The sequence below is a fragment of the Lacerta agilis genome, chromosome 16, assembly GCF_009819535.1.
Source record: "Lacerta agilis isolate rLacAgi1 chromosome 16, rLacAgi1.pri, whole genome shotgun sequence".
Taxonomy (NCBI): domain Eukaryota; kingdom Metazoa; phylum Chordata; class Lepidosauria; order Squamata; family Lacertidae; genus Lacerta; species Lacerta agilis.
The window spans coordinates 22056496-22344853 of NC_046327.1; the positions used below are offsets into that span (position 1 = coordinate 22056496).

At 44.8% G+C, this 288358-nt stretch overlaps 1 protein-coding gene across 1 annotated transcript; it reads right to left on the minus strand.

The window, feature by feature from the left end:
• Window positions 1-1161: 1161 nt before the first annotated feature.
• On the minus strand, window positions 1162-132758 carry SHB (SH2 domain containing adaptor protein B). The gene is given in 8 exon segments (XM_033172933.1): window positions 1162-2117; window positions 31142-31261; window positions 32748-32922; window positions 45379-45594; window positions 80968-81085; window positions 131673-132204; window positions 132206-132267; window positions 132270-132758. Coding segments are annotated over 8 exon segments (1518 nt in total). The 5' UTR covers window positions 132381-132758; the 3' UTR covers window positions 1162-1933.
• Window positions 132759-288358: the final 155600 nt, after the last annotated feature.

Here is a 288358-nt window from a genome sequence, read left to right on the forward strand (position 1 = left end):
CAACTTGGATCTCCAGTGGAGAAATACACAGTGCTAACGGAAGGGTTAATGCAGTGGACCAGCCTCAAGGTTTGTTGCAAAGCCCATATTATTGGAGCAAAGGACGACACAGGGAAACATGGGGCTTGAAGCTGAAGATGGCAGCCCAGCCCAGCGTTGAGTTTCAGTTCAATTACCCCATGACCCAACCCCAATGTGTGCTGCACATTCACCCCCTCTGATCTGCTTCATTGGCTGCTATTGCTGTGGAAACACACACCCTTGGGATCTCAGGGTAAGCAACACTGATGTCAGAAAGGTAGGGGGAAAGGATCTGACCAGGGGCTGCTGGTTTGTGAAGAAGAGAAGAAGAAGAGTTTGGATTCGATGTCCTGCTTTATCACTACCCTAGGGAGTCTCAAAGCAGCTAACATTCTCCTTTCCCTTCCAAACACTCTGTGAGGTGAGTGGGGCTGAGAGACTTCAAAGAAGTGTGACTAGCCCAAGGTCACCCAGCAGCTGCATGTGGAGGAGTGGAGACACGAACCCGATTCCCCAGATTACGAGTCTACCGCTCTTAACCACTACACCACACTGGCTCTCTGGTTTGTGCTGTGGCCCTGGCCTTTTCTTGTTAAGTTCTGCTCTTAAGTTACAGCTTACCAGTCTTTCTGTTCAACAGGCACAGAGAATATGCTGGATGGGGATGGGGAAGGGACCTAGGCTTTAAAGATGAGGTAGAAAGCCAACCGCACTTGCACTGTGAAGGAGAAGAGCTATTCCAATTGGTTACGAGGGCAGAAGAGCAGTAAGAACAAGCCACATTTTGCGTGTGTGCATAACAGGACAGCCCCAGTTGTACGATCGCGAGTCGGAAAACAGCCCCGATTTATATTACGCTTCATGATGTGCTTGCACATCTCAGCTGGAGAAGCAGAAACATGTTCTTCATGCGCTTTCCCCTACACCATCTCTGAGATGGAAGAGAATCAAGCTTGTTAGATATCTAGATGGAAGGCTACTATTGACTTAGGTGCCAACATCAGCTCAAGGAAGCTTGCTCTGCAGAAGCCCTTTTGGGTCCGAAATCTGGTCGTGTAAACATCAACTCCCTCCGTAATGACCCCACCCTCCCCGGAAACCACTGAACCACCACAGCTCACATTGTACGTACACAACAGAAAACAGAACTCACTGCCTTTAATCTAGAAATCAGCACAGAAAACCCTTAGAGCTTTATTATTGTACCAAAAAAAGGGGAAGGGGGATAAAAATATATATATATTAAACCACTATTTTAGTACATACCCTATTCATAAATAACTGAACATTTTTGTTTGTTTGTTTTCGTTTTGCTGTCGCAAAAAAATACTCATCGAGATTTTCAGATCACATCATTGTTGTAACAAAGCAAAACAAAAGTGAGGCTCTCACATGTTGAATTAAACTGTGCAGAAAAAACGACGACACAAATTTGGGGTTGGGTGCATAATAAACAGTTCTCGGGCCTTGAGGGTTGAGGAAGGCCAACGGGCCGTTTCTTGCTCAGCCTTCCTGCCACAAGAATTTGCGTCCATTTTCCAGGTTCCGCGTCGTTACGTGGAATATTCTGTGCGCACGGGCGAGAAGCTGTCTGGCTTGCTGATCTCAGGAAAGTTTGAAGGCCATTCTTTGGATTTGGCAACTTTTCCATTGACGTGGGGGAGGGGGCGGTATTCCTGTATTTCTTCAAGCGGCTGAATGCATTTTCTTTCTCATATAAATAGAAACCATTATTTCCACACAGGACATGCAAAGTAGTGCAATGATTACTATACAACAGCCTGCTACTGGGAAGGCAGGACTGGGCATCGGTCCCAAGAAGCAACGCTGTAGACAGTGCAGGAGCACTTTTTGCTGCTGCATCCCTCATCTCCAATCCACAGGAAGGAGGAGCACGGGCCAGAGCGCAAAATTATAAAGTCCGGACAGCAACAGGGTAAAGGAGCGACAAATGTTCGGCTCCTTTTATTGGGAGTTTTTTTGCAGTGTAATAGTGGATCACTTCCGGAACACTGTCAAACGGAGGGCTGTTCTGGCCCAAAATGTATTTCTCTTTGGTTTTCGCCAGCTTCATATGCATAAACCCTTGGTTGCTCCTGCGGAAAGAAAGAAAACAAGGAAACGATTCAGCATGTGAAATCTCTCTCCTTCGGAGCCAGTTTTAGAGACCTCTTAACAAAATCCGCGCGCCTGCTTGACTGGAACAAAACCTTTCCGTGGTTTACAAGAAACAGCAAAATTATCAATGAAATCGGTTAAAAACAAGTAAATGGCAAAGTTTAAAGAACAGTTAAAATGATTTGTAAACTGCAAATAGATTAAAAAAAAAACATCAACGTGTCTGGATAGCCTTGCCTAAACAGAAATGTTTGAAGCAGGTGCTGAAAAGGGCACAGCAAAGTTGTCAAATTTAAGTGCAGAAAATGCAGTTTCATAGAAAAGTGGCTCTGACAATATGAGCCTTGCACCAGATTAATTAACCAACCAACCAATTCTGATGCAAAGGCAAGGTGGGTGGACTGTTTTAAACCTCCACAGGGATCTGCAGTGAGAGTAATGGGAATGAGTTTCAGGCTGACTGAAATGAGTCCCCCTCTAGCTGTAGCTGCTAAGATGTTATGGAACGTTTATGGACATTCCAACTGAGAAGAAGTCTACTGTCAGCACAGAAGGGCTGGAGATAACAGTAGATGAAGCTGTGTGCCATTTGTAGCCATTGATGTGAGAGAAAAAGGAGCAAGGATGGTTGCAGTACTGGTCAACTGTTAGCGTTGTGTGCGTGCAAGTGACATATACATGGTGGAAGTGGCATTATATACCCAATCACACAAACTAATGAAGAAGCAAAGATCACCAGTGTCTTCCAAAGCAACTACTCTATCCTGAACTTAAAAATGGAAAGCATAATGCTGGTGGTCAACAAAAGAGGTTTAAAAGACTCTCTCAAGGCAAAAAAAAAAAAGTAGTACAGTGGTGCCCCGCTAGACGAAAATAATTCGTCCTGCGAAAATTTTCGTCTAGCGGGTTTTTTGTCTAGCGAAGCGGCAATGCAAGCCGCGTTTTCGCTAGACGAAAAAAAAAAGATGAAAAATTTTCGTCTTGTGAGGCAGCCCCATAGACTTTTTCGTCTTGCGGGGCTGCCTTCCGCTAGATGAATGCCTTCGTCTAGCAAGTTTTTCGTCTAGCGGGGCACCACTGTATAAACACTGACGACTGGGAAACACTGGCGCTCCAATTGGAGAACAGCCTTTACCAAAGGTGTCATGGGCTTTGAAGACACTCGAACTCAGGACGCAAGGGAGAAACATGCTAAGAGGAAGGTGTGCTTGGCAAATCCGTACCGTGATCAACTCCTGCCCAGAAACGCAAGTCCCCACTGTGGAAGGACGTGTGGATCCAGAATTGGCCTCCGCAGTCACTTATGGACTCATTGTTAAAACAGTGTTTATGGAAGACAATCTTACTTGACGACGAGTGATCGCCAAAGAAGAAGAAGAAGATACCTAATCACACAAACTAATGCGGGTCTACAAATGTATACACCTACGGTTAAAATGTCAGTGATCCAAATCAAGTAGTGACATTATAAACCAGTCCTGCTAGCCACTGGCCCCATGGCTTCTTCATTCAGCTAGTGGCAATTCTTTGTAAAGTCTGAAAAGGCCATTGTATATCAAATGCTCGATCCCTCTGCAGGAAAACAAATCATGCTTGAAGTATTATGCCTAAAGAGGGCTTTCAACAGCCTCCAGTCCATTCAAACCACAAAAATCCGAAATATAAAAAATCTGATGAGAACCCTGGCTGCGTGATTGAAAAAGATCTTCCCATTTTGTGTCAAGGGGGCAAAGATATAGCAATGGGGCCTGCATTCCATTCTGCACCTGACGAGTACGCGGAGATGCAATTTTAAGTTGAGAATAGTTCCTTTATCCCCTCTGAAATTGCCAAAGAATTTTTTTTTTTTTAAAGTGAATGTTTCCTGTGAAAAAGCTGAAGGAAATTTCAGGCTCACATTATTCAGATATTCAGGCAATTTTGCGATGAAATGACCCTTCTCTGTAGAGCAGAAATCACTGCAGGCATTGTAATTATAGCTCTGGCAAGCTTAAAAAATCTTGATTTAAATTTCAATTCTTTACAAGAATGAATCTCTTTTGAAACATAATTGCTCTCTAAACGATTTCCTTTAAGCCAAGGGTGACATCTCTAAATACATTATTATGAGCAGATATATTGTTCTGTGCTTTCAGTTCATTATGCTTTCCCCCCCTCTGCTAGTAAATGGTTTAAGAGTCTGCCACTAAATTAATGGGATTGCAGAAATAGGTGCATATTAATTCAAGGCTAGAGTGGAGGGCAGTCTGTTTAGATGCCTTTTCAGGCTTAAAGCAAGAACGGAATTTACTGGTGGGATTTCTTGTCAAGTCTGCAGTTTTACTGATTGCATAGGGGTCTCTAAAAAAAGATGTGCGAGTTTGGTTTGTGATTCAAGGGCCTATCAAAGACATGCTGCAAATTGCTAGCCAACCAGTAAAAATGCATGAGGGTTAGTAACTGAAGTGGATTTATTTGCAGGGCTGATTTTTGAGTGGGAACAACTCAAAATCCTCACATAAGCCTCTATAAAAGCAAGTTCAATGTCTTGCAAGGGCTCAAAGCTGCACTGGGGGGGGGGGAGTTGTGATTTTTGCTTCTTATTGTAAGGATGAAAATGACACTGAAGGCCCTGGAGGAGGATGGAAGGAGAAAGCTTGCTCAACACTCAATGCGCAGGATAGGATTACTAAGGGCAGAACATTACAGGGACATGGGGCTGCCACAGAAAATGACACTCCCAGACTGAGCTGTCCCACACCCTTCTTCAGGTGTCTTTCGTTGCCATCACAGTTTGCACCTTCTTGCCATATTATAGTGAGGGTGGAGAAATGCAGGAATCCAGCAGAGTGCAACAGGCACTGAAATGACTCTCTCTCGTTCCCCCTCAGGCCCTCCACTTCCACCTCCATCTCTGCACAAAGAGACAAAAACTACTATACAGTACCCTGGTTCTCAAACGCCTTGGTGCTCAAACAACTTGGAAACCAAACACTGCAAACCTAGAAGTGTCTTCCGGTTTGCAAACATTTTTCAGAAGCTGAACGTGCTCCGTTTTGAGTGTAACGCTTCCGATTTGAGTTCCACACTTCTGTTTTTAGTGTTGTGCTGAGTTCTGTCTGTTTTTGCTATTTATTTTGCGTTTTTGTGGTTCTTTTTTGTTTTGTTTTTGTGACTGTGTGGAACCCAGCTCAGCTCCTGGTGGATTGATTGTGTGACTGCAGTACATTGTTGCTTTCATTTTATGGATCAATGCTCTCGTTAGATAGTAAAATTCATGTTAAATTGCTGTTTTAGGGGTTGTTGTTTTTTAAAAAAGTCTGGAATGGATTAATCCATCTTGCATTACTTTCTATGGGAAAGCACGCCTTGGTTTGGGAATGCTTTGGTTTTGGAACGGACTTCCGGAACGGATTAAGTTTGAGAGCCAGGGTACCACTGTATGCATCCCCCATCCATTCCCTTTGATTTTGCCGCTTGACATTTTTTCACTACGCAAGGAGGGAAAAGCGTGAGATTGGAAGCTTTCCAAAATCAGCAGCCTGACTCTCTGCACTGCAGACTCTGACCCAGCACCCTTATCGCAGAAGCGAAACACACTTTGCCGTGCTTCTTCACATGTTGTATTTTTATTTTATTTCAAATAACGACAGAAATTCAGTTCTAGTACTTGTCCCCGGCAGATCGCCACCATGCCCCCAACCTGCAGGCGGCTTGGCACTCCCAATTGCTGTGTCCCTCTTTGCTTTGCAGAAAGAGCCTATCAGCTGGGAGGCATGGGCCACAGAGGGATCTTTAACTATGAAGCTTCCATCTCCAGAGACAATTGCTCCTCTCCCCTGCTACTCTGGCAACAACTCCACTTTGCTTTTGTGGTTCCAGTACCCAGCCGGTCCATCCGCTGCAGTCAGCCAGGCTAAGTTTACAATCTTAAGGAGCAACATGAAAAGGCACAAACACTTTTGTTCGGCTACATCACGCTAAACCACTTGAACTTTACAACAGCTGGATCCTTCCACAAAAGCAGTGGGTGTGCGCAGCCTGCGTTTTAAAGAGATATGCCGAAAGGCAAAAAGCATAGTTAATGAATGACCCAGCAAAGATTAACAGGAAATATCTGGGAGGGTAACTGAATGTTCTGCTAATCTGGAAGACAGCTTTGTGGCCAGCAAGGTGCCACTAATGACCAGCACAGGTCGGTGTGGGCTAGTAGGCTAGCAAAGACTTTCGTAGCCTTGCTTGCCTGGCTGAACTAAAGCACGGCCGTTCTCCGGACTTGAAGAATGAAGTCAGGGTGAGCTGTGTACTTCCCAAATGAACCAGAGCAGTAGCTTAATGATTAACTGTCTGAAAGCGCCTATTTGATGCAAGAGGCATAATGGAGATGCATGTGGGAGAATGCTGGCAGAAGGGAAGTCAAACCTGGCATCCTTGGTGGAGGAAACAAGCTATGTGATGAGATAAGGGCAGAATTGCAAAAGGTCTTGGGGGAAGAAAGAGAATGACTAAATAAACTTGTGAAATCTCCCCTTGTTTTGGTAATTAAGAGAGAGGCTGACTAACAACTGGCAAAGGATGCATGCGGTCTCATAAATTCCATTGCCATGCACTCGGTGACTCTGGAAATTCCTTTCAAAATGATGGCGGGATAGGAACTCTGTGAGCTTCTGAAATGGCTCTGAATTCTCAGCCCTGGCCTTCGCATACATAGCAGGTTAGACTGCAAAACTGTTCCTGCAAATGAAGCTGATGGACTTTAAGGAACTTGCTGAACTGACCGCGAGACTCCGAGACCAGAGGGAGGAGAAGGTGCAACAAGATTGGAAGAAATTTAAGGACTATTTAAAAAATCGTGAAAAATTAGATATTTGAAGCAGAACCAGTTTGTTTAATTGGCTTTAGCTAGTTGATGTTAGATAAAACAGTATATAAGAAGGGATGTTATAAACGGCTTAGGAATGTTTAGAAATGTTTAAGGTTATGTTGTTTAAGTAATAAATTATATATGATTAGCCAGTATGTTAAAGTACATTAATGGTGAATGTTTAGAAAATAGTTACAAAGTTACCAACGTATATTAGTATTGAATGCAGTCAAGAGAGCGGGGGAAGTCCCCCCAAAGAAGATTTGAAAGTAGAAGTAAATAAGGATTTATTTTATGTTCCTGTTAGGTATGTATCTTTCTTTTGTTATTTCTAATGTTGTTTTAATGTGTTTGATGTGTTTTTTGTTTTTTATTAATTGTTCTTTGGTTTTTTGTTTGCTTATTTGTTGTTTACTGTAGAAAATAATAAAATTTTATTAAAAAAAAAAAAGACTGCAAAACTGTTCCTGGACAGTTCGCCTTACAAATGAGGGAACTGTGTGCTTGAATGCCCTCTGCACCAAATTCCTTGCACATAGAAAACCAGTGTGTCTATCCTAGTCTTCTTCCTGAGGTGCTACTTTTCAATGCGTAGGGAATGTGCATTGGAATATTCAGGCTTGCAATTTCCCACCTACACTCTAAAGTAGTCCAGAAACAGTTTTATTACATTATGAGCAGCTGTGTAGACTGAACCATAGTCATGCAATCATGAGAGACGGTAGCTTTCAGTGGTCAGCGTATCAAGCTTGATAAGGTTGTGTCCCCTAACAAATGTTACATTTGCTCGATAAGAAATTTATGTCCTTGACAGTTAATCTCCTGTCCTTGACAGTCAGTCTCCAAGAGGCATTTGACACAGCCAAGGGATCATGTGATGAAATCCACCATGTGACTTAGGCTAAAGCTACCCATGTGAGGGCAGAGGAGCCAGAATACAGATAACTATGTTTGGAATTGGCAGGACGAGGACATAGGTGAGCAGAGAGGCCTGAAGTGGGGCACAACTAGTAGATGTTGATACCTAATTTAAAAGCCGCATGCACTGGAGAGAGTTTTCCCTCAGTCTGTCTTGTTAAGCCCGGAAGACCAGAAAAATAAAGCTTTCTGTAGCCTAGTTAAAGGGTTTCTCAGCACCAGGTATCTGTAAAATTGGTCGGCGAATCCAATGGCAGTCAAGAGATCTTCGTGGTGATTGCTTGCCACCAGGCCTAAGAACAGAAGGGACAGCCTTCAACCTGCCTTACAAACTGCTCAGAACTACTCATAAAAAATAGGCTATGATTCCTTCAAGAAGATAGCCAAGATCTGCATTTTTCTAACATTAGCACAACCAGATGCAATAGGCACCCTGTTAAGCTGTTCCAGCCTTCTCTGCAGCTACTGAATTTTGTGCTTGCACCTGACCCTTCCAACCTTAAGAATGACAACAAAGCTTCAGCTGTTTCCAGGCTATTTCCCTACAACTTGTCACAAAATGAAAATAAAGAAATGTAACACCAACAACATTATGTTTCAAGAGTTGATTTATGCATTATGCAGAATGAAATGGTAGAATTTTCTACATGTACCACCACTTTAATATGCAGGTGGTGGTCATATCACATTTTTTTTTTGTATGTGCATAGCCTAGGAGGTGCAAGATTATAATTATCTTTTTAATGGAGCAATTGTAATCAGGATCCCAAAATGGAAGCAGTACAGTCTAGAATTCTGCCACCTCCATTTATGTATTCTTGCAATGAAGCTCATGGATTTCTGAAGTGTGCACCTGAAAATGTAAAGTGTGAATGTGAAAAAACATGCTTGGAAACACGTGTTACCAGAGAGGTTCGCTCAACAGAGAGCTGTGATTGGCCACAGCTCACCCTGTGGTCAACACAAGGGTAGGAAGTGATCCAAAGACATCCTGTGTCTGGGAGCCAAGTCACATGATGCTTGGAAGTGTCAGCTATCATATGAGAATCCCCTCACTCGGAAAGTTTGCCTTTTTGGGGGAAAGGGATTGTGCTGACGTGAAAAGACGGCTCTGTCCATGAGTGCTGATTTGCAATTAGATGTCTCGCACAGCCAAACTATCGGACGGTCGTAGCAAATGGTCAAGGCGCCGTGAGAGTTAGATGTATAATATATTAGGAGCTGTTGCCAGAGTCTTTCACTGGAAAGGAGGCTGAGAAGTGGCATCTGTCAGGCTTCTCTTGCCTTTGATGTTGCTCGTGAGAAACGACCAGCTCCAACGGTGAGCTATAAAGCTGTTTATTTTTCATTAAGAGTTACAGAGTCTTGAAATCATGACTGCTAATCACTTTCAGTTTCCTGGACTGCTATCCTCCCGCACGCGCCAACAGAGCCAACTTCTCGGCCCTCTGATATGACGTTGTCGCCTCCTCCCCCTCTGCTCACTAACTTGTCTGCTACAGACAATGTTTGAAACCTCTCCCTCTTCCGGAGACGTTTCCTGATGGGGGCTGGTAGAGGGAGATGAATCTGTTGAGATTATAGGCAACTGCTCTCGATATCCCAACAGCCCCCCTTTACTGGATGAATCGCTATCTTTTCTCTCATCTGCAGCTTGCCCCTTTCTCTCCCCCCGCTCCTCCTCAGCAATCCCTCTTTCCCTGACAGCATCCCCAAGTGCTGCCTTTTATAAGCCAAAAGCTCCTAAGAGCTTTGGGGTTAGCCCTTAACTGCCACCAACTTTCCCATTTGCAATCCCCAGGCGCACGCAATCGGGTAACAGCAATGTCAAACCGGCGTGTCAACGAGGCCCTGCAGGCTGGAGTAATGGGGAACAAAACTCCAGGCAAGGCTTTGGATAAGAGCACAGTGTGCATGTGTGTCATTCCTGGTTCCTTTGATACCCCGTGCAGAAGGGGCAAGCCACAATTAGAGGGCCTCCTGAGCAAAGGAACCTGCCCAGTTAATACTGCCAAGCTGCACAATGAGGAGCAACACTGTTCCTACCTTTGGAAGAAAAAAAAAATACAACCCTGTTCCACCAAAACAAGAAGAAAATTGATCATCAAGAGGATTATCAAACATTCTCTCTTTGACAGACACCCCCTCCCCTTAATGGGAACCACCCCCTTCCTAATAATCAAGGCATTTAATAATACATCACACATCCTTGCAGCTGCTGGGGCATATTGCCTACAGCAGTGTGTTGCTTCCCTAAGACCTCTTACTTTCAGTTGTAATTGCTTAATGCATTTTTCATGAAGAGCACAGGGTAATAGTTATGTTAAATTGCCTCCTTTTTCATGATAAAATGACTTTAAAACACTTGCATGTAACATTTATGCAATTGCAGGCAGTGCAAGTGCCCAGTGATTATGACCCTATTACTTGGAATCCCCCTGCATTGTGTCAGGTTCACTTCATCTTGAAGAAGAAAGGGAGGATTGTCACTCCCAATCAGAACGAAACTGATTTTTCCTCTACCGAGCTGTATTTCTGAAGCAGCCCCTGCTCAACTTCATCATGTCCAGAGGCTGCTTTTGACCACCTCAATTTGGCACCCACTGAAATCACAGGCTCTTTGCTTGGAATCGTCAATGGCAGTGGATTCATAAGATCACAGCTAATCCTGCTGGGTTCAAATGGAAGCAAAAGGCACCGGAAGCGCCCCCCAAACAGCAGCGTGTCTTGTGGAATCGAACACATTTATTTCCTCGATTACAGTCTGCTTCAGAAACTGAACAGGAATGTTCATGCATGTTTCTCAGACCATCGCCCTGTTGCTTTTGTAGAAATCAACGTCCTTCCCCGGACAGACACGGGAGTTACTGGCAGCTTTTGTGACTGCAAAGGGAAGATGCTTCATGGGATGCTAGACTAGGAAATGCTGCCCAAACTAGCAACCCTCTAGAACAGGGATGTCCAACCTGTAGATTGTGATCTACTGGTAGATCACTGGGGTGCTCCAGGTAGATCGCGGGACGATAGGAAGTGATCACTGAGAAACAGCTTTGGCCTCCCCGCCCCCAAAAGCTAAACAACATTTGGCAAATCTCCCCCCATTTAGTTGCCACCTTTGGTAGATCACTACCATTTATATATATATATATACTGGGAGTAGATCACAGTCTCTTGGGAGTTGAAACAAAATAAAAAAATAAAATCCTTCCAACAGCACCTTAGAGACCAACTAAGTTTGTTCTTGGTATGATTTAGTCAGTTCTGCAGGTGTCATTTACCTTCCTATACTCTGTATCACCAGCAACAAGTTTTTTTGGGGGGGACACGAGGGGCCAAGGCTCCCCCCAAATTTTCAATGAAAGGGCCAGGCCCCCTAAAGTTCTGTGGTGGCCATGCACACATGGCACAGAGCATCCGTGTGACACATGTGTGCGCAAGTGATGTGAGCAAGCCTTGGGCTGTTGACACCGTGTGCGCATGCCACACGGATATGCGGACGTCATGCGTGCACACTGCAGGGCCTGCACACACAGTGTGGTGATGTCGCGTGGCCCTGGGGCCCCCTCAATCATGGGAGCAAGGCAGAGCGGCAGATCTGTATTATTGGCTGCCTCAGGTGGGGCAGGAAAACCACTTGGGCATGTCTAGTATGAGAGGGGTGAGAACTGTGTATGGGTTTTGTTGTTGCAGCGGCCCTGTGACCCCTGGTGTCTCCAAAAAAAATTACATATCACTTGGGAAGACAGGCAAACTAATGCCAGTGTACTGGAAGAAGCAAAGATCACCAGTGTTGAAGCAATGATTCTTAAACATCAACTTTGTTGGACTGGTCATGTTGTTTGGATGCCTGATTATTGTCTTTCAAAGCAACTACTCTATTCCGAACTTTGGAAAGCGTAATGCTGGTGGTCAACAAAAGAGGTTTAAAGAGTCTCTCAAGGCAAATCTAAAAAAAATGTAGTATAAACACCAACAACTGGGAAACACTGGCCTGCTGCGAACGCTCCAATTGGAGAACAACCTTTACCAAAGGTGTCATGGGCTTTGAAGATGCTCAAGCTCAGGACGAAAGGGAGAAACGTGCTAAGAGGAAGGCACGCTTGGCAAACCCTCATCATGATCAACTCCCACCCAGAAACCGATGTCCCCAACTGTGGAAGAACGCGTGGATCCAGAATTGGCCTGCACAGTCACTTACGGACTCACTGTTAAGACTGTGTTCATGGAAGAGAATCTTACTCGACTATGAGTGGTCACCAAAGAAGAAGAGGAGGAGAAAAAGAGAAAGAGGAGGAGGAGGAGGAGGAGGAGGAGGAGGAGGAGGAGGAGGAGTGATCGCCAAAGAAGAAGCCCCACCTTAAGTGTGAGGGCTTGGAAGACCCTGGTTCAAATTCCACCTCCACTATAAACTCCCAAAGGAGACCTCTCAGTGGCTCACTATTTGCTATGGAGGACAATTATATTATTCTACCTTACAGCACTGTTTTAAAGTTTACGGAGATGTGATGCGCCCTGAAAGCCTGAAATGTGCTACTTAAGAGACTATTAGTAGTTGGTAGTAAGTACTGCTGTGGGGGATACCCTTCTTTCTGTAAATAAAAGATGCCCAAATTGTCTGGGTAGAGTGTCAGTTCCAATCTGTAAAAACAGCCTGTCTTCTCCAGCAATCCTTACACAGGCCTTGGAACACCTCACACTGCCAAGTCTAAAATGTAGGACCAAAATGCCATGATGGTGAGAACTGATTTCCGTGGCCTGCTTGGTCTTGCTGTTATTCCACGATGACGCCCACTGCCGCATTTGGAACACGGTCAAATGATGGATTTCTGTCTTGAGAAAAGAATGATGGAAATCAGGAGGCTATCCTAACTCATTCTCACCCTGTCTTTCTTTCTCTGTTGAAAAAAAGACTGACATCTCTATTTGCCCAATCCATTTACTTCCTGGAATTTACAGCTCTCTTCTTGTTTGGTAACGTGCTTCTCTCAGCTGGAGAATGCAGCTGCTTTCCCCAACAAAACAGCCTACAGTTAAGTAAATGGCAACAATTTCTCTTTCTTTCTTTCTTTTAAAAAAGAGAGATCGAGTAAACCTGAGTTTGTTCTCAAAACAGGGTGGAAGAACAAGAAGGATTAAGCTTTCAACAGTCAGTTTTGACAGCTAAGTCATAACTGAAATTTATTTGCCAGATTCTGTAGAACTTATCAGAAAGACAAAAGGTAGTGGCAGCAACACACATGCGCAGGTGTGTACATATCCAAATGGCCTGCATTCTAGATGCTGCATTAACAGTCTGCAAAAGATGGTGCCCAATCAAGGTTTGCTTGCAAACTGAATCCACATGCTTCCCTTTCAGTTGACTCCCAAGTTCATTTAAAACTGTTGCTTGTGTTCCACTGACTTGAGCAAGCGAAGTGAACAAGTCCTGGGCTAGGAAGACCAACAAACAGCCTGTTTCAATATGTAACATAAAGGTTCCTTCCTTCAAATTGAATGCCTGCTTATATGAGCAAAGTCCCCCTTGTGTCGTTAGCTTTACTTAAGTAGGAAAGCAAAAGGGAAATGTCCACAGAGACCCTTCGTTGCAACATAGGAGTGGATGGGCATGGGCCTACATGAAATATGAAAACTGGGAACATTGCCAAGGGGAAAGTCCCAGCCTTGTACCTGATCATTTATACCAGGCGTCGGCAAGGTTTATCTCGCCTGGGCCGGTTCACTCCTGTGGAGATCGCAATTTCTGGTGTCTGCGTTGACGTGATTTCCAGCGCCACGGAAGCAAGTCCCCGTTCCACCGGTTTAGCGCAGCACGCGGGGACTCGCAAAGTGGGCAGCTCATGGGCCGTTTAAGCGACCCCCATGGGCCGCTTGTGGCCCGTGGGCCACAGGTTGCCAACCCCTGGTTTATACCTTACAAACACCTACTTCTGAAGCCATTTTCTGGCTGCATCACTTTCAGAACGTAAGCAGAGGAAAGTCAAGTCAGAAGCAGCCCTCCTGATGAGCTCCAACTGGAAGAGGTAGCAATTCAGCAGATGAAGCTATGCTTGTAAGAAGGCAAATGAGAAATAATCACCTTTTTCTTTTTCGAAAAAAATAATCTATGCAAGTGCTTGATGGTCCGATTCTGCTGCCTGGAGTGCTCAACTCGTTGATCTGGGGTTGGGTTGAGGGGCGCGAGGTTCTTTCCGAGAGCCAAACGTGCACAATATTTCATTCTATATCTGACAGCTACTATCTTTGCCGAGCAATTAACACAGTGCCTCTCCTCTGGCTCCGGTTGACATCATGCTGCTCTGTAGCGTCACCCCCAACAAGTCAGGAAGCTAAAGCACTAGTGTCAGCTGCTTTTAGTAAAAAAGGGTTTTCCTTTTTTTTTTTTAATCAGCTGCTTTGAAAAGAGGGACAAAAGATGGAGAAACCTGGTGGACAGCATCAAATGACAGGGCTGTTGGCAGAAAGCCAGCTTGCAAACAGCAGGGGCCTCCTGTCACTTCTGCTTAAATGCTAGGTGGACTCAGAACACGGTTTTAAACAAAAGCCCTTCTGATGCGGTATTTATTTGGAGAGAGGCGAGGCACATTCATCTTGAAGTTCAAACAACTACACTGCTTACCGGTGTGTCCATGCAGACACTGGCTGCAAAACTTTTAACGCTTTGTGAGGTTACAAAAATCTGTTGACAATGAAAGATTCCCCTCCCCTCCACATGGGAAAATGCTGTATGTGAAAACAAGATCAATGCACATTTTTGCAGGACAGAAATTGGGAACAAGAGCAAGCAAGAATGGAACCTTATATTCATACGTTTTCACGGTAAATCTGTGTTGATTTTGCATGAGAACTTTTTTTAAAAAAAAATTATTTTTATTCATTTTATAAAGTACAAGACAAAACAAAAACAACAAACACAACATAAACAACTCTTATATATACCTCACCATTTTTCTATAACGTTTTTGGGGTTACTTCCCCCGACCTCTCCTTTCTGGGTTTCATTTCCATTCTTCTTTTAGCATATTAACCATTTTGCATGAGAACTTTCAGGTGCCCCCCCCCCATACAAGTAAAAAAAGAGCCATGCCAAAAATTTGCCCCTGGCAAAAAACAAAAGAACCCCCCCCCCAAAAAAAAATATCATTATAGTTCTTATAAGTGAAGGTGCCATGGATGCATTTTGAGAAATTAGACCAGCATTGTGCTCAAGCAGACTGTACCTTTCATCTGCTGAAATGTGCTTTATATGGTCATGGGAATCCCCAGAATTGCGAATACTGTGTGTGCAATTATCTATACGTGCTTTTTCTATTTCTTTAGCAGAGAAAGGTGACAAGCCTAATACTCAACTTGGACCTTTCCACTGTGGATCCCACAGCTTCAATAAGTTTTATTCAGGTTCCTCAAGGAGATAGCTCATGATACAAAAGAGTCATTTTCTATTATGACAGAACTTCCCATGCTTGGCAAGTTGCAGGGCATGCTTCTCAGCCAGCCCAACTAGGCCCAAGAAGTCTAGGTGGCATCAAATACCACCTGAAAAGCATCCCAGGTTCTAGGCATCTGCCCTTTAAAAAAAGGCCAGGTAGCCAGAAAGTCATATAAAATTTGGCTTGATGCCTGGAGGAGCTGCTGCCCATCAGAATTTATGATACTGGGTTAGACGGACAAATAGTTTGACCAGGTATAAGGCAGGATCCTATGTTTGTAAGGGCACCAAAATCTCTTTCTCTCTCTGGGTGCATTCAGAAGTGGGGAATATTACATTCATTTTCCTGGTTGTAATACTAGCATGTTCCTCCTGGTACCTAATTCTACTTTTACACTGCATTGCTTGCTGCATTATGGACCGATGGCTTTTCGACCATATGCTGCCTTTAAACGCTAAATTTCACTCACACCAGTGGGCCTGGTGTGAAGCAACAGCACATGTCCTTCGACATGTTGTCATCCTTCATGCGTGCTTCTGTTCCCCCATGGAACAGAAATGGAAATGACAGGAGAGAACTGCTATGTTGGGACTACCGCCCCAAATTTTGTCATGAGTGGTAGTTGCTCTTTCCCAGCTCCTGCCCACCTAGCAGTTCAAAAGCACGAAATGCAAGTAGATAAATAGGTACCGCTCCAGTGGGAAGGTAACCATGCGCTGCTCTGGTTTCGCCTGAAGTGGCTTAGTCATGCTGCCCACATAACCTGGAAAAACTGTCTGCGGACAAACATCGGCTCCCTCGGCCAGTAAAGCGAGATGAGCACTGCAACCCCCAGAGTCGTCCTTTACCTTTACCTTTTACCTTGATTGGTTCTTGAGTTACCAGAAACAGAGAAGGAGCACCCCCACCCCCAACAACCCAGCCAGTTTGCACAGTTCTCTTCGCTGAAGGATCAATCTCTCTCTCTTTCCAAGACTTTCCCTAACACGATGAATACATCAAAGAAGATAAATTTTGCATGAAGCTGGAGGTCAGAGCAGCTTCTGCAACATGGTTTAAACACAGCTGAGCTGCAGCTTTTTCTAAGCCTGTGGGACAGAAGTTCCTCACTGAAGCAAAGCAATATGCATTTGCTGGAGAACACACTTCTGAGCAATGCCTGGCCCCTTTCAAGTTTCTCATGGATATCTGAATTGTGGTTTGGGGGAGAGGAGAAGCTCCTGCAATGTACAGCAAAGAGCTTGTTAAAAATGCACTGCAGCAGGCCAACCTTTGCTGGACAGAAGAACCTTCACGTTGATCAATACTGCACGAGGCCAAGCAGTTTAGCTGTTGGAATACCTCCTTTTCATCTGGAGAAAAGGATCTTCCTGGACCTTGGCCAGAGCTACTGTCCTTGCATTTCTACAAAGGATTAACGAGTCTATTTTGCAGAATTGCAAAGAACACGCTCCTTTTTGTCTTATTTTAAAATATCCAAACTAAAACAAGTTTTCTTGAATCTCCTGAAAACCTTTTCAGCACTTCCTTCCCAAAATCCTCCTTTTCCTCCAATGCAGCATAGCCCATTTCTACTTTTAGTTAAGTATTTTTATTTATTTATTTGATTTCGGGCGCCAGCTGCCCCCTGCCCCCTGGATATGCACATGCTTGGCAAACAGGACTGCACACAATATTCCGAGTGCAGGAGCACCACAGATTTCTATGAAGGGCAAAGGTTGCCTGTCGGCCCCTTTGTTTTTCAAAGGTCATAGTGGAGCCCTTGAAATTCCTGATTCTTCAAATTCAGTCCTATGCCTCAGCTACCTGCAGTACTTGACCCCATACCTACTAGAAAGTAATAATGTCCTTAACTGATTCATTATCCCTCATGGTCCAGTGTTTTGCCTTTAGGCGCCTTGCAGGATAAACCTCCTTTCAAGCTTTCTTTTGCCCCAGTAATGCAATTCCTTGGCTCTGGGTGTCCAAGTGGTTTGGCGAACTGCAGACAAAATCCGGCTCATGAACTGCCTTAATCTGAGGAAAAGGTGCCGCTAGTTTAATGAATAAAAAAAGCAGGAAAAGGTAACACACTTAAATGAATTCATATGCAAAGAATTCCTGGCTTCAGCAGCACTTAAGGCATCTTGAAAACTGCAATTTACAAAGGTCAGCTTCATCTCTTTGTAATTTGGTCTTCAGATAGCAAAATCTCTCAAGGCTGGTATTCTATCAATTTCTTGACAACCCATTTCCACAGGGTGAAATTTTTTTCTCTAAATTAAATCTCCATCTCTGTGCTCTCTAAATGCAATTGATTTATGTACTGATACATAAGAAAGCCCTGTGTTTTATTATTTAGACCACACTGTGCCTACATTAATTACAGGTTTCGGCAGTCTGGTTGCCTGAAATATAGAGTTCCAATTTTTTTTTGCTTTATCTTCAGACTGATTTGTTTTTCAATTTTTAATCAAACGCAAAACAGAAACCACCAACGGTTTATGAACTGCGGCTATTCCGTATGTTCCTAACGGTTTGATGGCTACATCCTCATTGCACGGGTACATTTATGAGAACTGTTTTTTTCTCTTTAAATCAGGCACCCCCAAACTCAGCCCTCCAGATGTTTTGGGACTACAACTCCCATCATCCCTAGCTAATGGAACCAGTGGTCAGGGATGATGGGAGTTGTAGTCCCAAAACATCTGGAGAGCCGAGTTTGGGGATGCCCACTTTAAATGGTATCAAGGGACAGGTCAACATTCATTATATTCTTCCCCTTCCATGGATAGATCCAATGAAAGGTAATGCACTGAAATGTTAAATTTTGTTTTCCCGAGAAAAAGTCCAAGGCTCAAGGAGGATGGCTTGCTACCTGATAATCCCAGTAGAAATGTGCCAAAGGCTTTTAGGATGGAGAGCCAGTAATCTTCAACATGTGTGATGTGGCATAAAAGAATGCTCTGAGAAATAATTTGGCTAAATGAGAGTTCGAGGTATCCATCCAGAGAGGAGGGTTCCTGTTGCAACTCTTCATGAGCCGCAGCTTTGGAATGATTTTCCTCAATTCAGAAAAGACCATGTAGAGATGGAAGGAGTAGGCTTCTCTGAAAATGAATCATTTAAACTCTTTAAAATTAATGGGTGTCGGCATAAGAGGGCAATGTACCTATAATTTTAATCCACCAGCAGGCCTCAGCTGTATCAGAAGTTTGAGAAACATTTAGGAAAACCCAGCCAGGTGGGCAGTGTAGATATAATAATAATAATAATAATAATAATAATAATAATAATAATAATAATAAATTTGCCATGAGCACTTGGTTTAGATTAACCAAAGGAAGCAAGAAAATGAACTTCAATGCTTTGGGTACTGTTTTCTACCCTTTAAAAAATATTGACTCTGTGAATAGTAAATGACTTATACCAAGATGTACCCATCAATCCATTAAGAACATAGAGAAACTTAATTGTTCGTCGGGATACATATTAGCTAAGTGAGCGAGATGAGCTTCTTAGCAAGTCGTTGTGCTGTAATAACTAATGGACACACAACTTGGTAGACACGAGAGGCCAGCATCTCTGAATAAAGATTCCTCTCACAGGAGGAAAACTACCCACTCTATAAATAACCCTGCCATCTTCAGAGCATATTAATTAAAACATGAAGAGCCATTGTGGGCATTTAATGTCATTTTCATTAAGCGGGTTCCACAATGTAGCATTTATTACTGGTATTCCTATCTGGGTGAAGTAATCTCAACAACAACAAAAACCTATTAGCCCTAGAAGGAATAGCCGCAAAGTGTGACACTTGACTAGACAACACAGAGAGGAAATTCAATAAACTACGCCTTTGGGAACCTGCTCTAATGGACTGCAAGAGATGACAGGCTGGTGCATTGCTACGACAGGAGCACTGATGGGCTGTTATACTGCTACCTTCAGAAGCTAAAGGGTAGAAACAATGTCTGCTGGGTAGCTCAGCTGGTAGAGCATGAGGCTCTTAATCTCAGGGTTGTGGGTTCGAGCCCCACATTGGACAAAAGATTCCTGCATTGCAGGGGGTTGGACTAGAAGATCCTCAGAATCCTCTACAATTCTATGGGGTCAGATCTGCACTGGAGTAGCCTGGGGAGAGTCCCAACAGCTAGACAGGGGAGGACATTTGGCCCCCTGGCCTGAGTTTCCCCACCTTGTTCTAAATCAATGTTCACACCATTGAGATTGATGCACAGCCCTTGGTACCGCAGTGGATTGCCACAACTTTCTCTACAGCTATTTATAACCCCTTTCCACAGAAAAGTGCTCCAGGGAAAAGATCAAAGACCAGTACAAAACACAGAAACTTGCTTTGGTTTTAAAACACCCTGGGCCCTGCTTTCTGGTGTCACGCTGAATGAGAAGTTGTTTGGATAGTGCCAGAGACAGGGGCTTTTTTGCAGTGGCACCCAGACTACGGAATGCTCTCCCTGGGAAAATCCAGGCAGTCTGCTTTCTTTATGCATTTAAACACACGTTGGAAGCACTTTTATTTAGGAGGTTCTTTTAAATCTCAATGTGCTGGCAATATCATATATATATATATATATATATATATATATATATATATATATATATATATATATATATATAGGCTTTTCAGGACTGCAGCTCTATGCTAGTTTATTATGTTGCATGTTTATTGGTATAACTCAGGGGTGGATAACTCCTGGCCCAATAAAGGCCATAATAAAGGAGACTATATTATATGTATGCTAAGCTTTGCTTTAAGTGGTGATTTTTTCCCCCTGAGGGTACTCAAGGGTCTGCAGTACCGGCACTTCTTCCTGTTGTTGTTAAAAAGTATGGCACTTACAGTAACAACTTCGTGGTATCGGCACCTATTTTTCTAGAAAAAATAGTACATCACTCTAACAAGCAATAGAACTTCTGCTAAGTTTTCTTTCTTCAAAGGAAGGTGTTTTCCTTTGGGTGTTCATGAAAAATTGGGACTGGGCTTTGGAGGTATCATGTGCTCTTAATGGTCCTTCCAAATGTTCATCATTACCTTGCAACAAGATTATTCCCCTCCCTCGCTAAATTGTAGATTTTAATGCCAGATAATGTCCATATAGTTAAAGCTATGGTTTTCCCATGTATGGAAGTGAGAGCTGGACCATAAAGAAGGCTGATCGCCAAAGAATTGTTGCTTTTGAATTATGGTACTGGAGGAGACTCTTGAGAGTCCCATGGACTGCAAAAAGATCAAACCTATCCATCCTTAAAGAAATCAGCCTTGAGTGCTCACTGGAAGGACAGATCCTGAAGCTGAGGCTCCAATACTTTGGCCACCTCATCAGAAGAGAAGACTCCCTGGAAAAGACCCTGATGTTGGGAAAGATGGAGGGCACAAGGAGAAGGGGACAACAGAGGATGAGATGGTTGGACAGTGTTCTCGAAGTGACTGGCATGAGTTTGGCCAAACTGCGGGAGGCAGTGGAGGATAGGGGCGCCTGGCATGCTCTGGTCCATGGGATCACGAAGGGTCGGACACAACTGACAACAACAACAATGTCCGTAATGAACACCTCATCCACCCTTCTGTACAAGGGTAGCTTGGTTTCTAATAACAAGCAAACAAATCATTTTTAAAACTACACACGGGTTAAAATAAGATAACGTGAAAGAGCTACTCAACCAAAAACAAACGGAACCCAGAATAGCTAGAAGAAGCTTGAATATAAAGGTCACTTTTATATTAGCGCCCTGCATTCACAGGGTGCAAAATTTGCAGGGCATTTTCTACAATGAGCTGATGATTACTAGTTGAGATGGTTTTACATTAACTGTACAAATTCAGAGGGTAGTTCAATGCATGGCTATAAATCATAAAAGCTAAATGTAACCTCCATCTTCAGAGGCACTATACCCCTGAATACCAGTTGCTGGGGACAAATAAAAGGGCAGAAGGAGGAGGAGGAAGGACTCCTGTTTTCAGGCTCTACTGTTGAGCTTCCAGAGGCACCGGGCACACTTGAAGACAGAATAGTCTGCCCAAGCAAGATGAATGGCAGGGCATGGAAGGGTCATCTCCCTAAATAATCCACACACTGGATGTGTCATGCTGATTACCGGTCTCCGGCAAGTGTCAGGATACGCCTGCCATTTCAAAAGCTGGCTGCAGTAAAACTTTCTATATCCCTTGCATTTCCTTGACAAAGGAAGCATGTGAGCAACAGATGAAAAGCGAGGAATGATCTATTGGTTATCATTTTGGAAAATATTCCCTGGCACATCACCTTCCATCTGTGGAATGTGGTCAGGAAGCTCACTCCCTACTCGTCAGCTCTGATTTACTAATTGCCAGAATTCTGCCCCTGGCTCCAAGAGGAGGCTGGAGAAGGGCATTCCCCCAAGGCTAGGCAGAAGAGCAGCACTAAATCACCCGAGTTTCCTGACCAAGGTTTTAAATAGACGCTCCCAGAACAACTGTTCCAACTATTCCCACTGAACAGGCTCTGCCTAAGAGTTAGCACTTTTCTTTCCCTTGTCGATAGCTCAGCTGGTTGGAACGTGGTGCTGATAATGCCAAGGTTGCAGGTTCGATCCCCGTAAGGGACAGCTGCACATTACTGCATTGCAGGGGGTTGGACTAGATGATCCTCAGGGTCCCTTCCAACTCTAGGATTCTATGATTTATCATGGTGACATGTTGGCAGCTGACTTATCCAAGCAAAGCCTCGTCATACAGGCAGCTTGTTGGCACGACCAGGGTAACATCAGACCCAACAAAATCACTTAAGACTGGTGGCCATGCTGTGAAAACAACCAGCAGCAGCACAGCCACAAGTTAAATTGGTGACTCCAACATTACAGTGAGCACCGCAGGGATTCTGTTTTGTTGGTTTAGCACAAACCAACGCTGCTGAAATACTGCTGGAACCAACCCCCGCTGCCACTTCTGTAATTCAGTCTTGCGAAGTCCTCCGTCAACCTCCACCTGTCCTGGCATGAGCACTTGCTCAAATTCACTTTTGGCCTCTTCCTCTTCCTTCCGGAGACCATTTCAGCACCCGGAATCTTTGAACAAATGCTATGCCCCTAGTAGGGTACATACTGGCCTTCCCATGTCAATGTCAGGGCTGGCTCGGCTGCAGTTCAGCACAGGAACTCAGAGATGAGCGGGAAGGTTGGGTTCTTTACTCAGAGGGACAAAACACAACAGAGAAGCCTATGGGCAGGACTAGTCTGATGAAGCAGTTGCTGGAACTGAGGATCTTGAGCCTCCCATTTCCTCCTAAGGCTCCTCCCCAGCTGGCTGCCTACCCAACAGTTGCAAACTCCTTCGAAGACGGGTTCTCTGTGCTTTTTGTTTTACTGCATGTAACATCCTCCTCGTTCTAGGGGACAGATGATGAGGGGAGAAGGAAACAGTAGAACTGGAAGACTGCTGTGCATCTGTCGCAGCCTCAGCCGCCTCCTTCGTTTCGCTCTCACTTAAACCTACTGCTTGCTCAGCCTCTGATCCGTCCACCCACTTCCTCCTCCTCTGAGCTTTCTTCTGTATCCCAAGACCATAATCCTGGCTCAGAGCCTCCCTGCTCTGGTGCTTCTCAGGAGGGTTGCCTGGCTGTAGCCTCCCAACATTCCTCCTTGTCTAGCCAGTCCCTGACAGTCAACAGAGTACCAAGGAGATAGAAACTTCCTTGGGGCAGGAATGGGGAACCTCAGGCCTGGAGGACCCTCCATGCCTCCCCCCACCCTCTCTCTCCCTTAGAACTTTTCTCAGAGCACACCCTTTCCCCTAGCCACACCCCCTCTCCAGACCACACCCCCCCTGCCCCCTCTTTTGAGTGTAGACTGTGTCTTTGAACTCTGATAATTCTTCTGGCTTGTCCGGAGGGAGGATAGAGGTCCCAGTAGGGGGACACGGGTTTAGACCACAGCGCCTCTTGGGCTTACCAATCAGAAGGTCGGCAGTTTGAATCCCTGTGATGGAGTGAGCGCCCGTTGTTCTGTCTCAGCTCCTGCCAACCTAGCAGTTCAAAAGCATGCCAGTGCAAGTAGATAAACAGGTACCGCTGCAGCGGGAAGGTAAATGGTGTTTCTGTGCGTTCTGGTTTCCATCATGGTGTTCCGTTGTGCCAGAAGCGGTTTAGAAGTGGCCATGACCTAGAAAGCTGGACAAACGCTGACTCCCTCAGCCTGAAAGCGAGACGAGCGCCGCAACCCCATAGTCACCTTTGACTGGACTTAACTATGGTAGGATTTGCATTGGTTGCTCAATGCACTGGCTCCTGAAAAGTTGCCAGGGGGTGAATTGGGTTGGCTCTCAAGCTGCTGCAAATGTTTCTCCACTTCTGCCCCAGGGTCTTAGCTTCCCTTCAGAACTAAAAATGGCAAATGCTTCCAGAAGATGACTTTGGCAGAATTCAGCTTAAGCCAGCCTGATGCAGCAAAATAACTGAAGGAAATGCAAGTGACCTGTGCTATGCAAGGAGGTCAAAGTCAGATAGCTCAGCTGTGCTCCCTGACCTTACTTGATGTTAAGTTTATCCTGCGGTTTTATTATCTACCTCATGCACTGCAGACAAAGCTTACCCTTCTTATTTATTACCATGAAGGCTTTTTGTCAGCTTGCAGAGCGTTTTTAATGAAGAAAGCCTTGTTTTCTTGTTCTCTAGGTACCAGAAGCTACAAATCAAGATTTATTGCCATGTGTACATAAACGGAACAGAACGTGTCTACCATTTGGAAGGAGGAGGAGAGAAAAGAAAAAAGAAAAGAAAAGAAAAATATTTTCTCACTACATAAATCAACACAGAAAGCATGGACTGGACTGTTGAACAGCACATCTTGAAATTGCCACAGCTGATTCTTCATGCCTAAAGCCAAATAACAAACTTGTCAGCTGAGGGAGAAAAAAAGGCATTCCAAAGGGAAGCCAGCTACAGACATGACTTGTGTTGAAATGACACAGAACACCTGATTTGAAGCAAGGGAATCTTACTCCAAAAGTTATGTGGTCCTACTAAAATCTGCCACGTTTTTGAGTATCCAAACAAGGCTTTTATTTCATGGTTATCAGTGAGCATTATATATTCAGTGATATTAACATCCTTATGCTATGTTAACTGCTTGGTATCAAGTCATCATTTGACATCTTAACAAATCCCTTAATAATTATTACTTTCTTTTATTGTTTAGCTTAATGTCCACCTGACAATTCTGGTATTGACAATCACCAGGAATGAGTTGTTCCCTGACTAAGGAGGTACCGAAATGGATTGTTGGACTGGCCAAGATAAGAATGTTCTAGAAAGCAGGCCATATTGTTGTTGTTTAGTCATTTAGTCGTGTCCGACTCTTCATGACCCCATGCACCAGAGCACGCCAGGCACTCCTATCTTCACCTGCCTCTCGCAGTTTGGCCAAACTCATGTTAGTAGCTTCGAGAACACTGTCCAACCATCTCATCCTCTGTTGTCCCCTTCTCCTTGCGCCCTCAATCTTTCCCAGCATCAGGGTCTTTTCCAGGGAGTCTTCTCTTCTCATGAGGCCATATTAGATGAGTTTTATTCAATGAACTTTTACACTGTAGTTTATCTGTCTGTTATCTATGTTCACAATTCCAGTTCATGATGCTATACAGTAGCTATGTGCTGTCCTGGCACATAATGGTTGTTGGGGGACAGAGAAAAGAGAGAGAGACCAACAATGCTCTCATTTCTAATTCGCTATAAATCCAGCATTGTGTTGTGACCACGAAAGATGCAACTGCTTATGCCACAATGGTTCCACAACATAAACACTATAAATCCCATGATACAATGAGCATGTGCATATAGGTTCTCTAAATACCGTATTTGTGTATACATCCAGAAATTCTGGAGACATTGCCTTACGTGATTCTGGATCAGCATGGCTTGGATCAGATTTCTCCAGGGAGATTTAGATCAGCAGTTAAGTGCCCTTAACAAAAACGGGGCAGAAGACGGTCGTGTGCTTTTTAAGGAAGTTGTTTTTTCAAAGCTAAGACTTCCTTGCATTTCTGTAGAAGATCTCTCTCATTACCCTTATGGCCAAAGGATGAATCTATCTCATTTGTGAAGTGAGAAGATCTCAAGGGACGACTATTTACTGTCACGCGACATGGCTTCCTGTGAGATCACACCATTCTACAAATTCTTTATTTATTTTTGCCCTTGTTAAAAATACGGCTCAAACTGCCATTCTTGTTCTCTGAATGCCGGGCTCGTGAAATCACAAGGCATGCTTGTCACGTTCTGTTGTAAAGCTAAGCGACTGCTTGACGAGACCAACAATACTCTGGGGCTAATAAAAACAACAACTCCAAACTAAAATCTTATATGGTCCTTCAGAGAGTCAACGGCACACACTCCAGATGTCATTCATGGCTTTAATGAATCAGGAGGCTAGGCTTTTTTCTAGCCTAGTTGCCCTCAAGCGAAAGAGCCAAAAGGAACACTGTGTGGCGTGTGAGAGAGCACGCAGATTTCCCCATTAGCCAAAAGAAACGAGAAGAGATGCAATTCAAATTAATACACTTAATTAGCAAACAACAACAACAACTCAATTGTCAGAATCTATTATCAGAAATTGACAAAAGGCAAGCAAAAGGAAGAAAGATAACTCTGCAGTACGACACGTTTAGCAAATTGCAAACTTCAGTACCGACTCTTGGCTTTTTAAAAGGAGGAATTATTTCTGTGTGCGACAAACACCTTTCATCCAAAGCCATAACCCAGAGGTCAACTCAACCCTCCCCATTTTCTTTACTGCCCCTACAAGCCGACACCACTAGCAGCCTTGTCACCTATAGGACATGTCCCATCATGACATGAAGGGCTACTGAAAGTCATTTCTTAAAGGGGGGGGGCATTGAAAAGATACACCCTTCACTGGGCAAATATGGATACACTGAAAAATCCTGTGGCTCAAATATAAATTTGTGAATTGTTGGTGGAAGCACAGTTGCACCCCTATGAGCAAAAAATGTTTAAACAAACAAAAAAAGCAACTAAGGGCATTTTAAAATGATCAGAGGGCTGCTGGGATAATGCATATTATTTATCAAGTCTGTGTATCAGAATATTTTGCAATTGTGCTGCCAGTAAGATAATAATTGGAGCTTAGCACTGTTTAAGGAAACTACTGTCTGCAACCCGAAAGGATTGTGTTTGGGGGTAGGGTGAATGAATACCTGAAAGAATTATGATTACTAATTTATACCGCACATGGATTTTCTTCAGCATTTCTGAAGAAAGCAGGTTCCTGCCTTGAAGAGCTTACAATAGTTTTGACAGTAGGGAGAGAACGGAGGGATGGCAGAAGCAAGGGCAACAGGAGATGAATGCAATTGCTTGCAATTAAAATGCACTTAGGAGGTCTCATTTCATTTGAGAATGAAGATGAATGAAGATTGAGGGGTTGTATAACTGGAAACACTCTGCAAAGCAGCCTAAGATACAAGCGGCAAGTGTCACGTCTTATCAGCAATTATCGACATAACGTGCCATGTTGAAAGAGAAACGTCTCTGAAAACCACACAGATTATCTGGCCTGGGGAGCTATGTTCACCTGGAACTTCAGGTGTGTGGAAGAAGAATTTATGGAAACACTTGATCTCATCACTATTAGAAGGAATATTCACAATTCCACTGTAATGAATCAGATCTGAGACCCACGGGATTTTAAGAGTTAATGGGCTCCACAGTTTGAGTGGCAGACACCCCTTGGGAGGCGGGACATTCCGGTATTTAAAAGGAGGGAGCAGCCTAGTGGGTGAGTGTGTGTGTGAGGGTTGGAGAGTGGTGACTGAAGAAGGAGGGTGTGGGGCCAGGTTAGGTTTAGGTTAGGTTAGGATTGTTGAAGATGTGTTTATGTTACTAAAAAGAAGAATCTACACTGTTAAGAAACTAAGTTTATGAACCTATACTGAAACCGTTATGCTTTGTAATAAATAAAGATCTCTTGTTTTTGAGCCAAGAAAATATTGTCGTTCTTATGGTCCAGCGAGTTATATAAGCTCTTGGGAAGGGGAACTCAGGGAAAGGGCAAAACTAACCTGAGAGGCGATAGTTTGTGTCTTGGAGTTCCCTCTGGAGGGGCTAGCTGGTGGAAAACCTAGTATTGCCACATAGTTGCTAAGAGGGCTTAGCTAACTGATATAGTGAGGGGATCTAATAAAGAGAAGCCCCGATCTATAGGCAAAGGAGAGGTTAACCCCCGAAGCCCAGAGCCAAGGATATAACCGGCCACGGCCGCTGGACAGGGAAACTCCCATTACTAAGAAATTCCCAGTTTATTAATCGAAGGGAAAGGCAATAACAGACGGACCTCAGAGGGACAGGTGGGGTGCATGGTAATTGACCCAGAACACCTGATTAACAATTTAACTTAGTAACAAGGGGAGAGTCTGAAGTGGAGGTTCGTCGCATTGGCTGGTAAGGAGGCCTTTTTGAAACTGCTTTGAGTCAAAAAACAATACTGCCTTGTTCAATCCCTAACTTACAACAGGAGACATAATTTTTATAGGATGAAGCATTCCTATAAAAGTCCATCATTGCAATAGTCCCCTGAGGGCAACCATAATGTATCCTCTGTTGGGTTTTACTCTCTGCAACGCGGTGTCAGAAGTGGGAAGAAAGAGTTTACCCCTACAGAATAGGTGCCACCAAGGGCAGTTCTAGCTCTTTCTTTTTAAACAAATACACACACACACACACACACACACACACACACACACTGTGTATATGTGAGAGAAAAGCAACAGGGGGAACTCAGAGACATGGTTGGGTAGATGTCAAACCTACTTATGCTGATTTAAGATTCTTGAATGGTGGAAATCAGGTGTACCCCGCTCAACTTAGGAGCGGGTGAGAACTTCAGCAAAAAGCAAGATATTTCCCTGAACCCTATAAAAAGGTAAAAGGTAAAGGACTGCTGGACAATTAAGTCCAGTCAAAGGTGACTATGGGGTTGCGGCGCTCATCTCGTTTCAAGACCAAGGGAGCCAGTGTTTGTCCAGAAACAGCTTTCTGGGTCATGTGGCCAGCATGACTAAACCAATACTGGTGCACGAAGGACTGTGACGAGTGCCAGAGCGCCCAGAAAAGCCGTTTACCTTCCTGCCACAGTGGTACCTATTTATCTACTTGCACTTGCATGCCTTCGAACTGCTAGGTTGGCAGAAGCTGAGACAGAGCGACGGGAGCTCACCCCGTCACAGGGATTCAAACTGCCGACCTTCCGATCTAGCATAGTTCAAACCCAAACCCCTCCGACATGTAGGAGGACCTCCCCAAACCTGCTGTCCAGAAGTCATTGTGTGCCTTTTGGAGCAGCCCACCTTGCACTCTTAAGGCTTCACTGGTCTAAAATACAAAGCTAGCTCCCTCCCCACCCACCTACTAACACACTTCACCCCCCAGTCACCTTTCCTCTCAGCTCTTATTGACATTCCAGTAGCCTGGCAGACTCCCACCCGACATGCCTCGGCGCTATGAAAACCATGCAATAAAACTATCAGAGCGCTTTGTGGTGCGACAGTGGGGAACGTGATGGATTCATTTATGAGCAAAGGTTTCTTCATGTGGTTGATCCTAGAGACATGGACCACCAAAGGAGAGAGCTTGTCACACTTCAGGGCACCTCGGAAACTTGGTGGGAAAGGCGGGGTTCCTTTTGTTCTAAGCTGAACAACTCAGTAATAAAAGCACTCCACTGTTTGCTTTGTTCTAACAGAGAAGCTTTTTTTTTTTTTTTTTTAAAAAGAAAGAGTTCATCACTAGCACCACAAACGCTGCAGCTGTTTAGCTATGTGGTATTTGGGGGGCGGGGGAGAAACTAAATCAGGCCTGTACAACTTGTGACCCACCCAGTCAACAACAGCCCCACCACCCATGTATGATGCCCCACTAGGTCTCAGTACACATCCTGGTTTTGCTGTCTGCCTGGAACTGCTAAAACAGACTTGTGAAGTGCTCAGAAGGCCGGCCGTACATGGCTGGTTGGTTGCATTTGGCTTAGGGAGCTGCAAGCTGTGCACAGGGCCTGGACTAAATGCCGCAATGCTTTTCAGAAACATATCAGTCTAATTCATACAAACAGTTAAAACCCAAGGCAGGGCTATAGCGTTTAAGCAACTAAGTCTATGTGACGTAAAATCCTTCGCGCGCCCCCCAAACCCTCCGCCATCACCTGTAATTGTAAGCATAAACTGCATTTGTTGCACATTTAAAAACAAAACGAAAACACCATCCACTGAGAATCAGCATAGCGTCGATTTCCACGAGCGGCTTCAGGAACGCCAAAGGGAAATATTGGGCCGCTGCCCAGTAAGGAGGAAATTTGATCACAGAGGAAGAAGAAGGGTAAACTCAGAACAAATACGCCACACTTTTGTTTCACTCTTCAGCCAAAGAATGACGGAAGCAGACGGCTCAGTAAGATAAACACTGAAAATCTGGGAATGTACGACCAGGAATAAGTCCTTGCATGTGGGGAATCACAGTAAGGGAGACATCTCAGTAGGGGGAAATCCTGGCGGCGCTTGCAGGCTTCATGCAAGGCAGAGGAACCACTCAGGCCAATGTGCAGAAGTCACAGCTAGCTGGCTGCACTGCATTCCTCTGCAGGAATACCAAAGTCCCTGGGATGCGGTCCAACTCCACATAGCTTGCCCTCTCCCAGCTGCCTGTTGCTTCCCATTTCCACAGTTCCTTGGAAGAGGAGAGGGCAAGCACTGGCAGGTTTGGAAAGGTCAAATCTTCTCAAGGACAAAAGGCTTGGTCCTCAGACCTCCAGTTACTGAACCTCGAATTAAAAAACTACCTGAATGTACTATATATATTGCAATTCATGCTTTTTTGCACTCAACATCTTATGCAGTTATTTTCCCTAAAAAGCAAAGTCTCAAAGAGTTGAGCCACACAATCACACGGTACGGCCTCCCTAGGACTGTATCATTTCAAGACTGCAGGTAGGGAATTTAATGCTGAGTGCGCCTCGATATTAAAACAAAACAAGAACTCCCTGCACACACAGGCCTTCTCTTTGAAAAGCTACTTTTCTAAAACAACCACCACCAACAATATATATTTGTATCATAGCAATTTTCATATTTGTATTACGGCATGTAATATTATAGTTGATCTCAACAGTTGAGTATGTCCTAGTTTTCCTATCCCTTATTGTTTAGCTTAATGACCACCCAAACAAATCTGGCACTGATGATCACCTGAAATGAGTCATACCCAGATTAAGGAAGGAATGAAACTGACTATCAAACTGGCTTAGATCTGAATTTTCTAAAATTCAGAACAGATTAGATTCGTTTCATTTGATGAACTTTCATATGGTACTTTGCCAGTCTATAGGAGGGTTGTTGATGATTTCTACACTTGTTACTATTCTTGTGCAGCCTCATTACAGAATGGTTGGGCCTTGGGGAGAGGAGAGAGAGAGAGAGAGAAACTAGTAAAACAATGGGTTTATTAAATGTTGAGGCGGGTGGGAGGGAGGAACGAAGAGCAGAAACAATTTAATCAGCAGCTAGAAGAGATAAAGTGTATTTTGTTAAAAGGGGCCAGGCAAACACTAAAAAATCTGTGCACGTCCCTGGAGCATTACAACCAAATCTAGTAACTGTCATTCAAAGCAATACAGCCTGACGTTTGGAATTCTAAAATTCCTATGGGGAAAGGAGAGGCCTTTCTAGTGTCAATGCGAAGGAATACTTTCTGTTTGCTCTTACTGCACCCAAGAAACCTCCGCTTAAATTGAGTCACACCCATACAGTTTTTAAAATATATATATATATACCTACTTTAATGAAAGTGAATAGTCATGCTTGCTGGTTTGACTATTCCTCACTAGATAGCTACATTCTTTACACAACCGCAAGAGGTTTTCTGCATCTGTCCGACTGATTGCTCCATGATACCATCTGCAAGAGAAACCAAAAGCCGCACAGCAATCAAGCATTTGGGTAAACATGCCTTGAGTTTACAAAACATCTCACAATATAATTGTTTTAGTGTTTTAAGGGCAATGTAAGCGCGGAGGACACAATTCACAAAAAGTTAAGCACGTGGATTTCAGTGGGAGAAGATCTACAACACGTAGGGCAGGCAACTCTGGGGACATTCGTTTTATAGACCTTCCATTCTGAACAGAATGTTGTTTGTGTGTGCATCTATCTATTACAACCACTTTCCTAATTTCCATCCTTTCCTTTTCCTTTTCCACTGACCTAGCAAGACTGGGTTTTCATCATAATCCCAAATTCTTCCTGATGATCACAAATAGTTCAGGCTACATATGTAAAGTTTGGATTTTGTCTTCTCAATGCCCAATACTTCTTAAACAAATGTAATGTGGCATAAGGATTACATAGTGTGCCCAGAATAAGTCCTATGTTCTTGTTTGTATTCCTGCCCTCCTATTCCTTGATACACTTTTGAAAAGGCAAGAGTTGCATTTTTTTTAAAAAAAAATTAAAGTTGATTGCACTTTGTTTTAGGGCTATTGTTTTCTAGGAAAAGAGGTGCTGGAACTGAGTTCCAGGGAGTTCCAGCTGAAAAAAGCCCTGCTTTGTGCAATAATGTAGATGGTCACTGTTGGATGAAATCGCACAGAAGAGGCAAGAGATGCTTATTTCAAAGCCAGGGTGATAACTACAGATTTCAAAAAGGGGGTGAGAGACACTTTTGATACCCAGTTGTGCTCTCAATATCCCTTAGGACAGCCTGAGCTGCTCCAAAACAATCCTTTTCATGGCAAACACCCAGGGCCAGATTTAGGTTTGATGAGGCCCTAAGCTACTGAAGGTAATGGGCCCTTTATATGTCCAGCTGCCCTTTGTCAACAACAAATTGTCGCTGTTTTTTGTGTTGAGTATATGCTATATGGTAATTTGTGGACCTAATAGGTATTTGCACATAACAAAATATGTATTTTATCAAAGTAATTGTTGAACTGAAATACAATTAAGAAGATGTTTATCTTTATTTTGGAAATGTACATCTAGTTTTTGTTTTTTTTAATTTTTGGGGGGCCCCCAAGAGAGTGTGGCCTAAACTACAGCTTGTTTAGCTTATACGTAAATCTGGCACTGCAAACACCAGATGTCCCAAAAGCTATTTTCTTGTTGTATTTTCTAGGTGACTACCTAAACTAAAGCTTGTTTTAAGCATGCACCGATCTATTTAAAATGTGGTATGTGACCAGCCAGCTTGCAACGCATACACTAACTGTTGCACCTTTTACAGGTCAAGGAGTTGTGACTGCAATGCAATCCAAAGCAGAGATGCGGGTGAGAAAGTTCTGTTGCTGATCTGCAATGCAGGCACCATGGCCTCAGAAACTTCTAGCAAACAGACTTCTGCTGTTCTCCTCCTCCACCTACACAGCAAACTTCCAACTCGACTTACATTTGTTTTTCCAGTGGGATGGTTGGATCCACTCTCTCCCCCAGGATTCCACAGAATTCGGGGCTACCATGCTTGATAGGTTTGAAGCCTCCCCCTGGTGCTCGAAGCTGTCGACGCCGGTCGTTCGAAGACGGGGAAGGTGAAGACTGCCTCATTTCTCCCCCATTGAACTGGGCTGAAAGAAACATTCAGGCAAAGCGATTACCTCCAAATAATAATAATAATAATAATAATAATAATAATAATAATAATAATAATAATTTATTATTTATACCCCGCCCATCTGGCCGGGTCTCCCCAGCCACTCTGGGCGGCCTCCAACAAATACCAAAATACAATACAAAGTCACAAATTAAAAACTTCCCTAAACAGGGTTGCCTTCAGGTATTTTCTAAATGACAGGTAGTTGTTTATCTCTCTGATCCCTGATGGGAGGGCGTTCCACAGGGTGGGCGCCACTACCGAGAAGGCCCTCTGCCTGGTTCCCTGTAGCTTTGCTTCTCGCAGTGAGGGAACCGCCAGAAGGCCCTCGGTGCTGGATCTCAGTGTCCGGGCTGAATGATGGGGGTGGAGATGCTCCTTCAGGTATACAGGACCTGTATACTCCTTCAGGTATACAGGACCAACTCCCTGCTGATAGAAGCGCCCCGCCAAAATCTTCAGAAGCACCCAGTCCCAAAGGAAGTTCTGATCAGCAGATTCGCTTAAGGAACCTCATCAATCAGCAGAATCCCTTTGCAAGGGCTTCCACTTGTGTGGTGTGGCTTTCCTCTCTCCCCCCCCCAAAGGCTCTGATTTGGAGAACCCCCAGAAAAGTGTGCAGTAGGAAGAGGGGGGAAGTTGTTCCTCTTTGCAAGCTGCAATGCTCGTATTGACGAGGCGTTCACCACAGGGCAAGGTGGGCGCTCACGGGCGAGCTTCTCCTCTGCAAACAGTTACCGAGGCTTTCCAGAAAGCTGAAGCCACGGTACAGCCCCGAAACAAGACGTCAACCATTTCCCTTTGCAATCGCACCAATTTCATCAGCAGTTGGAACAGACTATTAGGGTGGATAAGCAGATTTGTAAGGACAATGTGTGTGTGTGTGGGGGGGGGGTACACTGAATGGTCTGGCTGCCAACTGCAGGAGGCAAAGCTAGGATGGTATTCCCTTGGCTTGTTTATTTGTGCCGCAAGCAAGAACAACACCCAGCCTTATTAAACGGAGACTAAGGACATAACTACGTCACAGATTTACATTGGTTTAACAGCCATTCCCTCTCTGCAGGTTTCAGGTTCAATCACCGTAAGGGACCGCTGCATAGTCCTGTATTGCAGGGGGTCAGACTAGTTGATCCTCAGGGTCCCTTCCAACTCTTTAATTCCATTTAAAAAGGGCTCATTCCCCAACACACAACAATGGTGGACCATAGTTAAGAATGACAAGAAATGCCCCAATACATTAACAGGTATTATGCAGTGCTTTCCCCCATAAAAAAAGGTTTAGGGGTACAAGATTCACAAAATGTATAGGGGTATGCGTCCCCCTGCATCCCCCCCCCCAGGAAAAAAAGCACTGGTATTATGGTAAATTATTTTCAGCAAAGGGACATCAATTGCTGGAGACAAGGCCAGGCATCTTTTTGGAGGCGAAAGCCTTTCCTGTATCTGTAGACTTCTTCTCAATTGCTTTATCATGTGTAAAACTATAAAACAGGGAACAGCAGCCTTAAGTATTTATATTATTTCCTGGCAAATAACAGTAGACTTATTTAAAACAAAATCGAAAATTCTTTCTAGTAGCACCTTAGAGACCAACTGAGTTTGTTCCTGGTATGAGCTTTCGTGTGCATGCACACTTCTTCTCCTGTAACAGTAGACTTATTTGACAGAGAGAGAGAGAAAAAAACCCTGTATTTCTTTTAGGAAGCTAGACAGACTCCTATAATACTCATCAAACCATATGCCAGAGTTTCTTTACTGGACCGGCAGCTTAGTTTTTAGGAGATTTTTTGGGTGCAGCAGGAGGGAGAACGAAAAGGGATTCACCTCCTGAGTAAAACCACCCCCCTCTTATTACAGATTTACCCTGCTGTCCACAACAGGAATCTCCCGGCTCCTTCCTCACTCTCCCTGCACCCCGCAAGTAGAATTATGGTAAGCTTTGAGGCATTTCTTTTACTTCCATTCCCCCCTCAACATCTGGATCACCAATGTACCACAAAGCGCTTCAAGGATTAGTACCCTGCTTTGGCTAGTACCACCACAAATAGACCCTGCTTTGCCTCTGGCAAGCCACATATCTTTCCAAGACGTCCCACTTCACCTCTGTGGTCATCTGAATCTGATGCACACCCCCAGTGCAGAGAGAGAGCTTGAGCCCAGCTTGTCACCTTGCAAGCAGAGAGGTTGAAGGATTGAGGCAAACTGTGTTAGCTTGGTGCATATACAGCCTTTAAGGTAAAGGACCTCTGGATGGTTAAGTCTAGTCAAAGGCGACTAAGGGGTTGCAGCACTCATTTCGCTTTCAGGCTGAGGGAGTCAGCGATTGTACACAGACAGCTTTCCGGGTCATGTGCCCAGCATGACTAAACTGCTTCTGGCACAATAGAACACAGTGACAGAAGCCAGAGAGCATGGAAATGCCGTTTACCTTCCCGCTGCAGTGATGCCTGTTTATCTACTTGCACTGGTGTGCTTTCCAACTGCTATGTTGGCAGGAGCTGGGACAGAGCAATGGGAGCTCACTCCGTCACAGGGATTTGAACCACTGACCTTCTGATTGGCAAGCCCAAGAGGCTCAGTGGTTTAGACCACAGCGCCCCATTAACCAGATTTAACCAGCCTTTATCCAGATTTAATATAAATAATGGTAGGCAATCCCATTACAAAGCATAGCTTTACATCCCAGCATGCTGCTTATGGAGCAGTGAGAGGTTTTACTTTCTTGGGTTCCATGATCACTGCAGATGGTGACAGCAGTCACGAAATTATAAGACGCCTGCTTCTTGGGAGAAAAGCAATGACAAACCTAGACAGCATATTAAAAAGCAGAGACATCACCTTGCCGAAAAAGGTCCGTATAGTTAAAGCCATGGTTTTCCCAGTAGTGATGTATGGAAGTGAGAGCTGGACCATAAAGAAGGCTGATCGCCGAAGAATTTATGCTTTTGAATTAAGGACAGATCCTGAAGCTGTGGCTCCAATACTTTGGCCACCTCATGAGAAGAGAAGACTCCCTGGAAAAGACCCTGATTTTGGGAAAGATGGAGGGCACAAGGAGAAGGGGGCGACAGAGGATGAGATGGTTGGACAGTGTTCTCGAAGCTACCAACATGAGTCTGACCAAACTGTGGGAGGCAGTGAAAGACAGGAGTGCCTGGCGTGCTCTGGTCCATGGGGTCACGAAGAGTCGAACACGACTGAACAACTGAACAACAACATGCTGCTTATCCTTTTACCATAGTTATATCATGTCTGCACTGGGTCAGATAAAAGAGACAACATGAAGCAAACCATTAAAAATGGGAGCCATCTTGCAGTATTGGGGCATTCATTCTTGTCTACTTCACCCTGTGTGCATGGAGAAAAAAAGGCATGCATGTGTTTGCTGTAACATTACAGACTTTTTTTTTTTTAAGTGTGGGTTCAGAACTCATGTAGAGTGTCTTATCTGAGGGGGCCTTTAAATGGCACTGTATGAAAGGTATAATTACAGAATTGGTTCATGAATATTAAATGTGCAAAAGCTCATGGAATCATAATCGAGAAGCAAAGGTGCTGGAAAGAATTAACCAATTTAAATGGTTCATAAAATTTAATTATGTTTCACTTATTTATTCTGCTAAATACGAAATATCTTTAATGTTGTTGATCTTTTGTGAGAAACCCGCACATAATCCTTTGAAAGAATATTTGTGTTGAGACAAATCACGCAGCCAAACACCACGGAAGGAACCTAATTCATTTACAACAACCTGCAAGTAATTAAAAGCTGCAAGCAATTAGAAGAAGCCTTATTTAACATGTGAGAAGTCAAACAAGAAACTCTCCTAAGGGTGTGTGTGTAGATGGTAAGGAAATGACACACTGAAATAACAAAATACTGACTTCAACGTTTATCAAGCCCAGCGTAATTTTTACAGGGGAATTTGGTCCATCAAATATGGGATAAGTCCAGAGCACTTTCCACCCAAATCTCAGTTAACTGAGACATACTTTTTAAGATTAAAACTGGAGACACATTCTATTCTTACCTGCTTGTTGCAGAAGCAGGAGGAGACACTCATGTACTTTCACCTGCCTGACTAATCCCTGTCTCTTAGCCTCCCTCCTCCCAGCTTCCTGCTTCCTGATTCTGGACTTCTCTCTGCCACAGACTCTCCCTTTTCACCAAGCCCTGTTACCTCTTCAGCTTCTGACACCTCCCCCTTCAGTCTTCTTCCTCTGACCACTCATCGTCATCCCACCACCACTCCCTGGCCTCTGAGCCTTCATCCCTTGGGGTTACCCACCTGCTTCCTCCCACCATTCCTCTGTGTCCAACCCATCAATGACATCTATGGACGCCCCAAGATCAATCTGAAATATGAGGCTGCGTTATTTTGGTGTGCACTACAATTTAAGTGCACTTCGCCTTCCCCAAGCTGCCTAATGTTATTGTGCGGTTTTGCCCCTAACCTATTGTCAAGGAATGGACTGAAGACGACGACTGGGGAATGAATTCTAGGGCAGACCAGCTTCTCTCCGATGGAGAGCTGGAGGGGGAAAGAGTCGTGTGTGTGTGTCCCCCACCTTGTCCACAGCGTGTTCAGAAGCAGAGAGACACAGAAGCTGAACAGCTTAGGGAGGATTCAGGTAGGTAGCCGTGTTGGTCTGGCACCGTCAAAATAAATAAATAAAAATAGCTCAGTAGCATCTTAGAGACCAACTAAGTATACCCAGAACAAACTTAGTTGGTCTCTCGAGGTGCTACTGAACTATTCTTTTTTATTTATTTTGAGCTTAGGGAGGAGTTACCCAGTTACAAGATAATGACAAGGGAGCCAGAAGGGAGGGGGCAGCTAGTCGAGACATCACTTGAGAGCGTGGGGGACCCCCCTCACCACAGACTTGGAGGTCCAAACGTATCAGAGAGCAAAGGAGGCGGAAGGGGGGAGGAACTTCCCATTGGCACCTTAACTGCTGCGGAAGTTGGATTTAGAGTGGCCAACTGCCCTCCTTGAGGAGAGCTGTATATTTGCGCTTGCAACTAATGAAAGGACGACAAATCTATCAACTGCTTGTTAGTTCTTATCTGTGAAGATACCGAAGGGAGAGGAGGACTCTCCACACCTGACACCTATTAAAGAGGGAGAAGAGGCAGAAGATGCAGCTCTAGAGAAGTGCACAAGGATGCAAGCCTGACTGTGCCCTATCTCCAAGCCCATGGGTTCTGCTACTCCTGTCCAAGAACGCAACATGTCCCCATGGCCTGTGCCACTTCTGGTACCCATGCCATAGGTTGGGTACTCTTGGGTTTATTTATTGAAAGCTATTAGAACTCTGGGAAATATATTCCCCAGCTTTCGCAACCAAGCCCATAGCTGTGAGGCCAAGAGATTTCGTATATTTTGTTATTCACAGTTCAAGAATATTTTTCAGCACACAAATTTGCCCTCCAGCTGGAGGTGTTTTGCTGTTGTAAGAATCATGTGCTAAATATTCAGATTGCTGTTTCGGTGTCAGACAGACTACTGAGCTACTGTTTTAGCTTTTCATACACCGCCTACAAAACGGGGGTGGGTGGGTGGGGGGAGCATGTCTAGATTGCACATAATCACCACACCTGTGTGGGAAGCGGCGGCAGCAGCTCAGGCATTCACTGAATTTGGAAAACAATCAAAACTAATAACTTCAAAGAAGTTCAAACATGTTTACTGTGCAGTTCCTATGCATCAGACCAAGAATTGCAATCAACCCACGGAGTAGCAGCAGACTTTGAAAAAAACTGTTGCCCACTTTGATGAATAATACAACTCATACGAGGATTTTTAAAAACACACAGACGCACACAAGCAGAGGGAGTCTTTCTATAATGAAATCTGTAACAGAGAACACATTCTGAAATACTTCACAATGGGTAGAGGGAGCAGCGCTTTCTTAGATACCCACTGGGCAAAAACCTGCTTTTCCCTGTACTGATAATGAGATGTTTTTGGTAGAGAAACCTTGCATTTTATAATTAACATTTGCACTCCAAGTTATTTCAATATGGTGAGCGGAATCTATGAGAAGGCTTATTGATGAAGCTGGAATGAATGGTTGTCACTTGGACAGGTTAGGGAAAGCTTAGCATGACTGACAGACCAGTCATACGTTCGTTGACTTTGATGGAAGCTCCAAAGAGAACCACGGGGCTTGCTCCCAAGTAACTGTACAAGCCTGAGATGGCTAATTGCCATTTCAAAAGATTATCTTGCTATTTCTTAGGGCCTTGCCTGACGAAAGGCTTGCAGGGAAATGTCTGTCAGAGACTGGTTGGCTTCTACCAAGAGGAAGGAAACACGGTTCAGTCTTGTGTGGAGAGTTTGAAAGTAGGCCTGAGGTTCATCTGCTTCCTCTGCCCCTACGAAGTCTCTGGGTTCCACAACTGGGGTTAAAAGATACCCCACATTCATACAAATGTTGCACCTCGCAGTTGAAGAATTCATTTCTAGGCCTAGTGAGAGGAGCAGGAGAAAAGTACGTAAGCCCATGCAAGGGAGGAAGGAGGCTGAGGAAGATAATGGCCAAAATGAAGTACTGAGTGGCACTCTAGCCGAAAAATGGCTGGTATGGCTAACAGTAGACTGCACAGCAAGGAGAGGACATCCTTGGGCCACAGGACTAAGACTCCTATCATCCCTAACCACTGGGCATGCTGCCTGCGAGTCAGGAGTCCAGCCACATCTAGAAAGCCACCAATTTGTCACTCGCTGCGCCTACGGGTGTTGATGTTCCTGCTCTTTTATTTTATATGCTAAAGCTGTTTGGATACCTTCTTTAAGTTTAAATAAACTTTAAGCCTTGAGGCTGGGGAAACTAACCTCAATTTCTAATCAAAGGATCGTCAACTTGGTGCCCTCCAGATGTTCTACACTACAGCAACCATCATCCTTGGCTGGGACTGATGGGAGTTGGTAGTCCAAAACAGATGGAGGGCTAAGAGAAAAAGATTTGTCTAGATGGGCTGCAAAGAGGTAAGGATTCTGCACTCCTCGTCCACACTCCCCTTCTCAGCCCCCCCCCCAACTTCTGGGTGTCTGTGACAGGTCATGGTTAAACAGTTTAAACACACACCTGAAATTGCTGCTATCGCATCCAGGTTGACCCTTAAGAGACTGATTTTTTGGGGGGAGGGAGTTTCATGATTTAAAGGAAAAATCAGGGGGGGCACCTGTGCAGTTTGCAGTTCTAGGTACCAGAGATTTCTGGGTTAAAGAAAGCAACAACATTTCTAGTCCTCCAGATCATGGTGGCTGATGCTCTCTGGGTACTGTGTGATTCTCAACTCCCATTACCTCTCAGCAAGCATGGCTAACCATTGAGATGATGGGAGTTTTAGTTCAATGTCATCTGAAAAGCCCCACATTGGCTACTCCAATTTTAGAGCTATATTGCCTCTGTGGATAATGATAATAATAATTTAGATATTATAGCTAACATGGTCCTCCTCCCGTAGCTTGCTGTCTTGACATACAGCAATATTTTTAATACCGTATCTCCCTTTACTAGACAGCCAGGCCCAACATCCATTTGGGTGGATAAAAAGTGTCTACTCGTGACAATAACAGGAGCGGCTGAAGTTTTCTGTGTGCACATAATTCCTGGCATCACACAGGGATGCCATAATTCATTCAGCTGCCTGCCTTGTCCTCCCAAATAACTTTCAAAGTTTGCTGGCAAGAGTAAGGCACCTCATCTGTTTGCGCAAAAGTAGTGACAGTCTTCTGTCCAGCAGTCTAATGAGAATAAATAACCCTACTGCTGAGCAAATGCAAACAGTCAAGATCATAAAAGCCTTCTGATTGCCAAAGAACAAGTAGCAACCTTCTCCTGCAGCTGTTGTTTTGCTCATCATACACGATCAAACCAGGTATAGGGAATCCAAACAGAGGCCTATTCAGATATATACTACCAGCTGGGTACAAGCTACTCAAGGTATTTACTTAAGTCATTAAAATATGAAATAGGCTTTAAGAGCAATTAACGAGTGTCAAGTAATAAGCCCAATGCCTGGTGCAGGCTACACGGCAGTAAAGAAAAGTTCCAGCTGGCTTTAGCATGATAAGAGAGGTTTATTCTAAGCCAAGGTATTTTTTAAATCCACCTTCAAGTGAAGAGTATCATGGAGTTACATATGGTGCATTCCCCCCCCCCCTTCATACTGAACACAAAATGTGAAACTTAAACTTTGCCTGCCTCAACGGTGTGGTTGTATTTGCACATCTGGCAACCATAAACCAATAACAAACCTTGGCTTATCATTGTGGTTTGCTTGGAGCAGAACAAACCACAATCTCTGGCTTGGATGCAACCCTAAACAAGGGATTGTGGTTTGCTTCTCCCCAGCATGAACTAGGAGGAGCAATGTGCATGGCTCATCTCTTACTCTGATCTGAAAACATGCTTAGTGGGCCAATTTAGACATCGCAGCAAGGCATAGTTCAGGAAGCTTAACCATGGCATGTGTGGCGCTTGAACTGATAAACCATAATTTGAGATCAGATAGCAAAACAGAATCTGGACTCATGTACCTTGATCCTCAACTGCTGAGTGGCAGTTGTAAACCATGGCTTTCCTCATGCATAGGAAACATGGTTTGGCATGATGTCTTAACTTGAGCAACTATAAACTGTAGCTTTTGCATGAGAACTCTTCCTCCCTATGGCACACTCAAATATGAAGGGCAGAGGATGAAGGCTTCTGTCATCTTACATGGTCAGCAATATGCCAGACTATACCTCAGCATCCAATGTCCGCAGCTCCTCACATACATACCATCAAAGAGAATTTTCTGGCAGAATATTTCTGTTGAGGATTTAGGAGTCACTGGTTTGTTTTTTAAATTGTCTTCACTTGCATTAGACCCTCTATGTTGTGTGTTAGAAGCCAAGCTCATTGTATTAATTTATGTTACAGACTGAGCTTGTCCAGTTGGCAGATTAAGACTCCTACATTTCCCCCTAAACTGATGTGTATTATCTCTGTCTCAATCTTTGCATTGCACTATATTAAACTCTTACGTAACAGTTCCCATCTATTATGCAAACCACACCTCAATCCAGTTTGCTCTCCAATAAGGCAACATTAAAATTGCAGCATCGCTTACAAAAAAGGGCGGTTTAGTTTGACTAAAAACCAGCATCACTTGAACAAAACAAATTCCTCTTCCCTTGTGTAAAACAAGATTGGGGGGCGGGGATTACAGGCCCTTCCTTCATTCCAGGTGCCTGAATGTTTGATGATGGTCCCTTAAAATCTGACAGCAGGTTTGCCTTGAAATTTGGCAGCAGGTTTGTTAGGTAGGGGTATATTTGGTTAATAGCAGCACCCAAGCCTGAAATGTTGTGGTGGGTGCAAAAACCTAATCTGGTTGAATTTAAAGTTCTTCAATTAGTAAAAAGTTGGTTAATATATTTTTTAATAGCAACCCCCCCAAAAAAAACACACACACACACACACACACACACACACACACACACACACCAGAGGGGGCTCTGCAATGCAACAGGGTGAAGTAACCTGTTTCAGTTGGCATGGCAGGGAGAAAAAAAAGTGATGGGAGCAAGAGTTTTTAAGTTGTGGCCCCGATGGTTGTGTGCACACTCATGTGCATACCAGTGTCATCTGGGCTCCACCTCAGGCAGCAAAATATCTGTGGCCAAGGGCAGATCCATGCCATACCTATAAAATGCATCCAACACACATTTGAAGAAGAAGAAGAAGAAGAAGAAGAAGAAGAAGAAGAAGAAGAAGAAGAAGAAGAGGAGTAGTTTGGATTTGATATCCCGCTTTATCACTACCCGAAGGAGTCTCAAAGCGGCTAACATTCTCCTTCCCCTTCCTCCCCCACAACAAACACTCTGTGAGGTGAGTGGGGCTGAGAGACTTCAAAGAAGTGTGACTAGCCCAAGGTCAGCCAGCAGCTGCATGTGGAGGAGCGGGGACGCGAACCCGGTTCACCAAATTACAAGTCTACTGCTCTTAACCACTACACCAGCACATGCCCCCCCCCTTAAAATAATCACAGGAACTGTAGTTTGTTAATGGTACTGGAAATTGTAGATATGTGAGGGGGAAACTACAGTTCACAGGATTCTTGGGTGGGGGAGCTGCGTGCTTCTAAATGTATTTTGACTGTGCTTTAAATATATGGTGTGGCTCTGCCTTGATAATGAACAGACAAAACCCCTGTCAAGTGTTTGGTAAGCGTCCAAGTCTCTTTGGCTTCGTTGGCTGAAACACTGATAAGTGGGGTGCTTAGTCTGAAAAATTGGTTTACACTGCCTACACCCCCCCCAAAAAGGTAGAGATAATTTGTAAAAGAAAACGAACCCAGATCTAAAAATTTAGGGAAGAGAATAGGAATACCCCCCAGGAGCATCATCTCCCACCCCCTGTCTATGGTCCTTGGTGTTAGCTATACCTGGTTGTTATTCTGTACACAATGGATGTAAGAAGTGTGTTAATTAGGTTTTTCAATTACGTAGAAAATTAATGAAGCATAAACATATAGTGGAAAAGTGAGGGAGGCATAAATTTGCTTCCCAGCCATAGCCTCACATAGGAAAAAGGGTACATTATGGGATGTAGAAGAACATTTTCTAACACACAGGTTTCTCCTCATAGACTGCAGCCCAATTTAAGTAAAACATTTAAACTCAACACAGGAACAGACAGATAGGCTAAGGAAATCCCCACCCCCCGCCCCACAGCTCTTTTCTTCTTTTGCAATAGCAGCCACTTGTGCCAGGAATTCAATTAGCGATAAGGAATCATTCCAGCATCCGGTTACACAGTTATGAGTAAGCACAGCATTCATTTTCAGTGAAAGGAAATGGGGTAACATCTCCTGAAGGCTCCAAGCCTGTATTCAGAGTGGCAAGTGCCCTCGAGTAACAGCAGCACCCACAGACCTTGCCTGTATTTCGGTCGGCCTCAAACCAGGGAAGAACAGCTGGTTTGAGAAGATGGTTGTTCCTCGCCTCTGCCCCAGTGATTACTGCAGCTTTGGCTGTCGGGCTTTGCTTGCTGCCAAAGAAAAGGTTTGACATTTCATAGCAGCTCAAGCCCTGTTTGGCCACAGAGGGACATGGACCAGAAGGAGCAAGCCTGTAGCTATAGGCTACAACCTCCTCCTGTTGACATTCCTCGATTATGGCAGCTAAAGTTGGGGTGCCCTGAGCCAGGAGTTGCCAGCATTCCTAGGCCTGTGAGCACATTTGGATTTCTGAACAAAGTGCTGCGGGTGCCGATAAGCAAACAAACCTTAATATGAATCAACCTGGACCCTGCGATCATCACCTGAGGCCTATCTTCGTGTGTCTCCACCACATGACGTCTGGAGGGTAGCAACACAAGAATGGGCCTTTTCTGTGGTTGCTCCCCACTGGTGGAATGCTCTCCCCAAGCAAGTTCACTTGACATCTTCATTACATATCTTTGGGTGCCAAGCTAAAACATTTCTCTTCAACCTGACCTTTGGCTGATTAACGTGCTATGGCCTTTTGAATGTGTTTTGTAGGTGGGTGGGTTATTGGTTTGTTTTTATTTTCGTTTCTGTTTTATTCAGTGATATATTTCTAGAAAAGAGCTGGACCACACCATGAATGCCTCTGTCATTCTCTTAGAATGGCAAAAGCGCCCACCTGAGAGGTGTTGGACCTGAGTTCCAGTGAGTTCTGGCTGGAAAAAAAGCCTTGGTTTTACTACATATTCTTGTGTTTTCATTTTGTATTTTTATGGTGTGAACTACCCTGTGATCTTCGGATTAAGGGCGGTACAGTGGAACCTCGGTTCTCGAACATCTCCGTTTTTGAACATTTCGTTTTTCGAATGCCGTAAACCTGGGAGTAAATGCTTCGGTTTCCGAACTCACTTCAGAAGTCGAACATGCCATGTGGCTTCCGTATTGAGTTTTCGGTTCTTGAATGTTTCGGAACTCAAACGGTCTTCCAGAATGGATTACGTTCGAAAACCGAGGTTCCACTGTACAGTCGCACCTTGGAAGTCAAACGGAATCCGTTCCGGAAGTCCGTTCGACTTCTAAAACGTTTGGAAACCAAGGCACGGCTTCAGATTGGCTGCAGGAAGCTCCTGGAGCCAATCAGAAGCCCCGTTGGAAGTTTGAGTTCTAAAAGAATGTTTGCAAACTGCAACAATCACTTCTGGGTTTGCAGCATTCGGGAGCCAAAACGTCAGATTTCCAGGGCACCTGACAACCAAGGTACGACTGTATACAAATTTAATCAGTTAATAATGATAATAAATAACAGTCAGAAAAGTCCAGTCAGAAACATCCAGCGCTCAAAACCACTGGAAGTTCCTTTGCCATGTTCTAAAATGCTCTTTGGTGTCTCTTTCAAGACATAAAAACAGAGCTGCAAAGATCTGCTCCGAGGGGCCTCACCTGCTAAAGCTGGAATAGAGACCTTGTTCCACTCCCACGGCTGGTCGTACTCGTCTGCAGGCCTGTCGTCGTCCTGTGGCAACTTGCTCTCTCTCAAGCGCTGACTCACGACGCTTTCCGAATCCGACTCCACGCCGTTGCCTTCAGGTTCGTAAGGTGTGTCGTACAGCTGGATGTCTTTCTGCTGGGGCTTCACACTGTCTTGCCTCTGGAATTCTATAGGGAGGTAAAGAAATAATTGGGTTAATTTGCTTGCTTACGGCAGCACGCAAGCAGCATGAGGCCAGGGGGCGAGGGAAGCCCTCCTAAGATGGCGGATGAATGCAAACATCAAAACGGCACAGTACACAAATGGGAAGCTGCTAAAAGGTTTCCATATTTAACTTTTCCTCTCGAGCAGAAAAAGACGAGAAACAGATCAATGATTTCAATAACAGTTTACTAGAACACTTGCAACATCTAGTAGTTTCTTCCTCTCTCTTTCTTTCGCCAGATGGCAAAATAAGTCAACCAAAATAGCAGTGAAGATAAGAAATGATACCCTAATTAAAGCAATAGTTTAGAGAAAGCCTGTTTTATCTGCAGCTCAAGAGGCCCAACACAGCCCCACTCCACAATTTCATGTACAGTTGTATCTTGGTTCATGAACACCTTGCGAGTCAAACATTTTGGCTCCCGGATGCCGCAAACCCGGAAGTGAGTGTTCCGGTTTGTGAACGTTCTTTGGAACCCAAACGTCCGACGCGGCTTCCGTGGCTTCTGATTGGTTGCAGGAGTTTCCTGCGGCCAATTGGAAGCCGTGCCTTGGTTTTCGAACGTTTTGGAAGTCGAATGGACTTCCGGAACGGATTCCATTCGACTTCTGAGGTACCACTGTATTATGGCATCTCAGGGGCTCGACAATCTCTGTGAACAATACCGTCTTATATGAAATGTGGGGCAGAACTTTAATACCCCATTTCTGAAGTCTGCTCATCTTTAGCTGTCATAGAACCCTCCCACCAATTCATGCTTAATCATTATGCGGCTTCATGTTTCTAAAATTCACATATGAAATCAGCTTTAGATGGTCAATATTGGGCCGGCTAAGACAGGATTTGTTGAATGCTGGAAGCTCACGAACTGGAGGATGAATAAATACTTGAAATTCCTAAGGGCCTGAATCAAATTGTAAGCGGCTCGGGCAACTTCAGGCATGAATTGCAGCCTCTTGCCTTAGAAATCCATAATACGGAAGACTCCTCAAACATTTAGCTTAAGTCACAAGCTATTTTTATTGTTTGTCAATGAAATCGGGAAGTGACAGGGCAGGTAGTGGTTCTCTGTCTTTTAAAGAGAAATCGTGAACATTACACCTAAAGCAAAAAGAGAAGAGACTAGCCTGATGCAAATGTAACACTTAACTGTGGCTAGCCTAGTCTCTTGCCTTAACCCTGTTTAAGATCCTCTTACATACAGTAAAACTGCCTGAACTACAACCTGTTCCCAGAGGATGTGTCTAGTGAGGCAACAACAGGACCTGCTTGGCATAAGCTACAAAGGCCTTGAGAAACTGCTGTAAACACATATCCATCAACTGCCCCAGAAAAAGGGACACCTCATTTTTCTTGAGAGAGGACAGTGACCAAAATGGCCATCACAATTTCACGTAATTTGGGGCTGCACTTTTTTTAAAGCATGGCATCCAAAAAATATGTGGGTTTTTGGGGGGGGGGTGCTGCACAAGATCGCTGCCCTGAAAAAGCATTTTCGGGGCTGTGATCTTGTGCGGTGCCCCCAAATGTGCATTTTTTGGCACTGTGTCTGAGAAAGGCGCTTTTTGGTGGGGCTGCAATCTCACGTGGGGTCACATGGCTCACACAGGAGTGCAAACCCAAAAGATGATGTCCTGGATTTGGGTTGTGTCATGTTGGAATGTATGTAACCATGGTTTGGTCAATGTCAACTTAAAAGGTAAAGGTAAAGGGACCCCTGACCGTTAGGTCCAGTCGCGGACGACTCTGGGGTTGAGGCGCTCATCTCGCTTTACTGGCTGAGGGAGCCGGCGTACAGCTTCTGGGTCATGTGGCCAGCATGACTAAGCCACTTCTGGCGAACCAGAGCAGCGTACGGAAACACCGTTTACCTTCCTGCCACAGCAGTATCTATTTATCTACTTGCACTTTGACGTGCTTTCGAACTGCTATGTTGGCAGGAGCTGGGACAGAACAACGGGAGCTCCCCCATGCCGCGGGGATTCGAACAGCCGACCTTCTGATCGGCGAGCCTTAGGCTCTGTGGTTTAGACCACAGCGCCACCCACGTCCCTTAATATCAACTTAATGCTTAATAATAATAACTAATGCAAACTTGCTTCAAGCCATGATCTCACTTTCAGTTTTGCAGCCAACCCTTAACCACGGTTTAGTTATTTACACACACTGCTGAACCCATGATTAAATGGGGGGGGGAAGCACTATGGTGAAGCATTATGTTTCCTATAAGGCCATTGTCTAGGCGTACCAATATTAAAACACCTTTAATTTGTTTTGAGTTTCAATTTTACTCAACCGTAGTCAATGGAAAGGATTTCCCTGAAAGTGAAATCAAAATACACTTCCCCCTTCACAAACTGTGCTGTAAGCACAGCACTAACATGATGGATTCTGACAGCTCTGCCTGGACCAGAATACCTAAGTATCAGCTATACTTAAGAGGCAGAACTGGGGCATTTTCCATCATGAAAGCTGTAATTGCTACTACTGCTTTAAGCTTTAAAATGCAGCTTGGAACGACCAAGGAATCAAACTGTGTGTGTTAACTCTACTTGGGAGCCTAGCTTTGGGGATTATAAGGCCATGAGGAGTGTGTGTGTGTGTGTGTGTGTGTGTGTATGAAAGAGAAAGAGAGAGAATGACTGGGGGTGGGGAGAAGAGCAATCGAAAGACTGTCCTGAACAAAAGGCTTTCAAGCTCTCTTTGAAGATTACATTATAATGCCCTGGTTTTGTGATTATTAATATTATCCTTTGATCTCTTAATGCCAATGAAGAAAATGCTTTTTTGTTGTAAAATCATGCTTATTGATATAAGTTCAGCGACAGTACAGCCCCCGTCTAATTTTCAGTGTCATATAAAATGTTATTAACAGGTAAGAGGGGATAAAATGGAAAAGTATAAACCCCGACCAGCACCTTTTTAATACCTGTATATACCGGTAGGCTGCAATCTGATATCCACTAATATGGGAATAAACACTACTGAACTCAGTGGGGTTTTATTCTGCATAGACATGTAAATATTGAACTGTTAATTTTAGTGCTTGTCCCTTGATGCCCTGCCTTTCACCTTTCCCCACAATTCCCATCCTTTCTTCAAGGACAGCAATCTCAAGCAGGCCACCCGTCTTACTTTACCCTTACAACAACATTAGGAGGAAATTGTGCAGCAAGACACATCTTTCCTAAGGGCATCTGCAAATTGCATGACTGGATTTCAGCCAGGGTTCTGTTGGCTGGGGGATAATCTACAAATAGGCCCTGGATCTACAAATAGGGACTGCATGCTCCTTGAAGCCACAGACTTGAAGCTGATCTGGCTCAGGTGGTGACAGCGACTGGCATGCCATTTTATTGGGTTTGGATGGCATGCCAACTGCACCCTTTCCTGGATAAATTGAGCCTAGGGCATGGTCATTCACGATCTTGTGATTTCCAGATTGTACTATTGCAATGCACTTTACACAGGCCTACTGTTAAATGTAAGGGACGCGGGTGGCTCTGTGGGTTAAACCACTGAGCCTAGGGCTTGCCAATCAGAAGGTCAGCGGTTCGAAACCCTGCGACGGGGTGAGCTCCTGTTGCTCGGTCCCTTCTCCTGCCAACCTAGCAGTCCGAAAGCAAGTCAAAGTGCAAGTAGATAAATAGGTACCGCTCCAGTGAGAAGGTAAATGGCATTTCTGTGCACTGCTCTGGTTCGCCAGAAGCGGCTTAGTCATGCTGGCAACATGACCCAGAAGCTGTATGCCGGCTCCCTTGGCCAGTAAAGCGAGATGAGCGCCGCAACCCCAGAGTCGTCCGCAACTGGAACAAATGGTCAGGGGTCCCTTTACCTTTACCCTTTACTGTTAAACGAAACAGGCACAAATTGTCACTGCTAGATTTTTTATAATGATGGACTGTCTGTGCCCAGTATATGTTTATGTATTCTCACAGATTCCCATGGTATGAAATTCACATTGTTTTAATGTTAAGTAAGATAGCTAGTATTTGTTGGTAGAACCCAAATGTATGACATGCCAAGCTAGATTCTGTCATGTTTCATTTGTGATATGGCAGCAGCTAATGAGATGTGTGCACTAGGGTCTGGACGTATTCCTAAAATGAAATTCTTTGCACGTTTACTAGGAAGAAAGTCCCAGTTAATTTAAGGGATTTATCCCCCATTTAGTATGTACAGAACTGCAGCTCGATAGCAATTGTGATTCTCAGAAACTAGTTGCAACAACGTAAGAGTAAATACTCTTGAGTCTATTGTTGTTTTTATTTAAGAAAATATTGCATATGAAATCTGGAAGGAACTCCAAGGCAGAGGGTAAGCCCCCAGCCCCCAGTGCCTTTAAACTAAACCGAGCCAACCCATCCTAGAAATCAGCGAGGATTCTCAAAAGCTGGGTTTAATTTTCGCTGTTAAAAATACACTCAACATACTCATTTAATAGAGAAACTGAAGAAGCTATCTTTTGTTAGGCACTGGGGGAAGAGGGAGCCAGTTTTAGCTTATCATGATTAATCCCTGTCTTTCCAAGCCCTAAGTATGAAGAATGTGAAACAATATGTACTAGAAGGAGTTTAGGAGATTTGGCACGGGAAACTTCTGGCACACTGTCTGGCCACACCAAAAAATAGAAAAATCCCAGGGGGAAAACACAAGGGGGGAGGGAGGAGACCCAAGCTGGTTCACCCTCAAGAATAGTCAGGACAACCCTATCTGCTTGTTAAAACTCTGAGAATCAAGTTACATGTGACAGATAGAGAGGTTTGAAGGTAGAGCGTGCTGGCCCTTTTAAAGATGGAAATTCCATTTTCTGGGGAGCAAGTAAAAATGGGAAGTGGGAAAGGCACCCACTTTACCTGCTAGCCCCTCTCTTTCCAATCCCTTCTATGGGATCAGCTTCTTCCCCATGGTCTATATTCTGCTCTGTTCTATATTCTGCCCCATGGTCTATATTCTGCTCTGGTCAGACCTCACCTGGAATACTGTGTCCAGTTCTGGGCACCACAGTTCAAGAAAGATACTGACAAGCTGGAGCGTGTCCAGAAGAGGGCTACCAAAATGGTCAAAGGCCTGGAAACAATGCCTTATGAGGAACGGCTTAGGGAGCTGGGTATGTTTAGCCTGGAGAAGAGAAGGCTAAGGGGTGATATGATAGCCATGTTCAAATATATAAAAGGATGTCATATGGAGGATGGAGAAAGGTTGTTTTCTGCTGCTCCATAGAAGTGGACACAGAGCAATGGATTCAAACTACAAGAAAGAAGATTCCACCTAAACATGAGGAAGAACTTCCTGACAGTGAGAGCTGTTCGGCAGTGGAATTTGCTACCAAGGAGTGTGGTGGAGTCTCCTTCTTTGGAGGTCTTAAAGCGGAGGCTTGGCAGCCATCTGTCAGGAATGCTTTGATGGTGTTTCCTGCTTGGCAGGGGGTTGGACTGGATGGCCCTTGTGGTCTCTTCCAACTCTATGATTCTATGATTCTATGGTCAGTAGACTCCCATTACCCATATATGTGTCAGTGTGACATGCAGTTTGGATCACTCAGTCCTCATAGAAAACCATAGTGCTGGGATTCGATTCATTTCACTCTTTCCCTTTAGCCTATGGAAGCAAGAAACCACGGTCCTCACACTTAACATTGAATGCAACCTAGAAAATATGATTCATTTCCATTCAAAACCACGGTGGGTAAGTCAAGAACAAACCATGGCTCAACAAACTGGTCTGCCTGGGGTGAAACAAACCATGATCTCCAGTATGGATGTAATGCTAAGCCAAGTTAGCTGCCCCAGCTTACTAAAGAGAAGGAGTGAAGAAGGAGAGTTCACTGCATTCATGGCGAACCATCTGCCACACAGAGGGTAGTGGGGTGGGGAGGGGGATCTTAAAGATGGGAACAAAGATTTAATGGCTGGAAATACACCCAGTGGCATTTGATGCTGAAACTGAAATGCGTTCTCTGTCGAAGCAACCGATGCAGCAAGGAAAGGTTAATTCAGAAGACAGGAGGTAGCTGGGCTCTTCCACCCTACTTGACCAAGCTAGGCTACAGAGTTAGATGCCACAGTACAAACTACTGAGATTAAGTGTTGGCATTTCAAAATGCTGGATTCAATTCAGCTCTGCTCCACAGGCCTTTAAGTCCCCCTGAGGATTAAGGAACAGAGATGAAAGGTTATGCAGTTGCTCCTGGACCCAGAAGCGACTAAACAGCTGTTCGAATGTGGGTTAGAGGGTTGGTGCCTCCTCACTGTGCCAACTCCCCGAAAAGTCCTCTGTGTACAATACCTGTGCTTTGGAGGAAATGGGAAGGGGCCCTCTGGGAGCAGTAACTCTGGCTGTTTGCCCAGTCTTCTGAGTCACCGGGGATTGGGCTCTCTTGAGAAATAGATCACCTTTGATCACCCTTTGCTTGCTTAAATTTGTCGTAACCAAGCTCGGTAACTGGCGGAGGGCCCAGACGACAGCTGGGAACTGACATGGAGTATACTCAGCCTCTCTCATGGCCCCATCTCTGCCAACTGGCATTGGGAGGGCTGTTCCACAAAACACAGAGGCACCCATGCTCTTTTTTTTGCATCTGCAAAGGTTTCCTGCACCATAAAAGTGATCCACTTCACAAGGGCTGGGGGAGCTTTGAACTGCAGAAATTCTACAGAGACAACCATCAAGAGTCTGTCTCAGCGCTCTCAGATTCCTTCCTATAAACTTAAAAATTTAAGACTGTCATCATGCAGCCCCCAGTGAAGGAGCTGTGGTGCTCTTCACAATCCTAGATTTGTATGAAGTCAGGGCAGGGTTTCTGAGCAATGTGATTAGGTCCTAATGAAAATGACCAGAAAGTAACTTTTATGCGACAGCTATGATCACAATGCCTCACATTTGCTCGTGTTGATCCTGTGTCTGCTACTTTTGCCCCTTCCATTTCTTCCAGAAATCAGTTGCCATTCCTTGATTTGTAGCTGTGGCCTTCCCACTGACAATACATAGGCTGAAAGATTTCTAGGACAGGAACCTGTCTTACTGACTTGCGTTTCTTTGCAAAGTGCCCTATAATGAATATATCCGGGTCCCAAATATTCCTCTCTACCATGGCATGACCAGGAAACAGAACCCAGGTTGCTTTGCATGGAATTTTGAGGTGCTTTCAAATATGCAGGCAAACAGATGCATGCTAACAGCTTATTTATTTGTCTTGGGCTGGGGCACTGTGGAGGGGTTTTTGTTGGAGGGGGTATTGTTGCTGTTGATACTGTAACTTTGTTTTGGATTTATGTGGAAATTGTTCAGTTTGGTTGTATACTTTTTGAAGTTTTGTTTATTATTTATAACTGCTTTTATGTTTGTGGTTAGGTGGGTTTTTTTATACGTGGGTGGCGCTGTGGGTTAAACCACAGAGCCTAGGGCTTGCTGATCAGAAGGTCGGCAGTTCGAATCCTCACGACGGGGTGAGCTCCTGTTGCTCAGTCCCAGGTCCTGCCCACCTAGCAGTTCGAAAACACGTCAAAGTAGATAAATAGGTACCGCTCCGGCGGGAAGGCAAATGGTGTTTCCGTGCGCTGCTCTGGTTCATCAGAAGCGGCTTAGTCATGCTGGCCACATGACCCGGAAGCTGTATGCTGGCTCCCTTGGCCAGTAACGTGAGATGAGCGCCGCAACCCCAGAGTCGGACACAACTGGACCTAATGGTCAGCGGTCCCTTTACCTTTTTTAAAGCCACATTGAGCATAGTTTTAACTTTGGAAAGATGGCATACAAATAAAATGATTGACTGATTGACTCCAAATAGGAGGCAGCTTGATTTTGCAATGGCCAAGATTTGCCACGGTCCAGGAATGGATTTAAGCCCCATTCCCAGCTTTCATTTTGTGGTTCATCTCAAGTGCCCAAATGCCATGGGCCAGTGGCGGACCTCCGTGCCTCTAATTTCAGGAGCGCCCTGTGCAACGCCAAAATCTGCCACCCCCTGGCTGTTGGTCCATCTAGATGGTCCATCTCCCAGCCCTGCCTGGAAGTGTCTGAAGATTCACTCCGATCTGTTCTACAAAGCTCTCTTCCTCTCTGTACATTCTGCCCCGTGATAACAGCAGTCACTTTGCTAGTAAACAGTAAGCGCCCCCTCTCCGCCTCTCCCAAAGATTGGCTCTTCACAGCTGTGTGTGTAAAAAAACCAACCCCTGCAGCCTCTTTGACAGCAATGCAGGCAAGCAGGCAAGCAAGCATCCAGTGCAGAACCGAGTGCGTGGGAAGGTTTGCATGCCTCACTGATATCGGGTAATTAAATACAGACATACATTAACCAGCAGGCTAATCAACTGTGCCATGACAAATCTGGCCTGATTCAACCCTGTGTCAAACTCCAAGGAGTGCTGACCCAAATAGATCGGCAATAAGGAAGACAAATGGATTCGCACATTTTGTCCGCAGATTCAAACCTGGAGCCTTACTGCTTGCTACTTGCTCTCTTATCGTGACTATTCAGTCAACTTTCTGTTTTTTTGTTTTTTTGGTTTTAGAAAATCCATGTTAACCAAGCTTTTGTTTAACCTGATCTGACAGCGCTGATAACATGCTGGAAATTAAAGCTTCTGTGCAGCAGAAGTTTCTGAACAGCTCGCCAATGAAATCAATTTCTAGCTGGAGCACAACTGACTGCTATTTATGCTTGCCAGTTTTTTAAAGGGCTACAATATAGCAATGGGGGGGGGGGGGAGGAACGCAACAGCAGCTCTAGGCGGTGTACTTTTAACATGCATTTGTGAACACTGGCTACTTTATGATGTTCTGTGGCTGTGCAGAGGGGTTCATGTGACTGTATGTTGCTGAGACCCTTTGAGGGATAAGGTGTCTCTCGTGTGTCATTCCTCATAAACGCATTAGCTGCCAACCCCAGAGATCTGGCTATGAATAGGTTATCCCACCTACAGAACTCCCAAATACACCTATAGCTAATTCCTGATGGTAGAAACTGGACTGGCCAGTTTCACAGACAGTGGGCAAATCTGGCCTGTTGCAATGTCAGATCCAAGTGCTGGGGTTTTCATCCACATGTGGAAAAATGGTTGTCTCCGAGGTTTTTTTTTTTTGTACTTGGGAGACAACCATTTTCCCACATGTGGATGAATGGAAGCCTATCACAAATATGGGAGAAGGGGGGGGCTGGCATGGTGGCTAAGCCAGGTGACCCCCCCATGGTTTGGGATACCTTAGTGTCTGGAAGAAGAGCAACTTCTGCCCATTCTCAAAATGTGCTAGACTGCAGCTTATTTACTTTGTCACTGTAGGTCGACCACTCATGTCACCTTGCCCATCCATGAGGCGACTGCCTCAGGTGGCAGGGCCCACAGGGGCAGCAGAGCCAGATGTTTATCCTTCTCCCCCACCCCTTGCTCCACCACAAAATTATTTGGATCACAACCCAATAAAGATATCCCTGTGTCTTTCATGTTGCCCGTTCAATTTACCTTTTCAAAAAGTCTTCCTAACAAACTCCCCCCAGCAACAAGAGACAGAGATCCAACTAACCAATCGATGCTCTGACACTTGCAGATGTTTGTGGAAGGGTTGCATTTTGTACCCAGAGTATTAATTAAACCAATAAGCAGCTAAGGAGGACAGGCAGCAGCAGTGCTTTTCAGGCTGTGTGCTGGTGTGCACTACTTTGCCGTGAGGCATTCATTAATTTTAAGCTCCTAAGAGCCCCAAACACCCACCGACAGAGGCGGCACCCACTTGGTGTCAACGTGTTTTAGTGCTCCGGCCTTGCCTTCTCCCACTCACTTTTCGCTCTACCACATCTCTGCCATGTGGGTGACTGGATCATCCCACCACTCCTGATGTAGAGACTCAGAATGATCTGCCCTCTGAAGAGGTTTTCCGTTGCCTCTCTGCATGAGGCACTGATCTGTGATTGCTGCTTTTCTTTGTTAATTTTTTAAAAATTAATATTTTCTAATTTACATTTCAAAATATTCATTTAAACAACCTTAAATCAATGACTTCCCTTCTTCTCTTTCCATGGTTCAATTTGCATACCATACATCCCTCCATATTTTACATGAACTAAGCCATTCAGTAACCCGTTGTTACATCCATCGAAACTTATTTACACTGTTGAATTTATCTTAATGCTTCCAGCGTTTTTAAACAAACACAATTTTCACCCATATATTCAGTAAAAATATTCCAGTCTTCTTTAAACATACACTCTTCTTGTTCTCTTATTCTATATGTTAAATCTGCAAGCTGCGTGTATTCCATCCATTTAAGTTGCCATTCTTCTTTGGTTGGGACCTCGCTCGTTTTCCATTATTGGGCTAACAAAACACGGGCCGCAGTAGTAGCATACATAAATAAATAGTCTTTTTTGACACCTGGGAATTTTCCTCTGAATTATCTCCAACAAAAAGGACTCTGTTTTTCTTTTTTCTTTTTGAAAGGTACATTTAAACATTTTTGTGATTGCCGCAGGCACAGAACAGTGGCTCACAGACACACAAAGGGAACGGGGGCTTCATTGTGGCCATGCAATTCTTACTCTGTTGTGTTCTAATGTAAGCAGTTTGTGTGTGTGAGAGAGAGACACTAACTATTTATTATTATTATTATTATTATTATTATTATTATTATTATTATTATGATTATTATTATTTTCAGAAAAATGTGCCTAAGCTTAGGAAACTCTGTTCACAGATGAACCAAGCCAGACGGTAATTATAATTTTTTAAAAAAGGAAGAGAGTTATTTCATTAAGAGGGGTTGCAGGTTATTCCAGACTTCAGTGCTGCATCTCAAGGATGTGAAAGAAGCTTTCCTTTAGGGGAAAGCTACAGTCTTCGAAGAGAACTGCTGTTGAAGAATCAGTCACAGCATTACAGAAGCCAGCAACAGCTGGCAAGGTAAGGTTGACAGCCGTCTGACTGCAGCCCACTGGCAACAGATTCCTGTTGTGTTCTTCTTACTTCCCTGCCATGACTTTCCCCGTTTCCCTGAGATTTCCCTTATGCACCAGAGGTTTGCTCTGCAAATGGTTATGTTTAAAGTCCCTGGCCTAAAGCATGGTACGCACACAAAGGTGGATTCAAGCATTTTAACACAGAGATCGGTGTCAACTCTGGTTATGTTTTCTGACAAACGAACAGGAATACAGGGAGCTTACCTTACACCTAAATCAGATCACTGAGCTCAACCTAGAGCTCAGAATTATCTACAGCAGCGCTTCCAAACTTCCCTCCACCCATGGACCGCATGAAAACAGCTGAGGGTCTTGGTGGACTACTTTTTCTGCCTGTTGTGGCAATTCCAATGCACTGTGCTAGATTTTTAATTGCGTTTTTCACAAACACGCTGCCAAATACCTGGCTGAAGCTCGTGGGCTGCTGGTGATCTGTGGACCACAGGCTGTACCACTGAGCAATGGCCTTTCCCCATCGAAATGCTTTTCGGTGTCTATTTGTCCTATCCTGGCATATTATGCAATTTGCCGTAGCCCTACCCTATGCACATATACCACAGACTAGGGCAGGGGTCAGCAAACTTACTGCGCCTCGGGCCGGTGTCTCCAGCGCCAATCGCACGGCGGGCCAGAGGGTGGGGGAGCGCACACGCTATTTCCAGCACACTTCCGGGTTGGAGGAGCACCGGAAATAGCTTGTGCACATGTGCACAGGCCTCCTCCAACCCAGATGTGCACCGGAAATAATGCTTGTGCATGCGCACAGGCTATTTCCGGTGCTCCTCCGACCCGGAAGTTGGCAGCCGCGCCGCCCTGCGTTGGTAAGAGTGTGCAGCGGCAGCGGGACACCGGGGGCTGGATAAATGAGTCCTCAGGCTGTTATCTGGCCCCCGGGCCATAGCTTGGAGACCTCTGATCTGGAGCAACAAGCAAATATTGCATGAAGATTCCTCTTTACATACCGCTCCCCACTCCTTTAAAATTAACTCCTGACTACCAACGGCAAGTACAATTCTGGCTCTCTCTTACGTGAGATTAAGAGACCAAGAGCTGTAGAATCATGTAGTCAACCCCCCCTCCCAAACTCAGTTCCTATCTCTCTCCCACTTTTAAGAAATACTGGGCAGTCCCTATTTTCCAGGGACAGTCCTGGATTTACAGAAGCTGTCCTAGTTTCTGATTTGATCCTGTCCCACTCTTCCTTAGGACACCCCTATTTTCATTGGAAGGTATGGAGTTATGTGATCCCCGAGCCAAAGAGATAAAGACAACCTTTAGAATACATCTGAAGACAGCCCTGTATAGGGAAGGTTTTTTTTAAAAGTTTAATGTTTTATTATATTTTTCTGTATGTTGGAAGCTGTCCAGGGTGACTTGGGCAACCCAGTCAGATGGGCGGTGTATAAATATTATTATTATTGAATAGGATGTCCCTGTTTTCATCGGAGAAATGTTGGAGGGTGTGTAAAAACCATGGTTCAGGCTAACAAGAATTTGAAATGCATTTTCAAACTGGTTTTCCGGATAGGAATCCTAGCTAAGTCTTATCTCAGTTAAATGACCAGCGTGGAAGGATCCTAAAAGCAGAGTTAAAGCAACAAGGGGAAAGTCTCCTCTCAAGAAGAGGAGAAAGCATGTGAGCCACGGATGACTCTGAATCTCTTAGCCTCCATTGAGGAGCCAGTGTTGTGTCTACATTGCCAGTGATGTCTGGTTCCTCTGCAGGAGTGTCAGACCACGCCAATCAATTCACCAAGAGCAAACTTGGTACTGTAGATCACACCAACTAGCACACAGCATACCACAAGAGTATAACAAAGCTCGATTTGTGATCATGTTCTTAGCGGATGCACTCTCAAAGGGCCTTTTGAGGAGGCAGAAAATATTCCTGCTGGATTACTTAGATAAGAGTCACTTCCCTGTACAAAAGGCTGGGGTATTTTGTTCATTTCCTTAGTTGGAGAACTTGGCTCACCTTCTCCTGCAGAACATAAAGGAAAGCTGGTTTGCAGTGGAAATTATGTGACAGTGTTTCCTACAGTCTTCGGGGAGGAAACCATCTCTAAGGATTAAAAAAAAAAAGGCCCCGTGTAACCACTTGGTACTGGCCCAAGCACACAAACAGCGCAGAGGGGTTCAAAGTACAATACATACCACATGTCTCAAGAGCTGGGTTAATATTAAGGAGAGTGCATGGACCAAAAAACAATTTCTGAGCACATAATGTACACACTAGATACAAGCTACTCATTACTTCATTCTGGGAGCTGGCGTGGTTAGACAAGTCCAGCATTCAACAACAATATCTTTAAGCTTCTAGTCCCTTTATTTATTCAATCTCAGGCCCCAATGTCCCTCAGTCTCCTCATGCCTCTTTCCTTCCCTGCTCGCCCCATTTTGTAACAAAGGAATCCCAAGATAGTTGGGCCAATAAAATAACACAAAACACTGTGGGCAGGTAGTTTTTGCTAACTTATCTCTGAGGCTGACATATGCCAGTCTTTTTATTTATGTTCCGAGGCTGTGTGTCACTGCACACTTAGCTCTGTGTGGGGGACAGGCAGGCGGCAATAGTGCAAGACAGCTCTTGCCTTCAAGCTCTGCTTGTGGGCTCCTCAGAAGACACAAAGCAAGATGCTGGACTGGTCTGATCTGGCCAGACTGCTCTCACTTTCTTAATTAAGAAAAAAAGCAACAACGACGCAAATGCCATAGCCTGTCCTTTCATCACAGTTCTGCTTATTATAAGGGGAGAAATGACAGCCGCCATGAAATTGCAGCTGATCAACCTTGCATCTTCCTTCAGATATTAAAATCATTAAAATCCTTCTCCGTTTTCTTTTCTGCACGCCTTGTGCATCACCCTCCTCTCCCTTTCCTAGGCTCTTGCTTTTCTTGGCCCAACTGCTCCCACCTTTTTCTGCTTCTTCTACTAATACTCAATCCCCCCTACCCCCAGAGCAGAGTTTCTTGTCACCCCATCTAGCCTTACCTTGGGTTCCTATTTCTTAGCCTGCTCCCTATCTTGCTCCCTTTCTGCCTCTGGTTTCCCAGTCCCAAAGCTCAGTCTGCCTGTGACACAAGTGTACATAGGAAGTGTAGATAGGGACACGGGTGGCACTGTGGTCTGAACCACTGAGCCTCTTGGGCTTGCTGATCAGAAGGTCGGCAGCTTGAATCCCTGCAACCGAGTGAGTTCCTATTGCTCTGTCCCAGCTCCTGCCAACCTAGCAGTTCAAAAGCATGCCAGTGCTAGTAGATAAAAAGGTACTGCTGCGGCGGGAAGGTAAACAGCATTTCCACACGCTCTGGTTTCCATCACGGTGTTCCATTGCACCAGAAGTGGTTTAGTCATGCTGGCCACATGAGCCAGAAAGCTGTCTGTGGACAAACGCTGGCTCCTTCAGCCTGAAAGCAAGATGAGTGCTGCAACCCCATACAGTGGTACCTCGAGTTACAGACACCTCAGGTTACAAATGCTTCAGGTTACAAACTCCGTTGACCTGGAAGAGTTACCGCAAGTTGAGACCTTTGCCCCAGGATGAGAACGGAAATTGTGTGCCACTGGCACAGTGGCACCAAGAGGTCCCTTTGGCAAAAGCACGCCTCTAGTTAAGAACAGTTTCAGGTTAAGAACAGACCTCCAGAACGAATTAAGTTCGTAACTAGAGGTACCATGGTAGTTGCCTTTGACTGGACTTAACTGTCCAGGGGTCCTTTATCTTTACCTTTACGGTTTTTACATGGGAAGAGCCCGATGGATCAGGCCAGTGGCATCCTGTTTTCACAGGGGCCAACCAGATGCTTCTTGGAAGACAGAGGCTTCATCACAACTTCACACCGCCCTGGCAGTTTGAACATTGCCAGTGAGCGGGGGCAAATTTCTGCCTTGTCTGTACACCTGCACTTCTGCAGGTAGGGGGATCCTGGGATGGAATGATCCTCACCCAACAGAAAGATACCTACGGAGAGAAAACTAGCCAGCCAAGAAGAAGAGTCTGAGCCAGCCTAGAAGAAGAACCGGCTTTTGCATGGAAGATCATTTTGTCAGGTGGGTTATCACCCGCAGTACAATCTAGACACAAAGTGAGGCCTCCTCTATGCAAACTTGGTCTTTAGCAGTCACTTGCTTTCTGCTGTTTGCATGCAGGGCTGGTTATCAGTGTTCGTCTCTTCGCTTCCACACACTCCTGCCCACCAGCCCTGCATTTGGATACACTCATTCCAGAAAGCAATCTTTGCTAACCTGGTCCTCTTCCAGATGTTGTAGGCCACTATTTCCAACTGATGAGAGTTCTGGTCCTAAACATATGGAAGGGCACCGGCTTGGGGAAAAGCTGCCATACAGCATGCCCACCCCCACAGGCACAGCATTCTACATCAATGTACGAACAGATTAGAAACATCTGGAATTATTTATGCAAAAGCTAAGACGGCGGTGATGTTTTTGTTTCGCTCCATCATTCTTAAGGAAAGGTAATTGTTTGGTTTCATATTCCATGCGATAGCGTCAACCACTTTGCTGGGTTTTCTCTTTTCCGTGCTGCACTTCAGTCAGAAACCACATTTGAACAAAAGCAAAACAAAAAACCCCACAGTCAACATTACATATTAGCTCTAAAAGGTCTTGGCTCACCAACCTTTATTCTATTCTATTATTTTTTTCATTTCAAACTGCATTATGATCTTAGAAACAGTTTGCGGTATGGGCTCACTCTCCTTTTATTTCTGTCCCCATTAAAAAAAAAACAAGCATAAAGAAAAACCAGACCCCACCCCAGCTGTGACAATCGCAATATGTCACAGAGCTCAAGCTTCTTATGCAATGCTGCATCCTTCAGCTTTGCAGGTACAATAGCCCTTCTCCTCTTCCAATGGCTTAGCCCCCTCTTCCCTCCCCAGCTGCTAATACCCCCCACCCCTTCCTGCTCTGCTGCTCTCATTCTTATTTTCTATGAAATGGCAGGGAGGTGGAAGGGACTTCCCCAGAGGAAAAACGTGGTGGAGGGAGATGCCCGGCTGCAAAAGTGAATTTAAATCATTTACACCCGGCCTTTTCACAACTGCACGAGGCGGCTCTTCATATCAACTGGAACAATGTGCAAACTCTGTACGATAAAACAAACATTAGACCTGTTAAACATTAAACAGCAGCAGCAAAGGCACAGCCCTCCAAACGGACAGGCCTTTTCAAAGGTATCTAGAGACCCCGAGCGAGAAACTCTGCTGAATCTCTTGGGCGGGTGGTAGTGAAGACTCCACAGAACCAAAGCAAATAGCTGAGGATGCCTTGCTGGCAATCTAACCTCAAGGGGCAAAATTATCTCCGAGCAGAGGTCTCAATATCCTTAATTTAAAAGAGGCTTCCTCAACCTGGTGCCCTCAAGGTGTTTTGGACTACAGCTCCCATCAGCCCAAGCCAGCATCTCTAAGAAATTATGGAAATTACAGTCCAAAACATACAAATGCACCAAGCTGGGGAAGGCCACCTTAGAAAGGTGAGTTGGCTCATGCAGGGAGATGCCCCACTGTTCAAAATTAGCCAGGCACATTTTGCACCTGGCTTTCAACCACTTGTGACCAAGTGAATATGCCTGGGTACCAGGATGGCACCTGACATCTCCACCATCTGGAGGTGCATGCCTGGGGATCACTGGATCTGGACTGTTTTCACACATGAATACCCCATCCTGTGGAATTCTATCATATATTTTATCTGCACAATCAGAGTGAACTTCTGGAAGCAAAATGCTTTCTCTGTGCAACCTGAGAAGGAGCAGTCATCATTAAGAAAGAGGTGGGAAGTGGTCAACATATATATATGCACTTTCCCTAGATCAAGTGACTCAAATCCTCAAATTTCTTAACCGAGCTCAAGGCTGTCATCTGAACTAGCCAGATGTTTAACTGAGAATCAATCACAGTCAGTCCATCGTTGGAAAAACAAGACTTTAGAGCCATCTTGCCCCAAAATGGCAACGAGACACTGCGTGTTGTCAACTGCAACCTTTGTTTAAGGAGCCATTTATCTAACACTGCTCTCTCCCGTGTGCTAATACAGGGAATGAAAGGCAAGAACCAGCACATTAAATTTGATCCAGATTCTCACCAGCAACCAGCCCAGTTGGCACCGAATTAGCTGGGTACCTGATTGCCAGCCAAGGCTCACTAGCAGGCAGACTGAAGCATTCTTTGCCCGCTGCAGTTCCTGGGCTGTCTTCAACAGCAACTCCTCACAGAATGCATTCTCATAGTCAATGGTCTACAAAAGACACAGATAACTGTCTCAAGGTCTTGGCTCTCAAAAGGCACGTAGCTGGTGTATCAGATGCAACTGATCAAAAGCACTCCTGGCCACTTCTGCCACCTGCTAATCCAACCTCAGTTTCAGGAGGATGCCTGAACTGCTGCCTGCCTGCTACACAGATGCCATTGGGCAGGTTGCAAGGTTTGCTCTTTCTGCCAAGGCAGGCCGCACCAGAAGGCTGCAGCGTAATTGAACAACTGCTGTCTGCTTTTCAAAGCAGTGCCAAGGAAGGTGTGGGTTGCAAACAGGGGAAGGGAAAATAGGCAAGCTGTCTGGAGGAGAGGCAAAGAGGCGAATACTGTGTCCTATTCCCGGTCTACTGTGGACTGAAATAATATCTCTGGTTTATGACACCCTTGTAGAAAATGGGAGAGACCACACTGTAGCATTGGGATCCACTGCAGGCTGAAGAGCAGTCTGGTATCAAGGAATAGAAGGCATACTCTAAATATACTGGGGCTCAGAATCAAGATATTCAACAGTGGCACAATCTGAAATACACACTATAGATAGATAGGAATAGGAATAGGAATAGGAATAGGAATAGGAATAATTTATTATTGGCCAAGTACATTTTCCAACATACTTGGAATTTGTTTCGGCTACATTGCAATGTAAACATACAGACACTGTTCCTCTCACAATACAAAGAAGCAAAGAAACCCCACCCATATTTTACCTCCCCTTAAGCTATACAACTATGAATTTAACAATTTAATGGCACAAGGGAAAAAACTATTCTTGTGCCTGGCCGATTTTGTATATGAAGTCCTGTAGCGACGTCCAGATGGAAGTAAATCAAGCAGATGATGACCGGGATGTAAAGGATCTGCTACAATTCTCTCTGCTCTCTTCCTAACTCGGGTAGCATAAATTGTCTCTATTGAAGGCAAGCTAACACCAATTACCCTTTCTGCAATTCTTACAGCTCGTTGGAGCCTTTTCTTGTCTCTCTTGGAGGCTGTACCGTACCAAGCTGTTATAGAATTACAGAGAACAGTTTCAATGATGCCTCTGTAGAATTGGATCAACACTTCCTGGGACAATTTAAATTTCCTTAGTTGACGCAGGAAATACAGCCTCTGGTGGACCTTTTTAATAATACTATTGATGTTGCTTGACCAGTTTAAGTTATAAGAAATTATAGAGCCCAGGAACTTAAAGGACTCTACTACTACAACCATGTTACCAAGAATGGAAAGTGGTGGCAGAACGGAAGAGTGCCTTCTGAAATCAATTACCATTTCTACTGTCTTTTGGGTATTTAGTACCAAATTATTTTCGGTGCACCACGAAACAAGATGGTAGATAGATAGATACAGATGGATACACTATAGATAGATACAGTGCGTATATATGTATGTATGCATGTATGTATGCATGTATGTATGTATATATAGATATATTACATAGATATTACATACAACACTTTAATTCATAAAATGAATACTGGTGCTTAAGCTATCACCCCTCTCACCACAATCCAGAACACTATCAGAACATTTATGGAAAATGTATTGGCGCAATCGGATTTTGAAGTTTGGAACAACTATGGTGCAGTGGTGTCAATGCAACAAAAGAAGTAGGACAAGCCTTATCAGGGTGGGAGAGGGATCATGTTTTAGATGGCAGCACCATCACAAAAAAAACCAGTGGATTATGACCTTTATGCACATTGCTGAAGCTTGCTTGCTTGCTTGCTTTATATAGCTTGCCATAAACACATGGTTCACCTCTGAAGATGAAAAATAATATCCCTCCCATGGAAAGAACAAAAATTCCTTGTACTTTCCCCCCTTCAATCTTGGCTTTGGCTCTGAGTCCATAATTGCTAGTTTGAGCACCCGGCGCACACTTTTGCAAGCAAAGCCCTGCCATGTATTGCGAAAACCACCATGAAACCAGCGTTTCCTCTAACCTGCTGCTTTGCTGCCTGACTCAGCCGTGACACCACCAGACAGGTTTAGCCACATTGTTGAGACTGCAAAGTTGGGGAGCATAACCAACAATGGCCCTTCTCTCTCAGCCAGCTCCCTGCTCCCTGCCACCATCGTCCGCCATGGTTGGCTGGCAGAGGAAATGGCCCACTGGCTGGAGAAACGCTGCCAGGCAGTGGTGGGTGTCGCCAGAGTCAAAAGTGGGCGGAGCCACAAATGCAGATGTTGCAGGTGGCTACTTTCTACACCCAATCACATGCCCCTCCATCATGGTCTCCATCCGAGAGGAGGCAACAGGCATCACCAGTATTCAAGGACACATGAAATCTGTATGCATCATCTAAAAAACAAGAAATGTTTTTTTTTCCATTCAGACTTGTTTTGTGCATATGTATATATTTCATAGAATCATAGAGTTGGAAGAGACCACAAGGGCCATCCAGTCCAACCCCCTGCCAAGCAGGAAACACCATCAAAGCATTCCTGACAGATGGCTGTCAAGCCACCGCTTCAAGACCTCCAAAGAAGGAGACTCCACCACACTCCTTGGCAGCAAATTCCACTGCCGAACAGCTCTCACTGTCAGGAAGTTCTTCCTAATGTTTAGGTGGAATCTTCTTTCTTGTAGTTTGAATCCATTGCCCCGTGTCCGCTTCTCTGGAGCAGCAGAAAACAACCTTTCACCCTCCTCTATATGACATCCTTTTATATATTTGAACATGGCTATCATAGCACCCCTTAACCTTATTTATGCAGATTTGACTAATAACTCATGTGTTATTTTTTTCCCCAACAGGGTTTCAGCCCCAGCCCTTCATGTGGGGCTGGAACGCCTGTCTGAAGATGGCTTCCCAATCTGGCCCCCGAAATAAGGCAAAAATTATCAAGTCAAGCTTTACATGGAAGACCCAGCGACTGCAGTCAAAAGGAAGATAAAACGACACCAATTTTTCCATTATCACAGCACAGGAAGCAGACATATGGTGTCTGGTAGGCCTTATCTATACAACGGTAATGTAGATATATTGCATCTTTGACAGCACAACCTAAAACTATCTTTAGTTTCTTCCCCAGAACTCAGAAACTAAATGAGCTTATGCCAGCAGACAGCTCAAGCTAGTATCTCTAGGAAAGCACACTGTTAAACAGATGGACAGGCAGAGAGAGAGCGAAGGAACAGAAACCATCAAATTACAGATGATGTCAACACGGACACACAGTAAAGAGAGAGAGTAGCAGCTCATTCACTTGAAATTTCACACATGTCTCATTCACTACCTGAAAGCTTCGGTCTCTAGGGACCACAAGACCACTGTCAAATTCAGTGCATCCACCACCAGAAGGCTATCATTGAGATGGCAAATGATTCAGCTAAAAAGATGGCGTTCTAAGCAACATCTTGCAGTCCAACCCAAACAGATGCTTACTCAGATACGAGTCCAACCAAGTCAAAACAAAAACCTCTACATTTCACTTGCTTTGTCTGTACTAAGCCATTGTAACTAATAGCAGCTTCTAAAACAGGCATAGGCAAACTCGGCCCTCCAGATGTTTTGGGACTACAACTCCCATCATCCCTAGCTAATAGAACCAGTGGTCAGAGATGATGGGAGTTGTAGTCTCAAAACATCTGGAGGGCCGAGTTTGCCTATGCCTGTTCTAAAATGTGGGACATGCACAGGGGATCTTCTTGGCTTTTGTAACCAAAGACACTCAACAAATGTAATTTTGACTCAGTTTTTTTTCCCCTCCTTGGCCCTTTCTTCCTCTGACCATTGGCTTAGATGGTCGTTTCTCGGAACACTGCTTATTGTCATTTCGCTTCTGGATCCCAGCTTCTCCTATCTCCTGGCACCTTTTCAGATTCCTCAGTCTGCCCAAGAAACCTACTCTTGTCCCAAACTGACAATTTCCCTACAGAAGCCAAAATAGCTTCTCGACATTGTGACAGCTCTGGATGCCAATGGAATATTCCACAGCACCAGTGTCAGGGGCTTCGTTGCACAATACAGGAATAAAACATAAGATATACCAAGCATTGAAAAGTATTGTCTGGACTATACACGGGAAGATTTTCCTGACAAGATCAAACATTTCCCCGGAAAATGCTGAGAAGGTTTGGCATCGTATACTGACAGTGCAATACAAACATATTTAATCTCCTTGTCCTCTACCTCCAGATTCTGGATAAAATGTAGATTTTTGTGTGACTGAAGCATCAGACAGTCCCTTTTCGTGGCATGTGATGACCACGTTGCTGGGGCTCAGCTTCCATAAATTCCCAAACAATGCAGCCTTGTTGGTTGATAGACATACCCAGAAGGGCACTACCCCACTCTCTCTGCCCTTGTCAGCAGTGAAAAATTACAGCCTCTTGCAGCACCTGTCAACTTTCATGGCATTTACCCCTCAAGAGCTGACAAGGGCAGGCGCATTTCCATGAGGTGGACAGAGTGCAAATGCAACACCCGGCCACCTCCGCCTTCGCCGTGTGATCCAGGCCTTTTGTAGCTCTAATTAAAGGAACCGGGAGTGCGTGGAAACAGCCCTTTATTTATTATAATCACAACGCTACCTCAACAAAAGGTAATAAGAAAAGGAAGGGGAGAAGAAGAAAAACATTGCTTAATCTTTTCCTTTCACAACAGCTAAGGGACGACCGAGTTCAGACCTGTTTTTGCTCATTTATTATTATTATTATTTCCAAATTCCACATTTATAACACGGCGCATTAAAAAAAAAGGCAAGCTCAGAAAGGGGGCAAGAGTTCCAGCCAATTGCACAAAATTCTGGTTCTCCGTCCTGTTGACCCAGGCCTAGTATCATAAGCCTATGCAAGAGCGCAAAAAAAAAAAGAAAGAGATTAAGCATCCACACACAGTGAACAGTGGGGCATCTCCCTGCATGAGTATTTACATCTTCCTGAGTGTTTGGGTGGAATAATGTCTGCAACTATTCATCGGGGTGGATGTGGGTGTCACTGTGCCCACCAGCACCTCCTCGGGACAGTGCAAGAAGTCTCTGTAAACATTCCCTTTAAAATCCATGGTGCGTGGCAGATTCCGTTTCCTGCTCAGTTCCTATTTGCACTGGCACACCCCTTAAAGATGTCCACATGCTGCTTCATGCCAGGACATCACAGGGTTCCCTCTCCCTTGATGTAGAGCTCGTCCATGTAAGGGAGGCGGTGTGCTGGCCTAACCAGTGATCCTCCCCAGGTGGAGGACCAGAACAATGTAAAATGTACACAGTGTGCGCAGAATGTCCACATGCCGGTTGAATATGTGGCTTGTGGAAGGAGAGCGTGGCTGATGTGCATCTGCAGTGGTACCGGTAGTAGGCTGTGCAGCCCTGTATTCCCATCACACAGCTATTGAATGCAAGGGCAGGGAGGCTATCTGAATCTCCATTTCAAGGGCTGTATACCTTGAATGGGAGAAAGAGGCTAATGTGACCAGGAGTGTTGTTTGGAGTCTCAAGGGTAACGTGAGGGACCAGCCCATCCCAAGTCTAGCTGCTTGCTAGGTCCTGGAAAGCTGCTAAGATTCTCCAAGCCAGAGAATCGGGCCTCTCCCTTATTTTGCACCAGCTCTTGTTATGCCATTGCCCTAATTCTGTCTCCAAGTAATAGTGTGACTTGTGATGTAAAGAGATTTATATTATCATCGTCATGTTAAAAGCACACCGCCACCTGTACATTCTTGTTAGGTTTTGAAATGAATTTTTGAGCAAGTTTTTTTTTTAATCCACTTTATACTTCACTGATTTGTAAGAGGCAAGTTGTACATGAATATTTATAGGTTATTTAAAAAATAAAACGACACTACTGATTCAGAAGAAGAATTGCAACCATCCATAACAGCCTTTCTCAACCTTGGGTCCCCAGATGTTGTTGTACTACAACTCCCATCATCCCTGACCACTGGTCCTGTTAGCTAGGGATCATGGGAGTTGTAGGCCAAAAACATCTGGGGACCCAAGGTTGAGAAAGGCTGCTCTATAAGATTACTGTACCTTTATTGCTCTCTCTCTCTCTGTGTTGGCCTTTCTAGATCTGAGCTTCTGAACATACTCCTTCTGTATAGATGTTTGGACTACAAGAAGACATTTTGTTCTACACAAAAAATTCATTTAGCACCAGGAAATCTGTGCCTGCAAGAGAATATCCTCAGGCTGAGCAAAGGAGCAGAGCAGAGGAGAAAATTGTGGATCATTCAGGCCTAATGTTAGAGGAATTGTCGAAGATGAGGGAGAACGTTGATATGCTTCTCCTCAACCACAAGAGTCAGCTCCCGGTTCCACTCCTTCCGTACGGACTATTTCATACCAGCAAGCTAGTTGGGAAGCAATGCTTCTTTCATCCTCTTAAACTGTAAGAGGAAAACTCCAGCTTTGAATGGGATCCAAACACAACTCTGATCAGCTACTAGTTTTACTGGTGGACCAGTATAGGAAGAGGATAGTGGGTGGAAAGCCAGGGGTGCCCTGGCAATGGAGTCGACGGCTACAGTTGCCACTCAATACTCATACATCCCCCTTAACTCTAAGCTGGCAAATGGGGCCAAACAAGACCCACCAGAGGGTTTGAATAAAGGCATTTGAAACTAAGCCAGTGTCTTGGATCTCTTGGTCACATTTGATGCAGAGAGTGGCACTTAGGCTCCTTTGGATCTAAGGGATGTCCAGAGTAAAGCCAGAGACCTCCTGGCTCAGGCTGGGTAGACAAAAGATAGGAGTGGCAGCAGCTTACTACCTGAGAAGGTTGTTTCAACCCATGGATTTTTATTAACGTCTGGATTCTCAAGAAGGAATAATGACCTGGGTTTTGGCTCAGGCTTCCTTGACGTGTCTTTTATTTGTACAGATGATTGTTGTTTACTGTAATTGGCTTTAGTGCTTTTATTTTGTTTGCAAATTGCCTTCCAGTCATTTTTATGAGCAAAGTGACTAATAATAATAATAATAAATGCAACCCACCTCCAGCCACCCAGAGTTGTTGGTTATAAAACTGCCCAGGGAACATAGGCTTCAGTGTTTGATTCCCTCATTCTGCAGCTTGTCATTTTCATGAAATATAGAGTATTGCATGCTCTTGAGGAGCAACATTTTATGTTGCCGCTGAAGAAGTGTCCAGGGAAATATGAAATATTGATGCCTAGCCAATGCTCTCTCTCTCTCTGTGTGTGTGTGTGTGTCCCCACCATCCCTTGCCCTTTACTGGAGATGATGCAAAACTGCCCTGCTAGTAAACCACCTGTGCAGAAGGGGGATTAAGGATTTTGCAAGAACTGAATCACCGCGGCTTGAAACATCCGTTGTTACCATAGTGCATGACATTACATGCCCAAACAAAGATGAGTTACAAAAGGAGCTGGCACTCAGAAGCTTGCCTCAAGTAGACGCAGGATCATGGGAAGGCCAGGTCTTCAGCACTCCCAGGATATCTGGAATCCAGTTCTTGAAAGGAGCTGCTACAGCTGCTACAAACATTGTACGTGGGCAAACCACAAGGATGATGCTGTCAGTTCACTGAGCCGACCCCTTTGCCAGTAACATACGCTGTTAAATTGCTGGTCACATCAAAAAGCGTTTAGATGATTCAGCTGTGAGGCGATCAGGCACACTCCTTCATCTAATCCCCAGAGTTCAAATCATGCGTGGTTCTGGCCTTCCGGTGGAACAACAGGTTCGATAAAGCCACAGGAGTGGTTGGATGTGTTTCCAATTCAGGGCCGCCAAGATGACTTGTGTCAGGGACTGGCCGGATGAGGAAGGTGCTTGATGCCTGCACAAGAGCCATCCAAGGAGGACATAGAAGAAGAAGACTTGGACCCTGGATTGTGGTGGTGGGACACTGGGGAGCAGTCTGGGGAAAGGACAAGCTGGGAGGTGCTAGAAAGAGGTGAGAGGCAGTGCTGTCAAGTATCCCGTTTTCCCCGGGATTCTCCCTTATTTTAAGCAGTTTCCCACTGCTCTCCCTTATTTTTTATTTCCCTTAAATTTCCCGTTTTTAATGGAAGCAGCTCCTCCCCTGCTGGCCAGGGACTGGGTGGGAAGACCTTGCCTACTTGGAAAGAAAAGCCTCAGCCCTCAAAGCAAGTGGGAGCCATTTCCCGTGATAACAGGGGGGTTTATTCCTCTCCCTGCATCAGCCCCTATCCGTTGCCACCGAGCCCCTCAGCCGGCCAATAGGGTTAGCTGGTGGGCGGAGCCTGGCTGCCTTTGAGCAGCTGCTGCTTCCTGTCCTGTTTTGATGGGATCAGACAAGAAGACGATGGGGCTCCATTGCGCGGAGCACATGGCTGCCCTCCTCTTTGCTCCGCCCCGAGCCCGCTTGGAGTTTACATTGCTGCTCTGCCCACTTTTGCTTCTGGCTCCGCCCACCACTGACATGTGACTGTCCCTAGGATAGGTGAGACTGCTGATCCCTTATTTTCAAATCCAAAACTTGACAGCTATGGTGAGAGGGGAGGGTCAGAATATAGAGGCCCTTACAGGACAGGGCTGGAGGTTGAGAGTCTGTCTCACTGTGAGCACAGACTCAGATAGAGAGGAGTCAGAGGTTGCGCCTGATACCCAGCAGCAGGGCACTCCCAGTCTTGCTGGCTCTCCTCCTCTCCTGACACTCCATTCGCGGAGAGTCCTGCCTAGCAACGGGTCAGACAAGCTCAGAGGAGGAGCCCACCCCCTAGCTGCAGTCTCCATCTGCTTGGAAGGGATCCAGAGTGAGAGGCTAGAGAGGAAAGGTGGGGCCAGAGGTCAGTTTCAGCAATGTCTCCAGCTAGATGAGCTGAGCCACAGGAACGCCGCTGTGTTGTTACTTTCTGTGAATAAAAGCTAATTGCATATCGTGTCTCAAGTTCTTTACTGCCCTGTGGATGACCTGTGCTCGTCTGACAGCTCCTTCACACTTGTGCTTGGGCTCCAGCAGGTGAAGGCTTAGTTGTGAAACCTGTAGTTGAGCAGGTGTAGAGAGGTACAGCTCTGTTGACCAAGCAAAGCCAGAGGGCCAGGTTCATAGAATATATACTGGGCCTAGCCAATCAAGAAGCTTCATACTGCTTGTCAATTGCGAGGGTTGATGTTGCATAACCCATATTCCCTGTGCTCGAAGAGGGCACTGAGACCTGAAGAGGTAGATGTCAGGATTCCATCTCACATGAACCCTGGATAATCTTCTTTGGGGGAAGAGGGGTGAGACCCCATGTAGAACCCCATGACCACTGATGATTTGGAGGAACCCACAGCAGTCCAAAGGGAGACTCAAGAGCCCCATCTAGGGCAGCCCTCCTCCAAGTGCATCCTAATCCCAACCTCAATCCCCAATTCTCCCTCTTTGTTTCCTAGGCCTCAAGACCAATGGCAAACCCAGTGGTAAGCCCAGAGTGTCCACCTGGCTACCAGAAAATTCTGTTGCCGGGCGTCTGCTCAGGAGAAAGGTGAGGAGGTACACAAGGAACAGTCATCAAGTATATAGTTTTCTCAGTCTTTTCTGGAAGATTGCTGAGTTAACAGCTCAGTTTTGAGCTCACTACTGTCTAGTGCACTCAATCTAGCACACTCATCCTATCTCCAGAACTCCTTGGCTTCCTGGTCTAGATATCAAACCAGGTGCTGGTCATGGAAAACAACCCTCTAGACAGGCTAAGAGGAAGGAAAAAGTACTTTCCTTTCCCAGAAAGACTTCTTGCTGTGTGCTACAGCTCCAAACCTAAAGAACTGGAAAGCCACCACTGTCAGGCAAGCAGTGTATTTTTTAAAAAAATTATTTATATTTTTCAGATTTATACATTTCACTGATTTTACAATCATTTTGACATTTCAAAACTTGACTTCCTTCCCCCACTTTCTGCGGTTCCTTAAATTTATTTTTAATATCTTCTGCATATCCAAATTAACTTAATTTGTTCATTTACTCATCTACTTTCAATAGATACTCTTATGAAATGGCAGGCTATCTGACCCAGAAGTCCAGGCAGGCAGTGTAAGTAGCTATAAGAAATGGAACAGGGCCAAGCCACAGTTCCAATTCCAATTGAATCCATTTTGAATCACTACCACAAAGGGAAAAGCCCACTCGTACTTGGAGATTTTCAAGCTGCAACAAGACTGGGACCAAGAATGCTCTGAGTTCAGGCAAGCTGTAAGGTTAATGATTCAGGAATGAAGGAGACAGGAGCAAAATGGACTTCCTGCCTCTCCAACCATGACCGCCCCAAGCATTTCAGGAATAGAAACAGGCCGCAGGTCTCCCTTGCTGAAAACTGTTGTGCACTAGGCTCTGATCAGAAGCTAGTTGGACTTGAGCACAACAGTAACTTGAAAGTGAGCTATGTACTAGGAAGCCTATGATTAAAATCTTATCTCAGCCAAGACTCAGAAATGGCCTTAGGGAAGCCACTAATCGTTCTCCCTGTCACCTCCGCTATTATGGAGATAATATTACTGGCCTGCCTTACAGGGCTCCTGCAGGATTACCAAGATAATATAGGTGACATGCTATGTACACTCTAAAATGCAACACAAATGCTAAGAGATACACAAGAGATACAGAAGAAGAGTTTGGATTTGATATCCCGTTTTTCACTACCCGAAGGAGTCTCAAAGCGGCTCACATTCTCCTTTCCCTTCCTCCCCCACAACAAACACTCTGTGAGGTGAGTGGGGCTGAGAGACTTCAGAGAAGTGTGACTAGCCCAAGGTCACCCAGCAGCTGCATGTGGAGGAGTGGAGACACGAACCCGGTTCCCCAGATTACGAGTTTACCACTCTTAACCACTACACCACACTGGCTCTCCTTCCCCTACCGCAGCTCAAATGAGAATCTTAGAACACCCACACAGGGGGGGAATCCAACAGTTCCAGAAGCTTTGCCATCTTAAAACTCTAAAGCAGGGTTTCCAAAACTTGGGTCTCCAGCTGTTGCTGGACTACAACTCCCATCATCCCTAGCTAGCAAGACCAGTAGTCAAGGATGATGGGAACTGTAGCCCAAAAACAGCTGGTGACCCAATTTGGGAAACCTGGGAGGTTTGGGTCGATCGCGGGTTCTTTTTCTATTGTGTGGATTGCCCCATCCTCCATTTGTGCACAACTTGCCCTTCCATAGAAAGGTCAAGAAATTAGACCCTGAACCTGAAAAAGCCTACATACATACCTCCCTAAAAAAGCTCAACAACTTTGTATATCACTGCCAGTTTTTTATTCTGTGATTAGATTGCAGTCTCTTGGGAGCTGGACGTCCCTGCTCAAGAGGAAACAGTGGGCTGACTCCTGTGTGCCATTACACACAACCACTCACGCCATTTTCCATTTCATTTATGGCTTCAACCCAGCTTTGCAAACAGCAGCACTGTGTTTTAAGTCCCGCTGATTATCAACAGGGGAAAGGCCCACGCAAACACATGCCCCTCTACAGTTCTCCACTGTAGAATTTGTTTTAAAATCATCTTGACTCTTTGATCCCCATGAGAAAGCCCAGCAATGAGTTCATCTTCTTGTCTGCATTGGCATGTTGTCAGAGATGCTGATTCCCAAAATTCCAGAGTTAGTTTGCCTTAAAATTATGCCAAGTATTAAGAGATTATTTCAAAGCGAAAAGAAAATTAAAAGCACCGAGGGAATGAACAGGTCCTGGCACAAGACTGTGCTACAAACCAGGAGGAGGAGGAGGAGGGAGGTATAACATATTGTGCTGGAAAAATCATTATGACTTGGCCTACTTACAATATTGAAAATTCCAGACATACACAATCATGAACGTCAGGTTCTGCTCACTAATTCTGAAGAAGTGCAGATATGGATGAGGCAGCGGCTGCACCAAGGCCAGGCAAGCTCAGCCTGGGACACGTGAAAAGAGTAGGAAGTGGTGGGGTGTGTGTAAAGAAGTCAGAGCAATCCAGCAAGGTTTTGACTCATGGTTAGCCACTAGTGCAGTTTTCACCACATCCCAGGTAAAAGCACCAAATGACGTTCTGCTTTCAGGTTTTATGGTAGAAAGGCGAGCCTCTCACTAAAAACTAATTATGAACTTTCCCACAATGTTCCACATTAGCTATCTTCAACCTTTTAAAGATCTAGGGCGCACTTTTAAGCCAAACATGCATTTGGGAACCCACTTCTTAATCTTTTGCCATAGATTTGCATGGTGGTAGTGTTCCTACAGTGACCTACCTTGGATCATGTTGTGAACCATTAGTCGGGTCCCGACCCACACTAGTGGGTTTCCGGCTCACTAGTGCTTTCCAATCTTTTCATGCTGGCGACACACTTTTTAGACATGCATCACTTTGCGACACAATAATTCAGATTTACTAGAAAACCGGAGCTTAAACTAACCCCTTTCCAGCCCCGGGAAGAGCACAGGGAGCATTCGCGCTGCACAATGCAGCCGACACACTAACGTGTCGCGGAGCACAGTTTGGAAAGCTCTGCACTAGTGGCTCACAGCCTGAGGTCACAACAGGGGCACCACCACCACGTAGCTGAAGGCCAGCAGTCTGCATGATCGGTAAAGGAAGAATTCACAGGGAACATCAGACCTGCTCCCAAAGGACAGCCAAGCGATTATTAATTTGTGGCTCTGCTAAGTAAGGAGAGCTCCAGTCTGCCTCCTGAAACTGGTCCATTATTCCCACCTGCAGATCTGCCTTCAACAAGAGACATCAGCAGCATATCTGCTGGTTGGGAAGGGCTCCATTTCAGGAGGCAGGCTGGAGCGCTCCTCTCCAGCAGCTGTACAAGAAAGTCCTTGTCTGCTGCTCCACATGGCATGCTGGGATGCTTGCAAGCAATTGCTGTGCTGCTCTCTGTAGCCCAACAGAAAAGGAGGATGGGAAGAGTCTGGGAGGAGGGAATACTCCAACAAAGGGCTTTGGCTCCATATGGAAACAACCAAGGTTCCCCAGATGTTCCGTTCAAACACTCTCCACACCAATGAGAAATATCATGTCATGTCTACCCCAGGCCAACCATATTTTAAGTGTTTCATTAATAATAGACATGGTAATTTTACATCTGGACTTTTAGTGAGAGCATTATAGGTCTTCCCATTTCGTGGATTCTATATCTCCCTGAAGGGCTGGAGGCAGATCCCACGACACGGCCCAAGCTAACATCCCATTGTTGGCGGGGCTTGAGAAATGCATTAGAAGAGCCTTCAAAGAGCCATATCCATTAAACTTTGCACCCCCGAGGGAAAAACTAAAAGCAAATCTGGAATAAAGTAAAGGGCATAAATTTAGCAAGAATAAGATTGCTGAACACATTTAGAGGCCTAGGGCCCAAGGAGAGTTTTGCGCAGCCTTAACCAAAGATTAGCCGGCCATAATAAGACAAATGAAAAAATCAGTTTTATTGTTCTGCCCTGCTGTTCAACCCATTAAATAATCTTATCAAGGCTATTGCCTAAGTGCTGCTGTGACATAATTAAACAGCAGGCTATCTAGTTCTACAGAAATCAATAGAGACATTAACATTAATTTCTCTCTTTTATACACTGCTTTTGTACTTGCTTAAATATGCACAGTATTGCTTCAAGTGACAAAAAAAATCTTATTCATCCAAATGTTCATTTCTAACATTTCAGTGGATAAAAATCTACAAGGTTTTTTTTAGATAGTACAGTAGTCTCAAAATATTAGTTTGTTGCATACACACGCAACAGTTTTAATTTAATTACAGGGTTTGCATGTAAAGCTGAGTAAGAAAATATGCATCTCTGGTTTTGTTTTGTTTTAAAAAAAACTGCAAGTGGATATTTCTTATTCTTATGTGGCAGATTCATATAGAGAGTCATGACCCCAATTAGTGACACTAAAGTTAACTCAGGAGGAAAGTGTTATGGCTCCGGACCAGACCCTGACCTGGTGGACTTAGCATTGGAGAGTGTGCATGTTTCTACAGCAGCCGTGTGTGTGTGTGAGAGAGAGAGAGAGAGAGAGAGAACAGGTTATTGTGCCACAAGCACAGACATGAACCATAAACTCAGGCCACCTGAGTAGTCAACTACCTATTTGTTCATCCATGTGTTCAATTTATGTCCTGTTTCATCTCAAAGCTCTCAGCAGCATGCTGTGTCTCTGTCTTTCCAACATACGCATATATACACTTAAGCAACTTGAACCACACAGGCAGAAAAAAGTATGCATGGGGTTCTATCAGGAACAGAGAAATGGCAGGCAGGGAAAGAGGCAATCATACCATTACTTCTCCTCACCCAATTCCATCCCCCTGAAGCAGATTTTTTTTTCCTTTAAAAGGGATTGGGGCACTGCTTTTTTTCTAGAAAAAAGAGCTCACCATGAACTCCTCCCTTGTTCTCTTAGAATGGCAACGGTGCCCACCTGAGAGGTGCCAGAGCTGAGCTCCGGTGACCGGCTAAAAAAGAAGCTCTGGGTTGGGGCTCTCTTAAACACATTTGCCTATAATATGTAAAAGGTAAGCTAAAGGTAAAGGACCCCCCGGAAGGTTGAGTCCAGTCAAAGGCGACTATGGAGTTGTGGCGCTCATCTCGCTTTCAGGATGAGGGAGCCGGCGTTTGTCCACAGACAGCTTTCCGGGTCATGTGGCCAGAATGACTAAACTGCTTCTGGCACAATGGGACACTGTGACAGAAGCCAGAGCACAGGGAAACACTGTTTACCTTCCCGCCACAGTGGTACCTATTTATCTACTTATCTACTGGCACTGGTGTGCTTTTGAACTGCTACCGGTAGGTTGGCAGGAGCTGGGACAGAGCAACGGGAGCTCACCCTGTCACGGGGATTCGAACCGCCGACCTTCTGTCACAGCTGTCCATGGTGTTGCAAGTTTATTCTGTGTCCAGGGCGGCTGTCCACCAGCTCCATCTGGTACGCAGGCTGAGACCCTACCTGCCCGTGGACTGTCTCGCCAGAGTGGTGCATGCTCTAGTTATCTCCCACTTGGACTACTGCAATGTGCTCTACGTGGGGCTACCTTTGAAGGTGACCCGGAAACTGCAATTAATCCAGAATGCGGCAGCTAGACTGGTGACTGGGAGTGGCTGCCGGGACCACATAACACCAGTCCCGAGAGATCGGCATTGGCTCCCAGTACGTTTCCAAACACAATTCAAAGTGTTGGTACTGACCTTTAAAGCCTTAAACGGCCTCGGTCCTGTATACCTGAAGGAGCGTCTCCACCCCCATCGTTCTGCCCGGACACTGAGGTCCAGCGCCAAGGGCCTTCTGGAGGTTCCCAGAACCAGACAGAGGGCCTTCTCGGTAGTGGCGCCTGCCCTGTGGAACGCCCTCCCATCAGATGTCAAGGAAATAAGCAGCTATCCTATTTTTAAAAGACACCTGAAGGCAGCCCTGTTTAGGGAAGTTTTTAATATTTAATGCTGTATTGTTTTTAACACTCGATTGGGAGTGGCTGGGGAAACTCAGCCACATGGGCAGGGTATAAATAATAAATTTTTATTATTATTATTCTGATTGGCAAGCCCAAGAGGCTCAGTGGTTTAGACCACAGCGCCACCTGCATTCCCTATAATATGTAGTTAGCGATTGAGGAGAGAGCCCCGACCTCTCTGAGGAGCAACCTCAGTCACTGTCCATGGCCCGGTTCTCTCTCACACCTGTGGCGCCAATGAGCCTGCCAAGAGATTACACATGTTGCAAAAGGAATAAGAGACTCCAGGCCAGAAGGTGGGGCTTGAGGCAGCCTTGTAGACTCCGTTGTCTTGGAGGTTACCTGTACAAACCACCAGAGCTGACTGAGAGCTGTCCACAGTCCTGAAGACCCCTGTGCACTGACGGCTCCATCTCCGGCTCCCTAGCCACACAGGGCCTCTGGCTACTGACCACCATCTCCTGCTGCTTCTGCATGATCTGAGTCAGCTTGAGGGGCTCTCTGCTGCTCTGCCCCACACCAGCTTGTGGCCACTGAAACTGGCCAAGGGACGGCTAGTCTCATTGTTACACGTCATACAGCTGCCACCCAATTCATGTGTTTGTAGTTCGGTTGTGTCACATACTTTAAATTGTAGATTTAGAAAAGAACAGAATGGGGGAAAAGAAAAAAACTGTACTTGCTGGTGAAAAGTTGTTGTTGTTGTTGTTTAGTCACTCCTGTCTTCCACTGCCTCCCGCAGTTTGGTCAGACTCATGTTGGTAGCTTCGAGGACACTGTCCAACCATCTCATCCTCTGTCATCCCCTTCTCCTTGTGCCCTCCATCTTTCCCAACATCAGGGTCTTTTCCAGGGAGTCTTCTCTTCTCATGAGGTGGCCAAAGTACTGGAGCCTCAACTTCAGGATCTGTCCTTCTAGTGAGCACTCAGGGCTGATTTCTTTAAGAATGGATAGGTTTGATCTTCTTGCAGTCCATGGGACTCTCAAGAGTCTCCTCCAGCACCATAATTCAAAAGCTACTAGACTACAAATTCCATCACCCCTAACCACTGGCCATGTTAGCTGGGGCTGATAGGTGTTGTAGTCCCCAAAAAATCCAGAAGGCACCATGTTGAATGACCCTTTTCTTGATAACACAGCAGAGACTTGCCATCAGGGGCAACAGTCCCTTACTGACTACAGAATGTGCTCCAAAGCTCTAAGATGCACTGTAGTCCTCTAAGACAGGAGACCCTAACAGCTGGGTTGTATGTAAGCTTTGTGACATTACAAGTTCTCCATCATGCATATCTACCCTCTGAGGAATATATGAATGTTTAATCTTTGTAATCAAGAGTGGAAACTGCAATCATTAATCGTATTGCTGGATAGCCTTTGAGTTTCCTAGACAGTGTTATGCCTATACGTTGAAGACTTGCAGAACCTTGAAAATAGATTGGCTGCGTAGCCAATTTACTCAAACCTCATAAAATGGCGATACATTTACGTCTGTTGTTTTGTCTGACATGGCTGCTAATGTGCATCATAATTAGCAAGGCAATTCCTGTGCCTTTTCCTATATTCTGTTTACTATGGAACTCCTATTCAGAGAAAGAAATTAGCATTCATGAAGAAACCAAAGTTCAACCCATTAAGAGTTATTATCTGTACTGAATGAGAAATGCTGCATTAAGACAAACAGCAAGAATCTATTCATGCCATCTTTTTTAAAAGCCTCAAAGAGTGTATCCATTAAACACGGTAAAAATAATCAGAATAAATAACAATAACAACAACAAAATAAATACATAAAAAATAAATAAGTTTGTAAGGAAGAAAATCAAGGCACCAATGAGAGACATACACCAAAACGTTTCAGATTAACAATGAATCCACCTGAAACTGTTATTTTCCTTGAACCCGGAGACAGGTTTTTCCTTACATGAAACTCAGCACTCCAATGCTTAACAGGTTTATTTGGAAGTTATGGAAATCTACAGAACTCCTAGAGGCTCTAAATCTCATTAAATAAAGAGGCCCATTTGTGTAATTTGCTGCAAACAGTTTGAAACAAAACCTGCTATAGAAACCTTCTCAGTGTGCACAATACATTAAACAGTAAGTGTTCTCATCTGAAATTAAATTCAAGGATCCAAAGTAAACCACCATCGAAAATCAGTAGGCTGTTTTGTTTGCTTGTTTCAAGCTCATTGCCATGGGATCAATGTGCCACAAACAAACCCTAAAGCAACTTCAGCCAAGCCAAAGAACCTCTCAAGAACCTCAAGGAATCTACTGAGCGCCATATTCCACGTTAGGATATCATTCCTCTAAATCATGGTGGCCGCGTACTTCCTTTAGAGGAAAACACGTGCGCTATGCATGCAATGCCACACACAAAGAATGTACACGTGACTGTTTATTGCCTCTACAAAGATAAAGAAGGAACCCAATGACAATCGCAGCTTCCTGGCAGGATTCAATCCTGGACTGAGCCTTGAAATGGCAAGCAGACAGACTGCAAACGGAGTTTTCAGTCTGTGGACCATCATCCAGTTCTGGAGAAGGAAGGGAAGTAAATGCGGGGAAGCCAAAAGCACAGTTAAAGAAGTCTGCTGGCTTACGTCAGCAAGGCTTGGCATTTCTTTATATAAACAGTACGGCCAGCCTGAGTGCCGCTCTCAGGTAAGACTCAGTGAAATGACCAAGAGTTGAAAAGCAGCAGCACTGGCTGAAACGCCACACCCATAACATGGCATATGCCACTCTATGTACATCCTTACCCGTCATGATCCTCTGGGCTTCATATGGTTCCATGTAGCCAGTGTTTTCTCCTTTGCCTGTCTTGCTGCCCTCGCTTTTGGCATCAAATGGGTCCGAGTAGTCATCGGCTATTAGGACCTAGGAGGGAAAAAGAAAAAAGAAAACTCTTAACCAGAGGAACTTCCCAATCACTGGACACATTGCCAATTTTCACAGCTCTAAAGGCTAACCTCCAGGACACTGGTACCCATTTTCTTCTAACAAACTCAGCAAAAGAAAGGCCTGCTTAAGTAAGGAAAGGTATTTTACACTGTTCTTACTCAGGATCTTCATTCGCATCCACTTATTCACACTATGACCTCGCAAGGCCCCTCGGGTCCTTGAACATCTGACATGTTTTGACCAGCTTACAGCCACGCATGAAATAAGCAAATCGGTGCTAGGTAATATATGTTCACGGCAGAAGCAATAACTCCACACACACACACCCCTTCAGTCCTATGTCGGAGAGACTGAGGCTGAGAGCAAGGGGGAAAGTAAGTGTCCCCTCTGAAATCTGCTGCTGCTGCACAACGGGATACTGGCAAGCCGTTGCAGGGAAAGTTATTGCCCCATTTTATCTGTTCTCATTGCCCACATATCAGCGTGTACACCAAGAGATCAGTCCCTGCTGTATACGCTTTGGGAAGGAGGGATCAGATTGGAGTAGCATTGACTAAGAACAAGCTCCTTAAAATTGCAGCCCCCAAATTTCAGAATGCTTTGCCTATTGCCGACAAAGGTCCGTATAGTTAAAGCTATGATTTTCCCAGTAGTAATGTACGGAAGTGAGAGCTGGACCATAAAGAAGGCTGATCGCCGAAGAATTGATGCTTTTGAATTATGGTGCTGGAGGAGACTCTTGAGAGTCCCATGGACTGCAAGAAGATCAAACCTATCCATTCTTAAAAAAATCAGCCCTGAGTGCTCACTAGAAGGACAGATCCTGAAGTTGAGGCTCCAGTACTTTGGCCACCTCATGAGAAGAGAAGACTCCCTATTAAAGACCCTGATGTTGGGAAAGATGGAGGGCACAAGGAGAAGGGGACAACAGAGGATGAGATGGTTGGACAGTGTTCTCGAAGTTACTAACATGAGTTTGACCAAACTGCAGGAGGCAGTGAAGGATAGGCGTGCCTGGCATGCTCTGGTCCATGGGGTCACGAAGAGTCGGACACGACTGAACGACTGAACAACAACAACAACAGTGCTCGTAAGACTACTGCCGAGAAGGAAAAATGTTTCCATTCCAGCCTGCATTTGGCTGATATTTCTTTTCCTGGCTTTATTTCCTGTCTTATTTTTATCTTTGCTTAATCAAATCAGATCTCACTCATTGAAAAAGTGCTAACTCAAGTTTAGGTTTGCTGCATTTATTGTATTTCCCTGGGTCTGTGTGTGAGTGTGTGAGAGACCGACAGCTTATACCACAAAAGTTTACACCACAATGAGTTCGTTGGTCTCAAGGAGCCACAAAACTCTGCTGTTTCAACAGGTATTTTTTTTTTTCTGTATTTCAGTTCATTGCTATAGCACTTTGTAAACTACCTTACAGGATTCCCTCTTCTCTTTCAAAACATTTGTACTTATTTCAGTAGTACAATCCAATGCAAGTTTATTCAGAAGGAAGTCCTACCTTGGTTCAATGGGATTTACTCTCAGAACAGTGGGATTAGGATTGCGTTTTAAGGCTAACCCCATTTACCTGGGAATAAGCCGCAATCAATTCAATACGACTTACTGCTGAGTAGACACGGTTAGGATAGCATTGCAGAGTCAACTTAGATCATGGGTAGGCAAACTAAGGCCCGGGGGCTGGATCCGGCCCAATTGCCTTCTCAATCCGGCCCGCGGACGGTCTGGGAATCAGCGTGTTTTTACATGAGTAGAATGTGCCCTTTTATTTAAAATGCATCTCTGGGTTATTTGTGGGGCATAGGAATTTGTTCATTTTTTTTCCTCTTCAAAATATAGTCCGGCTCCCCACAAGGTCTGAGGGACAGTGGACCGGCCCCCTGCTGAAAAAGCTTGCTGACTCCTGACTTAGATGGCCGGTTAAATGCCAATACATTTCATACGCTACATGCAACCAATACGACTTAGTTGGAACAGTGCACACCTTGCAGGTCTAGTTAGGGAAGAGAATTACACACAACTCTGTTGCATTTTTCAAATGTTTACTAAGCATAATCCAGCACTTTGCGCTCAAGAATTTGCAGTACTCTGTACCAGGATCACGTGCTATGTGTCTGCTCTCTGACACATCCATTACCGAGACACAAAGACAAACACACAGAGCTGGAAAAATCCCAGACGTAGTTGAAGCAGACACCTAAGAATTTTGATTCTGGAGCTTGATTCTGAAGGTCTGTCAGAGCAGTGGTGTTTTCAAACATGTTTCGGTTTTAGCACGTGAAATCTCCCTACAAAAAGTGGGAAAAGCAAAATACATGGGAATCCTCGCTTACACGGGGGTTCCATTACTGACCACCACGTGTATCAGAGGTACATGCGTAAGTCCCTTCCGATTCGGCCCACCCCTGGCCCACCCCTTTGGCGCAAAAACCAGCGTGTCAGCGTTAGCATGTGTGCTGGTCATGCGCAAGTGGGGAGTTGTCTGTAATGCAACCAATTAAAGCAGGAACTATCTGAGCATGTTGGCTGCATTCATCAGTGAAAGGTAGGAGCACTTTTACCAGCCAATGAATTAGATTGTGCTTTGATCAACATATATTTTGAGGCATTGTCACAGAAAAGCCATTTAATTTTAAATCCATTCATAAATTGATATGCTCCAATTTAGCTAAGCCTAGTTTAGGTAAAACAAAATAGAAAATTCCTTCCAGTAGCACCTTAGAGACCAACTGAGTTTGTTCTTGGTATGAGCTTTCGTGTGCATGCACACTTCTTCAGATACACTGAAACAGAAGTCACCAGATCCTTAAATATAGTGAGGGAGTGGGGAGGGGTATTGCTCAGAAGGGTGGTGGGAATGGGTGATCAGCTGATAGGTGTAGAAAACCTGTTGAGACTCTTAACGGCTGTAATTAGTCTTGCAGGGAAAGGCAAGGGGTGAGATGGCTAAAGATAGCTTTGTCATGTATAATGAGATAAGAATCCAATGTCTTTGTTCAGACCAGGTTTCTCCATGGTTTTAAGTTTGGTGATTAGTTGCAATTCAGCCACTTCTCTTTCCAGTCTATTTCTGAAATTTCTTTGTATTAAGACAGCTACTTTGAGATCTTTTATAGAATGTCCTGGGAGATTGAAGTGTTCTCCTACTGGTTTCTCTGTCTTGAGATTCCTGATATCAGATTTATGTCCATTTATCCTTTGGCTAGGGTTTGGCCTGTTTGTCCAATATAGAGAGCTGAAGGGCACTGTTGGCATTTGATTGCATACACAATGTTGGAAGATGAGCAATTAAATAGTCCTGAGATGGTATGTTTGATTTTGTTGGGGCCAGTAGTTTAGGCAGTAAGTGTTCCATTCAACAGTATATACCAGGGGCAGGCAACCTAAGGCCCGTGGGCCGGATGCGGCCCAATCGCCTTCTCAATCCGGCCCGCAAACAGTCCGGGAATCAGCGTGTTTTTACATTAGTAGAATGTGTCCTTTTATTTAAAATTCATCTCTGGGTTTTTTGTGGGGCATAGGAATTCATTCATTTCCCCCCAAAAATATAGTCCGGCCCACCGTATTATCTGAGGGACAGTGGACCGGCCTGCAGCTGAAAAAGGTTGCTGACCCCTGGTCTATACAGCTGACTATTCTTATGAGCTGTCTTTCAAGACTTTTCAGAAGTTAACCTAGGACAGTGGTTTTCAAACGGTGCTCTAGGCATGGTTCCTTGAAAGATTATCCGGGATTCTCTAGTTAGAATACCAGGAATGTCTAACAAATTCCTTGACGGTGTACCTCATGCAATGTACAGCCCCAGAAGAGCTCTGGGTCCATTCCGGGGGCCTGCTCAAGTCACCCAGAGTGACAGAGGGTGCTAAACAGGCCTAGCCAATGTTCCCCATGAACTGGTACACAATATGTCCGAGAGTCTTCTGTGATGCACAGAGATTCTGTCATAGATGTTCAGAGGTTCCTCAGCAAATATGAAATGGGCTTTCCAGAGAGAGAGAAAGTTTGGAGAACACTGACTTGGGAAACCCAGTTCTGAAAGCAAGCCTCTTTCTCCTAGTAAGATGACAAATCCCAATGCATTGGGGAGCAGAGGGACGGGGGGGGGGGGAATCAAGGCATGGCTACAGCTGTTCTAGATGAGACCTTTGTCTGATCAAGCATGACAGTTTCAAACACCCTTATGTACTTAAAGAGCCCCTGCCAACTCCTCCCTATTGTTACGGGATGACAATCCCAGAGTAATTATTGCTTCATCTTCAGTTTTTTTGGGTGGTTATTTTGGACCACTCAAGTGTAAGCCAACTCTGTCCATCATTTGAGGTGCAATTTACGGTTGCATTCAAGGACTTCATTAAATGTAAATGGCTATAAAATGACATGTGCAAAACGGAGGGAGGGGGAGAGGGGTCTCCCACCCCTCCCCAAATAACTGTAATGAGTGGCTTGTTATTGCAGCTCTAATGGAGAGAGAGAGAGAGGGGGGGAGAATTGCTCCGCATCTTCTGTCTAATGTGGGGCCTGGCTGTAATCAGCAGCCCTGTCAGAGCGGTGTCAGAGGCTGGGGGTGCTTAGCTCAAAGACAACAGTGTGCATCAGGCAGGAGTAATTTCTCCTCGTAACAAGGGCAGGTTTTTATCTCCGAAAGCCCTGCAGCTGAAACACCATCCATTTACTTCCCTGATGATGACTTGTCAGCTGCTGATAGATATGTATCTTGGGCGCCCCGCTGTTCCCCCAGATATGGGGGCTGACGTTGTAATAGTTGCCTCTTTTGGAAAAAATAACCGCACTAAAATGACATGAGATTTGGCAGCAGAGGCGGCCGGGGGGGGGGGAGGGGTCGGGGGCAGTGGTGGGTAGAGAGAGAGAGAGAGACAGAGAGCCTGAGGTGGATAATGTATTTTTATTTGATATTTCGCCTTTCCCATTTGGACCCCCCAAAACACAAGGGAGTAAATTAAACATATAAAAACCTGTCAGACAGAGTAATGTCAAACGCTGATTTTGTTTAAGTGCATCCGTAACGTATTCCAGACTCAACACAGCACAAGGCACAGGGATAGAGATGCATTCTATAGGAAAAGAAACATTTGTAAACCCCCCCCCCCACAAAAACCAAACATTTTCGCTACTAGAAACTCTTGCCAGATGGGTTTTCATTAGGGCTTAAGTCAAGGTTGAAAAGTCTCACCACCTGTAGCAAGTGAAGTGGGCAGAGCTGCAGGCTGGCAATGAACAAAAAACGTATGCTCTGGGAACTTATTTGACCTCTTTGCTAGGGGGCTGGAGAAGTGCCGGAGTTGTGATGCTTGAGGGTAACGCATGCAGGGTCTCCACAAGGCTTGAATGGCCCACTTGAGTCATAGCAGAGGCCACTAGAGAAAGGAAGGTGGTTTGCAATGTGGGCTGTATGTGCTCTACAGGGAGGCTGGTGGTGTTGTGGTTTAAACCACTGAGCCTCTTGGGCTTGCTGATCAGAAGCTGGCGATTCGAATCCCCACGATGCGGTGAGCTCCCGTCGCTCTGTCCCAGCTCCTGCCAACCTAGCAGTTTGAAAGCACACCAGTAGATAAATAGGTACCACTGCAGCGGGAAGGTAGACAGCGTTTCTGCGTGCTCTGGATTCCATCACGGTGTCCCGTTGCGCCAGAAGCGGTTTAGTCATGCTGGACACATGACCTGGAAAGCTGTCTGTGGACAAAGGCCAGCTCCCTCGGCCTGAAAGCGAGATGAACGCCGCAACCCTATAGTTGCCTTTGACTGGACTTAATCATCCAGGAGTCCTTTACCTTTACCTTTTACCTATGTCCACTGCTCTCCATGCACCCTATGGAAAAAGCAAGGCCCCTTCCTGCTTAGAGTGCACTGATACTCATCAGTGATTCCAATGCTATTTATTTCAGCATCTATCTCACCTATCCAAGCATGCTTCAATGCAGACTGTCTCCCTTTAAAATGTTTTTTTTAAATAATATCACTTGAAGGAATTTTTCTTCCATTGTTTCAATTTTTTTTCAAATAGCAAGGCTATTCTCTGTGGATCTTGGCAGAGGGTTTGGTGGTCACAGATGCTAGCCAATCAGCGCTGTATACAGCCAACTTTTCTGCGGCAAAGTGGCAGAAGCAGTACTTTCAAGTTCGTTCTCGGGGAAAAAGAAATTGTTCATCTGAATACAGCACAGCACAGAAGCGCAACTGCCAAAACTGCAGGTTTACATTCCACCTCAAGATAACTCTTGTTATGAATCAATTAAATTAAAAATGGTTGTAAGTCAATTACTGCTTACAGCTCACAATGTTACTGCAAATATAAATGTTATGCAAATGGATGTTGAAGACACCGAGCAACTCTTCTTGGCTTTAATCCTAGAATCCCAGAGCGAGCCCAAGCAGTTACAAATTTTGCTTTAAAACGAAATTAAGCAAAATTAATATCAACTATAAATCACATAATCTGTTGCCGGGGATGGTGATAGTGCAGGGATGGGTGGCCCCTGCTCCTAAAAAAATGTTTCTGCTTGGAAAGGAAGAAAGAAAACATGCACATATACGTGATATACATACAAATACTCCCGTGGCATAGGGGAAGAGGAGATAAAGCTTTCAAACCTGCCTCTGCTACCAGATGATACTATCAAGCAATTAACACAACCTACAAGAGGGCATTTTTGGTTTTCATGGAATATTTGATAATATCTGACTGTGGTCAAGTAATAAGCTGCCAACTGACCGGTCAATTGACAGTATTTGACTGGTCGATTGACCGGTGGAGTCCCAGCCCTAGCACAAAATCAATTAGAGGCCCTGCAATTTGTGGGAATCATAGATCCATGCAACTGGATCTCTTCTTCAGACTCACAAATTAGCAAGGTTTCCAAGACCAGCAAAGCAACAAAGCCAGCAAAGATCTATGCTGCAAATACTGTACACGGTCTATCTCTAACTAGAGGAATGATTAGACGACCGGGGTGATAGGTGGTTCTGAAAAACTATCTGTCATAAATTCCAAAATCAATATCTGAAATAAATCAAGGGCTTTAGCTCTCGTAAACACAGAGCGCTGCAGAAAAAAAATCAGCTAATCCGGTACCTGGACAAACATGGCAACCTGGTTTATTTCAAAAGCAGCCACATCCCTGAATTCTAATTAAGATTAGATATACAACTCGTGGGCTGTCAAAAGAGCCTTCAGCTGCCCATGATGCTATTTCAGTTTAAATTACAATTTGGAATTTTTTAGCTTAGATAAAGCAGCTGGCCTGTGCTGACACATGGTTTCTTTTATCCCTGCTGACAGGGTCTTTTTAAAAAAGTTTAGAGTATTTCAGGGTTTGTTCGGTTAAGTTTCGTGTGTGGCTGAGCTTCAACACTGCATTTTTATTTTAGGCCCCCCCCCCCCGTAACATCCTAGATCTGAAATCAGACCAAAAAGGCTCTTCTAGTCTAGCATTCATCTCCAACAACAGGTGACCAAATGTCCCTGAGAAACATTGATCCCCAGCACCTGGAATTCAGAAATGTAAATGCACCAGAAACTAAAATGCTACTGTCACTAGACTGTTGTCTAGAAATGGCTGGCCAGGCGCTTTTGATCTTCAACGGTTACCTATCTGTATCCAAGGTCAGTTCAAAGTGAACGTTTGTAAAACCCTAAAGGGGTCATGACCAGGGCCCCAACACCAGGGTTCTTGCTCCATTTCCCCCTTCCATCTGAAATGTGGCAGGTGAGCACTGGGAGCAGGGCCTTTTCAGCTGCCGCACCTTCATTGTGGAATGCTATAGTGAACTTCAGAAGCTTTCGCTTCTACAAACCGTAGCTTGCTGTGCCATCTGAACCCGACAAACCTAAATAATCTTAAAAACAGCTTGTTCAAACAAGTCAACTTCAAACCATAGTTTGAATTAAGGTTAACTGCAGTTTAGGGTTCTGACAACATGACAAGCTGTGGTTAATTTTAAATGGTTGTGGAGGCTTCCTGCCTCTACTTTGTCATTATGCCGGGGAGAGAGAAGAGGCATCATGTGTGGCTAAGGTTCTTTGCAGCTCATCATTGTAGTGTTAAACCAGGCATCCCCAAACTTGGCCCTTCAGCTGTTTTGGGACTACAACTCCCATCATCCCTAGCTAACAGGACCAGTGGTCAGGGATGATGGGAACTGTAGTCCCAAAACAGTTGGAGGGCCGAGTTTGGGAATGCCTGTGTTAAACCATAGTTTAGCATTATGTCTGAACTCTGCCTCTGTAGCAGTGCCCAGACTATGAAACACTGTGGCTTATGGGATTCCTTTTGCCATGTCTTTTATGATTTTCTGCTGCCAAGCATCTGATCTGCCTTCTGCTTGATGGTTTTCAGCCTCCCAGGTATATTGTTTTTGCTCTGCTGTGGTTTAGTTTTAAGCAAATTTCAATTATTTATCCATATATCTATACGGCACTGCTTTTGTTATATTGCAAAACATCTTAAGCATTCAGTTGGAACAGGAAGGTGGGATATAATTCCTGTAAGCACTCAAACGGACAGAAAGAAGCACCCTGAATACTCAAAATTTGCCGTTGCGCATTACTTGAGCGGCCAAGTGAGATCTGGACACCACTGGGATAGGGGGGTATGACAGAGGTTTATAAAAGGATGCAAAATGGAGAGGGGGAGTTTCCCCCCCCCCTAAAACATGGGGCCATCCACTGAAATTGAATGAGAGAGCAACCTACTTCCTCACATAGAACATGATTAATGCATGGAATTTGCTGTCACAAGATGTAGTGACAGTAGCTTAGATGACTTTTAAGAAGGACTAGACAAATTCATTGAGGTGGGGGAACCTATCAGTGGCATCCTCCAGTCATGATGGCTCTATGCAATACCTGAGGTTTCAGAGGCAGGATGTTAGGAAACAAGACAAGGTGAAGTCCATTGTGGATAAAAATCAATGATTTTATATATATATGATTTTTTTTATTTATATTGGATTTTTAACATGAAATACATTTGGAGGAAAAATCTTTCTAAAGATAGTTTTCTATTTAAGTTATAGTCCAAAGGGTTAAGTTTTTCATGTCTGCTAAAACTCAGTCTCTGTGTGTGCGTGTGTGTGTGTATACACACACACACACCAAATCAGTTAACAAACATGGATACATATGCTAAAATGTTACTGTTTTAGTTAAATAAATTGTTTTTTTAGAAAAATTACTTTATCTTAACATAGTGCACCTCTGAAAATTTATTATTCCAAAAAACAAAACCTTCATCTGGTTGTAAATATGAAGATGATACCAGCAAGAATGAGTCCTTCTGTTAAAAAAAATGATTTAAATTAAGTCTTACTGACTAGTGATTTAAATCAAATATACCCTGGACTGAAGACTACTACTGCCTTTCATGTTCTACTTGGGGGACTCCCAGAGGCATCTGTTTTTGTAATAGTGGAAAAACGGATGCTGTTCGAGATGAATCTCTTGTTTGCTCGAGTCCAGCAGCTCTTTTCATATGTTCATAGTGTACATAAGTGTCCCATTGGTTATAAACATCCCCATCAATGCAAAAGGCATGTTAATGAATTTGATTGCACACTTGAAATTCACAACACTTTTTTCTTTAAAAAAAATGGGAGAGAGAGAGAGAATCTGTCTCATCAAGGTTTCTTTACACCCCTGTGAAAACTCTACTGTGAAAACACAAGAGGGAAGGGAGGGGGTGGGATGGGGAGACAGAGAGAAAAGAGGAAATCAATACCTAATTGTTTTGTAGTCAATAATGAGGCATTTGGGTTCCTAGAAAAGGAACATTGCATCGCTTATTTCTCTCGGTTAGGAAAAGCAAAAGAGTAGCCCTCTGCAAGAAAATGAGCCGGGAAGCAGGTATACAATTGCTAAGGGGTTTTAGCTGGAAGTTTATTGCCGTTCTATAAAGTTCCCTTGCTCGGGTGTGAAACTGAGCAACTCTGCATTCAATTAGAAACTTTTACAAACATGAAAACCCATCACACGTACGTAAAAACTCAGAGGGTTTCTTGTGGCAGGGGAGAGAGTTCTGTGGTGTCACCGATCTGGCAAAGAGCAACTTTTGTGGAGGTTTTTGTTCGGCACGGGCCTCAAAAAACAAAAATTAAACCGAGCTGCCACAAATTGGGGCACTTCAGACTGCTTTTTAAGCGATTTCCAACTAAGTTTCTTCTTGGTATGAGCTTTCGTGTGCATGCACACTTCTTCAGATACACTTCTTCATACGAAAGTTCATACCAAGAACAAACTTAGTTGGTCTCTAAGGTGCTACTGGAAGGAATTTTCTTATTATTTATTTTGTTTATAGACTATGGCAGACCAACACGGCTTGTTGTTGTTCAGTCATGTCCGACTCTTCGTGACCCCATGGACCAGAGCACGCCAGGCACCCCTATCCTCCACTGCCTCCCGTAGTTGGGCCAAACTCATGTCAGTTGCTTCAAGAACACTGTCCAACCATCTCATCCTCTGTCGTCCCCTTCTCCTTGTGCCCTCCATCTTTCCCAACATCAGGGTCTTTTCCAGGGAGTCTTCTCTTCTCATGAGGTGGCCAAAGTACTGGAGTCTCAACTTCAGGACCTGCCCTTCCAGTGAGCACTCAGGGCTGATTTCTTTAAGGATGGATAAGTTTGATCTTTTTGCAGTCCATGGGACTCTCAAGAGTCTCCTCCAGCACCAACACGGCTACCTACCGGTAATTACTGTAATTTTGTCTGGTTGCTGCTAAATTCATAGTACTGTACTTACTTCAGAATGGGTGCAGCAGGGGGTGAGTACTCTTCACTTCACAGAGGGCAAATTCGCAAGTTAGCTTCTTACTGAGGGAGCACATGCATTCAAGTACCTCTGGTTGCATTAAGGTAAAAGGTCAAGGTAAAGATCCCTGGACAGTTAAGTCCAGTCATAGGTGACTATGGGGTTGCGGCACTCATCTCGCTTTCAGGCCGAGGGAACTGGCGTTTGTCCACAGACAGCTTTCCGGGTCATGCGGCCAGCAGGACTAAACCACTTCTGACCGTGACGAGTGCCAAAGTGCAAGGAAATGCCGTTTACCTTCCTGCCGCAGTGGTATCTACGTGCGTAATTGGTTCCGGGTTACAGTTCGTAACCCGAAAAGTACGCAACCCAAACGAGCACGCGAAAAACCCAGAAGTAGCGGGTTGCGCATGCGCGAATGTGTCTGCGCATGCGCGAACTCTGCAGAACGCTTCTGCGCATACTCCGGGTTGCGCTTCCGGGTTACTGGAGATCGTAATCTGAAAAGTACGTAACCCAGAGTGTATGTAACCCGAGGTACGACTGTACATCGCACAGGTCTACTGTAGACATATCAAACAAGATGATGCAAGAATGCACACACCAGAAATTTGGTTAGAAACTTCTGTCTGAGAAAGAGAAGAAGACCTTTCTGTTATAGAGGGGTGGGTTCTTGTTTACGCATGTTCTTCCACCAGGAAGGTAACGTGAACTAGCCCACTTTCAAAGAGATAATAAACTATATTTAACCCACCGTATGGAACAGGTTGTGCATAGCAGAGATCAGCAGTGGCAAGTTAGGAAATCAGCACCCAGTAACTGTCTTCAGATGAGCACAGCAATATAACTTGATGTAAATGTCAGTTTAAAAAATGAGATAATTTCCGTATCGCTAGATAGCCGGGGTGTGCCAGCTCAGAACATGAACATTTAATGGAAGAATTGATCCCAGCTCAATTTCTCTGTAAGCCACATCACATTCCCACCTGACAACGGAAAGAAAAAACCCCCATTAAGATGCTTGCCAAAGAACATGGAATTCATTGGATAATGCCAGTAAGAAGGAAGCTGTGCTAGACCCAAGTGCAGCGCAGCATTCATTTATCTATATTGCCTTGGGGGGCACCCCAAGTCGTTTAAGATAATGAGAAGCACTATTCATATCTGAAAGCTATGAGAATACATTTAAGAATAACCGGTGATGATTGGGTAATTATCTGGTTACTGCCAAATCCATGCTTCTTCTCCCTTCCAATCATTCACACATGCTAATGTTTCTTGTGTGTACTCATCAATGGGAGACCTGCTTCTGAATCGGCAAAGTGAGTCTATTTGGAAAGCAGTGTCTCTGAGAAGGATGTGCAAATTCTCCCTGCTCTGCTTTGACTGGCGAGGGCCTGTCCACAAATAAGAGCGGTGATCTGACAGTGCAGTGATCAAGTAATAAATACAGGAGTATTTGGAGGAAGGGGATGTGCAGCAACTTGGATTAATATAGAATGTGAAGGTAGCCAAAGCATTGTACTGTCACTTCCCGTTCCTTATATAGCAATATCTAATTTTATCTATGGCTGTATCTAAGTTGGAAAGCCAGCTTCACGGCAGCCTGTAAATAAGCCCACAAAAATGGCAAGCAAAAGTCAGCCTGATATTCCATGCTGGTGACATAGATTGGCCGAGGAGGGACAGGTCTCCCCATCCCTCTTCCACCAGCTTGCTTGGTTTCCACACTGGCCACAGAGGAAAGGGTGACGGATTCATCCCTCCACAGTCACTTGCAGCCAGCAGGCAAGTTGCTGTACACAAGGCTGGTCAATGGTCATCCTGCAGCAAGAATCTAAATGCCACGTGTGCCTTTGCACAGAATTTCAAAGGTGCCAAATCTCACTTTGCAAGAACTCTAGTGCACAAGGCAGGCTAGACATTCCCGTTGCTTGCTACTGCTGCAACAAATTCATTCCTAGACTGAAGGATCTTTGCCAGCTATTTTCCAAGATAAAGCTCAAAGCATTTAAGGTAACCTAATTGGCCTGAAAACATTAAAAAAAATAATCAGCCAGTTACTGTTGTGTTTTGTTTTACAGCAGCTATCGCCTTTCCTGCACATTTCCATAACCACAAAACACCAGGCTGCAACACTTGGCAGCAACCCTCAAATGTCTAGTTCCTGCAGAGATTTTTCTTTTTCCGTTACCTTAATGCAAGCATAAACACAGTGTGCTTTTTCACTTGCAGTTGGTAGAATGGAACCTAATCCTACACGGCTGGAGCTAAACTACATTTTACAATGCTGTCATAATGTAATGTTTTGCACTTTTTTTTTTTTGCAAAATGTATGTGAAGCTAAATTTGTCGTCGTTGGCATCCGTTTGCCTCAAGAGACAGTGGAGCAGGGGTGAAGTCAAACCACTTTGTTGACAGAACTGAAGTGAGCTCCCTGGGGTGCAAGATGGAGATCCTGGGCTGCCCAGACAACAAGACCCTCCTCTTGGCCTCGCTGATGTGGTCCAAAGGAAAGCAGAGCAATACGTTTGGCACCAGCTTGGCTGCAGGAGTTATACAAGGCACCATCCAACCGTCTTAGGGACTCCTCTCTGGATGTGTGTAGGGTTTATTCCTTAGCGTTCTCTCTCACAGATATCCCACAAGGCAGAGGAGGTTTAGGACCAGTGTTTTCCTTCTCCTAGATGGGCTACCTTTCCAGGTTGACAAGCCCTATCTGCCCCTCATTTCCTTCCACAGCAGGAATCAGCAACCTTTTTCAGCCATGGGCTGGTCAACCGCCTCTCAGACCATGTGGAGGGCCGGACTATATTTTTTTGGGGGGGGGGGAAATGAACGAATTCCTATGCCCCACAAATAACCCGAGAGATGCATTTTAAATAAAAGGACACATTCTACTCATGTAAAAACACACTGATTCCAGGACCGTCCGTGGGTCGGATTTAGAAGGCGGTTGGCCCGGATCCAGCCCCCGGGCCTTAGGTTGCCTACCCCTGTTCTACAGCATGTGCAGAAACTGCCTTCTTGACTGTTAGACCCACTATTGGTCTCATCCGGTCAACCTGGCTTCACATGCAGGAGAAGTCACTAACTCACTGAGGGTTTGAGTTTTCCTAACCATTTTCATTAGCCTGATTTTTTAACTGCCGTTGCTTACAAAGGTGGGTAAATGGTATCTATCAGGGCTGAAATGCTCCAAGCTTGCTTTTGGCAAGGGCCTGAGGCACTGCAACAGAGGGAACAAGGACCATCTGTTGCAATCTGGAGCAAGGGTCAGAACCAATAATCCTGAGTTTATGAAAACACTTCGGAGAAGTCCAAACTTTCATTTCTATGAAAAAAAAAAAATCACTGCTGGAGTATCAGAGCTTATCTTCAGTAAATCCAGTATCTGGGCTGACAACTACACAGTGTCATAACTACAAATGGATAAAAACACTTCTCAGTGGTTGTTGTTGTTTAGTCGCTTAGTCATGTCCGACTCTTCGTGACCCCATGGACCAGAGCACGCCAAGCACTCCTGTCTTCCACTGCCTCCCGCAGTTTGGCCAATCCAGTGTTATTACAGTCCTTTAAACATCCACCTTTAAACATCCAGTACTCCAGGCTCCAGTACTTTGGCCACCTCCTGAGAAGAGAAGACTCCCTAGAAAAGACCCTGATGTTGGGAAAGATGGAGGGCACAAGGAGAAGGGGACGACAGAGGATGAGATGATTGGACAGTGTTCTCGAAGCGACTAACATGAGTTTGGCCAAACTGCGAGAGGCAGTGAAGGATATGCGTGCCTGGCGTGCTCTGGTCCATGGGGTCACAAAGAGCCGGACACGACTGAACAACAACAACATCCACCATGGTGTCCCATCTCTCTGCAGCAACACCCTTCCTGCTTGAGTTCTCTGAGCGAGTTCCTGAAAGCAAACATTGCGGAGTAGCTTGGGCTTCAGACAGATGGTGGGACATTGTTGGGAAGATATCCCACAGGTTTTACTGGCTCTGTGATTTGCAGGCCCCCACTAGCCATATGCCCACTTTGGCCTGCTTCTGTTGCAAAACTAGGCACTTAGAATTCTCAAGGCTAGCAACTAGATTAAGTTTACCTTCACATACAGTTGCTCACCTAATCACCAGGATTAGTTAGGGTATAATCCTATCATGATTAATTACCGGATAGCAGGTGGATTAGGACAGTTCATTACACAGAAGGCTTCACATACAATCCACATTTCTGGCCGACAGTGCCAAAAAACACATCTATGCTTTCAATCACCACGCATCGTCTTTTTGCCACTAGATATTTCCCCCCCGATGCCAATCCTTTCTATATGTATGCATTCACTGGTTTTCATTTTTTTCCCCAGGTTGGTATCAAACAAACCCAATTTGTTCTGGCTGACATGGAAAATGCTCCTGAAGGCAAAAGCAGTGCAGGTTTTAGTTCTTAAAAAAAAAAGTGGAAAGGAAAACAGAAGCTGAAACCCCCAATAACTCCCCTATCAAGTTTTGAGTCAATAAAGAATTCACAAACGCAGGTTGGAGATCCAGTAAGAATTACTTGCCACAGCATTTCTGGTAAGAAAGGCACTATAAATTTCACATGAAACGCTTCTTAATGGTGGAAGCTAAGGACTGCATTTGCACTTGAGCAGACAGACAACTTATAAGCAAAGCATTGCACTGCTACCTGCAGCCTCTGCAAAATCTTGGCACATCTGGAATTGGGCAATCACAGCGCACAGGTGCTCTGCCCCTTCCAAGAACATTTCTCTGAATTTCAGAGGAGCAATTTCAGCACCCACCAACCAAAAGCAACAACTCCTTTTTCCTGGTTCTTAAGACTGTCACAAGATGGCTATACAGATTGCTGTGTAGCACAGAGAAGGAGGATAACCACTGGCAGATTTCCAAGGGAGAAAGACAGGAGATAAGAGATTGCATGTGCAGATTTATGTGCAAAGATTCAAACTGAGAAATAAATACTACAAGCAAAAATACCATAGTGGAGAAGACTGCAACCAGGTGGCCCGTATGTATTCTCTCTGTCTGAAACCCAGGTGCAAACTGCTGAGGTGCAACTTCAAGGTCCCTGTGCTCCGTTCTCCCTTTAAAGTGGGAAATGGATCAGGCAGCCCTTCAAAAAGAGGGCAGTAAGGAAGGATGTGGGGATGCGCGGGTGGCGCTGTGGTCTAAAACCACAGAGCCTAGGGCTTGCCGAACGGAAGGTCGGCAGTTCAAATCCCTGCGACGGGGTGAGCTCCCGTTGTTCGGTCCCAGCTCCTGCCCACCTAGCAGTTTGAAAGCATGTCAAGTGCAAGTAGATAAATAGGTACTGCTTTGGCGGGAAGGTAAACGTCGTTTCCATGCGCTGCTCTGGTTCGCCAGAAGCGGCTTAGTCGTGCTGGCCACATGACCCGGAAGCTGTCTGCGGACAAATGCTGGCTCCCTCGGCCTATAGAGCGAGATGAGCGCGCAACCCCAGAGTTGTCTGCGACTGGACCTAACAGTCAGGGGTACCTTTACCTTTACCTTTAAGGAAGGATGTGAGCCTACCCCTACAGGGAAGCCCAGCATTTTGGGCTTGCAGACTAAAAGGGCCCCCAAGAAAAGCTGCTGGAAATGGGAGGCTAAAGTGCAGACAGCACTGCTTTGTTGACTGGTGAGGACAGAAGCCAAACCCTTAGCATTTATACCAGCCTCATCAATCCAGAGGCTTCAAATGGTCTTGTCAGTCATAGGGACTGATGGTGCGTGGCCCTAATGTGCCTGGAGAATGCTCCGAGGCCTGCACAGTTAGTCCAAGGAGCATCACAATGCCAATTCCCATCATCAGGCGGCAAGGCAACCTGAACCATCTCCAGCATCCCTGACCAAAAATAAAAATAAAAACCAATAAGTTGTCAAAGGAAAGGACTATTTTTGGAATTGCCTGCTTCCCAGATCTCCACTCGTTTTAACACGAAACCAGACTAGTGCCTTTGACAGGAATACAAAGGGCTTAGCACAAAATTGCAAAGGGCAAAACAAACCCAGAAGCCCACCAAAACACAACGCTCTCAGATTTCCTGGTTTCTAAGCCCTCATTATTTGGACCATTTGTCACCCACAATACCAAGGCCCTTTGGTTTTCCAGCTGGTTAAAGGCAGCCATTTGCAGGGGCGGGGGGAGAACCTGTCACACTTTCCGCCCTGATGCGAACACAAAACAATGCAAGATACATAGCTCATGTGGAGAAACTGCATTTCAGTCTGCTTGGCAGCTGTGCCAGTTTAATGAATGACGCTGCCCTGTGCTTTAGAGATCTGCTTCGTTTGCCACCTGAGTACGCTGAACTACCTATCTACAGATGTGCGATAAGAAGAGAGGGCCTGGGGGCCTGACAAGCTCAGATCTTCTACAGGGCAATGTGGATTCTTCATCTTCTGCCAAAAAATGCTAAATGATAACCAAGTGGTTTCTGAACGCAGTTGGAATAACCAGTTATACAATGCCCAAGTAAGAGCCAGCTTCGGCTGCCAAGACAGGATAGCCAAAGTTTCCTAACAAAAATACGTTTTTTAAAAAAAAGTAATGTATTATTTCAAATATAATGTTTTATTTTGAAATCTTTTAAGATAATGTTTTAGTTTTCTGTTATGTTGCATTGACTGTACACTCTATATTTGACTTTCTTCAGATTGTTTTATTTATATTTTATTGATTTAATATGCTATAAACCGCTTTGAGATTTTTCTTAAAAATATAAAGCGGTATAGAAATAAAATAAATAAAAATAATAAAAATTAATTTCAATATTCATTATTTTATAGAGCACTTTCCCAAGAATCCAAAGTATATTGTTATGCATATTTTCCTCAAAGCAATCCTTTCAGTCACCCTGTAAGACAGGCAAGCTGAGCATCACTAAGGTAAAGGTAAATGATCCCTGGACGGTTAAGTACAGTCAAAGGTGACTATGGGGTTGCGGCGCTTATCTTGCTTTCAGGCCAAGGAAGCCGGCGTTTGTCCACAGTCAGCTTTCCGGGTCATGTGGCCAGCAGGACTAAACCACTTCTGGCGCAACGGAACACCAGGACAGAAACCAGAGCGCACTGAAACGCCGTTTACCTTCCCACTGGAGTGGTACCTATTTATCTACTTGCACTTGGCATGCTGCTAGGTGGGCAGGAGCTGGGACCGAACAACAGGAGCTCACCCGGTTGCGGGGATTTGAACCGCCAACCTTCTGATCAGCAAGCCCAAGAGGCTCAGTGGTTTAGACCACAGCGTCACCTGCATCCCTCGAGCATCACTATTCCCACGGGTGTATCCCAGAATGAAACTGATATCATGATATGGACTTCAAAGTGGTTTTGGATGATGTATCAATATATCACCCAGCCCTATTCCCTGTCCCAAGTCTCTGAATGGGAGGAAGGGCAGAGACTGTACTTTGACTCTGAGCTTGAAAGTGCTTGGAAATCCCAGCTAGACGACAGAGCCAAAACAATTCTAGGTTTCCTCTGTTCTCAGTTGCTTTGAACTTAGGGACATACAATACGTAGCAGAGGCTGTCCATGTACTCACTATGATGAGTATAATTTTGGCTCCCTGTGAAGAGCCATTTAATTAATTCAATTCTCAAAGACATATTTTTTCCACATGGTGGTGAATCTCCAACCCCCCCTTTTTTTTTTTACTTGACCAACTGTGTTAACTATTATTTAACAAGGAACTGATGGCTGAGGCAGCTTTATGCAAACTGTAAGCTCACTTTATTTTGTAATTCTCTGCAAGACTCACAGATGCTTTGGCAATGGACATCGATAAACATTTCTAAAATAAATCTGTGTGTGCCAGCATAAACTTTAGGAATTACAGGCACAGTAGCCGAGTTACAGCTGTGAAGAAAAACACTTGGCAAATATGAAGATGAATGAAAGACGCACAAGGGTATGATTCTGCTGGAAAGAGCCACACACATGGAGGCAGCACCCCCATCTCATGCCAAAAGCAGTCCGTGAAGGGCGAAAAAATATCAAAAAACCACTGTGGAACTGAGTGGTGATTATTTTGTTTTGAAAGCAGGCTCAAAGATAATGAAAACTGCTCATGTTGCTAAAAAGTACTGTACTCCCCATACTATTGCTAAAGATCCACAATTGTTTTCCCATGTAAATAACTTGTCCATTGGACAGATAAAAACCAGATACCAAACCAATGAAGGTGCTTGGCCACAGACCTTGGGGAACATCAAGAAGAGGACCCCAATCCTCACATGTCTCTTAAATGTCCATTCCAGAAACATGGAAGGTTGCCATACATGAGGGCACAATCAACTTTTTGCTATTTCGAAGAACTATACATTTTATAGACTGAAAATTGCCATTTTAAGCAGCTTTCTTTTGTTTTCACTCACACCGCACCATGTTGAAGACACCTTTAGAAAGCTCAAGATGTAGAAATATTGCAAGCATGCACAGCTATTCTGGGCCAGTGAAATGCCTGTCAAATGGTGGCAAAGAATATAGGGAAATTCCCATAAAGATGACCTGATTTCTCCCCTTGTCTCCCATTTGTGTTTCCTGGGATTTTTCATTCCGCTGTTTCCTTCAGACCTTTTCGGCTATGGACAGTTTCTGTGGCCATGTGAGAGTTAGGGTAAAAGCAATGCCTTTGTGACATCAGCCATCACTACACCAATCTCCAGCCTAATCTCTTTTCGTCCCATGCCTTAGGTGCACTGGTTGTTAGGTATGCAGAGTTTTCTGAGCAGAGGGTGGGTATTGGCCATATTACTGTTGATGTCACAAAGCAATAAGTGTTGGGTAAGGTGTTTGTGACAGAGGAAGCAGAAAAAGTGATGGAGACAGCAACTGTACAACAGACCTCAATGGGCAGGATGTGAGGACGCAACCGTAAGTGTCAGAATTGGCAGAAAGAGGGTGCAATTGGTTGGCTGAGAAAGGTGGCGCTTTGGTGAAGTACAGGACCAGCTCCAGGTATGAAGAGGCTTGAGTTTCGTTGTGGTCCATTGGTGGCCTTTGGAAGGCTCACCTGGTGATGGGGGCGGTAGGCAGCAGCACTCAGAGCAGTGCCCCAAATGATGTCAGGAGCATGGTGGGAAACTAAAATGGCTGCTAAAAATAGGCTGCTCATGTCAGACAAATACAAGTTTTTTTAAAGGAGGGATGGTGGCCAGGGAACAATGGGGTCTGTTGGGATGCTGTCAGGCTTCAAGGAATCAGCTCCCCCCCCCCCGTGGCAGTAGATAAGAAGATCAAAGAAAGGACTGTCTTACCAATTAGAATCTTTAATAATCACTGTGAGAGAACAAAGAACCCATCTCCTAGAAATGGCAGTGTTCCCAATTAAGGGTCACTTTCCCCTCTCCGTCCCTATTAATCTACGTCATTCCTACATCTTGTATTTTGAGCTTGTACCCTCTGTGCTTTCTGTTCTGCCACTTTCTTAGCTCTCTGTGTCTTTGGAAAGGGGGGGGGGGGTGAATGCTGTCCAGAGACTGTGAATCTATTAACCCTCTCTCTTCCAGAGTTTCTTCCCCTAGCTGTCCCCCCTCCAGTATTTCCCAGCTTCTGTCTTCTGAACCATGCCCCTCTGCAAACCACTGTTCCAAATCTATACTGTCCTCCTACTCCTGGGAAGATTCAGGTGCAGAGGGTGGCTCCCACCATTCCTCCTCAGTGCAGCCCTCCTCAGCACAGTCCCTGACCGATGCTTTGACTCCCAATAGCTGCCCAAAGATGCTCAGTACTGATGCCAGCCCAGGTGAAGCAACAGCCATTGCAATTAGGTTTTGATGAAGCCATGGGGCGTTATATGGCAGAAGTAATTCCAAACATATTTTCTGGGAAGTACAGTATGAGACTGTTGCATGAGAGAAAGAACATGGGCTTCCTAAACTCTGAAAATGCTTATCAGCCATCTGGTTCTGGAAGTTATAACTTTCCATGGCTGAAAGTTATGAGGAGAAAGAGAGAACAAGCAAAAGGGAAGAAGCACTATTGAGGTGACTGGTACCCATGAAGAGGCTACTGAGAACATAGAATCAGAATTGCAGAGTTTGAAGGCACCCCAAGGGTCATCTGGTCCAATCCCCTGCAGCACAGGAAATCTCAGCTAAAGCACCCATGACAGGTGACACCAGCTTTACCTGTCCAAACAGTGGCACATGCATCCTGTTTACAGAAGCCTCATATTTACCTCTCCTTCTAAACTCTGCAGCAAGAGGGCTTTCCAAGCGAACCTGACAAAATAGTTCTCCAGACACAACAGGGCACAATCCTTCTGTTTCAGCTGAACCCCCTTCTATCCCCCCCCATGCACTGAAGGTAGAGGCAGCACAGCTAACTCCCTCCCATCCCTTACATATGAAGCCAATAATCCCTTTGAGTTGGGATTAACTTGCCTGCTACACAAAGGCAAATTAATCCCAACTCAAGTTAACTCTAGTTAATTCTGTTCTATAGAACAGAAACAGCAAGTTCTGAACTGATCTTCTAGCCAAATCCCCAACTAAACCTTCCCTTTTATGTTGTAATTTGAAGAAAAAAGGGACCTATTAAAATTCACTCAGTCTGCTGCATGACAGTTTCTGCTTCTTCTTTCTTTTTTAAAAAAAGAGGGAATTGAAAGCAAAGCTCATTTGATCAAAGTTAACAGAATGAAGATATTCCATAGATGGTGAATCACTTACCAAATGCAGATATGTATCCCAAGAGCAGGGACACTAAGATCAGGGCAGGGAACTTTTCAGCCTAGTGATGGGTGGGGTTAGTGGGAACAGTGGGTGGAGCAATTCTACAACACTCTGTGGGCTGCATTTCATCCACACAGAAGTCAGAGGTCTCTATTTGACATCCACCCCTGTATATGAGAAGGAAGGAGACAGAGAGACAGTGATCTTACATAATGTTCCTCAGCCCCAGGAAAACACATTATCTGTCCAGATCCATAATGAAAAGGAAAGTCACGCCAGCAAACTGGTCCCAAGCTGTTAAGAGCTTTATATACTAACATCTTGAACTTGGCCCAGCAGCAAATGGGTAACCCATGCAGATCTCTGATAAGAATAAGAATAAGAATTTATTAATACTCCACACATCTGGCTGGGTTTCCCCAGCCGCTCATGGCAGCTCCCAAAAGAATATTAAAAACACAACAAAACATCAGATATTAAAAACGTCCTTAAACAGGGGCTGCCTTCAGATATCTCCTAAAAGTCGGATAGTTGTTTATTTCCTTGCCATCTGAAGGGAGGAATTTCCACAGGGCGGGTGCCACTACTGAGAAGGCCCTCTGCCTGGTTCCCTGTAACCTCACTTCTTGCAGTTAGGGAACCGCCAGAAGGCCCTTGGAGGAGGACCTCAGTGTCCGGGCTGAGCGATGGGGGTGGAGATGCTCCTTCAGGTATATTGGGCCGAGGCTGTTTAGGGTGCCACTCCTGTCAGAAACTGTGCTGCATTATTCTGTACGAAGTGAAGTTTCTGGGTCAAGCGCAAGGGAAGGCCCCACATGGAGTGCACTGCAGTAATCCAGTCTTGAAGTCACCAACTACTCTTCTGTTAGCAATACCTTCATCTAGCAATACATTTCCGAATGCACCAAATGCATGCAAGTTGCATCACAAAAATAAATTGTGCATCTTGGAGCTGGTGCTGTAGCAATTCCTAAGTGGGCAGCCAAGCTGGCCAGAGAAACTGTGTGCACTGTCACCTTTCAGGAACACTGTGACAGCAAGGAATTCATACTCACAAGACGTATGTTTCCTGGGTGCTGGTGGTGGTTGTGAGTTGAGGAGCAACCACTAAGACTCCAACAACATGCTCCACATCATCTTCATTTGGCTGCCAGTAATCGTGACAAATATACAATTAATACATCATGATTGTAGTCCCTGCAGCCTGGATGTTGGAAACCCAAGTTTTAATCTCTGCTCAGCCGCAAGGCTCGTTTGCATGGCCTTGGGCAAGTCACACACTCTCAGCCTAACCTACCTTCCACGGTTGTGTGAATACTATGTCACTTTGGGAGGAAGAACGAAGTACAAATTAAGGAAGCATGACTGATCAATTTGTTATAAGACAGTGAAGCAAAAGTCATCTCCGTCGTTTCATGAACTCTTCTATCAGACAAAGCCAATGGCATTGAGCCAAAAGGCATCCTGTTTCTGCACAGGCCTGTTTTCATCCCAAGGAAAAGAGACGTCTATGATTAAAGTGATCACAGAGCCTTGGGCCAGCTGCTTAGGAAGACTAGAATCAGAATGGTTTCACTTTCAATCGTGCCTGCAGAAGAAGAGAGCTGTCTAGCAAGAAACTGCAACGTCCTGCACCAGAAAGGGCCAAACATTGATACAAGAAGCAACTCCAAAGGAGTTGGTCAAGAAAGCATGGCAGACTTTTCTATCAATAACCTCAGTGTCAATGTTCTATCAGTATCCTCTGCATATTACTCGCCTTCAGACTGAAACCCTACTAAAATCTTGATATGGGGATGAGCATAAGACATGCATTGATCCATGTTTTGCCTCCCCCTAAAGTTTAGACTGTGAGCTCTCATGGGGTAGGGGCATGTCTTGATTCTAAAGCCCCATGTATAACTGATGACACATTTGTGAATTAATACTATTTGTCATTTTGCCAAGCCGTTGCACAACATAACCACATAATATGGTTGTGGTGGGTTTCTTTTTTTAGCGATGGCGATACTTATCTGGAGCCAGTTTGGTGCACTGGTTAAGAGTGCTGGTCAAGGACCTGGGAGTCCTCCACATGCAGCTGCTGGGTGACCTTGGGCTAGTCACACTTCTTTTGAAGTCTCTCATCCCCACTCACCTCACAGAGTGTTTGTTGTGGGGGGGGGAAGGGAAAAGGAGAATGTTAGCCTCTTTGAGACTCCTTCGGGTAGTGATAAAGTGGATATCAAATCCAATTTCTTCTTCTTCTTCTTCTTCTTCTTCTTCTTCTTCTTCTTCTTCTTCTTCTTCTTCTTCTTCAAGGGTTTAAATCGTCACTCAGGTATGAGGCTTATTGAGTGACATCCAGCGTTTGAAATTAGCCAGGCTCATTTTTCACATGGCTCTTGGCAACTTGTGACCAAGTGAAGGTGCCTGGGCGCCAGGATGGTGCCTGCTGTCTCCTCCATTCAGAGGTGCATGTCTGGGGATCACTGGATCTTGACTGTTTTCACACACTAATAACACTTCCTGTAGGAATAGGTCAATATATATTTGGACTGTCTTCTTTTGGACTTTTCTTCTTTTAAGTTCTCAAGTTCTTAACCTGGCTCATGGCTGTCATCTGAACTAGCCAGGTGTTAAACTGATAATCAATCCCAGTCAGTCCATCGTTTGAAAAGTAAGACTTTGGAGCTGCTTTGCCCAAAAATGGAAACTAGTCATTCAGCTTTGGCGAATGCAACCATGGTTAGCTTGTATATCTGAGTTTCTAACACCGCTTGCGCCAAGTCACCATCTCTGAGCCTATCCTACCTCACAGGAACGTTGTGAGGACAAAATGTGGGAGGAGAACCACTTACACCCCACCTTGAGCTGCTTAGAGCAAAGGTGGAACATAAATGTAATTGTAAATTAAATTAAATAATACTTCAGTAAGCTTTTTGCTCTTTGAAGTGAACATGGATTTCACCCGGAACCAACCCTAGCATCTTGTAAGCCTTATTTTTAAAAGGGCTCGTATATAACTTCAGTAAGTTTTCAAGATGACAGGCAAGGCTATTGAAATTCCTTTTATGGTGCTTTCCAAACCACTCTCAAACTTCCAAGGCAGATTGCAGGAGGCAGCTAACACACTGACAAACTTGGAACTGATCTCTTTTTCCCTCCCTCCCTCTCTCTCCCCACCCAATTTTTTTGTTCCTTCCCTAAGCCGAAAGCCCAGGCAGGCATCAATAATGCCATAGAGCGCTTTGGCTGAGAAACTGTCTCAGCCAGATTTGTTGGTGTTAACTTCTGAGGAGATTGCTAAAGCTTCACACATCTTTGGCCAGAGATATGTAGCTGCCAGGTGCAACAAATCCCTTCAGATGACTTTGAGGCTTCAAGCGCCCTACAAAGGGGGAAGGGGAGGGGAGAGAGAGAGAGAGAGTCTGCATCTCTGAGATCTGATGCGGGAGATTTTTGGCTCAAGTTCCAGACAGCCTGTCAAACATACGCCAAAGTCAAGCTCGTTACTTTAGGAGACACATTAAAAACGGAGGAGCGGGAGAAAGATATATCACAGAAAGTTGACAGTAAACTTTCACTGACCATCTGCTTCAGTTAAGTCTCAACTCTTTCCAGCTTCGTGGGACACACACACACACACACACACACACAGTATTCAGAGCAGCAGGGATGCAAAGCATCCCGTACAATCCAGGTTGCCCCTAGGCCCCTTTTGGAACGATACAATAAATAGAGGAAGTTTCCTTTATCCACTGAAGTTGGGGTGGGGCAAGAAAAAGTGGACCCAAGTGGTACATGGCAGAAAATCTGGGAGAATGTACTTGAAGACAGAAAGAGATATGAAATGGACTGGAAGTGAAACAGCAAGAATCCTACTGCTATTACATATAGAGCTATGGTGCAACCACATTTGAAATACAGTGCATATAGCTGTCAAGTTTCGGATTTGAAAATAAGGGATCAGCAGCCTCACCTATCCCGGGGACAGTCACATGGCAGTGGTGGGTGGAGCCAGAAGCAAAAGTGGGCGGCACTGGTGTGAACGCACACAGTAGGCTTACTGTATTTTGGAAACGCTGCCCATGGGCTACGACGCCTGTAAGTGCGGGAAATGGCTCCCGCTTGCTTTGAGGCTACAAGGAGGCGAGGTCTTCCCAGTCCCTGGCCAGCAGGGGGAGGGAGAGGAGCTGCTTCCTTTGAAAAAACGGGAAATTAAAGGGATATAAAAAATAAGGGATAGCAGCAGGAAACTGCTTGAAATAAGGGAGATTCCCGGGGAAAACGGGATACTTGACAGCACTGATACAGTGGTACCTCGGTTTTTGAATGTAATCCATTCCGGAAGACTGTTCCGAGTTCCGAAACGTTTGAAAACTGAAAACTCAATAGCCGACAGTAGTGAGGCCTCAGGCTCTTGCACTCAGCGGAAGCCGCGTGGTATGTTCGACTTCCGAAGCATTTACAGTACTTCCAGGTTTACAGCATTCAAAAACTGAAATGTTCATCAACGGAGATGTTCGAAAACCGAGGTACCACTGTACATGTCTGGAAACCCTAATCGAAAAGGAGTAGAAAAGGAGAACCCAAAGGATTCAAGGAGCTGGTGCACTCTCTTCATGACCGAAGTCCAAAGCATTTGGGACTTTTTAAGAGTAATGGAAAACAGACAGCTGTGAGGAGAGACACAGGCTTATAAAATTATGAGGAACCATTTCTTCACACAATGCATAATGGACGGATGGATCACACAACTGCAATCCTTCCTAGTCTGAATCCGTACGGATTTTAAATGTTTTATGCTGTTTTGACACATGTGTGGCTTGCTGTCCTGGGCTCCTTCAAGAGGAAGGATGAGATGTAAATAAATTTAATAAGCTAATAAGGTTTGAAATTTGCCATGCGCATTTTGCACCTAACTATCAGCCACTTGCAACCAACCCAGTGAAGATACCTGGGTGCCAGGATGGCACCTAACAACTCCACCATCTGGATCTTGTCTGTTTTCATACACTAACAACACATCCTGTAGAGTTCTATTCCTTATATTTTACCTGCACAATCAGAAGGAATTTCAGGAACCCAAAAGTCATATTGAAAAATACAATTTTCAACCTGTCTGCCCCAAAATGGCAACTAGACATTCTGTTTTGGGCCCTTTGATCTGCTAGCCTTTGAGTCTCTGCAAAATGTTGGATCCTTTCACCCCAGTGTGATGGGAAAACACCCACGGAAAACCCTGCATTGCTGTGAATTCCCAGGAGAGTCTGCCTCTGGCCATGCCAGACTCTCTGCAGCAGACTTCTGGTGTCAGCTACTCCAAGCCCATGATGTAACTCTGCAGACACATTTTTTGCAAGAGAGAGGATGGTGTCACCTTCGTTTTTGAATAAATTACATCCTTATTTCAGCTTTTCCTCTGCCAAATCTTGCAGTGCCGTTCTGCATATCAGACAAACTCTGCGTTAGGAGGCAGAATTATTTTATTTATTTTATTTTCCGTATGTATAAACTGCTTTATAGCCCAGGGCTCTCTCATTATGATGATTCATTAGCAGCTTAACAGGATTGTCTATCTATATTAATGGGCTACATTATGGGAAGCAAAAATGTATTTTCCATAATTTTGAGAGGGGGAGGCAGATTTTTAAATCCTGGTCCTTGTTTTAAAGCATTCTACTGCAACCAATCAAATAGGCTGTGGTGTGTGCTTAGTTGCAGTGGGTGTGGTTGTTGCACCCATGACAATTTCCCTGGTTTGCAAATAGGGCATAAAAATGGTTTGCAAGCCTCTGTCTTGTAACATGTGGATAAAAAGTGCCTAGCGAAACCCACCCTCAATTTCACAGCAGCTCTCTGAAGCAGATATACAAAAGTATATGGGCTGAACATTATTATTATGCTCCTTTATTTAATGGCAAACAGATATGTTTTCAATCATCATAGCAAACAATTAGTATGCACGCTTATTCAGGAAGCATCTAGAATTGTAGAGTTGGAAGGGAACCCAAGGGTCATCTAGTCCAACTTGATAGAAATCAGCTCCCCACCCCTTTTCTTGGTTTAGAAGAAGAAATTGTCAACCAGCATCTTAAATCTTTTCTGCCAACGAATATATTTCTCAATGTTAATTTGGGGGTAATGGTGGCCAGTTGGATATCTCCATGTACATCTATTTTTAAAAGTACTGTCAGTGAGTCTCTTACAGTGGAAGCTAAAATCATTCGCTGTGGTTTGCGTCATTCCAAAGTTTTTCCGAGAAGTTCTCAGTAGGCTCCACAAAACTGATTTAAAAAAGAAAAGAAAAGAAATAGTGGGATGAACAAGTGCCAGAACTGGTTTTGCTAGGAAGATGCATTTGAAGACAGCTCCAGAACACAAATCGTAGATGCTGTAGTCCTACCCACTGAACCACTGCATGAGGACTCAACCCTACAGCCTTCAAGAAAGCAAAACCACATGTAATCCAGTCACAGAACACAAACACCAAGGCACGGCTAAACTGCAAACCAGTCAAATCTGCAAATGAAATTGCAATGCTACTCAGAAAAGGTACAACTAGTGCTTCTGCCTGTACATCTCATGCTATTGTAATTCTCCTTAGAGCGTTAATTTAACTGTTGTTAGATACTCAGTTCCAACATCATCATCATCTTCTTTGGCGATCACTCGTATCTGAGAAAGATTGCCTTCCATAAACACGGTTTTAACAGTGAGTCCCTAAGCTCTTTTGTTGGGGTCAGAACCGGAAGGGAACATTCCCAGATTCTGACACCGCTTGATACAGACATTAACTTTTTAGCTCTGCACTGTACATAGTTTGCACAATAAAAACCTTAAAGGAAACCACAGAGTTCTGGCTGCTTACTCATGAGCAACTAACTGAGAACCTTACAGTGTGTATAACAAAAGAAATAAGGAATTTCAGGACATGCAGCTTTTATCCACCAATTCATGACAACCTACATCAGAATTGGGATGGGCTCAACAGTCAGAGGCCAATCAAGACGAAGCAAAAACCATTAGGAACAAGAACAACCAACTGATAATAAATTGCATAAAGAAGGACCAAACCCTGCGTTATAACACTGCATAAAAATTAGAAACAGTCAAAGAAATGTTTTTCTAAGATACAGCTTTCAATAACCAAGGGCTCAGTTGTGACCACTGCTATAATGCAGAAGAAGAGTATAGAGTCCAAAGTTCATTCAAGCTCACTGCAGACTGGCTGACAGATAACCAAGCAACACAACCGTTCAAGATTGAAATCTTCGCCCTAAGTTGAAATTCCATACGAAGCTTCAGCAATCCATGTTGCATGCTTCTAAAGTTACAAGGCTGAAAATAGTATCAGAAAATGGCTTTGTGTGAATCTGTGGTGCATTTGCAATGCTGTGTACAGTTCTGCTTGCATTGCAGAAAAGATATAATGTGGCCCCTTGGTTGTTGAAGAAGAAGAAGAAGAAGAAGAAGAAGAAGAAGAAGAAGAAGAAGAAGAAGAGTTTGGATTTGATATCCTGCTTTTCACTACCCGAAGGAGTCTCAAAGCGGCTAACATTCTCCTTTCCCTTCCTCCCCCACAACAAACACTCTGTGAGGTGAGTGGGGCTGAGAGACTTCAAAGAAGTGTGACTAGCCCAAGGTCACCCAGCAGCTGCATGTGGAGGAGCGGAGACGCGAACCCGGTTCCCCAGATTACGAGTCTACTGCTCTTAACCACTACACCACACTGGCTCCCAGTGAACGCTTCAGAATCTGAACAATTCAGAACCCAAACACTGACAACCCATAGGGGAATGCTTCCATTTTCGAATGATTTTTGGAAGTTGAACAGCTTCCAAGGCGTGTTTCTCCATTTTTTCAATGGATTTTGCTGACAGCCCTTTGATCCTCAGCTGTTGAACGTTTCGGAAGTCAAACGGTCTTCTGGATTGGATTACGTTCGACAACCGAGGTTCCATTGCACATGAATGATCAAGGATTTAGAGCCAGTGTTAGAAACTCAAGATATATAATCTAGACGCCAAATGGATCCTTTAAGCAGGGTTGTTGTTGTTGTTCAGTCGTTCAGTCGTGTCCGACTCTTCGTGACCCCATGGACCAGAGCACGCCAGGCACGCCTATCCTTCACTGCCTCCCGCAGGGTTACAATTCCCAAAATGGAATGTCAAGTTGCCATTTTGACCCGAAAGTCGTATTTTTCAATGTGACTTTCGGGTTCCTGAAATTCATTCTGATTGTGCAGATAAAATATAGCTGATAATATTCTACAGGGTGTGTTGTTAGTGTGTGAAAACAGGCAAGATCCAATGATCCCCAGGCATCCACCTCTGGATGGTGGAGACAGCAGGCGCTATCCTGGCGCCTGGGCATCTTTACTTGGTAGCAAGTGGCCGATAGCCAAGTACAAAATGCCCCTGGCAAAAGCTCATACCAAGAACAAACTTAGTTGGTCTCTAAGGTGCTACTGGAAGGATTTTTATTTTGTTTTGACTATGGCAGACTAACACGGCTACCTACCTGTAACTGTAAAATTAGTGAAATGTATAAATCTGAAAAATCATAAATAAATTCAAAAAGAGAGAGTAGTAGACTGAAAAAAGAAAGTACAGTGGTACTTCAGTTCTCAAACTTAATCTGTTCTGGAAGCCCATTTGACTCCTGAAACATTCGAAAACCAAGGCACGGCTTCCAATTGGCGCAGGCACCCCGGAAACAATAGCCAATAACTGCAACAGACGTTCAGCTTCCAAAAAATGTTCAAAAACCAGAACACTTAATTCTGGGTTTTCGACATTTGGGAGCCAATTTGTTCATCGACTAAGCTGTTTTGAGAACCAAGGTTCCACTGTACTATTTCTACATAGAATATATAGTTATGGAGCTAGCTGTGACAGTCCTGAGCGGAGATGGCTTTCTCAGAAGGCACTAGCAAAATGACAGAGGATATATGTGTATCAACAGTTAATTAGTGATGTAGACTAGACAGAACCTCCATTTGCGGAGGCAGCATCCTTCTGAATCCCATACAACATGGAAGGGATGTTGCCTGCTTGCAAATTCCACCGTAAGCACCTGATTCTGGATGAGATGAACCCTTCACCAGGCACTCCATAAACTCTCAACTGCCCTCTGTCAGGTCCCTGGTGCTGGCAAAAAAACAAACCACTTCTCAATTTGCAAAGAGCATCACAATGCAATTAAAAAGCCTTTAAGCCTTGAGAAGCACAATGCAAAGCTTCCTTATTCAAATACTATGCGGCATCATAACACAAACCTTCGAGTCTTGAATACAGTGTATTTTTTTTTTTAATCAAAGATTCATCATCCCAAGCGGTTTGTGTTGTTGCTTCTCCTCACCATCAAAGTGCCCAGCTGAAATTCTAATAATTCTGACAGAAGCTCCCTAACACTTGGCCATTTTTGCATGAAAGTGGTATGCTCAGGATGAAGGCACTGAATACCAAGCCATTTAAGAGCCATTATATGTTGCAGTGCCTGGAATGCCGAACTTGGACTTGGGAAATCTGGGTTCAAACCTGCTTCAATTTCACTGGATAGTGCCCCAGTGAACCTTGAAGGGTGGTGGAAAGATAAGCCCGAAGTACCTTGGAGACAGGGCTGGACAATAAATAGGAAATGGACAACATCTTGCTCTTCTCCACAACTTTTGAGGGCACAGAAAACCAACCCTCCTGGTCTCCCAGCGCATAGGACTACATGCATGATTTCCTTTACAGTAAAGAGAATGGGAGCTTGCCGCCATGAAACCACAGGGGAAAAAAGAGTAGATGAATATATCAGATTTCTCACTGAAACCTCAAGCAGCAAATTTGCTTGTTAACTCAAGAGTCTGAGCAGCCACAGGGCTGAAGAATCTGCAGCTGTGTCCCTCCCCACACCAAAAACATTCCAGGCCAAAGAGACTGATTTGGAGGAGATGGTGAAAATATAGGACTCAAGGAAACGCCGAGTGTCGGATTAAGGAGTTTAGCTGCCTGCTTATAGGAAAGGGAGCAGTCACCATTTCTTCAAGGGCCACTGAACCCCCCAGTCAGAATTCTCTTTTCTTATTACTTCACCAGATCTAGAACTCAACTCTGGAATGCCACAGAATAGCTACTTCAGTGCCCATCACTTCTGAAATGTGGCATTTCTCTTAACAGAGTACTTGCATCTATCCTACGTTACTTGGTATTTTAAAATCAAATTCTAAACGCTCTGGCCAAAGTCTGCAAAGCGCTCTAATTCTGCTCGTGTCCTCCAGGTAAACTCTCCAAGCCCAATGACACAGCTGGATGGCAGAGGTGGGAGCTGATTGGTAAATCCCCCCTCCACTTTTCCAGCTGCTGATTGACAGCGCTCAGTGGCTGGAGATGGAAAAACAGAAAGCAAGCCACTGGGGTAAGACTAGACTCTAGAGCAGTCGTGTCCAAAATCCGTTTTGGGGGCCTAATCCAGTCTGCCCGTCGATTAAATCTGGCCCCCGTGGCAGTACAGTGGTACCTCTGGTTAAGAACTCAATTCGTTCTGGAGGTCCGTTCTTAACCTGAAACTGTTCTTAACCTGAGGTACCACTTTAGCTAATGGGGCCTCCTGCTGCCGCTGCGCTGCCGCTGCACAATTTCTGTTCTCACCCTGAAGCAAAGTTCTTAACCCGAGGTACTATTTCTGGGTTAGCGGAGTTTGTAACCTGAAACATCTGTAACCCGAGGTACCACTGTATATGTCCTTAGGTAAAATCGTAAAAAAAAAAAAAGCTCGACAACTTCAATCCTAAAAATAGCTCAACCACATCGGTCGGCCCTCATGCACGTTCACTTCATCAAATCCGGCCCTCTTTGAAAAAAATTTGGGCACCCCTGCTCTAGAGAAACTCTCCAATATAAGTGCAGTGACATAAGATTGTTGGAACTCAACATGGTGCTAGAGCAGCTATTTCGCTGAATCAGCCCACAGTATTTGTGGAACAAAACATAGGATGTGTGTACCCCTTGATAGGTGAAGTCCAGCCCCACTCCTCTTGATACTCATCCCAAGGGCATTCTGCGACAGGCTCTCCCCCCCCCCCCGGTGCCCTCTAGCTGACTGTTGGCCATGTTGGCTGGGTCGGGAGTCCAATAATATCTGAGGGTTGGGGAAAGCTGTTCTGTTTGGCAGCAGCCGAGCTAAAACCAGGAGCATTGTTGTTGAAGCGGTATTTCCCTACTGCATGCAACATGAAGGTCGTGGTCAGAAGAGGAAACTGCAGGCAATTCTCCCTGGGGGTACCTAGGCTGCGAATGCACTATACCTTTAAAACGCACTCAAACCACAGTCTTTCCCTTGAGGAATTCTGGGCATTGTAGTTTACCCCTCAACAGCAACCTTTAACAATCTACAGTGCCCAGAATTCTTTTGAGGGGGGAAGTGCTTTTCAAATGTCCTTTAATGTTATAATGTGTACACAGCCTTAGCCCTTCTAAGGCTAGGAATTGGATGACACAAGACAGCCAATTCTGCGCCACTGCTTGCTATAAACCTCAAATATCCATGGCAAGGCGGTCCAGCATGCAACCCTCAAAGACTTTTTGGGGTGACCCTCAGCAACATTTCATGACCGCCACCGCCCCCCGCAGCCCTCGTGCTGCCTTCCCAAAGCTGGGTGAGGTGGTTCTGGGCTTTGAGAAGGAGGCGTGAAGCTCTGACAGGCGCCTAGAGTCCTCTCGCCTCTTTCCTGAAACCTGTTACAGGTAGGTAGCCGTGTTGGTCTGCCATAGTCAAAACAAAATAAAAAATAAAAAAAAATCCTTCCAGTAGCACCTTAGAGACCAACTAAGTTTATTCTTGGTATGAGCTTTCGTGTGTTTTCCCAGCTTTGGGAAGAAGTTGGGAGAGCTCTAGGACCCTGCCAGAGCCTCACACCTCCTTCCCAAAGTCTGCCAGCTTAGTGAAGGCAGCAGAAGGACTGGGATGTTTGTCAAATTTTGGCTTTGCTCCCACACATGCGATAAGGCAGTGTGCAGCCCACGGATTCCCCATTGAAGTACTCTTGCAGCCCACTTGGGATGAAATGTTGGACCGCCCTGATTTACAGTATCCTCTCCATCCAGGAAACTCATCCCTGAGAAAAGGCGCTAGGGCTACCTGCCCCTGCACTTCCAGCTAGCCTACCGGTACTTGTTAACCACTCTGCTCCAGGTATGTCGGACTGTGGGATGCAGGGCATTGACATCAGTCAGACCTGAGCACTTGACAGAGGTGTGGCATAAAGCAACATCCTCTTGACTGTCGCTGGAGCTAACCAGTGCATGTGACAAAAGATAGCGATACCAATCAGAGTCATTATACTAGATGATTGATCTCTGTTCTAATGAGCAGAACCCCACCAACACAGTTTAGGGCAAATCTGTGCATTCAGCTCAAGAGATAACCATCTCAATTATTTGCAATAGGTAATACATGGCAGAAGATAAGCCCCAGCTTGGTCCTATTGTTGTGTAACGACCTAGAGCCAAGATAAGATGAACGCAGGTGATTCATCACCATAATTATCACAATAGCAGCATTCAGGTTACAAAGTTCTGTGGGCAATTGCCATGTGACTCAATACGATAAGAGAGGGCCCCGATTCATACTTTCTTTCCATCATGTTGACTTAAGTCCTCCGGCTGTTTAGAAATCGGTGGAAGGTTGGAGAAAGGTCCTACCAACCAATATTATAAAGAGCTGGTGGAAGAAACTGGCGTTTTGCTCTCTAAGGGTTCATCCACGTTTACCTTTGCACCACATTTTCTAGGCACATGTCTGGGGTTTCCAGGTCTGTGTCTGAGCAGGTTTTTTCCCATGGTTTACTGCTGAATCAGAGCAAACAACAATCCACAAAAAACCTGATTGTCATTTGCTCCGATTCAGTGGTAAAATGTGGGTTTTCCCAGACAGAAACTCAGATATATAAGCTAGGGGCCAGATAGCTCCCTAAACCAAAGTTGCACTTGCCAAGACGGAATGTCTAGTTGCCATTTTGGGGCAAGATGGCTCTAAAGTCCTATTTTTCAAATGGTGGACTGACTGTGATTGATTCTCAGTTAAACATCTGGCTAGTTCAGATGACAACCTTCAGCTGGGTTAAGAACTTTGAGAACTTAAAAAGTCACTTGATCCAGGGACAGTCCACATATATACTGGCCTGTTCTTTTTCTTAATGGTTACTGCTCTTGCTCAGGCTGCACAGAAAAAGCATTTTGCTTCCAGAAGCCCGCAGATTTGTACTTTGCATGTCTAACCTTGACCCACCAGTAGCCCAACACAGTGGCAGCCAAGAGTCAGCGTTTCCTGCTTTCAAATAGTTTCTGCGCTTTTAGTACTGGGATCATACTCAGGGTCGGTATGTCCCATTTTGCCGCCTGAGGCAAAATGGAAAGGTGTCGTCCCAAAGCAGAGATGATGATGGCAGGTTCCAGAGAGATCTCATGAAGTGCACAGGGAACTTGTCAGAAACCACTGCTGGCAGCTCTTCTCTGGTGCCAGCAAAAATGGTGTGGTGGCCGCGAAGGTGCTGCATCTTGAATTTCCACCACCGGAGGCAGCTGGCTCAGTCTGCCTCTTGGGAAGGCTGGTCCTGATTATACCATACTCCTTAACAGGTTTCTGCTCCAACCTTCAATGGAACAAAACCATCTTCCACTGCTATCCTAGTATAGTGGTACCTCAGTTTTCGAAGATCTCCATTGACAAATGTATCAGAAGTCGAATGCCGTAAGTAAATGCTTCAGTTTTTGAATGTGCCTCGGAAGTCGAACCAGAAACACGGCTTCCGTATTGAGATTTCCGTTGAGGCTTCCATTTTGAATTTTCAGTTTTTGAACATTTCAGAACTTGAACAATCTTCCGGAATGGATTACATTTGAAAACCGAGGTACCACTGTACTCCCTCCACACTGCAAGACAGGAATAATCATAGCAGTAATAATAATAGCTACTTCTTGCAATGTGTTCAGAGACACAGCTTTACTGTTTACGGTTTCCATTTCCTAAGAAAACAGCTTCACAAGTGCTTTGGTTCTGAAACCGCAGAGGAAAGGTGTAATTCACAGTACATAAGCACCCTTGGCTGGAACAAAATGAGGAAGGAAATAGATTTGCAGATATGTTATCACAGAGAGTGATGAAGATGGGTCCAGAGGACAGCAGCACAGAACTCCATGAATACCTGCAGCACACAGACATCTCCACTTCATGCCAAAACAATTAAGTGATTAATCCGCCTGTATGAATCAGCCCTAGGAAAATATGGGGGAGAGGAAGCCTTCAGATGCCAGTGACAACTAATTAGAAACCCCAGAGGCAATATTTTTCAGGAAGGGGTAAATAAATATAACAAATATATTAGAAAGGTCTGGAATCTTACATGGAAGTGGAAGGGACCCTAAGAGTCATCTAGTCCAACCCCCTGCAATGCAGGAATCTCATCTAAAGCATCCATAACAGATGGCCATCCAACCTCTGCTTTAAAAGCTCTAATGAAGGAGAGTCCACCACTTTCCGAGGGAGTCCGTTCTCTCAGCTCTCGGCGTCAGAAAGTGCACCAGAATCTCTTTTAGTCAGAATCTCCTAATTTGAATCCATTGGTTTGGGTCCCACACTCTGGAGCAGCAGAAAACAAGCTTGCTTTCTTGATTAAAACGCAAGGGCTTAAAAGGACAATAAAGGTGGGTTTGGATGTTTCCTTTGCAGGTGAAAGCCACTTATAGGGGATAATAATAATAATAATAATAATAATAAAATTTTATTTATACCCCGCCCTTCCCAGCCAAATACCGGGCTCAGGGCGGCTAACACTAATTAAAATCACAGCAAAAACATAAACACAATCAATTTAAAATAACAGATTAAAATACAAATTTAAAAATTCAATATTAAAACTGCAGTCTCATTTTCAAATAACCCACCAATAAAAGAATGAAGCATAAATATCAAACAGAAACCAACCCAAAGGCCAGGTGGAACAGCTCCGTCTTGCAGGCCCTGCGGAAAGATGCCAAATCCCGCAGGGCCCTGGTCTCTTGTGATAGACTGTTCCACCAAATCGGGGCCAATACTGAGAAGGCCCTGGCCCTGGTTGAGGCCAACCTAGCATCTTTGTTGCTCGGAACCTCCAAAAGATTATTATTTGAGGACCTTAAGGTCCTACACGGGACATACCAGGAGAGGCGGTCCCTTAGGTACGAGGCGCATGATCAATAGGCATGGGATGATCAATAGGCATGGGAGCTTAGCCCTGTGCTAATTCCCTTCTGCAAATGGGATGATCAATAGGCATGGGAGCTTAGCCCTGTGCTAATTCCCTTCTGCAAATGTCCCTCTATCAAGGACCCCAGCCAGGCATACTTCGGATTCCTCCCAGCTGGAGAAAACATGAATGAAAGACGGCTGGGGAATTAGCAGTGGAGAAGGCCCAAGCATCCCACCAATTTTGATCTGCGAAGACCACTGCACCATCACCCCTAACAGCACTGTATTTGGATCCCTGTGTTTCCCCATAACATCTATTGCCACCATGCATATGGCCCAGGCATATGGCCTACTCCTTGAGCCACAAACTACCTAGAGAACATTTGTTTGAGTTCTTCCAACCCAAGTTTAGTTTGGAATGCCTAATGTATACACTGGAGAAGAACAGTTGGGCCTCCGTCGAGGCAAGAGCAGCATAAGGAGGGCAACATCTGCGCCGCTCTACCCATTTGCGCCTTTCGGAAATAATGTTGAGTTCTCGGCCTTTCAAGCAACGGTCCCCTTTCTGATTTATTTATACAGGACCACTTAAAGTTACAGATGATGCCTTAGTAATTGCAGAGATCAGAAAGAAAGCAAATGCCATCCGAGGGAGGTTTTGACATCCATCCCAAATTACCACTTCCTTTTGAGAGGAGGCCAGTGGATGTGGCGTTAAATCAGGCCAGCTGCTAACAATATGGAGCCCAAGCACGAGATGGATCAAGGGAACTATGCACATGCCACAAACCTTAAAGGACAGGATTGGGAGTGGGGGAGGCTGGGGGGGGGGAGAGAGAAACCCCTCTACATTAGTCAAGCTCTTACAGCCAAATGTGAAGACCCTGTCGAACGACAGCTGCCGTGCGCCATTTTAAGAGCATGTCCCACATTACTTGCCAATCCCCCACACATTAGTGAAATTACTTAACAGAGTTCAAGAGTGACTCACTTGCCTGTCCACTGTATAGCCAGGGCCACAGATAGCAGGAACAAAGGAGGACGCCATTTCATTTCCCTGTAATAGGAAGTTTTTAATGTTTGACGTTTTATTATGGTTTTATATGTGTTGGAAGCCGCCCAGAGTGACTGAGGCAACCCAGCCAGATGGGCGAGGTATAAATAATAAAATTATTATTAAAAATTATTATTCTTTTTCAGTGAATCTTTGTTTTTGTTTTTTTTAAAAAAAATATACGCACACTCCAAGAGCCGGCGTTGGATAAGGTTATCAAAGTGAGTGATAAAAAAAACAGCCTTTTAAAATTAAGGGGAGCATCTGTTGTTTTGACTTTGATATTAAATAAAATTGTATTTGGTTTCCAGTCTCTCCTGGCTTTCGTTCTTACTTCCTTGTATGCAAAAACAAAAGCCAGTCATACCTGCCTAAAAAGCTCAAAGACACATTTAATCCACAGCCAAGGCTTTCAAGCAGAATTTAGCACAGCCAGGATCTGAAGAGGTACTTTAAACATGGCCAAGGGCTAGGGGCAGGCCTCATGGGATTCTCGGCTTCCCTCCCCTCCTTTGAACAACAGCACACAGTATCAGAATCTGCCACTGGAAGTCCCTCTCAGTTTAATTTGCTGCATGACATGAAGGGAATCGGTTCGAGAAACCACAGGTGATGCTGAGCTAGTTGCATGGATCTTGGGTTATTGCTCCATGTGCCTTTTTCATAGCGGTAAAGACCAGGAGCACTTTCCCACAGAATCCAGACTTCATTGCGGGTATAATCCACATGCTGCAGACTTCCCACAGTCAAGTAGCACCAGATCACAGCCTTGGTTTCAAAAGAGCACAATAAAATGTGCTTTCAGGGGGAGGGGGAGGGAAGGGAAGGGAAGGGAAGGGGAGGGGAGGGGAGGGGGTGATCTTTTGAAAATCTCATCGTGTTCACTGAGAGTAATTTCTCATCTTTATTCTTCCCAGTCCAAATACAGTGGAACCTACCCGGTTTTCAAGCGTCTCGAAAATCAAACGTTTCGGCTTTTGAATGCCGAAAAACCGGAAGTAACTGCTTCAGTTTTAGAACGCTTTCCGGAAGCCAAACGTGCCACGTGGCTTCCATATTGAGTTTTCGAGACGTAAATGCTTCCAGAAATGCAGGCCTCGGTTTTCGAACGTTTCGGAAGTCGAACGGTCTTCCGGAATGGATTATGTTGGAAAACCGGGGCTCCACTTTATTAGGAGTGTGTGTCAGAAAGCAATCAAAGATGTGTGACTTGATGGATTCCAAACTACTTGCAAATCTGTTTGGCTCAAGTCAACACAGGTTGGTCAAATCATCCCAGGGAGATGTGAATATTCTTTGTTGACATGCATCTTAATATGCAATTCAGATTCAGGGCAGTGCGGGAGACAGAATACCTTTTTATTTGGGGTGGTATTCAACTAAGTTTTATTCACAGCAGACCCTCGGATATTAACGAAACTAACTTAGTCATGCTCATTCATTTCTGAGTCTTCTCTGTGTAAAACTTAGAATCCAGTGTTGCACACCCAGGGTTTTCCGTGGGCAAACAGAGGCCTTGAATCCAAGCAAAAAAGTGTCCTGGACAGCTCATTGTGCTAGATCATTGCCACAAGTCATGCAGTTCCGGGTTCAAACCTCCAGATTGTGCGACACATGAAAAGTGCTCCTTGAGAACCAAGGTTTCCTGTTATGCTAACAATGAGCAAGAGATTTGATTGGCTTCCTCCACTGTCTCTCCATTCTCCTGTACATGCAAGGGAACTTTAAGGCTCTCGTTTCTAATTTAGAACCATCTGCAGTTTTTCATTCATTTAAAAGGGGTGGGGGGCTGAAATCATGTTTGGTCTTGGTTTGAACAAACCAGAGTTTCCCACATTCAAACATGAAGGGGAACAGAAAATGGGAACCTCTGAACTTCCTCTGTTTGCCCATGAAGAAAAGGATTTGCCACAGCCTGTTCTAGCAGGAGGAAACCGTGGTTTTGCATTACTTCTGAACCAGGCCCCAGACAACCGAGAAGATTTCGGTCTCCATTGCAACACAGTTCTGCAAAGTGCAAGGAACTGTTGAATGAGCCAGCCACAATGAGTTCCTAACATATTTTTGTCAAAAAGATAATCTAAGAGATTACAGTTCTGCAACTGTGCTCAAATTCCACTTGGGAGACCTGCGCAGAGATCGTGCAATTGTGAACATCTGGAATGCCTCGCTGGGATGTCTTAGATGTTTGGGCCTGGTTATTCATCCAATACCTGTTTTTCTTGTACAGCTTCATTTCCCAACAAGTTTGGATTCTTTAGCTGTTTAAAAAAGAGACAGGTTATTCAAGGCCACCTTATAAACCTGCCACAAGCACAGTTTCCTTGTCAGTGAAGGATGAGTATGAATTTTTTCACTGCTAAATCAAAGTCACATATTCCTAAAGGAACAGTCTTTCGCCTGTCTCAGCATTTGAAGGATTTGCCTTTCAAATAATGGGGAATAAATCAGTACCTAATAAAAGAACTTTCAGATATTATATATGGCACAGTGATCTATATCCCTGAAGACAGACTCTAATCGAATCATACAAAAAAGCGTCCGGGCAGTATGGAGCAATGGGTAGTGTTGGACATAGAACTGGGAAGACATGTGTTCAGAACTCAGCTCACTGAATGCCCAGGGCCAGTTATTAACTCTGCTTACACACCATACATTTAAAAGAATCCTGGGAACTGCAATTTACTGCTCCCACAGCTACAGTTCCCACCACCCTGAGCAAATCATAGTTCCCAGGATTCTTAGCTAGGGTGTGTGTGCTTTAAATGTATTGTGTGGATGCAGCCTCAAAATATTGTGGTGAAGATAAAATGTGTGTGCGTTTGGGGTGGGGGAGATCCATTTAAAGTTCTAATACATGGCTTCCTCTACGCTCATGGATCTCACAAGATTCATGGGATATAATCAAGCATTAAAGAAATACATGTGGACCTGGAGAAAGGTCTAGGTCCTAGTAAACAATAAACACCCCTTTATTCTAAACTTCATGTACTGTGTGTGCTGCAGTGGTATCCCATGTTCTATCTCTCTGGCTTATGCAGGACTCCTAACCTGTTAGAGAAATGATTGATTAAGGAAATGTATTTAAATATTTTTAGATTGTCTTTCACATGGCATCCCCAGGTGCTATACAACCCCCCCCCCCCCGGAAATAAAACAAATAAGCCAAATTCCACATTTCTTTTTACACCTTTGAACCTAACCTCATTCATTAGAATATACTTTTACAGTCGCACCTCATGTTGCGTCTTTTCAAGTTGCGTCCTCGCGCATGCGCAGAAGCGCCAAATCGCACTGCGCAGACGCGGTACTTCTGGATGTGAATGCTTTAAGTTGCGGACGTGCCTCCGGGATGGATTACGTCCGCAACTCGAGGTTCCACTGTAATACCGGGGACGCGGGTGGCGCTGTGGTCTAAAAGACTGAGCCTCTTGGGCTTGCCGATCGGAAGGTCGGCGGTTCAAATCCTCACGATGAGGTGAGCTCCCGTTGCTCTGTCCCAGCTCCTGCCAACCTAGCACTTCGAAATCATGCCAGTGCAAGTAGATAAATAGGTACCGCTGTGGAGGAAAGGTAAATGGCATTTCCGTGCGCTCTGGTTTCTGTCACGGTGTTCCGTTGTGCCAGAAGTGGTTTAGTCATGCTGGCCACATGAGCCGGAAAGCTGTCTGTGGACAAACGCCGGCTCCTTCAGCCTGAAAGCAAGATGAGCGCCAAAACCCCATAGTCGCCTTTGACTGGACTTAACCGTCCAGGGATCCTTTACCTTACCTTGCCTTTTACTTTCATTACCACTTGCATTTTGGCATTGCCTGCCTGGCTGCCCCACCCCCCCCCCCCCCCGCTTGGCACTAGAAAAGCCAGAGACACCTCACTGCCACAACTGGGGCGGAAGCAGATAAAACTTCGAAGGAACGCTTTGTAGTTCTCCTTTGTAATAGCTAACACTCAGGAAGTCCACTCCTACAAAAGTTAGCAGAAATATCATCAAAAGTCCCTGAACAGGAAAATAAGGAAAGTTCCATTGTTGGATCTGTGTCTTCAGAGTTCAGAGAAACTTTGCTCCATGGTTCAGAGAATAATTCAACTTTTCTGTGTGTTTTTTTTTAATGTCCCTGGTCTCAGACAAAAATAAAATGCTAACAGATGCCTCATTCATACCTTAATAGCACAATAGCAGATTTATTTTCAAGAAATGTTACTCTATAGCCTTTGTACCATCTTGTGTCCTGAGTGAATGTTTATTATCATGGCTAAATAGCCAGCGTGTCTCTTGAGGGGGATTTGAACCTGGGTCTTTTCACTCATAGTCCAACACTCTAACCAGTACACCACACTGCCTCTCATAGGACTTCAGCTTTGTATGACATTCACTCATTTCTTTTCTGAAGCTGTGCTACGTATCCAGATGCTCTAGAATTTCACTAACCTGCCAATGGCACTGCACTTTAAAGTAAAATGTAAGTCTTGGTTTTTTTAAAAAAAAAACACTGCAATATGAATGAATATTTCCAATGTAATCACTCACTTCCTTGAAAGAATTAAGTGTTTCCAGTCAGTGACTCAAAAGGTAGACGACTGACATGGCAATAAATATTTTATCAGAGCTTTAATCTTCCTTCACCCTGACAAGGTGATTTATTTTGGAATTACATGCAGACAGGACGCAATTTATCACCTTAAAAATGTGCCACCACCCAATACTTTCATGTTCTACTCCCCAAGACATGTGGGTTTACACCATTTGCCACGTGTGTGCTATCCACAGGGAACCCCATCAGGCGCCAAGCCCCACTGAAAAGAATGAGATGTGTGTGCAAGAGAATTGTCGTGTGTGTGCCCCATTCATTTTAATGGGGCTTGCACAGGAGGGTCTTCCCCACTGAATCTGTGCCCCAAGTTCGCACTGGGGCAGAATAAATGTATGTACTGTATTTCCTATTAGTCCTGTAACATTATTTCCTTTTCCTTGCAATGGACCTTTCCTTTCTTCTTTTTAAAAAGAGACTGCTGGAGAGACCTTTTCCCAAATTGTGTTCCTTAAAATCAGGGGTGAAGCGCTTGTGGTCTTCTAAATGTTGTTGGGAGACCCAGGCAGCATGATCGGGGTGATCGGGATGGTAGCTCAATAACATATATAGAGGGACACAAGTTTCCCCATCCCTGCCTTAAATCCCAAAAGGAATCTCTTTTTTATGTTTTACAATTTTTTTTAAAAAACGATCACAGCCCATGCTTTTATGAATACCCCTTCCTGATGCTCCCTCACGTAGCCTGGTCTCCTCTTCAGCCCCACTCCCTACCAGTGATGGTTCCAGATTTTTTGGAGTGGGTGGGGGAGTATAAGATGCCTTCCAGCCAGGGTGGATTTGATTTAAATAAAAAAAATCCGATTTAAATCTTAAAAATCTGATTATTATTTTTTATTTAAATCGGCCCTGAGCCTTACTGACTACTGATTTAAATCGTGATTTAAATCAAATCCACCCTGCTTCCAGCCCTCCTCCCTCTGCACTGTGGTTGCCCGTTGAGGCTACAATCACACCGTGTATTTAAAACACTATGCCACCGCTTTAAACATTCGTGGCTTCCTCAGAAGTATCTGGGAACTGGAATTCTCCGAAGGGTTTAGCAATCAATCCTTCTTCCTAGGAAACTCTGTGGATTCCATCTCTGTGAGAAAATAAGGGCCTCCTCACAGCTCTCTGCAGCCTTAAAAACCTGCAGCTCCCAGAATTCCTTGGGGGATGCCTTGAACATTTAAAGTGGCACCATAGCATTTTAAATGTATGGTGTGAATGTGGCCCGAGTGGCTCTCACTGGTGCTTTGGGCTGCCTCTGCCTCCTTTCTGCACCTCCCTGGCAGCAGTTCATTAAAGACGACGCACGCCATGACATCACAGCATTTCCACCAATCCTGCAAGCGCCAGCTGACAAAGTGGTGTGAGGTCAGGGAAATGCTGAGCACTATGACATCAACATGACAAATGAACATCACTGGGGAGATGGAACTCTGCAGCTGATGCACATTCACAGTAATGTATAGTTAAGCTCTTCAGCAGCAATCTTTAAACAGGGATGTGTCTCTTTAATCTGTTGTAAAACCAGGGCTTTTTTTCAGCTGGAACTTGTGGGAACTCAGTTCTGGCACCTCTCAGGTGGGCACCATTCCCATTCTAAGATATCGAGGAAGGTGTTTATAGTGAGTTCCAGCACTTCTTTTCCTAGAAAAATAGCACTGTGTAAAACACTCAGGCTACAATTCACTGAATTCCACAGGATTTAACTCCAGGTATTCTGGGTGGACAAGGTTAGGACTGCACTGTTAGCTAGCTTCTTTGAATAAATTCACAAATGCATATTAATGAGGGTACAGCATAGTGCCTAGGAGATGGCTTCACGTGTCCCTGGTCCAAATCTTGCTTCTGCTATGAGCTAATCAGCAGCAAGCCATTTTTCTCGGCCTCAGCCCTCCAGTAGTAACATAGAGGAAATAATACTGGCCTGCCTTGCAGGATTGTTGGAAGGACAGCAGCAACGTAATTGCTGCATGTGTAGCGTTTTGGACACTAAAGTGCAATATAAGGTAAAAAAGGTAAACAGTAAAGGACCCCCGGACGATTAAGTCCAGTCAAAGGTGACTACAGGGTTGTGGCGCTCACGCAGATTACCTTCCCGCCACAGCGGCACCTACCGGTATTTATCTACTTGGACTGGTGTGCTTTCAAACTGCTTGGTTGGCAGGAGGTGGGACACAGCAATGGGAGCTCACCCCCTCACAGGGATTCGAACCGCCAACCTTCTGATCGGCAAACCTAAGAGGCTCAGTGGTTTAGACCACAGCGACACCTGTGCAATGTAAGTGCTAACTAGTAGTGATGGTAGTAACAGCAGCAATAATAAATTTCTTACCACCCACCACTGTTAGTGAATAAAAAGTCACTGCTATAGTGTGAAGCCACCCAAAAGAGATTAGAACTATGTACACGAGATCAGAAGCTTTTTAAACTACAGGAACCTTCCCACACCCCTTCGCCTGTTGTGAAACCTCTCGGCTTCAGCCAAGCCACAAGAGTCCCCTGCGTATGGCAAGAGGATCCTGGGGCAAGCTCTAGCATGAACACTCTGCTTGTGTGGGGTGGCGGCCCCATACAAACTGAAAGAGCATCCCAGAACACACCCAACACTTCCACATGGCAGCACGTCAGAAGAATGTTAATGGCTACCAGCCTGTTGCTCCAGCAGTTTTCCCAGTTTGCTCCAGTAGTGCTAGCTAGCTAGCTTCTGGGCACACACTTCAGGATCCTGGTTTTCAGTTTTCAAATCAGCCTTCCCCAATGTGAAGTTTCAGACTACAACTCTCAGCAGTCCTAGCCAGCAGCAGCCCTATAAATGATCTGGGCCCAGTGTCTCTCAGCAAAGGCTTGCCCCTCCATTGACTACAACCTTCCACTCAGGACTGGCTTCGAAATTCTTTTAACAGCTCAAACAGCACTGGCATTAACTTCAAGCAGGACCTCTTCCATAGTGGGCTCTGAAATGAAGATAATGTGGCAACCCAGCAAGTGTTATTTCCAGTGTTGGAGTTGGGAGTTCCTCCATTGCAGGAAGATGGTCTGATATTCAAATTCCAGTCTGATTCCCTTCCATTCATTTCAGGCAGGGTAACAAATAATTAGCAGCAGGATGTGTAACTCTTGTGCAAGCTGGCTAGAAAGGAAATGCACATTCAAATATGGATCCCACTGAAAGCAGGAGCTTCCATGTTCAGGACGACACTGGCTTTCCAGCTGCAATTTCTAAAAGAAAGGGTATCCAAAATACTCTACGGAGTTTCCTAGATACCTGATGTGAGAGGACCAAAAGAGCAGAAAGCTCCTCCCCAAAAATAATGGGCCAGATTTGCACATCTGAAACACTGCAGCTGCTGGGGCAGGATGTAAATTGGGAAGCTTTCATAAATAAAATGCATGCTAATATTTTCACCAAGGAACTCTGGAAAGGCTCCTGTAGTAGACCATGACTTCTAGAATGCACAAAACACTGTGGTTATAGATTAGATCTATTTCCCTCAACCAGAAATGGGGAGCCACCAGCACATCAGATGTTTTTGGAGTCCCAATGGCCAAGATTCCCAATGGCCAAGGGTGATGGCAGCTGGAATCCAGTAACATCTGGAAGGCGATAGGTTCCCTGTTCCTGCCCTGGACAAAAATCACCAATTATAAAACTACTTGGCTCTCTTTCCACATCAGCAGTACCTTATTGACAGCTCCAGAAAGGGACTGCATCTTCATCTCCAGGCCAGTTTGGACATTGCTGTCCTAGACCTATAGGTGATTGCAACACTTGGTAAACATGTAGAAATACTTCTGAACAAAGCAGATGCTTTCTGCTTATGCCTCTAGCGTTTGCTTGCTTTGATATTATACCTTCCCGCTGCAAGAGCTCAGCAACATAAATATGTTGCAACCGATAACAGTCCTTTCAACTTTGATCTCTGCCTTACCTCTACAACCGAGTTTCTTCCTCTATTTACGCATATTTCTATCAAACTTATCGCCATCTGCTTCTCCCTGCTTTTTTTATCTGGTCTGCCTCCCAAACCTCCACGATTGCTGGATACAATTAAGCGATCGTGTGCACACAGTCCAAATATTTACATCTACTTGAGCCCTCTGAAAACATGTGTGCACACATGTTTGTTCCACCCCAACCCAAAAAACAAGAGCAATGTAAAATGATTGCTTTGTATCAGGCATGGGCAAACTCAGCCCTCCAGATGTTTTGGGACTACAACTCCCATCATCCCTAGCTAACAGGACAAGTGGTCAGGGATGATGGGAGTTGTAGTCCCAAAACATCTGGAGGGCCGAGTTTGCCTATGCCTGCTTTGTATGCAGAAAGACCCGCATTCAATCTCCTACGGAAGGATCTCAAGGGAAACCTTGCAGGCAACTCTAGAAATGCTGTCAGTCGCAGCATTGAGCCTCAGGTGCCATGTGCAACTAGTTACAGGAGGATTATTGGGCAAGCAATACAGGGCACATTCTCCATTCAGAGGATGGTGGTAAAAGGTCCAGCAAACCCAGAGGTAGAAAGCACAGAGGATGCCTACATAGGAACAAGGAGAGTTTAAGAAAGGAACTGAAAACTGTTGACATTGCAACAAATCTATGGTGTGACAGTTCTGGTCACCTACGCTTCAAAAGGATATTGTAGAGTTGGAAAAGGTTCAGAAAAGGGGATGGAGCGACTCCCCTAAGAGGAAAGGTTGAAGTGTTTGGGACGTTTTCCTTTAGAGGAAAAGGTGAGTAAGAAACGACACGATAAAAGTTTATAATTCTATGTATGGCCTGCAGAAAGTAGGCAGAGAAAAGGTTCTTGTCCTCCTCTCGTAACACTGGTCATCATGAACGTCCAATAAAACTGAACGTTGGAAGATTCAGGGCAAATAAAAGACAGGACTTCTTCATGCAGCAAACAGTTAACCTATGGAACTCACTGCCACAGGAGGCAGTGGTGGCCACCAACTTGGATGGCTTTTTGAAAAGGTTAAACAAATTCATGGAGGTTGTCAATGGCTACTAGCCATGATGGATATTCTCTGCCTCTATGATCAGAGGCTGCAATGCTTCTGAATTAACACTTGCTGGAAATTGCAGGAGGGGAGGGCGTTTAGGTCCTGCCTTCCCACAAGCATCTGTGAGAACAGGATGCTGGACTAGATGAGCCACTGGCCTGATCCAGCAAGCTCATCTTATGTTCTAAAGACCTCAGAGGTGCACTGGAAATGTTCTGTTTAGCCCAATGCATTTTGAGGCTCATGACTCTGAAAGGGAAATTAAATGCAACCCACTTAACACATGCAAAACTCCTAACACTAAAAAGTTACATGCACCATGAGAAATGAACATCAAAAACTAAAGTGCAACATATCTGTCTTTTTTAGATGTGAGTTATTGATGCTAACTGAATTTTTATATTATTTTACTTTTAGAGAGTCCTTGAAGAAAGATCGTAAGAGTGTCGTCGTCTTCTTCATCAACAGGCCTCTCCAGCCCTGTGCATGAACTGGGGTGGGTCATAGGACTCCCCAGAATCCTTTGCAACACAGCAGACATGCAACAGTTCCTCAGCAGATAAGTCCATGTGGAAAGGGTTTCCCTGAAGGCACAACATATGTTTCTCAAAGAAATAAATGTCAAAAAGGAATTAAGAGACCCTTGCCTAAAGCTGCTCCTTGGATCCTGCTCAAGCGGTGATGAAACCGTCTATTACTTCAGATTGTTTCAGAGTTATCTGCATGATTATCAACTTTAGAAGTCATCTGAATCATCAGGCCACAAAACAGGCCACAAAACTCTTTCTCCTGGGATATAAGCATGTTTTGAAAACTTCAGATTTGAACCTCAAAAGTGCAGGGCTGGGACTGTGAACATTCATCTTCAAATATGCCTCTGATTCTAAGGTTTTACTTAAACTGCAGATTACACGGGCCAGTTTGCCATAATACCCAAACCAATTAAATCATTTCTCTCTTACGTTTGCTGGCACAAAAATTATACACAATCATGCGACAGCAGACCTACCCTTAAAATGCCTAGATATTCACACCCTTTTTTTAAAAAAAAAATCCCTTAACAGAGAGCGTCAGTACTGACTCAAGCAGTTAGAAGTACTTTGCATATGACTCAGGTTATTGCCGTACAAACAAGCCCTATTTCCTTAGTGCTTTATCTGAGGGATTAAAATGTCTTTTCTCTTTTACAGATCTGAAAACACAACCACTATCTGTTGCATACCCTTGACACAATTGCAGGGAGTCGAAGCTAGCTTTCAGTTGGCCAGATATAAAAAGCAGCTGAGTCACAGGGCAACTTGTCCTGCTGCACAGGAAAAGGCCAAAGAACCACTGGCCATGCACCATTCTCCCTCACCCTTCATGTCCCCAAGACTGTCTTAAGAGCTGACCAGAGTAACCCTAGCATCTCATTCTCTGTGTGGTCGAAAAGTTCTTGAATTCAGACCTATCCAATCACAGTGTGAAGGAAGACAAAACTGGCAACAACTGTGATTTACCCATCACAAAACGAGAACAGTCGCTCAAAGACCTGCTAAGCCTGAAATGTTTAGGTCTGGTTCCCAAGCTGAGCTGCAGCACCATCCTGAAAAAAAATGCCACTTAGAAGCTCTGCTGTTAACATGGGTCCCCCCCCCCCCCCGGAAAAGAGAGGAAAGACAAATAGTTGAAGTGCTCTCTCTTGCTTAAGGAAAGGATGCAGGCAGTGCCTAAGCCAGAAGAGGGCTGGGTCAATAAACAAGCCACACATGTATGCACACACTACACAATAGAGTTTCTAGATTTGACGGCTGTGTAATAGGTGCTGGAGCTGGAATTGTCTGGGTGGGTGTAACAGACTTAATAACCGGCACTTACTTAAAGAAAGTGCGCTTGTGAGAAAACTGACATCTCTGCTTTGAATGCTCCACCTTCTCTCACTTGGAAAGAAAGCTAAGAACAATAAAGGAAACTAGTCACCAATGCTCAAAAATTGCCAGTGCTAACTGAGCAGCTGTTCCTCACCAATTATGATTGTTTGAATTGTATTTGTTGACTATATATATACATTTAAAAACAGATCCTTAAATACAGAAGTCTCTATTGCAGCACAAAGACAACAACAGTCACCTGCCTAATGCACATTGCTTTACAGAACTGTGCAAATACTGTACAGGAGTTTAGCTGGGCAAACCAACATGGGAGATAGCTAGTGGATAGTATGCTAGACCTGGGCAGGGAAGGCTATGGCTACAAATCCTGACTCAGCCATGAGCTTGCAGGATGGGCCTGGGAAAAAGTCACCACCTCTTTGCCTAACCTACCCAACAGCAATTGTGAGGATCACTTGGGACAAAGACAAACCATGTCAGTTCCTTGAGGAAAGAGGGTTACTAGACTGATAAAATACAGAGACAAGATTATTTCCCAGTCTGTTCTACACAAAGAGCTTCAAGGAAACCTCACCAAGCCAAGCCCCTTCTTTGAGCAAGTTGGGGGTCTTACTATGTTCAAAAGCCACAATAGTTTATTGGTGTTGTAACTGGTCTGTCATAAGCAGAGAGTCTCTGAATACATTCCCTACCACGTTAATCCTCTCTGTTCATCCCTGTCTGGTCAGTAGCACTTTTATGTTCCAGAGTGTGACTAGATAAGAGTGCAACAGTGAGAGGCAGATGCACAACACTGGTTCACACAAGCATGCCAATCATCTGATGAAAGCCACAACAAGGAGGGTGCATTTACACATTCAAATGGGCACCGAACAGAGTTATCACCAGGGAATGGTTCTTTCACATCACCTCAAATGCTCTGCTTTTCAACAGGAGGTCTCCCATTCAGCTGCCATTCAAGAAGAGCAGAGTCACCTATGACTATACATGTGCGAATGAGCCATCACTAAACACACCACCCCCAGATGGAAGCAGGGGTACCAGCTTCAACAAAATATGCGGGGGGGGGGCAGGTGCCCTGCATAATCGATCACACTATTTGAATGGCAATGCCCATCAACTTGGGGGGGGGGTGGCTCAAATATTTTATTGGTGTGGCAGCGAAGGCACCTCGGCCCCTGGGAGTTGTTGGTTCCTATGGACGGAAGCTTCCGGGTCACCTCACTCCCCATTTAAGCCCGTTCCCACATTCACCTGCCAATCAACAAGCGCACCGCGATCGGGGAAGGAATGCACGTGTGAATCAGCGCCAGGTGCGGAGAAATCAAGCGCCACTACCCTCGCGAACCAGGCAGACGGGTTTCCAGCAGGCTGACAAGCTCACTTACTTTCTCCTTCTTGGTGCCGGAGCCGCCACTGCCGCCGCTGCCCCCCTCCGCTTGCTCGGGGCACTTGTTGAGCTTCTTGTGGCCGCTTCCCGACGGGCTCCAGGTGACGGGGGATCCGCCACTGCCGCTGCCGCTGCCCTTGCCGCCCTCGCCGCTTTCGATCTTGATCAACCGGTGCTTGGGCGAGATGTACTTGACGGCGGCGTCGGGCGGCGTGGCCGCTCGACGCTCGCTGTGGCTGCGGAAGAGCTGCGGCGAAGCGGACGCCACGGCCGGGCTGCTGCCGCTGGTGCCGCCGCCCTCTCCGCCGCAGCACGACGCCGACGAGAAGGGTTTGGGGCCGGCGCCGCCGCCGCCGGGCGGCTCCACCAGCAGCTCCTCGGGCGCGCAGTACTCGGCGCGGCAGAGCGCCCTCAGCTTGCGCAGCGACGAGCCGGGCCCGCTGTAGGGGTCCTCGAAGTCGCGCTCCTTTTGCGCGCGGTAGGCGCGCAGCAGGTCGCTGGTGTCGTGGCGCGGGAAGCACGGCGACGTGTGGTGGTGGCTGTGGTGGTGGCTGTTGTTGTGGTGGTGATGGTGGTTGTGGTGCCCTGCGCCGCCCGCGCCCGCCGTGCCGTTGCGCTTGTCCCGGTAGTCCGGCCTCGGCGGCTGCGGGGGGCTCTTGGTCTTGTTGTTGCCCAGGCTGAAGTACTTATTCAGCCATTTGGCCATGGCGACAAGGGGACACCATGGAGACACCTCGGGAACCGGTCGCCGCCGTTGCCGCTCAGGGCTGCGCGCCGCCGCTGCTGCTGCCTCTCTCCGGCTCGGGCTGCGCTCCCTCCATGGGAAGCCGGCGCCACAGCTCCGCCGCCCGCGCCACAAACTTTTCCTCGGCGCGCTCCCCGTGCGCGCCGGGGAAAGCGCCTTGAGTCCTCCTGCCCGAGCTCCGGCTCGCTCTCGGCTCTCCTCCCAGGCGCCCGCTCGCCCAGCCTCCGCGGAACTTTGCCGAGTTGCCACAGCGGGGGCCTGACGCACGCAGGCGCGGCTCCGCCTTTGCCGTCCGGCCGCCCTGCCCTCCGCACCGGGGCTGCCCGCGACTCTCTCTTCGCCTTCGCCGCCGCCGCCGCCGTCGCCTGGCGCTCTCTGTCTCTCTCTCCCTCGCGCGCGCACGGCGCTCGCTTGCTGCAGCTTGGCCTGCGCTCAGCGCGCACCGGCGGCGGGGAGGCGCCAATTGCACCGAGAGCCACCCCCCTTCCTCGTGGCGGCGGCGGCGGCAGCGGCGAAGGGAAGAGGCCGGACCAATGAGCTGTCTGGCTGGGTGCGCTTTTTCGCCAGCCAGTGGATTTGCTTCGTTGCTGTTGGAAGGGATTTCCACCACCTCCCTGCTGAAAGGCTGTTGCCCACCCGCTGCCACTGCAGGTCTCCGGGATCTCTCTCACTCACTCTCTCTCTCCGAGGTGGAATGTAAACCTGCCGTTTTGGCAGTTGTGCTTCTGTGCTATATTCAGACGACTAATTCCTTACCCGGGATCGAACTTCCAAGTGCCACTTTGCAGCAGAAGTTGGCCGTATACAACACTGATTGGCTAGCATCAGTGGTCACCAAAACCTCTGCCCAGATCCACAGAGTAGCCTTGCTATTTATTTATTTTTATTTTTTTAAAAAAACACCAAAACAATGGAAGAAAAATTCCTTCAAGCAATATTCTATTAAAAAAATATTTTAAAGGCAGACAGTCTGCATTGAAGAATGCTTGGTTAGGTGAGATAGATGCTGAAATAAACAGCATTGGAATCACTGATGAGTATCAGTGCACTTTAAGCAGGAAGGGGCCTTGCTTTCTCCATGCATGGAGAGCAGTGCACATACTACTACTTCTTTGGCGATCACTAAGATTGTCTTCCATAAACATGGTTTTTACAGTGAGTCTTTAAGTGACTGTGGCAGCTGTGAACTGGGGCCTTACCAAAAAATTTTTTTAAAAAAAAATTCAAGTTGCGCCCCACTGCTTCAAATTGGGCCCCACTGGCTAGCCCTGAGTCTCATAGTTGCTAGGCCTGAGTTGCCCTGCCCTTGCATGAAGTCTTGGGTTTACAATTTTGGGAGAGGGAAGACTGTGGCACTGGGGAGAGGGTAGGCTTGTGAGGCCCCCTAGATTTAGAGGCCTGAGTTGCCCTGCCCTCACATGATGTCTTGGATTTGCAATTCACCGTTCTCCTGATCATTGCAACTCCACGAGATGAGATCTTGCATGGAGCCCTAGACCGAGGGAGGTTGACAGTTACTTTGTGTTTCTTCCATTTGCGAATTATTGCACCAACTGTTGTCACCTTCTCGCCAAACTTCTTGGCAATAGTCTCGTAGCCCAGTCCAGCCTTGTGTAGGTCTACAATCTTGTCCCTGACATCCTTGGACAGCTCTTTGGTCTTGGTCATAGTGGCTACTTGGGAATCTGCTGGATTGATTGCTTCTGTTGACAGGTGTCTTTTGTACAGGTACTGTAATGAGCTGGGATTACAGCAGGTGCTTCTAATCTCAGCTCATTACATACAGTGAAGATACCAGGTAGCCTGACATTGGCTGGTTGATAGGGGATCAAATACTTATTTCACTCATTATAATGCACATCAATCTCTGACTTTTGTCTTCTGGGTTTCTGGGGGTTTTCCTGTTGTTATTCTGTCTCTCACAGCTACATTAAACCTACCATTAAAATTATGGACTGGTCATTTCTTCGCCAGAGGGCAAATTTAGCAGGGGATCAAATACTTTTCCCCCTCACTGCACTGGGAATGCGAGTATAGAGGCCAACAGATTCAGGGCGGGGGGTTACCAAATTTAAGAATGGTGAAAACTGCACTTGTGCAGAAATGGGGGACAGGATTTAGAACGAAATGCTAGTAGAAAAACAGTTTCTGAACTGGAACAATAATCAGAAAGGAACTGCAACTGACTGACTCTCCAGTCTTCTGCGTTTCCCCTTCCCTTGTGTCGTTTTCTTCATATGAACTCTGTGCCCCACTTTTTAAAATGCCTTTTGGCATTCTTTATTGAGCCTTGGTAGCAATCTCCCAGCTCATTTGCCTTCCTCCACCAACCTCTTCTTTTGCAGCGAGCTCTGGCCTTTGCCTTGAAAAAGCTTCTTGAGTTTAATTCGTTGGTAATTCCGCCTGCGATCGTTTCTAATGGATGCTCATTCTTCTGCCACTCACCCAGTTTAGCTTGCACTCTTTTCAAACCATTACTCTCTCATAAAATACTCAGAGGCTGCTCTAACAATGTTGCTTTCCTTTTAGAGCTCATTTAGCCTCCTTCGATTCCCTCTCTTACTTCCCATCATCTCTGGCGCTTTCTCTGGCCCTGAAAATGAAATTACCAAATATCAGCTCTTGACGGAATTAGGCAAAATGCTGCTGAGAGTGTATTCTTTAATCGTGCACCACAGCAGTGAAAGACTTCATGAAATGCAACTGAGAACCCAAAAGGCATGCATATTTAAAATGGAAGAAAAAGCAACACACAGGCAGAAAAACAGTGCAAGGCCATTCTTCGATGCAAAGGTTATTTTGTGCCCTGGGGGAGTGGGTAATGTGAATTGTGCTAGACTATTTTATTTGGGATGATGCAAAAACAGGCCCACTCTAAAACCTCAGACACATAACAGGTGTCTAACAGGGGAAGGAACTGCTTAGAACTACATCTGCTTTTTGTTGTTGTTGTTCAGTCGTTCAGTCGTGTCCGACTCTTCGTGACCCCATGGACCAGAGCACGCCAGGCACGCCTATCCTTCATATATTTGTGGTTCTGTTTGAAAAGGGCTTTGTGGAATTATACTAAAGCATGAAAATGTCACCCCCTCTGCAAAAACTAAAAAAATAAAATGAAGAGCATGTGCGACAATTATGGCGCAATCCTAACAAATCAAGTCAGGACTGTGATCAATACAGCTCCCAATTGCTGTGTGGAAGGACTCGGGGATGTGTGGCCTTCCAGATGTTGTTGAACAACAACTTCCCCAATCTCATTCCACTGGGTATGCCAGCTATCGCTGATGAAAGTTGAGAGCCAGTGTGGTGTAGTGGTTAAGAGCAGTAGACTCGTAATCTGGGGAACCGGGTTCGCGTCTCCGCTCCTCCACATGCAGCTGCTGGGTGACCTTGGGCTAGTCACACTTCTCTGAAGTCTCTCAGCCCCACTCACCTCACAGAGTATTGTGGGGGAGGAAGGGAAAGGAGAATGTTAGCCGCTTTGAGACTCCTTCGAGTAGTGAAAAGCGGGATATCAAATCCAAACTCTTCTTCTTCTTCTATGGGTCTCCATCTCCGTTGCATTTCTAGGGCTGAGATATGCAATAGATGCTCCATGGGAACTCCATTATAACATTTAGAAATACCCCATGACAAATGCTTATCCAATGGTAGCCCAATGACATGGGAGCTGTTGTTTGTTGGCATCCATCTGTCTTGAGAGACAATGGTGTGTGGGCCTTCAAGAGTGAAGTCAATGCACGGTGTTAGCAGCACCAAAGTGACCTCCCCAGGGCACAAGTCAGAGCAGTGTGTCTGGAGGTCCTGTGCTGCCCAGACAATAAGAAAGACCCTCCTCTCAGTCTAAAGGAAAGCAGAGAAATATGTTTGGCACCAGCTTGGTTTCAGTAGTTGCCAGAAGGAAGCGTACCAGACGTCATCTAACTGTCTTCAGAACTTCACTCCGGATTTGTTTACTCCTTAGCCTTTTCTTCTCCTGAAGATGCATGGCAGTGGAGGTGGGGAAACTCACAACGCAATCATATCACAGTGCAACCAACCAATGCATGTACTCATAGGATTCCAGCCTCATCTTGAAAACACATCTCACTTTACATTATAATTTGTACATTACTATCTGTTTTACTATTAGCACTCGACAAGAAGCTACATATAGGCTTGAAATGCATTTGGATGCTATGTATTTTTGCGAGCCAGTGAGCAGATAGACAGATCAAGAATGTGCAAGTGTGTGTGTGTGTGTGTGTGTGTGTGTGTGTGTGTGTGTTAAGAAAGTAAGAAGAGTCTTCTGGATCTGGTCAATGGCCCATCTAGTCCAGCGTCCTGTTCTCACAGTGACCATCTAATTTCTTTCTCGAATTAAATGTATATACCACTTGATTATAAAACAACAACAACCCTCAAAGCAGTTTATAAAAAGATCAAAGCAGTTGAAATTGCTTTTAGCTTACAAAAGCCATAATAATGTGTGTTAATCTTTAAGGAGCTCCAGGATTCTGGCTCTCCTGAAAGAGACAGCAGCTATCCTTTTGAAAGTTAACAAGGTGAGAACTAAGGCTATCAGGCATCCAAAGAATGAATTCTACTTCCTACCCCCAGCTAGGGTGTTAAACAGGAATACAACACTTAATCCAAACATTTGCTGAAGTGTCAATGTGTAAACATCAAACAATTGCTATAGCACCAAAGGGAAGACAATTCTTCTTCTTTTTTTTTGTAGTGGAGGGAATCCACCCTTAATCCCCATTCAGTTTGAGCTGCATTTCAATTAAGAGTTTAGGGACAGCCAAGAATGAATTGCTCTCTGCTGCTGCAGGACAATAAAGCTTGGCTCCAGCTGAAAACTTTTAGGTGTTACTGTAGGAGGAACAAAAAAAGTTGGCAGGTCACAAAGAGCTCCTTCCAGCCAACATGAAAAGCTTTTCAATCTTATTGGGAGAGACTTAGGCAAATACTTAACTCTCTCCTGACTTCCAGTGGGGCTTAATAAATGCTTCATTTTGGGCTTGATCACACCCAAAGAAACCAAAGAGTTAATTTCTTGTGCAATTTATGGAATAGATAGGAGGATTCTGCATGATCATTGTTTTCCCAGAAGAAAGCATTTGTATATGGCTAGAAATTTAGCAGTCACGAAATTAGAAGACGCCTGCTTCTTGGGAGAAAAGCAATGACAAACCTAGACAGCATCTTAAAAAGCAAAGACATCACCTTGCCGACAAAGGTCCGTATAGTTAAAGCTATGGTTTTCCCAGTAGTAATGTACGGAAGTGAGAGCTGGACCATCAAGAAGGCTGATCGCCGAAGAATTGTGCTTTTGAATTATGGTGCTGGAGGAGACTCTTGAGAGTCCCATGGACCATTCTCAAAGAAATCAGCCCTGAGTGCTCACTAGAAGGACAGGTCCTGAAGTTGAGGCTCCAGTACTTTGGCCACCTCATGAGAAGAGAAGACTCCCTAGAAAAGACCCTGATGTTGGGAAAGATGGAGGGCACAAGGAGAAGGGGACGACAGAGGATGAGATGGTTGGACAGTGTTCTCGAAGCTACTAACATGAGTTTGGCCAAACTGCGGGAGGCAGTGAAGGATAGGCGTGCCTGGCGTGCTCTGGTCCATGGGGTCACGAAGAGTCGGACACGACTGAACGACTGAACAACAACAACAACAATCTCATCTACCTACCTACAAGCTGTAGCTAATGGATAATGGTAAAGGTAAAGGTACCCCTGACCATTAGGTCCAGTTGTGGACGACTCTGAGGTTGCGCGCTCATCTCGCTCTATAGGCCAAGGGAGCTGGCGTTTGTCCGCAGACAGCTTCCGGGTCATGTGGCCAGCATGACTAAGCCGCTTCTTGCGAACCAGAGCAGCACACGGAAATGCCGTTTACCTTCCCGCCGGAGTGGTGCCTATTTATCTACTTGCACTTTGATGTGCTTTCAAACTGCTAGGTGGGCAGGAGCAGGGACCGAGCAACGGGAGCTCACCCCGTCACGGGGATTCGAACTGCCGACTTTCTGATCGGCAAGCCCAACTGAAGGGGATAAATGAACTTTCTTTACATGAGCTGCAAGGCAAACGATTGGGTTTTTAAAAAGTCAATTAGGGCAAATGAAATTCCCATATTGCACAGTAAAATAATGGGCAGGTTGATTCACTCATGCATTGTACATCACTTGGTTGTCCTATATTTCATTACTGTTGACTTAGTAACCAGCAGCTGACTGTGTGAACTTACCCCACTGAAAAGCTTTGTGACTGTGGTGACAGAGCCGGGTCACATGAAAATGCTGTCAGTGGCATTGCTGCAATGGCTCAGCCACACCTGCAACATGTACCTTGACGATGATGACATCAAGTTGCATGCGTGAGCCAGGCTTTTTGATTATAGCTGCAAAGCTGCTGAATCCAAGAGCTGCCATAGGGATGAATGAATCTGTCTCTTTCCAGCCTGTGCCACTTTTGCCTGTGCTCATTCATCAATCCCTTCCATCCTGTTTCCACCTTAATTTATACTTCGAAAACATAATCTGCACCCCCTCCAAAAAAAACCCCCAATATTAAAAATGCACTTCTAAACTGATGTTCTTTCAAAATATGCATTTTCAAATGCATTTTGATATATTTTGGCATGTGGAGTGCAAAAGTCAGGGGATAACCATGTTCTGATCTGCACCTTTGTCCAGGAGATGTGGATCAGGCTAGTTTGTACAGGAATGTGCAAAGACTGGATTCCTCAGGCATGTGCCACTTTGCAAATAAGTGCTTGTGCACAGAAGCATGGCCTGCTCAGTAGAGCTGTGTATTGACTGAAGAATGGATAATGTTTTGAACTGGGCTTCTTCAATCATAAAAAAGTTGTTTTTAACTGCAGTAACTGTTGCGATCTCCTATTATCAGAAGAGTTGCTGTCTCGAACTACCTAAACTGTATAGAAACTTATTTATGTATGCTACAACAGCAGCAAGAATGTTACTTGGCCCAAAACAGAAAGAAGCAGAAATCCCAGCAACGGAAGAATGGATACAAAAACTTATGAAATATGCAGAAATGGTGAAACATACCGGAAGAATAAGAAATCAAGATAACAAACGTTTTATAAAAGAATGGAAATAGTTTATTGAATATTTACAGATAAATTGTAAACAGATAGTAACAACAACAACAACAGTTTTATTATTTATACCCCACTCATCTTACTGGGTTTCCTCAGCCGCTCTGGGTGGTTCCCAACACAGGACTAAAAACAGAATAAAACTTCAAACATTAAAAACTTCCCTAAACAGGGCTGCCTTCAAATGTCTTCTAAAAGTCAGGTAGCTGTTTATTTCCTTGACAGATAAGAACATTGGCAGGATTATTGTAATAACCTGCAGTTTCATAAGCGTATATATTTAAAGAAGATGAATAAATGAGCAAATTAAGTTAATTTGGATATGCGGAAGATATTAAAAATAAATTTAAGGAGCCACAGAAAGAGGGGGAAGGAAGTCAAGTTTTGAAATGTCAAAATGATTGTAAAGTTAGCGAAAATTAAAATAAATAAATAAATAAATAAATAAATAAGCTGTTGTGCCGGTAGCTGAGCAAGTTCACTGCTCTCATGAGGTTTCCAAAGATCATTTCCCCCTCCTGAAATAATGCCTTGCACCAACTCCAAGTCAGAAGCATAGGCTGAACATGACAGCTGTGGGTGTAAATCACACTGTAGGTAGAGCAACCCATCTCATGCCAGCAGATGGCAAGCAACAGGAAAGTTGTGCAATTCAGTAACAACCAGCCCAGTGTTGGTCTGGTCAAACAGGCACTGTCAGAAGACAAAAGAACTCTTCCAAGACTCTTGAGTTTTAATCCTCAAATCTCTCTCTTCTCAGTCTTGCCTTTCAGCTCTCTCTCTCTCTCTCTGTGTGTGTCTGTGGGAGGGGATGGGTGGCATCTCTTGCAAGTGACTACTCTTAGTGTTGTAGCCCCACCCCTCCTCTCCATGAACTGTGCCCATTTAGCATCACTGTTCCCATCTTGGGCCATGCCCTTAAACAGGAAGAAAGAACATGAATATGAAGCAATATATTGTAGAACAAAGCACCTTTGAGATTGTACAAAATGCCTGGGCGTCTAGGTGCTTTCCCCTTTGGAGAAATAAACTAAACACCCCACTGCTACCTAATCCTTTGACTTCCCTGGTGGCGCAACTGGTCAGTGCATCTGGCCGTTAACCAGAAGGTTGGTGGTTCAAGCCCCCCCAGGGATGGCATTGCAGGGGGTTGTTGACCCTTGCTCGGAGTCCCTTCTAACAGCTCCACAATTCTATGCTACATCTGTTGCTGTTTTTAAAGCATGCAGCAAATGATGTTATTCCAGCATCATCCTTTAGGGGAATGTGATAAAGGAAGAGGATCCAACTTCCAAACAGAAGTCCTGAGGCTCTGCCCTCAGCATTTCCAGGTAAGAATGGGAGAGCCTCCCTGTTTGAAATAATAATAATAATAATAATAATAATAATAATAATTTATACCCCACCCATCTGACTGGGCTTCCCCAGCCACTCTGGGCAGCTCCTAGCAGAACACCAAAAACACGATAAAACATCAAACATTTAAAAAATCCCTAAACAGGGCTGCCTTCAGATATCGTCTAAAAGTCAGATAGTTGTTTATTTCCTTGACATCTGATGGGAGGGTGTTCCACAGGGCGGGCACCACTACCAAGAAGGCCCTCTGCCTGGTTCCCTGTAACCTCACTTCTCGCAGTGAGGGAACCACCAGAAGGTCCTCGGAGGAGGACCTCAGTGTCCAGGCTAAACGATTGGGGTGGAGGCACTCCTTCAGGTATACTGGGCCGAGGCCGTTTAGGGCTTTAAAGGTCAGCACCAACATTTTGAATTGTGTTCGGAAACATACAGGGAGCCATGTAGGTCTTTCATGACCAGTGATATATGGTCTTGGCGGCTACTTCCAGTCACCCGATGGAGTATTTTGAGCTAGATGTGCTGATGGCGTGAAAGACTCCGTATAAGGCAGCTCCCCATGTTTCTTATCTTATTCAGAACAAGTCCTATTATTCTAATAGGGCTGAAAGAGACCCCCCCCTGTCTGACAACCTGGCTAGCTGATGCTAGTCAGTGTGAATGATATAAAGCTACATGCAGGGGTGCCAACTTGAATGAAATATGGGGTGGTGGTGGCATAGCATGCATTGCCAGCGCCCGGGGCCACACAGAGAGTGGGTTAGTGGGAGGGAAATGGATGAAGGATGCCTAAGGGCATCTGCGTTACCCAGAGGATCGCAGCCATAGAGAGAGGAGTCATTCCGTTGTCTGGAGAGGTCACTTCCTGGTTCACATGGAGAAGCTTTTTTCAACATAGTCCAGTGACAGCAGTGACCAGCTGCATTTTGCGCCCCTAACAATTTTGCGCCCAGGGCAACCTTCCCTATGGTCCCCCCCCATGCTATGACACAAGGGGTGGGAAGGTAAGTAAGCCAAAAGCTGCCTGCTAATTAAGGAAACCCAATGCATTGCTTTGAACTCTGAAAGCATGGAGTCATGCGTAGAAGGAATCAAACGGGAAGATGCACAAGACAAGGCACAGCACACAAACATCATTTGAATGGCAATGGGCATCAACTGGGGTTGGGGCTTCAAATATTTTATTGGGAAGTCCAAAGGGCTCTCAGTCCCTAGTAAAGGTAAAGGCACCCCTGCCCGTTAGGTCCAGTCGCAGACGACTCTGGGGTTGCGGTGCTCATCTCGCTTTAGTGGCCGAGGGAGCCGGCATACAGCTTCCTGGTCATGTGGCCAGCATGACTAAGCCGCTTCTGGCGAACCAGAGCAGCGCATGGAAATGCCGTTTACCTTCCTACCTATTGATCTACTTGCACTGCGTGCTTTTGAACTGCTAGGTTGGCAGGAGCAGGGACCAAGCAACGGGAGCTCACCCCGTCGCGGGGATTCAAACCACCGACCTTCCGATCAGCAAGCCCTAGGCTCTGTGGTTCAACCCACAGCGCCACCTCAGTCCCTAGTAGTTGGCTCCTAACTAAGTAAGGTCTAACTCGGTATAATGCTGCTCCCTATGTTCCATTAGGCCTCAGTTTGGTATTTGATTATAGTGGCTCATTTTCACAAGTGTATGTTAACCCTTTCTGGGGTTGGTAGCTCCCCGCACGCACTCCCCAATCCTTGCTCAGCTGCTGCCTTCATGTCAAGTGATTATTGATTGCCCTGCTGGCTGCTTAAGTGCTGGCTGAGTTTCTCCATCCACTATTAGCAGCAGAGATGGGAGAAGGCCAAACAACCGGCAGAAAGAGGCTCCGAGGAGTATGTAGACAGTCATATACAACATAAAGAAGCCTACAATTGCAGAGAACATGTACCTAATGATTCCAAACTCTGAGAAATCTGCACTTGGCACCAAACTATGTGAGTGTTGCCTGTTTTATGTGGTTAAAATTTGGCATCAAATGTGTTTTTTTCTGAAAAAAGGCTGCTTTGGGGCATTTGCTACATTTATTTAATTTTCAACAAACATTCTGCCCACCTCTTGTTGTCCTTTTGGGCAGCATGTAAACACAACTCCAGAAAGTTCAGATTTGTCCTGTACTCAGCTCTGTGGCTGCTGATTTTCTTGTACATGGGCTTAAAGGAACAACCATATGAAGGTGGAGTAAATCCTTGGGAGCTTTTCCATATTAATGGCACGCAGGCAGTATGCTATATTGAATGTATTGAATCATAGGGCCATGACCCAGGGAGTGCGCACACACCTTTTCCATTCCCCAGATGCATTTGCAAACTGTTTTGTCACAGGTCTTGTCACCTTTCGGCTCCCTCTTTTGCCTGCCGTGCGATACTTGTGGAAGGAGAGAGATGGGACAACAGCAGGACTTGGCAAGGGATGGATGGGAGAAGTTCTGGTTGCACCGTTTCCCACTGCGTGGGTCTACTTTGTTTATAACCAGAAGCCAGTACAGTGGTACCTTGGTTTACAACCATAATCCATTCCGGAGGTCCGGTTGTAAAACAAAACAGGTTGTAACCCAAGGTGCGCTTTCGCCAATGGGGCCTCCAAAAAAGAAAAAGAAAAAAAAAGGGTTGTAATCCCCAAAAAGGGACACGCATTTCCGGGTTTGACGTGGTTGTAATCCAAAACGGTTGTAATCCAAAAGGTTGCAAACTAAGGTAGCACTGTACAGTGGTACCTCGGTTTTTCAACAGCTTAGTTCACGAACAACTTGGAACCTGAACGCTGCAAAACCGGAAGTACGGTAGGTGTTCCGGTTTTCAAACTTTTTTCCGGAAGCCGAATGTGCTCCGCTTTGAGTCCCCCTGTATTTCCTGTTGGGCTGCAAATTTGCACCCCCCCCCCCCAAATTGTAATTCAAGCCTTCTGTTTCTGATTGCAGTGTTCTAAGGTGATATTTGGTGCTTTTGTTTTTTGCTATTTTGCGTTTTTTGTTTTGAGGCTTTTTCAGTTAATTTGTTTTTGTGACTGTGTGGATCCCAGTTCAGCTACTGATTGATTGATTGATTGATTGTGTGACTGTGGAAATGGATAAAAGCCCCCCATCCAAACAATGACTACCATCAGTGCAGTTAAGAAAAAAATTCAATTTTATTTTTTATCATCTACAATACTGTCTTATTTGTTTTATAGTACAGTACATTGATTATTGCTTTCATTTTATGGATCAATGGTCTCGTTAGATAGTAAAATTCACGTTAAATTGTTGTTTTAGGGTTGTTTTTAAAAGTCTGGAATGGATTAATCCGTTTTGCATTACTTTCTATGGGAAAACGCTCCTTGGTTTTTGAACGCTATGGTTTTGGAACAGACATCTAGAACAGATTAAGTTTGAGAACCAAGGTACCACTGTAATGCTTTTATTCTAGTTTATTACTAGAAGCCATTCGGAGCCAAGTGCCAAACACATACAGTTAGCATTAAAGAACAGGGTGGCTCTGAGCAGATTTGCAGCCCAGCTCCCAGGGCTGAACTACGCTCACAGTCTTGCACAGAAAAACCCACTCCTGGGATCCAGCTACATTAGAAAAAACAGCAACACACAACAGCACTTAAAAAGCGTTACAAACATGCAACACCAGATGGCGCTGTAGAGCACAAAGCTTTTCTGTACGATTTCCCATAGAGATATTTTTCTTTTGATATAACAATTTAATGACTTATTTATAGTGCCCCCCCCTGTAGATCCATCCCTGGTTAGCGTTCGGCATTGCATCAGCCTAATTTAGATGGGAAATGATGCCATTTTGCTATTTCTACTATTACTAAATTCAGAGTTCTCTATCCACAGTCCCTGTTCTAGCTTCTGGAGGGTCAGTAAAAGTATATGCGCACAGTCTTGCTTCTGAAACATCTAAAATGGGTAACAGCCTGCAAACCATGGGAAGAGAATGCATGGGTGGCCTAGGCTTGTTACTTGCTCCCACATTAGCAGCGCATAACACAAGGAGATGTTATCTCTCCCTGGTGCGATAAGCCAGTGACATTTCTCATAAATGTATAATTACAACATGTTGCCTTTCAGTGACTGTTCGGTGATACACCACACCAATTACAGCACAACCCACTTATTATTGAGCAGCCAAAAGCTGCCCAGTAATTAAGGAAACCCGATGCATTACTTTGAACTCTGGAAGTTTGTTTCTGTTACAGCATGGAGTCATGCATGCAAGGAATCAAACAGGAAGATGCACAGGAAGGAAGACTTTAATTTTGCATGCACACAATTTGAATGATGAAATCAGTGACTCGGTATAGCAGAATTTAAAAAAGTGAGCCAGCTCCATCACATTTCCAAATTGGGTTGTTCATGCAGTCAGGGAGTGAAGCTTTCTGCATACAGTCCAGAAAGTACTACAGGGGCTTGAGAGGGGACAATGCATGGTATTCATTGCTGGCCCTACTCAGAGTAGACCTGTTGAAGTTAATCAGCATGAATAGCTTAAGTTGGTTAATTTTAATAGATTTACTTTGAGTTGAATACAACCCAATATCGCACTACAAAAGACCAATGCAAAAATCTTTCTTTCTTTCTTTCTTTCTTTCTTTCTTTCTTTCTTTCTTTCTTTCTTTCTTTCTTTCTTTCTTTCTTTCTGGTGTTACCTTAAGCACCAGCACAAATTGCATTCTTCTTTAGAATACTGCACATATTTGTTGTTCAAGCTCTTCTGCAGGCCCACATTCTGGACTCAGTTACATTAGTCAAAAAGCAGTGTTTTGAATGCTTTATAAACATGCAACACCAGATGGCACTGGAGAGCAAGCAAAATGTCTTCGCCATTTTCCATAGTGGTTCCCCCCTTTTGTTAAAACAATTTAATTTCTGACTTATTTATAGCTTATTTATAGCAGGTTTCTCTTCCTGTGTGTAGATCCATCCCCAGTCACATGGGGTTTTACACAGGAACTAAAATGGACTTAGTTTGGTTTGGGAGTTTCTCAGGCTTTGGTCAAGGACAGCACAGTACCCTACAGCCTATAAAACTTTGAACATTTTTGTAAACCACTTTGAGGGTTGTTGTTGTTGTTGTTGTTTTAAATCAAGCAATGTATAAATTTAAATAAATTAATTAATGGCCTCCTGGGGCTTCTTGCAATGGGTTCCCTCTCTTTGAGAAGTGGTTTGTGTCCAGAACTCAGATGAAACACTGGGAAAATATTCAAGAGGGCTTCTGGAATACCAGACAGCTTTTCTTTTAAATAATCATGATAAAACAACTTTAGCCATGGTAACAAATAGGTTCAGTACAAATTCCCTGTCTCTTAATTCCTACCCCCCCAAAAAATAATCTGAACAACAATTACTATATGAAAGCATCTTGAAGATCCATATCCTGATATTTTTTGTGCTGCAGGGCATCGAAGATGAAATGGATTTGCACTGACCAGATTACATTTCCAGCAGCCATTTACATCCTGGGGAAAAACATTTGGGTCTGTTGTAAAAGAGATTTTTTCAGTGGCAACAGGAATGGATAGTTTTGGCTCAACCCTGCTCTGCACAAACAGTTGACAATATCTCCCCTCCCCCCTGGGAAAATCATAATAAATTCTGCTGAGATACAGAACCAATATATTTTCCCTTTTGCCAAAGTTTCCTTTCCTTAGTTTGTCAACTTGCCTGCTTTTGCTAGATCCAGCCTTCTGGGATTTCCTCAAAATCTCCCCCAGTTTAATGTAACCTAGATAATTTCACGTCATCAGCAAAAATTTGCCAGCTCACCAGTCATTCTGTCTAACAGGTTATTACTGTTACTGAGCATCAGCATTCCTCAATCTGATCCCACAGGCAGCTTAGCTCATTACGAGTCTCTTTCCAATCTCGGGCTCCTCCATTTATTCCTAGCCTTTCCCTCCAATCTCTTAACCAGCCCCTAATCCCTCTGCGGACTTTTAAACTCCCACTCCAGAGTTACTTCATTTTCTTAATGGCTGTGTGTGAGGAACTTTATCAGAAGCCTAAATAAATTATGTCCACAGGTTCTGCTTATTCCACGAGACGTAACACTTTCAGGGGAACATCCGAGGAAAGAAGAGATTTATGCCGTAGGCCATCTGGGTCACATGAAGGGCAAATGGCCACACTGTTCCCGGGCAGCACAGTTCAGTCAGTTGGTCAGGAAAGAAAGAAAAAGCATATACCATGCTCTTTTTGTAATAACTTTGTAGCTTTGTAGCTACCAGCATCATGTCATAAAGCCCAACTATAAAGGGAATGGTATGAAACCGAAGAAGCAGGGGGAAATTCAGCCAAAAGTTTCCAAGCAGCCGTGTTTTAAACCAAATGCCTAGAAAAGCACAGCATGATCTCACTTGGAAGAGCATTTCACAGGGTGGGGGGCCATCATGGAAAAGGCCCTGCCCAACATAACTCATAGGGTTTAGAAATCAAAAGCAAGGCTTTGGGCCACATTAGACATTCACTTCATCCATAGCATCCAGCTGTGTTTCCTGAAGTAATTGAAAGATTCCATCAACGGTGTCTCCGAAACTTTTTTTACACATCACTTGGGAAGACAGGCGAACTAATGCCGGTGTATTGGAAGAAATATAATTAAGAACTCTCGCCAGAAGTTTCAACCAAAAAGATGCATTTACTCGTAAGTAAATACAAATATAGTATCAATCCTGTTAAGAATTACAGTCTTAAATGAAGAAATAGTTTCGCATTGAAAAATCCCTTGAAAGTCTTTTAGAAGTTGATGTAGGGGCTTCTACGATGCGTGTCAGATGTATAATGAGACAACAGGAGACCAGGACAGGGCCCCGTTATGGCGTAGATGCCTTCCTCAGCTCGTTTTTTTGAGAGAAGTGTATAAAATATATATGGTTTCTATTTCTTTGATTCTTGAGAAGATGTAGTGTCTTAGAGAAAGTTTTCCTGTGTTTTCTATGCGTTTCCTCGGGTTTACGAGTAAACGCATCTTTTTGGTTGAAACTTGTGGCCAGAGTTCTTAATTATATTTATTTCGGTGTACTGGAAGAAGCAAAGATCACCAGCGAACACAGTTTTAAAAATGAGTCCGTAAGTGACTGTGGAGGCCAATTCTGGATCCACACGTCCTTCCACAGTGGGGACATTGATCACAGTGAGGGTTTGCCAAGCGTGCCTTCATCTTAGCATGTTTCTCCTTTCCGTCCTGAGTTCGAGCGTCTTCAAATCCCATGACACCTTTGGTAAAGGCTGTTCTCCAGTTGGAGTGCTCGCAACCAGTGTCTCACAGGCCAGTTGTCAGTGTTTATACTACATTTTTTTAGCTTTGCCTTGAGAGAGTCTTTATACCTCTTTTGTTGACCCCCAGCATTACATTTTCCATTTTTAAGTTCAGAATAGAGTACCGGCAGTTCCTTTGGAAGACGACGATCAGGCATCCGAACAACATGACCAGTCCAACAAAGTTGATGATGAGTATACCTTTCAGGGCACCTCCTGTGTCTAGGAGGTTATGCCCAAGCAGGAGGCGGGGCTAGGAGCAGAGTGAGAATGCAGCTAAAGGAGAGGACACCTGTAGTACATAGTTCTGTAATAAACTACTTATTATTCAACTCCTCCAACTTGCTCATCATTTAAACAGAGAACACTTGACTTGGGGAGCTGTCTGCTATTCCGCCTAAGGCAGCAAAAAGCCTACACTGGTTTTTTGAGCAACAGCTTCTGAACTGGAACAGTCCCTCTGAGCGGCGAGAACTTGTCATCCCTTCAGTGGTACCCTGAAACATCCACAACTGTTTGTGCTGGTTCCTGGTGAGGAGCGGTTGAGAGCCCTTGGCTTATTCCAATGCTGAGACACATGTCTATGTAAATCCACCCTCCCTTTTCAGACGCAATGCAGTCCAACCGAGAGACAACAGTCTGGCATTAACTGTGAGATCTTGGAAGAGTTGCTTTCGTAGCTCTGTGATGTGAAGAGAAAGTGGCATTCTGTGGCGGGCGCCACAATAACAACGCAATTTATCATCATTCTCCTGGCATAACATTCATGCTGTGACAACTGTTGCTAATAGAAATAGATTGTGTTCTCTCTCTGCAGTTTGTATTCATTACTACACTAACACAAACACTGGGATTCCAAACCCTTCCTGAGGGGAAAAAGTGCACATAATATCATCATAACTCTGGGGTAACTTTTGCATGCTGAGTGTTCAGTTCTGTTTCCTCAGCAAAGTGGGACCAAGAGCTCAGGGTTCTAGGTCAAAGAGAGCTGATGTGGACACTCCAAGATTAGTTTGTATACCGCGAACCTTTGCTGGTAGAAATCTTAGAAAAGTGCACTATAAATATTTTTGCCTGGCAAAACTTACTTTTGTTTCTTCCTCTCTAGGATGACTGTGGCAGCAAACACTGCAGACAGCACTCTACAACTGCAATTCTCAGTATATTGTGTGTGTGTGTGTGTGTGTGTGTGTGTAATAAAAAAAACTCCCAGCAATTCTCCCACCCAGTTAAGGATGCAAGCTGGGTTTAAACAAGGATTACGGGGACTTGATTAAGGAGAGATAATGGAACCTTGGGTCCTCGTTTCACTCAGCAATTGTGAACTTACGACCAATAATGAATATATTAAAATCCTCTGTAGTGTGGTGAAATGGGGGTAAAAAAGGTAAAAAGCTAAAGGACCCCTGGATGGTTAAGTCCAGTCAAAAGCAACTATGGGATTGCGGTGTTCATCTCGCTTTCAGGCCAAGGGAGCCGGTGTTTGTCCACAGACAGCTTTCTGGGTCATGTGGCCAGCATGACTAAACCGCTTCTCGCACAACGGAACACCATGACAGAAACCAGAGCGCACGGAAACGCCATTTACCTTCCCGCCACAGTGGTACCTATTTATCTACTTGCACTGGCATGCTTTTGAACTGCTAGGCTGGCAGGAGCAGGGACAGCAACAGGAGCTCACCCCATTGCGGGGATTCGAACCACTGACCTTCCGATCAGCAAGCCCAAGAGGCTTGGTGGTTTAGACCACAGCGACAACTGGGGCAGTGGTGGGGAGGGGAGATATGGATTCCAATCCCTACTCACTCAGCAAACCCATTAGGCATCACTTTTGCTATTTTTGGAAGGGAGTCAATCACATACCGGCAAATTCAGGTTGCACAATATCATCAGTTGGAGATCTAGTGCAAGAAACCCGTTGGAGATCTAGTGCACCCCCCCCCAAAAGATCAGAGTTATTTGGGACAAGATAAGTGATGGGAAAATGCACTGGACCTCACAAACAAATCAGAATGTTGGCATCCATCTGTCTCGAGAGACAATGGGGTGTTTGTTAGCAGCACCGAAGTGACCTCCCTGGAGCACAAGTCTGGGCAGTGTGTGTAGAGGTCCGGAACTGCCCGGATGACAAGACCCCCCCTCCCGGCTTCACTGATGTGCTTCAGAAGAAAGCAGAGCAATATGTTTGGCACCAGCTTGGCTTCAGGAATCGCCAGAAGGAGGAATACAAGGTGCTATCCAACCATCTTAGGGACTCCACTCTGGATTTGTGTAGGGTCTATTCCTTAACCTCATTATTGTCTCTCTTAGGAACAGAACAGACACAGACAATGCCTGACTTCTCGAGATACAGTGGCACCTCGCAAGACGAATGCCTCGCACAACGAAAAACTCGCTAGACGAAAAGGTTTTGCGATTTTTTTAGGTGACTCGCAGGACGAATTTTTCTATGGTCGTGCATCGCAAGACGAAAATTTCAATGCATTCCTATGGGAATTAAATTTCAATGCATTCCTATGGGAAAGCGTGCTTCGCAAGACGAAATTTTCGCAATACGAAACGACTCGCGGAACGAATTAATTTCGTCTTGCGAGGCACCACTGTATAGTACAACTAAATCTAGGGCCACCTAGTGACTGAACTGTATAATGACACTATCCACAGTCACGCTTTGCCTTACTGGAAAAAAAGGAAACATTTTTATTATGCTGTTTCAGGATAGATGGGCCGAGGTGCTTCCGTAGCATTAACTGCAGTAGCCCAACTTGCAGAGCTATTTTCTCCTGAGATTGGCCTTAGATGGGAAAAGGTAAATTTGTAATGAATGGAGCAACTGTGCTTTTGAACTAGTGCCATTGCTCTGTAAATGTTATGTCTGCCTGCCCTCTTTGTTCGGTTTCTGCTCTACCAGCTTTCCACTTAGCTTTGGCAGTTCCACCCTGTCATCTTGCGGCATGGATTGTGCTTTGAACTTCTGAACCCGGCTCTTCTATATTGCAGTACAATTTGGACTTTCGCAGAGCTCGTCATATGCCTGACCTGGATTGCCTCTGGCCAAAAGGCCAAGCCCACATCCTGGGAGCTCAATTTATATTTGAGCAAAAAGCGGGATATGATCTTGACATCCAATTGCACACAGTGTCACACTGAACCTAATTGGATATAATCCACCATGGCTAAGGAAAGAAAAGGTGATTTCAAGATTTGCATTAGCAGCAAAGATGAGCTTTGAAATGGGCTCCAGAAACAGCCAGCGCCTTTAATGAACAAGACGTGACACATGGGATGAAAGTAATTACCCCAAGGGACAAGAAGTTGAAAACACCGATTTGGAACAGGAAAGGCATTAGCAGTGGTGTAGCTAGTCGCTCGGGTGCCCAGGGCGGGGCTAGCTTCCAGGGGTGGGGCTAGCTGCCCACTGGGTGGGGCTAGCTAGGACAGGAAGAAGAAGAAGAGTTTGGATTTGATATCCTGCTTTATCACTACCCGAAGGAGTCTCAAAGCGGCTAACATTCTCCTTTCCCTTCCTCCCTCACAACAAACACTCTGTCAAGGAAATAAACAACTATCTGACTTTTAGAAGACATCTGAAGGCATCCTTGTTTAGGGAAGTTTTTTAAATGTTTGATGTTTTATCGCTTTACCATGATTACTATTTACTATCGGTAATAATATTTTGTTGGGAGCCACCCAGAGTGGCTGGGGAAACCCAGCCAGATGGGCTGGGTAATAATAATAATAATAATAATAATAATAATAATAATAATAATAATAATAATTTATTTACCTCCTCCACTACTGATTTTGACCCACAACGCCTGGCACACAGTGCCCCACTGAACATCATGTTTCTCAGCTGGGGCTAGGCATGCAATGGGACTAGATCCTGGCAGCAATAATTTAAAAGTGATGTGTGTGCACAGGGGGAACCTAATTAATACCTGAGCTAGAAGCCAGCTCATCCTCTGAAGCAGCTGAGCTTGTGTTGCGGTTCTGTCATCACCTGGAAATCAAAATGTCAAATATGATTAACTGTGTCAGTGAAGGAGATTCCTGAACTCACCCTAGAAGAGGTTGGTTGAGCCAGGAGGTCAGAAGAGGGATAGCAGTTCTTTGATTCTTTCAGCTACTAAGGAGAATGAGTGGGTGATGTTCCCACCCGCTTCCCTTCCTGCTGTGCCTCTTATCAGACAGTGCAGGACTGGGAACATGGCACCTTTCCTTTCTTGCTCAACAATGGGTGGTTGCCTAGGTGTGTTCACGGTAGACATGCTACTGATGTCAGCACAATGTAAATGAGCACTTGGCTGCTTTGTGTTCCTTTTATGTGCATCACAAAGCCCTCCAGGCTGAAAATGGGCTTGATCTCATTTCAGGGAAGTCCCCATTTGAAGACAGCCAGGTTTGAGCTTGGCTTCCAGAAACTTCACTGACAGCCAAACTTAACACAGCCGTTCCTGATTTTACAAGTGTAGAATTATAACAAAACAAAATTGTTGTTGTTCAGTCGTTCAGTCGGGTCCAACTCTTCGTGACCCCATGGACCAGAGCACGCCAGGCACGCCTATCTTTCACTGCCTCCCGCAGTTTGGCCAAACTCATGCCAGTCGCTTCGAAACAAAATACACAACCAAATACACAACCATATTTATATATACAAAACAAAATACACAACCATATTTAGAGATTTCTCTGAATCTCCAGACTTCCCACCTTCCCCTCCATGGGTCCTATTGTCAACCTTTTCAACTGCATATTACCATATTTCATAGTCCATATTTTATATCTTTCCATATTGTCCATGATATTTGCTACATTCCAGTATTATTAAAATCCTGCTAATGTTTTCATCTGCTTACAGTGGTCTCCTAAACAAATTATAATTTCCCCCAATTCTTTATTAAAGTTTGGGTTTTCTTGGTTCCTGAGCTTTCTGGCCAGCTTTGCCATTTCAGCATAGTCCAACAGCTTAGTTTGCCATTCCTCTCTGGTAGGGACTTTATCTTCTTTCCATATCTGGGTTAGTAGCATCCGTGCGGCTGTTGTAGCATACATAAAAAGTCTTTTCTGCTCCTTTGGGATCTCGGTACCTTTAACACGGCCATTCCTAAACTGCGTGCCAAAGCCTTTTCGTGCATTGCTATGAGAATGACTGAAGTGGGGAAAAGAAGCTATTGTGTTGGATGTACAATATGCCTGTTGCAGGAGGGAGACCTCGTGCAACATGGGTAGCTCCTCTCCCCCGCCCCAATCAACGTGCAGAGAAGCATCATCCTATAGGTAGGAGCAACACAGCGGTGGATGGTGACCATTGGTGCTGGTCAGTGCTATTTTTCTAGAAAAAGAAGTGCCAGAACTCACCATGAATTCCTTCCTTACTCTCTTGGGAGCAATGGCGCCTACCTGAGAGGTTCCGGAACTGCCTTGAACACACCCACACAACCACCCATTGTTGGGTAAGGAAGAAGAAGAAGAAGAGTTTGGATTTGATATCCCGCTTTTCACTACCTGAAGGAGTCTCAAAGCAGCTAACATTCTCCTTTCCCTTCCTCCCCCACAACAAACACTCTGTGAGGTGAGTGGGGCTGAGAGACTTCAGAGAAGTGTGACTAGCCCAAGGTCACCCAGCAGCTGCATGTGGAGGAGCAGAGACGCGAACCCGGTTCCCCAGATTACGAAACTACCGCTCTTAACCACTACACCACACTGGCTAAGGAAGGTTCCATCTAGCTCAATATTGTTCACTCTACAGCAAGAATGTTACTTGCTCCGAAGTGGAAAGAAGCAGAAGTCCCAGCAAAGGTAGAATGGATACAAAAATGTATGGAATATGCAGAAATGGCGAAACTTACCGGAAGAATAAGAAATCAAGATAACATTTTTTAAAAAATAAAAGAATGGAAATGGTTTAGTGAACATTTACAGATAAATGATAAACAGGTAAAAACATTGGCAGGATTATTGTAACAACCTGCAGTTTGATAAGAGTATATATTTAAAGATGAATAAATAAGCAAATTGAGTTGATTTGGATATGCAGAAGATATTAAAAACAAATTTAAGGAACCGCAGAAAGAGGGAGATGGACGTCAAGTTTTGAAATGTCAAAATGAATGTACAATTAGTGAAATGTATAAAACTAGTGAAATGTATAAACTTGAAAAGTATAAACAAATAAATGTAAGAAACCCCCAGTATTGTTCACTCTGATTTGCAGTGGCTGTCCAGAGGACAAGGGAGAAAAGGACCTTTCCCATCACCTGCTGAACCCTTTGAACTGGAGGTGCCTAGTATAGAACTGGGGACCTTCTGTATGTCAAACACCATGTTCTGCCTTAAAAAGCGAAAGTGCTGGGGATCAAACCCAGGACTTGGGAATTCAAAGCATTTGCTCCATCTCTGTCAAGGAGTTGCATTAAGGACACATGAAAACAAAGCTTGGAATCTAGCTCACAAAATCGGACCCTTCTTAGTCATAGCTGTCAACTTTCGGATCTGAAAATAAGGGATCAGCAGCCTCACCTGACAGTCACATGGCAGTGGTGGGCGGAGCCAGAAGCAAAAGTGGGCGGAGAAGCTAGAACGCGCCTCGGCCGTCGCTTTTGTGTGGCAGGCCGGCGCTCCAGCGTCGGCGCTGTGCCCGTCCCGTCTGCTTGCTGCTCCCTCGCCCAGCTGGCTCAGCGGAATGCTCCAAGCGCCGCCTGCCCGCCCCGTTGCACCCTGCACTGGGCTGGGCTTGTGGCGGCCGCCGCAGGCAGGCAGGCAGGCAAGCAAGCAAGCATTCCCTCTGGCGAGCAGAGGAGGGTGAAGCAGGCCAGCCTGCGCGCCCGGCCCCTGGAAGCGCTGCCGGTTCCGGCGCAGCAGCCAGCCAGGGAGGAGAGAGAGAGAGAGCGCTTGGCCGGGCTGCCGACGGAGCGCTCCCCCTAGCGGCTTCTCGCTCACTCTCCTGGCTCTCCTGCTCCACTTGCAGCCGAGGAAAGCGCCGACGGCTTGTCTCTCCTCCCCCCGGGCATTCCCGGCCCTCGTCCACCTCCACACAACCTGGGAATATACGGGTTTTTGAGGCATACGGGAAAGGAGCGGGAAACACGTGTAAAAACGGGGGAATCCTGGCCAATACGGGATACTTGACAGCTATGTTCTTAGTCCTGTTGGTTTAAAACACACACACACACACACACACACACACAGAGAGAGAGAGAGAGAGAGAGAGAGAGAAGGAACAGTCCGTGTGTCTGTGTCTGTATGTGTGTGTGTGTTTTAAACCAATAGGACTAAGAAGGGTCCGATTTTGTGAGGGTTAAGAAAACCAAATGAAACAGCTAATAATCTTGCTCTCCTCATCCCCCTCCCAAGCTGAATCGGGTGTTTGAGGGTTTGAATCGAGTTGTATTGTGTTTAGATGACATTTGGATAACAGGAACGTGGAAATAAATCTTCAAAATGTGTGGAGCGGGTGACAGAAAGGTAGCTTTGAGGTAAACGCAGGGAAGTGTGCATTCCGCCCCCCTGCGTGAAGGTTTCTTACTTGACACCTTGCATAGATGCTGAAGGCTAATCTTCTTGAAGGGGGGGGCGGAATGGAAGGAATTGCCAATGCCTCGGTATCCCGCAATGTTTTGGAATGGAAATAATTTGTGGCTTATGTAAAACTATTAAGATCCGGCCATTTTAATTAACCCCCTATCAGTATTCTAATGCAATAAAAAATAAAAAATGTAAAGCATGGGGATGGGGGTGGGGAAGAAAAGTAAAAAAAAAGGTCAGCTTTCATGGAAGCAAAAAAGATATGGAGCGTTTCCGATCTGCCAATGCCTTTCCATCCAGAATTTGCCTGTGGTGCCTCGTTTGTGGAGCTGCAATCTCCCCACATATATCCAGGTGGGGCAAAAGCAATAGCAGCTCAAATTCTTGACTGCATTCTTGGAATAATAAGTGTTCCAAGGACATGCATGTTGCTCTGAGGGACAGGTGCACGAAAACCCCACACAAAATGGTCGTTGCCTGCATTAAAATAATTAAAAAACAAAAACTTCCTGTGCTTTCTTCTCACAAGGACATTGACACTAGCAGGGTGAGGAACCTCTCCACCCTGAGGGCAGGTTTATTATGGTCTTTCTGGACAATGGCCCAATACATTTTAGCAGGTAAAAGTAAAGGTGCTGTGGTCTATACCACTGAGCCTCTTGGGCTCGCCGATCAGAAGGTCGACAGTTCGAATCCACGCAACGGGGTGAGCTCCTGTTGCTCTGTCCCAGTTCCTGCCAACCTAGCAGTTCGAAAGCATGCCAATGCAAGTAGATAAATAGGTACCGCTGCAGTGGGAAGGTAAACGGCGTTTCCGGGCACTCTGGTTTCAGTCATGGTGTCCTGTTGTGCCAGAAGAGGCTTAGTCATGCTGGCCACATGACCCAGAAATCTGTCTGTGGACAAATGCCAGCTCCCTCAGCCTGAAAGCGAGATGAGTGCCACAATCCTATAGTCGTCTTTGATTGGACCTAACTGTCCAGGGTTCATTTACTTTTACCTTTACATCTTATCACCTGAGGGGAGCCACAAAATGGCGCCTCCCTCTGCCAGGGAAGAAGGGGTAAGTGAAGATCTATACTGGGAACAAAGAGGGAATAAGATCTACATTGAGATTTGCTGTCCCTGCGGATCCTGCTACCTGAGGCCGTTGCCTCACCTTGCCTTGTGAGTGGGCCGGCTCTGCTTCCAGGGACCACATGCCAATGGAGGTGCAGCTAGATGCAAAAATGAATGTAAATCTTAACGTTGTACAGCAGACTAATTTGTACGCACCCTCAGAGACACTCTGTCTTACGTCTTGGCGTCATCAGAGTCCTTTTTCTTATTAATCTTTATTGGTTTAAAATCAAAACACACACAAACACACAACCAAAGCTTAGAAAAAGAAAAGAAGACAAAACAAAACAAAAGAAGCACGACACATCTCTTACAAACAAAAAACAGTAGAACAATACATCACAAATTCACAAAAATATTCCAACCATCAACGCCGGATTTCTTTGATATGGGTTCTTTGTTTTCCTAATTACTTATTTTTCAATAAACTTAGTCTTTATTAAACCTTGTTTGACTTCTTTATGCCTTAACAAATTCCGAGAGTTATTTGAAGCCTTCTAAAGTTTCTATATGTGGATACTGTTCTTTTAAATATTGTCTATAGATCTCCCATTCTCTTTTGAACTTTTGGGTTGATCGGTCTCTGATCTGTTCCGTCATATATGCTAGTTCCATGTATTCAAGCATTTTTACTTGCCACTCCTCTTTTGATGGAGTTTTATCTCCTCTCCATCCCCTTCATCAGAGTTGAAGGACACATTTCAACCAGGCAAAAACTCTCAAGGAGGGTGGGATGCAGGGCTGATGAGGGGTATAGCTGTGGAAGGATGAGTGGCTGGAGGAAAGCGCTGAGGACCAGATGGAGATGCTTGGGACTGGACATCATTTGCGGCCCCTCCAAGTGTTCCAGGGACAGTCCCGGATTCACAGAAGCTGTCCTGGTTTTCTTATTTGATCCTGGAATGTCCTGCTTTTTCCTGAGGCCGTCCCTATTTTCATGGGAGAAACGTTAGAGGGTATGCATTCCGGCAAACAAAGAGGCCATTTTGAAGTATCGATTTTGGTTTGTCACTTAATTTCCCTGTCTTTTGCAAAGCCCCGAGGGCTTATTTGGGAAGGGAGAGGACAAGGGAAGAGACCTGCCATGCTTAATTTGGATATAGATCACCTTTTGAAACCGGTAAAGATTCAGTGCTTTCATTTGCCTTCCCTACGAGATTGTTTAAAAGGATTGTTTCTGGGAGGCCTTAATATATTTCACATCTGCAAAGAGGAGAAGGCCCATAAATTATCCGAGAGGACTTGAGCGTTTGAAGAGAGATGCCAACAGCACACGCCATCAATAAAGACTCTGAGCTATTATACATGCACCTTTCTTTGAGACAACAATTTGATTTTCTTTGTGGCTCGCATTCCGATTTAGCCCTTGGAAACATAAAAGCTCATATATGAATGGAAAGATAAAGTGTGAAGTTAGTCAGGCGGAAAGGCTAGCTACTGAATGAGCTATTTCCAAATGAAGCTCTCTTTCTTTTCTCCCAGCAAAGGAACAGCTAGGAGCCCGCTGCTCATAAATAAAAGTGTTTGCGTACAATTTTAAGTTGTTTCTACATCTCAGCCTCTCCAGAGGAAGAACGTGGCTGTGCTGTTATTCTCTATCTTGAAAGATGAATATTTACAGGAATGATCTGCAAATGGGGGGAAAAAATCCCATTATGAAAAACTGTGATTAAAACTGAACCCATTTGTATGCTCGGCACAATCAAAGCTTTTCCTGGACTCAGCCATTATGCATAGCCGAAAGAGAGAGGGGGGGGGAGCATAATCCCATCCCCAAAATATGACAAAGAAGGACACAGGTATGCATAAATTTTGCATGTGCTGATTTATACACACATAAAATATTTAAAATTATAAATAATGTATGGATACATATATGGAGATGCAAAATTTGAAGTGATTACTGTAACTTAAACGGAGAGATTCAAAATATCTCACCATGGTGGAGATGGTTGTGACTAGGCGACTAGTCTGTGTGTTCAAGGGCCCTTGCTCTCCCATCTTATGGTTTTTCATTAAACTGGGTAGCCCTTCAAACATAGGAATATTGTCGGGCTGGTTGGATGCAGAGGAATGGTGGCAGGAACCAGCTGGGGAACCATCAAGGGAAGAAGCTCTCAGAGCCCGGGGACTGGCGGTGGGACGATAATGAGTGGGAAGAGGAGGTGTCAGAAGCTGGAGAGGTAACAGGGCTTAGTGAGCTGGGAGAATCTGTCGCAGAGAGAAGCCCAGCATCAGAGACAGAAGCTGAAGCAGGGGAAGAGGGAGGCCAAGAGGCAGAGGTGAGTCAGGCTGGTGAAGAGGCACAGGTGTCTCCCCCTCCTGCTGCAACAAGCTCCACTCGCAGCTGATCTCCAAGAACCAGGAGAGTCATGAAGAGGGCAGAGGCAAAGTTATTTTCACGTAGGGACCGTCTCAGATTGCCTGGAGAGGAAGGGAAAGGCAGCTGTGGGGAGGCGGGGACCTTCAGTCTCAGCAAATGCTTCGTGGCAGCAAGACCTGCCGATGAGTTGCTGTGTTCATTAGGGCTGACATTCCTTTGTATACCCTGTGTTTGCAAATAAAGAGTTGACTCCAACTTGCTCATTGTGATTTACTGCTGGCTTACTCCTGTCACTGCCTCACTCTGCTTAATGGTAGGTCCACTCTTGATCACATGGTGCCCCCTCCTGCCCGGAGCAACCACAGCTGTGAGAGTTAAGGAAACGTACATGATTATGACATCACTAGCACATGACACTGCTGACATGTGACATCACAAAAAGTGCTAGTGGTGGTGGGACAATAATGAGCAAGCTCCATTCCCCTCTTGACTCTCAGAACCAGAAGAGGCATGAAAAGGATGGAGGAGAGGTTGGCTTCACAGAGGCGCAATCTCAGATTGCTTGGGCTAAACCCTGGAGGTGAGGAAACTTAGATGGCTATGGGGAGGCAGAGTCTTTCAGTCTCAGCAACTGATCCATGGGGCATTGGGCAAGGCCTACTGGAGATGAATTGTCGTGCTCATTAGGCCTGACATTCTGCCAAGTCTGCACAGATCGTGTTCTTGCAAATGAAGAGTTAACTTCAACTTGCAGTGTGATTTACTGCTGGCTCGCCCGTGAAAACTACCCTCTGTAAAGCAGAACACACAGCCACTCTGTTGTACCAAACAGCCTGGATTGTTGGCCTGGTTTTAAGGCCCATTATACCCAAAGGAGCATCTTCACCCCTATCGTTCACTGAGTACCAGCTCCGAGGGCATTTTGGTGGTTCTCTCACTGTGAGGAGTGAGGTTAGAGGGAACCAGGTAAAGAGCCTTCTTGGCAGTGGCTCCCACCCTGTGGAACACCCTCCCAATAAATGTCAAGGAAATAAACAACTATCTGACTTTTAAAAGACATCTGAAGGGAAGAAAGGAGAGTGGGAGCCTTGAAGCTAGCTGCCCAGCACATAGATAGCAGACTGGTGATGATAACTATTTTTGAATTAGAATCTATAAATAAAAATTAGCATATGCAATTGTTCTGCAAGTCTGTCTCCTCTTTTACTCTCTCTCCCTCTCCCTTTAATGGGGCACAAGTAGGGATGGGGGAAATCTGTCAACTCTGGTTTCTTCTTTTCCCAATCTTAACTTTAGCTACATTTCCGCATCAGTTTGTGATTTTTTAAAAAAAGGCCTTGTGAAAATTCACCAGCATTTTAATGCGAATTTATTTTTGTATGCATTTTTGCATCCAATACACACATTTTTGCAAAGTGGTTCCCTCTAATGGAATGCATTCTTGTATGTAGTTTTAAACAAGATGTGCATTTTATGCATACTCTATCCTAGCGCAAATTAATCGGCTGGAAAACTGCATTGCAAAATTTGGAGATGTGCAATTTTTGGCAGATGGCTGTGTCCCGGCTTACGGATAACTTTGGAAAGTGCCAATTAGGTAGGTTTGCCTTTAAAATGTGACCTGAATCTAATTTCTCCCCTTTCCTCTGTTCAAGTTGCCACCCTAAGTTGAGGACAGGCTTAAATCTCTCCTCCTGAAATCGGCAGCATTGAAGCGAATATTTCTAGCATATTTCCCTTCATCTCTCCTTAACTTCTTTAACAACACCATAAACATTCTGAGCCTGAGGGATAAGCCTGTGTATAAATTGCTCTAAATCGAAGGGATGTATAACTGTAACTTGATTAATCTGCTCATTAACTAAATTTAGCACCTGGCACAACATAGCCTCACATGCAGTAAACTGGGTGGAATTATTAAAGGCTGCCACTCTTCACCCCATACCTCAAACATTTTGAAAGATGGGTTTACATTCGCAAGGTTATCCTAAATGATCTGTGTGCTAAAACATGTTCTTTTGTATTTAAGAAAGATCGAAGATTGTTGTACAGTTGTACCTTGGATCCCGAACGCCTTGCAAGTCTAACGTTTTGGCTCCCGAACGCCGCAAACCTGGAAGTGAGTGTTCCAGTTTGCGAACTTTCTTTGGAACCCAAATGTCCAACACGGCTTCCGCGGCTTCCGATTGGCTGTAGGAGTTTCCTGCAGCCAATCGGAAGCTGCGCCTTGGTTTCCAAACATTTTGGAAGTTGAATAGACTTCTGGAACAGATTCCGTTCTACTTCCAAGGTACGGTTGTATTTCTTATTCTTGCAATTTAAAACAATTTTAGCAGTTTCAAGGTTTGTGCTTTTCGTTGTTTACTACAATACATCTGTTTTTGAAAATTGAAGTAAGCAATTTTTGGAGTGTGTGTGTGTGTGTGCGCGCAAGTAGTTAGCCTTGCCTAGAGTGCAAAATAGCCCGGCACCTGCACAGCTGCCAGGCCACACTTCTCACCAACCCCGGAAGATTGCCCACATGGGCTATCGCCCCTGATCTGGGGCTTTTGATGTTATTTCTTCCTCCAGGGCACAGTAGCTGTGCCTTTCCGCCAGGGGCCTAGCAAGGTAAATTGGTACCTGGGGGCAAAACATTTTTTGTCACACCCCCCCCCCCAGGCATGGGAAGGTCAGGTGGTACCCGGTGCGAAAAATTTCTTGTCAAACCCCCCATTGATTCCCGCCAACGCAAAATTGTTTTACATTATTTCATATTTTCTTACAAAGGAATAATAACAGGTAATAATAAAAAAACTTTTATTTATATCCCACCCTCCCTGGCCAAAGTCGGGCTCAGGGTGGCTAACATCAGATACATAACATTGGTATAAAATCAAACAATAATTAAATTACCTCCTAAAAACATCTCAAAATCAAATCAAAGTCTAATTAGATGGCTTTCCACAGGGTTAGGGTTGGGAACAGTAAGTGTTCTCTGAACTGAAATTTCAGCCTTCATGACATAGGAAAACAGCCAAGTGAACAGCTATTTTGGTGGAGGAGGGTCAAGATATTAAACGATATGCATGGAATTTCATATATAGCTATATAATCCCTAGTATACTAAGATAAGTCCTTCGGAGCAGGCATAAAAATAATAATAATAATAATAAATTGTTCCTTGATAATTTGTCACCCCCTCCATTATGGGACCCGGGGTGCCCCCCCTCGCCCCCCTTGCTACGCCCCTGCTTTCCGCCATTGAATCCCAGGAGAATACTATCTTGGGAATGTTGTTGCATCTTACACAGGATCAGATCACTGGGTTGTCTTCTGTAGCCCAGTTCGCAAAGGCAAATGAGCTGGTGGTTTCAAGGAGAAGAACGGGATCCATTAATCATGTAAGTTTCTTTCAAGATGGAACCCAGAGATACGGTACTTTGAATAAAGGCAAGGAAGAGTCCTACTTTGCCAACGTGCAGCGTTCCAAGATCAATGTGGTCGGGTCATCTGGTTGATGGAAGAGATCCAGAGCAGGTGTATGTGTGATATCACTGCAGGTGATCAAATTGGAAACCACACAACTACCGGTAGCAGCCTCAATACCAGGAAGCAAGTTGGTGAGAAAGCCTCTGAGGCCCAGCAGGGTAGAGTTAGGTAAGTCATGCCATCTCAAAGAAGCCAAACCGTGACATAAATTAAGGGTGACCAGATGCAACGGAGGACAGGCCATCTCTGCTTTTAGGAATTGTGCAAAAGAGAAGGTCTGGAGGAAGTTCTGTTGCCTATGTGTGAGAGCATGCCAGTGAAACAGTTGCCTCTTCCGCACAACTACTAACTCCTAAGGCTACTAAGGCTATTGTGAGAAACTGGGTTGCCAGATCACTACTCAGGGAAGCCAACTTTTTCTTTTAGTATTAGCATATGGCAGGCGTGTCCAACAGGTAGATCGTGATCTGGACGTCTGCGGTAGATCACTGGTAGATCATTGGCTCCGTGCCCCCCCCCAAAATGGGCCTTCTACCTTCCAAAGCTCAACAACTTTGACCTGAACCCTCAAAAAGGGGGTAGATCACTGCCAGTTTTTAACTCTGTGAGTAGATTGCAGTCTCTTGGGAGTTGGCCACCCCTGGCATATGGAATCTGCAACAAAATGCTGCAGTGTGGAATTCTTTTCTTTAGGTTATTTGGGAAGGGCTGTAGCTTGGTGGTTTTATAGGAAGATCCCGTTCAGGTTTTTTTTTTATAATTTCATTTTTACATTTTGAACAAAAAAATCTTTACAAATCCAATTTACTTTCCCTTTGACTTGCCTCCCCTCCTTTCTGCAGTTATTTCTTTTATATCTTTTTATTGCTGCATATCCAGTTAAAATCTATTTACTAATTTCCCCTTAGGTTCTCCCTAGCTGACTCTTGCTGCACGTGTCTATATATCAGTCCTGCTAATGTTTTAATTTGTTTGCAATGTGCATGGAGGGAGTCCAGATCTTACAGCAGGTCATTCATTGCAAGAGGGGCTAGTCCCCCACAGCAGTGCTGCCAGCCTTCAGCCAGCCTGCCCAAGATGGATCCCAGTCTTTCTTCTTCTTCTTCTTCCCAGCACCCCTTGCTCAAAAATCTCTCTTTTCCAGTCACTTCAAACACACACCCCATCACCTTGGCAACATCTGTCTGGCCAGGCCAAAGGATTCCTCTCAGATAGCCCATCAACCCCTTTTGTCATGTTAACAGAGTTGCCAGTGTGGTGTAGTGGTTAAGAACAGTAGACTCATAATCTGGGGAACCGGGTTCGTGTCTCCACTCCTCCACATGCAGCTGCTGGGTGACCTTGGGCTAGTCACACTTCTTTGAAGTCTCTCAGCCCCACTCACCTCACAGAGTGTTTGTTGTGGGGGAGGAAGGGAAAGGAGAATTCAGTTACAGGTAGGTAGCCGTGTTGGTCTGCCATAGTCAAAACAAAACAAAATAAAAAATTCCTTCCAGTAGCACCTTAGAGACCAACTAAGTTTGTTCTTGGTATGAGCTTTCGTGTGCATGCACACTTCTTCAGATACTGAACTTGGTATCTGAAGAAGTGTGCATGCACACGAAAGCTCATACTAAGAACAAACTTAGTTGGTCTCTAAGGTGCTACTGGAAGGAATTTTTTATTTTATTTTGTTTTGGAAAGGAGAATGTTAGCCGCTTTGAGACTCCTTTGGGTAGTGATAAAGCGGGATATCAAATCCAAACTCTTCTTCTTCTTCTTCTTCTTCTTCTTCTTCTTCTTCTTCTTCTTCTTCTTCTTCTTCTTCTTCTTCTTCTTCCCCCCTGTCCAGCTGCTTTGCATAAGCCAGCCCAGGGATTCCTTGTTTGGCACAGTTCCACAGCTTGTTCTTTCTTCCTTTCTTTTTTTGCAAATTTATTTATTTGGGTTTTTCAAATTAAAAAAGAATTTCCTGGACTTCCCTCCTCCCCTTTGTGGGTCCTATTGTTAGTCCTTTCCTCCTGCATCTTTTATAATAATCCAAATCTTTTGCACCTCCATTATGTCCAAAATTCACCATTAAACTACAAGTGTCCCAATCCCACTAACGATTTTAGCTGTTTACAATGGTTTTTTCTATTAAAAAAATTCCCCATTCTGCTTGTACTTTCACCCATATCCCAATTCATCAAAATCCTACCACTTATCAATTTCTAGGGTTTAGGGGGGATCCCCCCCCCAACTCAACAACACCTCTAACTGTATAATGTGGAGAGGCCTTGAGTGGCAAAGCTTCTTCTCTCTTCTCTTGGGAGTGCCATTGCCACATTCCAGCAACCCATGACCAAACATGCAGAGACCGTGGAGAGCTATAATTTAAAAAGCATTAAACCTGGAATCTTTCGAGTTTCTGAGAGCAGTAAAGGAAGTGGAAGAAAACGTCCCTTGTTCTCACTCGGTGTGTTTCTCCCTGCGTGTGTGTTTTAATGGAGCGACGAGCTTTCTTAATGACGATCCACCCCTCTTTTAATAAGTATCACTGTGCGGTTTGTTGCACAGCATGGGAGAGGCATCGCAGAACCTCCCTGGTTTACTGGAGAACTCGAAACACATTTATAATTAACTGGTGGCAAGATCAGGGCTTGCAGGATGTGATTACTTTTATTGCTCTCAATTGGATTAAGAACAGAAAGCTGTCAAAAGGGAACTTCCTGGGGCCGTAGGATTGCCAACTTTTCAGCTGACGGTCATAGCTGTTGCTTTTAACAGGGGCTTCATAATTGGGTGATCATCTTTGTCTCTGTGACGTTCAAAGCTCCCCCTGCTGATTTCTGAACTTCAGGCTGCAGGTAGGGGCACGAGAGCAGGCTGGACCTGGAGAGCTCAGTCGGTTAGAGTGTGGTGCTGATAATCAAGGTGGCAGGTTTGATCCCTGTATTGGACAGCTGCATATTCCTGCAATGCAGGGGGTTGGACTAGATATACCTGAAGGAGCATCTCCACCCCCATTGTTCAGCCCAGACACTGAGATCCAGCTCTGAGGGCCTTCAGGCGGTTCCCTCCCTGTGAGAAGTGAGGTTACAGGGAACCAGGCAGAGGGCCTTCTTGGTAGTGGCGCCCGCCCTGTGGAACGCCCTCCCATCAGATGTCAAAGAAATAAACAACTATCTGACTTTTAGAAGACATCTGAAGGCAACCCTGTTCAGGGAAGTTTTTAATGTTTGATGTTTTATCGTGTTTTTGATTTTCTGTTGGGAGCCGCCCAGAGTGGCTGGGGAAACCCAGCCAGGTGGGCGGGGTATAATAATAATAATAATAATAATAATAATTAGGTGATCCTTAGGGTCCCTTCCAATCTATGGTCCTTCTTTTTGACCATGTAGCACATTGTTCTGTGTAGCACATTTCTTTAAAAGGATCTGAGGTAATGTGAAATCTATTTCAATTAGGCACTTAAGGCTACAATCCTGTATCGACTTCCCCACTTTAACCCCTCCCCATTTATGGGATTTCCTTATATGTATGTACAGGGCTTTTTTTAAGCCAGAACTCACCAGAACTCAGTTCCAGTACCTCTCAGGTAGGTGCCATTACCATTATAAGAGAAGTGTTCATGGTGTGTTCCGGCACCTCTTTTCCTAGAAATACAGCACTGTTAGGTCAAAACAAAATTAAAAATAAAAAAATCCTTCCAGTAGCAACCTTAGAGACCAACTAAGTTTGTTCTTGGTATGAGCTTTCATGTGCATGCACTCTTCTTCAGATACACTGAAATAGAAGTCACCAGACCCTTATATATAGTGAGAAAGTGAGGAGGGGTATTACTCAGAAGGGTGGTGGGAATGGGTGATTGGCTGATGGGTGTGGAAAACCTGTTCATGACATTTAACGACTGCAATTAGTCCTAAAGGAAAAAGCAAGGGGTGAGATGGGTAAAGATAGCTTTCTCCTGTATGTGTGAGGATAGGAGTACACCTACCCACCCATGCCAATGTTTAATTTCATTTATTGGCCATAACAATCTATATACCACTTAGCACTGTGGTTTCTAAGCAGTTTTAAAAAAGAGATACAATGAATACTCACAAATTGATGCAGAAGATTGGAAAAATGAGAAACTTAAATTGATATATTTGCTGATCCATTACTGAGGATTTTAAATAAAAGAAAACTGTTCTCAACCCATTACATGTTTAAATCAGTCATATATTTATTGCTAATTCCTTAAAAAAAACACCCCATAGCCCTCAAGTTCTATGAACCTGTTTCTCTCCCATAGCTTCATTTCTCCTAATAATCTATCAATAGATAGATAGATAGATATAGATAGATAGTCCCAGACTACGCTTGCTTTTAAACTTTTCAAAAACTGCACAAACATCCCTAATAGGGTTTGAATTGATAGCTGTGAAATCCTTCCTGCTAATATATCAAAGATTTTTTTTCAGTAGACAGACCAGTTTGCTCACTTTTTCCTGTAACAGCTGAACTTTCAAGCCACATCTTTAATGTCCAAGCATAGGAGCACAATAATATTTTGCATCAGGAAATGCCAGCCCTCTGATTTTTATTTTTTTGCTGACAGAGCATTTTTGATGTAACTCTAAGGTCCTTGCCTGCCCATAAAAAGATAAACCAAAGATCTTGCCATTTTTAAATCAAACAATCATTTACTTTTAACATGATATTTAATCATAGGAAGAAAATACAAGGCTTTATATTCATTTTTATAACCAGGCCAGCCACAAGAGATTTATGCCTTGCCAGCTGGATCAGTCTGTTCTTACTTCCTGCATCAGTTTGGAGTGATTATATTGAATTAAATCTTCCAGATCTCGAGTAATCCAAATCCCCAGGTATCTTTTGGGGGTCTTTCTCCATGGAATACAATATCTTTTCACAATATTATCTTTCATATTCCTCTGGCATATGATAAGCAAACCACTCTGACCTTTGCACATTTACAGTTTGAAATCTGCCCAAATTCATCGAGCAAGTTTGTTTCAAATGATTTCTCTGAATCCCTCAAAATTATTTGCATTTTGAATGATTACCTATTATTTGCACCCTTGATAATTACCGGTATCAGGTCCATTCTGATGGCCTCCTCCGCCATTGTTTAAATCCAAATGTTGAATCACAGTGCTGTCAATGAGCCTCCTTGTTGAGTCTGCAGTTTAAAATCTTATTTACAAATATTGAGGCTGTAGGATTAGTATAAATCAATTTGATTCATGTGACGAAATTCTTAATGATATTTTCCTTTGAGTAGATATGTACAGGAGTGCACTGCTAGCGGTTGTCAGTGTTTTTGGGAACCTGGATGTCGATCACATTAAATTCCAAGCTAGGTTAAGCAGAAGTGAACAATGGGGTCAGGGAGGGCTGATTCAAGCTGTGGGGCCAAGCAGTGTGTGTGTGTGTGGCGCTGTAGTCTAAACCACTGAGTCTCTTGGGCTTGCCAATCAGAAGGTTGATGGTTTGAATCCCCACGGCGGGGTGAGCTCCCATTGCTCTGTTCCAGCTCCTGCCAACCTACCAGTTCAAAAGCACACCAGTGCAAGTAGATAAATAGTTACCGCGGTGGCGGGAAGGTAAACGGCGTTCCCGTGTGCTCTGGTTTCCGTCACAGTGTCCCATTGCGCCAGAAGTGGCTTAGCCACATGACCCAGAAAGCTGTCTGTGGACACACTGGTGGAGAAAGTGGGGTTCGGTGGGTGGGTGTCATTCCTGAGGGGGGTGACATCACTACCCCACCCCCTGGGACGCTCGCCACGGGAGGTGCCGCCCTGGGATGTATGCCACGCCCCCATGGGCAGTGCACCACGCTCCTGCGGGCAGCGTGCCCAGGTGCACAGCATGTGTGCCTCTCTGGGTGCCGGAGCAGCTAGCTCCGCCTCTTTGTGGACAAACACCGGCTCCCTCACCCTGAAAGTGAGATGAGGGCCGCAACCCCATAGTCGCCTTTGACTGGACTTAACCATCCAGGGGTCATTTACCTGTTACCTTTTTACCTTTCCTTGTAACACTAATCTGGGGTGTGTGTGTGATGGGGAACTTGCAGGCGTGAAGCGGCACATGGGAGGGTTGCTTAACCCTCCACCCACCCACCCACACCTCTCCTGCAAATACTATTCCTCGGTTGTTTTACCCTCTGGGTTCTGACACTGAGAATGAGCCGGGTGGTGGTTAAAGAGACCTGGGGGTGGTAGGGGGATTGCAGGGATGACCAGTGAGCACAAGAAAAGTTAAGCACCCCTTCCTCTTCATTGATCCTCCCCCTGAAAGCCCCCCTCCCATTCCCATTATCTTGGCAGATGTGGGACTGGAATCATGCATTTTCCAGAATTGCATTTTGTTCCACCCTGAGTCAGATTTGTGAAGAAAACATGAGGCAAACAACCTCATATAATCAATATGCTTGAGTCTAATTAATGCATGAAAGGGTTAATACCATAGAGTAAGCTGTCCTGCCAGGCTTAGTTATGTCACTTCCCTAACCTTGAGAGGAAATAGGTAATCAAGTATATTGTCCCCTGGCCCCCAGTCTACCTGAGAGGCTCAGGGTATGAAGAGGTTTGCAGTGGCCGTTTCAGCTCAACCGCGTGGCTCTCACCAGCCATTCTTGAGTTCCTATACCAATAATTTAGGAACTTATACTGCTTCGTAATTAAGCTAAGTTTTGCTGCCTATGCAACTTTTCTGACTGATGTATCGAAAAGCACATGAATCTGACCTTTGGAGAGTTTGTAATTAAGCCTTTGTTTAAGTTACCAAATGTGTGGTCTTCCCTATGCTGGGGGAAGAGGGAAACTTGGAAGGGCATATTTTAAAGGTCTAACAGTCAATATTTCCATGCTTTACTTTGCTCCATATTTTGTGATTTTAAATCTCTGCTAGGGTTCTCTCACCAAAGGGTACTTGTCCCAAACTTGGATCGTGGCATCCAGGGATTTCTCCCTCTCCCTCCCTCCCCCTCCCCCCCCCACACACAGTTGGCACCAACAGAAAAGGGCATATTTCTTAAGTGTCTGAACAGCAAAGCAATAAAAACTCAACACATAGGTAAGTATTAGACTTTATATCTGATTCCACTCTGCCAGGATACAATGCAAAGCTTAAGTTACACCGTAAAAGCTGTTATTGAGCAGAAACTATGCAGAGTCCAACCACAACCATTTAGAGAGTTGAGTTCAGTGTCCTTTCCTTTATCCTCTCTGCCTGTGGACTGGTTTGAGCTGGAGGTTATTAAGGTGGGGAGAGGCTTAATTTTTCATGGTGGAGGCACTGTGTGCAGTACAATTTTGATAAGTAGCCAGTGGACCCCTCTGATGTGCTTTCAGACAATTAGCTGAAAGGAACACACATAAAAGTCACGTGACTACACCAACGGTGGTTGCAAGTGTTTTGTGCAAATTCTGCTCTGACCCTTCGTCTTATTTCGCACAGAAGTCAAGGAATGAGCCTTGGATTGCTCAAAGCAGTACATACCAGACACAGCAACACACCTAAGCAGTAATTTTAAAAAATGGATGCTGAATTCCGAAAAACAGTGGCCATATCAGATGTTAGTTAAAAGCCTTGGTAGATAAATGTGGGTGGAATGCAAACTTCAAGAACAGAAATCCCAGAACAGGGGCCAATGCTGAAAAGGTCCTGCTCTGTCCCCTGACAAATGCCACTCAGTTTATATCAATGAACAGGGCAGTGTGTCCTGTTTCACTGTCTGAGGCCAAATTGGAACGTATCATCCCAAAGCAGTGCTACCGTCGAGTCCCAGCGAGATCGCACAAGATTTGAGCTAGATCTTGCAAGATCTCGTGAGATTTTGGCAGGATCTTGTGAGATCTCACCAGAAGCTGGTTGCCACTGCCAGCACCACTTCTCTGCTGATGGTGGAGGTGATGGCTGTGATGGTCAAGGGGGAACGACTTGGACTTCAGCTGCCTGAGGCAGATGTCTCACACTTCCTCAATGGTAGGCCAGCCCCGTCAATGAAATGAGAGCAGATCCTTACTGGATAATCTAAACCAGGGTTTCTCAAACTTGGGACGCTAGCTGTTTTTGGACTACAACTCCCATCATCCCCAGCTGGCAGGCCCATGGTCAAGGTTGATAGGAGTTGTAGTCCAACAGCATTTGGAGGGCAACCTCATCCTTGTAGAGGGCATTGCACCATTTCAGAGTGCAGGTGGAACATATCATTTTTAAATGCTCCCTCACATGAAATAATTCCCGGCATGTAGAAACTTGGCACACAAGGATGGAGAAAGATTCTAACTCAGTCCTTTCCTTGCTGTGATAATCCTGCGTGTTTGTTTTATGTGGAGGGACTCCCAAAGTGTCAGGGACTGTGCTGAGGAGGGCTGCACTGAGGAAGAATGGTGAGAGCCTCCCCCTCCCCCTGCTCCTGATCCAGGTCCTGAATCTTCCCAGGAGGACAGTATAGATTTGGAATAGTGGTTTACAGAGGGACATAGTTCAGAAGGCAGAAGCTGGGGAATACTGGATGGGGAACAGGTAGAAGAAGAAGAAACACTGGAAGAGAGAGGGTTAACAGATTCACAGTCTCTGGACAGCATTCACCCCCTTCTCCAAAGACACAGAGAGCTCAGAAAGTGGCAGAACAGAAAGCACAGAGGGTACAAGCTCAGATTATAATACGTAGGAGTGACGTAGATTAACAGGGACGGAGAGGGGGAGTGACCCTTAATTGGGAGCACCGCCATTTCTAGATGGGTTCTTTGTTCTCTCACAGTGATTATTAAAGATTCTAATTTGTAAGATGTTCCTTTCTTTGATCTTCTTATCTAGAGCCAGTGTGGTGTAGTGGTTAAGAGCGGTAGACTCGTAATCTGGGGAACCGGGTTCGTGTCTCCGCTCCTCCACATGCAGCTGCTGGGTGACCTTGGACTAGTCACACTTCTCTGAAGTCTCTCAGCCTCACTCACCTCACAGAGTGTTTGTTGTGGGGGAGGAAGGGAAAGGAGAATGTTAGCCGCTTTGAGACTCCTTCGGGTAGTGAAAAGCGGGATATCAAATCCAAACTCTTCTTCTTCTTCCACTGCCACGGGAGGAGGAAGCCGATTCCCTGAAGCCTGACAGCATCCCAGCAGACCCCATTGCTGATAATGGTCCCTGGCTACCCCCCCTTTAAAATAACATTTCTTTGTCTGACATGAGCAGCCTATTTTTAGCAGCCATTTTAATTTCCCACAATGCTCCTGACATCATTTGGGGCACTGCTCTGAGTGCTGCTGCCTACCGCCCCCATCACCAGGTGAGCCTTCCAGAAGCCACCAATGGACCACGAAACTCAATCCTCTTCATACCTGCAGCTGGTCCTGTACGTCACCAAAGCACCACCTTTCTCAGCCAACCAATTGCACCCTCTTTCTGCCAATTCTGACACTTACGGTTGCATCCTCACATCCTGCTCATTGAGGTCTGTTGTAGAGTTGCTGTCTCCATCACTTTTGCTGCTTCCTCTGTCACAAACACCTTACCCAACACTCATTGCTTTGTGACATCAACAGTAATATGGCCAATACCCACCCTCTGCTCAGAAAACTCTGCATACCTAGCAACCAGCGCACTTAGGGCATGGGAAGAAAAGAGATTAGGGTTCTTTGTTCTCTCTCTGTGATTATTAAAGTTTCTAATTGAGTTTGGCCAAACTGCGGGAGGCAGTGAAAGATAGGCGTGCCTGGTGTGCTCTGGTTCATGGGGTCACGAAGAGTCGGACATGACTGAACGACTGAACAACAACAACAATTGGTAAGAGGACTCCTTTTTCTTTGTTCTTCTTATCTACTGCCATGTGGGGAGGAAGCCAGTTCCCTGAAGCCTGACACAAAGATGTGATTGTTGTACCTGCAGTCTGAAGTGGTACGGTCTGTTCTACCATCCCAGGGCTCTCCCACTTCATTCTGTTGTAGGTTTAGATCCGAACTGGTTTCTGCTGCCAGCCCATTACATTAATTGCATGTTTAGACCTTTTAACCACCCCCATAAATAAATTCAGACAAGACTCAAATTTTTGGTTTGGTTTTTGGCAGAATTCAGGCCACAACTTTATTGATTACATCAAGTGAGTGGTTGCATAGGTTCGACTAGCTCCCCGCACCGTGGCAGGTAGCGCTGACCCAGGGTTCCAGCATAGGTCAGCCTAGGGTGAAAACCTGGAACAGCGGAAAGCAGGGTCAGGCTAGTCCACCACCCAGATGTCCCCCTGGACTCTGGCACGGTCACAACCAAAACATTGAGTCCCTGGATTCCTTTAAGGGAATACCCTTCGCATAGGGATGGCTAGAGCGTTCTGCCACCTCTATCACCCGAACCAGAGCCTATCCGCAACCTTACAAGTTGTGATGATTTGCTACGCGGCAGGCGAAACCCAAATGGCAACAGCCAATCAGCCAATTGGGGAAAATTCCTGCCGTGCCCCTGTCCCAATGACAGACGACACACGACGGCATAGCAAGGTCAAGCGCAAGCCCTAAATATAGGGAGAGGTGGGCGGGTGTTCTGATGCATTGGCCCAAAGAGGAAGCTCAGGGACATGTGCATGGGCTTAAATAGGTCCCTTGATCCATTTAGCTAGTGTCCCACTGGTCTGATTGCGCCCAGCATCAAGGGACCTACCAATAGGGTGTTGTGGGTATCCAAACGTTCCCACCCACAACACAGGGTTTGGTTGCCAGGTCGCACCGCAACACGTGCCCTCTTTTAGGGAGGACCCGATTTGTCAAAATTATTAATTTGTTCAGGGCACTAGCCAGTTTATCTTCTCTTTGGAGGCTCTCTGTTCAATCAGTAGTAGGTCTGGAGCTCAGCAAGGCATTAATACTCCGTGCCAGGACTTGGATAGAAGAAGGGTGGCAACTTTGCTTGACAAATCTATCAAAACAGAGTTTGACCTTTGATGGTTATTCATTGAGCTGATCGTCTTTGTAAGTGACTAAGGTAGTTAACGCATCATAAAAATCTACACAAGCGACTTGGCAAGTGTCCTCTTGGTTGCCTTGGCCAATTACCGCATCCATCACTTAGGCTGATGGAATGAAAGAGCAATGTTTTATATGTAAATCACTCGCCGTACCATTTTCATTTTTCATGGGAAATCTGCACAAGCCTTTTAAAATATCCATCTCCGGCACCCAGAGATTTGCTTTTATCTTTCACCATTAATATTTACCACCACCCAGGCATAGGAGATAGTCGCTGGGAAGTTCCAGTTTCCTTGCCAAGACAGACTTTTGTTTAAATTTATAATGGTTGCTCTTCGGGGAATTGCTGAGAAGTAAAGTCTGTGCTTTGTTTTTGATCGGCTTGGATTTGGGGCATCTCATAAAAGGAAAAAAAAAGGTATCACACACCTGGAGAGTGCGGAGAACGTTACAAAACTACAGGGGTGTGATGTAGTGCTTTGAGTGTTCTGCTAAGACTGGGGAAAAGACCCAGGTGAAAATCTCCACCACCCAGTTATGAAGCTTACCGGGTGATCTTGGAGGAGTCACTATCTCTCTCAGCCTAACCCACCCCACAGGGTTGTTGTGAGGGTAAAAGTGGAGAGAGATAATGTTCGAATTTGTAGGCTACCCTGAGAGCATTTTTGTGGAAGGGTGGGATTTAAAACATTGCACAAATAAGTAAAGAAAAAAAGGGGGGACAGAACAGAAGAGAAGAGAATATGGGTCATGGAATTTAATTGAACAGCAGTCAGAGTCAGAGCTGAGTCGTAACTGGTTGTTGAGTGGAACCATAGTCAGCAACTCGAAGCCAAGATGACTCAAGTCCCTGGCCCTCAAGACATTCCCTAAGCCACACCATGCTCTTCCCAGGTGGTTACATTCTGTCCTACAGGGAAGTGGGTGGCACTGTGGTCTAAACCACTGAGCCTCTTGGGCTTGCCGATCGGAAGGTTGGCAGTTTGTATCCCCACGATGGGGTGAGTTCCCGTTGCTCTGTCCCAGCTCCTGCCAACCTAGCATTTCGAAAGCACACCAGTGCAAGTAGATAAATAGGTACCATTGTGGCGGGAAGGTAAATGGTGTTTCTGTGCGCTCTGGTTTCCGTCACTGTGTTCTGTTGCGCCAGAAGCGGTTTACTCATGCCGGCCACATGACCCGGAAAGCTGTCTGTGGACAAATGCCGGCTCCCTCGGCCTGAAAACGAGATGAGTGCCACAACCCCATAGTTGCCTTTGACTGGACTTCACCGTCCAGAGATCCTTTACTTTTCCTTTACCTTACATCCTGTCCTGATGCTGATCTGCATCCTTTTCATGTGCTGGAATGTGCCCTTGCCCCGTGACAGTTCCACTTGCTTGTCTGAATGAAGGCTGAGGGAGGGTGTAGTAACCTTGAACTTTTAAAAACACACACACACAAAATATTCATTGGTTTTTAAGCAAATGCAAATACAAGAACCATTAAACACTTATCTAGCAGTACACCTAATGGTGTTTATTCTATCCATTGACTTTAGACACAAGCTTACACATGCCATACTAAAACCTATTACCGTACTTAACATAACCTCTCCACTGAAAAGATTGAGCAGTTAGTATAACAAGTTCTTGATTTGGGTCATTAACATACTTAAAGCAAGGGGTTCACCTTGGACAGTGTCTCTATTTGTCATGCCTTTAATTTCCCTTCTGTGTCTGATGAGATACTAAGACATTGCTGTATCCCAGATATTATTTCCCTCCTCCTCCTCCTCCTCTTCTTCTTCTTCTTCTTCTTCTTCTTCTTCTTCTTCTTCTTCTTCTTCTATATATTTTTATTTGCTTTTCTGTTATGTCTCATAATCAACACATACTATGTTACGGTCATACATAAAAAATAGCATAAATTTTCTTTTCTTTTACAAAGTAGCCATCATAAATAAATGAGAATAAAAATGTGCACCCCACTATCCAACCTCCCAAAATTTCAACACCTCTTGCGATGATTTGACCCCTTTCCGTTTTAACAGTAGAAACACCCTCCATATCTCCTCAAAATCGTTTTTCCTGCATATTCCCCATCTTAGCTTAATGGCACATGTTCATTTATCATTATTAGCTATATCCCATTCCCTTATCTTCTGTCCCCAACATCTCACTGCCTCTCCCCAGCATATGTCAGCAGAGGAAATTGCCTCACTTTGCCCAAGGACAGGGCTGGCCCTGACCTTTATGTATTGCAGCAGCAGCAGCAGCAGAGATCCAGACTTCAGTTCCACCCAGGCACGCCAGAGTTAAATTTGCTCGTGTTCCAAAGGGAGCACCTTTCTTCTAATCTAATGAATGGAAGAGGAACAAAAGGCAGGAGGTAAACAGTGAACCCAGGAGCCAGGCCCACAAACTTTTGTTTGGTCCTTTGGTGAACAAGCGGCCTTTTGTTTTCTGCTTGTACCAGCCTATGGAGCGCATCTCCAATTAGTGTAATTCAGCCCAGCTCTTCCCTGGAACTCTGCTGACAGTCACCACTCACAGATGTTCTTTTAACAAGACTTGGACTGCACTGCCTGCCAGTTACATTGCTCTGCCGTTTCATTATATTTTGCAGATTATCACTGATATTCAATTTTAACTAGGTATTCATCCCTTGGCCTTCCCATGCAGGAGGCCACTGCATTTAGCTCAGAAAAGCCTTAGAGTGGCATAATCATTTCTTCCATTGATTCGATTCAAGTTCTCATTTGTTCCTCTTGCGTGCACCATGAATGCCCAAGGGAATAGAGCGGTCTTACCTCCTCCTCCTCCTCCTCCTCCTCCTCCTCCTTCTTCTTCTTTCTTTCTTTCTTTCTTTCTTTCTTTCTTTCTTTCTTTCTTTTAACAATGAGTCTGTAAGTGACTGTGGAGGCCAATTCTGGATCCACATGTCCTTCCACAGTGGGGACATAGGTTTCCAGGCAGGAGTTGATCACGGCGAGGGTTTGCCAAGCGTGCCTTCCTCTTAGCTCATTTCTCCTTTTCGCCCTGAGTTAGTGCTTTTTCAAAGTCCATGACACCTTTGGTAAAGGCTGCTCTCCAACTGGAGCGCTCGCAAGCCAGTGTTTCCCAGTTGTTGGTGTTTATACTGCATTTTTAAAGATTTGCCTTGAGAGAGTCTTTAAACCTCTTTTGTTGACCATGCTTTCCATTTTTAAGTTTGGAAGACAATAGTTGCTTTGGAAGATGATAATCAGGCGTCTGAACAACATGACCAGTCCAACGAAGTTGATATTGAAGACCACATTATGATAGACTGCAGAGCCCCCTGGGTCTAGTAGCACTTTTTGTGATGTCACATGTCAGCAATGTCATGTGCTAGTGATGTCATAATCATGTATGTTTCCTTAACTCTCACAGCTGTAGCTGCTCCTGGCAAGGGGGGGGGCAATATGTGATCAAGACTGGAGCTACCATTAGGCAGAGTGAGGCACTGGCAGTGACAGGAGTAAGCCAGCAGTAAATCACACTGAGTAAGTTGGAGTCAATTCTTTATTCACAAACACAGTAATGTCACCCCCATGAGAAGCCTTTCTTTTAGGACTTATAGGTGCGAAAGCTCAATAGAGCAGAAAATATTATTTATGTATGCAACCATGGCTGCACTGATATTATTGGCCCAGAGATGGAAAGAAGATAAAGTCCTGACCGGAGAAGAATGGCAGATTAAGTTAATAGACTATGCCAAAATGGCAAAAATGACTGGAAAAGTCAGAAATCAGGAAGACCAAAACTTTAATAAGGAATAGGGAAAATTTGTAATTTATCTTAGAAATTATTGTAAACAGTTATAATCGTTAGTAGGATTGGAATAACACTTGTAGTTTGATGGTGTGTTTTGGATATAATGGAGATGTAAAAGATTTGGATTATTATAAAAGATGCAGATGGAAATTATTAACAAGAGGACCCACAAAGGAGAGGAGGGAAGTCCAGGAGATTCTTTGGAATCTTGTTTTTATGATGTATGTTGGATTGGTAAAGGTAAAGGGACCCCTGACCATTAGATCCAGTCGTGTCCGACTCTGGGGTTGCAGCGCCCATCTCACGTTACTAGCTGAGGGACCAGCGTACAGCTTCCAGGTCATGTGGCCAGCATGACTAAGCCGCTTCTCGCAAACCAGAGCAGCGCACAGTAATGCCGTTTACCTTCCCGCCGGAGCGGTACCTATTTATCTACTTGCACTTTGATGTGCTTTCAAACTGCTAGGTGGGCAGGAGCAGGGACCGAGCAACGGGAGCTCATCCCGTCACGGGGATTCGAACCGCTGACCATCTGATCAGCAAGCCCTAGGCTCTGTGGTTTAACCCACAGCGCCACCCGCGTCTGTATGTTGGATAGTTGATTGTAAAACTTTAACTGGAAAAACCAAATAAGTAAATTTATAACGACAACAACAACAACAACTCAGTCTAGTTTGAATTCTCATACTGCCTCACTCATTTCATTCTGGCTACCAGAGCTCTGTCGACAATTTTCTTTCCTCTTCCCAGAGGCAACCTGAGGTTATTGTTGACAGGGCATTAGAGCGAAGTTTATTGTATGCACTGCAAGACAGATTACGGCAAAATCAAACACCAGATTTTCTACCTTGGAAATAAACCGCCAAGTGACTAAGAAATAAAATGTACTTTTCCCGGAAATATGTAAACAACTATCATTCATGCTGAAGTTCCAATGGCAGTGTATGAGTTTTTCAATTAAATTCAAGTCAGCCATGCAGGGACTATGACATCCGTAATTAAAATGTGTTACTTGAGAACTAATAACTTTGAAGCCGAGAGGACGTTTTTGTAAATCAAGTGTAAATACCATTCGCTGCCTCGGATGCTAGAATTATGCTCTCAAGTTTATTTCTGATTAACCACATTGCATATGTCTGAACTAGGACTATCATCCATTTTTATTGATCAGTCATCTGCTTTTTAACCAACTGATCCATTAATCACATAGATTTAAATAATGTGCATGTTGCTGCAAACCTCAATATAAGTGTCTTTCGAGACATGGATTGAACGATAACTTACAACCGAACAAGTAAAAAATCAGCTGCTGCTGATTTGTTAGAGAAAATATTAAAGCTGAACATTTGTTTGTTTTCATTCATTGCCACAGTAACTCAAAGTAACATTGCCACAGTAACTAAAATAGCTCAAGGGTGAGGGGGATGAATACTTAAGGTGCAGTCATCACCAAAGAATGTAAACTGAAATACAGCCCCTTGCAATTCTCCATCTTATTTGTGGCCAAGAGCCACAGGGAGAACCGTATCACCAGATTTCTCCAGGAGGAGAAATTCCCAAGTGTTTTTAGGAGTCGGGCTCCCCATTAGCAATATTCTTGAAATATTCTTTCAAGAAGAAAATAGAATTGTTTCTATTGGGTATGATGGACAGAGAGATCAAGACCAAAGATAGGCATATAATCATGTATGCGACCGTCTCAGCAAGGTTGTTAATAGCTAGAAATTGGAAATCTCAAAAAGTACCTAGCAAAGAGGACTGGCATTTAAAAATGCTAACATATTATAATTTGGCATCCAAATATGAAGAACTAAAAGGAATAAACGAGATAGAGAGAGAGGAGAAGTGGAAATTATTCAAAGAATATATGAATTTGTATGTTGAGAAGGCCAATCTCTTAGTAGAGTATTAAAGACCTAAATAATAGAACTTAATGATAAAGAAGAGATAATAGAGCATGCAGATGGAGGAAAAGAAGATATTAATACAGTAAGGAGTAGACTGAGAAGTAACAAGGGGTAGGGGGGTGGGTAACTATAGAGGGTTGGGTACGAGGAGGGAAATTAAGGGAAATTAAGGGAGATATAAGATATATGTTTGTGCTTTGTTAATGTTTAGTTAATCTATGTACTTATGCTATGTATCTCTGTTATTTTCATGTATTTTTGTAATCTTTATTATTATTATTATTATTATTATTATTATTATTATTTGTAAACTTTGAACTTAAATAAAGTCTATTATATATATATATATATATAGCAATGGCAGTAGCACAACTGCTTTCTTAAAAAAAAAAAAAAATTCCTGAAGGAGTATCAGCACAGCCTGACGGCCATTTTGAAATTTCCACGCAGGGAAATTTACTGCAGGGGCAGTAAATAAATAAAAATACTTAACTAAAAGCAGAAATAATCAGAATATTTGAAACTGAAATGCTCGCTGAGGCCACTTGTACTGTAGAGTGGTCATTCTGCAACTTTGCGGAAAGTAAAGACCTGACTAAAGTCGACAATGGCAGTCGACAATGAGCGTCTCAATGGGCTAGGCTTACTTGGTATGCAGAAAAACTGCATTGGGGGAAAAGGAGGAATTTGAGAAGGAAGTGCTGAAAAGTTTGTTTTAGTTTAGATTTTTTTTAAAAAAAAAATCAGATGAGAAAAGCGTGTTCTTCGTAATTTTGCAAAATATACCCATTAACCACATGAAAGGTACTCCCTGGTGCTAATTTTTAAAATTAACTTCCTAGTTTTAAAATCACTGAAGATTTTGACAGATTTTTCTGAGCACTTGGGATCAAAAGAAAGTAATTTATAACAACTGGGTTTGTTTGTTTGTTTGTTTTAAAATTATGCTTTTCAGGTTTATTCATTTCACTAATTTAACAATAATTTTAACATTTCAAAACTTGAGTTCCTTCCCCCTCTTTCTGTGGTTCCTTAAATTCATTTTTAATATCTTCTGCATATAGAAATTAACTTAATTTGTTCTTTTATGCATCTACTTTAAATATATACTCTTATCAAACTGCAGGTTATTACAATAATCTTGCCAATGTTCTCATCTGTTTGCAATTTATCTGTAAATATTCAATAAACCATTTCCATTTTTTAAATAAAAAGTTTGTTATCTTGATTTCTTATTCTTCCGGTAATCTTACCCATTTCTTTATATTCCATATGTTTTTGTACCCATTCTGCCTTTGCTGGGACTTCTGCTTCTTTCCATTTTGGGGCGAGTAACATTCTTGTCATGGGACGCGGGTAGCGCTGTGGGTTAAACCACAGAGCCTAGGGCTTGCCGATCAGAAGGTCAGCGGTTCGAATCCCCGCGATGGGGTGACCTCCCGTTGCTCGGTCCCTGCTTCTGCCAACCTAGCAGTTCAAAAGCATGTCAAAGTGCAAGTAGATAAATAGGTACTGATCCGGCGGGAAGGTTAACAGTGTTTCCATGCGCTGCTCTGGTTTGCCAGAAGTGGCTTAGTTATGCTGGCCACATGACCCGGAAGCTGTACTCTGGATCCCTCGGCCAGTAAAGCGAGATGAGCACCACAACCCCAGAGTTGTCCGCAACTGGACCTAATGGTCAGGCGTCCCTTTACCTTTAACATTCTTGTCACTTTAGTCGCATACATGAATAAGTTTCTATACAGTTTCGGTACTTCTGTCCCTATAATTCCCAAAATTTAAACATTTCATCCCGAATCTGCTAGACAGAGGATGCTGACAGGTGGGTGTTGTGCCCCTCCAACATAAATCCTATGGTCTGAAGCTCAACATCAAAAAAACTAAGATCATGGCCACTGGTCCCATCACCTCCTGGCAAATAGAAGGGGAAGAAATGGAGGCAGTGAGAGATTTCACTTTCTTGGATTCCATGATCACTGCAGATGGTGACAGCAGCCACGAAATTAGAAGACGCCTGCTTCTTGGGAGAAAAGCAATGACAAACCTAGACAGCATCTTAAAAAGCAAAGACATCACCTTGCCGACAAAGGTCCGTATAGTTAAAGCTATGGTTTTCCCAGTAGTAATGTACGGAAGTGAGAGCTGGACCATCAAGAAGGCTGATCGCCGAAGAATTGATGCTTTTGAATTACGGTGCTGGAGGAGACTCTTGAGAGTCCCATGGACTGCAAGAAGATCAAACCTATCCATTCTCAAAGAAATCAGCCCTGAGTGCTCACTAGAAGGACAGATCCTGAAGTTGAGGCTCCAGTACTTTGGCCACCTCATGAGAAGAGAAGACCCCCTGGAAAAGACCCTGATGTTGGGAAAGATGGAGGGCACAAGGAGAAGGGGACGACAGAGGATGAGATGGTTGGACAGTGTTCTCGAAGCGACTAACATGAGTTTGGCCAAACTGCGAGAGGCAGTGAAGGATAGGTGTGCCTGGTGTGCTCTGGTCCATGGGGTCACAAAGAGTCGGACACGACTGAACAACAACAACATAAATCCTGGCTATGCCCCTGCCCAGGGGTAGCACTAATGTTTCCTCTGCTGCTGGGCACACAACATTTCCCCTTGAAATGGTTGCATCTAATTCCCATGGAGGTCAATCGGCATAGCTAGGGTTACTTATCCAAAGATCCCAAGAGAATTGGCGAAGAGGAGACAAGGCAAATGGATACCGGATGCCTGGAAGATCGTTGAATTACATTACTGTACTGGAGAGCATCAAGGGACTATCTATGATCAGAATAGTAGAGAAAACCCTCTGCTCCTTCTGTAGATGAGGGTCAGCAAGTTTTTCTGCTAGTTGCCTCTAGCTCAGTCTTCCAAATCTGCCCACAATCCTGTGGGCCAGTTCATCTCATTCATGGCTGGGTGTTTGTTTGATGGATTGAGCTTTATGTAAGTTAAAAAACAAAACAAAACCACCCCATATTATTTAATTAGTGCTAAAACACTAAGCGTGATTGCCCAATTATTGCCTACGAAACATCAAAAGTGTTTAATGGTTTTTTTGGGGGTTTTTTATTATAGGAATTGTAGTTCAAAAGTGGTTAATTTAAAAAAGGGTGGGGATTATTGCAATGGTGGATAGTGGAAATGCGGCAAGCTTTTGAAAATAAATTTAAAAAATCAATTCTTCAATTAGTGCTATAATGCTCTTTTATTTTAATGCTAATTGCACATATATTTCACTATATTAAACATACAGCCCTGGAAAGCATTTGTTAAAATGCTGATTAAATACAAGCATGGCACCCACAGAAATAGTCTTAAATATAGCAAAAGGGTGTGCCAAGAGATGATCCTTTTACTAGCTCAATACATCACTAGGCACATGGAAACCATTCCATTTTCCATTTCACTTTTATTTGCATATTGTCTTTCTACATTATTATACACAAGATGGTTTATAAGCTGAAGAAACAACAAAGGTCACCTTATAAATAATCTGTACAAAAATGGCTCCTAGGGCTGGAGGTTGGGGCAAGGTGGGTGGAAAAAGACATTGTCTGATGGCCAAGCAGAAAGTCTCTCTCCTTCATCATGACTCTGGGAAAGGCAGGAGAGGTTCTGTGGGTTCCTTTTCCATTCCTTCCAAAAGAGTTTCATGCAGTAGTGTGTGTGTGTGTGTGTGTGTGTGTGTGTGTGTAAAAATTGCAGGGAAAACACAGGAGGACAAATATTTGATTATAATGTCTGCCCGATGCCCCAGAAATAGTGAATGTTTGGCCCACTTTGAGAGAGAGTGCATCTGATGAATATTCTGCACTTGTGCATATTAACCCCTCTCCTGCTCAACTTCCCTCTGCTGTATCTTCCTCCCTTCCCTGTTTTGTTGTTTCTTCCGCTGTTAACAGTTAAGATTTGTAGACCTATTAGGGCAGGAGCATGCGTTTTGCTGATATTAACATTGCCAGGGACTTCAACATTTGCAGCTGAGAATTCCAAGGAGAATGTCGTGTTGCAGTACATGACATGAAGGGAATTCTAGGCCAACAGGAGATACTGCAGGGGCTCCTTGAGTAATTTCCAGTGCTGCTGCAGAGCACTGCCTGATAAGACGGCATCTGCAGGAGGGGTGAGGTGATTTTTCAGGTACCCTGAGTCATAGGTGCATAGTAGGACTTTATATACCAAGATCAGCACCTTATAGGTAAAGGTAAAGGACCCCTGGATGGCTAAGTCCAGTCAAAGGTGACTCTGGGGTTGCGACGCTCATCTTGCTTTCAGGCCGAGGGAGCCAGTGTTTGTCCACAGACAGCTTTCGGGGTCATGTGGCCAGCATGGCTAAACTGCTTCTGGCACAATGGAACACCGTGACGGAAACCAGAGCACACGGAAACACCGTTTCCCTTCCCGCCGCAGGGGTACCTACCGTATTTTTTGCTCCATAAGACGCACTTTTTTCCTCCTAAAAAGTAAGGGGAAATACCTGTGCGTCTTATGGAGCGAATGGTGGTCCCTGGAGCTGAATTGCCCAGGGGCCAAAAGCAGATTGTGCTTTTTATTTTACAAAGAGAAAAGGGAGTGTTGAAAGGACCCGCTCAGCAGCTGATCAGCAGGAGATCGGGAGAGAGATAAGAGTCCCCGGCTCCCTTTCAGCCCCGCCCTCCTTTGTTGAATGTGCTGCAGAGGGAGGTTGTTTGTTTCCCCAGGACATGTGACTGGCTGATTAGATTATCTGTCTGAAAACAGTAGAAATGGCTCCCTTTCCTTAAGATTTTTCAGAAATGTGAGTTAAACCCCATAAAAATGGGGCTTTTCCTCTTTGCTTTTCCCCCTTTGCAAAAGGAGCTTTGCTTTTCCCCCTTTGCAAAAAAAGCTGCAAAACCTTTAGCTGATCCTCAAAACAAAAACAAAAACAAAAAAACCCCTAGGGCTTTTCCCTTTGCAAAAAAAGCTGCAAAACTTTTAGCTGATTCTCAAAAAAGGCCTTTTGCCTTTGCAAAAACAGCAGCAAAACCTTTAGCTGATCCTCCCCCCCCAAAAAAAACCCCCAAAACCCCAGGGCTTTTCCCTTTGCAAAAAAAGCAGCAAAACTTTTAGCTGATCCTCAAAAACAAAACAAAAAACAAAACAAAACAAAACAGGGCTTTTAGAGGAGGAAAACCAGAAAAATATTTTTTTTTCTTGTTTCCTCCTCTAAAGATGAGGTGCGCCCTATGGTCCGGAGCGTCCTATGGAGCGAAAAATACGGTATTTATCTACTTGCACTAGCATGCTTTCAAACTGCTAGGTTGGCAGGAACTGGGACAGAGAAACGGGAGCTCACTCCGTCATGGGGATTCGAACCGCTGACCTTCTGATCGGCAAGCCCAAGAGGCTCAGTGGTTTATTATTATTATTATAAAAAATATTTTTTATTAAGGATTTTCTTGTTTTACAAAGGTATGTGCAACGTCTTTCTCGTATTTTTCCATGTAACATTTTTACACATCAGTTTCATTTGTTGAGACATTAGGAAGAAAAGGGGGGGAGGTGTAGCGTGGTGATAATGATTTCAGCAAGTGATTTCAGCTCTCTGACATAGCAGGCAGGAGACAGCTTCTTCATGTAACACTCTTTATTCAGGCAAACAAGAATGGGGAACTGAGGAGAGGGAAACTACATTTATAGGGACAGAAGACTGGCTAGAAAGGATACATTTTGGAGGGAACAATCTCAAGCAATCACAAAGCTGCCTTTTGGTGGGAACCAATAAGACTGAGGATCCAAATGCAGCAACTTGAATGAACCAATAGTAGCTGTTCCTTCTGGAACAGGAAGGCAGTTACTTTCCCCTAATGTGAATACAGACAATAATAATACAGACATGATAACCCTTGAATCAATACACGACAAGAGGTGGGCGGGATGGCAATGTTTCTACTTTACTTAATATATGTAGGGTTTGGTGTCAGCGTCGTTTGTGCAGGTTCTCTGTTGTTCGCTTGTGCTCAGTGGTTTAGACCACAGCGCCACCCGTGTCCCAACTCCAACTCCAAGGAGCGAGTGGCAATGGCAGCAGCAGTGGGCAATGCATTTGTTGGAGGCCAGATCTGCTGGCCCTGTGGGTTCTGCCGCCTGAGGTGGTTGCTTCACCTTGCCTCATGGGTGGGTCAACCTGGGCCGGGAAGTTCATAGTAGGTGCCACAACCCATCTCTTCTGTCTTTCTTTCTTTCCTCATTCCAATTAACAATATACATAGGTAGAGCTTTTTTCTTTATGCTATACAAATTGGAGAAGACAGGAGATTATTTGGATGGCCTCATGGCTTGATTGTGAATGTTATAATTGCATTTTACGCAAGTCTCAGCCATGAGGGCAGAAGCTTTTATTACATTGTCTAGCGCGTGACTGGCGAAGTCCTGTTCTGAGCGGGCCAGCCTTGGCCAGATGCTGAGCTTCATAAAGCACCGATATTTATACAATATTTATTGGAAGCAGATTTTGGCTCGGCATCAAGGCAGCCGCATCAGAGCAGATGTGTGAGTCACTGAAAGGCTCCTTCTACACTCCGGCAAGTCGCCGCAGCTGCTTCGGTTAACCGACAGCTCTTTAGATTATAATGAATAATTGGCAGTCAGACAAAACAACGGCTCTTCCTACATGAACTCATTAGCCTAAACTGTTCAGCAAAAGTATACAGAAAAGGGAGAGCCTTAACCAAACAGCGGTGGAACTAGGCCAGAGGCCTCGGGAATGGCAAAATACAAAAGTGATCTGTTCGCTCTGCCTTTGTTTGCTTTTGGGCAATGGCTACTGAACCTATGAAGGTCCTCCTGGCTTTAAGGACTGCAGTTCTCAAGACATTGCAGCATACGCCCCAACTTTCCTCAGATGACAAAAAGAGACATTTCTCACTCCGCCCCCCAATTGACCCTCCTCAACCCCCAATTTTTGGTGTCCCCTCCACCCGCAGAACATTTTCTATCAGAAGAAGGGCGAGTGCCACCACCACTTCACCAACGGGACACAGCACACACACCCTCCACCGTCCTGAGAAATCCCCTTAATCTCCAATTTTATCTTATTTTAATCTTTGGTAGATTTACAAAAAGAACACATAGCAATAAATGAATTTTAGAAAGGGGGAAGATTAGAAGCAGATGCACAAAGCGTTTTTTAAAGAAATCAAGACCGCTTGCATTCCACTCTGCTCCCTCTTTCTTTCCACCCAGGGCGGCCCTGCCCTCTGCTTGCCCCTCAGAGCCAGTGCATCATGCAGGCCTGGGCCTCAGCGGCCACAGCCTCTCCTCCTCCTTGCCCGCAGCCTTTTCGATCTGCCCAAGCTGGTAGCGGCGGCCGTGGAGAGTCAACGGGGTGCTCTCTTGCAGCTGCCGCCATTTTCATCACTCAGGTCAAGCGCCGGCTCAACATTCTCCCTGAACATGGCACTGGTGGGGGAAATAGGGACATTCCAGGATCAAATCAGAAGCCGGTACTTTTGCAAAACAAATTATGGTACAAAACATTAAAATAAAGTCATACCTCGGGTTGCGAACATGATCTGTGCGGGAGGCACATTAGCAACCCGCAGTGCTGCGTCTGCGCACGTGTGTGACGCAATTCGGCGCTTTTGCACATGCGCATGATGTCATTTTGTGCTTCTGCGCATGCATGAGCGCCGAAACCTGGAAGTAACCCATTCCGGTATTTCTGGGTTTGGCATGTAGCGCAACCCAAAAACGCGCAAGCTGCAGCATTCGCAACCCGAGGTATGACTGTAGAAAGAAAAGGGGGGGGCGAAGTGAGAAGGAAACAGTTTACTAAATATGAAAGTAGAACCGTGTTGAGGACAAAGGAAGTCAACTAGAAGAAAAGAAGAGCTGAAATATGGTTTCATGTTCATTGTCCATTATTTGTTTTGTATTGTTTTTTGTATCTTCTTTTGAAGTTTTCTTTTCTTTTCTTTCTTTTTCTTTTATTAGTGTTATGTGTGTTTGTGTTGCAAAATAAAATAAACATTAAAAAACAAACAAACCAGAAGCCGGGACGGCTTTTGCAATTCCGGACTGTACCTGGAAACTGGGGGTGCTTGGAGTGTATGTGGCAGCGCTCCCACAATTTAGCTAGGTTTGCCCAGTGGTGCTTGTGCCAATACTGATTTTATATTATTTTCGTGGAGTAGGATGACTTCAAAAGCAGGCCAAACGGGTGGCCAAAAAAGGGACAATGCCATATTTTTAGGATGCCCTAAAAAAGGGACAATGCCATATTTTAAGGGATGAGTAGCAACCCTCGTTTCTGCACACACTCACATCTTCCATCCAGGCAAACAGAGGCATCATCAGAGTCCAACAGCCACTCCAGCCAGGAAATTAAGGAGGGTATAAAGCAGGTTTGGTAGGGGTATGGCTGGGGAGGGGGACTCTGAAGTGCTGCATAAGTACTATAATGCTAAGCATGATAGTTATGCTTATCTGGCTATTGGTGCTGTTCCACATGATCTGGGCAAAAAACACCCTAGAATTCGAGGTCTGTTGATGTTATCTGAGGGATGTGAATGCACAGAATCCATTACAGTAGATGCCACGAGGCCTGTTTAAAGCTACATATCCATAGAATGTGGTTACTTATGTCATAATGGCTCAGTCGACCACTTTTCTGTAGGGGATGAAACCAGACAGTTACATCAGAATTAGTCTGCTGGCTTCTCCAAAGGCTATAAAAATTGGTGGCTGTTCCACCTGGCAGGTGTCTAGAGGAGAGAGGCGGCTCAGTTTCTCCATCAGTCTGGCTGGGTCCAACCGCCACTGGGCCCCTCTAGAACCTAAGAGCTTCCATATGCAGCCATTCCACCCGGTCATTTGTAAAGTGATCTTGCCCGACCTTTGAATGTGCATATTTTCCACTCCCCCCCCCCCACCGTCTTTTCTTCCCAGTGTGTCCCGTTGATTGGGCTGCAAACCATTCGACCGAAGACTTGCCTATTTTACTTTCTTGGGCTCCATGATCGCTGCAGATGGTGACAGCAGTCACGAAATTAAAAGACGCCTGCTTCTTGGGAGGAAAGCAATGACAAACCTAGACAGCATCTTAAAAAGCAGAGACATCACCTTGCCGACAAAGGTCCATATAGTTAAAGCTATGGTTTTCCCAGTAGTAATGTATGGAAGTGAGAGTTGGACCATAAAGAAGACTGATCACCAAAGAATTGAGGCTTTTGAATTATGGTGCTGGAGGAGACTTGAGAGTCCCATGGACTGCAAAAAGATCAAACTTATCCATCCTTAAAGAAATCAGTCCTGAGTGCTCACTGGAGGGGCAGATCCTGAAGTTGAGGCTCCAGTACTTTGGCCACCTCATGAGAAGAGAAGACTCCCTGGAAAAGACCCTGATGTAGGGAAAGATGGAGGGCACAAGGAGAAGGGGACGACAGAGGATGAGATGGTTGGACAGTGTTCTCGAAGCGACTGGCATGAGTTTGGCCAAAGTGCGGGAGGCAGTGGAGGATAGGGGTGCCTGGCGTGCTCTGGTCCATGGGGTCACGAAGAGTCGGACACGACTGAACAACAACAGGACCAACATACTCCCCGCAACTCCATAACAACAGCTTACCTATGCATATTATGGGGTGAAACTTGAGGAAAACTTAGACTCGAGTTAAACACCGTGTCTAATAACTAGATTGCCAGCTCTGCCGGCTGTGTTCACAACTCCTTCATTTACGCAGACAGCTAGGGAGGAATTGGACAGCCGTATCAGATCAGCCCGAAAGAGCTAATGAGCGCTTGTATGTTTGCCTGTGCCTGGGGCGAGTGTCACTGCCATGCCCAGGGGGCAGAGGATACCAGCAGCCAACCAACATTGTATCCCATCTTGTGCTCACATATGCTTCACTCCGGCATCTGGTCCTCTCCTTTAATTAATGCTCGTTTCTATGTGATAGAATGTGTCCAGCCACAGCTGAGAAGGTTGAATTTGCACCCCAAGGTTTGAGGCAGTGAAATTCACTATCTGTTACCAGCATGGGACCAGGAGCTAATTTTTCAGCAGGTCCGGTTGGCTGTCAATCATACTTTTCTTTTGGCTTTTCCCTGCAAAAGATAATATGTCATGATGGCACTGAAGATACCTGGAGATATTATTTGCAGACACCACTTAGTTTTGCTGGGCATTATAGAAGTACGTTTACATTATTGTATAACTGTTTTTATTGCATTTTAAAAACGGTGTGTATTCAACACAGCGCAAAGGGGACTTAGTTGCATTTATTCTTTACATTTATATATATATGTATGTACAGTCGTACCTCTTGTTACAAATGCTTCAGGATGCGTACAACACGGGTTACGAACGCGCCGAACCCGGAAATAACGGAACGCATTACTTCCGGGTTCGGCGGTTCGCGCATGTGCTGATGCATCAAATGACGTCACACGCATGCACAGAAGCGTCGAATTGCATCGCGCACATGCGCAGACGCAGCACTTCAGGTTACGCACGCCACGGGTTACAAACGGGGCTCCGGAATGGATCCTGTTCGTAAGCAGAGGTACCACTGTATTGAATTAATATTCTGTCCTATACCCGAAGGTCTTGAGGCGGTTCACAGAAAAGATCACATATATAAAATCAAAATAAGAACAATAACTCAATAACACCTCCCCCCCAAAAAGAGCCATCAGGTCAACCAAAGGCCTGGTTATACAGGAACATTTTATCTTCTTTTGAAGATAAAAGACTGTTTATGTATGCAACAACTGTGGCAAGAATTCTTTTAGTCCAGAAATGAAAAAAACCCACAAGAAGTACCAATGAAAGAAGAGTGGCAGATGAAGATGATGGAGTTTGCAGAACTGGCAAAGCTGACAGGAAAAATCCGAAACCAGCATGGTCAAGTATTCCAAAAGGACTGGAGTAAATTTATACGATAGCTGAAAGATTATTGTAAGCAATTAACATCACTAGCAGGGTTGTCTGAAGACTTTCAATGAGAAATTTTCTATCTTTCTATAGTTATATAAATTTTGAGTCGTTCTGTAATGAGTGTAATTAGAATTGGAAAACGTATAAATTGCAATGATAAAAAGGTACCCCTGACCGTTAGGTCCAGTCGCGGACAACTCTGGGGTTGCGGCACTCATCTCGCTCTGGAGGCCGAGGGAGCCGGCATTTGTCCGCAGACAGTTTTTTCAGGTCATGTGGCCAGCATGACTAAGCCGCTTCTTGCACAACGGGACACTGAAATCAGAGCAGCACACAGAAATGCTGTTTACCTTCCCGCCGGAGCGATACCTATTTATCTACTTGCACTTTGACGTGCTTTTGAACTCCTAGGTAGGCAGGAGCTGGGACCGAAGAACAGGAGCTCACCCCGTCGCGGGGATTCGAACCGCCGACCTTGTGATCGGCAAGCCCTAGGCTCAGTGGTTTAGACCACAGCGCCACCTGCATCCCTAATTGCAATGATATAAAGGTTAATTTTGAAAGACTGAGGGAGGGAAGGAAGTTGACAGGCTCTAAGAGCCAGGGCGGTATACAGTGGTACCTCAGGTTACATACGCTTCAGGTTACATATTCCGCTAACCCTGAAATAACACTTCAGGTTAAGAACTTTGCTTCAGGATAAGAACAGAAATTGTGCTCTGGCGGCGCAGCGGCAGCAGGAGGCCCCATTAGCTAAAGTGGTCCTTCAGGTTAAGAACAGTTTCAGGTTAAGAACGGACTTCCAGAATGAATTAAGTTCTTAACCCGAGGTACCACTGTAGTGGATAATGAATACCGGTATATATGAGTGTGTGTGAGAGAGAGAGAGAGGGGGGAGAACATTTTTGCTTGGCGAAGTTCTTTGGGGAGAGCATTCCACAGATGGGGAGCACTGCAAAAAAGGCCCATTCTCGTGTTGCCACCCTCTGCACCTCTTGAGGAGGAGGCACACAAAGGAGGGCCTCAGAAGATGATCTCAGGGTCCGGTTAGGTTCATATGGTTATATCCCACCTTTCTTCCAGGAAGCTCAAATTATTTTGTGTTTTGTTTTTGCGGCTCTTTTTGTTTTTGTTTTTGTGACTGTATGGAACCCAGTTCAGCTACTGATTGATTGATTGATTGTGTGACTGCAGTACATTGTTTATTGCTTTCATTTTATGGATCGTTGGTCTCGTTAGATAGTAAAATTCATATTAAATTGCTGTTTTAGGAGTTGTTTTTCAAAGTCTGGAACGGATTAATCCATTTTGCATTACTTTCTATGGGGAAGCGTGCCTTGGTTTTGGAACACTTTGGTTTTGGAACGGACTTCCGGAATGGATTAAGTTTGAGAACCAAGGTACCACTGTATAAAAAAAGTAATTTCCCGTGTTCTACAAATGCACCATAGATGCCTGTGGTCTGATTGAAAACTGGTAAACACACTCATGGTGCTAAAATGTTGGTAAGAAGCACCAACTTCAAAATGTCTAGATAAGGGGGCATGTGGCAACAATGAAAGATTGGGAAAGAAGTCAAGACTGTCCACTGGGCATGAAGCCCACTGTGTATAAGATGCACACACCGAAAAGCTACTGTACCCCCCTGTAGTGTAGGCACTGAATGGCAATTTCATTTGCATCATCAAACAGAATAGCAATTTATTTCATGGTGCTAGCAGCTCTCTAAATCAGGAAGCATCTCGAGAGTCATTGAGGTAAGTTGGATCCTGCAAAAGGTTGGATTGTGCAGGTTATGGTATGTATAATACCACAATAATTTCATAATGATTAAATGCCCTTTTTGCCATAGGGACCAGACCAAAATTTCTCATCAGGAGTTTGCTGATGCAGAAGCCCCTTTTGACATTATATCAAATAATCAAAATAAAATCAGATAGCTTACTAGTATCCTAGTAAGAGGAAGGCACGCTTGGCAAATCCACACCGTGATCAACTCCCGCCTGGAAACCAATGTCCCCACTGTGGAAGGACGTGTGGGTCCAGAATTGGCCTCCACAGTCACTTACGGACTCATTGTTAAAACCGTGTTTATGGAAGACAATCTTACTCGGCTACAAGTGATCGCCAAAGAAGAAGAAGCAGCTAGCAAAAATGTATAGAACAAGTGCTAATACCTGCTGGAAATGTAAAGAGAAAGAAAGTACCTTTTATCATATGTGGTGGTCGTTGTACGGTAATAAAAGCTTTCTGGGAAATGATATATAATGAACTGAAAAAAATGTTTAAAATAACTTTTGTAAAAAAGTCAGAAGCTTTTTTATTAGGAATTGTACGTACCGACATCCCAAAGGAGCAGAAAAGACTTTTTATGTATGCGACAAGAGCCGTATGGATGCTACTAGCCCTGGGATGGAAAGAAGAAAGAGTCCCTACCAGAGAGGAATGGCAAACCAAGCTGTTGGACTACTCCGAAATGGCAAAACTGAGTGGAAAGCTCAGGAGCCAAGGTGACAAAAACCTCAAGAAACAATGGGGGAAATGTATAATTTATTTAGGAGGCCACTGTAAGCAGATGAAAACATTAGCAGGATTTTAATCACACTTGTAATGTAACAAATACTATGGATAATATGGACAGATTAAAAATATAGACTATGATAGAATATGCAGCTCAAAACGTTGACATTAGGACCCATGGAGGGGATGGGGGGAGGTCTTGAGATTCAGAGAAATTTCTGTATATGGAAATGTATTTGTTTTTAAAAATAAATAAATTTATGTTTGAAAAAACAAAACAAAAACTTTTAAAATAATAAAATAATAATCTCAGATAGGAAAATAACTCCTTCCCACTTCCACCCCCAAATTCTCTTTCCATCATCACTCCACCTGCTGCCTAAGCCTACCTGTCGAATGTGCAAGACATTCTTGCCTGTCACGTTTCAAAATATGAAATTCAAACAAAGGCATTCCCCTGACAGCGCCAGTTTCAGAATGTTCCACTTCATCCTTTGCTTTGTTATTTGCAGCTCAGCCGCAACCATCTGCTTCAGGAATTTGCATAACCCTGGAGCGGCTGCCTCTGTATGCAGATTAAGCATTCAAATAAGGCAAGGGGCCCTGCCTTCAGCTCAAGGAGAACCGCAAGGCTGGATTCGAGGCTCAAACATCACTCTTAACATTGTTCACCACAGGAAACCACCGGGTTAAAAACATGACCATCCCTTGCTCAGTCAATGGTCTGATCCTATGAGCTGTTGTGGCAGAAAAAGAAGTGGATTCTTAGGCACTGACGGCTGATGATCCAGATCAGTGACTCGGCGTGGCCTTGCACCTGTGTCATGAAGGACCCAGGACACTTTGACAAATCAGAAACTTGGGGTTATTGCCACTGCATCAGGCATCCTCATCAGCTGCAATATAGCTGCAGCATGCAAAACCCTTAGGTGAAATAGATTGGTGTCATTATCATCTTGCAAAATTATAATTTTAAAAAATGGTGCTGTGCTGGACACGTTAGTAAACTGGCTTACAGTCTAACATAGGTAAAGGTAAAAAGGTAAAGGGCCCCTGGACGGTTAAGTCCAGTCAAAGGCAACTATGGTAGCTAAATTTATTTATTATTATTATTTTTTACAAAGAATTTATTAGTTTTCCACATAATACAAACAAAACAAAACAACAATACAACAACAAATACAACAAAACAAACACCAATATTTCTTATTCATCTTAAAAAAAAATTCTTGTTTCAAATCTTACTAAATGACTTCCCCCGTCCTCTCTCCTTTGTTTCCAATTCCAATCCACTTTGATAACTTCTCATCTTTAAATTTAGAATCATCAAAATTATCTAAACAAACTTCTTAATATTCAATTATTACATATAATGTTCACAATAACAAACAAACTTCTTAATATTTATTTTTAACTTCATGATATAACCTATTACTTCTTAGCTCCAATCTTACATCTAACTTCTCATATATAAATTTAAAATCATCAAAATTATCTAAACAAACTTCTTAATGTTCAATTATTACATATAATGTTCATAATAACAAACAAACTTCTTAATTTTTATTTTTAACTTCATGATATAACCTATTACTTCTTAGCTCCAATCTTACATCTTATTTTCTTAAACTGCTGCTAATAAACATGTCCAATATCTCTTCACTAGTTCAAAATCTTAAACTCTTAACACACTGACTTCAGGGTACCATGGTGAGCCGTCCTGTTTATATTTTAAATAATCTCACCCTATCCCTCTTCTAACCATTTTCCTTCGCAATCTCGGGGTCGCTTCCCCGACATTTCTCCATCTTTTTACCACAACATTACCCAGAATGTCCTCTTTTCCTTTGAAACCAACAGACCAGACACAGTCCATAAATATCCTTGCAGGGGGCTCCAGGAAACTCATATCTTCATCTTCCAGCATCTCCATTTCACAGTTGCATTCATCTTGAAATTGTAGTTTCACAAGTCTTTTGCCCATCATTTCCGGGCTCCCACCCCAGAAATTGGATATAAATTGTATTCCAACCCTAGGTCTCTCACACCAATAGGGTCTTTCAGCTTCTTGGAGTTGCGCAGTCACTGTACTTTGTTTCTCAAAAATTTCCTCAAGTTCCCCAGCAAGATTTTTTTCCAATTTAGCAAAGGTCTTTCCTGTAATATATAACTTTTCCTCAAGATCCTGGTTCAGCAAAATTAATTTCTGGCTTAACAGTTCTAATTTCAAAAGAATAATCCTTTGTTCATGAGTCAATTCAGAGTCTAACGCCAGTTTAAAAACGAAACCAAGCATGGTAGAAGTAGGCATAGGGTATCAAGTTTCAGTACTTTTCCATCTTCAACTATAATTTTCAGCCGCCATTTTCCCCCGGGTCAGGGTAAAAAGAATGCAGTCCATCATTTTCCAAAAAGAGATATTTCCGAACTCTTAATTCCCCCAACGGGGATTCAACCAGTCTCACTTGTTAAAAGTTCCATAGAAACTTTGTATCCACTACTGCAGCAGCAGCTCACAACAATGTTATCTTCTCCGATCAGCAAAGGGAGGAGGAACGGGCTCCTTTTTTACGATCCTCCTGGAGTGCCAAATGCCATAAATTTTAAAGCCAATTAACTTCGTACTCACGGCCTCCAGTTTCCTTCTTTTAAATGCAAAACAGGTAGAACGACGCGCTCATGCAGGCGGCAGCCGCCGCATCGCCGCCCGGTTGGGGCAATGCCTCCACAGCCCGACGCTGTGGACTCTTCACTCCTTTTCCCCTTTTACAAGGGGATCGGGAGAAGAGTTCAGCGCCATAGTGGGCTCGCTGGAGAGCCCAAGCCGTGGGACGCTCTTCCCACGGCTTATCGGAGCCCCGCTGTGCGGTAGCAGGGCTCCAACCCCCGGGCTGGCCTGGGTCGCCTCGCTACCGAAGCAACCCACGACCGCCCAGCATGGCGTCCTCGCCGGAAGCCCAGTCAAAGGCAACTATGGGGTTGTGGCGCTCATCTCGCTTTCAGGCCGAGGGAGCCGGCGTTTGTCCCTAGACAGCTTTCCGGGTCATGCGGCCAGCAGGACTAAACCGCTTCTGGCGCAATGGAACAGCGTGACGGAAACCGGAGTGCACAGAAACGGCGTCTACCTTCCCACTGCAGTGGCACCTATTTATCTACTTGCACTGGTGCTTTTGAACTGCTAGGTTGGCAGGAGCTGGGGCAGAGCAACGGGAGCTCACCCCATTGTGGGGATTTGAACCGCCGACCTTCTGATCAGCAAGCCCAAGAGGCTCCGTGGTTTAGACCACATTGCCACCCGCATCTCTAGACACTACTAAACAGAACCACGTATGTAACCATAACAAATTCACTTCCTTTGGTGTATTCTTGGAGACTGAAATCTCTCTCTCCCTCTCTCTCTGTATTTTTACATCATGCTTGAGGTGGCTGTCAAACTGGTCACTTCCCTGTTGATGAGAGCTTGTGGATTTTCCTTTACGCAACTTTTCCATCCTCATGGAAGCCTCTTTTCCTCTCTTGTTCAATCTCAACAACACCTTCTGCAGCCAGAACTCCTTTTGCCCAGCGTGATCGCCAGCGGACTCTTCATGCTCCCCGGTCATCCCATCTTTCAGTTACGTTTATGTTGGCTATTGTTTTAAGACAAAACTGCTCCCTTTCCGTTATGGGGTATCCAAGAGTCCTTATGTAGGTTCTCTATCTGTAGCAGAAAATAACAGAGGCCAACCAGAGAATATTGAGAAGCAAGGCAGCTAGCAAGCCTGATCTTTATTAACTGCTGTAACAGGGTACTCCCTCACCACACGCAGGAGGCAGGATGGACCCTGAACAATGGTGTGCAAGCCCTTATATAGACTTTTGAAATTGCCCACACTGTAGCTCAAGACCACCCCCCAAAACACCATACATACATCAGTGAAGGAGGTGGTCTCCAACAGAAATCTTGTTTGTCAGGATACCTGATAATGGTCACTGATTGCTTTACTTGGGCAGCCTGGCCATTCCCTTTGAGATGCTAAATACTTAGTTCCTGAATCCAGGTCACAGGCTCACCCTATTCATACACAAATATGTCCTTAAGACAGGATTTATGAGCAAAGAGACAATGGGGAGACTTTTCCCATTTCCTTCCTCACTGCAGAGGAATATTTGAGGTCACTGGGAGAGTCAAAATGGTTTCAGGATTGTTCTCCTGTACTATTTCAGACACGTTGTTTATAGACTTATGTATGTGTTTGCCTTGTACATTTATGAACATTTAATTTATATATTTGAGACCATAAATTCTTATGACACTATGATTATTAATATCTTGCTTGCTTAACCTGACTACTGCCATTTTCATTTTAACGCAGAAAATGCCTTTGGAAGATGGGAATGCTTTTGAGCTTGCAAAGTCAGCCACTTGTAATTGATACACACACAACTGCTAAAGTCTCGTTGCCTTATCAGCCTCCTCCAGAGTTCTATTATTATTAGTGATGAATGTTTGTCTTCTTCTTTTTTTCTTCTTTTTTGAAGAAAAGGCAATAGTTGTATCAGACACAAAGGACAAAGCAGCCAAAGGAAAAATGAGCCCCACCCCCACCCCCATTATACTTACATCTCAATGTAAAAAACAGCTAGTCAATACAGTAGCACCTCGGGTTACACAACCCTCGGGCTACGTAAACTCCGGGTTGCGAAAGCAGCAAACCCGGAAGTATTTGGGTTTTTTTAAAAAAAATTTTTTCTAAATAACAACACAAAAAAGAAAAACAAATACAAAACAACAACAATACAAACAATAAAACACCAACATCAAAACATTATCATAAATTCCATTACATCTTTCTTTTACATTGTCTTAGTGACCTCCTCACACCCTCTCCTTCTACGTACATTGTATCACATCTGTAGTAACCCCTAACCTCATAGTTCTAACCAATAAAAAAATACTATTAAACTTATTCTTTTATTTCTAATATATTCTAACTGTTGCCTATTTCTTCCATCTGCTCCTTTCTTAAATCTTTATTTTTGCATAATTTCTTAGATAGTCCTTAAATTTCTTCCAATCCTTCTCCACCGCGTCGTCCCTCTGGTCTCGGATTTTCCCGGTCATTTCTGCGAGCTCCATGTAATCGATCATCTTCAACTGCCATTCTTCAACTGTCGGAATCACTTCTGTCTTCCAGTTCTTTGCTAATAATATCCTTGCTGCTGTCGTGGCATACATAAAAATTACTTTATCTTTGACTGGGATTTCCTGCAAACCCGGAAGTATTTGACCGGGTTTCACCGTGCGCGCATGTGCAGAAGCGGTCTACCACCGTGTGCATGCATATAACAGTGATCCTTGGGTTGCGAAAACCTCGGGATCCGGCTGGACTTCCAGAACGGATTCCATTCGCAACCGGAGGTACCAGCCCTGGCTATTATGGGCTGTTGTTGTATTGTGTGTGTGTGGGGGGGGGTGCGCAGTAAGGTGCATACTTCTAACAGAAACAGAATAAGACCAAAGCGTAGTTCATACATAAGCAATAAGGTGAAAGCCAAACAACTGATTCATTAATTACGATGGACGCATTGGAACTTACAGGAGCTGGGTTGTAGTTTTAGCAGATTGAAATAGTTTACTGAAGAACTGGGTTTCCTCCAGAAATAATAGTTTTGCATCATTGAAAGGGGCCGGACACTTCTTCCAAGGGGAAAAAAAAACAGCCCCAGGTTTTTTCTTCTTTTTCTCCTGCCTGCTGAGCTTGTAATTGGAATTTTAATAAGTATTGTTACCTGGGGGAAGGAGGGGTGGCAGCCTATGACGTCACTCGTGATCTCACAATGGAGATATGGAGGTTTGTCCTGATTACATAGTGGCAGCAAAGCTTCCTATTTCAAAGGACAGCTGTGTTAAGGGGCAGATTTCTCTTCATCTGATGAGATGCTTGCCTAGGAGACAGGTAGGGTTGTTAGAGAGATACCAGAGCACCAATAGATGCAAGCTCAGGAGCCTTGCTGATTTTTCTGCCATTGTGCCTGTGCTATATTTCTCTGATCCATATTTCCCATTTAAACACATTATGGTCTTGTCCAATCTGGTGTCCTTTGCTGATTGGGGCTGATGGAAGCTGTAGTCATTTAAAATAAATAAATAAATAAATCTGGAGGGCCCTGGGATGCGAAAAGGCAGATCTGTCATTACACAACACAAGGTTTGCATCTATTTACTTTCTTATTATTACTTCCGCCCTGCAGAAATAGTGGAAGGTAGGTGGAAGTAGGAAGAGGGCAGAGGAGACAGGTAAATATCACCATCAACTGCAGTTCCCTCTAGCAGCACCTGATCCATCCTTTGCTGCTGTATTTTATTTAAGCAATAGCAAAAGAAACTAACCTTCCACTGCCATAGCCCTGAGAGACTGCATGGTTTCCCAAACTTGGGTCTCCAGCTGTTTTTGGACTACAACTCCCATCATCCCTGACCCCTGGTCCTGCTGGCTCAGGATGATAGGAGCTGTAGTCCATAGAAGAAGAAGAGGAGGAGGAGGAGGAGTTTGGATTTGATATCCCGCTTTATCACAACCCGAAGGAGTCTCAAAGCAGCTAACATTCTCCTTTCCCTTCCTCCCCCACAACAAACACTCTGTGAGGTGAGTGGGGCTGAGAGACTTCAAAGAAGTGTGACTAGCCCAAGGTCACCCAGCAGCTCCATGTGGAGGAGCGGAGACACAAACCCGGTTCACCAGGTTACAAGTCTACCACTCTTAACCACTACACCACACTGGCTCTCAAAACAGCTGGAGACCCAAGTTTGCGAAACACTGGTCTAGAGAAACCTGGGGAAACTGATAAAGTGTGCCAATTTCAATGTGATGGGGAGGAACCTGGAAATCCCATGCCGTCCACCTGCAGCTGGCACAGTAGACAGAACAGGTCTCTTCCCTCTGCAACTCCCTCATGCACCCCCAAATAATCTGGTGTGAAAGTGGGGCAGATATGGTGGGGAGGAGGCTGTGTGTGTGGGGGGGTGCCACCTCGCCCTCAGGATCGTGGGTGCCCACCTTGTGATGCAGGGAGAGACTCAGACTCATAGGCAGAGAGGCTGTGCCACCACATATGAGCCCCACACCTGGAAAAGGTGTGGGATGTAATCCATTGGAGCAGTCAAATACAACATTCCTTGTTTCCCTAGAGTGGGCTCAGGCAGGGGGATGTTACGCCAGCCAGTATAACTTCCTGTTACACTGTTCTGGAGCCTCCTCTCCCTGCATGTGACCAGGGAGATGGGTGTGACCCTGGCTGACTCCATAAAAGAGCCGAGTCAAGCAGCCATTTTTCTCTCTTGCTGCTATGCTGCTCTCCTGCAGCCATTTTCTTCTCTTGATGCTGTTCTCTTAATGTATTTTTTGCTGTCTGCTGGCTCTCAGCCAGCAGCACATGAGCTCAGTCTCGATATGAGATGAACTCACCGTTTGTTATGTAACTGCAAGCTAATGTCTGCCTTGTGTCTTTATTCTTTTAAGAGGGATCAAAGGGGACACCAGGAATAATCCAGACAGGATTGCTTAACTAAATAGATTCAAATGAATCTGCAAACTACTGCATTGTGAGGGAACTCTGCCCTGCTACATGACTCACTAGCGTGAGTGAAGGATCATATTGCTTTGCTTGCTGGCTGCGGAGGACAGAGCTGAACTTTTTCTCTCCCTGCTGGCTTTTTTAATTGACTTTGTGGGTGCTCAGCTCCCACAATTATATTATAGTGGGTGCCCAAGCACCCACAGCCCCCTGGCGTTGGCTCCTATGGGGTGTGTGTGAAGAAGGGGAAGTCCCATTGTATGAGCAGAAGTTTGATCAGCAATGTTGGATGTTGCCCTTTGTTTCAGCAGCAGCAAAGACAAGGAGTGTGTGTGTGTCTCTCTCTCTGTGTGTGCTGGGTCTACAGAGGGCTGCTGTGCTGGCCCCAAGGGTTTGTCCATGAAGCAAGGTCCAAGTCCAGTCCTGGGTCTAGGGGTCCAAAGGAGGTCAATCCGGCAGGGAGCAAGGCAGGGAGCAGATCAAGGTCCAAGGCAGGTTCAGGCACAAGGTTGCAGGTTGAGCACACGCTTGCAACTAAGTTGCTCACGCAACTTGGGCTGGGTCTGGCTGGCTTTTATCTGGCCCTATGCTTAGGGCGGTCCCGATCCTCCGGAGACTCGCCTCTCCTCCGGGCCTGGAGGCGAGCACTCCTCCTGCAGACACTTAACTCCCTTCGCCTCTCTGCCCTGAGCCTCTGTAGCTCAGGAGAGGCTGGTGGGTTACTGGACCCAGGGGATGCCTCAGCTTCCTCTGAAGAGGCTGGGAGTGGAGCACCTGCAGGCAATGGGTCCTCCCTCCCATCAGGAGCCAGAGCAGACTCTGCTGATGCCTGCACCTGGGGATCCAGCACAGGTGGGGATCCTTCAGGCTCAAGCCCTGGCCCCGGCTCAGCTGGTTCTGGAGGCGGGGAATCCCGTGCAGGCTGGGAACCCTCAGGTTCAGCATCAGAGTCTGACTCCCAGGCCATCACACCTGCCTTCCTTCCAAATAGTTCCTTCCCCCCTTTATATGGGGCTAAACGATGAGGACCAGGTAACTTGCAAACACTGCTGAGCAAGCCTAGCTCAAATATAAGAGTTGGTGAATAAATAAAGGAATGTTTTTATCCTTTTTGTCACTCAAGCCACCTGCCGCAGTAAACCACCCTTGTTGTCCAGCATTTTATTTGGAGCTGCAGAAATGAAAAGCGGGGGGGGGGGGAAGCTTTCCGTTTTCTCATTTTTAGCCTTGTTTGGTTGAAGTTGGTATTATTAAAAGCATGCAGAGAAGAGGGGATAATGAACTTAACTCCCCAGTGGTAATTAAGAACCTCAGTCAAGCATGAGGATGAAAGAATGAACAATCATTTCCACTGGGAAGCGGGCTTAGAGAAAGAATGCGCTTTAGAGAACTCATACTTGCACAAGGCAGCCGCATAAGCAAAATTATTATCTCCACCTCTCCCCCCCCCCACTTTCTTTGCATTTGCCTCAAGCCAAATTCTCAGATAATTTTTTTGTACCAGTTAAGTCCTTCTTGGCAGGCCTGTTTGCAGTGGTTCTTTTTCGGTTGTCAATAACTAGTTAGGGTTGCCATATGTCTGGGGATTCCAATATATGTCCTCTTTTGGGGGGGGCCTACATGTCCATCTGGGGGAAAATTTTACACTTTAAAATTTGGGATGAGATGTCCTGGATTTTGGCCGTCCTATAACTAGTCATTTCTACACCCAGAGCTCCCAGCCCCCTCCCTTGTGCCTGAGAATAAGCAAGAGCTGAATTAGGAATGGTTGAGGCCTTTAAAAACACAGGAAGAAGAGCTCTCCTGGATCAGACCAAAGGGCCATCTCATCCTAGCGGTGGAGCTAGCTGCTCTGGCACCTGGGGCAGTGCACATACCATGCATCTGGGGATGGGGAGATCCAGCGCGGCTGCAGGAGTTGCTGGAAGGAGGCATACAAGGCACCAACCACCCAACCATCTTAGGGACCTCATCTTAGGGAATTGAGTTTACTCCTAAGCCTTTTCTTCTCCCGATGATGTCCCACAAGGCAGTGGGTACAGATTTTTCTTCAGCATTTACTTCTGAAGCCTTTTTCACTTAGCATTCCCGATCCCATGTTTGCATGGGTGTGTGTATTTGGGAGCGATGACCCATTGCTCCCTGCGTTCTCAATAGATCGCACACAGTCCCCATCAGAAGTCTCTTTCATCATCAATTGCAAGATGCAATTATCCCAATTACATTGACTTTGCAAAGGGACACGCCTTACAACTTAAAAGCTTTGTCCTTGGAGAAGTGGTTTCTGAAAGCATATATAACTAAGACTAGAGGAACGGCCTTAAAAAAAACAGAAAAGCTGAACGGAAAGTGCTTTCCCCTTTCCATCTCCTCTGTATTAAGGCACCTCTATCTGGAACACAGATAATGATCAAGGAGCCACATTTCTCTGTTCAATGAGATGGACATGAAAAACACTTTGCCTTTTCATCATGGAAATAAAAAGGATCTGAAACTTGAAAACTCATTAGGCACGGATTGATGTTCAACTCGGGCTTCCGAATGATCCTCACAGAAATGATGTAAGAGCAAGATTTCCCCCTCGTGAAGACAATAACTCAGGCAGGTATTTTGCCACTTGAAATGCGCTCAAAATGCAGCCCTTTTACTTTTAAGGAAATGTGAAACCATAATTGTTTTCTGTCGGACACCCATTTCTCAGAGAGAGAGGGAGGGAGAGAGAGATTTTAGCTGATAGACCAGAGACCATTTCTTTGAGCATCCTGTGCACTCTTTTTTTTTTTTGCTCACATGACATTGGTTCCCCCTCATCCATTCCCTTCCCACCCAGATTTAATGAAATTTCTTTTTTTTTTTAATAAGAATTTATTGGTTTTACAACAAACAACATACAAATATAACACCCACATTAACCCACCCCCAACTAGAAATAAACAAATACACTAATACCAATAATTCTTCTTCTTATGCTGTAAAAAAAAAATTCTTGGTCGAATCTTGGTACAGACTTCCCCTGCCTTTTCACCTTCGGTTCCAATCCCAAATATTACTTTAATAACATCTTATACCATCTTGATCTTAAAGAATCCAAATATCTAAAAATTAAAATCAAAAGCTTCTTTTTAACAAATCTTGTTTCATAATAAACAATATTTTCCCATTCTTAACTTAACATAGATCAGGTCATGTTATAACTTAATATTAATTCCACACAAGATTCTGGTTCTTATCCCCTTATTTTCAAAATAAATCATAACAAATATCTTCATTCACTATAACTGCTGTTAGTAACAAAAATTTAGAGTACCTCTTTTCTTTCTCTAAAAACTTAAAGTCTTGACACACCGGTTTCAGGTTACCATAATACATTCTTTTCCTTTATACCTTAATATCATTCACCCTATCCCCCTTCTGTCCATTTTCTTTGGTCGTCTTGCTCCAGAGCTGCTCCTCGAAGTATCCTTTTTCCTTACATAACCACAGATCCAGACTAAGTCCAAAGTAGTCCTTGCATAGAACATCAGGGTGCGCACCTTTTCCCCCAGCCTCTCTGGTTCATCATCACATTCTTCTTTTATTTGTAGATATAAACATAAAGTTCTCACCTTCGCTCCCAAGCTCTCACCTCGGGAGTTAGTTATAACAATTTTCTCCGTCCTGGGTCTGCCACCCCCAAGGGACGATCCATTACTCCGGAGTAGCCATACCTTTTCATCTTGTTGTTCAATCAGCCCCTTCAGTTCTGTGCCAAGGCTCTCCTCCAATGCAGCCATTTCCTGTACAGTCTCCTCTGTGGGATATAACTTTTTAGACATATGACAGTTCAATATCTCCAATTTTCGGTTGAGCAGTTCCAGTCTCAATATAATAGTCCTTTCTTCATGGGTCATTTCACAGTTCGTAACCAAGTCAAAAACAAAGCCGAGCATGGCAGAAGCGGGCATAGGTGTCAAATTACAGTTTCGGTTCTCAGACTTCTCCATCTTGCCAGTAACTTTCCATTCAGTCAAAGTCTTTCACGGCCATTTTCCCCGAATCCAGGGCGCAAGAACCAAAAATTTTAAAAAGAGATACTGTCCACCAGTTTAATCCCCAAAGGGGAAAACCATAAGTCTCACTTATCAAATTTTAAATACTTTGTTGCCATCGCTGTAACAGCAGTCTCTTAAGCTGGTTATTTTCTGTCTCCCGAAGGGAAAGAGGCAGGCTCCCTTTCCAAATGTCCCCCAGGTCGTCAACAAGGCACAAAAACAGATCCAATCCAATACTCACGACGCCGGGATTCTTAAACTCCAACTTTGACAGGTAGAACGTTAACGCACATCGCGGGGGCAACCGCCGCTTCGCGTCCCGGTTGGGGCTTGTCCCCTGAAGCCCGGCTCCGTTTTCCCTTCACCCCCACTCCCCCTTTACAGGGGGAGCGAGGGAAGGGTTCGGAGCCATAGTGGGCATAGCCGGGGAGCCCAGGGTGCGGGACGCTCTTCCCGCACCCTATCGGAGCCCCGCTTAGCGGTAGCGGGGCTCCAACCCCCGGGACGGGCTGGGTCGCCTCGCAGCCGAGGCAACCCACGACCGCTCCGCCATTGCGTCGCCGCCGGAAGTCCCAGATTTAATGAAATTTCTACCTAGCAAAACAATTTTAAAAGAGCTCTCAGAGAAGCTTAACCATGAGAAATCATCATTAAAATAGGATTATAGAATTGTAAAGATGGAAGGGACCGTGAGGGTCATCAGGTCCAGCCCCCTGCAATGCAGGTATCTTGCGTCCAATGTGGCCAAGTCCACTCCACTGTCTTTATGAAAAATCACCATATGGTTCCTCCCTCCCAGAACTCTGTCCCTCAATGCCTATAACTTTGTTGGACTGGTCATGTTGTGTGGATGCCTGATTATCGTCTTCCAAAGCAACTACTCTATTCCGAACTTAAAAATGGAAAGCATGATGCTGGTGGTCAACAAAAGAGGTTTAAAGACTCTCTCAAAGCAAAACTTAAAAAAAAAGTAGTATAAACACCAACAATTGAAGCTCCAATTGGAGAACAGCCTTTACCAAAAGTGTCATGGGCTTCGAGGATGCTCAAACTCAGGACGAAAGGGAGAAACGTGCTAGGATTCAAACTAAAAGAAAGAAGATTCCACCTAAACATTAGGAAGAACTTCCTGACAGTGAGAGCTGTTCGGCAGTGGAATTTGCTACCGGTTCCGGCGGCGACGCCATCGCGGAGCGGTCGTGGGTTGCCTCGGCTGCGAGGCGACCCAGTCCGTCCCGGGGGTTGGAGCCCCGCTACCGCAATGCGGGGCTCCGGTGGGGTGCGGGAAGAGCGTCCCGCACCCTGGGCTCCCCGGCTGTGCCCATTAGTGCTCCGAACCCTTCCCTCGCTCCCCCTGTAAAGGGGGAGTGGGGGTGAAGGGACAACGGAGCCGGGCTATAGGGGACATGCCCCAACCGGGATGTAAATGCGGCGGTCAGCCCCGCGACGAGCGTCAAAGTTCTACCTGTGATTTTTGGAATTAAAGAAACCCGGTGGTCGTGAGTATTCGATTGGATTAGATTTTATGCTTTTTGGACGATCCGGGGGGAAGTGGAAAGGAAGCCTGCCTCCCTCCCTTCGGGGGAAAGAAATTAACCAGCTTAAGTGACTGCTGCTACAAAACTGGCTACAAAGTATTCGAACTTTGAGAAATGAGGCTGTCAAAATCTCCCTTTGGGGAGTAAGTTTGTGGAAAATATCTCCGTTTAAAGTTTTGGTCTTTGCGCTCTGGCTTCAGGAAAAATGGCGATGGAAAGTACGAATCGACGTGGAAAATAACTGCTATGAAAGGAAGAACATAGAGACAGGAACTGAAATCTGATATCCACCCCCTCTCTCAATATGCTGGACTTTGTGTTTGAACTTGTTTTGAACTCTGGACTAACGGATGAACAAAGGCTTATTGTTTTGAAGCTGGAACTGCTTAATCGGAAAGTGAAAGTCTTGAGTGGGAGTATGAAATTTTTTTTACTTCCCACAGAGGAGGCTTTTCAAATCTTTGATACGATGGAAGGAAACCTTGGCAAAGAGCTGAAAGGGATGTTTGAAGGATGGAGAGAAATGACAGGGCGACTCCGGGAAAAGGATCCATTCTTTGGGGGTGGCAGCCCCGGGACGGTAAGATTTGCTATATCCAGACCCCGAGGTGTGAGCTCGGGGGTAAGGGACAAAGAATTAAGATATTTACAAGAAGAAGAAGAATGGTACAAAGAAGAGGAGCAGCCGAAAGAAGATGAGATGGGTACCCTGAAGCTCGATGCAAGGTCTGTTGCGAACTGTGCCTGGATCTGTGGACATATGGGAAAAGAGGACAATTGGAAGATGGGTTCCGGTGATAGACGGAGAAGGATAATGGACAGAGGGGGAGTAGGGTGAAGTATCAAGTTTAAAATTTAAATGGTCTGTTATGATATTCTGAAATCGGAGGGTGAAGATTGTTAGTTTTATTTGGTTCTTTTTATATAAGAAAGGAGATATTTGAAATTTTATAGTATTAGCAGCAGGATAAAGGACAGAAGAAGTTAGTATAGATTTGATAAGAATAATTTGTTATGATTATGGTGTATTATTAGTCAATATAGATTAAGATGATTAAGATGATTGTTTTCTTTTTAACTGAGTTTAATCTTTAGAGGGAAGTTGTTAAAAAAGTAGACTATGGATATGAAACCGAAGGTGAAAAGGCAGGGGAAGTCAACCGTCAAGATTCGGAAATAGAAAATTTTTTTTTTATGCATATAAACAAGAAGAAGAATCCTGGCAATATTTGTATTTGTTCTATAATTGTATTTGTTTATAATTGTATAATTGTAGGTGTGGGTGTGGGTGTATGTTTTGTTATAAAAATGCCAATAAATTCTTTATAAAAAAAAAAGGAATTTGCTACCAAGGAGTGTGGTGGAGTCTCCTTCTTTGGAGGACTTTAAGCAGAGGCTTGACAGACATCTGTCAGGAATGCTTTGATGGTGTTTCCTGCTTGGCAGGGGGTTGGACTGGATGGCCCTTGTGGTCTCTTCCAACTCTATGATTCTATGAAACTCAGGACGAAAGGGAGAAACGTGCTAAGAGGAAGGCATTTTTGGCAAACCCTCATCATGATCAACTCTGGCCCAGAAACCTATGTTTCCACTGTGGAAGGATGTGTGGATCCAGAATTGGCTTCCACAGTCACTTACGGACTCACTGTTAAAACTGTGTTTATGGAAGACAATCTTACTCGGCTACGAGTGATTGTGAAGAAGAAGAAGAAGAAGAAGAAGAAGAAGAAGAAGAAGAAGAAGAAGAAGAAGAAAAAGAAGAAGAAGAAGAGCAGCTACTGCAAGCTAGAGAATTACCTTCCATATGAAGGAAAACCCAGGCACTACTCTTCTCCCACCAGAGACAAACTGCCAGGCACCATTACTTGAGAGAGGAATGTGAAAAAGGATGAAGCTACATCGGCGGAAAGCTGCTCCCCTGTATTTTGGCACTCAGCCTCCAAATCTTTCTGGTTAGTATTATGTTTTATTCATCAAAATATGCATTAAAAACATGCTCTTGGTTAAGACATGCAGTATCTAAAAGCAAGCTATCAGAAGAACGTTAGTGCTCAAACTAACCCATGTAAAAACGAACACCGAATGTATTTTGGTCACACTGAATCCCGAATGGCATGTAAATTCAAAGTGTTGTTTATCACTTTGAAGCGCTGTCAGATGGTGCTGGATTCGTTCTTTGAGATTAGTCTTGAGTTTTATCCCAAAAGGGTTAGAAACCATAAAAAAAAACAATGAAAGGTGGGGAATTTTCCAGGGAGCAAGTGATTCTGGGAGACTTTTTGTATGTGATAGAGCTCCTGAACAATGTGGTGGAGGATAGGCATCTGTTGCAATATATTTGACCTTAAGCACATATGTCTGCCTGGTTGACTAGTCTATGGCTCTGAATGTAATAGCAGCTTGAAACGCCCTGCCTTTGCATCTCAAGATGCATTTTTACATTGCAGTACACACTGGAGAGAGGGGGAGATAGGAATTTGCTAGGTAGAAATTTCATTAAATCTGGGACTTCCGGCTGGCGACGCCATAGCGGGTGGTCGGGGCTGCTTCGGCTGCGAGGCGCCCGATCCATCCCGGGGGTTAGGAGCCCCGCAACCGCAAAGCGGGGCTCCGGTTGGGGTGCGGGAAGAGCGTCCCGCACCCTGGGCTCCCCGGCTGCGCCCACGGAGGCTCCGAACCCTTCCCTTGCCCCCCCTGTAAAGGGGGAGTGGGGGTGAAGGGACAACGGAGCCGGGCTTACGGGGATATGCCCCAACCGGGATGCAAATGCGGCGACAAAGCCCGCGGTGAGCGTCTTAGTTCTACCTTTGAAGAATGGAGCCAAAGGAACCCGGTGGTCGTGAGTAATTAATTTGACCAGAAACTGAGCTTTTGGAACGATCCGGGGGGAAGGAGAAAGGCAGCCTGCCTTCTTCCCTTCGAGTTAAAGAAGCTAACCAATTTGAGTAACTGCTGCTACAGAACTGTTTCAATGTACTTAAAATTGACACATGAGACTGGCAAACTTTTTTCTTGGGAAGTAAATTAGTGGAAAATATCTCCATTTAAAGTTGCGGTATCTGCGCTCCAGTTTAGGAAAATGGCGACGAACAGAGAGGCAGGAGTAGAAATCTGATACCCACTTCCTCCCCCTCTACCAGTATGCTGGGCTTCGTCCTTGAACTGGTACTGAACTCTGGACTAACGGACGAACAGAGGCTCACTGCTTTGAAGGTGGAACTGCTGTACAGGAAAGTCAAAGTCTTGTGTGGGGGTCTGAAAGAGAACCAATTGCCCACAGAGGAGGCTTTTAAAACTTTTAATACTTTGGAAGAAAGTCTTGCCAAAGAGCTGAGAGGGTGTCTGGGAAGATGGAGAGAAATGAGTGAGCTACTTCGGAGAAGAAACTCGCCTTTTGGGGGTGGCAGTCCCAAGGCGACGGTAAGATTTGTTATATCCAGTCCCCGAGGTGTGAGCTCGGGGGCCAGGGACAGAGAATTATGGTTTTTACAAGAAGAAAAGGAATGCTACAAAGAACCGGAGAAGCTGAGAGACGACGAGATGGACATCCTGGAGCTCGTGGCAAGGAGAGTTTTGGACTGTGCCTGGATCTGTGGACGCTTGGAGAGGGAAGCTACAGGGAAATTCAGTGTTGATGCCACCAGGAGAAGAATAATGGACAGAGGGGGTGTGGGGTGAAACACTAAGTAAAATTTGAAGTAGCCTGTCATGGAATTTTGAAATCGGAGGGTGAATACTGTCAACAATCTTTCTGTTTTATTTTTTGTTTGAATATGAAAGGAGATATTTTGAGTTACTATGTTATTAGCAGCAGTTTAAAGGATAGAAGAGATAGATATGATATAAATGATTGGTGAAGATTTTAAGGGAAGAAGAATTATGATGAGATATTACTACGATGATGCATTGTTAGTTAAATGTTGAATATATAATTGTGTGTAACTATATAATTGAATTTGAATTTCAGGAGAAATGGTTATAAAATAGATTAAGAATATGAACTCGAAGGAGAAAGGGCAGGGGAAGTCAATGGTCAAGATATGGAAATAGAAATTTTCTTTTTAAAGAAAAGATGCAACAAGAAAACTTGACACTGTTTGTATTTGTTTTATCAGTGTATCTGTTTTGTATTTGTTTAATTGTAGGTGTGGGTGTGGGTATATGTTGTTATAAGAAAAAGGTCAATAAATTCTTATAAAAAAAAAAGGATGTTTTTGCCTGATGCCTATTACCTGATTTGCCTACAACCCTCCCCTGTTTTTGATCTTGTGTAATGTGATTTACAATTATTATTGCATTTAATTGTTGTAACCCGCCCTGAGGAAATAATAATAATAATAATAATAATAATAATAATAATAATAGTCAGTGCTTTTTGCTAAAAAATGTTTATTGACTCAAGAAAATCACCATTTTATAGTTCAAATCGGGCAAAATAAATACAGTAAATGGACAAAAGTACAAAGATTCACAAAATGTTTAGAGGTATGCGTACCCCTGCATACCCCCAGAAAAAAGCACTGATGATGATGATGTTGTTGTTGATGATGATTAGATAAAATAAAAAACACAATCCTTGGTTTACTCACAACAATGTCAATATTAATTGATAATTGTTGTTCTCTTTGACATCTGGTGGGAGGGCATTCCACAGGGCAGGTGCCACTACTGAGAAGGCCCTCTGCCTGGTTCCCTGTAACCTGGCTTCTCGCAGCGAGGGAACTGCCAGAAGACCCTCGGCGCTGGACCTCAGTGTCCAGGCAGAACGCTGGGGGTGGAAACGCTCCTTCAGGTATACTGGGCCGAGGCTGTTTAGGGCTTTAAAGGTCAGCACCAACACTTTGAATTGTGCCCGGAAATGTACTGGGAGCCAATGTATGTGGTCTCGGCGTCGCTCCCAGTCACCAGACTAGCTGCCGCATTCTGGATTAGTTGTAATAAGTAAACATTGGTCCCAGCTGTGCAAGAGAAGGAGACACTCATTTGGACTTGTTCCAGCTCATTCACACCCCACCAAATCATGGTTTAGGGCAGTGGCGCTGTGTGGAGGCACCCCTCTTTGGGCCCGGGGGGGGGGGGGCGGGCAGGACCAGAAGGAGAAAAGAGGAGGCTAAGGGAGCACTCCACAAGCGAGGGTGTTCGAAAAAGGGTGGGAGGCTGCCAGCTTTGCAGGCAAGGGGTGACATAAATGGGCTCCCGAGCCCCACAGGGGTGCTGCAGAAAGAATGTAGTTGGTCAAGGGAGTCATGGACTCAAAAAGGTTGAAAACCATTGGTTTAGGGTGTTATGCAAACACAGCCACAGTTTCTTGGACCCTTGCCTCAATTTCATGTATTATTATAACTTTAAAAAAATAAATACAAGGACTATTATTTGTTGCCATACACAGATTGAAAATTTCTATCCCAGCTTTTTGTCCACTAAGGTATAGAGCAAATCTTGGAAGGAAATTGGAATGGCGGAGGCTGACTCGGTCTGATTGTCAGATGCCATCATAGATATGAGATGCCATCATAGATATGTTTGGGCCATAAAAAAGAGCTGTTGATGGAGGGAAGGGGCAATTCCATCATTGCCTATGGGCAGCAAACTGTGCAGAAAGAGAGAGTCTCTGCTTCAGCCATTGCGTTCTGTTCACCTCTCCTCCTGCTCCTTTAACTCGTTTAATGAAGCTGTCACTCAATACCAGATCTTTTCTTCAGCAGAACAGCAGCCAAGGTCACTTCTTCATTTCACAGACTCCACAAAAAGATCAGGGGCTTGAAGCAAAGGTCAGATAAATCACCCCTCTCCCTGTGTAAGGAGAATTTAGTTCCCTGGACTCTGTTTGCTGCTCTTTGTACTTTTGCGAGGTATGTTCTATAATGCAATCATATTCAAGGGGTTCAGTTAGTGCCAGTTTACATAATACTTTATCAGTGGGAGAAGTTTTGATCCAAATGCTTGCAGATATGCAAGCACACAATCTGTTGGGGACTGGGCAGGGGAGGAGTGGTGGAGAAGACCGCCTCCCCATCCTGACCCTTCCAGGGAGGAGGAAGAGGAAAACAGTATAGATTTACAACAGGGGTTTGAGGGAGGTAGCAGTTCAGAGACAGATGAGGGGAAAAGCTGGGAAATCATGGGAGAGCCGGAACAACCCCCAGCTGGCACATGGTCATTAGAAAGCATTCCATACCCTCCATCTCCCAGAACCCAGCGAGCCTTAAAAGTAGGAGAGCAAAGAGCTCAAAGACAGAGGGCATGTAGCAGAAGCTGTAGAGCAGACGATGAGAATGACAGATGAGGAAGTGGGAGAGATGAGGGTGGAGATTCACTTGGGACAACACCATTATCCAAGAGGCTGGGTTCTATACCCCCTCTCTGTAAAGACTGAAATAAAAAAGGACAGCAAGAAACTTTTCCTTGCCTTTATAATTTTCTGGGCAGCCAGCTGGGAGCCGTTGACAGCGTCCTGACACAATCAATGATTTCTAGAGCACATTTTGAGTACACCTTTTTTTCCATCGTGGAACTCACAGCATGCATGGTGTTCTCAGATAATCTCCTCTCCAAGAGGTAGATTTGCTCAACTTTAGTGAGGTGGTTGTGCCACCCCATGCCCTGTCATAGATGCAGTCCACAGCAAATAATCCCTGTCAATACCTGGGACAAGGGAACTGCCGTGGGTTTATATCCACAGTGGCCCATTTCACACATTACGTTTCTCCGTGCGAGTGCATATCGAGAGCAACCAACCTTGGACATGGACAGCAAAAGAAAATCTCGTGTCCAGTTGTTATTGCAAGGATCAGAGGCTTGTAAATAAATCCAAGCAGAACTTGGGACCAATTGTTTTTATTGCTTTCATTATGCTACACTGAGATTTTGTAAAGGGACTATATTTTTCTTGATGATGCTCAAAGCCAGGTACGTGTGATGTGACGGGTTTACTATTTGCTCACTCCACCCCCCCCCCCAAGGCTTATAACATTAAAGTGGACGCTTGGGTTGCGAACGTGATCTGTGTGGGAGGCACGTTCACAACCCGCAGCGTTGCGTCTGCGCATGCGTGGGTCACGATTCAGCACTTCTGTGCATGCACAAAGCGCGATTTAGAGCCTCTGCGCATGCATGCACACCAAAACCCAGAAGTAACCCGTTCCGGTACTTCCAGGTTTGGCACGGTGCGCAACCCGAAAACACGCAACATGAAGCATCTGTAACCCGAGTTATGACTGTACCTCCATTGCAATAGAACCCGAGTTGTCAGAAGACAACCCTGAAAGGCGCAGATGAGCCTGCTTTGTGTTTTCAATTCTCCAACTAAATGCAATGCAGAAAAGATGCGGTTTGATGAGATGATTGTTTATCTAATGCATCCAGTGCATCTGGGGCAGGATTTTTTGGTTTTACAAATATAAAATTATAGTAATACCGCATCACACATTCACAATTAAAAGATTCCTCTGAATCTCTGGACTTCCCACCTTTCCTTCCATGGGTTCTGTTTACTGCATCTTTTTCAGAAATCCATTTTTTTTTTATAACTCCATTGTTTCCATAGTTCTGGTTACATTACAAGAGTTTTCGCAATCCTGCTAAAGTTTTCAACTGCTTACAGTGGTCTCCAGCAGTTTCATACCAAATATGGAGTCAGGTTGTACCAAAATGGAGGATTAATGACTCTAGGAAAATCCACACCCCTGTTTAGGTTTGCATGGGCTTAGGACATTTTTAGTGAAAATTGTTGTTGTTCAGTCGTTCAGTCGTGTCCGACTCTTCGTGACCCCATGGACCAGAGCACGCCAGGCACGTCTAGTGAAAATTAGGACTTCCCAAATGGGTTGTTGATGCTCATTTTCAAACGTACCGATACCCAGAGCAAGGCCACGAGGTCAACCAGGCATACCAGGGGGAGAGCTAGAATGAAACATGGCAGATTACGAGTGGAAGAGTCTGGCAGACTCTGGAGTTTGCTGGTCACCTGCGATAACTGGTTTTACTGGTCAGTTCAAGAAAACATTTGTTAATTGGTAATCCTGCCACCATCCAGCTGACGCCTTTGCCTGAATTCTCATTACTAGCTTATACTTTTAATGTAGGAGCAGTGGGTAATGGCGTATTCTATTCCCCCACATATCCTGGAATACAACAAATAAACAAACCCTACATTCTCCTGGTTATCCACGAGGGAATCTGCCTTTGAAAGCTAGGTTTCTGCTCTTGAACTTCCATACCAGCAATTTTTAGCCAGAAGGCACTTAGAGTAGAAACGGCAGGAAGGTAGCCACCCCCTCGCCACACGTCCATTCCTCCTAAAGCTCTTCTTCATAAATAAATGCATCTTAAATAATCCAATAAGTAAACACCACCACTGAAATGTAAGCAGATTTACTGAAAGATCCTGCCGGTTGTTGGCAGAGTTGGAGGATACGATAGCCCAGAAAGAAATCAATAAGCACTCGGGTCTTAAGGAAGAAAAGAAAAGAAACTTGGCAAAGCTTGAAACTGTTTAATTATTTTGATGAGAGTGAGAAAGAAAGAGAGGGAGCAAGGGAGGGAGGGAGCTTTCGGTGGAACCTGCTGCATCAGCGAAATTTTCTTTTTAAGTGTGCGACAGGCACTGCCGTGCAGCGGACAGGACATTTTGCAACACGCAAGCGCAGGCGGGAGGGGGTTGGAAAAGGCACAGGAGGGGAGGAAGAACGATGCTACCTCCCTTGGGTGCAGGCGGATCTGAACAGCGGGGTCTGCATCTCAAGGTATCTCCGGACTGTCGCTATTCTGTAAGAGCGATTTGACTGCAGACCGGAACTCCAAGTTTGAACAATTAAAGTGTTCTTCTTGTCGCAGTGCAACAAATCCACTGTAAAAACAAAAAAAGAAGAAGACATTTTGCAGTCGGGAAAGTGATGGGAAATGCATCAAAAAGTGTGTGATGAATGAATGATTAATGGCGAAATGTGTTCTTTAAAACACATCCTGAATGCAGGATGAATACTCATTGACCTATAAGCATATCAGATCAAATGCTCCATTGTCAGGCTTCAGGGAATTGGCCTCCCCCCTCCTCATGGCAGTAGATATGAGATCAAACGAAAGGAACACCTTACCAGTTAGAATCTTTAATAACCACAGCGAGAGAACAAAGAACACATCTCCTAGAAATGGCAGTGCTCCCAATTAAAGGACACTCCCCTCCGTCCCTATTAATCTACTCACTTCTATGTCTTGTAATCTGAGCTTGTACCCTCTGCGCTTTCTCTTCTGACACTTTCTGAGCTCTCCTCATCCTTGGGGATGGGAGAAAGGCTGTCCAGAGACTGTGAATCTGTTAACCCTTTCTCTTCCAGAGTTTCTTCTCCTAGCTGCTCCCCGTCCAGTATTTCCTAGCTTCTGCCTTCGGAACTATGCCCCTCTGCAAACCACTGTTCCAAATCTATACTGTCCTCCTGCTCCTGGGAAGATTCAGGAGCAAGAGCAGGGGGAGGGGATGGCTCCCACCATTCCTCCTCAGTGCAGCCCTCCTCAGCATGGTCCCAGACATCCATAGAGACCAGACATAGTCTAACCAGCATATAAGCTTTGTGCAAGCAAATCAGGATGAACGCTGAATATGGGTGTCTGGAGGAGCCTATAAGTTTATTGAGTCTGGTCCTGTTCCTCAACACATGTGCACGTGCATCTCTCAGTGCTGACACTTCTCCATCCACTCAGCCCCTTCCTTGAAAATGACTTCTCATAAGAACACAAGAATTACTGTGCTGGGTCAGGCCAATGGCATCCAGTTCCCACCATCTGATGCCTAGGGGAATCCCACAAGAAGGACCTGAGTGCAACAGCAGCCCTCTCCCCTCTTCTGATTCCTCTGATGGCTCAGGTAGAGCATGGCTGTTGTGGCCCTGCTCAGTGCCCACTGTGGGAAAACTGGTCAAACTGCCCTAAAACCACCTCTGCAGTGGCCCTCCTCCCAGTGGGACAGCATTTTCAGTTTTGCTTAGAGCAGCAAAACGTCCTGGGCAACAGAGCATCTTCTAAATATGGCCACATCCATCATGCCAGACTTTGTAATTCATTCCAGACTGGCATGGCTGGGCATCTATTTCTGCTGCGTTCCTGAATGATTTTGGGAGCCTGCTCACGTGAGAAAAGCCATCTGCCTCGGATGCCCATCTGCGGAGGCGAGCCTGCGTTGCGTAATGAGATTCAAAATACCAGAAAAGAAGAGAGCATTTTTTAGGCAGAAGTCAAACGGCTACAGAAATTTCCCCGAGTAGCTGCTGTCTCCTGCTTGTTCTTTGCACTGTGTTTTGAGCAATGTGCCAAATGATATGATGGGTGATCTTGGGGCATTTGGGCATGCTACAGTGCATTCCCCCAAGACTAATGGTTGCTGTGTTGCTGGCTTTAATTCTATATATATAGGATTGTCTATTCGTGTTAGGGAGGTTTACTCTTAGTGGCTATATTTCTTGGCATCCAAAATCATGGCCCGATTTCCTAGGAAGTAAAGGGATTGGGAGTGCCATTAAAAGGCTGCTGCAGGTCGCCAGTTACTATTCTTGTTGTTTGTGTTCTCTGTTTCCCCAAGTAGCAAGACATTTCCAGGGCACGTTTCCAAGGTCAAGTGCCTTGTGGGGACAGATTATCGGAGACCTACAGTATTTTAAAAGTCATATTTGATTACCTACAAATACGCAGGTTGAGCGGCCCAGAGGGTGGGAGGAGGGAGCAGGCACAGGGACAGTCTTTGCTAGTGCTAAACCACCAAAATCCCACCACCACCCCAAAAGCAATGACATGATCTTGTGGATCGCCAATGCTTCATTTTGCCAGTTGGCTCCAAAACTCACTGCTTCTTTCTGCTCATTGTTCCCTTCTCAGCTCCTCTTAAAATCAAAGAATCATATAATTGTAGAGTTGGAAGGGACCCTGAGGGTCATCTTGTCCAAACCCCTGAAATGCAGGAATCTCAGCTAAAGCATCCAGGACAGATGGCCATCCAACCTCTGCTTAAAAACCTCCAAGGAAAGAGAGTCCATCACCTTTCAAGGGAGTCCGTTCCACAGCTCTTAGAGTCAGAAAGTTCTTCCTGATGTTGAGTTGGAATTCCCTTTATTGTAACTTGATGCCATTGGTTCGAGTCCTACCCTCCAGAGCAGGAGAAAACAAGCAAGCTCCATCTTCCACGTGACAGCCCTTGAGATATTTGAAGATGGCTATCATATCCCAGTCTTCTCTTTCCCCAGGCTAAACATATCCAGCTCCTTCAACCATTCCTCATAAAGCCTGGTTTCCAGACCCTTGATCATCTTAGTTGCCCCCCTCTGCACACATCACAGCTCCATGTGAAGTTGCCTTGTCCTCACCAAAGGTGACCACTGGTGCTTCTGGAGACAGGGCCAGCCCACCCATGAGGCAAGGTGAGGCAAGTGCCTCAGGTGGCAGGATCCATGGGGGCAGCAGATCCCAATGTCGATTATCCTTCCCTCCTTGTTCCTGATGTAGATCTTCCCTCATCCCTTCTTCCCTAGAGCCATTTTGGGTTCCACCATGGATGCCAAAATTTCTTTGCCTGGCCCTGTCAAGAGACCAGGATTGTTTAGACCCATAGCTGAGAGCTGCCAAGAATATAAAAGGCAGAACCTTGTCTTGGAACCATGAACTCCAGCATTGCTGTTGGACCTCCAGGTGAGACCTTTGCTGTGTGTTTTGACAGCTTACCTGGAAAATTAAGTTCCCTTGAGTGCTTGGTGTGGTGGTTGAGGGAAGCATTCTGGTCCCTTCTTTAAAGAGTCTCAACCCCTGCCTGCTTGCAGACATAGAATCCTCTTTCCCTGGCTTTCCTGCAGAGTGATCTTCCTTGAGATCTGCAGCATCTCTGGAACACAGTCCTGAATAAAGGGTGCATCTGTCTTGATGCAACTAATTGTTACACAGGTCTGGATTTATTCACCACCACCTCCTATACCACAGAAATGGGGACCCTGTGGTCTTCCAGATGTTGGGCTCCAACTCCCATCATCCCCTTGGCCTTGTTGGCATGGGATGATGGGTGGTTGGAGTCCAACCGTGTTTGGAGAGCCACGCTTTCCCCACCCTGGTCCTATTTATATCCCAACTCTCTGCCCTGCTCAAAAGTAAACCAATATATCTGCAAGGTAAGCCAATATATCTGCAACCCTTTCTCGGCTGAGATCTTGATGGAGCCAGCTGTCATTATGCCGCTCTAACCATTTTGGGATCCAGAAGATTTTCCTCCCTGGCAGACTTTCCAGTATACAAATGTGTCCGGACAAAATTACTGGAGCGATTCCACCTCCCCAGCATACTTAGCATGCGGGGAATTTTTGAAAGCCAGTTGGGAACGAGCTCATCTGAGTTTAAGTCTTTGTCTGAGACTTGGCTGCAGATCTAATTAAACGATGTTGGCTTGTTGTTAGTTGCTCATTTATCTGATCAGATTGCCCAGAGGCTTCATTCCCTTCTTTCTGTAAGATCTCCCAAGCCTTTGATTAAAAGACAGAAGACAAAATGATGCCCCCACTTCCCATTCATTTTGCACTTTGATGGAGCTTTCTCATTTACCTGCCCTGAGCTTTAAGGGAGGGATGGAGCAGACAGTTCAGAGGAGCAGTGAGCTCTGCCTCCCTGGTTATTATCTTTCAAACCAAGCTCATCCTCCCCACTGCCCCACGCATTGCTGCATGGATTGTACCCACGTGGTCCTAGGCTGCAAGCTCAGACCTTGAAATAAGCTCTGTGCGATGGAGCCCCTCATCCAGAACTAAGACTCTGTGATGGGCAGTGGCGAGATGGAGGTAGAGAGGCCTGAGTAGAGCTGGAATGGGGTGAGAAAGAGGGGGCCAGGCCTCAGCAATGCTGTCACACGGAGCCGAAACAAATTTGCTTCCTCAACTCCTGCGACTGTCCCCCACGCCCAATCTGGATGTGCACATATTCGCCGTTCATCACCAGCATTCGACACGGAAAGATGCTGCAATCCCAGTCATTTGACACTATCTGACAGCTGGCATGCAGCAGCTGTCAGCGCTGAGCATTATCAGATAGGTAGCAGTTAGCATCTGAAATATATATATATATGGACACCACATTGTCTAGCCCTGAGTTAGGCACATGTGCACTGCTTCTCTCCTTTAGAAAATAGCTTTGGAAGGGGTGTGTGTGTGTGTGTGTGTAAATTAGGTTTGCATCATTTGGAAAAAAAAGTTGCAGCTGACACATGATAGCTGCCAGGATTTGACACCTGACTCTAGTAGCAGTGAACATTTGACAATATCAGGCGGATGGTGTAACCCATGCACCGACTCTCTACTGAGCACATTCAGCGATGTTGTTAAAGGAAGGTACACTAGGTAAAAAGGTAAAGGACCCCTGGATGGTCAACTCAAGTCAAAGGCGACTATGGGGTGCAGCGTTCATCTCGCTTTCAGGCCAAGGGAGCCGCCGTTTGTCCACAGACAGCTTTCCGGGTCATGTGGCCAGCATGACTAAACTACTTCTGGCACAACGCAACACCATGACGGAAGCCAGAGCGCATGGAAAAGCCGTTTACCTTCCCAACGTAGCGGTACCTATTTATCTACTTGCACTGGGGTGCTTTCAAACTACTAGGTTGGCAGGAGCTGGGACAGAGCAATGGGAGCTCACCCCATTGTGGGAATTCAAACCACCAACCTTCTGATCAGCAAGCCCAAGAGGCTCAGTGGTCTAACATGCAGTACTAATATGCCACTAACAAGCAGCAGCAATTTGTATTTGACAATGTCTAAGTTATTGCCAACCTGTGACACAACTGAGTACTCTTTATACTCTTCCCAACCTATTGTCCTCTGGGTGTTTCTACAGCTCCCATCAGCCCCCGTTGGCATGGCCAATAGTCGGGAATCATGGGAGTTGTAGTCAAAAACACCTGGAGGGTACATAGCTGGGGAAGGCTGCTTAGTGATGAAGCCATCTCATTTCTTCCATTTCTGCTTCCATCGGGTGTGTTTCTAAAGCATCCCTTCATTTTTTTGCCTTTTGTCAAAGGCCTGAAAACCCAGAATACACTAAGAACTGCGTACGTGCCAAAATCTGAAGCACACCCACCTCAAGAATCTTGGGAACTGTAATTTGTTAAGGGTGGTGGGAGTTGTAGCTCTGTGAGGGGCAGCGGGTGGTGCTGTGGTCTAAACCACGGAGCTTCTTGGGCTTGCCGATCAGAAGGATGACAGTTCGAATCCCCATGGCAGGGTGAGCTCCCATTGCTCTGTTCCAGCTCCTGCCAACCTAGCAGTTCGAAAGCACGCCAGTGAAAGTAGATAAATAGGTACCACTGTGGCAGGAAGGTAAATGGCATTTTCTTGTGCTCTGGTTTCCGTCACGGTGTTCCGTTGTGCCAGAAGCGGTTTAGTCATGCTGGCCACATGACCCGGAAAGCTGTCTGTGGACAAATGCCGGCTCCCTCGGCCTGAAAGCGAGATGAACGCTGCAACACCATAGTCACCTTTGAGTGGACTTAACTGCCCAGGGGTCCTTTACTTTTACCTTTCTACAGTTCCCAGTATTCTACACAGAGGTGTCCTGTAAATGTATGGTGTGTCCACAGCCAAGATCAGAGTTTACGACAGCCTGCAAAGGCTGTTTCTTAAGTCTACTCTGGGGAACTGGCCAGGTCTGTACTGACAGATCCAGGGGCCTCAGCAGCCAGTGCCAAATTTAAAGTAGTGTGGATGGTTCTCCTGCCTGAGCTGAGGGAGCGCATCACAATAATAATCAGGGCTTTTTTCAGCTGGAACTCACTGGAACTCAGTGCTGGGACATCTCAGTTGGGCACCATTGCCATTATAAGAGAACAAGGGAGGCTTACATGGTGAGTTCTGGAACCTCTTTTTCTAGAAATATAGCACAAAAAAGAATAAGAATTATAAACCTGTATTTATAAAGGCACCTACTCAAAGATGGGGGGGGGAATTTTGTCCTCATTCAGGGTGCCATATTACCAAAGTCCATCCCTGCTGAGTGGGACTTTTTTCTAAGCAAACATGCTTAGGATCAGGGCTGTATTTAGCAGATGCGGTGCCGGGGTGCAAATATCCGTCCAGCGCCCCCAAATTACCACAGATAGTGTTGGGGTGGCCGTAGCTGCCAGCCAATTGGGAGGGGGCGCAACTCTCCCCCATGCTGCTGTGGGAGAGCGATCCCCACAGAGGCTTGGGAGGGAAGCTGTGCAGTGACTGCCAACCATATGGTTGGCGGGGCACAGCTTCCATCCTGAGCCTCTGTGGGGATCGCTGTCCTCCCACGGAGGCTTGGGAGGCAAGCTGCATGCCCACCAGCCTTATGGTTGGTGGGGCGCAGCTGACGTGTGTTCAGGGAAAGGGGAGGCCACTGGCAAAGCTGCACAGCTCCCTGGCACGATGCACCACTAAGCCCTATGGGAAAGACGGCTCTGTTTAGGATTCTGCTGAAAGTTTCCAAAGGTCGAGCCCTTTCTCTGCCCAGTTTGGAGGACGAATCTGCCTTTCCAAAGCCAGCCCCGGCCGTCTGCGAAGGACAGATTGTATTAACAGCAAGATCCCCATCCCAGGCCCTGCAAGCAGATTGCTGTTTGCCTCTTCATAAATTAGCTTTTATCAAAGGTGTCAGGATTTAAGTGAATTACTGTGCCTTTCAACAAATTACACGATGTCCCCCCCCCCATACTCCTCCTTATCTCGAATTGCTCTTGATAATGGCATCAACTGGACTGTTTCTCTTTGCCCAAATTGATGCGTGCCTCAGACATTCAATTAAATGCTGAGCCATAGATTGCATTATGTAAAGGTTAGACGGGTCCCTGTTTGCAAACGAAAAGACATGAACCCTGCTCACCTTTGAATCAAGGAGGTCAACATGCCATTCACCCCCTACTGAAAGCCGCTCTCAGCCCAACGCCAGTCCCCGCTGTTTGAAGGCTTCTTGGAGACAAAGAGTCACTGACCTTTGCGGGGAAAGTTTTCATGAGCTCTTGGAAAAGTTACATTCGATTTACACTGAACCAGCAATTGCCAGTGGGCTTAAACAAACAAAGCTGATTTGAAGTAGGAGGTCACTTGGAGGAGGCTTGGAGGGCAAAGGTTGCAAGTAGCCCAGATTCTTTTGCTCCCACCCTTCTTGTTCCCTTTCAGTTGCCGGCTTCATTGATTTGGCATCTTGCAGATCTGTGTGCTCCCTCCTGTCCTGCTGGTTGGGATTTTCCAGGCCGCTGCGAAGCTGCATGTTAGATGCTCAAACAGGTAAGGGATTTTGTGGCAGTGATGAAGCCCCAGGCAACAGCTGGGTGGGCAGTGATGATGTCACAAAAGCTGGGCGGGGGGGTGATGTCACAGTGAAGCTGAGCATAGAATCATAGAGACCACAAGGGCCATCCAGTCCAACCCCCTGCCAAGCAGGAAACACCACCAAAGCATTCCTGACAGATGGCTGTCAAGCCTCCGCTTAAAGACCTCCAAAGAAGGAGACTCCACCACACTCCTTGGCAGCAAATTCCACTGTCGAACAGCTCTTACTGTCAGGAAGTTCTTCAGCAGAGGAGAGCTTAGGAGTTGCTCCCAGAAATGAAGCATACCCTCCAACATTTCTCCAATGAAAATAGGGATGTCCCATTCAACAGCAGCAGCAGCAATAATATTTATATCCCACGGATCTAACGGAGTTGTCCCAGCCACTCTGGGTGGCCTCCAACATATTTAGAAACATAATAAAGCATTAAACATTTTTTTTAAACTTCCCTATACAGTGGCACCTCGGGTTAAGAACTTAATTCGTTCTGGAGGTCCGTTCTTAAGCTGAAACTGTTCTTAACCTGAGGTACCACTTTAGCTAATGGGGCCTCCCATTGCCGCCACGCTGCCGCCGCCCGATTTCTGTTCTCATCCTGAAGCCACGTTCTTAACCCGAGGTACTATTTCTGGGTTAGCGGAGTCTGTAACCTGAAGCCTCTGTAACCTGAGATTACCACTGTACAGGGTTGCCTTCAGATGTCTTCTAAAGGTTGTATACTTATCTCCTTGGCTCAGGGGTTGCCCCAACATTTCTCCGATGAAAATAGGGACGTCCTAAGGAAAAGTGGGACATTCTGGGATCAAATCAGAAATTGGGACAGCTTCTGTAAATCCAGGACTGTCCATGGAAAATAGGGATACTTGGAGGGTCTGGATGGAGTAACTGGGACCTTAATTAAAGAGAAAGTTAAAATGGACAAGGGGACGATGAAAAGTGGGCATTCAGAGAAACTCTTTCAGAGAAGGTCGGGCCAAGGCAGCAGGAGGCAAAGAAGTTGGAGCTGAGGAATCTGTGGCTCTCTAGATTTTGCTGGACCACAGATCCCCTAATCCTTGATCACTGGCCATGTTGACTGAGGCTGACGGATGCTGCAATCCAGCATCATCTGTCTTGAAGAAAGAGTTCTGCACATGGGCAAGGAAATAAAGAGAGAGACGGAAGTGCTTCGAAGCTGGGGGGAGCTAATATTTGGACCTCCAGATGCTGCTGGGTCATCTACTCTGACCATTGGCCAAGATGCACAATCCTGTAGTTTGTTAAGGGTGCTGAGTGGGGTAAACTACAGTTCCAAGGATTCTTGGGGTGTTGTTTGTTTGTTTGTTGTTGTTTATTGAATTTATATACCACCCTATATCCAGGTGTCTCAGTGTTAAATGTATAGTCTTTACATAGTCCGAGCATCTTAAAATATCTCATGCCATAGGGGAAAAAAGATGTAGGTGGGGAAAGAGGGAGAAAGTGCATTCCGGTTTCAATTTGTGAACTCTGCATTCTGGTTTTTATGTGGTCCCAGCTCAGTTGCTTCTCTCCAAAGGTTCTTATGGGTGACCCATCATTGCCAGATCAGAAGAGTAATTTATTCTGCACACTCTGTCTGTCTCCCTGCTGATGAATTATTCCCAAATGGAACCTGATTGTCTCTGAGATTTATTCCACCCTGAAAACCCCTTGTGAAAATCTTACAAATAATCCTTGGTGTCTGGTGCCGTGAAAAGTTTGCAGAGAGCATTCAGGTCCGATCGGGTGAGATTTTTGATAGAGCGCTTAAGTCCTACAGGGTATTTTTCATCTCTGTTTGGAGGAGACTTAATTACTGTTTTGAAATTTGATGCCAGTGTTTGCGAGGCAATGAGGGACACTGGCCCCTGTTTCATTTTATTTTGAGAAATGTGAATTATTCATGAACCAGCGGCCTGGCTCCTTTCACTCACTGTCAGAGCCGCTCCACACTTTACACATCAATTCTGTTTGCTGCGGGTACACTGGCATCTCCTGCAAGGAATGAATGACAGACATGTATCCTTAAATTCCCATGTAGCCACAATGGAGGTATGGGGTGTTAGGGGAGGGGTGGGTGATATATCTGGCAGCCAAGCTGGTGCCAAATATCACAGAAGCCGAGAGTGGGGAGTCTTGTTGTCTGGGCAGCCCAAGACCTCCACACACATTGCCCAGGCTTGCACCCCAGAGAGATGGCACACTCCATTGTCTCTCAAGACAGATGGATGCCAACAAGTGCAAGAGTGCCCCTTCAGATGCCAAAAATGCAGTAATATTGGGGAAGCAATGCAGAACAACTGGAAAAGCAGAATTATATATGGACAGTCCAGTAAAATTCTTCATGCACATTTCCCAGGCTTGCACCCCGGGGAGGTCACTTCAGTGTTGACTTCACCCCCAGAGGTGCACTCCATTGTCTATTTTTCCCGTGTGGTGGAAATAGGCCCAGCCTACTGTGGCACCAAGGTTATGGGATGTCCTCCTGAATGAGCCTCACCCAACTCCATTTCTGCTCACCATTTGGCCAGCAGTAAAGGCATAATCATTGAAGGGTGTTTTTGTGGTGCCTTTTAACTGCATTTTTCTTTCTTTCAAAAAATATGTTGAGGTGGTCTTTTAATCTCCACGGACTGATAACATTTTAAATTTCTGTTTTCTCCTTTCTGTTTTATTAGTTCATTTTGCTCTCTGATGGATGGCATTGTGTGGATTTTGTGAGGCACGTGAGTATTGTTTAAAATGGAAAAGTAGGTTAAAAGTACCATGTTATCAACTTTAGTCAATTAATGGCGCAGTGCTATCTCGTGCCTCAGAGAATTGCATAGAACTTAATAGCACACAAAATGGAAATCGTTGGACTGGGCCGCTTATGCTCTTTTCCCACAAGAAACCCATGCATTTGTCATTAAAAGCAAAAACAAAAACCCACACCCAGTTATAGTAAATATCCATCCATTTACTCTTCACCCACTTGGACGGTATTAAAACAAGATGCACATAAATATACAAAATGCTATGAGTATTGGTGACAATAGGCAAAGGAGAAATATAGGAGGAAATCCCCCCACAATTCCCCTTAATAGAACTATCGCTGGTTATTGGTGAGTTTCTAATAGTAGGGAAATAATGGAGTATAATGGGATGTGGGTGGCTCTGTGGTCTAAACCACAGAGCCTAGGGCTTGCTGATCAGAAGGTCAGGGGTTCGAATCCCCACAACTGAGTGAGCTCCCATTGCTTGGTCCCTGCTTCTGCCAACCTAGCAGTTCAAAAGCACCAGTGCAAGTAGATAAATAGGTACTGCTCTGGCGGGAAGGTAAACGGTGTTTCCGTGTGCTGCTCTGGTTCACCAGAAGCGGCTTAGTCATGCTGGCCACATGACCTGGAAGCTGTATGCCGGCTCCCTTGGCCAGTAACACGAGATGAGCGCCACAATCCAAGAGTCGTCCGCAACTGGACCTAACGGTCAGGGGTCCCTTTACCTTTATTGGAGTATAATATGCATTCAGTGAGTGAACAGACCAGTGAGCTGCAGTTTAGTGGCAGCACACCTACTTTGCACCAGAGGCATAGTGTGTGGGTGGGGGTGGGGGTGGCAGCAGCCCCTTGTCAGGCTGCTGCCAGTGACTCCCGGTCGGATGCTGAGAGTGCTGAGCTTTCCCAGTGTAGGTGCCTGCCAGCATGCCTCCCACCCTCATGCCTCGCCGCCACCACCTGCATGAGGGAGGGGGAGGGCGCCGCTGGTGCCCCCCACCAAGGAGGAAGGAAGGCGAGAAAGTGTCCCAAGGTGGAAGCCCCCCACCCCCGGCACATTCCACCACCCAGCTGCCTAATCTTCCAGGGGGCGCAACACTTGCCCCGCACCGGCAAACCATGCTACACCACTGCATTGTATGCAGAAGCTCCTGTGTTCAATCCCTGGCATCTTCTGGCCGCACTGGATGAGAGTTCTGCCTGAAACCCTGGAGAGCTGCTGCCACTCACCAATTCCTTTGTTTTTTTCCTTCTTATATTTAGATCTCCCCTCCCCTCCAAGGAGCTGAGCTGGCATCCTCCCCATTTTATCGTCACAGCCATCCTGTGAGGTTGGTTAAGCTGAGAGTGAGTGACTGGTCCAAGGTCACCTAATGAACTTCATGGCTGAGAGAGGATTTGAACCCTGGTCTCCCAGGTCCCAGTTCAGCACTCTAACCACTGCACCACACTGTCTCTCTGTTGACAATACTGAGCGAGATGGACCAATGGTCTGTTTTGGTGTACGCCAACTTCTTTTGCCCTGAAATTCAGGGCTCCACAAACAGTTTTGTGCAGAAGGAGAAGCTGAGAGACAATATCTCCCCACTGCTCATTTCCTCACACGTGTCCTAGGCTTTCCCCTTGTCTATTCTGCATTCTTTTAATTTTTTGCCTGATGCTTCCACTAATTATTTTATTACCGGTACATTGTGGATCTGTTCCAGGCATTCTGAGCATTCTTGGCAGCAAATTACTGGCGGTGTGAACGTCGTAGCCTCCAGCTCTTAAATTGGCAGGGTGCAAAAGTCGGTTTTACGCCTGTGCCTTTAGATGCGTTTTGGCAAAAAAAATGAGAAAGGCTTGCGAGAAGTTATGTTGGGAGTGTTTAGCCAGAGGTCAGTGGAGCTTCTGAGTGACCAAAGTCCACTGAGAGAAAGTAGAGCCAAATGAATGAGAATCTTTTTCTTGAGTGCATTTCCTGCCCCCCGCTTCACTTGATGGCATAGTATAGGAATGAATTATCAGACTATAAAGTGGTTGTGGCTATTGCTACCCCTCCCAATGCCCCCCCCCCCATGTTGTACTGCATGTTTAATATTCCTGTGAAATTAGCCATCACACTCAAAAGGCTTTGGGTTATGCTAGCTATTTGCTGGGAGATTCACACCGTCTCCCTCTTTAGCCCACGCTGCAGAGTAAATAAACTGACAGAGCTCAGCGCCGTGACTCAGACTTTTATCAAGAATTTAAGGAAATGAAGCAGATTCTAGTGTATGATTAACCTGGTACAGCAAATATCTCATGTCCTTGCCTGTAACCTCCAGGCACTGAGATTGGGTAACTGTACCAGGGCGGAAGCAAGGAAGTTAGCAATATTTTGCTGTGACCTCCGTGGCAGCTCTCTGCTTCTCCCTTCCGTCCCAGGCTGCTCCTGTCTCTGCTTGGCGTAGCCTCCACCTGTTCATGTTTCCTGCTACACACACACACACACACACACACAAAAATGGAAGCATTATCTTGCAAATGGCTCCTGAAGATCAGCTTTACCCCTCTCTGTGTATGATTAGCATGTGCTCACCTGCACCCTCCTGTTTCCCTCTGGTCGCAGTATTAATTATTGTGCTGTCACCGGGCTTCGGCACCAGGATGATGGAATGTATCGCCTGAATCACTCGTCCTCCACGACACATTTCTCATTTATGACATGGACACAAATACACAAAGGTAAAGGACCCCGGATGGTTAAGTCCAGTCAAAGGCGACTATGGGGTTGCAGCGCTCATTTTGCTCTCAGGCGGAGGGAGCCGGTGTTTGTCCACAGACAGCTTTCCGGGTCATGTGGCCAGCATGACTAAACCGCTTTTGGTGCAATGGAACACCATGACGGAAACCAGAGTGCACGAAAACACCATTTACCTTCCCGCCGCAGCAATACCTATTTATCTACTTGCACTGGTGTGCTTTCGAACTGCTAGGTTGGCAGAAGCTGGGACAGAGCAACAGTAGCTCGCCCCGTCGCGGGGAATTGGACCACTAACCTTCTGATCAGCAAGCCCAAGAGGCTCAGTGGTTTAAACCACAGCACAATGTGGTCTATCATCTATCTCAGTGTTTTTCAACCACTGTTCCGCGGCACACTAGTGTGCCGCGAGATGTTGCCTGGTGTGCCGTGGGAAAAATTGAAAAGTAATTATAAAATACTTTCTTTGTGTTTATTTGATTCCTATTCAAGAGAATTACTTTATATATAGTCAATATAGGCACAGAGTTAAATTTTTTAACATTTTCTAATGGTGGTGTGCCTCGTGATTTTTTTCATGAAACAAGTGTGCCTTTGCCCAAAAAAGGTTGAAAAACACTGATCTATCTATCTATCTATCTATCTATCTATCTATCATATATCTATGTATTGAACACAGGGGCTCAGAATCCTTAGTCCACACTCAGGCTCAGGCAAACACAGACCACTGAATACATAACATTTGGTATTGTCAGCACCACACCCTACCAATTGAGCTACCCAGCTAAAAGAGCTGCTCATAGATGGCTACATTTCCAATAGAGAGCTGAAGTTAAGTTGAGATTTGAACCAAAGACTCTCACAGAGATGCTCACTGGCCAGATTTTAGCACTTATTGTTTAGTTTCTATGCAAAATGCATAGATTCAGTATTTGGTAGAGTTGCATGAAACATATTTTCTCTCTTTTTCTTATAGGAATACAACACAACTAACAATTTCTGCCCAAGAACTGATGTCCCTGTCGTGGGACTGCTCATGCTTGCAATTACCGTGCATCAAATTTCTACAGGCTGCTACTCAGTGTCACCTAAAATGGTTTCAACACAGAGCTACCACTGGGGACATGCGAACCCTGCCACGGAAAGGGCTCATCCCTTGGTGGTTTGCTTGTTAAATCTGTTGTAGAAAGCGGACGTGCCGGGGCTTGTTGGGAATGTGACAGTGTGGATGAGCCAAGCATTGCAGCTTCACAAGCCTTTAGCTGAGCTGTTGATGTTTCTGCCTTGAAATGAGTAGCTAATAACTCATTTGCTTGGTCTAGCTGACGGCATTCATTGTCTCACCTGTCATTTACAAACGCTGGGGGGAAGATACTGTTTCAGAATCAATAAAAAGCAGTGGAAATGCCCACTAAGTCATGGATATCTATGGAAATTTGTTTTTTTATAAGAATTTATTGACCTTTTTCTTATAACAGCATATACCCACACCCACACCTACAATTAAACAAATACAAAACAAATACACTGATAAAACAAATACAAACAGTGTCAAGTTTTCTTGTTGCATCTTTTCTTTAAAAAGAAAATTTCTATTTCCATATCTTGACCATTGACTTCCCCTGCCCTTTCTCCTTCGAGTTCATATCCTTAATCTATTTTATAACCATTTCTCCTGAAATTCAAATTCAATTATATAGTTACACACAATTATATATTCAACATTTAACTAACAATGCATCATCGTAGTAATATCTCATCATAATTCTTCTTCCATTAAAATCTTCACCAATCATTTATCTCATATCTATCTCTTCTATCCTTTAAACTGCTGCTAATAACATAGTAACTCAAAATATCTCCTTTCATATTCAAACAAAAAATAAAACAGAAAGATTGTTGACAGTATTCACCCTCCGATTTCAAAGTTCCATGACAGGCTACTTCAAATTTTACTTAGTGTTTCACCCCACACCCCCTCTATCCATTATTCTTCTCCTGGTGGCATCAACACTGAATTTCCCTGTAGCTTCCCTCTCCAAGCGTCCACAGATCCAGGCACAGTCCAAAACTCTCCTTGCCACGAGCTCCAGGATGTCCATCTCGTCGTCTCTCAGCTTCTCCGGTTCTTTGTAGCATTCCTTTTCTTCTTGTAAAAACCATAATTCTCTGTCCCTGGCCCCCGAGCTCACACCTCGGGGACTGGATATAACAAATCTTACCGTCGCCTTGGGACTGCCACCCCCAAAAGGCGAGTTTCTTCTCCGAAGTAGCTCACTCATTTCTCTCCATCTTTCCAGACATCCTCTCAGCTCTTTGGCAAGACTTTCTTCCAAAGTGTTAAAAGTTTTAAAAGCCTCCTCTGTGGGCAATTGGTTCTCTTTCAGACCCCCACACAAGACTTTGACTTTCCTGTACAGCAGTTCCACCTTCAAAGCAGTGAGCCTCTGTTCGTCCGTTAGTCCAGAGTTCAGTACCAGTTCAAGGACGAAGCCCAGCATACTAGTAGAGGGGGAGGAAGTGGGTATCAGATTTCTACTCCTGCCTCTCTGTTCGTCGCCATTTTCCTAAACTGGAGCGCAGATACCGCAACTTTAAACGGAGATATTTTCCACTAATTTACTTCCCAGGAAAAAAGTTTGCCAGTCTCATGTATCAATTTTAAGTACATTGAAACAGTTCTGTAGCAGCAGTTACTCAAATTGGTTAGCTTCTTTAACTCGAAGGGAAGAAGGCAGGCTGCCTTTCTCCTTCCCCCCGGATCGTTCCAAAAGCTCAGTTTCTGGTCAAATTAATTACTCACGACCACCGGGTTCCTTTGGCTCCATTCTTCAAAGGTAGAACTAAGACGCTCACCGCGGGCTTTGTCGCCGCATTTGCATCCCGGTTGGGGCATATCCCCGTAAGCCCGGCTCCGTTGTCCCTTCACCCCCACTCCCCCTTTACAGGGGGGGCAAGGGAAGGGTTCGGAGCCTCCGTGGGCGCAGCCGGGGAGCCCAGGGTGCGGGACGCTCTTCCCGCACCCCAACCGGAGCCCCGCTTTGCGGTTGCGGGGCTCCTAACCCCCGGGATGGATCGGGCGCCTCGCAGCCGAAGCAGCCCCGACCACCCGCTATGGCGTCGCCAGCCGGAAGTCGGATATCTATGGAAATTTGGTCCTGGAGATACACTGTATGCCACTCTCAACTTCCAAGCTGAATTTCCTCCTACCTTGCTTTTCCCCATGGCTCCCATTTCCTCTTCCTCTTCACCCCTTGCAGGGCAAGCCCCAAGCTTGTGGACCTGTCCTATGCCACTGAGCCTCTTGGGCTTGCCGATCAGAAGGTCGGCAGTTCAAATCCCCACAATGGGGGTGAGCTCCCATTGCTCTGTCCCAGCTCTTGCCAATCTAGCCATTCAAAAGCACGCCAGTGCAAGTAGATAAATAGATACCACTGTGGCAGGAAGGTAAACGGCATTTTTGTGCACTCTGGTGGTTTCCAACACTGTGTTTCGTTGCACCAGAAGCAGTTTAGTCATGCTGGCCACATGACCCGGAAAGCTGTCTGTGGACAAACGCTGACTCCCTTGGCCTGAAAAGCGAGATGAGTGCCGCACCCCATAGTCACCTTTGACTGGACTTAACCATCCAGGGATCCTTTACTCCTTTTTAACGCCACTGGGACAAATGGCTTACATGCTGTCAACCAAAATGGCACTCTTCTGATTGGCAGTGCCAGGCCAGAACATTGCTTCAAAGCTGAATACTGGAGGGGGAGATTAGAAGGGGCCAAGGGTACGTATTAGCAGTAGGTCTTTTCAAATCATTACGGCCCTAACTAGTGCCAGAGGACTCTGCGTACTGATTCTGAGCCTGATCCCTCAGAGGGTGGGGGAGAAATTTGGTTCACTTTCCATCTTAAAGAGAACCTGCTGGATTCACACTTCTCCCCAAAACAGTATCCAAGCCGAAACACAGCTATTCTTCAAAATGTGCACCCTTAATTTTTTTTGGAATGTAGTCTTCCAACCAAATGATGTGTACAAAACCGACCCTTGGGGAAAGTGTGGATTAAAAATGCATATATCATTGACATTAACATGCAGGAAATTGCTGCATCAGGGAAAATTAATTGATGACATGTATGTTGGAGAAAGTGTACACGAAAATGCTGGTGTATTTTTGACTTAAAAAAAAAACGTGCAGAAATGTGGCAAACAGGAAAATGATTGAAAAATGAGAAACTGGGACAAATCAAAATTGACATATTCATTCATATTCATTGGTTCATTGACATATTCATTCATCCCTACATCACCTCTGCTTACTGACAGCTGCATCCTAGCTTCAGCCCCTCACTCTTCCTAAGGTCCCCGGGGTCTGGGTTCAATGGGATCCTGACAGGTTCCTAGAGGGGGATGGGACTGACTGCACAATGAGCAGAGTTTGTGTGTTTTGTTCACCTCACACTATGGAGAAGATGTCCTTGTTCCACTGTTGCCTTTTCAGGATTGGAATTATGCTGGCATTAGAGGGCTGCCTTCAGACATCTTCTAAAGGTTGTATTCCTATCTTCTTGGCTTGGGTGTCGCTTAATGCCAAACCCTCCAACATTTCTCCAATGACAATAACGACATCCTAAGGAAAAGTGGGACATTCTGGGATCAAATAAGAAACTGGGACAGCTTCTGTAAATCCTTGGAAATGTCTTGGACTGTTCTTGGAAAATAGGGACACTTGGAGGTTCTGCATTTGGAAGCTTAATAATAATAATAATAATAATAATAATAATAATAATAATAATAATTATTATTTTATACCCTGCCCATATGGCGGCTCCCAACAGAATATTAAAAAACACGATAAAACATTAAACATTAAAAAACTTCCCTAAACAGGGTTGCCTTCAGATGTATGAATGGCCGCTACAACATTGTAGTTAAAGCAATTGTGAAACTTAAGGCATACATACAGTGGTACCTCTGGTTACGTACTTAATTCGTTCCGGAGGTTCGTTCTTAACCTGAAACTGTTCTTAACCTGAAGCACCACTTTAGCTAATGGGGCCTCCCGCTGCCACTGCGCCGCCAGAGCATGATTTCTGTTCTTATCCTGAAGCAAAGTTCTTAACCTGAAGCGTTATTTTTGGGTTAGCAGAGTTTGTAACCTGAAGCGTATGTAACCCGAGGTACCACTGTACTATGTTGTGATAGTATGGAGCATACTGGTTGCTAAGCATGCAAATAAGAATGAGATCAAGTTGGGAATTGCTGTTATGTCAGCTGGTGCCACAGACGTAACTGTGGCTCCCTAAAAGCAGGAGAATGCAGTGCTGTCCTAAGGGGGAGGAGCCATGATTATTGAGTATTCTCTCCCAGATGAGGTATTAATATAGAGTACCATGGCATGCAGAAGAAGAAGCATGTTGGATCAGGTCAGAGGTACATCTGTTCATGAGTTCTGTTCCCAACCAGTAACTAAAGCTGATGGTCTTCATCTGTTGTTCATCCCCAGTCATCTGGCATTCAGAGATACACCATTGCTTGCGGTTCCATCCTTCGCTTTCGTGGCTAAAAGTCACTGAAAGGAAATAGTCCTATTCTGCACCGTTTGGGTCCAAATTAAGCTCATCGATGGAATGTAAGTGCTGTGGGATGTAAACACAGAGCAGCGAAACACAACATTGCTAGAGTGGACATGAAGGTAACTCAGTCCTCCAGGCTTAACTTCCTGCTCCCTGGACTGAGTTAACTTCCTCTGACCAGAAGTAGGTGTGGTCTTACCTGGGAACAAGATCCCAGGGAACAGTCACCATTTTCTCTTTGTCTGTTCAAGATGCAACAAGATGTTCTCATGGCTCACAGCCAAGAGAACAAAGGAAGCTACTTTTACCTATGTAAGTAGCAACCACATGTAAATATCTTTTACTAAGCCCGCCTTCCTTTCTGAGACTGTATTCTAAATCAGGATGCCTGTAAGTAAACTCTTTTATATCTTATAAACAGTACTGTGTTGTGTCTTTACTTTTAAGAGGGAAGAAGGGGAATATACCAGGAATACCGGTATATATTTCTTATAGAGGCTTTAGCAAGCCTGTGCAAGCGCGTTTGCTGTGTGTGTGTTTTAAAAGGGAATGAAACTCTGCTAAGTTTGGAGCTTGTTAATTCAAGCTGGGATGAGATATATGAAGTAATACATCATCATCCACACTCCTAAACATTCCCACAAGTGCAGCAAATTTAGCCTTACAAATTAGTTTTAATCATTTTCTAGCACAATCTAACCTAGTGACTGTCATTGGTAGGGCTTTTTTCAGCCAGAACTCAGTTGCGGCACCTCGCAGGTGGGCACCATTGCCATTATAAGAGAACAACCGAGGTGTTCATGTCGATTTCCAGCACCTCTTTCTCTAGAAAAATAGCACTGGTCCTCACATATTCTGCCCTGTGTATGAAGTGGCACCTTTCTTCTATCTCAAGCTCCATGCTGTTCATTTTCACTTGGGTTGAGCCCAGAATTTTAGCAGAGAGAATTTAGTGAGAGAAGGAAGAAAGCCTCACTCTCTGCTATTATATTCATGATTTTATAAGCCTCTCTCCCCACTTTCCTCCCTTTACATGCTCCCTCTGTTCAGTTATTGAACAGAGCCTCAATCAGTCAGCAAACAAGCCATAGATGGAGGTGGGCATCGCAGTGCCTGCTGTGGCAGAGCATGATCTTAAGGAACCATCAGGATTACAGATCAGTGCTTGGCTGAATGATGTCTTTCCTGGAGGAAGCTGATTAATGATACTGCACCCTGAGGCTTGGCTTTGAGTAATAATTCTTTCAGCCACACAAGGGAGCTTGTCACTGCAATCATTCTTCTTCACCGCAGGAGCTGAGTAGGACCTTCCATGTGAATCGAAGAGCAAGCCACTTATCTCCTGTAACTAACTAATTCTGTGTTGGCCGTTTCCATAAAAAAGTTTTCATTTCCTTCCTTGCCTCTGGAAACAGCATTTTTAAATGTTGAAACCGGTGACCCCCCAGACATTGTGGGACTGGAGCTGATGGAAGGTGTAGTTTAATCTCTATTTTAAAAGATAATCCCATCAGTACATATTCCAGTGGTTGGGGTTCCCTAGCCCTCCAGATTTTGGACTGAGTATAAGGAGAGCTGAAGCACTCCTTAACAGCAGTATTATTTACAATACCTCTGTATCTGGCTGTGGTGGGTGGGTGGGGAATAGGACAACTTTTCTGAAAATCGACATGGCTTGATGCAAATGATGTTTTTATAGTGCCTTAAATTATTTCCATTCTGTTCTGTTGATGAAACAGCCGGCTTGCTAATGCAACAGATAGCTAAGGCTATGAAAGAAGCATATCAACTTGTTTACAAAACTTCCTTTTAAGCATTTGTGATTTAAAGAATTGGGGAATTTTACTTCCTCAGAGTTAGGGATGGATGAATTTGTCAGTTTTGGTTTCTTTCGGTTCTAATTTTTCCAATCATAAATTCAGTCCTCTACATTTCCGTAGCAGTTTACAAATTTGTTTACATTTAAAAAATAATAATAATAAATCATCATGAAAATTCATTAGCATCTTTATTCTAATTTCTTCTAACCCAGACATTTTTGCACGCAATCCCTCCTATTACATTGCATTTTAATGTGGTATTTTCATTCATTTTAAGAGAGTTTTCTATTTTTATGATGAATTTTAATTGTTCTTGTTCTCTGTGTGGTTCTTAAAAAAACATTTTTTGCACACCACTTAGAAATTCTGAATATTATACGGTACAGTCGTACCTTGGAAGTTGAACGCCTTGCGACTCAAACGTTTTGGCTCCCTAATGCCACAAACCCGGAAGTGAGTGTTCCGCTTTGTGAACGTTTTTTGAAACCTGAATGTCTGACGCAGGTTACGCGGGTTCCGATTGGCTGCAGGAGCTTCCTGCAGCCAATCGGAAACCGTGCCATGGTTTTGGAACATTTTGGATGTCAAACAGACTTCCAGAACGGATTCCGTTCGACTTCTGAGGTACGACTGTATAACTGTATGAACATCTGAAATGAAAATGAAAACAAATTATTCACACTTTTCTGTAAAATATACATTTTAGTACACATTGTTCGGTTAGACAACTATATGGCAAAATCTGGAGAAATGGGAATTTGAAGGACAGCTGTGTGTTCATTCATAAAATGTGAATTTTCTCACTAAAATGCAAACAAGCTAAAAATTGATCTTCCTCGTCCTCACACAGTGTACACGATAAGAAGCTGGGCTGCAGGGCAGGGAGAGGCAGCTCTCTGGCCCAGGACCAAACTATTTCATTCTGGGAATGGATCAGTCCAGATACGGGCGTGGCCAACCCTGTTGGTCAGTTTCCTTTTTCTCATCCATCTTATTCAGCCTCTTTGACACCCGCTCAACTACCTTCTTCCAAAGATGTTTGCTGTCAGCCACAGTTTGTCTGCTTGACTAAGCATCTGCTCAAACATGCCCCGGACTGACGGATCTTTCTGACTTGCTTCCCTCTGAGGCTTTTGTTGGTGGAGGCTGCCAAGGATGGTAGCCTGGGAAATCAAAGTGAAGAAAGCTCAGCTTGAAAGGGGGAAACCCGCTTTTACATCTCCTTGCTTGTTGTGTTTGCTTTCTGGCGAGCCGAGCCTTTGATTCCACCAACGGATGGCAAAGGCAAGTGGGACAGAGACCGCAGTCCTTGCATACTGTTGGGTCATTGTCCTTATGTCATTGGCTGGAAGAGGGATCACAATGAATGTTCCACACAGCGATTCTTATGGGAGCCAGAGCTGGCTTGCTAGAGGTGGGGAGTGGAGCTCTGCTGGCTGCCTGGCAGGTGGGTTGTGGTTGCTTACTGGGAAGGTGTCAGGGGCTGGGCAGAGGAGGAATGGTGGAGACTGCCTCCCCAGCCTGACCCTTCCAGAGAAGAAGGAGACAGTTCAGAATTACAATAGGGAGGGAGGTCACAGCTCAGAGGCAGATGAGGGGAAAAGCTGGGAAATAATGGGAGAGGAGGAGCAGGAAGAGGAGGAAGAGGAGGCGGCACCAGGGAAGAGACAGCTGACTCAGTGTCTTTAGAAAGCATTCCTGACATCCCTCTCCCAGAACACAGTGGGCCTTGAAAGTAGGAGAGCAAAGAGTTCAAAGGCAGAAGGCACTTTCTAGCATCCGTAGCAATGACTCATGAGGAAGTGGGAGAGACGGAGCAGGTGGGGTTTCACTCGGAGCAACACTATTATTCCGAGAGGCCACATTCCCAAGCCTCTCTCTCTGTGAATATTGAATAAACGCAGATGGTAAGGACTTTTCCTTGTCTTGTCCATTCCTGGCAACCTGCCATCGGGGTTGTTTCTCTGCCACCTGACAGAGGGGCCCAAGCAAGCAGGCAGGAAGGTTGAAGAAGTGCAAATGCGCTGGCAGAGCCAATCTGGAGCTCCTGCCAGTGCGACTGCACCGCACTGACCTTGCCACCATCTTGCTCCCCCTGGTAAGTAACATCAACCCACATGTCTGCTATGCTGCAGCGCTGTTCCCCATGGCCAATATCTTCTTCTAATGTTTACTCAGAAGTTAGTCCCATTCAGCAAGGGATCTTCCAGGGTCAGGCATGCCATCTGGGAGGGCGAAGGGCTGAGCCCTTACCTCCAATTTTCAAGGAGGGTGTTGGGTCCCCTCAGAATCCCCCAATGGCCATGCAGCAGATATTGATTTTAGCAATCATAACTAGATCAATTTCAGGGCAGTGTTGGGAAAAGCTTGTAACTTTATTATTTGCCTTTCAGGGTCTAACAGTGCTCCTTCGTCAGGGAACAGGGTGCCACGAGTCTGTCTCCATGTTCATTGACCGGAGGGCATGTTTTCCTCCCTACAGTTTGATGTGCTCCACTACTTTGAAGTCATCTTCTTTGATTTTATTTTTACTGAAATTTTAGCCATTTGTTATTTTTTAAAACCCTAATAGAATGTACCAGGCAAATCCTGCAGTAGCCATATGAAAAGATTCAGAGGTGCCGGGTTGCTCCCAAGATTGTGGGGACCGTCATACAGGTGCAATCTGCGCAGGGCTACCTGAAGTGCGGGCCTTGCCCCCTTAAAACAAATATTGAGGAGGCCGAGGTACCTTTGGCCCCCTAGAAGTGCAACTGAAAAGACACCCCCCATGCCAAAAACCACACTCCTCCAGAACCCCTTTTGTAAAAAGTGTTGGCTACCGTACGTTGCAGATGTTTGCAGTGTCAGTGGATCGAGGCAATCCAATATCTTATGGTATATCAACTGTTTTGCATTCAGAAAGTGTCCATAATAAGCTACGGCCCAGCAATCTGGCAGGATTTCTTCATTACAGCACTCCAAACATCCCATCACTTTAAAAGAAAATAACAAGCGGAGCAAGGAACTCAAGGAGCAGAATGAACCAGCAAGTGACCTCATACAAATTACGATCATCCTAGTATGTAAATAAGTTTCATATTCCTGAGATCTGTCATGCGCCAGAATGTTTTTTTAAATATTTGTCAAGAAATAAACCATATTGAAGGAAACAAGTCCTTCCTTCCCCTCCCCTCCCCTTTTGCCGTCCTTGCAAAAGTCAAAGCTGATGAGTTTATGTCTCCACCCAGGCCATTTCTTAGATCCCATTGCATAATGGGAATGGACTCAGTAAGTAACCATAACCTTTGGAAGATACCTGAAGGCAGTCCTATAAAGGGAAGCTTTTAAAATGTTAAATGTTTTATTAAGTTTTTATATATGTTGGAAGCTGTCCAGAATGGCTGGGGCAACCTAGTCAGATGGGTGTTGTTGTTGTTGTTGTTGTTGTTGTTGTTGTTGTTGTTGTTGAATAAGATGTCCCAATTTTCATCAGAGAAATGTTGGAGAAGAAGAAGAAGAAGAGTTTGGATTTGATATCCCGCTTTTCACTACCCGAAGGAGTCTCAAAGCGGCTAACATTCTCCTTTCCCTTCCTCCCCCACAACAAACACTCTGTGAGGTGAGTGGGGCTGAGAGACTTCAAGGAAGTGTGACTAGCCCAAGGTCACCCAGCAGCTGCATGTGGTGGAGCGGAGACGCGAACCCGGTTCACCAGATTACGAGTCTACCACTCTTAACCACTACACCACAATGGAGGGTAAGTTATGGTACAGGCTTTTTTCCAGGATCACTTAAATAACTATATGGTGTTTGTATATCATGAAAAGTTCACCCTCAGTCAGAGAAAACCTTGAGCAAGTTTTTGGGATGCTCTTCCAGATGAGGCTGTTGTTGTGTACTTGCCTTATTCACTGAATTTTTCACAGAGCCCGGTTCTTAAATTGCTCCTGTTCATAAAACAAGCTGCCTTTAAAAAAAGAAAGAAAGAAAAAGCGGAGGCTGTCATTCATTGTCTGTCATGTCACAAGTAAAAATATATATAATTTCCCCCCAAAAAATCCTGGCAGGGGGAATAAAGCACAGCTTGGGGGGGGGCAATGCCTCATTTGCCCCACCCTGGCCACAGTGCTAAATGGACTGCTTTTCGTTCAGCCAAGTAACTTGAGTTCTCATTTGGCATTTTTTTTTCTGTTGTGACCTTCTGAGAAAGGGCGGCAAACAAATTTAATATACGAAAAATAAAATAAACACGCCACTCTTTATAATCTCAAATAACCAGAAAGTGAAGGGATATCTGTCAAGCCTTAAAGTGTGCGCACGAATGAATTTTTATTTGCATTTCCTCCAGATTTCAATCTGCTCATTTCCATTCTCTCAAAACTAAGAAACACCTCCTTTTAAGCATGTTGGTCATTTCTTGTGCCAAGCTGTGGTATAACAGAACGATGTGAATTCGGGAGATAAGACCCTTTATGGCAACAGAACGGTTCTGGACCAAACTTGTCAGGTGGAATAAAGGGCTTGGAAACCAGATGAGACAGACTTTCGATTCTTCTGCAGAAAGCTGTGGCTCAGAAAGTCCTCCACGTACTGAAAACTACGACCCTTTACATTTTTTCTCAAGTTTGCTAGAACTGCTTTGCTGCTGGTAAATCTGCAAATCCTCTTACTTTTATCTCCTGGCCTCAGTGCTATCGGTGGAGGTACAGGTGGCACCGGCGACTTGGAATGCCTTTGACCAGCTTAGGCTGGTTCTCCAGCTGTAGCCCTATTTGGAGAAAGCAGACCTAGTCTCCTTTACACAAGCCGTATTCACATCCAGATGAGATTACTGAACTGTGTTATACTAGAGCTGCCTTTAAAACCCATTTTGGAAACTCTAGCTGGTACAGAATGCAGCCGCAAGGACAAATTGTGAGAGCAGGTCAAGATGGGGGTCTTGTCACCTGGGCAGCCCAACATCTCCATACACACCGCCCAGGCTTGTGCCCCGAAGAGATCACTCCGGTGTCAGGAGTCCAGGTTCCCAGCTTGATAACACAGTCAGTGTAGGTAATTAAAAAGGAAGGTTTATTGCAAAAACAGATAGCTCCAGACAGCTCTAACAAAGCCGCCAGCATTATCACTCAAGATGACCTTTCTGAAGACTCCTTCAGAATATAATGAACTTTCGCACCTTACGTCTCTTGTTTCGCTTCCTGTCTGGCAGCCCTCCCATTCGCTGACTCTTCAAACTTACTGGATCAGCTCCAGCCTCTTCCTTTTCTGAGAGACTATCTCTGTGTCTGTTCACACCTATTTGAGCTTCCTGAGAACTTTGGCTGAGTTCTAGCCCACTCTCAGTCATTCCATTTGCAACTGGCATTCCAAGGGGAGGGGAAATCTCCTCTGACTGCTGTTCAGCCTGTGTCAGATCTAACTCTCTCTGTTCTACAGCCTGCTGTACAGTTCCACTAGGAGCTGGCTCATTCCTGACACCCGACTACGTATTACATAGTTCCCCTTGATATGTACCTTCACCATTACATACACCCCATGCTCATTCTGATTAGCTTTAGCTCCACCAGGGGCGGTTTGACTAATATTCATAGCCCTTTTAAGCACGCGCAGTAGCTTCCTAACTGTTCTCCATTTCCCCTCCTGATTCCGAGTCACCCACAAACCATCCTAATACCTTATAGGGCATTACCTTTTGGCTAATGTCAGCAATTTCTTAACATATTACATATTACCACGAGTTTCCTCTTTCTTTGCAATGCATGCAGCTACAGTAAGGCATGGTCATTCCTTTGCAATACAAGCAGTTACAATAGCAAGGCAAGGCATGGTTGTTTCTGCTAAGCCTTTCTTACCCATTTATCCCACAAAGTGGACCTTCAAAATGTTTTCTGTTTACTTCAACATTGTATTGATGTGTTTCACGTGTTGGTTGTTAAACTGAGGTTTTAATTTCTATAAATTATTGCGCTCATTTAAAATGTCTGTAAGCCATCTTTGGCATGTTTTTATTTTTTGCCCTGAAAGGTGAGGTATAAAATGCATTAGAATCCAATGAATGAATCTTTCTGCCTCTGAAATTATCATTCTTCTTGTTAGAGAAGTTAAACTTTTTATTACAAAAAGTTTATAATATAAACTTCATTATAAAAGTGAATAGTCCAGGAGACAACTATGGCCCTCAAATCCCAATTCCAGAGAGTCACATTAATGCAAGGTTCCTCCTTTGCAACTGTTTGCATTGATTTTTCTGCTGCCAGATCAATATTCCCTAACAGAATGATGAATCAACTGTTTGTCTGCAGGACTGGATTCCCAGTATAGGTAAAAGGTAAAGGACCCCTGGATGGTAAAGTCCAGTCAAAGGCGACTATGAGGTTGCGGCGCTCATCTCACTTTCAGGCCGAGGGAGCCAGAGTTTGTCCACAGACAGCTTTCCAGACCATGTGGCCAGCATGACTAAACCGCTGGCCACATGATCTGGAAACTCTCACGGGGAACTCTCACGGGGCAAGGGCACATTCCAGCACATGAAAAGGATGCAGATCAGCATCAGGACAGGATGTAAGGTAAAGGAAAGGTAAAGGATCTCTGGAAGGTGAAGTCCAGTCAAAGGCGACTATGGGGTTGCGGCGCTCATCTCACTTTCAGGCCGAGGGAGCCAGAGTTTGTCCACAGACAGCTTTCCAGATCATGTGGCCAGCTTCAGGTGCAACAGAACACCGTGACAGAAGCCAGACTGCACACAAACACTGTTTACCTTCCCGCCGCAGCAGTACCTGGCGTGTTTTCAAACTACTAGGTAGGCAGGAGCTGGGACAGAGCAATGGGAGCTCACCCTGTTGTGCGGATTCAAACCACCAACCTTCTGATCGGCAAGCCCAAGAGGTTCAGTGGTTTAGACCACAGCGCCACCTGCATCCTGTATTCCCAGCATAAAATTTGCACCATCCAAGAAAGACAAGGTGAGACCACCTTTGCCCAATTTACAGATCAAACTTTTCCTAGTTATGCTGGAAAGTTGTTTGTCCCATATAAAGCTCACCAACTTGCCATGTCATTTTGCTAATTGCTTTAGGGGAATTGCAACCAGCAAACTAAAAAAAAATAGTTTATTTATATATGTAGGGGACCCCACCCTTCAGTAAGTACCCAAGACCGAAAGTTACATTTTGATGGTCATTCTTAAGTGAGCCGTTTTACAGTATCAGTTAAAATGATGATTTGGCCAAGCAGCTAAATCTTTCTTTACAGTCCCAAAGGATCATAATTCTTCTAGCCTAGCTGAGATTCAGAAGTGATTATGTTAATGCATAGGTAGCTCAATGGCTTTGCCGTCTGTTGAAAAGCAAATTGTAGTTGCAAACATCCCTGTGTCTCAATCCGAGTTGTGACATTCAATATTTTCTGACTTGAAATGATTTATTTTGAGTCCAGAGACTGCACCATATTGATTAAGTCCCAACACAACTGCTGGTAATGATCTTTCAAGATGAGATAAATAGAAAGTCATATCATCAGCATAAAGTGCAATTTTGTGGGATGTATTTTCAGTTGGTTGTCAGCTCTCATGGTCAAAACAACGTCTACTTTTAAGGTGCATAGAACTGCTAAGAAGAGGAAAATCCCAATCGGTACCTCTATTCAGCGCTTTATTTTAAAAAAGAAAAATAGCTGCTGGTACTCATTATGAAGTTGTTACAGTAAGTGCCACACTTTAACAAAAGGAGGTGCTAGTTCTCCGTACCCTTGAGTACCCCCTGAAAAAAGCACTGCCCCATTTGAAAGAAACCTTTTGTGATTTCCACCCATTGATAATTGATTGCTTTAAGACTGGTGATAGAAAAATCATACTAAAATCTAAGCATTTTACTACATGGAGTGCTACAACAACCTCTGCCAATCTGGTTCCCTCCAGATGTTTTGGACAACAACACAGCATCTTCTGGCTGGGGCTGTTGGGAATTGTTGTTCAAAACACCTGGGGGGCGGTACCAGGTTGGCCAAGGCTGTGCTGCAATGTCCAACTCTGCCGAATGCCTTGTCAGCATCTGTTGACAGGAAGGAAAAAGGGAATTGGGTTTTGTTTCACTGAATAAATTATGGAAAGTGTCCTCCTGACAGAGTCCATCTGCTGCCGTTGCTAAGAAGTAAGTCCACCTTGAGTTGTTATGCATCTACAAATGTATTAATTCAATTTGCAAGGATTGTGATAAATGTTTTTGCATCTTGATTTACTGAAGCAATATGTTTCTAGATGAGTCTCTAGACCTAAGATATTATTATTATTAAGAAGAAGTAAGAAGAAGTATGATGGAGAGAGAGAGAGAGAGAGAGAGAGAGAGAGAGAGAGAGAGAGAGAGAAACAAAGGGCCCCTCCAGACTGGAGGGTTGTTGTTGTTTTTTGCAAGTGTATTCTGCAATGTATCATTGACACAACAAGAGTGCATTAGTGGTGAATTTTACTGGACTTGTTGTTCAGTTGTTCAGTCGTGTCCGACTCTTCGTGACCCCATGGACCAGAGCACACCAGGCACCCCTATCCTCCACTGCCTCCCGCAGTTTGGCCAAACTCATGCCAGTCGCTTCGAGAACACTGTCCAACCATCTCATCCTCTGTCGTCCCCTTCTCCTTGTGCCCTCCATCTTTCCCAACATCAGGGTCCTTTCCAGGGAGTCTTCTTTTCTCATGAGGTGGCCAATCCACTGGACTATCCACATATAATTCTGCTTTTTTTAGTTGTTCTGCACTGCTTCCCCAATATTATTGCATTTTTGCCATCTGGAGGGACACTGTTGCACTTGTTGGCATCCATCTGTCATGAGAGACAATCGAGTGTGCCTTCTCTTTGGGGTGCAAGCTTGGGTAGTGTGCGTGGAGGTCTTGGGCTGCCCAGAAGACAAGACCCTCCTCTTGGCCTCACTGATGTGGTCCAAAGAAAAGCAGAGATATATATTTGTCACCAGCCTGGCCACAGGAGTTGCCACAAGGAAGTGTACAAGGTGCCATCCAAATGCCTTTGGACTCCACTCTAGATTTGTGTAGGATTTACTCCTTAGAGAAGCCTGCAATATATCCTGGCCCTGGGCATGGGGCCAAGCACCGCCATTGGAATTATTCTTAACCTTGTTAAGGATAGTAATTTAATTTGCTGACATTGTAAATGCTTGTATGCATCACTATGTTTTTAAATTTGATTGGTTGGTAACTGAATTCTAGAGAGTTCTCTAGCAATTCTCATGTGATTGGTTAATGCTGATCACATGGGAGGTATCTAGCAAAGGGGAGACTCCATTTATGTGAAGCCAGATTTCTGTGTCTTAGAATCCACTGTGAACACTGCTAAGTTGAATAGAGTGTTGGAGTGCTTCTCCTCTGCTTGAAAAAAAGAGCAAAGCTGCAGGAGAAGGTAAAAGTGGAAATCTCTCATAGGAGCTGCAAGGCATGGCCAAACTGAGAAATAGGAGGCTGAGTGCTGAGCTCTGGAAAGAAAGGAAAATATAGTTGTTTGGAAGTTAGAAGAAGAGACTAAACCCATGCTTGGTGAAGCATGTGACTGCAAGTATTATGTTTTAAATATTCTATAACTACAAGTTTCTGCAAGTAAAGTTTATGAATGTTCAATCTGGCCATTGGTATAATTTCATGAGGACTTAAAAAAAACACCATTGCAGACTGATGTCGAAATGTAAACTTGAGATGTGAAAATAAGAAACTGAAATTGTTGGACTTGCCCACCCCTCCTCCTTGGTTCACATTCAGTGGCTGCCTAAGAACCCACACTGACAACAACAAATACTAGCATTTCAAAGGAAACCCCTCTATGCCTGACAAGGTGTTATTTTCCAGCTTTTTTGCGGTAATTTGACTCTACCTGAGGTGCAATTTTGTTTGACGTTTTGCTTGTGTTGTGTGTGGCTCTGTAACAGCAATTCGGAGCCTTGCCAGATCATTCTGTGTCTCTGTGATGGGTCAGGTTCAGGCATAGACAGTTGTGTCGTATTCAGCAAAAGCTTTTGTTAATGTCGTCTGACTCTGTGGCTGCCTGCCTGCCGGTTGTCTAATTTAATAGAAGCCACAAGTCTAGCCTGTTGTTGCTTATGCAGTCTACATGCCAATATTCTCAATTTATTTTAGGGGAACACAACTTCACTCAAGTCAGCTGACAGTCAGGTTTTGTTCTAGATCTGTGCTCAGGGAACTTCTTAAGTATGAGAAAGGGAAATTGAGGGATGGGAGCTGAAATTTTCTCCAAAAATTTCCTCACGCTCCCCCCCCCAACATGTTCATTTGGTTCCACTTCCCATCCCACCACAAGAAAGAGTTATTTTTGCCGAATACATGGCCCTGCCCTCATTCTGAATAGTCAAGCCCATTCACAACTAGTTTGCTATGACAGAAATGGACAGGTGGCCCCAATGAAGCAAAATGCATTGGTGTTTAAAGTCGTAAATGACTTGGGCCCCAAAAATCCGAAAGATCACTACCATCCTTAAAGGCCTTTTTCAGTGTTAAGATCAGCAGAGGGGGTTGTTCCACCACCCCCAGAAGGGAAGGGAATACTGACTCTGACACACACATGTCTGTACCATGAGCCAAGTTTTCTCTTCCACTTTGCTAGCCTGAAAACAGCACTCTTCCATACAATGAGACTGCAAAACTTCAGGGCACAGCTGTGTGGAGGTCCCAGGTCATGTCCAATGGGCACAGAAAGCAGCCACCTTGCTGAAAACTCAGTGGGTCTGGATCAGGTCAGTGCCTGGATGAAAGACCAGCTGTGAACTCCATTCAGAATCCCTTTTGCTCTATGAAGAAAAAAAGGGAGGATGTAAATCTACGCAACAACAAACAAACAAACAAAAACTAGTGATCATAATATTTAAATGATTAAAAACAAATATATTTCCAGTGAAGCTGTGGCTCCAAAGGCTTATGCTTGGATTTCTAATCACCCTAGTAAGAAATTGGAAAGAAAGTCAGTCCAGCACATTCTGTTATTTACCTAATAAAGGGGAGATTCGATAGCAAAATCATTTCAGCTCATTCTTTGCACAATGGTCTTTTGTTGGCAGCTCTTTGTTAAATGAAAACAGCGATGCAGAATGCCAGTCTTAATTAAATTTAGAGAGCGAGGGTTCTTTGGTGAAATAACACACAGAGACAACTGAGCCCCCTATGAAATAACTTGTGAACACAGCTTGTGTTCTGCAAGTGTAATTCTATCCCAGGTTGCCGTCTCAAAACCTCCCTCCCGCAGTCTGAGGCTGGTCCAAGTGTGTGATGGAGAAAACCCCAAGTCCTTCCATTACCATCCCATATGTGATTTGGCCAGATCTCTGTTGGAGCACTGCTGGCGGCTGCTATGAAGTGCTATTATGGGTGGTAAAAGGTAAAGGTAAAGACCCCTGGATGGTTAAGTCCAGTCAAAGGTGACTATGAGGTTGCAGTGCTCATGTCACTTTCAGGCTGAGGGAGCTGGCGTTTGTCCAAAGACAGCTTTCCAGGTCATGTGGCCAGCATGACTAAACTGCTTCTGGTGCAATGGGACACCGTGACAGAAACCGGAGCAATGGAAACACCGTTTACCTTCCCGCCACAGCGGTACCTCCAGAGGAGGGCAACCAAAATGGTCAAAGGCCTGGAAAAGATGCCTTATGAGGAACAGCTTAGGGAGCTGGGTATGTTTAGCCTGGAGAAGAGAAGGTTAAGGGGTGATATGATAGCCATGTTCAAATATATAAAAGGATGTCATATAGCGGAGGGTGAAAGGTTGTTTTCTGCTGCTCCAGAGAAGCAGACACGGGGCAATGGATTCAAGCTACAAGAAAGAAGATTCCACCTAAGAACTTCCTGACAGTAAGAGCTGTTCGACAGTGGAATTTGCTGCCAGGGAGTGTGGTGGAGTCTCCTTCTTTGGAGGTCTTTAAGCGGAGGCTTGACAGCCCTCTGTCAGGAATGCTTTGATGGTGTTTCCTGCTTGGCAGGGGGTTGGACTGGATGGCCCTTGTGGTCTCTTCCAAATCTATGATTCTATTCTATACCTATTTATCTACTTGCACTGGCGTGCTTTCCAACTGCTAGGTTGGCAGGAGCTGGGACAGAGCAATGGCAGCTCACTCCATCGTGGGAATTGGAACTGCTGACCTTCCAATCAGCAAGCCCAAGAGGCTTGGTGGTTTAGACCACAGCACCACCCATGTCCCATAACAACAACAACAACAACAACAACAACAACAATAACAATAATAATAATAATATTGAAGCAGTTTGCCTTTGTGTTTTCATCTTTGTGGCCGAGTAGGAATTCAGAGCTGTGTCTCTCTGGCCCTAATCCAGCACTTCAACTGCTAAACCACACAAATTCTCTGGCAGCACACAAACAAATAAAAGCCGCAGAAGAACTCAGGGCACTCAAAACTAACAATTCAGTGTGGCAGAGTAGGAGACGGGCGGTTCTGTCTCCTTGAGAACAAGCCACCAAGCCAAACCTGTTGTGTCAGAGGTGTTGCTGGGATATTTAACATGTCACCTGCAACACTCCTCCTTCCAGCTCTCTGGAAAAGCCTTAGTTTTGGTGGCGAGAATCAAATTGGCGGGGGAAGTGTTGTGTGGGGCTGAGGAGAAGCACAAACTTCTCAGAAAGGTGGCTTTTCAGGGAGAAAGTTTCAAAAACAACGAGGAGAGTTGGCCCTGTATGGTGTGCTCTGGGGCAGAATTCCAGTAAGAAGAGAAGAGGTGAAGGAATGAAATTGTTCAGGAGATCTGTGGCTTGTAGGAGCAAAGTTCATGGACAAGGAACACTGGGATGCTCTGGGAGGCAAGAGCAGAAACGCCAGCTTTCCTCAACTGGTAGACTCTAGTTCCTATCATCCCTGTTGGCTATGCTGCTTGGGGGTTATAGCAACCAGGATCCAAAACATCACAGACCCTCCAAGTGTCCCTGTTTTCCAGAGACAATCCCAGATTTACAGAAGCCAGCCTGCTCTCTGATTTGATCTCGGAATGCCTGCTTTTCCTTAGGACAGGGGTCAGCAAACTTTTCCAGCAGGGGGCTGTTCCACTGTCCCTCAGACAGGGCCGTCTTAAGCACACCCTGCGCCGTGGTGCAAAAATCCCTCCGGTGCCCCCCCTTTCTCAGCATTTAGAACTCAAGGCCACCTTGTAGCCCTGGGAGCCACCGCCCACAGAAGCCGCTGCCAATGTGGTGGCCGCGGTGGAGCTGGCCAGACTGCCGGAACCCCGCACTTGCTTGTGAGGCTCTGGAGTGCCTCCTCCTCCTCTGCTGCCTGACAGTGACACTTCACTGCCGGCGCTCTCGCTGCTGCCCAGTGGCCCGAGGAGCAGGAGGCTGCCACACCGCCGCCTGTGCCCTGGGGAGTGGTGGTGGTGGGGCGGCGGGCACCAGTGATGCAGAGGAGGCCCCTTGGAAGCCGCTGCCGCTACCACTGCTCCCGCTGCTCCCTCAGACGACAGCAGCCCGGCGGGCAGCGGCTGAGGCAGAGGAGGCGGAGACGGCCCGTCTTTGTCGTCGGCCGCCACCTCAGAATTGAGAGGAACGGGGACTTGCAGCAGAATTTTCCTCCATTCCGCTGGGCGGGGAGGCAGGATGACGATGGCGCCTCAGGGCTCCCCGTGGACGACAGGAGGTGAAAGCAACTGGCTCGTGCCCCGCCCAAAAGGAGCAGCACAAGCTGCTGCTGCAGCAGCACCAACGCACCTGGCCGCGTGCGCCCGCCCGCAGAGGGGAAGTGGGCTGAGGAGGCTAGGAAGGAAAGTGGCACACGCCAATCAAGGAGAGGGAGAGGAGGTGGCGGCGGTGCAGCCATAAAGCTTAGTGGCTTGTTGCGCCCCGCCAACCATCTGGCAGAGTGCAAGGAAAGGGGAGACCACCGGCAAATCCGCACAGCTCCCCCACTCGCTGGGGTGCCCCCGAGAGGCCGGTGCCCTGGTGCAATGAACCACTAAGCCCTATGGGAAAGACGCCTCTGCCCTCAGACCTTGTGGAGGGCCGGACTATATTTTGGGGGGGGAAATGAACTAATTCCTATGCCCCACAAATCACCCAGAGATGCATTTTAAATAAAAGCACATATTCTACTCATGTAAAAACACACTGATTCACAGCTCATCCACGGGCCAGATTTAGAAGGCGATTGGGCCGGATTATTAGGTTTTTATATATGTTGGAAGTCGTACAGAGTGGCTGGGGCAACCCAGTCAGATGGGTGGGGTATAAATAATAAAATTATTATGATTATGGAATAGGATATCCTTGTTTTCATTGGAGAAATGTTGGAGATATGACATTGGGTCTAAAGTAAAACACTTAGCTTCTTGGATTTGCCAATCAGAAGGTCAGCAGTTCGAATCCCTGCGACGGGGTGAGCTCCCGTTGCTCTGCTCCAGCTCCTGCAAACCTAGCAGTTCAAAAGCACACCAGTGCAAGTAGATAAATAGGTACCTCTGCGGCAGGAAGGTAAATGGCATTTCCGTGCACTCTGGTCTCCATAACGGTGTCCCGCTGCACCAGAAGTGGTTTAGTCATGCTGGCCACATGACCCAGAAAGCTGTCTGTGGACAAACGCCAGCTCCCTCGGCCTGAAAGCAAGATGACAGCCACAACAAAACAGTCGCCTTTCACTGGACTTAACCGTCCAGGGAACCTTTACCTTTTTTATAAAAAACAACAACAACAAAGTTTGGAAAACCTGGAACAGAGTTAGCCCATGGAGAGCTATGAAGATGCATGCAGTGGGCAGGGGGAACAGAGCAAGAAAAATTCCAAAGAAAGGAGTTGCCGGGAGGAAAAATAATTGAGGGTCTTGAGTTGAAACAAATACCCACCATTATACTGGAGGGTCTGTGTATCACAAGGGCTGTCTTAACTGCTAAGTACTCCTATCAATTGGGTAAGTAGTTTGTCTAGAGTATGGATGAGAGCAATCCTTGCTTTTGTGTTGGCCGCAGATGACTTGCAGGATTGGCCCAGGCTGAGCAAAAGAGCAGAATCTGCTCTTTTTATATAAATCTCACTAAATAGAATTGTGTTTCTAAATGTTTCTAAAGTTTTTTTCCCCCTCCTGGGCCAACAGCAGCAATAACTGTCAAAACGTGCCATAAAAATGCTGTTTTCTTCCTGCATTTTGGCATTCCTTGATCTGTAGTGCTTGGTGTTCGCTGAAAGCCCTCAGGGCTAATGTCTCTCTTGTTCTTTGTTTAAAAAGTAACACAAGCTTTCCTTTCCTTTCCTTTCCTTTTTTTTTTAAACCTGCTATCTGAACAAGAAACAATAAAAGGCTTGAAAACTCTATAATGCTGCCAGCGTCCCAAGGTGTAAAATATGCCAGCTTTCTATATACACACAGCTCAGCCTCCTTTATCCAAATTGACAGGCAGACTTCAAAAACATTCAGATGGGGATTTTGATGAAGAAGAAGGTTATTTATGTGAGACACAGTCTTGCAGTTAAGCGCACATCCAAAAGTTAACTGTTTCTATGAAATAGTATAAAATATTAATTTTTTTTTTAAAAAAAAAAACTGGGAAAACCAACAGACTTTTAATCAGGTGATATATAAATTCTGCTAAATAAATAAAAATTTAGAGCTGTACAGGGCTCCACAATGCCCTGGCTTGCCCAGTCTCTCTCTCATTAACTGAGGGTGACCCACTGCAGCTTTGCAAAAACAACCTTATCTGAAGAAAGCTCATACCAAGAACAAACTTAGTTGGTCTCTAAGGTGCTACTGGAAGGAATTTTTTATTTTATTTTGTTTTGACTATGGCAGACCAACACGGCTACCTACCTGTAACTGGAACCTTTTAAAAGACCTCCATAGAAGGTAATGAATACTCAGAAAAATGTATAAATACCTGCTGGAAAGTAAAGAAAAAGAAGGTACCTTTTATCATATGTGGTGGTTGTGTATAGTAATATAAAAAAAATGTCCTGGGAGATGATATATAATGAAATGAAGAAAATGCTTAAAACAACTTTTGTTTAAAAAAAACCCAGAAGCGTTTTTATTAGGAATTATAGGTACCAATATCCCAAAGGAGCAGAAAAGACTATGTATGCAACAACAGTTGCTCAGATGCTACTAGCTCAGAGATAGAAAGAAGAAAGAGTCCCTACCAGAGAGGAATGGCAAACCAAGCTGATGGACTATGCCGAAATGGCAAAGCTGACTGGAAATCTCAGGAACCAAGAGGATGAAAACTCTAAAAAAAAGGATGAGAAAAACTCATAATCTTCTTAAAAGATCACTGCAAGCAGATGAAAACATTAGCAGGATTTTAATCTCATTTGTATTGTAACAAACCCTATGGATAAGATGGATGGATATAAAATATAGAATATGGAATAATATGCAGTTGTAAATGTTGACAATAGGACCCATGGAGGGGATGGGGGGGAAAGTCTTGAGATTCAGAGTAATCTCTCTATATATATGTATTTGGATTGTTATAAACTTTTATTTGTAAAATCAAATAAAAAATTATTTTTTAAAAAAAGAAGAAGACGGTAATAAAGATGTCCCCTCTCTGACCCCTTTACAATTCCACAATTGCATCCAGCCTCTCGCTCTGCTGTCCAGAGCCTCTCTCCATCCCAACCAGCTTGCTTGCTTGCTTGGCTCTTTCCATCCCCTTTCCATCTGCAGCTGCATCCTTCTCTTTGCAGGCTTCTTTCCTCCTTCAGCTCTGCCCCCCCCCCCCCCCGGCACCATCCCTCAGCACCCACTGCTTCCAGCCACCCTGCCTACAAAGGGCTCTGTTCTTGGCCAGTTGAGTGAACTGAGTCAACCCTTGATCAGAGGAGCTCCAGGTCACACAGCAGTAAAGCATTTTCTATTGCCGTTTTCTCCTATGTGCCAGTTGAATTTTTCCCTTCTTATTCTTTTTTTTAAAAAGCAGGAGGCAGCCGAATTCTGCGCTAGTGCGTGCGCACAGAACACCAGTCCTTTCTCATGTTGATTTTCTTGCCCAATTAGACATGCTATTAAATTGCAAGACCTAAATTCAAAGCGCGGTAAATAAATGCAAAGGCATTGCCATGCTCCTCCGAGTGTATTTAAATTGACACTGCCTAGAATAAACACATCTCACCTGCCAAGTTGTAATAACTTCTCAGGGTGTCAAAATGAAGTTTCCCCCCCAGCAGCGTATGATCTGGCCTATTTATGCTGTTTCTTCATTTTCCATTCCCGGTTACTTCCAGGACCCATGCAGATCAACGTGTCTGTTCAAATGTTATTTCTTTGTCTCCCTGCCCCCCAAAAAGAGTGTTTATTTGATTTTTTTAAAACAGAAGAATCATAAAAATAAATGTACAATCCCCTTCGTAGAGAACATTGATAGTTGTTCTATAATTATATTGCAACATGCAAATATTGATAACATTTATTAACTTCCCCCTAAGACCCAGATTATTATTTTTTAAGTCATTGCATGGCTCACAGAGCAGAATCTGGCTCCTTATGTCTGCATCAAATGAAGAGCACCCATGTATCTATAAAGTGATCCTGGGATATTATCCCTTGGCTAATTCTACCACACTGAGCAAGCTTCTCATGCAGTTCCCTTTGCCAAATCCTAGTCACCCAGCCTCTCAGCATAAAACCCTCCTGCAATTTCCAGTGTTGGGCCAACTCCCTATGAGCCACGGCTAGCAAATAGTTGGCCCAGTCTGTATGCAGAACTGTTCTGAAGGATATGTGTAGACAGGATGGCCCAACAGGCTCTGGAACCAGCGTCTGGGTTGTAATTTCTGAGATCATCCACCCAAATCATTTATCTGTAGTTTTCTGAATCAGTGAGCCTAGCTCTCTGCATCCCCTCCAACCCTTAGGTGAGATGGTCCTGTTGATCTGGTGCATCTTTAGCAGGCATGATTGGGCACTTATATAGAGATGGCTTTCAGAGCAGATTCTCATAGCTGAGCAGATGTAGTACACAATAGCTGTTATGGTCAAACTGCTTCCCATTCACCACCTGGGATGGATAACTCCAGGCAGTGGTGTAGCAACGGTGGGGCAATGGGGGCGGGCCGCCCTGGATACTGCCCTGGAGAGGGTGACCCTCTGGGCGCCCTCCCCTGTGATTGGCGACTCCCAAGCCGATCCCAAAACCTGGCTCGGTGTGCAGCAGCTGGCTTGTGCTTGCTCTCTCGCTCTCTCGCTCTGCCAGCTCGCGCTTTCCTTTCCTTTATTTTACCGGTATTTTTCGTCGCTGGGGTGGGCCCTGGGCGGAGCCGCGCACGGAGGCAAGGGGCGGGCCAGCAAGGCATCATGCTTGTGGCTGGTGTGACGCCCCTTGCTGGCCCGCTCCTCACCTCTGCAGCTCCGCCCAGGGCCCAGCAGCAGGAAGGGAGAGCGTGCGCCAGCCACAAGTGTACCGCCACCTTGCTGGCCTGCTCCTCGCCTCCGTGGCGTATTCGTCCTAATGTGCACATCACAGTTTTCTCCACCTCTGACTCCAGGTGTGCTTTTGTTTTCCTTTCGATTGTGCCCACGGACAATTGTACTGGTAGCTGCCACTTTCCCATACAGGAGCGGGTGGCGCTGTGGTCTAAACCACTGAGCCTCTTGGGCTTGCCGATCAGAAGGTCGGCGGTTCAAACCATTCAAATCCCCACGATGGAGTGAGCTCCCGTTGCTCTGTCCCAACTCCTGCCAACCTAGCAGTTTTAAAGCATGCAAGTTCAAGTAGACAAATAGGTACCACTCTGGCGGGAAGGTAAACAGCATTTCTGTGCGCTCTGGTTTCTGTCACGGTGTCCCATTGCGCCAGAAGTGGTTTAGTCATGCTGGCCACATGACCCAGAAAGCTGTCTGTGGACAAACGTTGGCTACCTCGGCCTGAAAGTGAGTTGAGCGCCAAAACCTCATAGTCACCTTTGACTGGACTTAATCTTTACCTTTTTTTACAGGAGCACTTTCAAATTGGGCTGCAATACCAAACACATGATGCTTTCATTGAAGCTTGCTGGACTTTTCAGTTTGGCACGTACCCATTTTTGTTTCCCCAATGCTCTAATCCTGCGGTGCTTAAATATGCATAGGCATTGGGCGAATGTGGAAATAGCCCATACCAGTTTTTTTTTTTAAAGAAAAGAACAGAATCGACATTTTGCAGAAACCCTCATTGTGTTAAACCACTGCTTGCTTCTCGCCCCCGTTTCTCATCATCTCCTTTTGATTTATCCCCATCTTAGATTTGTTGCCTCTCGGGCAACTATTGCCCTGGGATAAAATAAATAAATGAAATATCAGCTCTGCCAGGGCTTTCCCAAAGTGGATCTCAGAAAGGGGTAATGACAGATAGCGACGAACACTTCCCACAGATAAAAGCAAACAGAAGTAAATATTTTATCAGCCTACTTGAAGGGATGGCTTAATTTATTTTAGCGGGGTAGTTGGCACTCTTGCTGGGAAAAACTAAAAGGCACTACCCACAAGCCGTTTTCCTAGATTGGAGAACCTATAATTTGTAAGAAATCTCTGATTAATTGAATGATGCATAAGCAATTGATTAATTAAATGAGTGCATACACTTTAAATATGCATATGAATAAAACTATTGTTCTTTAATTGTTTTAGGTGCTTTTTAGATGCTGCAAACACTGGTACCATCTTAGAAGAGACATTCCAAGTTTTGTGAGAGAGGAGGAATGCCACTTCTAAGGTGCTGTCTTTCACCCAGGGTTTTTGGAAGTGCTTATCTGAAACTCTGTATGCCTAAAAGGTAAAGGTAAAGGGACCCCAGACCCTTAGGTCCAGTCATGAACAACTCTAGGGTTGCAGCGCTCATCTCACTTTACTGGCCGAGGGAGCCGGTATACAGCTTCTGGGTCATGTGGCCAGCATGACAAAGCTGCTTCTGGCAAACCAGAGCAGCGCACGGAAACGCCGTTTACCTTCCCGCTGGAGCGGTACCTATTTATCTACTTGCATTGGTGCTTTTGAACTGCTAGTTTGGCAGGAGCAGGGACCAAGCAACGGGAACTCACCCCGGCACGGGTATTCGAACCGCCGACCTTCTGATCAGCGAGCCCTAGGCTCTGTAGTTTAACCCACAACACCTACTTAAGCCAAATTCTTATGTTTAGCATATGCACTAAAAATCCCTGCTGCCCAACTAATAGAAGGTTCGTATTCTTTGTTAGTTGACTAAATACATACCCTCCAACACTTCTCTGATGAAAATAGGCCATCCCATTCCATAAGGATAATTTTACTATTAATACCCCACACATCTTACTGGGTTGCCCCAGCCACTCTGTGCAGCTTCCAGCATATATAAAAACATAGTAGAACATTAAACATTTTTAAAACTTCGCTATACAGGATTTCCTTCTGACAGCTTGGGGTTTGGATAACTCTCAACCCTGCAACATCTCTCCTAAGGAAAAGTGGGACATCCCAGGATCAAACCAGAAAGCGGGGCGGCTTCTCTAAATCAGGGACACCCCTGGAAAATAGGGACAGTTGGATGGTCTGTAAATATTGCAGCCCTGAAAACTTGCATCCTGGAATAGCAGCCACTGAATCTGAGGAGCAAGAGATTGTAAACTTGTACTCTCAGAAAATAGATGGAAAGGAAAAATGCAATGTTGTGCCTCGGCTTGCCTCATTACATAGCTGGTAGGCGGAATTTGGTTTCCAGGGCCATAAATTGTGCAGGCCTAAATGGTTGGAAAAGCTTCTCCTGTTCCGTTTTCTCTTTGCTGAGCTACCCTTAAAGGCACCGGAACAGATCCAGTTAAAAAGAAGGAGCGGCACCTCTATACTACCATGAGAGAGTTGGTTTCGCTGCACCCGAAATCCATCACATACCCGCAGTAGGATCTGAATGTGCTGGTCTTGCTCAGAACAGGTCCATGCAATCCGTTGCATTGCTCAGTCCCGGATACTTCTGAGGTATGCGAAACCCTCCTAGCTTCTTTTGCAATACTGTCCAAGGGGAGAAATTCCTTTCGCCCAAACTGTCACCTCATATCCTGCAGCAGGAGGTCTCGGTGCTTCTTATCTCCCCCGTTGCATGCCAAAACGGCATTGACTTGTCTGAAAATGATCCAGCCCTGCTTTCAAAGCCACTTGAAAAATATTTAACTCGCCGACTGACATAGCAAATAACATATGGATGGTGGTGATAATATGTTCTTAGGTAGCAGAGGGGATTTTGCAGATGGGAGAAATCGTTTCTGAACGCTCTCCCACGTTAGAAAAATTCCCTGTAAGTTGAAAATGAATGGAATCTAACAGGGAAGAAAGTTCTCCCTGCTGTGCTAATTGTCTCTGTTTATGTAGGGCTTATCTGGCTTTTAAACAAGCCATGGTTAATAAAAAGGAAAAGTGTGATTGGAAGCTTCAAATCTTCTCCTCAGCAGAGAATGAAAGCTTGAGCTTGCTGCTACTAGTTCATGTTGCCCCAAACCATGGTTTACCAAGGCACTCATTATCTTATCTCAGGTTGCTCCCTCATGCAAAAAACATTCAAACAACACAACTCACTGCAGGATATATATATATATATATATATATATATATATATATATATATATATATATATATATATTCAATTTTACACTATACAGTACATTTGAATTCAAACATTAATCATAATCATCAACATTTAGGATTCCCTGAATCCTTAGACTTCCCTCCACCCCTCCATTGTTTCAATTATCAAACATTTTCTACCGCATCATATAATTTCTCCATTTTTCTTAAAATGGTCCATTTTTACCTTTGTTTTTAATACATTACAAGTGTTACTCAAATCTTGCCAAAGTTTTTAGTTGTTTACAGTGTTCTCCTAAGTAACTTATAATCCCCCCCATTCCTTATTAAAGTTTCTATCTTCCTGATTTCTGATTTTCCCGGTCATTTTCGCCATTCCAGCTTCATCAACCATTCGTCTCTGGTCGGGACTTTATCTTCTTTCCAAACTCACTGCAGGTTTGAAACTTTCCTTTGTGTGCTAGTTTTCTGTGACTTGGAATGGGTTTAAAGCCGTTTATAAATGTATTTATAAAAACATTTCTATACTTCCGCTCGGGTTAAAAAAAAAAGTGTGAGAGAGTAAGGACCCTGCCTTGGCGCAACCTGGGTTTGGCAACAGCTGATGATTCATTCTTTCAATCCCCTAATATTTATCTCTCAGCAGCCAGGCATGAGTCAGAACAGGACACTGCCTTTCCAAGGACAGCTGGGAATGTTTATTTCTGCCTAGTCCAGTACACTGTTTCCAACAGAGGCCAGCCTACGGGAAACCCCCAAAAAGGGACTGAAGGCAACAGCTCGCCCTTGTCTGCATCTGAGGCTCAGAGGTTTTCTGCCTCTGAAAATGAAGGCTCCGTTTAAATATCATGGCTTACCTCTCCATTAATTTACCTCTTCCCTTTCAACCATCTAAGCTTGTGACCGTCTCCACAATTTGTGGTGGTGTGTTCCATAAGTTCATTAAGTGTTTAGTGAATGAGTATATACTTTCTTTGGACCCTCTGTCCTAACCTACTGCCAACTGATTTTATTGGGTTACTGAGAATATCTGAGAGATGGGGAAGAATGTCACTGTTTCTACAATCTGTACACTCCCTCTCCCAAAATTGCAAAGCCCCAGATGTTTCACCTTTTCCTCATGGGAAAGGCTTTTCATCCCCTTCATAACTTTGTGAAGGCACATAAAAAGCAAAGGTAGCTGTGTTGGTCCATAAGCAGGTGGGAAATCCTCCAAACACAGCTGGACAATAATTTTACTGGCGCCAACCAAAATGTCACAAAATAGTTGCAAGGTTTTGAATTTTGCAGAAATCTTCATCAAACAAGATGTTACATGAAACAGGATAGAGAATAAGGATGCTTTTTTCTTTTTTCCTCCTTTCTCTTCCCTCTTCTCTCTTTTCTGCTTCATGTAACATTTTGTTTGATGGGGAACTCCAAAGCTTGCCACTATTTTGCCACATTTTGGCTGGTTATAATAAAGCTTTTGCCCAACTGTGGATTTTTGAGTTGATCATTTGGGTTGCCCAGCTCTACTGATTGTATCCTCTTTCGAGATGAGTTGAGTAACCAAACATTAGCACAACATTTGCCAATGTGGTGCCCATGGGTGTAGGGGCACACTTGAGAACTTCCGTTGACACCCATGAAGCCTCTGAGCTCCTCCACTCACTGCCCTCTTGGTCACAATGCGGTGAACATGGTTACCCTTTTCTCCCTTGAAAAGTAAGTAGAGTGGAAGGATGAAGTTGGAAAAGTGACACTCTTTCCCACAAAATAAAATAAAAAATTCTTTCTAGTAGCACCTTAGAGACCAACTAAGTTTGTTCTAGGTATGAGCTTTCGTGTGCATGCACACTTCTTCAGGTATCATACCTAGAATAAACTTAGTTGGTCTCTAAGGTGCTACTAGAAAGAATTTTTTAATTTTATTTTGTTTTGACTATGGCAGACCAACATGGCTACCCACCTGTAACTCTTTCCCACTTCCTCTTTCAGCTCTATGTGCTTTCCAAGGCTCAGATAAATTCTTCTGGACCTAACTTTTACATAGATCCCTTGGGAAAGGGAAGTGTGTGTGTGCTTTCTCTCAATCTCTTTGTGAAAGTGGGAGAGAAGGGATCCAAGGGGGATCATGGCACCCACTCAAAAACCCAAATGGGCATAAAACATTGGCAACCCCTGCGATCTCTCCCCCCCCCCCCCGTTATTGCATTGTTTGTTTCTTTTAGCTGAAAACTCATAGCATGCTTCAGGTATCTGAAGAAGTGTGCATGCACACAAAAGCTTATACTCAGAACAAACTTAGTTGGTCTTTAAGGTGCTACTGGGAGGGACATGGGTGGTGCTGTGGGTTAAACCACAGCGCCTAGGGCTTGCTGATCACAAGGTCAGCAGTTTGAATCCCCGCGACGGGGTGAGCTCCCGTTGCTTGGTCCAAGCTCCTGCCCACCTAGCAGTTCGAAAGCACGTCAAAGTGCAAGTAGATAAATAGGGACCGCTCCGGCGGGAAGGTAAAGGGCATTCCTGTGTGCTGCTCTGGTTCGCCAGAAGCGGCTTTGTCCTGCTGGCCACATGACCCGGAAGCTGTACGCCGGCTCCCTTGGCCAGTAACACGAGATGAGCACCGCAACCCCAGAGTCCCTTTACCTTTACCTAAGGTGCTACTGAGTGCTCACTAGAAGGACAGATCCTGAAGTTGAGGCTCCAGTACTTTGGTCACCTCATGAGAAGAGAAGACTCCCTGGAAAAGACCCTGATGTTGGGAAAGATGGAGGGCACAAGGAGAAGGGGACGACAAAGGATGAGATGGTTGGACAGTGTTCTCAAAGCGACTGGCATGAGTTTGGCCAAACTGCGGGAGGCAGTGAAGGATAGGCGTGCCTGGCGTGCTCTTGTCCATGGGGTCACGAAGAGTCGGACACGACTGAACGACTGAACAACAAAAGGTGCTACTGGACAATTTTAAAATTTATTTCAACTGTGTCAGACCAACACGGCTACGTACCTGAATCATAGCATGCTGTTAACATTGGAGGTCAGCAGTGCTTTTTTTCAGGGGGGATGCAGGGGTACGCATACCCCTAAACATTTTGTGAATCTAAATTTGGCCTCATTCAGGGGCAGTATTTCAATATGAGTAGGAAAATGAGAGCACCCCTAAACATTTTTTTAAGGGAAAAAAAGCACTTAAAAAAAGGACTGGGGGCCAGTATTTTGTGTGCTGCTCAGGCATAGCATTAGAAGCTTATGGATTTGGTAGAAATTCTCAGGAACTGTGAGATTAACAGCCCTGTGTACCGAGGACACTACTGTATTCTTAAAAGTTTCCCCGAGACACTAAAAGTCATTGTCTGAAACCCCTCTATAAGAAACAGCATCTGTCTCTTCATCCTTTATCTCCCCCCCTTTTTTTTTACATTCCCACTGCTTAATTTCACATCCTATTGCTAGCAATCCCTTGCCTTCCATTTATGGCTGCAATGTACATCTGTTTTATGAGCCAGTTTTGCATAAGAAAAGGGAGCCTGGGCAGTTAAAACCTCCAGGACTTGGGGGCATTGCTTTTTAGGGTTTTCAAATGCAAATAGACCCTGTTGGGTAAAATTCCTCAGAAATTTTGCTCATTGTAAAACTATAATCCCACCCCCCACTGCCCCAGGATGCTTTTCATGCCTTTTTTATTGAAGGTGGTGGCACAACTCTAGAGCAAGTGGCTGGAGGAAGGCCACAGCTCAGCAGTCCAGCGCATACTTGGCATTCAGAAAGTTAAATCAATGGCATCTCCAGTCAAAGGACCTCAGATAATAAGGCTGGGAGCGACCCGAAACCAGTGACTCAATCTAGAAACAGGGCTGAATGGCCATTGCTTTCATGTACTAGGATGAGGCAGCTTCATTATATATCAGACATTCTGAGTTCCTTAAGCCTAATTTGTTCCTAATTTTATGCAGAGGAAAAAAAATACATTAGGAAGTATGGCAAAGAGTCTTGTGACACCTAACTAATTTATTGTGATACATCTTCTTTGGCTACCACTTGTAGCCGAGTAAGATTGTCTTCCATAAACACGGTTTTAACAGAGAGTCTGTAAGTGACTGTGGAGGCCAATTCTGGATTCACACCTTCTTCCACAGTGGAGACATAGGTTTCCGGGCGGGAGTTGATCACGGCGAGGGTTTGCCAAGCGTGACTTCCTCTTAGTGCGTTTCTCCCTTTCATCCTGAGTTCAAGCGTCTTCAAAGTCCATGACACCTTTGGTAAAGGCTGCTTTCCAATTGGAGCTCTCGCAGGCCAGGGTTTCCCAGTTGTCAGTGTTTATACTACTTTTTTTTTAAGATTTGCCTTGGGGGAGCCTTTGAACCTCTTTTGTTGACCAGCAGCATTACACTTACAGTTTTTAAGTTTGGAGGAGAGTAGTTGCTTTGGAAGACGATCATCAGGCGTCCACACAATATGACCAGTCCAACGAAGTTGATGTTGAAGAAGAATCATTGCTTTGACACTGGTGATATGTATCAGGTATGGGGAACCTTTGACCTTCCAGATGTTCCAAAACTACAACTTTCATCATCCCTTTGGCTATGCTTGCTGAGGCTGATGGGAGATGCAGCAACATCTGAAGGGCCAAAGGATCCCCAACCCTGGTATATATGGTATTTCATGGACTAGAGCAGGAATGGAGAACCTGTGCCCCTCCAGACATTGTTTGGTTTCTGCACCCACCATCTCTGATCATAGGCAACTCTGGTTGGAACTGATGGAATCCAATAACATCTGGGAGGGGGTACAGGTCCCCCGTTCCTGGACTGATGAAGTGGACCTTAGTCCACAGAATCTCATGCCACAATAAATTTGTTAGTATTTAAGGTGCCACAAGACTCTTGTTGCTTTTGCTGCAACACAGACAGACATTGAGAATGGTTACATTAGCAAAGGGACATTTCACTTGTATGGAATAAAAAGGTCTTCTTAGAATCTTGTTACTTGGCATGACTCCAGAGGAATGAATTCAGCCTTGTGGACCTTAAAACAGCCTTAAGGGACGCGGGTGGCCCTGTGGTCTAAACCACTGAGCCTCTTGGGCTTGCCGATTGAAAGGTTGATGGTTCGAATCCCTGCGATGGAGTGAGCTCCCATTGCTCTGTCCCAGCTCCTGCCAATCTAGCAGTTTGAAAGCATGCCAGTGCAAGTAGAGAAATAGGTATCGCTGTAGCAGGAAGGTAAACAACGTTTCTGTGCGCTCTGGTTTCCGTCACGGTGTCCCTTTGCACCAGAAGCGGTTAAGTCATGCTGGCCACATGACCTGGAAAGCTGTTTGTGGACAAACACCAGCTCCCTCTGCCTGAGAGCAAGATGAGTGCCGCAACCCCATAGTCAACTTTGACTGGACTTAACCATCCAGGGGTCCTTTACCTTTACCTTTATGCTTAAGCATTTGCCCGAGAGCCATCAGTGACAAGGAATTCACATGGAAGTCCATGCAGGCAAGTGAGCAGGCTGGCAAAAGAGAGATGGGACATCCTGTCTCTCCTCTGTACCCATCATAGAAACCAGGTGGGCTGCCAGAGTTGGGAAGGGCACCCCCTCCCAACCAACAGAGAAATGCAACAGGCCCATTGCAGGAGAGAACTCATGAAGACTCAGTTGATGGAAGCTATTTTCCATACCTCAGTCCAGGAATATGTATGGTTTGGATGCCCTGGTTTTAACTATGGGGCACATGGGCTAATACAGAGAAAACAGTCACATTGAACATGTGGAGGGTGGGGAAGGGCCGTGGTTCAGTTTTACAGCATCTGTTTGGTACAGAAAATGTCCCAGGTGTAATCCTGGCATCTCTAGGTAGGGCTAGGAATGTCTCCTGCCAGAAATCCTGTTGCCAGTCACTTATAGACAATTTCTTGTGTTCTTTCCCTTCTGCTACCTGCTCCAGCATTTTTTAAGGTGCAAAAGGAACCGCTTCCATATAGATGAGAACCTCCTTTTCCAAAATTAAGCACCAAGTAGTTTGCATTTATTTCTCTGCTGATTCAGGAATTCTTCCGAGAAATGATTTACTTTTAAGATCACATTTTGAAGGTTACTTTCTCAGCCCAAAGGAGGAGAAGGATTAATCCTTTTTTTTCTTTCCTCTGAAAGCCTGTCTTGTTAAAGAGCACAATTATAAAGCGGCAAAATCAAAAAGGACAATTATGTGGCTAATCCGGCAGCCATGTAATCGCATTATATACGGTCATGTATGGTGGTGGCAGACAGTTGCACCCACTCTCAGAGCTTTGAGCAAATCCCAGCCTTGTCTCGTTTGACTTTGTGAATTCAGAGTTTCCTAAGTGTGAAGTTCCTTTTTCACCGGTCTATTTAAGTCTTTCATCATGCATTCAGACCTTAGGCGAAAAGGGGATCTGACCAAATTGTGAAAACAGATGTAATTTTTAGGAGAAGGAGACGCGGTCCAGTACAAACATGCCTTTTTCAGTCTCCTTTTGAGAGCTTAAAAAAAAAATCGTGCAATTTTACAGTGTGGTTAGCTGGACTGTGCAGGGTGTGTGAATTGGCTAGCACCCATGTCATCACCAACTTGCCTTACAGGGTCATTGTCAGGGCAGTGGGACTGTTCTTTTAAATGTTCTTGATTTGTAGGAAGGGTAAGGATGGCAGAAAATGAGTAGTCAATAGAATTGGTTGAAGAATTCAATTTCCTGAGAACCACAGTTTTTTGGTGTGTGTGGTTTTTTTTTTTTTTAAGTGTCTAACCCTTATGGATAGAAAGATATGCAGAGCAGTGTTCAGACAATGTCTGGTGAAATCTCAGAAGCCAAAGAAGATGGTGGATAAAATTGACACTAGTCTAAGTCTTAGCATCAGAATATCTGGCAGCACGTGTTCTCACTGTGGTGTCTAGCAGACAGTATATACTTCTCTGTATGCTACACTGAACACTTGTGGAGTTTTGGAAAAGAGCTTGGTCTTCATAGACAGACTGAGCCAAACTATTCCCCAGGAAAGTATATTATCAGTTGCCCTTTGGGAATAATTATCAGTTTGTTTCTTTGTTTTTGTTTTTTTAATGTGCAAGATTCCTCATTTACCATTCCATGCTTGCATCAGGACTGCTGGTTGGTTTTGTTTGTCTGGCCTAGGTTTCCACCTCAATATATTTCTTTGGTAGTTCCCCTCGGCTCCATCATGCGTAAGGCTATAAAGAGAGGAATCTGCTTCCAGGACTTGGAGGTGCACAAAGGTGGCCTTTGATTGATGAGAGGCAGGTAGGGTGTTTCATTATGGAGAGTAGCTGTTGGATAATTTCATTAACCTGATGTGCACTTTTCATATTTCATCTTAATGCAGCCCTCAATCTTAATGGGTATTTGGCATTGCTAGAGTCTGCCTTGCAAGCTACCTATCCTTTGCTTTCACAGAACCTTAGTTAGCATTTTAATAGCGTGGGATAAAGCTCTTCTTTTAAAAGCCTAGTAAGCACGTTCAACACCCAAGGCATTCGGGAGCCAAGGTACGACTGTACTAGAGTAGATATGGGGACAGAGTTGGCATCTAGGTCTACCAGAGGGCCTAATCCCATACCCTCCAACATTTCTCTGATGAAAATTAGAGGCCCCAAAGTTTATGGGTATTGCCATTCAAATGGGATCGATTATGCAGGATGGGGCCTACCCGTCCCACAATATTTTATTCAAGTTGACACCCCTGCAGCCAGCCCAATGTAAAGGTTGTTGCACAGGAGGAAAGTCCACATCCTTGGAGCTGTGAAACCACTAAAGAGGCATGCCTGGGGAAGCTGTGCAGGTTTTAGAAGCAGAAACTCTGTATGATCACCCCAAGGGAAGTTCTCCATGCCCCATGAGAGGGAGGCAATCCTTTCTAGTTGAGGGCTTCTCTGTTCCCTGCCTTAGAGTATAACGACAAAAGCACATGCCTCCTGGAAACAATCTGGCGGTCCCAATTCTTCCAGTCTACAAATCTCAACATGTTCAGGGTGGCATGACACAACTGTTCTGCAAGCAATTTCTTCTTCTTCTTCTTTTGACAAAACTGACAAAGACGTCCAAAATCTGGGCCAGACTTTCCCTCAGGATGTTTCGGGAGAGCCAGAAGCCTTCTCTATCAGCTGCACTCCTGCCTGGGACCATAGATGTCTTCTCTCCTTTCATCTGAGGAAGGATTAAAGGCTGGCAAATGGAGGCGTCCGCTGAGATTAGCCCTGTCAGGTGAAGTTATACTCTTATCTCTTCAGCGCTGCTAGCAATTACTTCCAGAACATTTCAACTCATTTTACCTCAGCTGATGAAGGCTTGAGGTATGAGCTGAAATGTCCTGGAAGTAATTCTTAACAGTAATATAATTCTACTTGACATATTTATCCAACCATCCTTCTGCTAAAGACTATATACACTTTACTATATACACTTTATATCTATTGGTGAAATTGCACCTATCCTTTCCTTCTCTTACGGCAAGTGAAAGGACCTTGCAGTTCCATGCCTGCCGGTAACCTGTGTTATGAAGTGGAATGGAGGTTCTGGAGAAATTCTACACTGGTGCTTCTTCCCTGAGGGCCAAAGTAGACATGGATGAGGCAGCCATATTGGTTCTTGACAATTGGTTTTTGGTCCTTTGCCTTACATCCCTATCTCTTCAGACAATTTTCTCTCAGCCTGGTTCTCATCTGATATCAGTACTCACCTGGGAGAAAAGGGAGGGTAATTGAATGTGGTATGTGAGGGCAGGGAGGGTTAAGGTCCCCTCACCCATGTATATAATTTCCACCTGTCCAAGAAACCAAAAGCAGAAATTTTTTCAGTCCGAGGGCCTCATTCCCTCTTGTGTAAGCTTTTAGGAAGGCTATTACAACATGCCAGTGGTGCATATTGTGATTTTATCTTGTGTACTGCCCTGAGACCTGTGGGTACCAGCATCCCAAAGGAGCAGAAAAGACTCTTTATGTATGCGACAACAGCAGCACGGATGTTGTTGTAACGTGGGGATCGTGATTTAGCAAATGATTTCAGCTCTGACATAGTAGGCAGAAGACAGCTTCTTCATGTAACACTCTTTATTCAGACAACAAGACTGGGGAACTGAGTAGAGGGAAGCTACATTTATAGGGACAGAAGACTGGCTAGAAAGGATACATTTTGGAGGGAACAATCTCAAGCAATCACAAAGCTGCCTTTTGGTGGGAACCAATAAGACTGAGGATCCAAATGCAGCAACTTGAATGAACCAATAGTAGCTGTTCCTTCTGGAACAGGAAGGCTATTACTACCCTAATGTGAATACAGACAATAATAATACAGATATTATAACCCTTGAATCAATACACAACAGATGTTACTAGCCCAGAGATGGAAAGAAGAAAGAGTCCCTAGCTGTTAGACCATGCTGAAATGGCAAAACTGACCGGAAAACTCAGAAACCCAAGAAGACAAAAGCTTTAAGAAAGAATTTCAGTTTATTTAGGAGACCACTGCAAGCAGGCGAAAACATTAGCAGGGTTTTAACCTCACTTGTAATGTAACATATACTATAGACAATATGGATAGATACAAACTATAACTATGAAATAATATGCAGTTGGAAATGTTGACAATAGGACCCATGGAGGGGATGGGGGGAAGTCTCGAGATTCAGAGAAACCTCTTTTTATGGAGATGTATTTGGTATTGCAATAAATTTACATTTGTAAAATCAAATAAAAATGGATTAAAAAAGAAGAAGACAGGTAACAAATAAACATTTCAGCTGAGAGAGAGAGAGAGAGAGAGAGAGAGAGACCTGTGGGTATAGGGCTTTCTATATCTCTATCTATCTATCTATCTATCTATCTATCTATCTATCTATCTATCATCTATCTATCTATCTATCTATCTATCTATTATAATAACTTGCCCTGTTAGGGAAAACTTGGGTAATATGAAAGTTTCCCCTGACAAAGCAAATGTGGTCTCTGACATGGCATCTTGGTCTTCTGGCTACACCTGAATTGCCAATCATTTTCCATTCTCAGAGCTTTTTTCTGTTGTTTTGTTTTCTCTTCCTCTGCTTCCACCTTGATTCCCCCCCCCCTTCTAAATTCTTTTATTTCCTTCGAGGTGTGCTTTGACAAATCTAATAATTCTGTCCCTCAAAATAAGCCCCCTCCCCCCTTGCCTTCAAAGTAAGATTTATAGTTCTGCAAAAGACATCAGCGGCAAACATAAATTTACTGGATGTATTGCTTACAGCCAAATAATACTTTTGTGCAGTTTGATTTTCTTTGAGTCCTTAAGGTATAGTCATTCAGGGGTTTTCTGAACAATGCTATAAAGGGCTTGTGGTCTGTTTCAACCTGAAAAGTCTGGCCTTAGATATATGTTGATGAAAGCATTCACAAGTAAACAAGATTCCCATCTACTCTTTCTCAATATGTGTATCTTGTTTCTGTGTCAGTAATTGATTTAGATGAATACCCCACTGGCAGAAGGCATCATGTTTCTGTAGACATACTGTTCCCGTCCTAGACGGTGACACATCGGTTGAAGTTTTGATGGGCCTATCTGGGGCAGAAAACTAATACCAGCTCTTGTACATAGTTGTTTGACAGTAATTCATGATTTCTCCTCTTGCTCATCCTGGCATTGTTCATTTTTATGTTCCAAAGGTTTCCTTAGAGATGTTGCATTTGTGGATAACTTAATTTCCCCAGGTAATTTAGCATTCCCAGAAAGCTCTGAACATCTTTCTTTGATTAGAGTTGTGGCGACATTTCACTCATCTGAACTCTCCTCTGTCTGCTTAATTCCATCACCAAATGGAAGGGTGTAAGCCTTGTCTTTGTCTGACACCAGCAGCCTGATTTAAGCAGCCATTTTAATTTCCCACAATGCTCCTGACATCATTTGGGGCACTGCTCTGAGCAGTGGCGAACGGAGCCGCTTGGCTACCTGGGGCGGCAAACATGGAGGCACCCCCCGGGGGCGGGGCGTTGCTCCTCAGCGTGCATACGTCCTGACGTGTGCGCCGTGCGTCCTGACGTCACGGCGCACGCGTCAGGACGAACGGCGCATGTGCCGCATAGCCAAGGGGTGGGCCAGTGAGGCAGCGCCACGCTTGTGGCTGGCGTGACGCCCCTCGCTGGCCCACCCCTCGGCTCTGCGGCTCTGCCCAGGGCCCAGCAGCAGGAAGGGAGAGCGTGCACTGGCCAAGAGAGCAAGCCAAGTCCCGATGCGCCGAGCAAAGTTTTGGGGCTCAGCTTGGGAGTCGCCGATTGCGGGGGTGGGGCCCTGAATGTCACCCCCTCCAGGGCGGAACACGGGGTGGACCGCCCCCAACGCCCCACCCTTGCCCCACCCCTGGCTCTGAGTGCTGCTGCCTACCGCCCCCATCACCAGGTGAGCCTTCCAGGGGCCACCAATGGACCACGAAACTCAAGCCTCTTCATACCTGGAGCTGGTCCTGAATTTCACCAAAGCACCACCTTTCTCAGACAACCAATTGCACCCTCTTTCTGCCAATTCTGACACTTACGGTTGCATCCTCACATCCTGCCCATTGAGGTCTGTTGTAGAGTTGCTGTCTCCATCACTTTTGCTGCTTCCTCTGTCACAAACACCTTACCCAACACTCATTGCTTTGTGACATCAACAGTAATAGGGCCAATACCCACCCTCTGCTCAGAAAACTCTGCATACCTAGCAACCAGCGCACTTAAGGCATGGGACAAAAAGAGATTAGGGTGGAGATTGATGTAGTGATGGCTGATGTCACAAAGACATTGCTTTTACCCTAACTCTCACATGGACAGATTCACAGTCTCTGGACAGCATTCGCACACCCCTTCCCCAAAGACAGGGAGAGCTCAGAAAGTGTCAGAACAGAAAGCGCAGAGGGTACAAGCTCAGATTACAAGACGTAGGAGTGATGTAGATTAAGAGGGACGGAGGATGGAAGTGAGCCTTAATTGGGAGCACCACCATTTCTAGGGAGACTTGTTCATTTCTCTGTCACTGTGATTATTAAAGATTCTAACTGGTAAGACAGTCCTTTCGTTTGATCTTCTTATTTACTGCCATGGGGGAGGAAGCCAATTCCCCGAAGTCTGATATCGTGCTCTGCCATTATCCACCATGTGATAGAGGCAGCATAGGAAAGATGAACCGGAGGCAGAGGATCAAAAGGCCTCCAGTCTTTGCCAGAGCAAATTGGTCATTTGGATCTCTCAGCAGTGCTGCAACAATGAACCTGCCCCTCACTGCTCCTTATGGATTCCTCCTTGGCAACAGAACAGGACACTATACCCTACCCTCAACATTTCTCCAATGAAAATAGGGATGTCCTATTCCATAACAACAATAATAATTCTATTATCTATACACCACCCATTATACAGGGGTACCTTCATATGTCTTCTAAAGCATATTGTTGCTCATCTCCTTGGCTCAGGGGTTGCATAACTCCATACCCTCTAACATTTCTCCGATGAAAATAAGGACGTCCTAAGGAAAAGCAGGACATTCTGGGATCAAATAAAAAACTGGGACGGCTTTTGTAAATCCGGGACTGTCCCTGGAAATAGGAGCCCTTGGAGGATCTGCTATCCCCCACAGCCTGTAAGAAATTGGTTGGCTTAATGTTACCATGTTGGGGGGTCTTTTGCTCATGCGTTATATATAAGAGGCATCTCCAGCCAAAAAGATATTAGGAAAGACCTTTGCCTGGGCTCTGGAGAAGTGCTGCCAGTAAATGATGGTCCAATACTGGGCTGACTGTATTCGCCGCCCCGAGTAGCGTGGAGCCTTCCTCCACCACTGGGGCAGGGTATAAATAAAATTTATTATTATTACTAACAACGATCACAACGATATTCTTAGCCTGTATGGATCTTTCCTGAAGTGGTAAACAGAGCTCTAAGGGAAAGCGCTTACACTACGAAAGGCCTGCAAAGCCATTCTCATTCCCATACAGCTTCATTCCTCTTCCGAGGGAAGTATGATTCATCGCCGAGACTAAGAGGAGCCACACATGCGGACGATGTATAAGGTCACCTACGGTAACAGATGATGCTGGATGTTTGGGGAGCAATAGAAATCCGTCTTCTTGTGTAAACCCTTCCTCTAAGTGGTCATATATCTTTTGTTATATCGCCGAGGGTATATCGGTGCTGCAGCCGAAGGATGCTGCTGGGAATAATGGTGACTTTGGAAGATGGAAAGTTTTGAAGGCGCCCTCAGATGCTGCAGCAGCTGAGATTAGGAAAGTGGTGTGCGTTTCTCCTGATGACATCATTCTGGAAGTGCAATCAGCATGCAGTCAAGGTAGCCAGACACAGAGGTCCAGAGATTTCATTTTCATTATTGGATTTTGTAAAATGGCAGAGGAATCCTACACCCAGTTAGCCTGCTGAGGACTATATGAAGATCCTATGGTGTTTGCTTATTATGCCATTGTGGACACAACCATGGCAAGAATGTGGAAATTTGGCAATCAACACAAAGAATGCACATGAAATAAATAGGGTTGTCATATGTCCGGAATACGGCAGCCGCAAGCAGTGTGCGGGCAGAAATCACCAAAACAACTTTACACACACACACACACACACACTTAATTTTTTTCATTTGACATCAGTAAGATATCAATGACTTCCCTTCTTCTCTTTCCATGGTTCATTTTACATATCATAAATCCCTGCATATTTTACAAAAACTATACCATTCAGCATTCCATTATTGCATCCATCAAAACTTATTTACACTGTTGAATTTATCTTAATGCTGCTGCCGTTTTCAGCTGTACACAATTATTTCCCATATATTCAATCAACGTTTTCCAGTCTTCTTTAAACGTATGTTCTTCTTGTTCTCTTATTCTATAGGTTAAGTCTGCAAGTTGTGCATATACCGTCAACTTAAGTTGCCATTCTTCTTTGGTTGTGTTGCCACCCTCCGAACCTCTCGAGGAGGAGGCACACAAAGGAGGGCCTCAGAAGATGAGCTCATTGTCCAGGTAGGTTCATATGGAAAGAGGCGGTCCCTGTGGTATTGCAGTCCTGAGAAGGAAGCTTCTGCCGGGCTTAGGAAGGGAGGCAGGATGCCAGGATGTTGGTGCCCCCACCATTTGAAAGCTGGCACCTCTGGCTGTAAATGTTCTCCCACAAAACATTTCACTGCATGCCACCAGGGGGAGGTGGTTGCTGGGGGCAGTTACCGGGGGGGGGAGCAGCAGGTGGAGGAAGGGTTAAGCCCTCAAGTTCTGCTGCAGACCGCACGTTCCGCTACTTGCAGTTGTTTGGTAGTTACAAGGGATCCCACCCCAGACCCAGTTCTGTCATTAAAAAAAGAGATTTGAATCAAACTTTGTATGCATATATGGACTAGGAGTCGTATTTCATTGTTCCTCAATTGTTTGGAAAGGTCTTGTGCATACAGGATGCTGCAAAAAGGAATAATTTTTTTAAAAAAAACAATTAAAAGCAGAAGCTGATGCAGTAAAAAAGGACGGGAAAATTAATTGGCACTGCAGGCAGGGTTAAAATCTTGTAATGATAGGGACCAAGCTTGTAAATATAAACATGCACCATTAAAATGTCTTTTCAGATTTATAGCTTAAATTGAAAAGGCTGCAGCTGATGGTAACGAACTGCCAAAATTTCAGAAACCAAGAAGACCATGTCTAAAACCAGCCATCCTTCCTCAAGTTCTCACTAAAGGCCTAGTTCTCACTGAGGTGGTACTGCTTTGTTTCAGCTATACCACCTAACCTGCCCATTGCTACAAACATGCTGGCAGGTATGGTTTAGCACAACGGTAGTCAATGTGGTGCCTCTGTATATAGATGAACTACATAAGAACGCAAGAGCCTGCCGGATCAGGCCAATGGCTGTTCTGGTTCAGTATTTCAGACCCTTCAAGTGTTCCTGTTTTCCAGAGGCTGCCCCAGATTTACAGAAATCATCCCAGTTTCTTATTTGATCACGGAATGTCCCACCTTTCCTAAGGTGTCCCTATTTTCATCGGAGAAACAATGGAGTGTATGGAGTTAAGTCCAGGCCAAGGAGATAAGTAACCATACAACCTTTAGAGGACATCTGAAGGCAGCCTTGTATAGGGACGTTTTTTTTTTTAATGTGTGATGTCTATTATGTTTCTATATATGTTGGAAGCCTCCCAGAGTGGCTGGGGCAACCCAGTGGGTATAAATAATAAAATAATTCTTATTCTTATGTGGGGCTACCTTTGAAGGTGACCCAGAAACTACAATTAATCCAGAATGAGGCAGCTAGACTGGTGACTGGGAGTCACCATATAGACCATATAACACAAGACCTACATTGGCTCCCAGTACGTTTCCAAGCACAATTCAAAGTGTTGGTGCTGACCTTTAAAGTCCTAAACGGCCTCAGCCAAGCATACCTGAAGGAGCCATCCACCCCCATCGTTCAGCCTGGACAATAAGGTCCAGCTCCAAGGGCCTTCGGGTGGTCCCCTCACTGCGAGAAGTTAGGTTACAGGGAACCAGGCAGTGGGCCTTCTCAGTAGTGGCACCCACCCTGTGGAACGCCCTCCCATCAGATGTCAAGGAAATGAATATCCGACTTTTAGAAGACATCTGAAGGCAGCCCTGTTTAGGGGAGTTTTTAATGTCTGATGTTTTATTCTGTTTTTAATATTTTGTTGGAAGCCAGATGGGTGGGATACAAATTGTTGTTGTTGTTGTTGTCCCAGAATGTCCCACCTTTCCTAAGGTGTTTCTATTTTCATCAGGGAAACATTGGAGGGTATGGAGTTATGCAACCCCCGTGCGAAGGAAATAAGTAACCACAGAACCTTTAGAAGACACCTGAAGGCAGCCCTGTATAGGGAAGTTTTTAAATGTTTATTATGTTTTATATACGTTGGAACCCACCCTGATGTTTAGCTCAGGCACCCTCCCTCAGCTTCAAGCTCTATCCCCAAATACTTCACACCATGGCTGAGATGCATGTGTATATGTGTGCGCAGGCAACAATTCACAAGGAGTGGAGCTATTATGTGAGATGCCCCCCTCCTGCTCTGCCCGAGCGGTAGTTTATGTATGAGTCACTCAGCATGAGCCGCAGTCAAGCAGCCTTCCCCACCTCAGCCTCCCAACGGCACGGAGCTTTCAGTACATCTCGGTGAGGCGAGCAATAAAAGCTTTTATTAGTTTGTAGTACTAATTTATTTCAGATTGATTGTTCCATTAAAACATCACTTTCAATATTCTTGCTGGGAAAGCATCGTAAAAACACGCGCGTGCAGCCCGCGTACGTCCCGGCCGGGCCGGAGCCTTCACTTTCGCCGGCTTCTGGGAGAAATGCCTGACACCGACGGCAAGCATTGCATACCGATCAGGAGAGGTACTGTTTACACAATGGCGTTTGCCTGTGCAACCGTCCAAAATGGCACCATAACTACAGCCGCAGCTGCATTGTCCCAAAGTAGGACATGTGAAGCAGGCAGCGGGAAGTGAGGGTTTCAGTGGGGGTGGCAGAAAAGCAAGGTGGGGAGGGAGAGAAAGGAAATACGAAGCGGAGGCTGGTTAGAGGAAGCCTGCATGGCCACAACAGAAGGTTGGCAAGGTTTGGCAGATCCTGTGGCCTGTCAACCAAGCAGCGGTGGCCTGGCTTGTTTCAACACCTGAGAAAAAATAGTGTTATAAGAATCTTAAGGTCTCAAATATAGAATAAATATTCATAAATGCACACATATCTAAATAAAGGAACCATGTGTCTGAAATAGTATGGGAGAGCAATCCTGAAGCCATTTTGACTCTCGCCAAGATCTCAAATATTCCTTTGCAGTAAGGGAGGCAAATGGGAAAAGCCTTCCCACTGTCTTTTTGCTTGCAAATCCTGTCTTAAGGGCGTATTTGTGTAGGAATAGGGTGAACCTGTGACCTGGACTCAGGAACTAAAGTGTTAACCATCACAAAAGAATGGCCAGGCTGCCCAGGTAAGGCAATCAGTGCCCATTATCAAGCATCCTGGCAGGCAGAATTTCTGCTGTAGACCACCTCCTTCTGTGATGTATGTATGATGGTTTTTTTTTGGGGGGGGGGGTTGATCTTGGGCTACAGGGTGAGCAATTTCAAAAGTCTATATATGGGCTTGCGCACCATTGTTCAGGGTTCTCCTCCCTCCTGCGTGTGGTGAGTGGGGACCCTGTTGCAATAGTTCCTTGAATAAAGATCAGGATTACTAGCTGCTTTGCTACTCAATAAACTCTGGTTGGCCTCTGTTCTCTCCTACCAATAGGGAACCCACTTAAGGACTCTATATGGGCTCTGGAATACTCCATAAGCAGTTTTTCTTATAACAATAGGAAGGTGCCGCCGCCCCCCCCCCCCGCCCCATGAAGGCCTCGTTTACATGGGTTCATGCAGCTGTTGCAGCAGGGACTGGCTATGGGGGGTCCCACCCATTGGGATTCTGCCACCCAAGGTGGCTGCTTCTCTCAGCCTCGTGGTCGGGCCAGCCCTGTGATTGCGACCACCTTTTCAGGTGCCACTTGGGGTACAGTTCGGCCGTAAAGCATGTTAGCTCCTTCCAGCGCTGAACGAAGTGAGGGTGCACTGCTATGCTGTCCCAACCTAGGGCATTCTGGGTGTTCTCCCGGGCCATATGATCTGCTCTCCTTCTGCCCCCTTCCCAAAACTAGTTAGCAAGGTATAGGGCACTGCCTCAAACTTGGTTCATCTAGCCCAGTTTTGTTGACACTAACCGGCAGCAACACTCCGGGGTCCCAGGCAGGCATTTCCCTGGAGATGTCAGGGATTGAACCTGGGTTCCTTTGCGTGCAGAGTGTTTGGTCTACCACTGAGCTGTGCAAACTCAACACGGGATCCAGTCTAATTCTCCTGGATCCAACTTTTATCCAGTTCCCTTGGAAAAACAACAGCAACAACACAGTGTGCATGTGCCTGCATGGCTGCGCATGTGCATTCTGTCTGAGTATAGTGTGGGGGGGGGACTTACCTAGGGAAAGGGAGAAAGATGCACCCAGAGGGGGTTGTGTCCCATTGTACACTTGCAAAATTCCCAATGTTCCTACCAGACCATTGAAGTTGGCGAGACTTGGTCTAGCTACTTATAAGCAGAGGAAGAAGAAGAAGAAGAAGAAGAAGAAGAAGAAGAAGAAGAAGAAGAAGAAGAAGAAGAAGAAGAAGAGTTTGTATTTGATATCCCGCTTTATCACTACCCGAAGGAGACTGAAAGCGGCTAACATTCTCCTTTCCCTTCCTCCCCCACAACAAACACTCTGTGAGGTGAGTGGGGCTGAGAGACTTCAAAGAAGTGTGACTAGCCCAAGGTCACCCAGCAGCTGCATGTGGAGGAGTGGAGACGCAAACCCGGTTCACCAGATTATGAGTTTAATGTCACAGAGGAGAAGGGGTTGAAAATACCAGCTCCAGGTGCTTCTGCAGTGAAAGGGGGCAAAAAAACCAACCCCAACAACCACCCCCCACAACTGCGGTGTATTCCAGAAAAGGGTTGAAAATCGAGCTGAAATATTTGCTAAGATTCAATATTTACTAGACTCCCACCATTTGCCATTCCCAATTTGAACACAAAATTTCAAATTCGTTCACCTCTCGAACCGTCTGTTTCACCTTCAGTTTGGAAAGCTGGGTGCTTTGGATTTATTCGCTGCACTTGATTTGTTTTCCTTTCCAATTATCGCCAGGCTGTGAATCTCATCCTAAACCGTCGGTGCTGCTGCATATCATTACAGGCTTGCCTTCAAATGGCAGTCAGATTTCAAATATTGAAAGAATCAAATGCACCGGATGTCAAATACAGATGTGAAATATCCAGCACACTTTCAAATATTTGAAGAAGGGCCTGGCCATATTCGAGATCAACATTCAGACAGAAGTATTTTGAGGGGAGCAAATTAAATGTCGGCTCTGCAAAGTGGAACAGGGTAGCAATGTCATTGGAGCTGCGGGCCTTACAGGCAATTTCTGCGGGCAGCAGATGGAGGCATGTTCTCTACTTGTAGCACCTCATGATCTCAGTTATGTGGGACTGTTGATCTGTTGTTGGGGCTTTGGTGGAATGATTCTGCTTTGCAGTACAGAGTTGGACAGATTGTATGGCTTTTCCCAGTCAGTGGAGACAAGCAAAGCCTAATACAGTGGTACCTCTAGATGCGAACGGGATCTGTTCTGGATCCCAGTTCACATCCTGAGCAGTCCACAACCTGCAGCGCCACTTCTGCGCACGTGTGGGTCATGATTCAGTGCATCTGCACACGCGCATGACATCATTTGATGCGTCTGTGCATGCACGACCCACCAAACCCGGAAATAACCCATTCCGTTACTTCCGGGTTCAGTGCGTTCATAACCCGTGCCGTTCGCAACCCTCAGCGAACACAACAAGAGGTACGTCTGTACAGTCATACCTTGGTTTTCGAGCACCTTAGTTCTCAAACATTTTGGCTCCCGAATGCCGCAAACCCGGAAGTGAGTGCTCCGGTTTGCAAACTATTTTTGGAAACCGAACGTCTAACGGGGCTTTTAAGGCTTCCGCAGCCAATCAGAACCTGCCCTTTGGTTTCTGAACATTTTGGAAGTCGAACGGACTTCCAGAACGGATTCCATTCAACTTCCAAGGTCTGCACCATAATCTCTGAGTGGTGAGAGATTTCATAGGTACAATCAAGTACTTTGGGTGTGGTCTCCTCCAAACTGGAGGAGGTGATAGATTATAGATAGATTAGATAGATAGATAGATAGATAGATAGATAGATAGAGTGAGTGAGTGGTACCTCTAGTTACGAAATTATTTCGTTCCAGAGGTCCGTTCTTAACCTGAAACTGTTCTTAACTAGAGGCATGCTTTCACCAATGGGGCCTCTTGCTGCCTCTGCGCCGCTGGCACACAATTTCCATTCTCATCCTGGGGCAAAGTTCTCAACTCAAGATAACTCTTACAGGTTAGCAGAGTTTATAACCTGAAGCATTTGTAACCTGAGGCGTTTGTAACTTGAGGTACCACTGTAGATATAGATAGATATAGATGAGAGAGAGAGAGAGAGAGAGAGAGAGAGAGAGAGAGAGAGAGAGAGAGATGTAAATAGATCTTATATCAAAGAAAATGGAGACTGGTGTCATTTTCTTTGATATAAGATTTATTTACATCTATATCTCTTTTTCTTTGGCGATCACTCATAGCCAAGTAAGATTGTCTTCCATGAACACAGTTTTAACAGTGAGTCCATAAGTGACTGTGGAGGCCAATTCTGGCTCCACACGTCCTTCCACAGTGGGGATGTAGGTTTCCGGGTGGGAGCTGATCATGTTGAGGGTTTGCCAAGCGTGCCTTCCTCTTGGCACATTTCTCCCTTTCATCCTGAGCCCGAGCGTCTTCAAAGCCCATTAATCATAATCATAATCATAATCATCAACTACCTTGCTGCAGCACCGTGTCTCATTGAACCACACTCCTGGGAAATGTGGTCCGCACACCTCTCTGCCTTTGCCACTTTGAGACTCTTGCAGAGCTTCCACATGGGGTCTAGCCAAAGACCACTAAAGCAGACCACCCAACATGCTCCCCCATCTGCTGCATTGCTTGTCATTCCTTATATGTCTTGCACACTTTGCAATTTATTCTTTTTGGGGAGGGAGAAAAGAAATTGCATGTTGACAGCCAAAACGCAGATGACACTGCTGTGCCAATTGCTTCTAAACAACATTGAGTCCAGAAGGCAGAAGCACCCCTGTGCTCACTCAGTTTCCTGGCCACTTGTCACACGCCTCTTGAGGCCTGGAGATTGATGGCTGTGATTTCACTTGACGGGGCTCTAAAATGTCTAAGATTGATTGGTTATCTCCTGTCCGAGTTTTGTTTATACTTTGGGGCCTTGCTTGGCCTGGAGGAAGCTGACATGTTTTTTTATTTTTACAGGGAGTTGCTACAGAAGAGGCATCATTGCACAGGGTATTAGAAAGACTATATGAATTGAGGATAGGAGAGGAAAGATTACTTAATTTCAGATGAGTAGAATGCAACTGGAAATGCGTTTTATGCATAAATCTGTGTTCAGAGCTTATCTCCTGATTTGAAGAAGGAAAGCCAAGAACATTGACTAATGCAGAGTACCAATGGCCGGCCTCCTTTGATGGCAAAATGCTCTGCAACTGAAAGATCTAGTCATGCTCCAGATTCCTAGATATGTCAAAATTACTTACCTCCAGCAGTAGATGATTGGAAGGAGGCAAAGCTACCCCTTTATCCTGTACACATCTCTCCATGTATTTCATGTTTTTAAATTATCACTGTGAGGTTCAGATTCCTATTTTCCTGAGAATGTTAATATGTGAAGTGTCTTAGGCTGCAATCCTAGGGCTGCTATACATCTACATCGGGAAATTGGAGAGATGTCTGGGGAAATCCGGACGTATGGCAACCCATGTCGGCAGTCCTGAGGAAAATCTCCAGAACGTCCAATTTCTCTCTCTCTTTCTCTCTCTCCCTCCCTCCCTCCCTCCCTCCCCCCCTCTCTCTCTCTCACACACACACACACATTCTGTTTTACAATTTAGAATACTCATTTAAACATCCTTAAAATATCAATGGCTTCCCATTGGTTCCATGGTTCATTTTGCATACCATAAATCCCTGCATATTTTACATAAACTAACCCATTCACTATTCCATTATTACATCCATCAAAACTTTACACTGTTGAATTTATCTTAATGCTGCCAACGTTTTCAAGTGTACACAATCCCCCCCATATATTCAATAAACATTTTCCAATCTTCTCTAAACGTATGTTTTTCTTCTCTTCTTCTGTATGCAAGCTGTGCGTATTCCATCAGCTTAAGTTGTCATTCTTCTTTGGTTGGGACCTTGCTCGTTTTCCATTTTTGAGCTAATGAAACACGGGCTGCAGTAGTGGCATACATAAATAACATCCAAATTCTTTGGATATTTCGACTTCCGGCGGCGGCGACATCGCGGAGCGGTCGTGGGTTGCCTCGGCTGCGAGGCGACCCAGTCCGTCCCGGGGGTTGGAGCCCCGCTACCGCAAAGCGGGGCTCCGATGGGGTGCGGGAAGAGCGTCCCGCACCCTGGGCTCCCCGGCTATGCCCACTATGGCTCCGAACCCTTCCCTCGCTCCCCCTGTAAAGGGGGAGTGGGGGTGAAGGGAAAACGGAGCCGGGCTTCAGGGGACATGCCCCAACCGGGACGCGAAGCGGCGGTTGCCCCCGTGATGAGCGTTAACGTTCTACCTGTCAAAGTTGGAGTTTAAGAATCCCGGTGTCGTGAGTACTGGATTGGATCTGTTTTTGTGCTTTGTTGACGACCCGGGGGACATTTGGAAAGGGAGCCTGCCTTTTTCCCCTCGGGAGATAGAAAATAACCAGCTTAAGAGACTGCTGTTACAGCGATGGCTACAAAGTATTTAAAATTTGACAAGTGAGACTTTTGGATTTCCCTTTGGGGATTAAACAGGTGGACAGTATCTCTTTTTAAATTTTCGATTCTTGCGCCCTGGATTCAGGGAAAATGGCCGTGAAAGACTTAGTCTGAATGGAAAGTTACTGGCAAGATGGAGAAGTCTGAGAACCGAAACTGCAATTTGACACCTATGCCCGCCTCTGCCATGCTCGGCTTTGTTTTTGACTTGGTTATGAACTGTGAAAGGACCCATGAAGAAAGGATTATTTTATTGAGACTGGAACTGCTCAACCGAAAATTGGAAATATTGAACTGTCATATGTCAAAAAAGTTATATCCCACAGAGGAGACTGTACAGGAAATGGCTGCATTGGAGGAGAGCCTTGGCACAGAACTGAAGGGGCTGATTGAACAACAGGATGAAAAGGTATGGCTACTCCGGAGTAATGGATCGTCTTTTGGGGGTGGCAGACCCAGGACGGAAAAAATTGTTATATCTAACTCCCAAGGTGAGAGCTTGGGAGCGAAGGTGAGAACTTTATGTTTATGTCTACAAATAAAAGAAGAATGTGATGATGAACCGGAGAGGCTGGGAGAAAACGTGCGCACCCTGATGTTCTATGCAAGGACTATTTTGGATTTAGTCGGGATCTGTGGTTATGTAAAGAAAAAGGATACTTCAAGGAGCAGCTCTGGACCAAGACGACCAAAGAAAATGGACAGAAGGGGGATAGGGTGAACGATATTAAGGTATAAAGGCAAAGAATGTATTATGGTAACCTGAAACCGGTGTGTCAAGACTTTAAGCTTTTAGAGAAAGAAAAGAGGTATTTTAAATTTTTGTTATTAACAGCAGTTATAGTGAATGAAGATATTTGTTATGATGCATATTGAAAATTAGGGGATAAGAACTAGAATCTTGTGGGGAATTAATATGAAGTTATAACATGTTCTGATTTATGTTAAGTTAAGAATGGGAAAATATTGTTTATTACGAAACAGGATTTGTTAAAAAGAAGCTTTTGAATTTTAATTTTTAGATATTTGGATTTTTTAAGATTATGATGGTATAAGATGTTATTAAAGTAATATTTGGGATTGGAACCGAAGGTGAAAAGGCAGGGGAAGTCTGTACCAAGATTCGACCAAGAATTTTTTTTTTTTTACAGCATTAGAAGAAGAATTATTGGTATTTGTGTATTTGTTTATTTCTAGTTGGGGGTGGGTTAATGTGGGTGTTATATTTGTATGTTGTTTGTTGTAAAACCAATAAATTCTTATAAAAAAAAAACAAATTCTTTGGATATTTCAGCAACTTTTCTGTCCGAATTTTCACTTTTTGAAATATGGCAACCCTACAATCCTAAACATGTCTACTTAGAAGCAAGTCCTACTGAATTCAATGGAGTTAAGCAGGGTTAGGATTGCAACCTTAGTTTACTCCATATTTTTAGCCGCTGACTCATATTATTGCTAATGCTATGATTGTAGTGTTTTACTGGAATCTAATTGGAGGAAGGGCAGTATGCAAGTGTCACAAACAAACAAACAAACAAACAAACGCGTATCCTGTAATTAGCTGAATAATAACAAGCGAATTCCTGTTTTTCTCATATTCCCTCCAAACAGTTCTTACTGTTTTAGTTTAATTTACACAGGCACCAGCAGAGACCGGGGAACCCTTCCTGCTGTCACCACTGAGAGATTCTTCCCACTCGCCAGCATTTAAGGCTGCATAATATTTCGCTTTGTATTTTTTCCCCTTCAAAGGATCTAAGAGCACGGCGCAGGAGTGTCATGTTCTCTTTGTTTTTTTGCTGCTTCGCTGGGATAAAAAGCAGATCGTGCAACGCAGAAGGTCAATTGCAACAGCTGTTTACCAAACAAAGGGCACGAGATGCCACATGGACCGGAATGCCGAATGAATCGGCAGGGCTCGTATCTGTGCTGTAACACCTGGCCCTGGCTCCCACTGGAGGTTCCAGCAATTTCGCAGGGCAGACATCTTTGCGACATCCAATTTTGATGCAAGTCCTCGTCTCTTTAAAAAGGATGCAGTCGGAAAGCCATCAAGCCGATGGGTCAATGCCCTATTCATATGTGGATATTTCTTTTATTCCTTTTTGCAAATATTTTCTAACAAAAGACTCTTAACCCTTCAATGCGGAACTGCAAATGAGCTCTGCATTAATGAAATATTAATTGATTGTGGCAATTACGAAGGTTTAAGAACCGTGAGACATGATCCCCTTGTGACTCCCAACTTACAAAAGCATTAACGGGTCTAATTAATAATGAATGTGCTAAGGAAGGCCTAATTAAACAAAGGTGCAATTATAAATATATAAGAGGATGCAAGGGAACCAAAGTGCACATTTAATACCATCATAATTTTTATTTCGAAACTTTAAATCATGGATGATGGTGTGTCCCCCCCCCTTTTTTAAAAAAGCATCAATTAATTAATATTTCATCCTGCGTGCTATCAAATGGATCCCGTGGAGCCGAGCAAACCACTGGCAAGGGAAATTGTGGGTTGTACTTCAGGATATTCCTTCACGAGGAACAAGATTTATCTGTGTTCTGGATGTTTTCAATCTCATTGGAGACATGAGCGTGTTGTGCTGCATGTGTTTCCAAGAACACTTTCATAAATTGCCGGCATCACCCTGTTGAGTTTGGCAGCTTTGGCTTGCAGAGAGATGAGGTCAGGCAATGCCATGACAGCTCAACACAGCCAGCCACTTCTGGGTAGTGTCTAGCATCCCCCAAAGTCTCACAAAATGTGTGCAAGGCTTGGTTCGAAGGCCCACGAAGGGATAATTCTGTTTGAGGGCTGATTGTTTTAGTGATTAAGACAGCCAAGAGGATGGCGAGTGGAGGTGTCGCTTAGCAACCAGACACAGTGGCATTTGTTTGCTGAAGTAAGAGGTGCCCAGATTGGCTGTGTAGATATGAGGGAGTTTCTCCTCTGTGTGTTTGGTTGAATGTCTCTCTGATATACAGGTACAGGGGCGACCCATCCCATTTCCCCCCTTGAGATGAAATGAGAAGCTGTCTCCCCACGGCTGTCACATACCCATAGCTGTCAACTTTTCCCTTTTCTTGCGAGGAATCCTATTCGGAATAAGGGAATTTCCCTTAAAAAAAGGAAAAGTTGACAGCTATGCACATACCCCAAAGTCTCATTTTCTGAGGTCATACAGTGGCAACTTCTGGGTTCCAGCAAGATCTTGTGAGAGGTCTGAGAGGCCTCACTGGAATGCCACATGAAGATGGAATCCCATCTTCCTTGACAATTAGTCATGTTGGCTGGGGCTGGTGAGAGTTTGAATCTAACAGTATCTGGAAGGCCCATTGCCTTTACCTGGAATAGCCCTCCAAAGAGAAGACTGTCCTCTGTAAAGGAGGACTGTGGCCACCCTACATGGCTCATCCTGTCCATTGCTCACCTTCTCTTCTTGAATGGAGGAAGCTCCTTCACTCTAACAAGCATGAGGAGCTGGTGGGCCATTCTGGGTTAGGGTAGGGCGGCATGGGAGAGGCCATGGTTAGCTTTCTCTTTGGACCTTGAGAGTGATCTGAGAAGGCAAGGTCTTTTCTTTTCTTTTCTTTTCTTTTGAAATAATTTTTATTTGGTTTTACATATATAAAATTATAAGATTACAACCATACACATCAACAGTTAGAAGATTCCTCTGAATCTCTGGACTTCCCACCTCTCCCTCCATGGGTCCTATTGTTAAACTTTTTCTACTGCATCTTTTTCAATAGTCCATGTTTTATATAACTCCATTATCTCCATAGTTCTTGCTACATTACAAGCGTTATTGCAATCCTGCCAGTGTTTTCATCTGCTTACAGTAGTCTCCAAGATAAATTATAGATTTTCCCCATTCTTTGTTGAAGTTTTGGTCTTCTTGGTTCCTGAACTTTCCGGTCAGTTTCGCCATTTCGGCATAGTCCAACAGTTTAATTTGCCATTCTTCTCTGGTAGGGACTTCATCTTATTTCCTGAGATGGCAAGGCCTTAAGCAACATTGTTAAAGCCAATAGGAAACTCTCAGCCTGAGCAATGCCTGAGAGACTGCATGGGAGTCCCATGGAAGCTGCTCTGAGCTTTGTAAAAGAACAAGCAGGAGGGGTGTGTAAAGCGAGCAATTCTTGGCCGTCTTTTGACACTCCTCCAATTAATTTCAAGTGTTTGCAAAGCAATGGGCATGTATTCAAGCAGCACAAGGCTGACAAAGCAGCTTAGCCTAGAATGGCAGTTTGAGGCGCCTAATTAGGGGAAATGCAAATCCACAGTTTTGATCACAGGAGTTGGACAACCACATCTAAGAGTACTTTGCAAGATCCTCTGAACCAAGCTGGGACATGGTATTATTATGACAGGGCTACCCATGAAAGTTGGGGTTGAGTTACTAACTAGTCTCCCCCCACTCTCTCTCCAGCACCCCACTATACTCAGAGTAGGCCTTCCTGATGAGAAATCTACACCTGCTCTCTGTGCTGCTGTCGCTTCAAAAAAGTGGTCAGATAGAGAGATGGTCCTTCTCTACTTTTTTCTGATGAAAGTAGTTGGCAGTAGGTTCAGGACAGATGACTTCACAGAGCAAATAATTAACTTATGGAATTCACTACCACAATGTATGGTGAAAATTGTTTAATTCTTCATGGCTTTGAAAGGTAACTGAACTGGAGACTATTAGCCAAGAAAATCCAATGGAATCTCAATGTTCAGATGTGGTATATCTCTAGTTCTGTTCTATTTCCACAGTGGTTTGAGATTTATTTTTTAAGAAGTCCTTATGAAAATTCACCAGCATTTTAGTGCAAATCTCTCAAATCAAATCAAAATTTATTATAGTCAACGACCAGCACACACATTTTAAAACATAGAATCGATCAGAAATACAATCTAAAATGTATTCTAAAAATTTAGTCTGACAAGGTTTATATCCTTAATTCATTCTGTAAAAAGTAACTGGATAATAATTACACTACATCAAGTAAATGAACTGCATCAAATAATAAATCGGTTTCTTCTCTAACTCTGTCATAAAATAGTTTGGGTGCCACTAATTTGGGCGGACCTAATCTTAATGGCGTTAGCACAAAATTTTGCCACCTTGGCTGTCACATATGAATTGGAATCTGAGAGAAGCCATTTTATATAGAAATCTTCGTATCGTCCTGGGAAATCGACCAATATCATATGAATAAGATCGTTTCGTACGTCCTCATAGAAACAGCATCGTAAGAGCACGTGTTCAATGGTCTCTACTTCTCTGGATTTACACGGGCATAGTCTGTCGCCAAATGGGACCTGTCTAAATTTCCCTTGCAGAACAGCAGGTGGCAGAATGCGATTTCGGGCCAGGGTAAACGCTCTTCTCTGAGATGGTATCTCGAGATGAGTTAGATACCTAGCTGGGAGAGACAAATATCTCCGTTCGTCTGGAGTTAGAAAAAGAGGAACATGTGCAAATCTCTCATAATGTTTGTATAAAAATTTTCCTAGTATACATATTTTTGCAAAGCAATCTCCCGTAATATACCGGTAATGTATTTCTGTATGTCATTTTCAGTAATATATGCATTTTAATGGACTGTTTACCCCCAGAATATACCCCAGTATACATTTTTTTGTACACATTACTTGGCAAAAGAACTACACTGCAAAATTTGGAGAAGTGTGAATCTTGAAGATGGCTGACTTTCGAATCTCATATTGTTTTGGAAAGTTGGGGTTAGGGAATTTCACCCTTAAACAAAAACTAAATCAAATTCTCCATCCCTACTCTCAATGCAATGTGCTGGTGACAAATAATGGAGAGGAGCTGCTGGCCTTTGTAGGACCTTGCCCGTGCTACATTGTTTAGGAATGTTTTGCTTGAAAATTCACTGCAACCAATGTTAAGATCTCTGCTGGAGATCCTGTGTCCTCTTTTGCTCTGTTGCTTCTCTCAGCCTAACATTTTGTCTTACTAATGCTCCAAATCTCTGCCTCTCCTTTTGTGTGTGTGTGTGTGTGTGCGTGTGTGTGTGCGCACACACACACACACACACAGAGAGAGAGAGAGAGAGAGAGAGAGAGAGATCCTTTCTGGTATTTTCTGTTTCGTTTATCTCCCAAAGGTTGCCCAGTCATCCATACACCTATGAATTATTGAGAGGAACTAGCAATGCCTGCTGCGATTTGCTGTCACCCGCGCCCCACCCTGTCCTGGGCAAATGTCCCGGGAGCACCAATTTCATTGGCAGAGCGGCATGTTCTCTTGTTTCCGTCCTGTATTTCAGAGCCTCAGAGGTTATTGAGAAAAGACAGATGTGCCAACCGGGCTTTGACAATGGCTGCTAATCAATTATTGACACAAGGGCCACCATTTTCTCAGCAGTGGCTGGTTATTCTTAGTGCTGTACATTCTCAAGCCCATCAGGGGGGCACTGAACTCCCTCACCCAATCTCAGTTTTCCTCTGCTATTCCATTGTGCTGGCTGCAGAACTTCCTCCCCTCTCAGTATGTGTTTTTTTTAAAAAAAAAAAATAAAAAAAAAATTATTTCAGCTTCTATGAAGATGAAACAGCCAGCACAGGGAGCTGGAGGCTATTTGATTTGATTTTACAATATAGCCCTTGAAGTGGATTTTTAAATATATATCTTCCTGTAATAGTTGGTGTAGTGGTGGAAAATCCCCAGGAGGTAAAATGAGGGAGGGAGTGCAGAGCGGGTGGCATAACATAACTTTTGCTGGACTTGCAGAATGTGTATGTGGGTGCTTTATTTTTATTTTAAAGGAGTTCTCCTGGAACTTTAGCAAAGTTGTTGCAAATGTAGTTAACAGCAAAAGTGGGTCAGACTATTGTACCAACTAAGCCCAGTATCTTAAAGTGAGATTAGCTGACACAATGGAAACACTGTTTTCTCAACTCCTTGTTTTGCTAATGCAGAGGCTGATGTGGGGGCATTTGTATAGAGGAGCTAGTGAGTGAGAGGAATGGGGTCTTAAACCTTTTCCCGCCTACCTATTGCTCCTTCCTGGCTGGGAAAATAGGTAAGTGTTTGCCTGGTAACACGGAAGGTTCTGGGCAAGCTTTTCTGAGGAGGCCTTTTTATAGCTGAGGTGCCACCACTGAGAAAGTCCTTCCTCCAGTAGCCACCTACTGCACACTTCACCCAGGTGGGCTACCTGGAGAAGGGTCTCAGAAAAGGATATTAAGGTGTGAGCAGCTACACATGGAGACAGGGAATCCTTCATTCATGAGGAGGTGCACGTCAAGGAAGTTCTTGCTGGTAGCATGTTTGGGGCAGGACCTTGCTTGATCCCCATGAGTTCCTTTTACCACCTCATCAGCCACTGCTACCCCATTCCCCTCCTAAGGCTCTTGGTCTTGCTGATCAGAAAGTCGGCAGTTTGAATCCATGTGACAGTGGTGAGCTCCCATTGCTAAGTCCCAGCTTCTGCCAACCTAGCAGTTTGAAAGCACGCGAGTGCAAGTAGATAAATAGGTACCACTGTGGCGGGAAGGTTAATGGCATTTCCATGCACTCTGGATTCCATCATGGTGTCCCGTTGTGCCAGAAGCGGTTTAGTCATGCTGACCACATGACACGGAAAGCTGTCTGTGGACAAACGCCGGCTCCCTCGGCCTGAAAGAGAGACAAGTGCCGATCTCATTTTTTGACAGAATTACAAGCGTGGTAGATGAAGGGAATGCTGTGGATATAGCCTATCTTGATTTCAGCAAGGCCTTTGACAAGGTGCCCCATGATATTCTTGTAAAGAAGCTGGTAAAATGTGGGCTAGACAATGCTACCATTCAGTGGATTTGTAACTGGCTGACTGACCGAACCCAAAGGGTGCTCATCAATGGCTCCTCTTCATCCTGGAGAGATGTGACTAGTGGGGTGCCACAGGGTTCTGTCTTGGGCCCAGTTTTATTCAACATCTTCATCAATGACTTGGATGATGGGCTTGAGGGCATCCTGATCAAGTTTGCAGATGACACCAAATTGGGAGGGGTGGCTAATACCCCAGAGGACAGGATCACACTTCAAAATAACCTTAACAGATTAGAGAACTGGGCCAGAGCAAACAAGATGAATTTTAACAGGGAGAAATGCAAAGTACTACACTTGGGCAAAAAAAATGAAAGGCACAAATACAGGATGGGTGACACCTGGCTTGAGAGCAGTACATGTGAAAAGGATCTAGGAGTCTTGGTAGACCACAAACTTGACATGAGTCAACAGTGTGATGCAGCAGCTAAAAAAGCCAATGCAATTCTGGGCTGCATCAATAGGAGTATAGCGTCTAGATCAAGGGAGGTAATAGTACCACTATATTCTGCTCTGGTCAGACCTCACCTGGAATACTGTGTCCAGTTCTGGGCACCACAGTTCAAGAAGGATACTGACAAGCTGGAACGTGTCCAGAAGAGGGCAACCAAAATGGTCAAAGGCCTGGAAACAATGCCTTATGAGGAACGGCTTAGGGAGCTGGGTATGTTTAGCCTGGAGAAGAGAAGGTTAAGGGGTGGTATGATAGCCATGTTCAAATATATAAAAGGATGTCTTATAGAGGAGGGTGAAAGGTTGTTTTCTGCTGCTCCAGAGAAGCGGACACGGGGCAATGGATTCAAACTACAAGAAAGAAGATTCCACCTAAACATTAGGAAGAACTTCCTGACAGTGAGAGCTGTTCGGCAGTGGAATTTGCTACCAAGGAGTGTGGTGGAGTCTCCTTCTTTGGAGGTCTTTAAGCAGAGGCTTGACAGCCATCTGTCAGGAATGCTTTGATGGTGTTTCCTGCTTGGCAGGGGGTTGGACTGGATGGCCCTTGTGGTCTCTTCCAACTCTATGATTCTATGATTCTAACCCCGTAGTCGCCTTTGACTGGACTTAGTTATCCAGGGGACTTTTAACTTTACTTTACCTTATTTGTTATTTTGGTGAATTTTCATTCATCAAAATGAACACTCAGCAATCAACAGATATATGAAAACAGTGATAACTCAGTGAATGGTAAGCAAACTACCAGCTCTTCCATTGACTTGTGGGGAAAGGATGGGAGGAAGAAAAGAAAAGGAAGCATCTGATTGAAGACCCAAAGGCATACAAATTGCAAGCTATTTGTATGTAAAGACATAGGTAGATGGCATGATAGTTCCATAGATATTTGGCAGGTACCTGTACAATATTGAAATGGGGATAACAGTTCATAGATGTCATGCAAGTTCACCAAACAGCGGCAAAGCCCTCAGGTTCTTTGTTTCCACTTCATACTGCCCCACACTGGGATTCTATGCCCAAGGGTCACCAGTGGGAAAATGACACTAATCACATTAATTATCTCTCCTTATTGCTCTTAGACCCTTTTATTAGTCAATGGATGAAAGAGATGGAGAAGATTATACTCAGGTTAGACTTTTCTCCTGAGGTTTTGGGCAATTACGGGCGGGAAAAGGCCTAATTTTTTGCTATCCAAAGATTAGTAGACTTTGGGAGGGATTCGG